Source organism: Spermophilus citellus (genome assembly GCF_964194105.1).
Source record: "Spermophilus citellus genome assembly, chromosome: 14".
Classification (NCBI taxonomy): domain Eukaryota; kingdom Metazoa; phylum Chordata; class Mammalia; order Rodentia; family Sciuridae; genus Spermophilus; species Spermophilus citellus.
In genome coordinates this window covers 98,494,964-98,783,321 of record NC_138194.1, presented here as the reverse complement: position 1 = coordinate 98,783,321, position 288,358 = coordinate 98,494,964, and the positions used below count along the sequence as shown (strand labels likewise).

At 43.5% G+C, this 288,358-nt stretch overlaps 1 protein-coding gene across 1 annotated transcript; it reads right to left on the bottom strand.

The window, feature by feature from the left end:
* Positions 1-48,400: 48,400 nt before the first annotated feature.
* Positions 48,401-217,242, bottom strand: KHDRBS3 (KH RNA binding domain containing, signal transduction associated 3). Its single transcript, XM_081266259.1, has 9 exons — positions 217,111-217,242; positions 167,054-167,172; positions 136,691-136,807; positions 130,473-130,619; positions 120,097-120,236; positions 113,707-113,902; positions 93,659-93,741; positions 50,773-50,831; positions 48,401-49,013 (listed from the first exon to the last, which is right to left on the bottom strand). The coding sequence occupies exons 1-9, from the start codon at positions 217,196-217,198 to the stop codon at positions 48,922-48,924; spliced, it is 1,041 nt and encodes a 346-aa protein (XP_081122385.1). The 5' UTR covers positions 217,199-217,242; the 3' UTR covers positions 48,401-48,921.
* Between the last annotated feature and the right edge of the window lie 71,116 nt (positions 217,243-288,358).

Sequence of the window (288,358 nt, the reverse complement as noted above, 5' to 3'; positions counted from 1 at the left end):
CTCATTCTCCTAACACCTTAGTCTCTCAAGAACTGACTAGCATCCCACAAGAACCATCTCCATCTCTCCCAAGGGCAGCAAACCCTGTGGCCTTAAAGTTTCCACTACCACAGAAGCATCATGCTTCCAACACATGAGCCCCTGGGGGACACACTCAAGCCATATGCACACCACAGCACTGACTCCTGCACCACTCCGCCATTCTGTGTCCCATCAACCAACTTTAATTGTCTGCGTCATGTGAGTTCCTGACTCCACGCTGGTGAACCCGTCAAGTACTCATCTCTCTTCCCTGGAACACAAACTTGACAGTGACGGGGATATTCTCTAACGGGTCCACGTCGGTCTCTCCATCAGTGAAGAAGGTATATGGTTCATAGTAGGGGAGCAACAAATAACTTTCGAGTGGGTGAAAACATGATTGATTCTGGGGAGCCTCTAGGCTCTCTGAGACCACATTCTCATCTGCAAAGAAAGGCAGTGAAGGTTTTTACTTCCAGGACTTCTTTTATGACTGATCAGTACAAAACATGGCAAAACCCAAAGCATAAAGCCCGCACACCCTTGGCCCGCTCCTTTTGCCAGTCCAGACAGGAGACAGTCGACTGAGGACAATAAGGAGAGCTGAGACCAATGATCTCAGAGCAAAGCAGACAGCAGAGGCTTCTTGTGCAGGTTTGGAGCAGTCAGGAGCCTGTGTAGAGAAAAACAGGGCTCTCCTGGAAGAGAACCCCAGAAAATTACCAAGGTGTCAGACAGAACGCAGGAGACCCACCCCACGTGGAAGTGCCAATAATCAAGGACATGCTGACTCTCGAAGTGGTCCGGGTATCACTTACTCACTACCCATAACATAGATCCTGGGGTTCTAGTCACATTTTCATCCCAGGGCGCAGGGAAGAGGATGGGAGAGAACAAGGGAGATTCCCCAGAAGAATCCTGTCCTTGGCAGGAGAACTTCAGGAAGCCTATCGCAGGACTGCTGCTCTGTCTCCTTGGCCGAACCTAGTTACATGCCCTAACCTGACCCAGGGTAGCTGCAAAATGGAATCTCCTAACAGGCCATCACTCCCTTTAACAAAATGAGGATTTTATGATTCTGTTGTTAGGGAAGGACTGACATGTGTGAGTGACCAGCAGCCTCTGTCCCGGGCAGCTTCTGCCCAGGCAGATTTTGCCAGTTGTCATCCTGCCTCTGATGAGCAGGGCCAAAGATGACCAGGTCCCAGGCAGAAGGAAGAAATGCACCAGGGCTAGGCAAGGCCTGAGCTGGTGAGAGGGGACCAGCACAGTAGTCCAGGGCCTAAGAGGGGCCATCATCTGGGCTGAGGAGGCCTGTGCAGGACCCCAGTGGGGCTGAGCTGCAGGCTGATGGACAGACAGGCCTGTGTGGCAGCAGCGTGCTGGCTGAAACCGCTTATTAGAAAAGGGGACTAGGATTTATGTATGATGTGTCAAAATGCTTTCTACTGTCATGTACAACTAACTAGAACAAATTAGAAGAAGAATTGTAAAAAAAAAAAAAAAAAAAAAAAAAAAAGAATGAGAGAAAAGGGGCCAGGGAAACAGCAATCCTGAGCTCAGGGGCTAGCAGCCTGGAGCCCCAACACAGAGCTGGGTTCAGACACAGTGACCCCACAGCTAGAGGACGTGCATCCCATCAAGAGCTGGGGACAGCTCCAGCCCTAGGCCCAGCACAGGGGCAGAGTGGCCTGAGCCTGGAGAGCCACTGTGCCAGGGACAGAAAGCAGCATGCAGTACACTCCAGCACTTTCAAAGAGAGTTTCCTCCATTTTGAAATAAGCTTACCATAAGCATAGCTGAGCCAGGCAGATGCCACTAAGTGTCCTGTTCCTAAAGGGAATCCAAGCATCAGAAACCTGGATGCCAAGAAATGCATGGCTCAGACTCCTCCTGCTGCCCGCCTGCTCCATCTTGGTCTGGCCATGGTTTCTGTGTCCCTGGGTCATACCTACTGCCTCCCAGCTGCCCTGCCTGCCTCGTCCTCACCCACCAGGTGATCTCCAACTGAGGCCCTAAAGCCAAGAGTACTGCAACTCCTGGGAGCTTGTCAGAGATGCCGAACCTGGAGCCAGATCCAGGGAATCTCCAGCTGAAACTCCACACTGTCCCCAGCTGTTTTCAAATGCAGCATGACCCTAACCCAGCCAACCACGCTATCTCCACAGCCTCAAGGGCTGGAGCCCAGACACCTGCACAAGACCCCCAGCCCATGCACCTGCTCTCAGTCGCTCCTCCCGCCACTCCTCCTGACAGTGGGCTGCTGACCATTGCTGCCTGTCTGCACACTGGGGCCCCTCATTCACTCAGCTGGATGGATTCATTCCTCCCACAAAGATGCTCTGGGCTCAGAGTGGGATGTCCATCCTCATGGACCTTAGACTCTGCACGGGAAGACACACGTTGATTGATTCATTATGCAAATGCTGTGGAGGTGTTCTGGGTGAGAAGAACACGCTTCCAGGCCCCTCAGCCCATGACAAACCTCTGCTGAGGGGTGTAAGAGGAAGCCGGCAGAACCGACACGGGCCAGGCAGAGGACGGCATGCACAAGGGACTGATGGAAAAAGTCAAGGAAGCACAGAGGGGTGTGGCCCGGGAGGCTCTCTTGGTCACCCTGTGAGGCCTCAGAGGCCACAGAAGAAATCCAGCCTGAGAGATTCAGTGGCTTCCCAGAGGCCCCACGCCCAGTTTTCCCATCTTCGACATGACTGGACTAAGGTTTCTGAAATGTGTCTTTCCAGGAAAGTCCCCTGGCTCTCCACCCCTCACGGAGGAGACTCCAAGTGTCCTGGGAGATATCTCTGGGTTTCCCAGTGGTGTCTACAAAATAGCAGCCATTGCACCTGTCACTTGGGTGAAAATATGGCCATATCTATGGAATTGATTTACTACCAGAGACAGGGGCATTAATCCAGCTGCAAATTCTCTCTGCTGGGACAAGAGGTGGTAAATTTCAGCTTGCTGGCTGCAGCTCTGATTCAGCATGAAATATGGTGCTTATGCTGTGTGTGTTTTAATAAAGGGAATTCTTCCTCAGATTCTTAATTGACAATCACATTTTCTCATCTAAAAACCGTACCAGATGATGAGATCATAAAAACCTGAAGCAAAGAAATGCCTCTTCCCTGCCCTTATTGACACTTCAAAACACAGAGTTAATTGAGTGAGCCCTTTCGCCTATAGTCAGGACATTCCTGTGTTTTTTTTCTGTATCAAAAAGAAATTAACTCAGCCAGAATAATTTATTGAGCACTTATTAAATCCAAGGTTGCTTTCTAAGAATGAATAATAATAATGATAGCAATTATTAGTAGTATGATTATTACCACTATAATTTATTCAGTTCCTACAATGCCCAGATCATGTCATTCAGCTTGCTCCTCTAAATTTTGAACCCTGAAGTCAGAGTATTATTATCCTCTACTTATTGATGGTGACCCCTGTGCTCAGAAGGGGTCAGTGGTTCATCATGATTACACAGTCAGATTTGTGTAATCAACTCTATGTTTTCCACTAGGTTCACATAAATTAGACAGATTTCAAATTTGACACATTGACTGATATGCTAAGGTGCCATGGGCATGGTGGGAAGTCCTGGCCTCACCTCAGCTGGTTCTGCACTCACAAACCCACTACTGCTACCAGATTTCAGGGAAGATTTGGTAAAGCTTCTGCCTTAAGTCCCCTCTCTACTCTTGTCATTTTATGTGTCAGCTTGACTGGGTTAAGGGGTCCCCAGGTTGCTGCTAATACATTTTTCTGAGTATGTCCATGGAAGTGTTTATTGAAGAGATTCACACCCGGGTCAGTAGACTCCACAAAGCAGAGCACCCTGGAGGCCACCCTGGAGGAAGGGTCTTCTCAGGACAGTTTCAACCCACTCACCTCCTGGGGTGGCCATTGCCATGGATGGGACTTCACACGTCCTTGCTGCACCAATGACGGGGATCAGCTGCTCTTGCTTCAAGGCTTTCTCCTCTCCCAGAACTGTGGAGGGAGGTGGGCACAAACCATCAGTCCCCCAGCCCACCAGGAACAAATTTCAAGCTCTTCAAGGGGCCCCCTTACAGACCCTCTCACTAGGGTTGAGGGGAAGGGGAAAGAATCCCTCCTCTTCTTCCCTTTATTCTGGAAGGGGGTGGAGATGCCACAGAATCCCCATTGCTGGCCAAATGCTTGCGTGCACCCCCCTCCCTCCCTGTCTTCTCCGCCTCAGCTTTTTCTGCTTTAACCTCTCTGGAATCCTTAGGCAAGTCTGAGCTGAGGGTGCGGTTACAGGTTGAATTGTGTCCCCTGAAGGACACACTGACTTTGCAATGCTCAGTCTCTCAGAACGTGGAAATAGGGTCTTTTCATGGGAAATCAAGTTAGAATTGAATCATTGAGGCAGGTCTTTATCCAATATGAAGGATGTCCTTACCAAGAGGATTCAGACACAGACATGCACAAAAGAAAGAAGCCACCTATGGGTGGGAGGGTGGAGGGAGGCGTCCACAGGCCAAGGAATGCCAAGGATCGCCAGCAAGCCAGCGGGAGCTGGCGAGAAGCAAGGAAGGACCTTCCCAGGACTCGGGGGCAGTTTGGTTTGGACCTCTAACCTCCTGACCTGGTGTGGCCAGGCCCTTCTGTCTTAAGCCACTCAGTTAGGGCACCTGCTGCACCAGCCCAGGAAGCTGGTGCAGGCCACAAAAGCAGTTTTAAGTGCCCTCCTCCTTAGCTCCACACATCTGGTACGTCATCTCTGTCTGGAATTTGGAAATGCCAGCCACCATTGGGATTCCAGACCGTTGGGACATTTTGTTATCTATCAATCCATTCAAAATAGATTTGTATGCTGGATATTGAGATAGATGCCAGGCCACACAGGGAACAAAGGACACAGCCTTGTCCTTGTGAAGCTCATGATTTCTTAGGAAGGCAGATTCTGAACCATAAGTAAAGGGGGCCTCACCTAGTCCAGGGTTGGGGGACAGTTTGAAGTAGGCAATGTCATTTCCTTCTTCCTCTGTCCTCAGCATGGGGTGTCCAGCAGCTCATGGTCACCTCTGTGCAGGTGGAGACATCTACACCTGCCTGAAGACCGGGGCTGGGAGCTGGCTGAGAGGAGAATGGAGCCCAGGGACTCTGCTTCATTGGCTCAGGCTGTCATACACATCACACAGGTGGGTGGATTAAGCCCTGGAAGTCTATGTCTCACGGATCTGGGGACTGGAAATCTGAGATCAGGGAGCCAGTGTGGTCAGGACCTAGAGGGTTTTACACGTGGCTGTGCTGTGCCGCATGTGGCAGAGGACAGAGAGGGGAAGAAGCCCTTCTAGCCCTGCATAAGGGCATACCTCTCACCAAGAGGGCGCTACCCCCAGACCTCGTCTCCTCCCAATGGCACCATCTCCAAACACCAGCCTACGGGGAACAGGGCTTCGGCACAACTGGGGCACATTCAGTCCAGTGCAGTTCACTCTGAGACAGCCCGCAGCTCACATACCCCAGCTTTCCAGTCCCGAGGGGGGTGCTCCCCCATCCATGGCCCAGGTGCGTCTGCCTAGCGGGGAAGACCACTCCCTGACATCCACTCAGCTTGGGAGAAGGGGGAAACGGAGAGCAGGGACGGAGATGGGCAGGAGGCCCGCGGGGCCACAGCTCCTCTCTCTGAAACTTCTCAGGCAGAGATTGTCCACTCACCTGCCCAGAAGGGTGTGCAGCTGGCTCTGTCACCCATTCGGTATGACTACAAAATAGTGACAGGTGCTGGCATAGGCAGGTGCCAGGCTTGGAAATGTGCTTGGGGACAGCCCTGGTGAGCGAAGATGCACAGGCCACGGGTGCAAGCAGGGTCCTGGACAAAGCTTGGGGACAAGGGAGTTGGTAATAACCACAGCCCCCCAGGCGCTTGGCAGAGAGCATGAGCCGGGCCAAGTTCATAAAGACGATATTACCTTCAATCTTCAGGTGATCAAGCAAGCCCATCATGTCCTAGGTGCCAGGGGACACAGGACTGACGGAACCTCCCACCCAACAGAGCAGACATCCCAGAGGGTCACAGCCAATATGTGGCCAACACACACAAGGCGGGCTTTTGAAGCCTGTTAAGCAGTCGTAAGTGACATGGTGAAGTGCTGAGTGACATGAGGGGACTTGAGGTGCTGGGGGCACAGGATGCAGTATTGCACTGGGTTGGGGGCGTCTCAGGGAAGGGGAGTTGGAGCTGCATGCAAATGTGGGGGAAAGTGCTCCAGGCAGAGGAGACACTAGTGAGGAGGAAATCATTTTCCCAATTCACAAAAGAGCAGGCTGGTGCCAGGGACACAGAGCCCACTTCTCCCATGTCTCACTAGCTCGTTAAGTGGCAGAGCTGCTTGCTAAACATAGGAAAGCTCTGGCTTCCTCCTGAAACACCATGTCAGAGTCTTTGGGCTCCAAATTCAGTCTCATAACTCTAAAAGTTGCCATCCACTGTTCCATAGGACTAGGTGGCAGATGGCAGGAGATTCGTCCAGCCCAGGTGTGACTTAGGAGCTGTCTGAGGTTACTCCACAGCTCAGCTTCCTCTCCCATGAAGTGTTGGGGGGGATGCCAGCGAGTGGAACTGTCGTCCAGGGCAACCAGACGACAAGGCAAGATCAGGAAAAGAAAATGATGCCCATTGCTCTGCAGAGGAAGGAAGCTGGACTATCAGAAGGGACAAATGTCCACAGCACATGGCATTAAACGGTCCACAGTGTGAGCACAGCAACCGTTAGCTTTCACACAAGTTTTTTTTCTCTTCTTTCTTTTTTCTAATTTTTTTGGGGGGCCGGGTACCAGGGATTCAGCCACCAAGTCACATCCCCAGCCCTATTTTGTTTTTTATTTAGAGACAGAGTCTCACTGAGTTGCTTAGTGCCTCACCATTGCTGGGTCTGGCTTTGAACTCACGATCCTCCTGCCTCAGCCTCCTGAGCCACTGGGATTACAGGTGTGCACCACCGTGCCCAGCCCCAAGTTTTCTTCTAAAAGTTCCATGATCAACACTGTCCCTGACAAGCCAGGACACTGTGGGGGATCCCGAACAGACCCCAGAGTCTGCCCCCACTTTCAGTACCACATTCCACAGATGCTGCCGATTTCAAAAAGGAGAGAGGGAGAGGAGCGAGAGGGAAACCCAGCCCCTCACTGCTTTCCTTCAGCAGCCAGCCCAGGAGGAGAGAATCAAGCAATCCATCAAGGAGGAAATTAGAACACCGAAGTCGGGAATTGAAAATGAAACGGAGACTGACAAGAAAGCAGATGAAGTATGAAAAGAATCTCTCTTTTTTTATGCATTTATACATGAGAACATCAAAACTATCACTTCTGAAAGAGGCCACATTTCCATTTGCACAGTAACTGCAGGACTAAAAGTCAGGGATGAAAGGTCACTAGGGCACCAATGATGAGACCTGAGCCCCTCTGCAGGTATGTCCATGTGCACGCATGCGCACACACACACACACACTCACACACACACACACACACACACACACACACACACACACAGTTATGGCCTGATTCCTGGGCTCCTCTGTGGCCCTCTGGTTTTCTGTTCCTGCTCCTTATTGCATCCTCTGTGGGCTCTTCCAACACACAGGTCTGGCCCGTCCGTCTCAGGACGACAGGCAGCTGTTAGCCCTCCATTGTCCCAAGGACAGTATGGGACCTGCACTTGGCCTCCTCTCCAGCACCCTCCCCTGGCTCCTTTCTGCTCATCCATGTGACCCACTACAGCTCCCATCCTCCTCCCTCCCTTCTCAGTACCTTCCCCGTGCTGTCCTTCCTGCATTTACACAGCAAGTATTTATTGAGTGACCTCTGTGCACCTGGCCCAGGGGTGCCTGTTTGCAGGGAGCCTGGAGTGAGAAGCTGAGGCCCCTGCAGGGAGAGGAGGGCAGCCATGCATGGGAACAGGCTGGGGAGTCACAGCCACAGAGGCTCTGAGGGCGTCTGGGGGTGGCAACTGACATGGGGGAGGCTTTGCATGCAGAAGGGCTGATCCAATCAATGACATGTTTCAGGGTGGAAGCCAGAGTTCTCATAATCAGAGAAGGACTCACAAGCACATGTGGGACAGCTAGAATAAGCCCTCTGTGGACTGGAAAGGGACACATCAGCACACATCTGACACACTCAGAGACAGAAGCAAATTTACAAACATGCCACCACACTTCATCAACCCTGAGCACCCCGCACCCTGACTTGGCTTCCAGAACATTCTCTTTTCTTTGACAATTGACTGTCTCTAGGGCTGAGACAGAAAACACTTGTGCCAGAGACCAGGCAGTGATGGAAGGATGATAGGGACACGTCCAAAAGGCACAGAATCCTACATAAAGGAGCTTTCTGGCCAGGTCAGAGAGACCAGCACTTTCAGACCAGTGTTGACCACATGCCCCCAAATCTACACTCACCAATTGTTATGGGGCAGACTGCTCAGAAAACGTACCAAGTCCGTTGTGTCCAAATTGGAGGGTCTTTATTGAGCTGGCCTGCCGGCAACTACTCCTCACAGAACCCTTAACTGTCTCTGCAAGAACAGCCCAGTGCCTGAGCATTTCAGGGTCTTTAAAGGCAAAAACTGCAAAACCCACATCTGGGTTGACATAGCTGCAAGCAAGCAGGGGTCCAGAAGCTGAATTGAGCAGTTAGTGAGACAATGCAGTGGGCACATTGGTATTTCCCACGGGACTTTCCAGGTTGGCATAGCAGCAAGCAAACAGAAGGAAAGTGGGTCAGAATGACCCTAGTTGAGTCTAAGTTATAGAATGGCTACTAACACTGGAACATCAATCTCTGACAGGGTACCTTGCCCCCAAAAAAATGGGAACCAAAGAGAGAACACTTTTACATTGTATCAGAATTGCCATTTTGTGTTGCTAAACATACTATGCTAAGCAACTATTGATAGGTCCAGAGACGGGGTGTTCCCATAGGAGAGGCATTTCTTATATGACATGGAGTCTCCGGGTAAAATGAAGTCTGTTTGGTCATTGCCCATACAGCCTGGCCCATAACACAATGAACGAAAGAACTCCCTGAGGCTTCTCCAGGAAGATCACGGTTTGCCTCTGCCCCTGCTTGCAAAGGGAAAGAGGTTTCACAGTGGAGCATGTACTGGGATGATAAAACCAAGGGGGGCACCAGGGCCCACCAGCTGATTTTGATGGGTGTGCCATGATTCTGCAGGAGAATGTCCTTGTTTGAAGGGAGTACATGCCCCAGTGCGCACAGGTGGTGACTCTCATCTAGGACAGACCCCCACATGGTTCCAGAAGTGCACCCTGGACTCTCAACCTTCTGTGAACTTGCAGGTGTTGATTGGAAGAAGCCTGAAGAGCTGCACCAATGGGCTGGGCAGAGGGGTTGCAGGGAGGCTCCGGCAGAGCCTGGTGGGAGGTGAGGCCAGAAGTGCGGCTGGCAGTGTGACTGGGAAGGTCTGAGATGCCACTGTGGGCTAGCTGCCCCCTCAGCTTCCTAGGGCCCCAGGAAGGTACACCAGCGAGCTGCCTTTAGGCTCAGCCCCTTTCCTTTCTCTGAGGCCCAAGGCCCAAGAAGGCCACCTGGTGAGTCATCAGGGACAGCATGGGCCTGGGCACACCAAGGATCCTTCTTCCATGGCCACAAGGCTGCTCACCTCCCTTACAGTGACTCCAGCCAGCCTCACATCCCCAGATCTTGTGTGCTTGGAGCTCTGGGATGCCCCCCCTACAACTTTCCACTTTCCCTTCCCTTCATCTTCCCTCCCTTCCTCCTTCCACTCCTTCCCACCCTTATCAATTCATTCATTCATTCATGCCCCAAGTGGTCATGCCAGGATTGCATTAGGTGCTGAGCCACAATGATGACCAGTGACCTCCCTGTCTTCAAGGCCCAGTGGGAAAGCTAGAGGCCGAAAAGGGGTCACCCATTGCTTCAGTGCCATGTCCCTTGAGATTCCTTCTTTCCCAGACATTGGTGGCCTTGTCACTCTTCAGAGTGTCAGGCCACACCTTCTGTGGGACACCCCACCCTGTGGCCTGAGGTTTCCTTGGTGTTTCTCCAAGGTCACATCTAGGCCACGGACTTTGGGTAGCAGTATCCCTGAGGCAATGCTGTGTTGGGAGCGTCAATGTGTCCCCCATCGCTATAACAAAAGGCCAAGTCAAGCAGGGGTGTGTTTCTCTCTTGTACTGGAGGTGAGTGGTCTAAGTCATTTTTCAGCTCCACATAGAATTCCAGGGCCCAGAGACCATCCCTCCTGTTGCTTTGTCTTTTTTCCCACTATTGTCATCACTCCTCTGGTGGGAGATAGTTCACTCTGTCACACCTGAGTCCCAGCTGGAGGACAGAGGTCTCAGAAGGCAAGCAATTTCCTTTTTTAAAGAAAACTGTGTACCCAGTGGTCACACAGTCCGGTCATGCCCACTGGCTGTGCTTTGTCCTGTGACCCATGGGAAATGAGGCTCAAGGTGGGGACCGTGGGGTTCTGTGAGTCTGGTTTCTGGTCTGTTTCCAGGATGCAGGAGGAAGGTTACACCAAGAGAGGCCTGTGTCCTGCTAGGAGGCACCCTACCCTGCAGCCAGGCCTGTCAGCAGAGGGTAGCCCACATGGGGTTGGTGGCTGCTCTGAGAACAGGAGTAGCAGGAGGGAAGAAGAGTGGCAGATGGCAGCAATGGAGACAGAGCTCCAGCCCCAGGTCCCTGAGGAGTATAGGAACACCTGTCACCTACATCCTCCTTCCTCCACCCCACCATGAAGAGACGCCATGGGCTGGGAGCTAGACAGCCTGGGCTCCCACCCTTTCCAGACCTTACCCACCTGTCCCTGGGTCAGGAACCTCATCTCTCTGCGACCTTCTCTCTGCAGAAGCATCTCCCTCCCTGGTCTGCAGAGCACCACCTGCCATGACCCTGGGACACCATAGCAGCTGGTAAACACCATCCAAGCTGATGAACACCTGTGGACCTGTCTGCTCACTGCAGCGAGCCTGGGGACCCACTTCTGTCTCTTCTCTCTCTACCATGGGCCCTACATTGTGTTTTTGCTTTTTTGTTAGTAAATTTTTTTGTCTGGGGGTCTCACCATCTCACCAAATCCTCACCTTCCTCCCTGCCATTCACATAGGGCTTTATGCCCTGCTATGCAATGTGCTTCCCTGGTCAAAGGCACCAGCCTGGCTTGGAAGCTTGGTAGATAGATAGGCAGGGTCTCAGGCCTGCCCAGACCTCCTGGTTCAGAATCCTCATGGTGACAAGAGCCCTGTGATCATGGGCACACTGACATTGGAGAAACCTGCACAGTTGACAGCTGCCCTTCCCTGCCACTTCATAAACACTCCCACTCCCAGGGGTAGCAGTTGTCATCACCATTTTAAGGCTGGGGAAGAGTCAACGAAGTCCAAGGGGTAGAACAGGGACTCAGATCTGGGACTCCTGCCTGTCAGCCAGGCCCCTGGCCCACCTTGGCCTGCCCTTTCCTCTTGGTGGTTCAGAAAGCTCTGCTGTGGACCCATCTGTGTCCCAATCCACCTCCTAGGGCCCCTGAGACATACTTATCACTTTGGGTCATCTGGTTTCTACCTCAAACTAGGTCACCAGGGGGAACAGAGACATTAAAGAGGCCAGCAAGGAAATAATTGCCAGGCAGAGAGAATGGGTAATTGCCAGGTGACTGACATGTGTGGAGAGCAGGAGCTATGGAGATTGGCTAATTGATCTTCTTGAGACGGTTAAAAAAACAACATCTCCACATGTAGCAATGATTGCTAGGATTTGCCATCCCAAGGGGAAGCCAAATGAGGTGCAGAAGTACATGGCGTCCTCCTCCACTCCCAGCGGTGCAGCGGGAGGCTCAGGAAAAGGCTCAGGTGTTTCATTCACCCTGTGAAAGTGCTTGCTCATTCCGAGTCCCACCGCTTTTCTATAAAATATGTTTAGTGATACAAATGTCAGGTCCTTTGCCCATTTTTGACTGAATGGTTTTATTTTACTTTCATTTTTGCTATTGAGTTGCCTGAGTTCCTTATGAACTTTGCTCATTGCAGTTTTTATCCCATAACAGCTAAGATATGGAAACAACCAAACGTCCATTAACAAATGATTAAGGGAACCGTGGTGTATGTTCAACAGAATATCATTCATCACAAAGAAATCAAAAAAGAATACCCTGCCATTTGTGACAACACAGATGAACCTGGGAGACCTTGCATTAAGGGTAACGACGTTGACACAGAAAGATAGGATGGCGTTCGCAGGTGGAATCAGAAGTAGTGAGACCTGTAGAGACAGAACAGGAAGGAGGGAGCCAGGGCTGGGGAGGAAGTTGGAGGATTCTTGTCAAAGGGTGTGAGCTGGCCCTTGTGAGGTGAATAGGCTCTGAGATCAGGTGTGCAGCTCTGTGACCATAGTTGGTGACACTGTATTGTGTAAACACGTTTCTCTGGAAGAGTAGATGTTAAGGGTCTCACCAAAAACAAGATACCTAGGCGAGCTCATGGACACCTTAATAGTGATTAATTAGTAATTAATGATTGATTGGTAATTAATCGCTTCACAATGTTTCCATAGATCGGAACACATTGTACACCTTAGATATACATAGTTTTTTGGTCTACTTTATTGCAATAAAGCTGGAGATGTTTACAAATTAAAAATCACAAATATCATAGGAAAGTAGAAGCGTCAGACTACAGGCTGTGGGCACTGCTGCAGGGTGGGATGGCCCCTCCGCTCCTCTGTGGCCCTCTGTCTGTTTGCTCATGAGCAGAGGTGATGAAGAGCACAGTGGGGGAGATGAGTCCAGCGAGGAATAGCTTGCTGATAGGGACCACGCAAGAGTCCAGCTTCTCCATGAGGCCCCCCTGGCTTCTCACACACTAGCCCCACTTACCCGCTGTCTTTCTTCTGCTGCTGGGGGGCTGGCTGCATCCAGACCCAGGCTCACCGTCACCATACCACTCACCTCCTCCTGCTGCCCAGTCCTTTTTGCTGTCCCTACTCCTGGGACATGACCTCCAGAGCACTCCCTGATAAAACTCCTGCATGCTCGTTTCCACTCTAGATCTGCTTCCTGCGAGAGCTGCCCTGCAGTCCCCACGTGTCTCTCTGAGATGCTGGGTCCTCCTTATGCCCACTGACTGTTGCCCCCTCTGTCCTGCAGCCCCTGGCTGTGGCTCCCCTTCCTTGGGTGGTCCTGTACTCTTCTGACAGCCTCGTTAGCAAGCAGTTACGATTTATCAGAAGCCCTGCTAGTTTCAGTAAAAAAAAAGCACAGATGTTGTTCTTGTCACCGTGAAGCTTTCAGATCAGCACAGGAAACAAACATTAATCAAGTACTCACACGTAAAGTGTCTTAGTTTGAATCATACGAAAATGCCAATATCAGGTCCACACTTTCATTTTGTTCAAGCTAAAAATCATAAATTATAATAAAGCCCCAATATTGACTTCCCCAGCATAAGCAAAAACCAATACTGAGACTTCACCCCATTCATTATGAACACAGGTGCCCAATGCTCAATCCCAAGTCCTACCTTGTTTTGTTGGTGTTGTTGTTTCACTTTTACCCTTGCCACTTTTTAAAAAATAAAGTCACATGTCCCCATGAAACCTGAATGGAACATTGACTCTCCCTTTGCTTACCCACATCCCATATATTGCAACCAACACTGAGATTAAAATTGAAAAGACAACTTGGACATTCAAACCAGAGCTGAGCAAAAGAGGAAATAAATAAATCCCAAACGGTGCCCGGTGGCTCCTGCTGGTGGGACTTTCTCCTGACACTAACAACTAGCTTTTGATGGCTTTCTCTCGGCCTGCCCCCACCCTGCTCCACCGTCAACCAGCTTAAGGATGATGCAGGGAAAACCTTGCTGACACAAGCAGGTGGGACTCTGTGGGGGCCAGTCCAGTGCCAAAGTAACTTTCTAACCAAGACAAGCGATTGCAAAGTTCTCAGGGGACCACCCATGGCAAGCTTGGGTGGGGAGACGTGGGCATTCTCAGGATTTGTACCAAAACAGGCTGAATGAATGGACTAGGTGGCCGCTGATTGGCTGTGGAATTCTTGGGAGAGCAGCTTGTTCTCTTCCAGGATGGGCTTGTGCATCCTTGTCTGTGAACACTCTCCAAGTGTTTGCTAAAATTCTGGTACCCTCCAAGACAGAGAGGCCTCAGAATCCAAGGAATTGAGCTCATCTGGGGCCTCAGAGGAGCTGATGATGTGTCCTAGACCTTAAGTTCCTGTGGCATGGGGCAGGTCCTAACATAGATAGAGACAGGGAACACAGGCTGGGCCTCTGCTGTGGTCTTTCCCCAGAGCAGACCTGAGAGAGGGCTTCCCTCTTCATGATTTCCCTTGAATGCGACTAAAACATTCATCATGCCTCTGGTGAGACGGATGCCATGGAGCAAGAAGGAGCAAGGAGACTGAATCCCCAATCCTGGCTGTGACCAGAGTGACTGTCACCAAACCCAAGAGAGACCTGCCAGGAGCTATGGAAGCCACAGTTACTTTTATTCTTTCTTAGATACATGCATCATGGCTTACTCACCCAATGAAGATTAAAAGATGGTACAGAAGAGACAACGATGGTAGGACAGTGAAACAGGAAAACTCAGGTGAGTCCCAGGAACAAACTGTTGAGCCAAAGAAGCCAGTGAACGAAGGATGCATCTAGGATGGTCACATTTATGTAAAGCTTTTAAAAGGCAAAATCAGGCTGTGTATTGTTGGGAGATGTATGAACAAGTTACAGAAAGTACAGAGTGAAGGAGGGAGGTGTTTCTCGTGGGCACGTGTGCACATTCACACACTCACGATCAAAGCCTCCTCTGGGCAGAAGGCATGTGGTGTGAACTGGACGGGCAGGCAAGAGCTTGGTAGCCGGATCACTCCATCATGAGTCTGGGAAGGAGGAGGAGAATGAGCCACTCAAAACCACCACCAAAATTCCTAGTTCCCTTCTGTTCTTCTCAAGCATGTCAGGAGTTACTGGAGCAAAACACACTGATCTTCCTTGGGATTAACTGGGAATCCTCCTCCCTCTTCCTGTGGCAGTCCGACATCTAAGATGGCCCAGGTGCCTGCTTCTGTACACACCCTGAGGTTTTCCTGGTACCAAGCAAAGCCGGGCTATTTCCAGTTTGTGACACGCTGTGCAATTATGGGTATGATTGTCCTGGACTGCTCATGTTGGCTTTGAAATGCTGTTCACAGGTTGGCATTAACCTGCTGGCCATCATATTTTTAACTTTTTAAAGTACAACAAGGCCTTTGTGAAGGTCTGACTTAAGTAACTACAGAAATGTCAGAACTCAGTGAGTGCTTGGGCCTGGTAGGTGATGTTATGCACATGCTCAGTCGTGTTTGTTCAGCACCTACCACTTGCTAGACACCACCAGGGGCATGGGGAAATCTCAGTGAACCCAAAAGACAAGGTTCTGCTCCTCCAAGAGCCAATGGGCAATGGGAGAGAGAGAAGTACCTCCAGAGGGAATGCAGGACATTAATACTAGAGAAGGACCAGCACAAGGGACCCCAAGGCTTGAAATAGCTGCAGTGGTGTGAAGGGAAAGTTTACAGAGAACTGGGGAAGGCTGTGAGGAATGGCATTTAGAGGGGGCTTAGCTTTGGCAAAGGCCAAGAGGTGCAAAGATTTCAGTGTTCAGGGAACTACACGTATGTAGGTTGGTAGGCCTGAAACTCAAGGTAGAAGATACCAATGAGACCAGCTCAGGAAGAAGAGTCACCTATGAAATGCACTGTGGCTAAGTTAACTATGTCTCCTAGAAGAAGGGTCAGCAAAATTTTTCTGTAAAATAGTATACTAGTCCCCTCTTATCCACAGGGGATATGTCCCAAGACCTTAACAGAGGCCTGAAACTGCAGTTAGTCCTGAACCCTACATCCACAGCCATGCTCTACATAGCCATGTTTTTGTTCAGCAATGGACCACACACACAATCGTGGTCCTTTAAGATTAGGTCACATGATGAAGTTGTAGCCGTCTTGGTTTATGTCATGTGTCCATGATGTTCTCACAAGGCAGAATCACCTAATAACACTTCTCAGAACATATCCCTGTCATTAAGCAATGTGTGGCTATACTACGTTTTTTCTTATATGTACACACCTATGAAATTATACATTAGCCACAATAAGATATTAGCAATAGCTAATGATAAAATAGAACAATTACAATGGCATATGTAATAAAATTGCCAGCATCACCTCTCTTAAACTGAGATGTTCACTAAGTGATTACTGGGCAGATAGCAAATACAGAGTGGATGTACTGGAGAAAGTGATGAGCCACATCCTGGGTGGGATGGAATGGGATAGCAGAAGATTTCATCATGTTACTCAGAAAGGTGCACAATTCAGCACTTAAGAATTTTTTATTTCTGGAATTTTCCAATTAGTATTTTCAAACTGCTGTTACCACATGTAACTGAAACTGTGAAAGCAAAACTGGATAAAGGTGGACGACTGTAATATTTCAAGATAGTAAGTATATTAGATTTTGCAGCCTCCAGAGACTTGGTCTCAGCTACTGAGCTGGCAACAGGAAGGCAGATACTGACATTATGTGGACAAACAGGTGTGGCTGTGGGGCCCACACACTTGGGCACAATGTGGACCAGCTCAAGGCAGGCCATTGTTTGCTGACCTCTATTCTAGAAGAGTCAAATTGTTTGAGGGCTATGTATTCTCTAAGTGGCCCCAATTTGTGGCAATGAGAGGCCATTCACCTGAACATTCTGCAAGCAGTTCGAGATTTTATGGTGATTTTCAATTGTGATGACTGCAATTACCCGAGGGCAACTCCACCTTGCCCGGCTGGACTTTCATTGTCACGGGGACGATGGAGTCTCACTGGACAGAGCAGACCATCAGACGTTGGGGCCAGAGCAGTATATGCACCATCCAGTCTCATCTATTTTAAAGATGAGGAAATGGGGATCCAGATAGGTGAAAGGACATCCCTTAGGTGAAAGAACTGGCATGGCCCACACAAGGGTGCCATCCAAGCTTGTGCTAGTAGAATGCCCACCTGGTGCCAGGGCCTGGGATAGGCACTGTAGAAACATCATTTCAACCCATATCCAAGGCATGGCCTCTCATTGAGGCCTTAGAGAGGGGACCTCAAGGGCACTCGGGGTTCTGAGACTGTATTGATCATGTCATTGATCATCCTAGTTCTGACATTTCCTGGGTGTGTGACCCTCTGTAAGGCACTGAACCTCTCTCAGCCTGATGCCCTTCCTCTGTGAACTGGGGATAACGGTATCTGTCATGCACTCTTGCTCTGATAGTTAAAGAAGGTCATTGCACAAGTCTCTTCTGCTGAGCATAACACCCTGGAATCAGTCACCCAGAGATGGAGCCTGGCTGCCGAGTCCGGCTAACAGAAGCCGAGTCCGGCGAGGGACGGCGGGGTTAAGAAATACACAGGACACCAAGGTCCTTCATCCAGGAGGAGGCGTGTGTGCGCTTTATTGCCAAATTTGTTCCCCTTATATATCTTCTGTAACAGCTGCGGGAAATTACTCAAAAGCGAGGAGGGAAGAGTAATAACTGCGTCCTTGGGTTACCGCCACCGTCACCGTTCCCTATCAGGAGGCTCGAACAGGTCAAGATGTTCCCGAGAGACACGTATGCTGAGGCAGATAAACAGGAAACCGCAAGCCCGACACGGCCTTGTGAGCTGGCCGCATTGACATGCAGAACAAAGAACTGGGGGTTGAGTCCCCAGGGGCCAGGGTGGGCCTGCTACCAGCACCTGGCCATGGCCTTGCTGGCTTTCCAGCACCATGATAGTCACAGCACCTTCCATGCAGGATGGATTAACAACTGGAGATCATAGGAATCGTCCACTGTTGATCGAGGCCTTCAGGAGCTCAAACTCCATCTTAGTCAAATGATTTAAGAAGCCTCTGTTCACCCATGAAATTCTTCAGAGTGCACTCGATGAATGTCAGCCTGGCTCAGGAGTCCCCACATTTGACTGTTCTGTAAGATTGCACCTACAGGGTGTGCCTGTGTGGTGTGGGCCTCGGTGCCTGTCCATTGGTATCAGCTGGAGCTGGAGCTCAGCCTGGGAGGACTTCACTCACCTCTCTTGGGCTAGCTTGGAGCAGCTCCAAGTTGCTTTCCATGTGCTGAGAGTTTTGCAAACATTATCCCCCATGGTCCTCGTCATCTGCTGAGGGTCAGTGTGGTGACTGAGTTTAGATGTCAACTTGGCTGGATTAAGGGACACTTAGATAGCTGGTAAAGCAACACTTGTGAGGGTGTATTTGCAGCTATTTCCAGAAGAGATTGACTGTGAGTTAGTGGTACCTGGGGAGGACCTGACTCCCACCAGTCAATCTGCTGGGGGACCAGAAGGAACAAAGACAGAAGGAGGTGAATTCTCGGTCTCTTTCTTCCTAAGTGGTGACCTCTCATCTCCTGCTGGACTTCAGAACTCTGGCCTCTCCAGAGTTTGAGCTCTGGGATTCAGACCAGTGACCCCCAGCTTCCCAGGCCTCCAGGCTTGAATTAAAGTTACGCCTCCCTGGTTCTGAGGCCTGTGGGCTTGGATGGAGCTGAGCTCCTAGTCCTTGGTTCTCATGCTCTGGATGGCCTCTCACGGGACTTCTCAGCCTCCACAATCTCACTAACAATTCCCCCCAAATCCCCTCTCATCCAGCTATCAGATCTATCTATAAAACCATCTTTTTCTCTCCCTCAATTCAGTCTGATCAGAGAGGCCCAGCAACTTGCCCTATGTTATAATGAACACCACAGAGGCCAGCTTTGCAGGCAGGAAGCCGGACCCAGACACAGGCCTCTTCCCAGAGGGACTCTCAGCTGATGGGAGAAATAGACAGCTGAGGGGCTCCTGTCATCACAATGGAGCAAACTGGAACTGAGGAGAGACCCCGCTCCACCTGTGGGTTCAAGAGACCTTCCTGGAGCAGGAGGCCCTGGGCTACACCCTGGAGAGAAAGGGGTTGGCCTGGTGCCTCATATCTGAGCTTCCATTGCCTCGTCCCTGCAATGTGCTGATAATACCACCTGCTTCAGGGGACTGTCACAATGACTAAATGCTCTGAGACCTCAGAAGGGTCAGTACATGCTCACTGTTCCTGGAGAGTGGTGGCACAGTCAAATGAAGTAGGGCAGAGCCATGCGCCTGAGTAGGTGGTTTATCCTGCCTGGGAAAAAGGTATGAGGTGGGTTTTCGGCAGGCACTGGAGGAAGGGAGGCCATTCCCACTCACAGGCACATCTATGGCAGTGTCTCAGAGCTCAAGTCTTTTCCCCTCCACCAGGGGACCATTGCTGACCAGCATGCCATGGCCATGTTGGTGCCTGAACACCACCCTGCCAGAGGCAGGTAGGTGCGTAGCTGCTGGATATGGAGTGACCCAGGGATCCTCCCCATCACTCAGAGTCGGAATCTTCATCTTAGGCTCTAGAAAGCCTCCCTTGTACAGATGCCCCGTGCGGGTGGGTCTCTGTGGTCAGCATCTCACTGAGCCTCAAGAACCTCCAGACCCCACGCCGCCCCCAGCTCGGAGCTGCAGGCCTGGTCATCCTTCATCATTACGGCCTGGTTGTCCTGCCCTCGAGACCCTGCCCGGGAAGCTTCTGAACGGAGCCAGACTCCAACTCCTGGATCGATTCCACAGCCTTGCCTGTACTTTCTAATCAGAGCAACACTGCCTGACACCAAGTCCAACTCTCTTAAAACACCTGGGGCTTTCTGAAAGGTGTGCAGATGATGATGAATCGGGGCTTGGGCCCAGCCTAATCAAGCCCATGCGTCTTCATAACCTAGGAATGGAGCAGTGGCTGCAGAGAGATCGGGGCAGGAGCATGGCTGTTCTGAGAGGCAGGTCCATCTGTTCTGCTCTGTGCTGAGCTCACAGTTTGGAATTTGGTGAGGAGTTTCCTGCACAGGCCCCAGTACATAACCAGCCAGGAGGGCGGGACCACTGGAGTATTGCGGGGAGGGGACCTGAGTGTGACTCTGGGCTCCCCTTTGCCAACTTTGAGACCATGGCTATCTTTCACATGAAAAGGGTGATAGAGATTGTGCTTAACCCATAAAAAAAATCAGGATCAAGTGAGGTAATCAAGGACAGCCCTTAGCTCAGCACCTGGCTAGCAGTCAGGACTGAACAAGTTTAATCTGAGAAAGAAAACACAAGTGTAGTGCCCACACAGCCCTGTGGCACATGCCATCTTGAGTCCCATGTCCCCTGTTCAGGTGTCCATTTGAAAATAAACAACAGTAAAAATTGACGGCTGTAGTTATCATAGATCATGTGTTTCCAACAAAATAATTATGATTGCCATGTTACGTGTACACAAATGCTTATTGGTAAAGTCAACCTGAAGCCCTGACATGGTTCCTGGGGCACATGTGGGCACCGCCTGCATCAGGGAGCCTCATTCACCTGGCCACTGTGTGTGGGAAGAATGTCTGTGAGTTCCACTCCCAAGTTCATGCCAAGCGTCCAGCTGAGCTGTTGTGGAGGGCCCTGGGGTATGTGGCCTTGTTGCACTTCTGTTTGGGGGAGGCTAGAAGCCACTTTGTGACATAAGTACCAGCAGTTTGTCTCAGTGCCAAGCACTGCTGACCTTGTCCACTTCTGAGCTGGTGCCCAGCCCCACCACTCTGCTGCTATTTTGGAGAGGGGGCAGCTCTCCATGGGAACATGCAGAACTTATCTGCAGAAAAACCTGCAGGAATTGTCCTTTATGGGCAAATTCTCATTTTTCTCTCCTCTTCTTACTCTCCAAGCTCCTTTTAAAAAATCCCAGGAGCCGACTTCAGTGTGAAGGTGGGAAAGGGAGCTGCCATGGGTGTCAGCATACTGCTGAGGCAGGTTTTGAGACCTTTCCTCTTGCAAGAATCAAGCGCTGGCAGAGGCCTGAGCCTTGTCTGAAATCCAGCCTTACTTTACAGGTGAGGAAACTGAGGCTTGGAAGTGAGGGAACTTCACCAATATCACACTTCTATTTAGCACCTGATATACCAGGCTACTCGGCCCTTCTTTCTCTCTCCCTATTTTCTCTCCCCTCTGTTTGTGCTTAGTGGGCACAAAGGTAACCCACTGTCTGCCAGTATCCATACCCATCTTCCAATGCTTTCAGAATCTTAATGCTGGATCTGCAGCCTCAGCATCCCCTGGGGTTTATCAGGCATGCGGATGCTCAGCTCCTCCCCTGACCCACTAAATCTGAAGCTCTGGATGGCCCTGATTCCAAGCTCAGATAATGCTGCCTCAGGGAGGGCTTGAGAACCACTCCTGACAAGGGTTCTTGGGTTTCCACTGCAGCTGTGCCAGATGTGTCCTGGCACCTTCTCGCATGTCTGCCTGGGGTGTGTTCAAAATCCGCAGTGTGGAGGGGCTTAGGCTCCTGCAGCCAGGGGTACAGGAGCCCACTGCACATGCCCTCTCCGTTGTGGGGTGCCATCTGCCAGGTTCATAGCAGCAGCTCAGGGACATGTCTGTACTGTTCTTTTTCTGTCCACAACTATTGGGCAGCAGACATGCGATGGCCATAGCTGCTGTGGACTTCTTCTAACTATGGGAATGGGAACCATCTGCTGAAGTGCCAAGGGCTGCAGAGCAGAAAGTGGAAGATGCTGAGGTCCCTCGAGTGTGGTGGGGCTGCCGCACCACCGAGCGCATTCTGGACACTGGAAATCCACTTCACCTTGGCTCTGCAGTGAAATGCTGGGCGTTCCCTGAACTCCATGGCTCCATCTCCTCATCTGCACCCTGGAGCTGTGAGCAGCTCCTTCCTAGACAGTTGTTCTGAGGATTAAAAGCAGTGATTAGACCTGGGATTCTCCGCCCAGGCTGGGCTTAGTTGGTGCCTGCAAGGGCTTGTCATTGAGACTGGCATGCCATCTCGGGACCAGAGACCCCCCAGGTCCAGAACTAGGAGACAATAGAAGACTAGCTTGTCTAAATCGATTGCTCAGGGTTCTGCAAGGCTAAAAGGCACAACATGTGTCCCCAGTTCTTAAAGGAGCCTATTCCAACTATGAAAGGACGATGGCAGCTCCTTCTCCAGTGCCTTCTGAGCTGTAGGTTTTGAAGTTACTGTTGCGTGTTCATCTTCCAGGAGGCGGGGCCCTGAGCTGCCTGTTAAACTGGAGCTGACATGGCCTCTGAGGTCGCAAGACAGAGTGCAGTCAGCAGGGCAGGCTCCTTGTGGGCAAAAGCCTGTCCAGGTGCACAGTGGCCATCCTCCAATTGAGGGGCTGCAGAGAGATGGACGAGACACTAGCCTCACGAGAAGGACTGTGGGATGAGAGCTCCAAGGAGACAGGTTCAGGTTTTCTTCTGGTGACACTCAAAAGGCCTAGTCTAAAATATAGGGGGTGTGTCAGAGATCTGGGCCCTGTAGAGGAACTGGCATGGGCTGTTAATCTCTGGGCACCAGCAGTGGGGAAGGTGCGGCCAGTCCAGCCTGCGGAGGCTAGTGAGGGGGTCTGCAGACCTGGGAGGGAGCTGCAGCCATGTAGGAGGAGGTGAGCCAGGTAGGAGCAGGTGAAGGTAGAGGACAGTGGCCAGGAGGGAGAGGGGACCTGCATGCCCAGAGGGCCTCCCAATCAATGGACTTAACCAGGAGGCCTAGAGGTCAGCTTTCCAGGGAGCATGCTGAGCCGAGGAGGATGGGGAGTATCTCCAGGGCAGAAGGAGATAGCTAACATGCAGGATCTGTGGGGCAAGACCCTCAGGGATGGATGGTTCTGTGGTTTGAGAAAAGCAAGTTCCCTACCACTGGGGGTCTTGGTGCAGACTGGAGGGGCACACCAAAGGGTGCCACTTGGGGATTCCCAGCCCATTAGGATGGATTCTCAAGTTAATGGAATCATATAGTAGACTTTTGAAGATTCCAGATGGCTGGGCCTTAGCCCAGACCTACTGAATTGGAGCCTTCCAGGCAGAACCCAGGTCTGTGCCAGCTCCTGGGGTGACGGGATGGAACACTGGGCCAGAGACTGGGGTGAGGGCTTTGGTTGAAGCACAAGCCCTGCCCAGGGCCAGGAAGGTGGAGTTCCCAGTCTGCCATGCCAAGGCTTGGGAAAGGTCGTAGGCTTAGACCCCCACCCCAACCTTCAGAAAGAGGGTTCCCCACTCACCCCAAGCCATCAAGTGTGGAAAGAACCAGCCGAGTGTCTGGCGCCAGGAGCAACATCTGCCCACCACTTCCCTAACCTGGCCTCTGGGCTCAAACCTGCTCTGACCCTTACTCGCTGTGGCCAATGTGCTGCCCACCCTCTCTGCTTCATTTTCTCATCCATTACTTGGCGGTGTGTAAGGTCATCCAGCCTGCATGCTGAAGCTCCCACGATGTCATTCTGTAGAATGTTCAGACCAACACAGGGAGGGGTGTCGGCTAGTGTTGCTGCTGCTGTCCCCACAGCCCCCTGAGCAGAAGGAGCACAGGCAGAACTCTACACACAAGGACAATCAAGGGCCTGCAGATATCAAAACTGGAACATATTTTGAGGGTCAGAGGGAGATTGTTGCCTTCAAATCCTGGGATGATTGTCCGGTGGAAGGGATGAGCAAAGGTCGGGGTGAGAGCAACAGGAAAGCAATTTGGGGGACAAAATGAGATGCACTCATTTTCCTCCATCCCTGCTTCTCCTTGTCCCCACCTTGCTTCCAGCCACACACGTGAGGTGCAGGCCAACACCTTGCCAAATGCACACCCCACACTCACAGCCCACACTTCCTCTGCCACAGCCCAGCAGAGGAAGGCAGAACCCAGAGAGCCCTTGCCCAGTCAGCCTCCGTCTTGACACTGTTCAACTGTCCTGCCCGAGCTGCACAAGAGGGACCAAGTACCTCAGGGAGATGGTCATCTCCCCATCCACAGACTAGAGAAGGCCTCTGTGGTGCTGGTTTAGAGAGGGAACATGATGGCCACTCTGAGGGAGAGGCTATGGCTGGACATGGACAGCGTTCCCTGCACCTTTCAGGTCCTCATCCTGTGATGGCAAGCAGCCCTGTGCCACAGGTCCAGAGAGCCCCACTTATTCCTCGCCTTGGGGCCCTTCATCCCATCTTCATGGCTTTCTAGGGTCTATATCTTCCCTTGGCCACATGCCCAAGACCCACTGAAAGGCCATTCCTCAGGGGGCTTCTCCTCACCACTCCCCACCCTTCCTCCTCCATATAACCAGACACCCATGCCCTCCCTCCTTGGCTCAGGATTAAAGCCTACACTTGGGAACAGCTCTCCAGTGGCCAGAGTGCCCAGGGGTGCTGGGAGGAGGAGCATCCACCAGGACCGAAGGCCTTGGGCACCCTCCACTCCCCACGTGGCTCCACCAAACAAAGAGCCACTGGGACAAAAGAGCCATCTGCTCTTGCTCAGAGCCCTGTGGGTGACACTCCTGACACCATTCTCAATCACGGTAACAAGGTCAATAAATCTGCAAACTTTGATATGAAAACTGCTGACAGTCACACATGCTCTGGGACATGTGCTCCCCACAGCCCTTTGTGGCAACAGCTGGGGACCGCTGGACCAAACATTTCTCACGTTCTTCGTGAGCCCACCTTAAGCAACCCACGCTGCAGACAAGGACACCCTGCAGAGTAGAGAAGGAGGCGCCAGAGCTTGGGTCCCACCTGTCAGCTGCAGCCCAGGCGCCTGACTGCCTTCCCCTCCGGCTTCAGCTCCAGGCACCTCGCAGCTAAAGGAGCAGCTCAGAGGCAGGAACAACTTCAGACCAAGTGCTGGGTGCATAGATATTTTTTCAGCTTTAAAGTGATCTTTATTTTGTGCAGGTTTTTTCCTGCTTCTTTTATATGTGTTTTAATATTGCAAGATTTCTCAAAGCCTTTCTAAGGGTAGACAGACTATAAATGATAAATGAATAAACACATAAATAAATAAGGATGATGTAAACATCTTTTCCAAAGAGATTTTTCATTCCTTCATGGTATCAGGCCCTCAAGGCAAATGTTATGCTCATCTTCTGGCCCCAACCAAGCCTCCCTCCCAGGTCATTGCTCACCCAGTGTGCAATAAGCACCTACTATGTGCTGGTGTGCCAGGCCCTGGGACACACTGGTACCCAGAGATAGCAGGAGACAGGGGAGATGGGAGGGAGACTCTGCGTCTGTGATGAACCCTCACCTGATGGCGTTGGGGCCATCAATGACCCCTGGAGTCAGGCTTTAATGATGTCCCATTTGGCAATAGTGACTTTCCAAGTTCAAAGCAAAGCCTATAGCATCTCCTAATTTCAAGCAGGGAAAGAACCTTCCAGAACAAATCTTCCAGAAAGTTGGTAGAACTGTATCTGAGAGAACATCAGAGAAGGGAGACCCTGTGGTCACAAGCCTGATGTGACCCACAAGCAGGAAGAGACCACAAGTGGGCTTGTCTAGTACTTGGCTGACTGCTCTTTGCAGCCAGGAAGCCCAGCCTTCCCCAGAGTGGCCTGGTTTCACCAGTTTTTCACATTGGTCAGATTTTCTTAGGAGAAAGTGTTAGAAAACTGCTGGCCTTGCACAGCTAGCACAAGAGGCAGGAATCTCTGCCCTGCCAGAGGGCACGTCTGGCTCCTGCTTAACTCTAAAGTGGTCAGGAATTGGTACAAAACCCTCAGCTTGCCCCATCCTGTTACGGTCTGTAAACAAGTCTGGATAACGCCTGGCATTTTGCCAGAGGGAGTGGTTAATGTTAAGGTCTGTAAACAAGTCAAGATGGCGCCTGGAAAAATGCCAGAGGGGAATGGTTTGTGAAGTAAGGCCAAGGAGCCATTAGCGTGGAGATTCCTTATTGGTTGACTGCTGTATGTATTTTATGTTAATTAGATAAGCTGTGTGGAATGCATATATACCGCTCCTGTCCTACAATAAAGGGCTCCTACTCCTGCTGTATCAACGTACACAAGTTGTTCGTCACCCCCCGGTTATTTTGTTGCAGCCGGACTGCCGCACCATCCAAGCTCAGAGTTGATGGAGGACTCAGAAGCCAGTTGCATGGAGACCCAGATGGCTCCTTCTTTCACTTGCCTTCCTCCCAATAAAATACTATTTCATGCAGATTACTCCATTGAAAGATTACGTTGTCCAGCCTCCCTTGCAGCCAGGAGTGGTTGTTAAGTATTAGCCCAGAAGATCTAAATGAAAATATTACACCAGACTTCTAAGGGGGTTGCAAGAGGAGCTGATTTTGCTGGGTGGGTACCACATTTGATCTTCACAATGCCAGCAAGCAATGTGGAAGCAACTTTAGCAGCCATCTGGGCCTGTGAGGGGACTTTCAAGATGAAATCCTGCATTTTAAGTGATACAGGGAGGCTAGGTGACTGAGGCCCTGTGGACTCATGACACCAGTCCTCTGGTATCTGACAAATTTGTGGACACCCTTTATGAGAGAAACAAACTTCTATCAGTTTAGATCATAATTACTTGGGATTTTCTACCACATCGTTGGTAGGCATGCTTAAAAGAACATGTGACTTTCTTAGGTATGTGGTTAAAAGAACTCGTTAACACTCTTGCCTTCCCCATGACCCACGTTCAGAGCCACTCCTTGCAAGGAACGCTTGCTCTTCCAGATCACAGCTTCCCTTGCATCCTGACTAGAAAGGGAAGAAAAGACAGAGGGCTCCAGCTGAGAGTGCAGAAGGGACACTTCTCCTGGGGTTCCAGGAGGACACTGTGTTCCACTGTGACTTGGGTCTGTCCCTGGTGAGGGACGGACTGGTTCAGACCCCGGACAACCCTGACTGCAGTAAGGCTGTTCATCATCCTGAGCTGGAGAATCTCGGTCCAGGGGGTGATGCCCAGGAGCTCCACCCAGATCTGCACAGAACCGTGCTCTCTCCCGTTAAAGGGTCTGAGGAGGCTTCAGAACCAAGGGAGAGCCTAGATCATAGGACTGTCCAGTTAAACATAGTGCATCCTACTAAATCTGAGTTTTAGATAAACCGTGAATAATGTTTTTATACAATAGGTCCCAAATATTGCAAAGGACATATTTATACTCAAAGATTTATTTGCTGCCTAGCTGAAATTCAAATTAAGCTGGGCATCCTATATTTTTATTTGCTAAATCTGGCAATCCTAGCCTGGAGGCCCTGGATTTCCACTCCCAGATGAGCTGTACTCATTGTTGAGAAAGAGTGTGAGGCCAAGTGAAGGCAGAAGTGGCTTATCTGGGGCCCTCCCCTCCCTGCACTTATCCTCTGGGCTAGTTCTACCTGGGCCTTGCTCAGCAATCCATGGCCTCCACCAAGCTTTCCCTGTGGACTCAAGCCCACCGGGGTCCCTGATGTGCTCCGTTGTTGCCTCCAGTGCATGAGTGAGTGCCCCTGACATCAGCCCTGACCCAGGGTTGGAGGGGAGAACTGTGCTGAGCTCCTCAGTCTCCACTCTCCAGCAACAGTGATTGGCTGGGAACCTGGCATGTGACCCAGAGCTGCCCAATCAGAATGGACCTCGAAGTGGGCTGGAGAAGATGTCCAGATCGCACCCTGGAAGGACACAGCTGTCTTGAGGCCTTGGGGGGGCAGCCATTTCAGGAATGGTGCCTGCCTCCAGGGACCAGATCCAAGACAAAAAGCGAGCTTTATTCTCTGCACTTTTCTGCTTACTTGAATCAATAATTCCCCTCTGGCTGCAAGCCAGCTTGTTCTGGGTTGTTCGAACACTAGCAAACAAAAGACAATTGACCGATACAAATCTAAAAAACTGGGGCCGAAACTGAAGGAGGTAAGAAAATCTGCCCCCCCCCCCCCCGCACCATAGGCACCAGGCTGGGTTTGTTGTCAGCCCCTAAAGACTCTGGCTCCCTGCCTGGTTCAGGGCGGGCTCCAGCCCGGGTGCCTCCACTTCAGCCTCACCGCAGCTCTCACTGGTCCCACAGACCAGGAAACAACAGTGAGCACGCTCCCCAGCCCCAGCCTGTGTGCCCGGACCGAGGCTGAGCATCTGCTGCTTGGGGTCTCCCTTGATCCTCACTCTGACTCTGCATTTGCTGCTATTCCATCTGCTCTACAGATGAGGACATGGAGGTCCCCAGTCATGACAGCACCGTCCAAGCACCCTGGCCAGCCCGGAGCTGAAGTGGGACTGGAGCCTGAGCAGTCCAGCTCTAGGGCCTGTGCTCATCCTCAGAAGGGGTCCGTGTTCGCGTGCCAGGGCTGGTTAGGACAGTCGCAGAGGCTGTTGGCTGGAAGAGGCAAAGAGAACTCACTCTAGAAGCTGGGTCAGACCCTGGCCCCAACCCACACTTGCCTGGGAAGGAAGAGGCAGCTCACCCACCTCTCCTCATCCCAGTGTGTTCCTGACCACTGGCTTTCCCTGGGCCAGCAGCACGCTGTATGGGGAAGAGGCCGAGGGCTGTCAGGAGCTAGGGCTGATGCTGCCCATGCTCAGGAGAAGGGAAGGTGGGCAGTGAGTGGGCAGTACTACAGCCAGCCAGCAGTTTGACTGTCTTATAGCAGTGCCTATGGCAGTCCTTCCCAGGGATGAGGAGGCTGTGGTTTCTGGGTCTGGGGTCTCTTCCTGGGCTTTCTGAACTGACTATTGCTGGACAAAGGGTCCCTCCATATTGTGGGGAACATGCACCTACTGCCTTGGGCTGGGGCTCTGGCAACCAAGGGAGTCGGATAAAATGATAAAAATTCACCAACTTCTATAGGGTTCAGGAGAACCTGATGCCTCCCTGGCTTCTGTCCTCCAGCTTGCCCAGCAGACAACTTCCACATGGCCTGGGACAGCCGGACAGCCCTGAGCCGCAGGTTCTGATGAATGCTTCTCTGGCAGGCCTGCACTAGGGGCCTTCCTGGAGTGCCTCTGAGACCTGGGTCCTGTGCTGTCATGGCCCAGACTGAACCCCAAGGGCCCTTGGCTACCAGCAGGGTTCAGTTCTAACTCCTGGCAAGGTGGTGAGGTGCTCCTGGACTTCCTCCTGGGGACTCCCCTTACCTTCTTACAACTGTGAGTCTCTGCCTGTGCGCACTGCCCCCCCCCCATCTCCCTTTCTCCACCTGACATGGCTCCTGCTGTGCCCCTAGCCTCCCTCTTCCTTGTTCACTCTCCTTAGAGAAGCTCAAGCTCAGAACTTGCCTCCAGGAAGTCTCCTAGGCCCTACGCTCCTGCCCTGCCCCAGGCCGGTGGGTCCTCCTGTGGGTTCTTCTCTGCACTTGGAAGGATATAACTTGTGAAGACCAAGCCTTACTGTCAGTCCTTTGTGCCTTGGCTGCTAGAATGCTCCAGGGCCCATTTAAGTGAGGCAAAGCACAAAAAGAAGAAAATTAAAAATGATAAAAATCCACCAACTTCTATGAATTCAATTAAGTAACTAACAGGAACGCTACATTTCTCTGGAGAGGTCCAGAGATGGTATATTTTCTTCACTCACAATGTAAAATGTTGTTAGAATTTAAGGGAAATGAAAAATAAATCACTCTGGCTTCTTCCTACCACTCACCTCCTGTTGAATCTTCTCTTAAGCAACTTTAGGAATCACCATGAAATGCAAGTCAGGAAATCAACAGAGAGGTTGTGTAATGAACATCTGCCTTCCAGCTAGTTGGCAAAGCCAGGAAGTTTAAAGCAGGACAGACTAACTCCTGAACTTGAACTCTCCCTCTCACACCAAAGGTCTGCCTATGTGGTCTCAGATGGGTGTATTATCTTCCTATTGCTGCTACAACAAATCACCACATGCCTAGTGACTTAAAGAAAGTGATTGTGTCTTAAAGTTCTGCAGGCTAGACATTCATACGGGTCTCATTATGTAGGATCATGGTGTTGGTGGGTTCCGCTGCTTCCTGAGGCTCTGGGGAGGTTCGTTTCCTAGCCTTTGCCAGCTTCCAGAGGCTGTCACATTTCCTGGCTGTGGGCCCTTCCTTCATCACAGCACACTACTGCAGCCCGGATCTGCCCTTGTCTCTGCTCTGCATTGGACTCCATTGCCTTCCTCTTATGGCGACCCCTGTTTATAACCCTGGCTCACAAAGATAATCCCAAATGACTTCTCCATGGAAAAATCCTTAATTCATCGATATCTGCAAAATCCCTTTTGCTGTGAAACCAAAATATTGCAGCTTCTAGAGATTATGACATGGACAACTTTAGGGGGCATTATTCTGTCTACGATGGCTTGTGTTCACCTGAAAGCAGATCCTAAGACAAGGACTGGGAAACACACAGTCGATGTGGGAGGTGTTGGCTGGATGTCTGGCCAGAGAAGCTGGGGGTGCACGAGGCAGGAGCAACGCAGAGACAAGGTGTGTTCACTAGCCGTGTCTGCTGGAGGCGCCTGGGCTCAGCTCTCTGGGTCCTTCTGAGAAACTGGGTAATCATGCTTCTGAATTTTTGCAGCAAAAGGCAAGGGACATGATGAACTCTCCTAGCAGCTGCCATCCCTTCTTGGCTGAGAACTTCTCCTGGGATATCCACTGCGGGCCCTCTGCTGAGCCTCAAAGCTCATGGTGTAAAGGGGTCATCTAAGGGATCTTCTGGGGACCTCAAGTGACTGAGGGACGTTCTGGTGGGGTCCTTGAAGTGCCTGTTAGGTTGGTGCTGGGGTGACTGAGCCTGAAGAGGTCCAGTGAGTGCTGGGAAAGGTGAGGGAGGGGAGCTGAAACTGCAGAGATGACGTGGAGAGGGGAACGAGCCCTGCCTGTTTCCCTGCCCCCCTGCCCCCTCCATGCCCTTCTGCTGAGTGGTCCTGAGACTCCTAGAGTCCATAGGCAATCAATTTGGATGGGTTCATAGCAATCCCTCCAGTTTCCACAAGACGACAGGACTCCGGGTGGACCTAGCTCACCCAGGCCTTTCGTAGAAGCTGTTCAGTGTCATTAACCACAGACCATGGAGGGCGCACTAATGAGCTCAGGTGCCGGAAAAGATAAACCAGGCAAGAAATCCTCATGAAGTCCTTTTCACTCGCACTGGTTGAAGTGGGTTGGTGGACATCCTGGTAGCCACCCAGGCTCCCCCAGGCATGTGGCTTTGTCCTCCTGGCCTCTGCCCACTGGCAGAGAGGAAAGAGAGCTAAGATGGCACATCTTCCTGAAGTGCCTTGTCATAGGCACCTGTCACTTCCTCTCACACTGCCATGGTGACAAGTTCTGGGGACAGGACACATAATGCAGCCCATCAGGAATAGGAGGGTCCAAGGAGGAGAAGCAGCACCCATCCCAGCCTGGGGCCACACAGTGGGGCCTCCAGTCTCCATTCACTCTCCCAGGGATCTTGGACTGGCCATTAACATCTCAGAGGGTTGGGTCCCTCAGGAATCAAACATGACCACGTTCAGGCCACTAGGGTTACCGTGGGACACATCTAAGGCATATGCCGTGTGTGCAGCAGGTGGCCAGCTCATCACCTGCCCTCGGCAGGTGTCCAAGGAGACTAGGTCCCTTTCTGCTCCGCATGGATCTGTCCTGGTCTCTGTGTATCCTGCTGGGCTGGAAGTGACCAGTTTCTTTCCTCTTTTATGGCTACATTTACTGCAATTTTGACAAAACTGGACAAATAGCTTTTGTGCAGAGACGTTTTCAAAATGGCCATGGGAAAGGAGACAGACCGGGGCTGCCACCCCACAACACGCCTCCATTAGCTGATTTTCTCCAACTCTACACTCAAGGCCAAGTGCTCCAGAGGCAGGAGGCTGAGGCCCTGCTATCTCCTCTGCCCCGCCTCTCCTCTGGTCCCCCAGGATGGCTCCATCTATTTCTGTGAAGCGTCTATTTACAAAGCAGGTCACAAACAGAGCGCTGCCATCTAAAGATAGAAAGTCATTTCAGAGCAAACGTCCGTCCGCACTTGCCCTGCGGCTGCGAGGCTGCCTTCCCCCCTCCCTTCCTGCTTCTCTGCACTCCACCAGGTCTCTTCTGCCTCCACTGCCTGCAGCTCGAGGGGACCCAGGGCCACTTTTCAGAGACAGGTCTGGACCACAGGTAGTGCCTCCTGCCCTGGCCTGCGCACATGAGGGTCTGTGCTTGCCCTGCCCAGGTTCCTTTCTTTCCTTCCACACACCCTGCTAGGTCACTGCTAATATTCCAACTTTTCAGTTGAGAAGACTGAGGCTAGAGGGCCACGGGGCTGGCCCCAAATCACAGAGGCAGGATGTTGAGCCAGTGGGGTGGCAGTGGCAGGTTTAACACATTATGGCACTCTGTGTCACATCCACCAGAGCATCTCCTCCTGCCCTGTCCTGTACAGCCAGTCCTGAGGTGCTGCCCAGTGGTTCCTGTACTGAGATGTGACACCCACATACTAGCACCTGCAGGGCCCTGCTCTTAGCAGAAGCAGGTCTGAATGCCTGGGAGATGGAAAATAGGCCATCCCGAATGCATGCGTGCCACCACACTGTGGCTCCAGGCCTCATCTTGCCTCTCTCTTCACAGTTTCCCGCCCAGTCTCTTCCCCACCAATAACATCTGAGCACCACCTGAGTTCTGGAGTGCCCCACTTCAGGCCCAGCTATTCACAGGTTCATGGTGAATCCTGGACCCAGGTGTAGACAGTGCTCTGTGAGTGGTTCAAAGAACCATCCTGCTGTGGTAGTCAAAAGACTCTGGGGTGTGATTTCTTGCTAGTTGTCCCTCCACCTTCGTGCTGCAAGACAGAAAGCATAGAGCAAGGCCTCACTGCTTGGGCCCAAGCAAATGGAAATACAAATGTGGCCCAAAAGCTCCCAGGAAATTAGTGAAGTAGATTGGGTGGAGGGTAATAAAGGACAGCAGGGCACCTGCAAGATGCCACCAGCAGACCAGCTCATGCAGAAAGCAGCCCGCCGGTGCAGATTATCTGCTTTATCGGGAGAAGACATAAATCCAGTTGTTTGTGTGGGGTTTTGGGCAATCAGTGAAAATAAGCTAAAGCACACCGTGGGCCAAAGGAAACAAGTCTTTCACATGTGGAAGGAGAAAAATAGGCACCTTGTTTAATACTGTTTAATGAAAAAGGAAACTTCTTTCTAAAGTAGCTACAATTTGACCTCAATTGTTCTGTATAATAGATTGGTAGGAAAAGGCTCTGAGGGAAACAACTGTCCTGTAATGTGGCTGCACCCCTTGGTTCAGATGGAGGCATTCAGGATGGAAGGAAACAGCTTGTTTCAACCAAGCCTGTGTGGTCCAAGGGGTGATGCCTGCAGCAGGTTTTCCAATTTGAAATAGCTGGTGGTGCCCATTGGGAATGCTGGACCCTCACAATCTGGAGTGTCCCAGTGCAGCGTCCTGCCCAGGATTCAAAGTGGCTTCGCCCTGACCTTCACAGCCAGCACTGCATCCCCAGCATCCCCCTGGCCGTGCCGCCCTGCCCTCCTCTCTTTTGAAGGCGTGTGCTCTGTGACTGTCTTTCCATAGCACTGAAAGCTTAAGTTCACAGGGGTGGCTCCTGTCCAAACAGGGGGTCAGGGGCAGCCCCTTGTCTGCACACTGTTCAGTTACAAAAATGAGTTGACCCTGGGCTTGGACATTGGTCTCCCCTTGACCCTGTGGGATGCTTCCTGGGGCATGGTTTTAGAAGTTGGGGTGGAAAGTTAATTAGCAGGTCAGTGTTTGGTTTGAGATGGTCCCGGGTTTTGTTTGGCTGAAACATCCTATTAGAGTGGAAATCTAAATGCTCTTTCTCTGATTTCTGGTTTGGGGAAAGAGTGTGTGTGTGTGATTTTTCTGCTCCAGCTTCTCCCCTGCTGGGTCTGCCCAGCTCAGAGCAGGTGCTCCAGCAGCAGTTGGTGAACAGAGAAGCACAGTGGTGCCATCCCGTCTGTCCACACTGGCCATCTGAGAGTCTCTCCAGTGTTCTAGAGTCATTAGCAAGGCACGCCCCTTTTATAGATGAAAAAAATGAGCTCAGAGATGGAACTTCCGCATTGCTTAGCTGATGCAGAATGAAAGTTGAAAACAACCTGGCTCTGCAGAACCAGGGGATAGAACACCAGGGGCCAAGACATACTCGGTGTTGGAATCTAAGGCAGAAGAGCTCTTGGGGTGGCCAATGGCTCCTGTTGATTAGAGGAGCCTGGCAAACAGCAGAAGAGGAGGTAGGTATCCTGGGGAAAAGAAAGGCAGAAAGAGGGCCAGGCCCGGGAAGCAAGGGCTCACAGCCAGCAGGAGGAAAGATGGGGAGCAGAAGGACTCCTAGCCAAAGCCCAGCAGAATGTGAGCCTCAGGGAAAGCTGGGAGTCACATGGTGTGCAGTGGCCAAGGCTGCCCCAGCCATACCAAGGAAGGCAGGTGGCCATGGGGCAGACTCTGGGCTACACCTGCTGGAGGGGGGAAAGGCTGCTGAGCAGCCCAGATCACAGAGGGAGGGCAGGTTCTGGGGACAGCGTTCAACCCAGGAAGCCACCTTGCTGTGGAGGAGGCAGTACAGGGCGGGGGTGTGTGTGGGGCCTATGGGCTACTTACACAGGAGAGGAGCATGGGATACGGAAAGCCACCTCTGAGGGATACGGGGGTTTTTCCAAAAGGACAAGAGTCCTGGGCAAGCCAAAGGGATCCATGCACACAGTAGGGTGAGGAGGGAGACAGCCCCTCTGCAGAACGGCAGCCAGAGGCCCTCTGCCCACCCTGCCTCCTGGACAGACAGTGGCTTCCCCAGCAGCCACCACAGCACCAGGGAGCAGATCTCCCCTTCCAGCCCTGTGTGTTTGCTGGGTCTACAAAAACCCTGACCACAAAGACGGAGCTACTAAAATGTAAATGGCTCTTAGAAGTGGCTTTGGAGAAACCCCTGGCAGTGTGGCATATAGATGCCCAACGTGTTTTTATTTTATGTATGTACCTATTTTATTTCTCCACTCCTATTTGTCTATTATCCCCATAGAATCCACACACAAATAATGCCTCCAAACAGATCAGACTTCCACTTCCTATGTCCAACAGCAGATGTCTGGGCTTGGCTGGCAAGCTCACTATTTTGTCCTGGCATCCTAAGCAGCCCCCGTGCTGGCTGTGGGCATGTGGGAGCTTGAAAGGGATTCAGAGCAGTCCAAGCATCACCCATCCCCAAAGCTTCAACGTTTTCTGTTCTAAAATGATCTGAATGATCCAGGGAACATAGGAATCATTTCTGTTGTCAAAATAGCTGCTTCTATTAAAAGAGTACTTCTTTGTGCTCTAAAAATGCATCTAGTCTGCATGGCTGTTGACACCCCAAAAGAGTGCATGGTGCTCCTCCTGGTCCCGGCTCCACCTAACCTCCGCAGCCAGCCCCGGGGCCTTCGGGGAGGGAGCTTCGCCTGAGTCTGTTTTGCCTTCTTCAAATTCAGGCCTACCCAGTGTGGTTCTAGGGAGATGCTCCTGCTTCAGTGGAGTTTGGAAGGAGCTTATCAATACAAATCCTTTCTGCTTACACACCCTGCAGCCAGCTCTCCCTACCTGGGCCAGGGGAGGGGCCTGCCGAACAGATGCCAAGGCTCCTATGGGGCATACAGCCGACTCCACATGCTTGGCTGGGGCAGGGTGGACAAGCAAGGCAAGCACCTCAGGGCAGAGGAACAGCCCTCTAGATGGTGGGGAGCAGGGAGGAAGGTGCACCTCTAAGGGTCCAAGGAACGCGGACTGCAGTGGACTGAGCATGTGTTGTGACAGGAGCAGGTTGTTTGCACAGGTGAGTCCAGTGGGACTGGAATGCAGGTGCCCAGGGGAGCAGCAGCGGGAGAGGGAGATGATCCAGAGGGAAGGGCCTGCAGGGCTGACTAGGGGGCTCGGACAGGACCCTGGAGGCAACTAGACAGCAGCAAAGGGGTGCGAGTGGTGAAGGATCGCTCCTCAGGGAGTTCACTCCATCGCAGGGCGAAGGAAAGTGCAGCCAGGTTGAGAGGGGCTGGGAACCGAGGAGCCTCAGCAAGGATGCTTCTGCAGCAGCCACCCGCAGAAAGGTCTGACCTCCCCCTGAAACACGAGGGGGAGGAGGACATGATGGGAAGACCCAGGGTCAGTGGAACGGGGGACTGCGCAGGGGTGGAGTGGCTGCACTGAAGATGGGTGGGAGAAGAGGTGCCCCAAGGGTGGCAGGGCAAGAGCACTGAGGTCGCCACGTCAGGCCCCATCTGAAGGCCTGGCGGTGTGAGCCGGGACATTGCAACGTCCCTAGGATGTGGCTCAGCCACCCACATTTGTAGGTGAGGGCTCTAAGGCACAGAGGCCTGGAGGACCCGCCTGCCCTCCAGGAAGAGCCCCCAGGGCTGTGCTTCTCCTGCTCCTGGCAGAAGTGAGGGAAGGCACTTCTGCAGACAGGACGTGAAAGTCTGTGCCTTCTGCCTTGTGTCCCCCACTCGTGGACTCGCTCTTACACCAGTGGCTCTAGGGAGGCCTCTGTCCTGCAGTGAGGACAGGCAGGTGGGTTGGATTTGGAGAAGCCCTCGAGGCAAGGTGTGGAGAGCTGTGGCAGCTTCCCTGGGGGTGAGCTGTGCAGAGGTACCCCGCCCTGGGCCAGCCAGTGACTGCAGCCCCACTGGCAGCCTGACTCCGCCGCTGAGACTGACCAGGCCCAGGCCTTAAGGAAGTGGACGCCGTGACAAACCTTCATTCTCTTAGCTGTGGAGGTCTGCCATCACTGTCACATGGCGTTGGCGGCTCACACACCAGGCACAAGCCTTCATGGGGCAGTGACGCCCGAGCTGCCCTGGGGAACAGTCTCTGTGACCTCCAGGAGCTAAAGTGAGGGGCACATTTGGAGGACGAGCACTTGGGGGCCAGGGCAGGACAGTGAGAGTGAGCGGCCGGGGGCTGGAGGCACTGACAATACACACTTGCTTAGGTGCTGTCTGTGGGCAGGTGGGTGGGGACAGGTGGGCCGTCAGGGAAGCGCTCAGAAGCCCCGGTGCGGGCTGCCAGGACACTTGCACTGCAATTCACGCGGAGCAAGAGCGCAGGGGAGCAGCTGCGGGGCCTGCAAAGCACCGCTCTGCCAGAGCCCCTGCGTACTCAGAGCAGCCTGGCCACTCTGCAGAAGACTGGTCACGCTGAGGCCAGAATCCTTAGGTTGCAGTAAGGAGACAGTCTCTTGGTGTGGTAGCAACAATGATTCCACAGCTTCACGAAGGCGTCACCTTGAACGTGGCTGTAGAGTCTGATATAGTTAAATAGACATTGAAAAAAGTCTTCAGCTACTATTTTTAAAACTATTTGAGTCTCTCAGATCCTTTAAATCCAAATACTGGAGTGGTTATTTTCAGCCTGTGGAGATTGAAAACTGTTAATAAGAAGGAGAGAGGATGTCAAGGAGGAACCCTGGTGCTCTTGGACGGACCGAAATCAACTTAGCCAGGAAGCCGGGCGGGTAAGCGACGCGACTCAGAGGCTCTTTCCATAGTTTTCTTCTGGCTGAACAACTCCTCACCCACCCTCAGCTGCAGGTGGTGGACTGTGTGTTCCTGCAGCTATTCAAAGAGCACTTGCCAGGGTGGAGGCCCTGAGCTGAGAGCTGGGGATGCAGTTGCCTAAGGCAGTTTGTCTTGAAGGCTGCTGTGGCCTGAATGTCGATATCCCTTCAAAACTCATTTCCTGGAGCCCAGTACTCAGGGAGACAGCAGCAAGAGGAGGACCCCCCCTTGGTAGTGGGGTTCCTGTTATAATGAGATACTAGAGGAGGTTCCCCTTCACCATGTGAGGACACAGAAGGGGCTGCTTAGGAAGCACAGAGCCCCCAGACACCAAATCTGCAGTTCTCTTGATTCTGGACTTTGCAGTCTCCTGGAAGGTGAACAATAATAAATAAATTACCAGTTGATGATGGTTCTGTTATCTTAGAACCAGAGGATGCACACAGACTGTGAAGGTCAGTGGTGGGACAGAGAAGAAAAACAAGAAAACCAGTGATCAGCAGTATGTATGATGGTGTGGGCCTGTGGCAGGCACAGGTAAGCGTGTGACTCCAGCGCATGGATGTCCTCATGGGCTGGGTGTGGGTTAGAGCTTCTGGGGGTGTCATAAAGAATGGCATGAATTCCCTGGAAATTTGGAGTGTTCCAAGATAGTTATGGGGCTTTGGGTGGGTCACAGGTACACGGAGACTGATTCCTCCAGCTTTGGGTGCATCCCTGCAGGGCTGGAGAGCCTTGGCTCCCCTCCACGTAACCGAGCAAGTTGTGAGTGTATCTTCATTCTGTGTGTGTGGCTTGTCCTGACTGGCTAAAAGGATGCATGTAAGAGGTACCTAGGAAGATTCAGTCTATGTGAAGAGCTATGCAGAGCTCCTGGGCCCTAAGGAATGTTCTGGCTAAGTGGAGAGGCAGGACTTTCATATCCACTTGGTGGCAATGACACCCACTGTGGTGGTAGTGAAGCTAGTGGGGAGCTGGGATGCAGGTGCTCCACTGCTCTCCTCTGGGGCTGGCTCAGGGAGGCTGAGTGGAGACAGCATTTTTATCTACCACTGCTCAGCTATACGCAGGCTACTAGGCCTTCACTGTGCCTGTGGAGTCAGGGCAGTATCAGCAGAGGCTCCTGAAGCCAGAGCAGCCCTGCTCAGCAGTAACGAGGGACCTCCTCACCAGCAACAGTGTCAAAAGAGCCCAGGGTAGAACCAGAACCAGCTTCCCCCTAATCCACACCCCAACAGCAACAGGCCGCACCTCCTTTCCCTTGCTGAAGCAATGCCTAAGGAGACTAGCTAAAACAGGTTTCCCTTAAAGGCAAGGAGACCTGCTGGCACAGAACAGCCCATCTGCAGGCCTCTGTCCCATGCACCCACCTCTTGCACCTCCCCTTGCTGTGTGGGCCCCACACTCAGTTCTGCAGCCTCCTCTAAAACTTTGCAGAGCAGGACCTTGGGAGAGCTGGCTGGACAGCTCTTCTCAACCCCTTCTCCACTCTGCTCCAATCCTTGACTCTAGAGGTCAGTCAAGGCCACCAGCCATCTCAGTCCTCGCTCACTCGACCCACCTACAGCAGAGGATTACATCCTTCCCCCTAGATACCCTTCCCAGAGGCCTCCTCCCAGGGCACTCCCCTTGGTCTTGTCCTCACCCTGTGGCAGCTCCTACTTCATCTCACTGGCTTGGGAGTGCTGTGACATCCCAGGGGTGTGTTCTCTGATCTCCACACTCACAGTATAACTTCAAGGGCCATCAACGTTCTAATGGCTCTCGGACTTCTATCTCCCGTTGAGAAACCACCCTCCAGATGTGTACCTCCCACTTGACGTGTCACCGGCTCCCCATCATCTTTTCTGCTCAGGAAGAGGCAATTCTATATTTTAAGTGGCTCTGGAATAAAACCTCTGCATCACCCTGGATTCCTACCCCTCTGGGCCTCTTAACAGGTCTCTCCCCCTTGCTCCACTACAGCCTCTTCTCATACCACTGCCAGTGATCCTGGGTCATGTTGCTCTTCAGTCTAACTCCTCCATCCCTCAGCAGCGGCCACAAAGGCTCACAGAACCCCCAGAGCGCTGGGCTGCAGCCAGCATGCCCACTCCCTTTTACTCTTCTTGGTCCCTGCTCATCCACCCCTCCTGCACCGGCTGCTTTGCTGTTTCTCAAGTTCCTGAGCATGCTGCTACCTCAGCACTTGCCAGGGTCTGGACTCAGCTCACTTCTCCACTCTTTAAGGTTCCTGCTAAAAATGTCACCTTATACCACCTCCGTTAGGTTTGTCCTGATGCTCTCCATGCCTTTGAGGCTGATGGCCTTTCCTACCACAGGCATGTACGTGTCTCCAGGAGGGACTCCTTCTGGGTGCTCAGTTTTCCCTCTCCTATGCAAGACAGCCCCCAACAGAAGAGAGGTTCTTGAAAAATGTGTGTTTAATGAATGAAGTCATGTGGGCAGTAAAATAAGGGGCCAAATCCAGGTATGAAGAGTGAGATGGAGGGGACAGACAGTTGGTGTACTGGCCCTTCAAGTCCAGGGGCTTTCTCATAGGCTGATACCATTTCAGTGACTGGGCAGGTGAAAAGGTGTCATTCACAACAGTCCACCCCTAAAGTTCCTTTTCATTAAAAGTTAATCCAAGCAAAAGGGGCACTGTGTGCTCTCACAGCCCTCCTGAGCCAGCCCTCTCTGTCTGCTCACTGCAGGCAGCGACGGTGCCCCGTCCAACAGGCAGCCTTCCCAGGAGAAGAACTGCACCTCCGGCAAATCTCAGGGTGCAGACTGCAGGGGCAGTGAGCTGCTTTCTGGATGCATCATGAGACAATAAGGGAAAGACCATTCCAAGTGGTCCTGTGGTTAACCAACGGTAGCAACGTGGTTCACTGTAAAAGGGAAAGCTTTGAGGAGCCAGGTCTTTGAGGCAAGAAAGTGACAATGTACCAATGCGCAAGTCTGTTCTCAAAATTCCAAGATCAGGCAGCATGTTGAGTGAGCCTCCAGCAAGAGAAATCAAGCTGATTCTCTGGGGTGCACGGAATTAAAATCACAACCCACCAGTGAATGCCCTAAGCGCATACAGAGTGACTCCATCCACAGTGAATGCAACCTGTGTGTCCCTAACAAACCAGAGAGGCTTGGAAACCAGGCTCCTCTCTGTCCCCGCCACTCTGCTTCCCACAGCAGCCTCTGTAATGAACCTTTCATGTGACAGGAGATTTTGGCCAAATGCTTTCATATTTATTGGCTCATAACTGAGATGGACAAATGGTTTTTAAGTCTGGAGTCTGTGTGGCCTCCCGCCTCGGGCAGTGGGTGGCGGCTATTCACAGCTCTCCCGAGCGAGCGCGAGGCTGCGCTGTGTTGCAAAGGCAAGACGGCTTTCTGTGTTTACATGAAAGCAGGAGAGACTTCCAAGGGCAGCCTTTATTAACTACTATACAAATCATTCTTTTCTTTTGGTTCTGAGGAGACCACAAAATAGGATTTCCTTTCCTTTTTTTTTTTAAAAAAAAAAAACAGCCCTTACAAATTAAAAAGCTTACTATTTCATTAAAAACATCTAATAGGACACATATTTGTGCAAAAATCATAATAAATCAGGACGATTTTCAAGTTTCCAAGTGGATTCATTTACTGAGTAGGCACGGTGGTGAGTTGACTATTCTTAAACAGTCCAGAAATAGAAGGGAAGCTCCTGAAAGAGAGAAAACAAAATGTATTTGTATATATTGAAAAACTACTAATAATTATATGCTGTCTAGAAACTGCAGAATTTAGGCAGAGCAATTAGGTAAGGAGAAATTTAACATTATTTCTGCTAAATTTGGAAAACAGTGCAAAACAGAATCATTGGAATTATGGACACAGAACACATGTTCACAGTGAGTACCAGTGGGTGACCCATAGCACGGTGATGAACACACCACTCTCTATGTGACGCATGGGGCCTGACTTGGGACAGCAATGCCTGTCACATGGAAACTCAGATATTAAAGTATGAAATAAATTCTCCTGAGTCCACCTTGCCCTCCCGTCACTGTTATCTGTTAAGAGGCTAAACTTTCAGACATGTATAAAAATCTTTCATTAACTGATGCTGGAAGACTTATTTTTATGTACTATACAAAGCAAAATTCCATTATTTTGCAAACCAGGTGGCAATCAGAAGATCAATCACCTCACATGGAGAAGTGTCCCTGCTAGGCTTGCTTCCAGCCTGTTCCCAGACACCACACTGGGGGCTCACAGAAAGCTCGGCCTGCAGCCACCTCTCGCAGTGTTCACAGCTCCCAGAACCAGCCCCTTCCTGTCTCTCCAGATGCACATCCCTCCCTCAATCTCCTGAACTTGCAGCCCAGCAACTGTTTCCAGGTGCCAAGCACTGCCATTCCATGTCCTGGTCACCACCCCATAGCCCCACAGCCCGTCTGTCATGTCTAGTGTTTTTCTCTTCCCTGGCTGCTGGAAAGATGGTAACTTCCAAAACACCATTCCGGTTTCATCTTGCCCTTCCTCAGACCAGGCCCATCCCCTTCCCCTGCACCATCTCTGCCTCATCTAGCCTTCTATTTCTGCAAAGATACCATGAACATCTTGGGCCCACATGCAGAAAGCAGCAGTACTGCTAGGAAGAATCAGATGTGAACTGATACTTTAAAGACTAAAACCTTAAAAAGTCATATAGTATAATAAATCTATTTATTTAGTATAATAAATCTATTGATTTATCTAGTATCTATACTAGTATCTATACTAGTATATAATCTAGTATAATAAATCTATTGATCCTTAATTAATCAATGGATATTTCTTGAATGGCTTGTGGCTATGTTCTTTAAGGTTTATAAAATGTAACCGACTCCTTTGTGACCTTACTGAGGGAGGAAGGACAACTCACAGCTAGCAGCTCAAAATCAGGCAGTCCCCAGTTGAGTGCTATCAGTCAGTAAATGCAGGCAGAGATAGGAGGCTATTTTGACTGAGGAGAGAGGGCAGACCTTTGAGAACCAGCAGGATTTAGATAAGCAGAAATGAAGAAAAGGTGACAAAGATACTGTGGAGGGAAGTGCCAGTGGGGGTCTCCTCTGTCTCCTTCACCTGGTGCATACAGAGCTCAGCAGGAAGCTGGCCACTACAGAGGCCAGCCTTTCCAACACCCCTGCTGGCCCTGTGTGCTCACCCCTGGTGAACAGGCCCAGGAGAGGCATGGACCAGGAAGAGTGTGGACTTGAGCTCTTGCTGTGAGGTACACAGAACAGGGCCTGTGCTGCACCTCACACCCTGCCTCTCCTGCTCAGTCACCCAGGCACTGGGCCCGCCCCATGCCACATGCAGTGAACCCAGTTTTGAGCAGAGGAATTTTCTGATGGCCGTAAGTACTGAGCACTGTAACAGACATACATGCTTTGCCTACCCATAGACCATTTCTGAAAAGGAAGGAAAAAAAAAAAAAGACATGAACAGCCAGCTGTGGGTGTCTGGAGGTGGGCGGGGATTAAAAGCAATTTTTCTTGGTTTAAAACCTCTTCTGGAGGTTTTGAATTTCAAACACATGTATTACCTTAAAAAAAGGGCATATTTTGGTTTTCTCCTTTTTCTATTGAGAAAGTCAATGGTTGTAGAAGTAAATATGTCATTTCCACTAAGAAAGGAAACTAATCCCAAGAAGTACCCACTATTAGTGTTTTAGGAATTTCAGTCCACTTTTTCACTCCTTCCCTCCTCCAGGAGCACTTGGTCAACACTGTGTGTGTGTGTGTGTGTGTGTGTGTGTGTGTGTGTGTGTGATGCAAGGATTTGAAGGTCAAATTAAACAAGATGTGGTTGCTTCCTGTAGGAATAAGATAATCAAGTAGAGCAGAGGTCTAGTCCAGCACAACGCTGCCCTGTGTACCTCAGGAGGCTCATCTCTCCATCTCCCTGTTTTGAGTGTCAGAAACCAGAACTGTTAGGTAGCAGACACACAGATCCTGCCAGTAGTGGTCAAATGTCACATGCATAATAGAACTTAATAACCTGTGACACAGTAAGGCCAAAGACGTCCCAGTCCATTTCTTTGCACCACAGGACACTGTGTCACCTCACAGAGTGACCTTCTTCACCACTTTGATTGCTGTTTCACTCTCTACTTACAGTCACATGACAAGGTATGTTTATATTATATTATATTATATAAAAGTTCTGATGAGGGGAGAAGAGGGAATGGACCCAGTGACAGAACCCTTGGGGTTGAAGTCATACAGCTCTCTGAGGGTCCTTGATTTGGGACTCCATGTGGAGACAAGGAGCCAGGGAAGGGCTTCTGGGTGAGGGATGTTTCAAGTTTCAATTGCAAGTGTAGATGGGCCAAATGACTAGCCAGACCCAGAGAGGACAGGTAAGGCCCAGGATGCCTGGCACGGAGTGCTGTGCCGAGCCTTCCTTGGGGCAGGCCTGGGTCACAGGGAGGAGTCCTGGAGAGGCAGGCAGCAAGCGCACACAGGGCCTCCACCCAGAGCCCAGGTCTGTGAGCCACGTCCTGAACACCACTGAGGCTCATCACATGAAGACCCAATAAACAACGTTGTCAGTAGTGCATGCCATCACTGAAACGGACAGCTGAGGTTCTCGACACAGGAGCTGATTCAGAATCAACTTCAACTGGATAGGGGTTTCCGTTAGATGAGGGAGGGTGAAATTCAGATTGGAAAATGACCCACAGCCTTTTCCAGTCAAAGATAGAAACAGTGAAGAAGGAAACACGTTAATTTACGTAAAATGATGGATTTATTCCTTTTTATTCCCCAAACACTGATCAGCTATATAAACAGTATATAGTATTTGCCTAGAAAGAAAGTAACATTTTATTATTTATATTCATCACATATATTCTATAAAATGGCTTATAGTGTGGTTAACTTTTAATTCTATGACTTTTCTTTAAATCATCAGTTCTATATGGGACCTGTCTCCATACAGTGACCAGCACATCTAACTTTGAGGTGAAATGAGGGAGCGAGAGACTTCTGAACTGTAACCATGGCCACAGGCTGTGTCAGTCAACTGCATGCTGCCATCAGGAATCGCACTGGTCATGTGACCACGTCTTCTCCCCGGGAGGGTGGAAGAGTTAGGGCCCCTGCCTTTGTCTCTCAAGTCACTCACTGACAGGTGGGCTGTAGGTCCACTAACCAAAGTAACTGATGGTTTGCACAACGTTATTTCTGGAAGGCACTCAGTCTAAGCGGGCACTGCCTCTGCCTGCAGGAATAGAGCAGGGCAAGCTTCAAGGCACAGTGAACATTACACAAGGCAACGGCCGCATGTTATTTAAGCTTCTTAGCAGGACCTGTGAGACCCTTCACTATGTGTCCCTTGTCGATCCAGTTACAGCATCTTACTGTCTCTATCTAGTATAACTGAAGTTCCCTAGATGACCATGTTTTAATTCCAAAAATATTTATGGAGAGCAACAAATTAAAGCGAACACCTTTATTTGTGTTGTCAGGCATGCTTCTAATTTTCACAGCAATGCTGAAGTAGGTGCCACCACTGTGCCCATTCTATGGCTGGGAAAATTGCAGTTCAGGGAGGTGGGGTCACCCAGGCTACAAAGCTAATGACTGACAGCTGGACTGTGAATGCTCCATGTGGTCATCTTCTCTCCATGGATTCTAATACTGTGCTTGGCACCTTCTGGACCTCTAACCACCCTGCCTGGGGTATGCTTCCCTTTTCCATGCACCTACAGAGCACCAAATATGTACCCGTCACAGCCCTGTGGACGCCTCCCTCCTACATGTTTCATGGCAGACTGTGGCACCTTCAAGGACAGGAACCAGGACTTACTAACTGTACTCCTACTACCTGCAGCAGAGCAGAGACTCAGCAAATGTTCTCAGTGAGTGCTGACACACTGATCTGACTCAGAACTCCTTGAGTACAAACCAAACCTAAGTTAAACCAAAGACTCTCCATGAAGGGACCTGGGCAGCTGCAGGGCAGGGGCAGAGAGGGGCAGTTATCAGTCATGATGTCAGCTGATGCAATGTGTGAGAGACTCCCAGGGATGCCAGCTAACGGGAATGAAAGCACCTTCTCTTAAGAAGCTTTGAACAGGGGCCAGTGCAGCCAGACCCCACAGTGGAGTTCGAGGACTCTGGGTCAAGGCAGACAAATCTCAGCTCCCCTAGTCACCAGGTATAAGGGCTGTAAGAGTGATTTCACCTTTGAAGGTTACACCTGGGAAGAGAGGGCACCAGGCTGAGGATCCCTTCAGGTCGGGGTAGTTTCTATGAGCAAAGGAATAGGGTTTGTTAGTCCATCACCTCCATGAGGTCATGAATAGAGGGTCCCATTTCTTGTGTATCTATGTATTCCCAATGCCTCCTTTGCATCTGGTATTGAGTTCATATTTAATTTAATAATTGCTGTCATATGATAAAAATGGATTTGGGGTGGGAAGGTATGGCAAGGAGAAGGAGCCTTGGGAGGAATGCTATGTTCCCCTAGGGACCCGAGAGGACTGGCTCCCACAGAGGGTCTTCAAGGCAAAGTCTTTTCTTTTTAAATCAGAGGAGACTGTCACAGGAAAGCAGGTCCACGGTGCTTGGGACCCTCCTGGGCTTATGAGGAAGCTGGGAAGTCTTCTAAAAACCGAGAATAAGCACAAAGATGTATGATAACTCCCTGAATTAGCTCTGAAGACCATCTGGGCACTGGCCCTCTGCCTATCTCTAATTCCTGATTTACGAAACCGACATTTATGGAACAACAGAGGTGGCAATAAGAGAGGATCAGATCAGTCCTGGCTGGCTCAATGGGTGGAGGAAGGGCTCATGAGCCAAGGAATGAAGGTGGCCTCCAGAAGCTAGCATCGGCTGGAGCCTCCAGAGGTAAGAACAGGGCACTGATGCTATTTTGATTGCAGTCAGGATTATATTTCTGACCCACAGATCTCTAAGATGTATTTTCACTGTACAAAACACCAAAAAAGATGCCTCCATTTATTATTTGATAAAAGTCGATTCCTAAAGCAACATGAAGAACAATAAAAACTACCCATCCCGTGCTCAGGAGATGTGGCACAGGCTGCGTTCCCGTTCCCTTTCTGTGCAAGGAGAGAAGTCCAAACCCAACAAGGACAATGACTGACTTCTTGTGGTCTAAGAGAATGATGAAGAGGATTACTTTCATTTGAAAGTTCATCTAACTGTTTCAGTTAAATTTGGCCGATATATTTCTCATTTATATCAAATATGTGAATCCCATCTGGCAAGTGAACTTGAGCTGCATCATTTCAAGTCACACAGCTCTCACATTATCACCTCACTTAGACTTATAAGGATGATGGGAGATGCAAGCACCCTTCCTACTGCGCTGATGTAGAATCTAGCAAGATTTGCCCAGAGCCACGCAGGAATCACAGAGCTCAAAAAGCAACACTTAGAAAGCAAAACTGTCAACAAGATCAGGGGCTGCACAGTGTTTTTGATGGTTCAGAAACAAGCAAGAATATCTGACAAAACCAAATTAATAATCCCTTTCCTTTATCAACCTTTCCTTTACTATCTCTGGATTCTGTTAAAGAATTTTGAAATAATTTTATGAAGTACCTTTTATAACACTCATTCTATGAAAGTGATACATTTTTTTTTTTTTTGCAAAATTCAGAAGCATAAAAAAATCATACTTTCATGAGACTAGGATAATTATTGACAAAAACTTCCTGCAGATCTGATTTTTTTGCATGTGCATATATATGTACAAAAATAAAATTGGGATCATATTATACACTAGGTTAGAAAAATAGCTTCTGTACAACTTAATAATATGGAAAACCTTTTCATGTTATTGGCCAGTCTGCTATGTTTACTGAAGAAATTGATCTGAATATCTAAATACTGTGAGGGCCCGAGCCTCCAATCTCCTTAGCCTATAACACAGCTTCCTGGGCCTGACTGGTTTAGAGGCGGGCAGCTTCTTTTCTGGCCTGCAGAGTCAATCTGCTAGGTCCCTGGTGTGGCAGTGGGAACCAGCATGGGGAAGACCGCCCTTCCCTGCAGCTCGGGATCACGCTGCAAAGGACTCTTACCTCGGTTTGCTCCAGGTCATGACCGGTTCCTCTGATATTCCAAGGCAGCTGATATTTCCTAACAAAAGAAAAGATCTTTTTACTCAAAATAAAGAGAAGAAAATCTCTTGAAAATAAAAATTAACATTTTATATAATCTACAAACAAAAACTTAAGCCAAACGATTTAAAGAATAACTTTATAAATCTGTCAGTTTTAAGAATGCCCTCAACTACTAACCAAATAATGTATTACAATAACTAGTTATGAGGTTTTACATTTATTTAATAGGGAATAATTGGCCCCAATTAAACTGACTAAACTAAGGCTTTTTAGATTACTAAAACAAATTAAACTTTTTAAAATGAGAATTTAGGTGATCTTAAAGCCTTTCTAAAATGGATACTGAAACTTGCTAAGTTGTAATCTCCCTGGTTTTATTAGTTATATTAAGATAAATTAAGTGAGATTAAAATCTTATTTGATTTATTTACCTTTGAAAATGAAGACCGTTTAAGGGTTACACATCCTCAGCCTTGGCGAGTGGACCTCAATTAGTCCAGTCAGAATGTCTTTAAAAGCTTTGTGCTTATTGCTTCCAGCATGGAGCGAGGTGTTCATTAAGGAACCAAAAGTTTCATAAAAAATCCAAAGTTGCACTAGTGAAAAAACGCTCAACAAGATGAAAACTGATCACATCTTTTCCAGAAAATCCAGTAGTTATTTTAAAACCAGTTTTTAAACAAGATTTGGTTTTGCGTAGTTTTAACGTGCCACTCAAGCAGCTTGATACCATTTGGACTCTTTAAACAGCATTTAGATCTACGGTGAGCATATAATGGTACATTTAATTTTATACCATTTTTAAAGTAAGTTGTACAATATTTAGTGTGACCCTTTTATGACAAGCACTGTTAAAGGAATTCTTTCCCTGTTTACAACTATTTATGAAGGCCTTTTTAAATAAGAAAAACATGAAATTGTTAGCTCACACACACGAAATTTCTTTCAAAAGTTTATTTAGTATCAAGCAAGAGGAGACTTTGCTTAACACTACAGAACATTTCAAGACTTGAGTTACAAAAGAATACCACATTATTTGCACTTATAATTGGCTTCCCTTTTTACGCATGTTGGCAAGAGAAAAAAAAAAAACTAGCATATGGCTAAAAGATAAAATAACTAAATTCTATGGAAACCTTTAAAATGAAAGGTGAGGCTTATGTTAAAAGAATGGATTAACATATTTAGTAAACCTATTTGTTTTAACACTAGTTAATCAAAGTTATTTTTTTTTCCTTTTGATGACCTATTTTTTCATATACAGACTGGAAATAACAAAATTTTACATGTCTTTTTTTTCCTGCCCAAGTTGATGTTTCAACAAAGTAGTTTTAAGTTCCATCCATTCATATTTTAAGCATTTGATTTATTTAAAAAGGGATTGTTCATAGAAAAAAATTACTTTGAACAGTATACAGGACGGGTGGAGATTGGCTATTTCACAACATCAGACAGTACAATCAGTATCTGCCATATGGCTGGTCTCTGTAGATGCCCTTCGCTGTCCTCGATGAAGGTGCCTTGTGTCTTGAGTTAGTCCAGTCCTCTTGCCCTGTAATCGGGAAGATGAGTCACAATTAGTCACTGCCATGGACCTGGTGGCCTCATCTGTCAGAATGTGACTTTGCCCTAAACCAGTGGCAGATGTCACAATCAAGAGACACACTTCTGAGGCACCCATAGAAGCAGCGCCAGGGTCTCACCTTAGGAAAACCACACACACTGGAAAACAACCATCTCACTAGAAAACCAGCACCTGATCTGCCTCGGCAACCACAACCACAGCTCACAAACCATGCAAGACTCAACTGCCCCTGGCCGAACACGGAGACATCTATGAGTGGGAAATAGAGGGGCGAGGATCACTGGAGCTTCTTCTAACAGTGAAAATGAAGAGAGAGATCACAGATAATGTGTGAAAACAGAAGGAGAAAAACTGGGGAATGAAACGGGAGCAGGAAGATTGAGGGAGAGAAAGGGAGTCTCGCTCCTCTTTGGCCCTTTCATAGAAAGACTGAAGGAAAGCTGCCCTGGTAGGAAGTAGGCCTCCAGAGGACCCCAGGGCCCAGAACAGGCCCGACACCCACAAAACCCCACTCACTCGTGGATATCCAAAGACATTCTATGATCTTTTCTCTTGGAAATAAACACCTGTTCCTCCTCAGGATTCTCAGCAAATTATCTACAGGCCTTTGGCATCAAACAGTTAACTTCCTGCTGCAACACACAACGATTTAAAAGCCATGTGTCCACAGAGACCAATTTAAAAAGCTGTGAAAGAAAAATGCTTAAAATGACCTCTTCTTTTGATAGGAACATGCAATCAACGTCATTCCCGCAAGCTAACTCGCATCAATTTAAGTAGACAGCAGTCAGCAAGCTAATGTATTTCTCTTAAGTGTTTGTTACAAATAAGAAGGAAAAAAAGGAAAAGAAAGAAAGAGAAAGGAAAAAAAAAAAGAGGCCCAGATGCGGTGACCACAGTTCTGGGCAGGTGACACAACAAAACCTACTTCAAAAGGAACACTGGAAATGGCTTTTCAGTTACGTTCAGAGAAATGTCATAACATCCATTAGCCAGGATTTTGACTCACCTGCACCATCACAGCTTCTCAGAGCCCTGCAGCCGAGAAAGCCCGGTTTCTCTGATCTCTTTGCCCTGCTGCAAAGGCGCTTCTTACTATCATTTTGTTGCTGCCACCAATTCTTTTAATTAAACCTGTCATCTTTCTGCATATTGAGTCTTAGGACAAGAATTCCCCAGCAGCTCTGCTAGCTCCCACTGAATTAGAAGGACTTGAGTAGTTTCCCTACAAGCTTGATAACTCTCATCTCTCCTTCCTGGACCAGTGCTTTTGTAACCTTTAGGAACAGCTCCCAGTGGGATTTTTTGAGGTCTTGAACTAGGAATGAATGAAAATATACAGATGGGGTGGGAGAGTTACTTTAGAGATGCAGCCTCAGCGGCTTCATTTCAAGAAGCAAAAGACACTTCCAAAAGACCCACAACACCAAATGTCCACAGTTCAGTTCACTACTCTATTAAACCGGATCAGCACGTGGCTATCGACCCTACAGAAATCTAAGCTCAGAATCTGAATTCATGCAACTTTCTGTAAGTCTTTAGTTCTCTTTAAATATTACATTTAAATGCTAAAGGAGCCTCTGAAAATAGATATGCACAGAGGAACTATGAGGAGGCCGTGGTTCCATAGTCAAGACAAGTACGGATTTATGCCCGAGTTATGATCTCCAAGGTCTTTGATAGCTACCTGCCCTATCTCTATACTGCTACTCTGGCCCTTACTCACCATAGGAATCATAAGTCTCCTCACTGAGTCCGTGTCCATAATCATAGTAATCAGCACCACTGCACAAACAAAAGAAAACACAGTTAGCACAAAATGATTTGGCAGCTTTAAGTCATGTCCAATGAAGTATCCTAAAAACTAATAAAGACCAGGGCTGAAAAGTAAAAGAAATTCCCCCTGAGATGACAGTCCTAGGAAAGATCTTAGGATTATCAAAGGTCCCTTTCTTAATTCCCAAATTTTAATATCCAATAAAAGTGTTTGGCATTTTAACTATAATATCTGGTCAATCAACACAGAGTGTATGCGAAACCAGAGGTGGTACTTGCCCTGGAAGTGTTGGGGTCTGCAGCAAATAGGCTGCCTGGGTTATGTGGACAGCTCTGGTCCCTTGTGCTAGGTGCTGTGGGGGTGGGGCAGGCAGCCAGTACCTCTTATCTCCAACAGATGAAAGCTCCAGTTTTTCTTTGACCCTTAGGTTCCTACTCTACAACTTGGTGCTGTGTGAATTGTGGGCACTTCCCTTTGTAAGATATTACAAACAAGGACCAAGATTAAATGTTTTATTTCATCAGTGCTATTATATTATCATCAGAATGGTGGACAAAAGGTGCCTGGTGTCAATGACTATGTGCAGTAGGACAGCAACATGGTCATGAATCTGCTGTCACATAGGCTGAGGATCTGTTCCAAGTACAGGAAAATCTACGTTCTGATCTACGATGTCCCTGAGCTAGCAAGAGGGAGAGCGCCTGTTACCACTGCCATTCTGTATATGCAAAAACACATACACAAAGCTGAAGTACCATAAGCATCTGGGTATCTGAGGAAGAGCTTCCAATCACATCCCCAGGCTTCACTCTTTTCTACTCAGTTTTGTAGGAAAACAATCATTTCTACCATTTCAGCTTCAAAATAACAAATAAGGAGTATTCAACATGGAAAGTAACCCAGTTGTTTCACACCTGGGACAGCTGGGTTAGGAAGATGCACTCCATGCCGACTTCTCCCTGGGCAGTGTGGGAGCATCCCAGCCCCAGACGACCTTCATCCATCTCACAGCTAGGATATTCCTCCACTGGAAGGCTGGGCAGCCAGCCCAGGATCTCACTGAGAACAGGATACCAAGTCTACTTGATGACAAACACCCTGGCCCTGGGTTGAACCTAACCTGCTGCTGCCTCATGCTTCCTTTCTCAGGTAAATGACTGATTTCCAATTCCAACCGCCATGTACGGTATGGGACTCCTACAAGCAAGTGGGGATCAGCCCTCCCACATAATGGTCTTCTGCCAGCAGGACTCTCCTCCTGTCCTCCAGGCTGTCTCCTGCTTGGACTTCGGCCTACTGCTACCTGCAGAGAAGCCTCCCGGTCAGGGCTGGCCGGCGCCCATGACAGCAGGCTTTCCCTCTTTCTCAGCCCCCAAGCCTGCCACAGGCCCTTCCAGGCATGTGTGGAGGAATGGTGCACAGAGAAGGGGCTCTTCCTCCGCTCCAATGTGCCCCGGACAGCTGCTTAGAGAAAGCAGTGCTGGGGCAAGTTCTGAAAGGCCAGGAGGGTTTAGGTGAAGAGAGGCCAAGGCGAAGGAAGGGACAGAGGCAGTGCCGCAAGGGCCGGTTAGGCAGAAGCAATAGTACGCACAGAAAGCAGAGGCTGGAAACAGGCTGAAGTATCTGTGTGTCTGAGTAGTTCTATCAAACAGAGTTAGTAAGTTGACACAGTGCCTAGTCCTGAATAGTCCTGGTACAGTGTGCTTCCTCCAGGTGCAGAGCACAGGGCACACCTTGTTATCCTGGTTCAACTGCATCCTTACAAGTTAATTAAGTACACACAACGTAACACACTACAAAGTCCTACTTCTCCCTAACGGAAGCTTGCTGGAATGCGCCGTGTTAAGTGCCCCTGGCTCTTTAATACTGCCCAGGCATGGAAGAGTCACCGCTACCACTGATTATCATACTAAATGGCAATGTGCAATTTTTCCACAGAGCCAAATGTAGCTACAGAATTTTTTTAAAAAATGGTCTTTGAATTGGGGGTGGCATTCCCAGAAAATTCAGAAGCGAGGAGGGGAGTGTGAGAGGACCTGGCCTGCACCACCACGCCCACCGCCTCTACTGGACAGACCCTCACTCCATCTACAAGCAGGGATTGGTCTGTGTGTGGGAAAATGACAGAGGTGAACGAGGACATGAACTTGAGAGTTATTTTTGAGGTCAAACTGCCAGGACTTGCTGACCAAATAAATATTAGGATGAAAAAGACTTCAAGGCTTTTTATTGCAACAGATGATCAAATACAACGTCCTTAAGTGAGAAAAGAATGATGGGGGACTGTGGGCCCGTTGCAGAATTCATTCACTAACTTCATAAGAACATCTGTTCTCACACACTCAGCCCTGAGGCTCAGGCACACGGCTCCCAAAGCTCGGGAAGGAGCCCCTGCCTTGTGCTGGACCTGTGCCGGAGGGGCCTGCTGTTCACTGGGGCGGACAACATATGAGATGTCCTACTGTCCTCTGCTCTGCCATGTCACTCTTCCAGAAGTTTCTTCTTTGCTCCTCTGGGGCTCAAATGGGGCTTCTCCTCATGCTCAGGGCAGAAGTCAGAGCCCAACAGTATCGCCTGATTACAGCAACTTGTATCAGTTCTCACTGGCCCCAAATCCCTCCTCTCCCTTTCTGTGGTCCTAATTTTCTTTAGGGATAGGAAACACAAGTGAGAAAAAAGGGTCTCACTAAAAAAAAAGAGCAGATAAATTTTTTTCAGGCATCTCTAGCAATTAGAGAAATGCAAATCAAAACTACTCTAAGATTTCACCTCACTCCAGTCAGAGTGGCGATCATCAAGAATACAGGCAACAATAAAGTTGGTGAGGATGTGGGGAAAAAGGCACACTCATACATTGCTGGTGGGACTGAAAATTGGTGCAAACATTATGGAAAGCAGTATGGAGATTCCTTAGAAAACTTGGAATGGAACCACCATTTGACCCAGCTATCCCACTCCTTGGGACTTAAGAACAGCATAGTACAGGAACACAGCCACATCAATGTCTATAGCAGCTCAATCCACAATAGCTAGACTATGGAACCAACACAGGCATCCCTCAATAGATGAATGGATACAGAAAATGTAGTATATATACTCAATGGAATATTACTCAGCATTGAAGAAGAGTGAATTTATGGCATTTGTAAATGGTTAAAAGTTGGAGAATATCATGCTAAGTGAAATATGCCAATCCCACAAAACCAGAGGCCAAATGTTTTCTCTAATATGCAGATGCTAATTGACAATAGGGTAGGGGGCACCAGGGAAGAATAGCATTACCTTACATTAGGTAGAGGGAAATGATGTGAGGGGGAGGGAGGAGATGTGGGGATAGGAAAGAGTAGAATGAAACAGACAATATTATTGTATGTATATATGTGACTGCATGACCAATGTGATTCTGCAACATGTACATTCAGAAAAATGAGAAATTAGATCCCTTCTATGTATGACATATCAAAGTGCATAAACGCATTCTACCGTTATGTATGACAAAAAATAAATAAAAAAGATAATCCAACAACAACAACAATATGGTTTTCCTACATAAGACACCATAGCCTTAAACATGAGGATGCTTTTATAGAGTATTTTTCTTGTCCTGAAAACAGAAATTCAGATTCTGTCCAGTCTTTTGATACAATGTTGATGGTAAACATCAGTCAAGACACCTGAGTCAAAGCTCCAGCCTCTGCAGGGCCACCTGGGGAAGGTGGCTCCTGCTCACCAGGTCCTGTGTGTACACATCCAGGTGAGGGGACATCTAGATGCCCCCACCCTCTAACAGCTCCAGCACCCTGCATGGCTCACCATAGCATCTGTTACTAAAGTAGTCAAATAACATCTAGTATTGTTGAAAATAAATTGGCTCATGCTTTTTAGAAACCCAATACTAAATTAAATAAAGCTTGGTATTATTTCCAAAGGTCAGAATAACATCATAAATAGCACCTTTGGCAGAGAAAACTGATATTCTTGAGAATTTTATCTCTGTTGCAGATTTGAGAATAACCTCTTCATAAAGCTGAAAAGAACTTCCTTTACTAAGTTCTCAACTGTTTAACCTGGAACTACAAATGCACGTTATAGAGATCAATAATCAGAAGTGTCTAACAATAACTTGTGGACATAACTAAGCCTCCTTTAATAAATGAAGTAAGCAGTAGTGAACATCTGCATACACTGGAAATTTGTCTGTGAAATGCTTTACCAGAGCTCAGCATAAAAAAGTGGGGGAAGTGAAGCAGGCTTTCTGATGAACAGGAAGATAAAAGGTGGTGTAATTTGGTCTAGCAATGGTTCGGTGATAAGACAATCTTAGTTTTGACAAGTGAAAACTTGAAACTGACATTTGCTATCATTTCACCCAGTTTCTGATTATTTATTGCAAGACTGTCATCAAGCCAAGAAGCTGGGAGCAGCTGAGCCCCATTCTCCCACCTGTCAGTTCCATCTGAATTGCTTTCACAGCATTTCATTTCCTGCACCTCAAATGTCTATTAACCAAAGATGTGTCCTATTTCCCAAGGATAAGCTAAAAACCCAAGCTATGGCAAAGGAGAAAAAAACTCTAAAAATCTCTCCATTAAAGGATATACTTACAATAGTATTAATAGGTAACAGAAAGGGAGGCTGAATAATCCTCAACTCTATCAAAAGGGACTGAGGGGCAGCCCCTCCCTCAGGAGGTCAAGGGTGGCCTTCTCTTACATGTGCTATGGCCATACCCCAAGCTTTTCTTCCTCCTTCCACATATCTGACGTGATCAGGGGTCAGGGGAAGCCTGAGGGCTCGGCACGACTACAGGCTGCAGTGGCTCTTGATTCCATCAACCTGAATTAAGAAACAGCCCTGAGCATTAGAAGATGATGTGTCCCTCTGATCCTCTCCTGCAAGGAGTCAGGTACAAGCTGTAGCACTGGGAATAAGCCCACATCTCCCGAGGCCTTGTCCCTCTATCCAGGGAGAAAGCAGGAAGACCACAAACTGAGCACGAATCCCCTCCTCCCAAGATCACCCCTTCAGAAAGTCAACAAGAAACTGCTGACAGTTACCTCCATCTACCCAACCTCTTTGCACCTCCCCACCAACTTCTACTTGAAAGCCAGCGGAACCAATCTCACCAGGCGCCTCACTCCCATTCATGTCAGTTCAGGGGCTCCTGACCATGAGGTCACTTCCCTGCAACGTGCCTGCGGTTCTCCACATCCCCTGGCTATCCTTAACCTCTGCCCAACTCTGCAACTTCTTCCTCCATGCCTCTGAAATTTATGGCTCGTTAATGTCCAATCCTTATATTCTGTCTCTGAAATCTTCTTGGTCAATGGAAACTTGATTTACCTCTAGTGACCACTCTTCCTGGCAGCCCTATCTAGGTCTCCGCCTCCCAAACCAAAAGTACCTCAAAGTACCTCGGGGCCTAGAGGAGGGTGAGCAGTCTCCTCACTAAGCCCTCCCCTCCTCCCACCCATGTACACCACCACCACTTCCAGAGCACCAAGACAGGTGCCTCCGGCAATACCTAACTGTCAATCTGCCAACAGCAGCACCATCCTGAGTCTAGAGAGTTTGGCATATGGCAGACGATCCTTCCAGCAGGCAGGCCTCTTAACCCCAGGTACCCTTCTTGTTCACTGATCTTGCTTCCTGTTTCCATCTGTTCCCACATTATACCCTAGGATCATATCATCAACAAAAACTTGAATTTTCAATTTCATATATGTTACTTCCTGTGATTTTTCTTTTAGTTTCTAATATTATTTTGTTCTTTCAAATCCACTGCAATCATCCTTACTCCTCCCCTTAATCTTCCTATCCCTTGTCAAGGTAACCAATCCTGAGTGCTCAGGGCGCAGGACTACTTGGTAATTTTAAGACAGACAGGATGACTCCTTTTGACATGTGGCCTCCAGGACAGTCCAGCGCGTGGCTTCCTTTCCTTGTCACTGGCTTCCTGAATCAGTCAATCTGCTCATTCCTCTTCTCCCTGGAGTCGGAGTGTTCCAGAGTTTAGACCCCGGAGCTTTTCCCTTCGTTATTCACAAAACAAATCCCTTGGTGTTGTAACAAATCTTTTGACTTGAAATAAACCTAAACAGCACAAACTCCAAATGTATGGCTTCTGTATTAGGTATTTCTCCTGAGCTTTACATTCATGTTCTAACTGCCTACTTAATATCTCAACTTCTAAGTCTAACAAACAGCTCAAATTTAACAAGGCCAAAACTATACTGAGCCTCTGACCTTATCCCTAAGTCTGCTCCACTCAAGTCTTCTTACATTTCAGTTGACAACAAATTTATCTTGTGTGCTGAGGGCACCAAGTTTGTAGTCATTCTTATTAACAGCTGTTATCTTTGCCAGGAACACTTTAACCTGCAAATATATGCACGGCTAACTTCACCTTTCTCACCTGTGTTCCAAAGATGCTATTTCAGCAAGGTCTGCTTGGATGAAACAGTCCCCTACCCTGGTGATCCTGATCCACTGCATGTGCCTCCTTCCAAACACACCATACATCCGCGTATGATGTGTATTCTCTAAGGGAGGGGTTTGTGTCTGTTGTTTTCACAGATACACCTCAACTCCCTCAGAACAGCCTGGAGTACAACAGACATACTCAGTAAACACTTGTTTAGTACACTGACTGGAATACAACACAATTGTTGAAAAACTATGCACCTGTCTCAATTTAGAAAAGACAAAATATTAGTGGGCCAAGTTGAACAAGGGGCATCTCCTTCTCCTCCAATTCTCAATGGAGTAAGATGGGAGGGCTGAAAGGCAGTTACTTTTGGAATGCTGCATAGACTTAAAATAAAAAAGCATAATGAAGTCCTGAGCTAAAGTTCCATCATGTGTTCAGCAAATATTTCTGGGTTCTTACTATGTGCAAAAAATACTGTGTTGGAAAGTGCAGATGCAGAAACAAATATGGTGTTGATCTCTGGTATCAAGAATCCACTGAAGGTGTGGTGTGCAAACACCCTTCAGTAGGACAGATGAAGGCATCAGCACAGAGGCATGCCCAGCACCCAGGTGTGCCTGGGGTCAGAGTCTGATTCTGCTGGGAGGCAGGAAGAAGGTATGAGGGAGGAAGATTTCTAACCAAGGTGACCAGAGTAGTTGAGCAAATGAAAGAGGACAGCCATTGAGAGGTAAATGGGTCAGACTGCAAAGTGTCTTGTGAACTCTTAAAGAAGGCACATTACTAACTCGGCTGACACACAGAAGGCACTAGTATGTAGTTCACAAATATACCTATGGTTCATAACTATAACATCTTAATAATGCAAACATTTCATATGCAAGAATTTCATTTAACCTGAGGACAATTCTATTAAGTGGATATTATTCCAGCTCCTTTACACACAAGAAAACAAAGCCCTCAGAGGTTTGAGGACTCTCCACAGATGAACTCTCCACAGACTGGACCAAGGTTATAAGGACAATCAGGCCTGTTTAACACCCAAACCAGGCTGCCTCCTCACTGGAATGTTAAGGAGCCAGAGGATTATCTTTGTTTGTTTGTTTGTTTGATCCTGGGGATTTAACCCAGGGGTCCTCTACCACTGAGCCATTCCCATCCCTTTTTGAGATGGGGTCTTGCTAAGCCTCCCGAATGGCTGGGACCACAGGGGTGTGGCATCATGTCAGGTGCATTTATCCTCTTGACGAGAAAGCTGGGCAATCTGTTCCCAGCACTGGTCTCCTCTCACCTCCCCTGTCCTCCCCAGTATACCACTGGGTGGGAGATGCACCCACTGCCGTCCCACCTCTTTTGGCATAAACTAATGCCCTTTCAGTGCGATTGATAAACTCTCTTTCTTTAGTCTATGAATGTCTTTGTAAAAGTCCTCTCTCCTCCCTAAGTTAGCTTTGTGTTCCTGTTCTAGTAATCCAGTGGCTCCTGTCTGGGGTTCCGGCTCTGCCTTCCCCATGCTCCTCTGTCCCGTCCCTCCCAGCTCTCCATCCACAGCCACGTGTTGACTTCTGAATTCCCAAGTTCCCAACTGGTTGGGCCTTTATAAGTGCTCTATCTTCTCATCCATCTGGAGGATGGCTTCTTTTGTAGTCTGTCATTTATTTCTGCTTTTAGAATCTTCTGTGAGATCTGTTCACTTGAGGTATCAATTTTTTAAACACTTTGTAAATTCTAGATATATATTAATGAGATTCTCATCTGCTTGTCTGTGGATGCTACCCCTTGTTTTAAATGCTTTTTCTGGTGGCTATGGTAAGGGACAGAGCACACCACTGGATGGGAGATGTTAGTAACGTGTCTGTATTTGGGGCTCCTGGCTCCCCCTCGAGGGCGGTGCCCTGTGAGGTTTGGCCTTGCATGGCCACAGCTCTCTTCTGGGCACACTCTGCCTGCACTGCCCCAGAGGCAGCTCTTCACTGGCCAGGAGCAGGACGCCCCGGGGCCATGACACTGGGGTGTGGCCACCTGTGTGAAGCTGTCTGCCCTCAACTGCACTGTGGCTGTGGCTGCGGCACCCTCCTCCTGAAGAGGCTTCATCTGATTTTGTTTGCTCATAGATCTGGTTTTACCTGCTTCCCTTTTCTCAGGAATCTTTCTCACTTTTCCCTGATACTCCACGAGATTTCAAGGAGGCTGGGTGGAGCACCTCAGCCCTTTCCTGCAGCTCCTCACCCAGGAGTTCTGGCCTGGCAGTCCGCAGAGGTGGCTGCGCTTCCCAGGCACAGGGAGCAGCCCTCTGTCAGAACATGCACCTGGGGCCTCCACAACTGCAGCAGAGAAGTCAGTGATGGCTTCAGGGCTTCAAAGGACAGGCTGAGTTTTGCCAGGTGCTAAGGCAGTAGGTTGAAGTCAGTGCCCACCGACCATTCCCCAGCCCCTGGGGCCCTGAAGGATTTCTCTACACCTGCTCTGCCTGTGCTCTGTGGAACGCCACAGCCTAGATGACAGCACATCTGCTACAGCAGGGTGTACTGAGTACTTTAAGCCCTCTCCTGAGACTGAGAGATTCCGTTCAAAGTAGGACTGCTCACAGACAACGCACCTGGTCATCTAAGAGCCTGGGATGGAGGGGTACAGGATTAATGTTTTCATGTCTGCTAACACTACATCCATTCTGCACCCAGGGATCAAGGAGTGATTTCAGCTTTCAAGTCTTACTGTTTAAGAAATTCATTTTATAAAACTACCGTTCTGCCATAGAGATCTCTCTGGTGAATTTGGGCAAAGTAAATTGAAAACCTGAAAAGGAGTCACCATTCTAATGCCATTAGGAACACCTGCGAGGAGGAGGTGACAATATCCACATTTTAATAGGGGTGGACGACTTTGAGGGGCTCAAGACTTCAGATGACCACTAACTACAAATGTGAACAGAACTAGAATGAGAAGAGGGGCCTAGTGAGGCGGCTGAGTTGCTGCCCTCTCATGACAAAACTTAATGGACCAGGAGTAGCTTCTTATGGATAAAAAAGCAAAGGGAATGGTTTCCCGAATCAGTCCTGGTGAAGATGCTTTGAACGCCACTGAAATGGCAACAAAGGTCTTAGGATACCACATAAACTTAATTCATAGAGCAGCAGGCGAGTTTAGGAATATTAATTCCAATTTGGGAAGACATTCTACTATGGTTAGGCCATCAAACAGCATCATGTGATACAGAGCACTCTTTCAAGAAGACTCCAAGTCTTATTACTCAAGAAATCCATTTTGTAAGGCTATGGCTGCCACAGATAAGGTTCTCCTTCTTGTGGATGCAAACTGCATGCTGTCTCATTTGAAGAGACTGCCACAGGTAGCCCGCCCCTCAGCAACCACCACCCTGGGCAGCCAGCAGCTTCCACCAGCTGAAAGATTATGACTTACTGATGGTTCAAATGATCGTCAGCATTTTTTAGCAATAAAGTATTTTTAATTAAGGAATGCATGTTGCTTTTTTAGGCACGATGCTACTGCACACTGAATAGAGTACACTATAGTGTAAACATAACTTTTATATGCTCGGGAAACCAAAAGTCTGAATGATCTGCTTTATTGAAGTATTCATGTTAATGGGATACTATGGAACTAAATCCACAGTATCTCCAAGGTACGCCTATAACTGGAATATTTAAATATTTTTCTATTTAAAAGGTTTGTACTCCAATCTGGAGATCCCTGTCTTTATTAGGCACAGGCAGGGTGGTCTGAAATTCCAGTTACAGAACTTTCAAACTGGCACTGAGAGCCTGGCTGTAACTGTGAGGTGCCATTTGGTTAGAACACCCATCATAAAGGCATCCAGGGGCAGGGTGAGAGAAGAAAACCTGTAAAATAATTATGCCATGTTTCTTAAGCTATAAAATAAGATTTGGTCAAAGGAATATATGAAAAGTAGGGTCTAAAACAATAAGGAATTATATCTACTCTCCACTCAATTAATTAGAAATTAATAGAAATTCTAGTTCACTGCGGGACAGGACATATAAAGGAATTCTCTGTATTTTCCTCTTTATTTTGCTGTGAATTGAAAATTCTACAAATGCAAAGTCTTTAAAAATTAAAACTAAAAATATATCCCTCATTTTTTTCAGAAATAAAATAATTTTATTTTATTTTTTATTTTTTTAAAAAATGCAACAATGGTATTACTTTTATTTATTTTTTTATTGGTTGTTCACAACATTACAAAGCTCTTGACATATCATATTTCATACATTAGATTGAAGTGGGTTATGAACTCCCAATTTTACCCCAAATGCAGATTGTAGAATCATGTCGGTTACACATCCACAATTTTACATAATGCTCTATTAGTAATTGTTGTATTCTGCTACCTTTCCTATCCCCTACTATCCCCCCTCCCCTTCCCTCACATCTTCTCTCTCTACCCCATCTACTGTAATTCATTTATCTCCTTGTTTATTTTCCCATTCCCCTCACAACCTCTTATATGTAATTTTGTATAGCAATGAGGGTCTCCCTTCATTTCCATGCAATTTCCCTTTTCTCTCCCTTTCCCTCCCATCTCATGTCTCTGTTTAATGTTAATCTTTTCTTCCTGCTCTTCCTCCCTACTCTGTTCATAGTTGCTCTCATTATATCAAAGAAGACATTTGGTATTTGTTTTTTAGGGATTGGCTAGCTTCACTAAGCATAATCTGCTCTAGTGCCATCCATTTCCCTGCAAATCCCATGATTTTGTCATTTTTTAGCGCTGTGTAATATTCCATGGTGTATAAATGCCATATTTTTTTTATCCATTCATCTATTGAAGGGCATCTGGGTTGGTTCCACAGTCTAGCTATTGTGAATTGTGCTGCTATGAACATCGATGTGGCAGTATCCCTGTAGCATGCTCTTTTAAGGTCTTCAGGGAATAGTCTGAGAAGGGCAATAGCAGGGTCAAATGGTGGTTCCATTCCCAGCTTTCCCAGGAATCTCCATACTGCTTTCCAAATTGGCCGCACCAATTTGCAGTCCCACCAACAATGTACAAGTGTACCCTTTTCTCCACATCCTCGCCAGCACTTGTTGTTTGACTTCATAGTGGCTGCCAATCTTACTGGAGTGAGATGGTATCTTAGGGTGGTTTTGATTTGCATTTCTCTGACTGCTAGCGATGTTGAGCATTTTTTCATGTACTTGTTGATTGATTGTATGTCCTCCTCTGAGAAGTGTCTGTTCAGGTCCTTGGCCCATTTGTTGATTGGGTTATTTGTTATCTTATTATCTAATTTTTTGAGTTCTTTGTATACTCTGGATATTAGGGCTCTATCTGAAGTGTGTGGGGTAAAGATTTGTTCCCAGGATGTAGGCTCCCTATTTACCTCTCTTATTGTTTCTCTTGCTGAGAAAAAACTTTTTAGTTTGAGTAAGTCCCATTTGTTGATTCTAGTTATTAACTCTTGTGCTATGGGTGTCCTATTAAGGAATTTGGAGCCCGACCCCACAATATGTAGATCGGAGCCAACTTTTTCTTCTATCAGACGCAGAGTCTCTGATTTGATATCAAGGTCCTTGATCCATTTTGAGTTAACTTTTGTGCATGGCGAGAGAAAGGGATTCAGTTTCATTTTGTTGCATATGGAAGAAATAAAATAATTTTAAAATGATAGATGAGAAACACGTCCTTTCCTTTCTCATTTATAAATTAGGAACTGAAAAATGATAATATATTTAAATAATTAATAGCCACCTTGTTTTGTAAAACTAAGGAGTATTAAAATCTGAATTTTATTATAGCATTATCATTAGTTTTGCTGTATAAGTTTCTCTAAGGGAAGTATACTTGCCTCTTAGGTTTTATGATAAGAGAAAGTGTGCACACACAGGGGGTACCCCCGTACCTGTGGGGGTGGGTTTTGAGGCTCCCATCAGATGCTTAGACTGTGGTTAGTTCCAAACCCTGTGGTATACCCTTTCCTGCTTAACTGACCACCATTACCATGACCTGTGGCCATCTCTCATACAGCTTGGGATGCAGCTGCAAAAGTAACAGGGATCTCTATCTCCGGGACAGTTTCATGGTAGAAGGCACAGTCTTGCTGGGGTCCAGCAAGCTCAGCAGGTGCATTTTTTTCCTCATTACTTTTGAACTCTCACCTTTTCACTAAAAGGAGCTGCTTTATGTCTTCTCTAGGGCATATCTGGCCTTCTCTAGGCAAGCATCACTACTCTCACATTTCAGGGTCATTTTCGGGGACCAAAAGCATCACTGGGACACAAGGAGAGAGGATCTGATAACAGAGACAGCCACAAAGTGACATCAGCATGGACAGTGTGGAGGCACCAGGCAAAGGTGCCGGAGGAGACAGGGCTGCATGGCTGTACCACACACAGCAGTGCACAACTTGAAATGCATAAATTGTTCTTTTATGCAATTTTTCATTCAAAATTTTCAGACCATGGCTGATAGATAAACTGTGTACACACACAAGCACACATACGTACCTAGGCACACATATTATACCTCATGACTCTGAAGTAGATCTTATAATTCCCATTTCACAAATGAGAAGAGAAACTCCCTGGCAGTGAACTTCCTAACACCCAGGGAAAGGGAAGCACACTGCTCCACATGCCCTGTGGGGCTCTGGTGACAATGGCATGTGCTCTGCACCAGATATGCCTCATCCTCGAGTCTCCCCATCTTATGGAGGCCACCTCTTAGCAGCCTGAGTCCCAAATCAGTTTCTGCCTACTGCTACCTGATCACAGCTGCAAGACCTCGCCATGATGTTGCCTTTCCCAGGTCTTATTCGAGACCTTTTCAAAACCTTCCCCAAAGCCATCATCTGGGTAGGTGTGCTGCAGTGTGACATCAGAAGCCTGACGGGGGTGGGGGGGGGCAGGAGGACACAGTGCTCTATGGGGGATAGCACCCGTTCTCACAGCACTTCCAGGACCCAAGTACAGATACTGCATGGGCTCATGTGGTCCAGGCATTCCAAAGGGCCTATTTCAGCCAGCCCTCTGCCCCCTTGTACTTCAAACAGATGACTCTCCTTTCACATGCCATCTGTTTCAACTGCTATGGGAAGATCAGGTAAGACTATATAGGAAAGCATTTTATGAACAGAATCAATTATGATTATAGACACCCAGTAGAGCTAATGATTAAGAGCCTGGAGTTTGGATTAAAGGTCAATTAGTTTGGAGTCCTCTTCTTTCTTCTTAAAGCAGTGTAATTTGGGTAGGCAGTTAAATCTTGAGTTCCATCTTCCAGAAGTGTCTCAGATATAAGTGGTGATCAATAAAAAAAGTAAAAGAAGGAAAAGTAAAAGTAAAAAGAGTAAAATAAATGAAGTATGCGGCTTACAGTTACTGCTTGATGAGTAATTCCTGTAGCTATGTCTTATGAGATAGGGTGATGAGGAATGAGTGATAATTCAATGAGTTCACATACACATAACACTTTCATTGGCCTGCCTTTTAATGCAAAACAAAAGACGGCTATTATTCTCAACTCTATTGTTAGTATTTTGCAAAACCCAATTTTAGATGTTAACAATCACTTCGTCCATAAAGTGTTTTATATGTGGACACAGGTTGGCCAGAGAGCTGGAGACTCACTGGCCTTTTACAATTTTTCTTTTCCTGTCTACTATAAATCGCTTCTAAATTTTACCTCAATGACAAAGTGCAGAACTTACTGGTACTTTGCTTTATTAAAGGGAAGAAATTCATCTTGAGAGGTCATGTGGCCCATCTGCTGGCCTTCAGGCTACACTGTCTTGAGTTCAGGGTCATGTGTAACTTGGGAGATTTAATACATCACGTGACAGTTATCCATGTCTCTTATGAGTCATGTATTATGCTAAGTATTCCACACAAATTATCATTCATATTTAAAACAAATGTGCAATGTAGCTATTACATCTATTTATAAACATAGGTTGAAAAACTCCTTTCTACCACATAAGAAGAGAGAAACTCTATCCTCTTACATTATCTTTTGTGAGATGATCATGGCAGGAACTTACCCACCCCCTCTTCATTCAATACTGTTCAACTGGTATTTGTAAAGTACCTACGAGGTGGCCTTGGGAGTGTGGTCTTTGTGATGAAACATGATGGGTCTTGTGTGCAAGTCAGCCCAGAGGAACCAGCGAATGGAATACGATGATGCTGAGGATCTGGAATTCACGGAACCCAGAAGTGGGCTGCCTGGATCAGTCTTAGGGGACAGGGAGAGGTTTCTTGGAGGAAGAGAAGTCTAAAATAACAACTAAAAGAAAAACCAAGGTGAAAGAGAAAAGCACTCAGTCTGATGTGGCAAAAAGGAACTAGCTAATAAAAGACAGAAAATGATTCTAAAGGCGGCTGTGGAGTGAGGACAAAAGCCGACTCACTCTGACTTCCTACCAGAGACTCTTTCCACCTCCTTTTCACTATCATCTAATTTAACTATCCGTAGCTATAATCTCAGACTAAGAAGAGATATGTCTGGGCACTTTTCAAAAAGCCATATAATTCAGGGAGACAAAAGGAGATCACTGGAACCAATATATCTCATAAATCAGGATCTAAGGAAAAAAATAGAGGACCTTCTGAAGTTGGGAATGTTCTCCTGCTTATGTGGGTGTACACATGTGGGTGTATGTGTATGCAAAGATGCTGAACTATTTGTTTCAAAGAGGTGTGAATATCTTTCCTGTATGTACATTGTATTTTAGTAAAATAAAAAAAACCCACAACAACCCTATTTTATATGTAACAGGGGAGAACAAGCAACAGCCATTTGTTGCCTATTTAACAGGCACTTTCTCCTTCTTCCTACCAACAGATCCCTGACAAGATGGGGAGGGTGCCAGTGATAACACATTAATCCAGAACACTCTGTTTCTTAGCCTGTTTTGTAGACTAGATAGTCAATGAGACATAGGAAAATTAAGGAGTGAACTTCCAGGAAATTTCCTAACAGAAGATCAGGCATGGAGGAGGTGCGGCTTTCCACTCTTCCTCTTCCCTCCAACCTGAACTCCAACTCAGCAATGAGAGCACTAGCCAGTGTGACTGAGATGAGCCTGAACAGAGAGGGGCAGGAGAAGCCGGGACTCTAGGATCCACCCAGAGTCGTCACACTGGCCCAGAGCTGCTTATAATGCTGCAGGAAAGAAATACAGGCTTCTGACTTGACTGATTTTAGGTTAACTCAGCATTTAACCCAGTCCTAAAAGACAAGATACTGCACTGTGAGCTAAGAGTGCTGAGTATCACTGTATTTTTCTGATGGAGACCTCTAACCATGCTTCCTTATTGGAACAAAAAATAGCTGTCCTGCTACTACTTCCCATCAAAAGGTTGCAATGGTTCTACATACTTAAAAAAAAAAAAAAACAACTATGCATTTTTATTAGATTCTGAGAAAACCCAGAGTAAACAGAAAGGAACGTTGTATTTACAAAAACCTCCCTAGTGCACAATGTGCCTTTCTTCTTCCTCCAGTCACATGATCACCCGTGCAAAGCAGTCTTGAGGATGCTCGGCGTGTGGGCTTCACAGTGCCTGTCATGGTGTGGCCTGTGCTGTACATACCTGCCATGCCTGCCTCCCTCCCTCGTACACTCACCTTCGCCTAAGCAGGCTTCCCCATCTCACTGTGACCTCTGAGAAGACAGACGGGACAGAATTAGCAGTCACAGGGAGCAGACCTTGGAGCCAAGCACACCTCAGCACATACTCTGGGCTACCTTAGGCAAAGCTGAGTCCATGTTCTCGTCTGCAAAACTGTTTTAAAATAACATCTTTCTTAGGACTGCTGTCAGGCTTCAGTGAAACGGCGTGTGTGTGCTACCTCTGCATATCCAGCTTGTATTCGAGAACAGCTATTGATGATGGCATTAAGAGTAGAAGTCCCCAGCAGGCTCATTGATGCCACCCATTCCATTCTGCCAACATTCAGTATTTGCCTAAAGAGTAAGGGCTCCCGTTAGTGGCACTCGCGTAGCAAAATACAGCAAGAGCTTCCTTGTGTTTACACAGTACTCTGCAATTTCACAGAATCCCAGGGAGGTGGGCAACACTCTGTCTACTCCATGAATTAATCAAGGTTTCACAGGGGTAACTAGCTTCTCAAGGTCACCGAACAAATAACAGAGCTGGGATTTAAGTCCAGACCTGGCTTTTGGTTCAAGCATCATTATTTCTTCTGTGATTATCTGTTATTTTCAACAATAAATCAATTTCTCAGAAACCTTATCCTAAATAAGATTTCTTATATGGAAAGATATCCACTGATTATAACTGATTTTTTCTGGCAAAGGATGATTTCATTGTCATTAGACACCACAATTAAGTTTACTAAGAATTTCTTGCACAAAGTGTTGACACTGCATATTAGAATTTTCAGGTGGGACAATGAGAAGACATGATGGCACAGATGGGTCTTGTGGAAAGTCCTAAAGTTGGGAAAAGGATGGAGGAGGCTTGGATGTTCTGAATGAGTTTCAGGAGAAATAAATACAACTCAAGTCCAAAAAGTATAAAAACATTTTGGGGGAGAGAAGGTCAAGCTTAACTGAGCCTGTGTACTTGTCTGTCTGGTTTGTTTCCCGAGTCCAACTGAGCTGGGTGCCAAGGAACCTAAGCTGGCCACGCTGGAGTCTCTGGCTCTTCCAATAGCATCAGAAATGATCTGTTGGTGTTTTATGAGCTGTTTTGCAGCATTTTATCGAATCACTCATTAATCTTGAATTTGGTTTTATAGCCAATCCTTCCATCTGCTATACTGAAGTACCTTTTGGAGATTTATGATAAATACATGCATTTGATATTTGGTTTCAAGGTCATATCTATTATTCTTTAAGAGATCATTGATTGTGATCTATAATATTTACATATGTGAAATAAGTCTGGAAGAAAGCCTCATGAATTTTTTTTTAAAGGGACTGTCAGGATCCTCATAAGAAAATTTTAGGCAAGCAAATACTTTTCAATAATTCTGTGGAATCTTGTGGCAAACTAACTTGTTCCAATTTGCATATCTAATCATTCAGGCCCACTCTTCAAATACACAGAATTAAAATAATTTTAACTTGACTACCTGTAGCATTTTATTTAAATTCCTCAAGAAATCGAGACAAGAATATCTATGATATGAAGTAAAGCTCTGCCTCTCCATATTTACTCAACAAGCATCTTCTGACCTCTCTATCTGTCAGCACTGGGCCAGGCGTGGTGAACAGATTTGAAGGAGATGGACATCTATCAAAGACTCACTTCAATATAAAAATGAAGTGGTGAAGGGAAATTGTTTGGCATTTTGAAACCATGATCATATAGGAAAAATCGTTTTGGCTGCATTATGGAGAAATGATAGGGAAGAGCTCAAGTGGAAGCAGGGTAGGCAGCCAGTGGGCTCCTGGGGCTCAGAGCAGGATGGCACGAGCTTCGACTGGCATGTGGTCCCGGATACGGAGAGCACACTGGTTTATAAGAAGCAGACAATTGTGTGGACCTCTTGGGCATGGTGTTTAGGCCCACCACACAAATGGCCTCTGCTGATCCTTCTCTAGACATTGCTTGCACCGTCTTCTGAAGCATGCCAGGGTGATGCCGTCTGTCACATCAAGCCCTCCACAGGAACACTGCACACGCTGTCTGTGTTTCTGGTTTGCCTGGTAAAATGGTCACTATCATTTGATAGCTTATCTATCTATATTAGAAGTACCTCAGTGTCTGCATCACTGTGTTCTGTTAACTCTGGAAAGCAGCAGAGTATTCCCATTTTGCTCTTCTTTATTAAGATTGTGTTGAATATTCTAGGTCCTCTGAATTTCCAAATATTTTAGAACCAGCTTGTTATTTTCTAATCAACAATAACAGTACCACCACCATCAAAAAGCAGGCTGAAATCTGATTGGAAATATGATTTTACAGATCATTCAGCGGGAGAACTGATGTTTTAACAATATTGAATCTTCTAATCCCAAAACATGGGCTGTCTCCAATTAGTTGCCACACTGTTTTCCATATGCTATGTCTTAACAGTTGTCCGTCCAGAGGAGTTGCACTTCTTTTGTTAAAATTATCCTTGGCAATCTTTATATTTTGTGAGTGGGATGTAAAACAGTATATCCACTTTGGAAAACAGTTGGGCACTTCTTAAAAAGGGAAATTCAAGTTTACCATTTGATCCAGCAATTCAAATTCCTAGTCATCTACAGGCATGTCCACACAGAGGCGCGCACAGACATTCACAGCAGCATTATGCAGTAAGAGCTAAGAAGCAGAGACAAGCCCAGTGCCCACTGTCCGAAAGTGGTACATCCCAAACAGAGTCACGCAGCAGTGAAGGCTCCGTGCTGCCGAGGGAATGAGCCCCAAGGACCAGGCCAAATGGGACGCACGTCAAGCAAAAGACCATGTGGTGTGAGTGCATGCCTATGCCCAAAGGCGTCCGGAAGAGGAAACTTCCAGAAACAAAGGGGGCTAAGCCTTGCTTAGGGCAGTGGCTGGGAAAAGGGAGCCAACAGGAGGGATGAAATGTCCCCAAAGAAAATCATGTAAGTTGCACAACTCTGTCACTCACTAAAGGTCCCTAAAGATTTAATTTAAATGAATTTTATGGTATTTAAAAAAAATCCTTAAGTATTTTATGTCTTTCAATGCTATTTACATGAACTCTTTCAAAGATTTTCTTCCAGGTATTAATTGCTAAAATATAGAAAAAACTGACTTTCATACTGACTGTGTATTAGTAACTGTTAACTTGTTGCAGTAATTTTTCAGTAGATCCTTTAGGATTTTTTTTTTTTTTTTGAGGTGGGATCTTTTTTTCTTGTTCTTTTTGGGACACATAACATTAGACTGTATTTGACATATCATACATACATGAAGTGTGAGTATTCCGTTAGGATCCCATTCTTAGGGTGAATTCTCAGTTCTGGGAACATAAGCACAGGGTCTCCTGCCCCCTTCTCTGCCTGTGCCTCTGGCTTCGTCCTGCTCACCTTGCTGCACTGATTGTGTTCCTCAGAGTGATGCTTAACGTAGGTGGTACGGGCAAAGACTGCCTGCTCCCACTCCTGGCAGAAAGGCGCGCGATGCTTTAGGCAAGTACGAACAAGCTGGACGTTTTTCATAGTTTCTGTATTTTCTTGTAGCTGCCTTTTATCAAGTGGAGAAAAACTGCCCTATTAATCGGTTTGCTCAGATTTCTGTTTTTTTTTTTTTTTTTTTTTTTTAAAGATAGAGTGAGAAGAGAGAGAGAGAGAGAGAGAGAGAGAGAGAGAGAGAGAGAGAGAGAGAATTTTTAATATTTATTTTTTAGTTCTCGGCGGACACAACATCTTTGTTGGTATGTGGTGCTGAGGATCGAACCCGGGCCGCACGCATGCCAGGCGAGCGCGCTACCACTTGAGCCACATCCCCAGCCCAGATTTCTGATTGTTAATCTACATTGCTTTATCAAATGTTTTTCTCCTTCAAATGAGCATGTGATTACTAAATGTGGTGAACTGCATGAACTTTCTTGTAATGTAAACCTTTCATTAATGAGGCAAACTGTACCTGATAATGATGACTTATACTTGTCACACGTCACTACATTGGATCTGATACTTTGGTGGAGTTCTGTGTCTGTGGCTGTCAGAGATACTGCTCTGGAGGTCTATGGCTGTCTCCTGGCCACATCTGGGTCGTGACGGCCCTGTCAAGGAGTCAGGGAGTGTCTCCCTCCTCTATTTCATCAAGGACGGTGTGATGCTGCCGGCAGCCACCAACAAAGACGTCCGATCTGCAGTTTTCTTCAGCCAAAGGAGTCTTCTTTCTACTTCCACTTCATCCTGGATGTTAAATTGCGCAGGTTTTCCATTCCTTCTCATGAAGGTTTTCATGAACAACTGAACAATGCCTTTAAAGGAACTAGCTGACGTCTTCTCAGTTGACAGTTACACAGGCACAGAGATGTCCACAGCATTCTCTGTCACATCTCCTTGGAAGAGGTACCTGCAGTGATGCTGATACTGATACTCTGAACGTTTTCTTTTTTGATCAGTCCTATTCAATTTACCAATTATAATTGTGTGTTAAAATGAATCATGTGTTAAAATGAATTTTGCTTTAATGAATTTCTTTCCTGTTACTTTTCTATTTCATTAACTTCTAGTCCTATCTTTATTATCTTGTTTCTGCTACTGACTGGCTTAACTTGATCTGCCATGGAACTTAAGATGGAAATGCAGACTCATGATCCTATGTCTCCCTCTTTCCCACTGAATGCTGAAATTTCCCTTCTAAGCACTGCGTGGCTGTATCCTATAGAGTCAGACATTCGTTCTTACACCACCACTCAGTAAGCAAAATACTTTCTAACTTTCCTTGAGATTAATTGTTTGACACATGGATCATTTAATAGTGCATTCCTTAAACATGAGATTTTCTACGAGTATCACTAGTTTCAAATTTAGTCTGATGTAGTCAAAGATCATAGTCTGTACTATTACTATTATGTGAAGTCTGTTCATTTCTTTAGTTTTTATCTAATAGTTTTTCCCTGTTCTAGGATGTCCAAGGACACCGCAGAGCTGATGGGAGCTCTGGAGGAAGGTTTTAGAGAAAGCAACCTGTCCCTCAGAATACATCAGCAGAATGTCACCAAGGGGAAGTGCCAGTGCTGAGCTAAGCCTGCCCTGGCTGAGGTTCTGCTTGTCAGCCTTCTCCCCTGGAGAGGTGTTTGCTTTTTCCTCTTTAAAATACTATATTCCTTGAAAGGAGAAATGCGCCAATTCCTCAAAGTGAGAAAAATTCAAAATCGTTTCTCCAGCTGGGTGTGGGCCACATACCTGTGATCTCAGAAAATCAGGAGGCTGAGACAGGAGGATCACAAGTTTGAGGCAAGATTCAGCAACTTAATGAGGCCCTAAGCAACTTAAAAAAAAAAAACAACTCAGTAGTAAAGTACTCCTGGGTTCAATCCCCAGTAACCCTCCAAAAAAATTTATGCAGGATACTCCTTGAGGGAATAAGTAAATTATTTGGAATTCTTCTGCATGAGAGATTTGTCAGAACCCCTCTATTTATTTACTGAAGTGTTTTTATCAGAATTTCATGGATATTTATTTTGTAAACTGCATTATAATCAATAGGCCAGAATCTCCAAAAGACAGAAACCCCAAGTGCCATAATCCCAAATGTTGAAATCCTAAAAGATTAAAATCTCTAATGTCTGAATTCTCCCAAAGTCTAAAAAGTCTTTGAGGATCGAAATCCCAAATCTACAATTGTGGAAAAAAAATTGAAAATTGAAAGTATTCTTTAAAAGACACTTATTTGCATTTTTATAGGAGGATTTGAGAAACAAATAAAAATTGACGAACACTGGGTTTACAGCAAGACAGGTGATGAGAACACACATATTTTTTGCAACACTCAACTACATTAACACTTGCATGGGTGTAATACGCATTAGCAGGTGAACCATAACCAGAATGAAATATGTAAAAAGCAAAATGTTTGGACACATCTCTCCATGGTTAGTAACACAGTTGGTAACATAGCCTTATAACTGCAGTTACAGGTGGAGCACAATGGGCACCCTAAGTCCTTCAAAAAGATGGAATAAAATGTGTGATGGGCCATCGCTGCAAATGTAGCTGCCCGAAATTCCACAAGTACAAACTACAAAAAGGACATCTCTTCATTTTTGGAGGAGGTTTCCATGTTTTACGTACGCCCACAGCACTTCTCATGAAGGCAGCGCTGTGGCAGTGCACTTTCCCAGAGCATGTTTGCAAACAATGCAGAGAGTGAATGAGAACTCTCTGAAGGTCCTTGTGGGATGGAAATGACGTGAAGATGAAGCACAGAGCACAGTGAGTTGCACGATCTATTGCTGACAACTCAAAACAGTGGGAAAAAGTGAAAAACAAAACTCTGTGGAGGAGAAAAAACATATGAAACGGTATCACAGGGATGGAGTATGGGTGCTGCACAGAGTGGGCCCCAGTATGGGTTTCATGGCCAGTAAGTATTTTTGAGGTACTGCATCATGATGAGGATTATTGGTTTTTCTTTTTCTTTGAGGGCATGGCTTTCTTCAGAGAATACATTCATATTCTCTTTCTAGGTGGCATGCTCCTTTTGAAATTCTTCTAAAATTCAAACTGAACTGACACGAGCTCTTCTCATCTTCTGTGCTGAGCTTCTGGCCCAAGTGCAGGCCTCTGTGTGTTTCTCATTCCACTGTGCACACCACTAACTTGTCCACCTAGAAACTGCAAGGGCTTCCTCAGCCAATACAGCTCCTGGAACTTCATCAGCTGGAATGTCAGTGCAGACAGATAATGATTCTCTGCTGAAAGCCCTGGGCTGAATGGACAAAACAGACTTAACTGGTAACAACTTGAAACTCATTTTTAGATTGATCACACCTAATTCTAAATCCATCATTATAGTTTGGGGATTCAATTGAAATCCATTTTTTGGGGGAAAGTCCAGTAAATCTTCAAATAAACATTTATAGGGTATTTTTTCCAGTCATTAATATATAAGTAAGAGAACAAGTTCTAGAATTTTCAGAACCAACAAGTATGTGGTTTATATAATTTGGCAGTTATGAAACTACCGTGAGTACTGAGAGTGAAGCATGGGAAATAACAGTGAAGCACAGTTTTCCTATGTTGTAGCAAATAAGAAAAGTCTGTGCTCTCAGACAGCCAGCTCTCTAGCCAGGATTAGTTCACTACCTAATGAGGAACCTACCTCAGAGCAAGTGTCTGTTTCAGAAGGTCTCCCAGCTGGGCTGAATTCTTATTATTCTCTGATCAAGGCTGCTTTCTGAAGACAAGCTCAGGGCTACCAACACACAACTGAATCAAATGGCCACTGTCCTCTACAACAGAAAATGCTGGCCATTTCTAGCCCTCTTGCCCAGTCTTTCAATGAGAACGCAGTTGGTGGAATTCAGTTTCCAGGATTTTATCATTCAGGACTGTGCTTTTGTTGAGACGGTAACACTTGGGATCATGGACTCTGGACTGGTACTGATGATCAAGAACTGCTGCTGCTGTTGCTCCAAAGTTCTAGTTGTGGCCATTGGGAGCCCTTTTGGTTGGCTCGATGCAGAGGTGACATGCCGTCAGCATTTGTTTCTTTCCTTAGCACTGATCTCTGCCACCAGGAGAGGCCTCAGGCTCATTTCGTCCATTCCCGACTCCCTGGGACCAGCCACCCTTTACTGACAGCAGGGTCAGAGGCTGCCTGGGCTCCGGGTGCTTCCTTGTTATTTTGATCCACAGATATTTGCTGAGACTCGTTTTCCTGCCGAGCTCGTTACCCACGTGATGAACACTCGACACACACTCCACTCTTCTTGAGTGCAGAGGTCTACTGCCATTAGGTCAAGGGACTCCTGGTGCCTTTCAACATCTCTATGCTTATGGTTTGTTATTTTCTTTTCTATGCTCACTTGTTGATCACTTCTATCAACCTCTGACAGAGAGGTCTTAAAATTAACTATTACTGTGAATTTGTCTATATTGCATCTTTTGTTCTTCCTCTTACTCAATTTTGTGGCTTGTTATAAGTACATACACATTTTATCAATCTGGTTTTAGTTACTTATAACACAATGCCACAGACTGGGAGAGGGATAAATAAAGTTTATTTTGGCTCACAATTCTGTCCAAAGATGAGGGGATACCACTGGATGGCATATGCCACTGCACCCAGCCAAGTATCTATCTTCTAAACAATATGTAGTTAGATGGTTCTTTCCTTTCATTCAGTTTGACAGAATCTGCTTTTCAATTTTGGTTTTTTACTCCACTGATTACTGGTACATTTTTATCTAAGTCTACTGTCTTTAATATTAGTTCTCTAATGCTCGAAACTGCTCTGACTTGTTCTATTTCTCTTTGTCATTTTTTGCTGAGGGTAAGCTGAATAATTTTTTAGAATTTTATTTTTTATTTAATTTTTTTTCAGTGCCGGGAATCAAACCCAGAGCCTCATGCACATCAAGCAAGGACTCAACCACTGAGCCACATTCCCAGCTAGTATTTTATTTTTGTCTCTTCTATTGACTTTTTTAGTTATTCTCTATTTTTTTTTCAGAGTTTACTCTAAAAGTTACAATGTGTACCTTTAATTTATTCTATCTTCAATACATGTTTATTATTATTATTTTTTACTAATGAGGATTGAAGCCAGGGGCAGTCTTTCACTGGGCTAAATCCCTAACCCTTTTCATTTTTGGTTTTGAGACAGGGTCTCACTAAGTTGCCTAGGTTGGCACTGAACTTGCGATTCCCCTGCGTCTGCCTCCAGGGTTGCCAGGAATTCAGCCATGTGCCCTGCACCCAGCTTGTCTTCAATGCATGTTTAAATGCTAAAAAACAAACACTGTAAGAATTTTCAACAGTATGCTGTCAATTACCCCATCTCTACTGCCTTACCCGGCCTTCCTCTTCTACCTCGATATCAATACTACTCTATGAATTCCACATAAATCACTATCACTTTTACTTTCAACAGTTAATAGTCTGTAGAGGTTTAAATATAAATGAATGCATATGAGCACTTCCTAAAAAGGTCTCATGTCTTCTGTCCTTACTTCACCAGGTGTTCTTCACCTGGGATGAGCCTCCACCTTGTATCACTCCCTGGCAGAGCAGGGCAGCTGGATGTGCACTTCCTTTCAACCTTTGATTCATTTTCTTCTTTGAAAGATATTTTCTCCACATAAAATTCTAAGATGACAAGTGTTTCTTTCATCACTTTAAAAATAACATTCCAGTGTCTCCTGGCCTCAATGCTCTGAGACAGAAGCCCACTGTCCTTCTTATTACCCTTCTGCATGGAGCACCTCTGCTTCCATTAGGTGCTCTCAGGGTTCTCTTTCTAGTTGTTTTTCTTTTAAAGCAGTTGGCATATGTTGGGCCTCGGTATATATATTTTTTGTATTCATTCTATTTAGGAATACACAGATATTTGCTGAGACTCATTTTACTGCCCAGCTCGTTACCCACTGATGAACACTCGACACACACTCTGAAGTCTTGCTGAGATTTGTGAATTTGTTTTAATTTTGGAAAATGGTCATGTATTTCTTCTATTCCAAGATTTCTCCCTTCTTACCATGGGACTTCGACGACACAAGCTATGACTATTTTATATTGTCTGAAGGTGCTCACACACAGTGTTCCCTTTTCTCTTGCTGTATCTTTTTGGATAATTTCTGTTTGTCTGTTTTTTTTTCATTACTTCCTCTACTGCACACAATCTGCTAAGAAGTCCATATGCAATAATTATTCATCTCTGATATTATTATTTGTTCACCTCTAGCACTTGGCTCTTTTAAATTCATTTTTTATTACACATTACAGTTATACATAGTAGTTGGGTTCATTTGGACAAAACCACACGCGTGGAATTTGAGTCCCATCCCCATTTCTTCTCCTTATTCTGCTTTCTCTATCCATCTTCCTTTCACTCATTTATTTTTGAATGGTAATTTCCACATATACATAAAATTCCCTGCAGCATATTCATATATGCATATTAAATGACTTCGTTGAATTCATTCCATATCTTCTCCTCTCTCCAGTCCCTCTTCCTTTTTCTTGGTCTCCTCCTACTATACTGGACCTTCCCCAACTTTGTGGTATCTGATCCCCCCATTCTTTCCCTTATTTTGATCTAGCTTCCACATATGAGAAAAAACGTTCAGCCCTTGATTTTCTAAGTCTGATTTGTTTTACATAGCATTATGTTCTCCATTTCTATCCATTTACTGACAAATGCCATAATTTCATTCTTCTTCATGGCTGAATAAAACTCCATTGTGCATACATACCACATTTTCTGAATCTTTTCACCTATTGGTGGCATTGGGGCTGATTCCAGAATTTGGTTATGGTGAATCATGCTGCCATAAACATTAAAGTGGCTGTATCACTATATAATGCTGATTTTCACTATTTGGATAAATACCAAGGAGCTGGATCATATGATGGGTGGCTCCATTCCTAGCTTTGTGAGTAATCTCCATACCACTTTCCAAAGTGGTTTTACTAATTTGCAGTTCAATAAATAATGTATGAATCCACCTTGTCACCCACATCCTATTATTAGTTGTGTTCTTAATAACTGCCATTCTAACTGGAGTAAAATAAAATCTCAGGATTGTTTTGATTTGCATTCTTCTGTTGCCAGAGATGTCAACTGTTTTTTCATGAATTTATTGGCCATTTGTGTTTCTTCTTTTGAGAAATGTCTGTTTAGTTCTTATTGATTGGATTTTTGGTGTTTTTTGAGAGTTTTATACATTTTGGATATTAATCCCCTGCCAGAGGAGCAGGTGGCAAAGATTTCTCCCTTCTGTAGGCTCTCTTTCATGCTCTTCGTCACTTCCTCTGTGGTATGGGTTTTAATTTGATGGCATCCACTTCTTGATGCTTGACTTTTCTTGAGCGTCTGAAGTCTTGCTGAGGAAGCTGGTGCCTGCCCCAAGATGATGATGCATTCACCGTACATTTTCTCCTGGCAACCCCAGGTTTCTGTTCTAATTACTAGGTCTTTGGTCATTTTATGTGTCATTTGTGCAGTGTTGAGAGAGAGGGATATAATTTCTTTCTTTGACTTATGGATTTCCAGTTTTCCCAACACCATCTTTTCTCCAACATATATTTTCGACTTTTGTCACCTATTAGGTTCATTTTTTAGAATTTCCATCTCAGCAATACTCCCATTTGTTCAGTCTGCCATTGTGTAATATCTTTGAACATATCCATTATATCAGTTTTTAAATTCTTGCTTGGAAATTCCAGTACCTAGGCTACCTCTATCTGGTTCTTTTACTCTTTTTAATTTTTAAAAAAATTTTTTGGTACCAGGTATTGAGCCCACATCCTCAGTCCTTTTTATTTTTTATTTTGAGATGGGATCTCACTAACTTCCTTAGGGCCTCATTAAGTTGCTGGCACTGGCTTTGAACTTGTGATCCTCCTGCCTCAGCCTCCCAAGCTGCAGGGATTACAAGTGGCAGCACCATGCCTAGATGTCTGGTTCTACTGATTATTTTCTCAGTTGACTATTACATTTTCTTATCATAATTTTTATTGAATATCTTATGAAAAAGAACAGAGAATTTAAGAAGACATTTACACCTGTGAAGGATGTATCTCTTCTTCTGCCTGTTAGCTGTGTTATTCTCTATTTTGCGGGGGAGGGGGTACTGGGGATTGAATTCAGGGGCACTCAACCACTGAGCGACATCCCCAGCCCTATTTTCTGTTTTATTTAGAAACAGGGTCTCATTGAGTTGCTTAGTGCCTCGATTTTGCTGAGGCTGGCTATGAACCTGCGATCCTCCTGCCCCAGCCTCCTGAGCTGCTGGGGTTGCTCAGATGAGTGCCACTGCACCCCGCTATATTTTCTAGTTTTGCTATAACAAATTATAAAGTTTAGCAATTTAACACACATTACTCATCTTCAGTTCTGTGGGTCAGAAGTCTGGCATGTGCCTCACTGGATATACAGTGATGTTGTGGGCAGGGTCACATTCCTTTCTGGAGGCTAGAAGGAAGAACCTATTTCTCTGCCCTCTCCAGCACCTCAGCACGATTCTGTCCAGTCTGTGGCCATTCCCTCCATCTTCAAAGCCAACAGGATTGAATTTCTGTGGGCCTTTTTTCACAGCCACTTATTTTCTGACTCTCCTCTGCTGTCACAAGCCGCCAAGCCAGAGAGCCTGCCTGGATCCCGGCCTGTCATATCTGGACACCCAGCCCCAGAAGACATAAGTAAAGGGTGCCCAAAGGAAAACTGAAGTTCATGTGGTTCATCCGACTGAGGAGAAGAAGCTGGGGTATTTCTCTCTGGGCCCTACAGAAGCAGAGGTTTCAATTCATTGAAAGAGAAGCCAGGTGAAACGTACTTGTAGATCCATTTAGCCAGAGAATGGCTTTTCCCTGTCCAGGGGCCAGTTTTGTATCTTCATACTCAGTATGAGGAATTTGGGGAGTTTTTTCTTTTCACTTCCTCTCTCACTTTTATGATTACAAATGGCCTCTCATATATTCCAGGATAATCTGCCCAATGTATGTCCTTACTTAAACACACCTGTAAAGTATCATCTACAAAGTAAGCTGACATATCCACCAATCTGGGAATCAGGGTGAGGACAACTTTGAGAGCCATTATGTGACCTACCACAATTGGTCACAGGCCTAGAGCAGGTCAGTCGTCTTCAATGCCATAACTTTAAGTTCACACACTCTTCCAATCATGCTAGTATTAATGTCAAGTAGAAAATTATTATAACATATTCTTTAAAAGTTGATTTTTTTACTAAATATTGTTACAAAATTTATTCTAAAGGGAAACAAAAATTTCTACTCAGAAGACCTGAAATGATGAGTTCAAACAGAAGGAAATTGTAAATTTAAGGATGACAGAATACTGCAGATATACTCCCATCAATGGGCTTTACAGGGACCACTGCGCCCACAGATGTCCCCTTCAGGAAAACTCTGAAACCTCCTTCAAATATTAAATCATCCTGTCCACGAAGCTGAACATGCCCAACATAATTACAACTGTCCGAATCAGAATTGAAGCTTCCTTAGGACAGGGATCCTTTTCCTATTTGTTTATCAATACTTCTTAAGCAACTAGGATAATTTTTGGTACACAGTAGGTATTCTGTAAGTTGCCAACTGAACCAATGAATGGAAGACACTATAGAAATGCCAATAATGTATATATTGTTTTTTGGAAAACAAATATTTAGCAACGATCTGCTAGGCATTATATATGTTCCCTCATTTATAAAGTACTTACTAGTCAAGAGGAATGGTTCTCAACCTTCACTGCCTATCAAAATTACTGTGGAGTTTAATAAACTCTACAGATAGCTGATCAAGATACAGCTTGAAAAATAAAAAGTACAGGATGCTTTAAAGGCTGCAAAAGTTTTCATGTAGTCACAAGGAGGACACCTGCTTTTCAACCTGCCACACTTCTCCCTGTAGCTTCCTACAGAGGCTTCAAAGACAAACGCAGATCCAGAAATTATCAATTCAACTGAAACAAATTGCTTTCCTGGTCAGTTCTACACTAGGTGTTAGGGACAGAATTTAGTACAGAAGGCACCCTGTCACTGAGGGAATCTTTACTCAAAGAGGACACATTCTCAGTCATCTAATAGGTCCTACTGGAGAGTAGCAGCACGTTCAGAGTAAAGACAGGCTTGCGCAACATGGTGGAGGGGATGTGAGGTGAGGAGAATCAGGAGGGGTTTTGGATGATGTAACCACCAACCCTAGGAACCACAGCTCTGCTGCAAGCAATCTGGCAAGGACTGAAATACACAGGAAAGCATGTGACCTGTGCATACCACTCTGGGAAATTCTAAAAGCCATATTAACTTTTAAAATGCCATGTAAGCCAAGTGCAATAGCACATGCCTGTAGTCCCAGTGACTTGGAAGGTTGAGGCAGGGAAGTCTCAAGTTCGAGGCTGATTTCAACAACTAAGGGAGACCCTCAGGAACTTAGTGAACCCTGTCTCCAAATAAAAAATTAAAAAAGCATGTGGCTTAGTAGTAATGCACCCTGGGTTCAGTTTCCAAGCACTTATTAGATAAATAAATAAATAACAAATAAAAAAGGTATGTGAGGAAAATAACAGGAGGGTCCATGAATTTTTCGTATTAGTAATATTGTTACACAGGATAACACCCCAAGCTGCATGCCATTCTCCTTGCCCCCAGCCCCCGTTTTTGAAATCACCACACATGCTTGCATCCTTTTACAGTCCAATTTTCCATGACGACACTGCAAATCATCCAAGGGGCAATCACTGTCTTAGAGAAGAGGCACAAACAGTCTCCACTCGAGTTGTATTACCGTAGATATGTGCCAACTGTCTCCACATTCTGAATCTAAGACTTTTACCTAGGGGGGGTTTTAGATGAAGATATCAGAACTCGAATGACAGCTATTAATTACAGCATCTACAGTATGTGAGGCCCCATACTGTAATTTTAAGGAGTTCTGTGTATGAACTCCTTAAAATGCATGACAACCTATGATGCAGTCACTATTATCACCATGCAAGTTTACAACCCAGGCGAAGTGAGTTGCCCACAGTGACACTGTAGTCAGAAGGCTGACCTGTGATTCTGATCCAGGCAGACCAGCTCAGACAGGCCAAACTCTGCATCTTTATTAACTAAGCCTCAATTCAGCCATAACTCAGAGACTCTCCTATTTCTAATGCTATGGCTAAGTTTTTCCAATACCTAAAATGCTTTATCAGGCTATATATCTACATGTGTTCTTTGTGATTTTTACATTAAATGTCTCTAAAATTCAACAATACCTAAGACTATATCCAATTAAAAAGATTGCAACTGGATTTGAGAAACATTCCATTTTGCAAACTTTCTAATCAACAAGGATTCATCTTTATGTTGTATAGCACCCCTTCTAAGTCATAAGGTTTAAGGAACACGGGGACATTTTGATGACTGATTCCTGACTTTCCCATATATATGTCTACTCTTTGATCCTTTATAGAACATTAAACAAAAGCATTAGAGAAAGAAGTGACCAACATAAAAGTAGAAACCATTACTGCTTTTAAACACACAGTGGAGCATGATCAGACAAGGTGGGTGCATCCCGCCACCGTCACTACTGCTAAGCACCAAGCAACTGCCCAGCAGTTACAGGTGAGTGACCCAAGACACCGATGATATTTGTGTGATGTGCCAGCCTCTGTTCTCAGCTGCTCAACTGTATTCTCTCATTTAAGCCTCACACACATCCTATGAGGTAACAGGCATGCTACAGTTCCCATAGTATAGATGGGAAACTGAGGGTTAGTGAAATATCACAAGCACAGCTACTAACTGGAGAGGTCTGGTCTGCCTGACTCCTAAGTGTATGCATTTTCATTCTAACTCTTTATGTATAGCTGGGAGACTGAGCATCCTATCCTCATTTCTAGGAGATCAACTGGGTAAAAACATTGGGTACATATACTTTTGGATACTAACAAGAGAATAGCAAAAAATAAATGTACAACTTGGTTACATTAAAAAGTTGGAGGTAAAAATTTAACCATGATACTATATTGGTAACTAATGAGAAAAATGGAGATAGAAACAGCTACTATTTGGATAGCCACTTATCAGTATGCAAAAATTTCCACATCGATCATTTGATGTAATTGTTACAATTCCATAGACATCCCCAATTCAACATGCCCGAGAATTACTTTTCCCTAAATCACATTACCCCTTTTAATTGATCACATCACAATTTACTCAAAGGTAAATAAGAAAATAGTTCCAACATCTATTTCTCTTGCCCTCAAATCTTCAAAAGCTCTTAAATGTACTTACTGTAGTACTGTGAGTTCAGGCACTTCCGGTGGAAACACTGAGTCACAGGTAGAGACATTTTTAAGGCCTCTGAGGTAAACTCACTCATTATCTTCCAAAAGAAATGTCCCTTCACAATGAAAAGTAAGAGAGGAAAATACAATCTGTACCATGTCAGAGCTGTTTCAGTTTCTACAGTTGTGAGCTCAATGCAGGAGGCGTGAACAGACTAAACCTTCAAGCACTGGTGTCCTCTATCTCAGACCGTCCCTCAAAAGCAACTTCAGGCTTTACATCAGACCTATGCTTCCAACACATTTCAGGACTCTACATGATTCATTACTACTGGGGACTGGATGCAAGGGTACCTTACCCCTGGGGATGTAGCTTTTTAATTTTTAATTTTGAGATAGGGCCTTGCCAAGCTGCCCGGGCTTTGTGATCTTCCTGCCTCAGTCTCCCTAGTGGCTGGGATCACAAGCTCGTGCCATTGTGCCTGGCTGACCAATTTAATCTAAATGAGCCTTTGACCACTTTTTGTTTCACAAATAAGGATCAAAATGACATGCTATAAATACATTTCTTCAGATTATTGGTTGGGATTTTTATGAACTGGAATCTTTCTCAGGAAAGACGAGTAGTTTCTAGGTGCAACAGCTGACCTCTTGCAGCAAGAGTTACTCAGAGGTAGTGTAGCAGAGTGCTGAGGCTCCGGGCCTCAATTTCCTCACCAGTAACATGCCATGATAATAGAATCAACCTGAAGGAGGCTGTGAAGGGCTGGGAACAGCGTGTGCTATTATGTTCATGACATTTGCCACCTCAATCACAATTTTGCATGTCAAATATTATTGTTACCACTCTACAGATGAGGAAAGACTCAAGTGACCTGATTAAAATCATATTGTCAGGTATATCTGAAAAGAACAAATTAAAAAATGTATAACTTGAGTTAAAAAAATCATTAGCCAATGAACTAATGGGACAAGGCTTCAAATTCAGTTTTGCATGGGTTTATCGTCACTGTTTTCTCTGTCATGCCACCCATGTTGAAGCATCAGAAATTCTTTAAAAAGTTACAAATAAAATAATTATTTCACCAACAAAAAAAATTGTTAGGAAAATTGTTTTAGAAAACAATACACATTTTAAGAAGGCTTCAAACATAGAGGAAGAAAACATGGAGAGACATATTGGGTGAACTTTATCTTAGACCTTAAACCAGGGTTTGGTAACCAACAAATGCACTCTTCTCAGAAACCCTGTCACACAATCTGCATTTGCTAACAAGCCTCTCTTCCTGGTGCTCGCTCTGCACGGCATCTGTCACTGCTGTGAGTGGATGATCACAAGTGCCACTGTAGTCTTCTCCATGCTATTAAGCAGATGGCAGCGCTAAATCCAAGTGATGTAGTACATCCCCCGGTGGACGCTGTTTTCATACACTGCCATTACTCGACAATGCCTCAGTGATAGATCTCATGTATCCTCAGGAACATTGAGGGGTGAGCCGACAGCAGCAGCAGCTGACGTATTGCCACTAGCCTGCCTCCGCCCTTCAGTGCTCCTGGACACGTCTGGAGATCCAACACAGAATCCGTGTGGCCAGGCCAGCACGTCTGGTGCTCCCTACATTGAGAGCATCCCAATTCTTCATGTTTTACTGCTTGCCTTCAAGTGAAGCAGGACAACAGGGAGGACAGCTGGTCATGAAGCCCACCTCTTCTCAACTGTGGGGCTTTGGTCAAGTACAAGTTCATCGCCTTCCTTAATCATACCACTAAGGACTGACAGTCCTACCAAGGGACTGGAAATTAAATGAAAGGACAGGCATGAGAGCACCTGGTGAGTACTCACAGATATTTGATTCCGTCAACATTTATTAACAAGTCTTGAAAAAAAATCCCTTTCTTCTCCACAAGCCTAATTCTAAGGGATTCCCTGATGAAGCTACAAGGTTTCTTTGATGAATTCCAGGACAATAGAGTATCAAGTGTCATGGTGGGGGCACAGGGTGGTCCTCAAATTGATTTAGTAAACTTTCAGGAGAAGCAGCAGTCCCTCATCTGGGTGTGGTGTTCGACAAACCTCAGCGTTCGTGGACCACTCTTAGGACCTCTGCCATCCATGTCTGAATATTACTCTCTATACTGACTTTCTTTAATTTTAATAAATTTACTATGATTCAATTATAGCAATAATATTCATAAAATCACATACGTAAAAATGAAATTCACTTTTTCAATAAAAAGTCTGACATTTTAAAAGAAGTGACTGTGTATATCTAAAATCACATTGTGAGACAGCAGTGATGTGTGTACTGCTCTCTGGAACACACTGCCGTAGCAGGTTTGCCTGCAATCCCAGCAACTCAGGAGGCTGACAGGAAGATTGCAAGTTCAAGGTTAGCCTCAGCAACTTAGATTCTCAACACCTTGGTGAGACCCTATCTCAAAACAAAAAATAAATGAAAAGAATTGGGGATGAAGTTCAGAGGTAAAGAAAACCTGGGTGCATTCCTAGTATCCTCACCTTGCCCCACCCTGAACCCTTGCAAACAGAAGAAAAACACTAGCATAAAGGAAAGAAAGAGAAGCTTGAAGTCCATAGTGTCACTAAGTGTACAACTTGAGCAACTTGATTACTCCGTATTTTCTCAAGAATAAAATGTGATATTAATATATACCTCTTGGGGTTAAAATTAAAAGCAGAGGAGACACTTCATTCTTAAAGTGACTGATACATTACAGGAGATGGTCAGTGCAGGGTAATAACGACTGTTAACATCGGCTTTGGGCTGCTCCTTCACTTTCCACCGTCAGTCCTCAGCATCTCCTAAGCCCATCTGCAGAGTTCCTCATAACCTCAGTATCAGCACTCCACACCTCTGACAGTGGTTGGCTCCCTGTACCCACCCTCCCCAGGGACCGCATGCTGGCCTGGTCTGCCCTCAATACTAGTCCTCCCGAGTCATTAGACTGGATCCTGTGCACTGTGACATTTCCATCCATGGACATCCCCGGGTTCCTGGTTGTGAATTCCCTTGTGCCCATGTTGTACTCACACTTGAGCCAATCTGTCTCCTTTGTCAGGTCCCTACATCCCTCACAAGGGTACCAACAGAGTCTTCTTGCCATGCTTTGACAGCGTTATTGGAAGCTTTCTTCCTTAAAGCAACAAAGCGTCAGGTTTTCACCACTGACCTCCATTTTTACTTTCTACAGTTTTTCTACTGAGAAGGAATTTATAGGTCTATGGTATAATTCGGTGGTATCTCTGCTTTTTGACACTAACTAGTATTGTGTTAGAAATATGTTTGTTGATAGCTTATAAGGCTCAGCTTGTGCCAAGAGGTTCCTTCAGTAGTTGTGCAGCCAGCTGCCAAAGATCCAAATGATCAGATTCTGTAAAAGTACGTTTGATGGGCTGGGGATGCCCCTGTGGTACAGTGTGTGGTCGGAATGTGTGAAGCCCTGAGCTGGCTCACTAGAAGGAGGAAAAAACAGTTTTCTTGATAAAAATTTTACAAGGATGATTGACAAAAGTTTTAATCTAGACCAAATCAATATATACTGCTTTTAAAAGTCCTAAACAGCTAATCCCTAAACAAGAGTATTATTTTCCAAAAGACAGTTTTACTAATGTTTAAACGGTAACATCTTCAGTAAAACAATAGGTCATCACTTCCAAAGTAGAAAATCCCAATTATCTTCAGACCTCCATAGGCAAGCTCTTGAGAAGACCTAATTGGATCCACAGTGCTGCAGCTGCCAACAGAAACAGCCAAAAAGGAGAGAGCGGCACGTGGTGACACTGACCTCTGTCTCATTGCTCTCCTGGACCCGTCTGAAAATACACCCCGAGTATTCTCAGCTACTGACAACTTCCATTACTCTAATCTATTTGTATAAAGGAACTTTATCCAGAAAATGGTGTTGCTTTATCACAAAACAAGTCAATGATTTTAAAATATAAAAATTTTTCTTAAGTGGCTAATCAAACAAAAAACACAGACTCAAGTACTTTTCTGTTGTATACTCTTGAGAAAGCTGTTAAAACTCTCAATTCTCAGTTTTCTCATATGGAAAAACCAGCCAGGCAGGGTCATTATGAAAACTGTAGATAACACATATAAAGGACATGAGATAGCTGGGCACTAAGTTCAACAAGTTTAATAAATTCTCCAACATAATAGCTATTATTCTAAATTATTTTTTCAGGAATTTAAAATATTTTCATGGAGCGAAGGGCTAGGGAGTGATATTGATCAAATTGTATTGTGTGCATGTATAAATAGGTAACGAAAAATCCCATCCGTAGGTACAACTGTAATGGACCAATAAAAAATGTGGGGTGGGGGGGGGAGAGAAAAAAAAATAAACAACAAAAAAAGTATTTTTCATGAAAACCACAGAGATTTAATTTAGAAGGACAACATCCTTAGAGATCCCGTAGAGCCCCAGAGTGCTAAGGGAAACACATGGCGTAGAAGTAAACCAGTCCAGAAGCTGATGAATCACACTCACATGCCCTCAGGGACGTTGGACACTTTCTTGAGAACCTTTATTTCTACTTACTTTATGATCATTATACGAGCCAAACACTGCTTTGGAGACTTTACAATTACTCAGAAACAGACTAAAATATTGTGAGTGTTCCTAGAAATTCAAAGAAAACATCGAATGCAAACTAATGCCACTGAGTTTAGAATAAAATGGATGCATTTATAGGCCCTTTCCAGGTGTCATGAAGGTTCAGTCAGGAAGGAAGGCCAGGTCCGGCCCTGAGGGCTGAGGACATTTATCACCTGCTCCTCCTTATCTACTCAAGCTGTGTATCCATAGGAAGTAGTCAATGACTATGTTTGAACCAGTGTGTATTAGAACAATTCCAATATTGTAAAGACCTTTATATTCCTATTCACAGTAAGTGTGTCAACGTTTTGTTAGTCTCTAAATGTGCGAAATCAGATAAACAATGTTTTATTTTACACAACAATATCAGCCTTATCAAGGTCATTACAAAAATCAATGGGGAAATGCAGCTAAACTAATAGTAGATTTTTTATCATTCTGTTAAGACTGTCATCTGTATTCTAACACATGGCACTTGAGAACTTGGAGGAAAAAAATTAAATTTGTAAAACCACCTGCAAGAAACTTTCTACAACATGCAGTGTCATAAGATGATTAGAAAGTAGGAAATTTAAAAGTGATTTCTGGCTGAACATAGTGGCATAAGCCTATAATCCCAGCAACTCAGAAGGCTGAGGCAGGAGGATCACAAGTTTAAAAATAGACTAGGCAATTTAGTGAAATCCTGCCTCATAATAAAAAAAAAACAAAAAGGGCTGGGGTGTAGCTCATTGGTAAAGCACCCCTGATTCAATCTCCAGAACAAAACAAAACAAGTCATTTCTGAAAGGAACCCACTTCCACACTACAGGTAATAGACATCAAGGAGCCCTCCCCTGCTGTCAGGTGGGTTATCCTAACTCTCACTTTATAGCAAATATGGAGATGACCGCATGTGTGGGGAGCAGTCCCCTTGGTCTCAGGCAGCCCTTGTGAGTCACGACATGCATGCTCTGTGTGGCTCTCTGGTCTGAAATGGAAGCAGAAGCCATGAGGAGCCGTGACAGGGGGCAAGGCCGGGTCACACAGCTTCCAGTGTGCTACTGACATCACCTGACTCATTTAGAGAAAGGACAGCGGCGATGTACCTCCCAGACAACATGCTTTCCTAACTCTTTCCACCTCTGGGTCAACCCTCAAGTAGAAACCAGTAGTCAGGCTGAGTGTAGCTCACTGGTACTGTGCTTATGTAGCATGCACAAGACCCAGGTTCAATCCTCAGCACCCCAAATAGCCCCCCAAAATAAAACAAAAAACTAATAGGTAAACATTGTATAAATTGAAGCAAAAAGGTCAGATAGCTTGCCCCAAATTACAGTCAGTAAATGTTAAAGTCGGGGTCTGAAACCATGTCTGTGGAGTCTTAACCACTGTGGCAAAAAATACGTCTCCAAATGTTAATAATACACCTCTATATGGAAGAAAAATATCTTTGAACTTGTAACTGTTCAGGGCCTATGTGCACTGCAATGATACTGTGACATCTTGGAGTATAAAACAGCAAAATGGAAATTTGTCCACTACTCTGTACCCAGCAGGTCACCTGCCTACTCTGGGTGGATGTGCCCAGCCTAGGGAGCACTCTGCTATGCTGGAGTGCCAGAAGTGGGCTCATTCAACCCAGTCCTATCTAAGAGAAAATAGCAGTCACATCTGTCATTGAAAACTTTCTACTAGCCACATTTTAAAAACAGTAAAAATAAATGGGTAAAATTAATTTTAGTGAATACATCTATTTAATGATACATCTATCTTTTTCTTCACATGAAGTCTCTAGAATCTGGTGTGCTTTATACTTGCTACACATTGTATCTGGGCCATATGCTGGGTGCCCCACATTCATGCTACTGGAACCCACGGGGGACAGTGCAGGGCCAACATCTGCTCAGTGCTGTCCTATAGCAGTCCATGTCAGGTGACTCCACAACAGCCTTGCCTCTCAAAGGTAGGACCAACTAGGAAGTCCTCAACTACACCCATAACATAGGAGGCACTTTCACATTTTGAACAAGGAGAATTATTAAAGTATGAGAATTATTAAGTATGAGACCAATTTTATAGACAATGAGTGTCAAAATGAAGACTACAGATATCAAGTGTTACAGGGTATTACATGGTATTAACTACCGCTTAACCCCCAGGACTGCATACTCCTTAGAGGAGGTGCAGGGAATGTTACCTGTTGAACGGATCTAATATAAAGTAGGAAAAACAAAGCTCTTAATTTCACTAGTTTAGACTACAACTTTAACATGCAGTGTGAATGAAATTCTATGTTTGATTAAGACAGTCCACATCTGATAAGGCCAAACTTCCAGTTTGGGTTAAAGCATAATGCCTAAAAGATTTAAAAGCATCATAAAATATTAGGTTCTTTAGTACCATATGAGGGAAATACAAGTAGGAATTAGCTGCAGCAACTGAAATCAAAACTATGGTGAGGGGAAAAGGAGGCGAAGGAAAAGAGCACTCAAGAGAACGCTGGGGCAGACAGATTTGCACCCCTGCTCGGCCTCATGAGTTTTTATAAGCAACATGACCTCTCTTAACTTAATGACATGGAATGACATGTTCAGACTGAAGAGAGAGACAATTTACAGAAGTCCATGAAATAGTAAACACCCATGACTAAAGATGACCGTGGTGCTGAATTCCTTGTTAGTGCCTACTCAAAAATACTAGGGATAATTTGCGAGGCATTTACACAGGTGATTTACATTGAAATGAGGTCCTTAGGGGTGGATTCTAACCCAATTCCACTCTCTCTCTCTCTTTTTTTTTTTTTTTTTTGAGATTAGAGTCTATCTTGCCCAGGTGGGTCTTAAACCCTCCTTCTTCCTGTCTCAGTCTCAGTCTCTCCAGCAGTTGGGACTACAGATGTGAGCCACCACCCCCAGTTTCTGACTGGAGTCCTTATAGGATAACATGTGGATGATAGACATAGATGCTAGGAGTGCACACAAAGAGGAAAGACAACGTGAGGACACAGGGCAAAGGCAACTGTGTGTAAGCCAAGGAGAAAATCTCCAAAGAAACATACCTACCAACACTTTGATTTTGGACCTCTCAGCTCAAGAACCATGGGAAAATAAATCTCTGTTATTGAAGCCACCCAGACTTAGCACGGTTTGTTACAGCAACACTAGCAAGCTAATAATACTACAGGAAGCCATTTCTTCACCCAGCTCCATAATGAGGGTACTTGCCTTCAGTTATCACACAGTTGTCTGGATCAAGCCGAGAGCTCTACACAGAAGAGTTGTGTGCTGTGTGCTCACGGCCCGACAGACCTACTTCAGAGCTGCTCCTTTGCTTATAAGCAAATGATTTCAAGGAAATTATGCAACTTAAAAAAAAGAGCAATGTCTATTGTACATATTACTCGGATTAATGAGCGAACAGAGTGCCCCGCCAACAGTGGTCTCTGGGCTGCTCATGTATGCAATGACCACGTGATTTCCCCTCCTTCAGGTAGGACAAGCTGCAGGCCTGAAAAGATCAGTCTAAAATGGCAGATGAGATATCATGCAGGAAACTTCTTCTAGTGAGTCTTTTCTGATACTTAAAGGTCTTATAATTTATAATGCACACGCTTCTTCACTGGTCTTAGCCCCTAGGCTCACATCTGCCAGTCCAAGCTCTACAATGTCAGCTAGTTAATTTATCTAAATTCAAATCTAAGCACATCATTTGCTTGCATGTAACTCTTCAGGGCCTCTTATGACAGCCTTGAGTAGGGCACACTTCCCCTCTGGCCTCCTCTCACTCTCCCCACTCCTCCTGGGCCTCACATGCTCTAGGGAACATGCCCCCTTTTCCTTCCATGCATGCACACTTTGGTCATAATGAAATGACGAGTACTTCCCACATAAGACATTTCATTCCATGTATCTATGCTGCCTAGACTTGCTCTGTGGAACTCGCTTCTATGTTTGTCATTTGGGAACTTCTACTTATCCTTCCACCTTCTCAGAGACATGCCCCCAAATTCCAAATCAGAATTCAGCATTGTCTTTTAATGGAAATACTAAATTTCTCCTCAGAACTTAAGTACTGATTACCATACTATATTGCATTTAAATATTTGTACTTGTTTCCTACTAGCCAGTGAGCTTTTCAAGGATAAGGTCTCTGTCTTAATCTTTACACTCCAATCATCAAGCACATGCCTAACACAAAATGCACATTCAACAAATACTGACTGAATGACCAAAGGAAGGGGAATGGATGCTTATAATTAACCATGTTACCATATTATCACAGATTAAGTGAAAAGACCACGACCTTTATAGGTCCGGGTTCCATTTGAGATTAGTTATTTACTTCCCTCAGTCCCAGTTCCTCATGTGCATTAATTCTTGCTATTGCCATTTGGATTAAGCAAAACACTTCACATTCTATGCTTGAGAACAGGCCCCGAGTAAACATGGCTCCGTCTTGTTCTCTGTTCGCTCACTGTTAACACTGTGGCGTCTCTCCTGGACAGATCACAGCACTCAACAGGGCAAATGCTATAACCCTGGTTCTTTATGTCAAATACCAAAACACAAAAGACCACCGCGAGGAACTATACTCCTGCCCTGCACATGCACTTCATTAAACGCTGCCCCTCAGCTTTCAGCTTCTCAACCACAGCTGACCCTTGTTACTGCACAGGACAGGACTGGAGCTCATGGGGGTCAAACTGAAATCAAATAAAGCACCAGCACAGCATCTGGAATTCACCAGGTCCTTAAACCACACATACAGTTCAACCAATGACATGCACTTGAACCTGAAAGTCAGTGCACTGAATGCTAGAGGGACATGGGGACAGGCTAATGGAGAGCCTGGCGATATGCAAGGAAGGAGGCGGAATCAGGAAGGGGCTCTTGGAAGCCACAGAGAGTTAGTTCCCTCTTCTCAGCTTTAGTCACAAGTCCTGGAACCCCTCTGTCATTCAGCTTCCTTGTCTACAGGCGTGAATATGCCTTACAGAACCACGGTCAGGAGTGCCATGTGCATATGAACTAGACTGCATCCTTTATGAAATTTAACAGTACCAGAAATGCACTATGCACGTAGCATTTTTATGAAGGAGAATACTTGTTTTGCCAGGATATTTAGACAAAAATTAAAATACTTGTGAATACTTACGTTATTAAACAAAATCTGAGGATGACCTTATAAGAGTACAAATCTTTGAGTTAAAAGATCTGACTTAGAATTTCATCTTTGCACTCACTGTGTGATTTTTAGCAAATGACCTAATTTAGTGCTCCTTTCCTCCTCTATACAATGGGAGGGGCACCCCACCCTCTACAAAGGTGTTGGATACTCAGATACAATGCTGTGGGGAGTGTTTCCTCCAGTGCGCATGATGTGCCAGCCAAGGGGTTGCCAGGCCCTGGGAGGGCTGCTAACCAGCACACTGCAGGGGGCAAATGTGATGCCAGACTTGCACCAGAAAGAGCAACTGTCGACCAAAACCCACCTCGAGGCTGCGGCATTATCCTAAGTTACAGAGGAAATGCTTTGTTGGGCGCAAAAACAAACAAACAAACAAACAAAAAAACACTATAAATATCCCTGTCTGCTTGAGCATTACAGTGAACAAGTAAGAGAACCTGGGTGTTTTCAGCTTGAGTGCCATCATGTAAGTTCAAATGGGAATTTTTCATTCATCAAAATAACCACATGGTCCATGTTATTTATATTTTGTAATAACTGTAAACCAATATTTTGTTTTATGTATGACTATCTTTGCCCTCCTCTCAGAATTGTAAGTTTGAAGTAAAAGGTTTCTAGGCATTTAGGAAGATGTTCTGCACAGAATAAACATTGGTTTCGCCTACCAATGAACACCAAGGGATGTCTCCAGGAGCGGCAACTACAAAACCTATTCTAATTCTGATGATACTTATTTCTGGGTAAATACTTCTTCATAAAAGCAATCAAAACATACTCACTAGGCACAAGGGGGAATTTGAAGTTGTTAGGAAACAGGAGCATTGCTGCTAAGAAATCAAAAAGTTCTATGACTAGGAAACAAAATGTTAGGCACCTTCATCTTCAGGCACAAAGACAGGACATTTCTACATTTCCCACATTATTTCAGCCTTATGGCTGAAGAGTCACATCCTTTGAGGCTGTTCCTTCTCATCAGAATACACTGAACACTGAAGTCAAATTTTTATAATAAATAAATTTTATTTCCCAAGCAAGAATGCTTTCACAGAAAAGTAAATGTGGGTGGGTCAACACAGGCTAGTTGGTAAAATAGACAGTGATTCTCTGATTATCAGAAATAAAAATAAAACACGGCAAGTCAAATCACCCTTACCAGCTGCCTGTCACACTGGCCCAGAGTACACCCAGGTGGAGGGCACATGTCTGTGGCACTGGTAGTGAGGACTGACTTACCTTTGAGCTGGTGCACTGTAGCTGTTATCATAAGAATCATAACTCTGCTCATCATATGCAGTGCTGTATCCATCATCATAGTCCTAAAACACAACAGAAGCACAAAGACATTCAAAGAACTTTCTGGAAAAAATCATTATGCTTTTAGTTCATTTTAGTTAAATCAGCTAATGCATGTCTAATTTTACTGTAAAGAATAATATAGGAATGACTTCAGCACAGATGGTAGAGTAAGAAGCTCCAAAGTACCAAAGCAAAGAGTTAAAAAAAAAAAAAAAGTCAGGATCACTACTTCCAGGATGATGAAAATTAATCATTAGATTGTATAGATTTTGGGAGCATTTTCTTTCTTTCTTTTTTTTTTTTTTTTTTTTTTTTTAAACAAATGGCTGAATGTTGTTGAGAACAGCAGTGAGCTTTATAATGCTCTAACCTGTGCCCCACTTGGAGGAGCCTTGTATACCCACAGGCCGGAGTGGGAGCAGTACGGAGGCCAGTGGAGGGTAAAACATGGAGCATGGCTGGAGCTCCTCCAAAGTGATACCCATAGAACTGTCCTTATGGGACCCAACTCAGAGCTCACGCTGGGCAAAAAAGCCTACCCCCTAGGGGTATCTGAAGCAAACAGTCAGAGGCAATTGTTAAAAAAAAAAAAAGTGGAAAAGCAGGCTAATCCAAAAACTTAAAAGGAAAAGAGGGGAATGAAATATCCACACAGACTTTAAAAAGCTCTGCAATAATCCCAAGAAACTAGAAGGCCACATCCACATTTAAGGAAGACCTGACAAAACCCAGAGGTCTCTCTCCTGACTGATGCTGAGATTCAGCACCAGCAGGAAATGAAGGCTGAGCCAGAGCCAGCTGCAGACTGAGTAGGGAGAACTGGGTACAAGTGCCAATGGATATCCACAGGCCCTTGGCAAAAAACAGGAAGTTTTTATGCATTTAATGAAATCTCCCTCCACTCAGCAGTTGTGCACTAAACTTCAGAGGCAATACATGATAAATAAAGATTTTACAAAATTGGTTTGCAGAAGGCATTAATAACAAAAATAATAAGAAGCCCTGTAAGAACTTAATTTTAGAATTGATAAATTAATTATATTGAACAGTTTTAAACAACAACAACAACAAAAACGAGATGTGAAGAAACATGAAAAAATGGTTTCTACAAAAAAATTCAATAAAAATTGTCCCCCAAATGCTTGGACTGAATTTATGAGAATTTAATGTAGCTATCTTAAATTGAGATTTATCACCTACAGCTATGCTTTGAAAAAGATACTGAAGGGAGTCCTTTGAGGAAAAGGCAAGGTCAGTCAGCAGCTTGCACTGACATGAAAAAACGAAGAATACTGGAAAAGGTAAATACTTAGGTAAACAGAAAAGAGAATATGAATGAATTTTTGATTATAATTCTTCTACCTTATTTAAAATACACCTGTATGAAGATATAACTGCATGACAGTACTAAAACAATTGTTGGAGAGAATGGAAGTGTACGGAAGCAAGCTTTCATGTAGTGTTAAAAATTAAGTTGGTACAAGCCTAAAATCTCCATCATTCTATAAGTTCAGATGTAAATTATAATCCCCAATGCATGTTTAGGAAATAATCAGAAAACAAAAATTCAGAAAAGTAACAAGGGAAGTAAAGTGATGCAGTAAAAGAACAAAACAAATAAAAAACAAAGCAATAATTAGCATAAAAGAAAGCAACAGGCTACAAAAAGAAGACACAGAACACAAAGAGCAAGATGACAGATATAAATCCTATCTTATTGGTAATTGCAGCAAATATATCTATATGTATGTATATATATGGTGTGTGTGTATGTGTGAGAGTGTGTGTATGATTAGATTAGCTAAAAGGCACGTGGAAAAAATTATCCAACTACACATTGCCTACAAAAGGCATGTTTTGAATTCAAAGATAAAAACAGGCTGAAAGAAGGAGAGTGGAAGAAGATATACGATGGAAATATTAACTTCCCAAAAGAGCTTGAGTAGCTATAATACTAAACATCTGACAGAACAGATATTAGGATTAAAATTTGTCACTAAATTTTCTAAATGATAGAAAAGTTTACCCATCAAGAAGATAAAACAATTAGCACAGATATGTAATAACATAAGAGTATTAAAATGCATTAGGTAAAACCTAGCAATTCTGAATAACAACAGAAACAATCACAGCTGATAGGCATCTACAGAACACTACACTCAATAAAGGCAGAATATGCATTCATCTCAATTGTACATGGAACATTCTTAAGGACAGACTATACATTTTTCCCATTTTCAAAATTTATAATAAACTAAATTTGTAAAATACAAGGTAGTATTGGCAGAAACATACAGATCAGTAGAATAAAATTCATAATATAAAATATATAATATAAAATATATTTAAGGGTGTGTACACTTTCCAGCAAAATGCCTGACAAATATGAATAGTCTGTAAAGGGGAGCTGATTTTATTATTCATTCCAGTGCAGTGTCACCCAAGCAGACCTCTTCCCTGGATTTCTCTACAGGTCACAGATGAATATCTGCACCCACTGCTGCAAGGGTATCAGCCAAAAAACTAGTTTTGAGGGATTACCTTACTTTGTTTCAAAATTTAAAAAAAATTTAGCTGAGATACAATAATTGTATATATTTTAGGATACAATGTAAATATTCAATATATGTTTGAGGAGATAGACATGCTAATTGTCCTGATTTGAACATCACACATATTCTCTTTAAGAAGCATTTATTAAATAATATACCTTAACTTATTATTTGCTTTAGGAAAACATAAATATCTAAACAGAAAGTTAAACTGTAATCCTTCCAATTTTTTAAAACAAATACTAATGCGAAGGGGTAGTGCTATCTTTGTAGGATTAAGACATAATTTATAACTGATGCCCACATGTTAAATATATTTTATAGCAAAATGTAAACATGAATTCTGACAAATTAATAAAATTAAAGAAAGTTGGCATCTCCTAACAAAAGGAACATTACTATTAAAAAAAAAATGTAGCACCCTCACCAGTTTCTGGCAGTCAGACCCTGGATGGAAAGCAACTACACAGTCAGTGAATTCTCTGGCATGAGATGGGGTGGGACAGAGAAAACAGACAACTAAAGAGAAAATTCTAATTCAACATGTCAAAGGTAAGCACTGAGGTGGGACACACCAGCCTGGCTGGGGGAAGAGGAACACAACAAGGGAAGAAAATTTCCTAGAAATGTCAATGCTAGAGTTTAATTCAAAGTACTGAAAGCAAAAGCCGCAGGGGGAAGTCATTAAAGATTAAAGTTAAGCAGAAGGAACAGCCGGTATGAAACATGGTGGTACGGAGCAAACCCTTCTCAAACATGGAGGTACACAGCTTGTCATAGGTATGTGGTGAGACGCAAGTGGACGAGAGGAGGAAGAAGAGAAACCACAGACAATGCCATGAAGGACCACTTAAAGAAGGCAGGTCTGGATTCTCAAGGACATAATTCACTTGTGTTTTAGAAATTTCTCTCAATGGTATGTGGGCCTGGAGCAGAAAGGGCATCTAGAAGGCAAACTTCCAATGAGGTCACTGCATCTAGCATTCAGGCCGGCAAAGTGTGTAGATGATGGCTTCTTCAGTAATTTGTTGGTAGTTTGGAAATATGCTTATTAAAAGAAATAAGACTATAAATGACCAAAATTTCAAAAATTCATCAAAATACTAAGCACTACATGATTTTAACTCTACAGTTAAATCATTTATTATCTGCTCAATGAATCTGCTATAATGCTAACAATTTGTTTAAAATTTTGATTTAAGTCACTGACTTAGTAACTTGAGTATTTTATATTGAAAGTATTTTTTTTAATTTTTTTACTTCAGTTTATTGATTACTTGTGAACAGATATAGACACTTGTTGAATTTGTTTTTTTTGTTTGTTTTTTAGTTGTAGTTGGACAAAGTACCCTTTTATTTCATTTTTATGTGGTGCTGAGGATCGAAGCCAGCATCCCGGTACGCGCTAGGTGAGTGCTCTACCGCTGAGCCACAACCCCAGTCCCTGAAAGTATTTTTTATTAAAAGATTAATCTGCAGTTTTCACCGGATTTCTTTCATCATGATTTTGCAGTTGGATTGGCCATGGGGGGGGGAATATTTTGCAATCCCTTCCATTATAACAAGTATTATTTGTTCAAAGGACAACACAGGAGAAATTTAGGGAAGCATTAAGAAGACTGTGAAAGGAGAAAAGGAACAAAAGCTAGCTGACTGCAAATAAATGTAAGTGTCGAGGCAGGGGATGGAGGAAGTTTTTCTTGACTTTCTACTGTTGTTATTACAAGGCAGGAGATGAAGTCACTGGCCAAGAACAGGGCAAGACTAAGAGAAGTGTAGGAACCTGGTATTTACCTTATAGGAGCCAGGAGAAAAAGAGCAGATAGTTTGAGCACAGAGCAACAAGTTCAGACTTCACTGTGATAGAAGAGCTGGAGGGATGTTCAGAGGGGGAAGCACCAGATGGCCCATGTGCCAGCTGGGATGCCATGATGGTCCAAGGGAGAAGCTCTCAAGGACACTAATGAGCCTGATAATCCCAAATGAGTGCAATGATTCGCCTTGGGCATGAAGAGGAAGGGATGGGTGTGAGAGATTTAGGAGGTAAAAAGTAGACTTTTGGGCTGGTTGGAAGGATAGTGGGGTGGTGAGGCAGCAAGAGCTGGTTCTGTGCTTACAGAAGGGCCTGGGTTGTGCCATGGATCCTGAGCAGTGCCTTGCTCACGGGTTCAAGACACTGTTCCAGAAGTGCAGGGGGCAGGTGGTGGCAAAAAGGACTGTCTGCATCCTGACAGCAAGGCAGCTCTGTAGGCTTCTTCCAGAGGAACCTGAGTGGGCAGCTTACCATAACTGACAGGCCCAGTTTCCTGTTTCCATCACGTGAGGGATGGCTAGAGCTCTGAAGAAGCAAAAAAAAAAAAAAAAAAAAAAAAATATCCTCAAGACAGAGGAGGAGGACTGGGTGGAGAGGACACCGTGAAGACAGGCGTGCAGTCTCACTGTGCATGATCAGACACAACACACTGCCTCCTGGGAGGTGGGCCACAAGCCAGCCAGGTGCACACAGTACGGGAAGGCAAAACGTGTGTCAGGTCCACTGCTGGTATCATGCAGGTGCCACAGCCTGTCTGGGGGCACTAAGAAGCTATGACAGAACTGAAGGTTCTCATTTGAGCTTCATCCCTAAAAATCCACTGGCCAGACAGGGCAAGTACCTCGGGAAGCAGCACGTGAACTGAAGAGGCACAGGCCACTTGGCAAAAGGGAAGCTGAGGCGTACGACAGGTAGATCGGTCACCACATCATAATCAGGAGTTCTCCAAGAGAACATATGGAAATGTGAGAAGTGACTCTAGATTTCCAGTGTAAAGAAAATCTTTTAGCATACTGGAGCAGTGTCCGCAGTGAAATGAAGTCAGTTCCCATGCCAGGCTCTGGCAGGCTTCTTGAAGAATAGATTCTAAACTTAGATGAGTTTTTGAACTAAATCTTTAACATCCCCTTCTATACTGTATTTTATTATTTCACTTGGTTATATGTTAAATTATAACAATACTCTATTTTTTTAAAATTCCCCCATTAGCCATGGAAGAATCTAAAGAGGAATTTTTAAAATGTTATATAAATAAGAAAAAATCATCTCTTTTGTTCCTGACTACCCAGGGCCCATGTCAGCTCTGCTGCCTGCATGCCAGGACACATCACCTTGCACAAGCCCTAGACAGCTCTGAGTGCCTCGACCCACCTCTTTTGCACCTCTCTGCCCTCCCTCATCATCTTATTTCAGCCAACCAGGACTCAAGGTTGAATTAGTCCCCTTCTTTGTGCCCACCTAATAACTGGCAATGTGCATTCCATGGCACCTGCAGTTATTTTACACATCGTTTCCATCTCACTACTCCAGGTCCTTATTAAGGGGGGTAGGGACCAGACTGCGCTCTTCTGTCTGGCACACAGGAAGCACATAGTCATGTCTCTTGAATGAATGAAGAGAAAAACTAATTAACAACCCAATGGCAGGAGATAATTCTTGGAGATGATTGTGAAGTAAGGAACTACTACATAAGAGCAGCACTTATTAAAATACTGTACATTTTGGTAAGGAGATCTCTCCTATGAAACATTAAATATCAATCTTACATTCTCTTCCCCGAGGAAAAAAATTTCCCTGCAGAACTCTGTGTTCTCTTTCTGAAAATCAACAACATTATTAAAAGTAGTGAATCACCAGATGTGGTGGAGCACGCCTATAATCCCAGCGGCTCAGGAAGCCGAGGCAGGAGGATCGCAAGTTCAAAGCCAGACTAAGGTAAAAGCAAGGAGCTAAGCAACTCAATGAGACCCTGTCTTTAAATAAAATACAAAATAGGGCTGGGGATGTGGCTCAGTGATTGAGTGCTCCTGAGTTCAGTCCCTGGTAACCCCCGCCCCCCAAAAAACTGAATAGCAAGATGTAGTGGCGCACACCTGTAACCCCAGTGACCCAGAAGGCCAAGGTAGAATGATCACAAGTTGCTGACCAGCCTAGGCAAATAAGCAAGACCTGATTTCAAATTAAAAAATAAAAAAAGAAAACTTTGTTGTAAAGTGCCCTGGGTTCCATCCCTAATACTACTCCTCTATGCTGCCACACACAAAATATAGAATACTCCTGCACTAGGAATTAGTACTATGGGTTCTCGCCTTATTACAAGGACCAAGCTTAAGAGGAAGCTACACATCTAAGTTTTCAGCTTAGAAATGATACTGAACTGGCAATGGTAACCTGGACAGAGGGCGGATGCCATGCTACAGGAAGGGCAGACATATTCTAACCCACGCAGAGTCTTCAGGTGCCATCCCTGACCGTAAAACTGAAACCAGTCCATGACCAGAGAAATCTTGGATTGAAAAGAAGAGCTCTTCTGGGATGAAGGAAACAGCGTGACCTATTTAATTCTATTTTAGTCACAAGAAAAATCAAGCACGATAACTAAACCAAGGGAAAATCATTTTCATGTATTTTAAAGTCATATATAAAAATGTGATTTCAGTGTTGAATACTTTTAAAAAGAGGTAATCATGCTATGTGATATAAAACTTCACCTTAATTAGGGTAATAAGTGGTTATTTCAAAATGTAATAAGTTTTCATATACAATACACTGTTAAAAGCTTAGTTAAGTCTTATGAGTATTATTTTGAGTTTACAAAACATAAAGCTAAAAAAGTCTTCAGAAATTTATTTTAGCTGGGGTTCTGTGTAATATCATCTTTGTCAATGTAGTATAAATTATGAATATCATTAGTGACTATAAACATATACACCAAGCTATTTTAATAATTAAAAAATCATCCATTAATGTTTCTAAGTAAGAACTCTTTCCCATGTCACTCTAATTCAACATGGTTAATTTTATTGAATCATATGCCCAGGAGCTTATTATGGCTGTTAGGAATGTACTAGTGGCTTCTGAAAGAATGTCACTGCTTCACGTCATTCTTTGGAGTAGGTGACTGTAGCCTAAGTCCAACTCTGCCACTTACTAGCTGCACAACCTTGAGAAAGGTCACTAACCTCTCTAAACCACAATTTTACAATTTTAAAATGGGAATCGAAATGTATGTTTCAAATGGTTGTGGGAAGATCAACAGACAAAAGAGAGTAAACTATTTCTTCAGCTGTGTCTAATCTGCTATTATACTCATCAATTTAGTTCTCTTTTTTCTCAATTTTTCAGTTCAAAATGTCTGCCTTTTTTCTTTTATCATACTGAGAATTGAACCTAGGGGCACTTTACCATTAAGCTACATCCCAAGAACTTTTTATTTTTTGTTTGGAGATAGGGTATTTTGTCAGGTTCCTGAGGTTGGACTCAAACTTGAGATCCTCCAGCTTCAACCTCTGGAGAAAATGTTTATTTTTTTTCTATATTTTATAATCTCTGCTTAAAAAAATCTATCCTATTTTTAACTTTCTTATGATATGCATAGTTAAAAAGATTAGTTATTATCTGATTCTACTATGGTTTTCTATTCTTTTTCTTTTCTTTGTCAATGTAGTATAAATTATGAATATCATGAATATCATTAGTGACTATAAACATATACACCAAGCTATTTTAATAATTAAAAAATCATCCATTAATGATTCTAAGTAAGAACTCTTTCCCATGTCACTGTGATTTCTTACATGCCTATAATTTTGGATTGTTTAAAACTATGCATGAAATTATTTTGAGATCCATGTAGTTGTATTTCACTAGAGTAAATTTATATGTATTTTCTGAGTATCAGATAAATCAACGATTCTAGCCTACCCCTCATCCCACACAGAACAGAGAGATGGAGCAGATGAGTGGCTTCCTCTGAGAGTATAGCATTTTGGGTTCCAACCCAAAGCCTAGGGGACATCAGCCACTTATACCAAACTTGCTAGACCTTAAAGGTCATTTTTCTTTTCCACTTTTCCGAGCTCTAAATTTCTTTCAAGACTATCTTCAGCTTCTCTGCTACCTTCTTTAGGAACTGAGAGACCCATAGCCACCTTTCTCAATCAGGGTTCAAAAGAGAAACAAGCCTGATGTCCAAAGGCAGTCCTGTGTATAAAATGAGAGTATCTGGTCTACCAGAATAATTCTTTTACTTACAAAGTGATCATTTTGTCAACCTTCTTATTCAAGCATAAAATATGTCCGAAACAGGTATGAACGTGAAGCTCACAGCTTAAGAGATTTTCACCAAGTGAGCATGGCTGGTTACCACCAGGTGTGACTAACACCAGGATCAAGAATAGACCATTGACAGTCCCCATAGCACTTCTTGCATCTTTCCTGTTAATATCTGCTTCCAAAAGTAAGCACTGTTCTGCCAATAGCACTGGTGAGTTCTACTTGCCTTTCAGTTTCATGTAAATGGAACCAGAGTACCCACTGTTCTGTTGTCAGCTCTCTCTCATTCAACCTTGTTTGTGGGATCCATACATGCTATTACATATAGAAACAACTGCTTTTTCCTCACTGCTTTAAAACTTGCTGTCTGTGATGTTTTATATCCCTTCTACCATTGAAAGACATTTTGCCCACCCCACGCTGATACAAGTGCCCCGACACATGTGCAGCTCTGCGAGGCCCTGGGAAAGGGTGTGCTGGCCTGTAAGAGAGGGCGGCAGACACTCTGCCCAGTGCTGTGTGAACTGTTTTCTTACATAGTGTAGGGAGAGCCTCCTGGGCTTTCCCCCAGCCAAATCCTCTCTTAATACAGATTAAAATCCTCTCTCCAGTACCAGCCCTTCTGTCAGGTGGGGTGTGAATAGTCCCTGATGTCATGCTTTTCACATGCTAACATCTGAGGACCAGTAAGGATTCTCCTTCAAAGACAGAGCTCCACTGGTAAACAAAATTAGATTTCTGTTTTTACTTTTTAAATATTTTTGTTGCATTAGGAATCGAACTCAGGGTCTCACACATGCTAGGTAAGCAGTCTACCTCTGAGCTACACCCCAGCATGCAGAATTGGATTGCTGAGCCAATGATAATAAAAATACTCCTTTATTACTTTTATGGGTTAGGTACTATTCTAAGTGCTTTCCATATGTCAGTTCATTTAACTTCATAACAACCCCATGAGATAAGCACTGATGTTCCCATTTGTAGACTGGAAACTGAGGCACTGAACAGTTATGCAATTTGATTGAGGTTATACAGCAATTAAAGGCAGGGCAAAGACTTGAAAAGAGTCAGTGTGGCTCTCCAATCTGCCCGTTACCACCAGGAACAGCTTGTCAACATGGAGCAGACTTAGGCCTGTGCTGCAGTGACTTCCATGTCGTGCCAAGCCACGAAGACACACTGCTGGCCAGCGGGCCTTCCTCGCTACTGCACAACACAGCTAGGTGCCTGCATTTTACTGCTTCATTTTACTTTGTTCATTTTAAACCCGATAGTCCCTAAGGATCTTTTAAGAGTCCATGTCCTTTTATGTACCTCACACTCCAATCTACCTATAAATAAATAAAAATAAATGTGTAAGGATAAAGATGATAACGTCTCATCAATAATTTACAACTACCAACATTCTCCTGGTCTGCTGCAATGCAGCAGAGCCTTCCATGGGTGTGCACCTGTGTCCACGGGGGTCATCCCACCAGCCCTTTTTGCCTCAGTGCCACAGTCCTCTCACCTGCTGGGTTCAATGGCACATGTTCTTTGGTCCCTCTAAGTATTCTTTGCAAATAACTCAATTACATGGGTTCTTATCTTGAAGGTTCAGTGGGTTCTGCCTTTGTATTGAGACATCTAACACTTGAGTTCTTCTTATACATTGGGCCCTGCAGATAAAAAGACATACCCTATACCATCAATGACTTAAAATCCAAGGGGAAACGATGAGACAAGGAGTAACTACATAGAGACAAGTACTCTGAAGAAGACATGTACACCTGGATCCAGAAAATGGACCACCCACCTAAAATTGACAGGGGGCTCTTCAGAGGATCCAGAGGAAGGGGGGAGACCATGGCAGGAGACCCCATATGTCACCACGTTAGCATAAGAATTATTTTGAGCTGAGGGCAAATGAGAACAAAAAGATCTGAGCAAACCTCTCTGCCCTACCCCATCTGGAAGTTGGACATGAGTCTACATGTGTCCCTCCTCTCTCTATCAGCAGGGACAAAGGTTTATCACTAAAGACAACTCAGAGCCTTTTGAGCCTGAGATGGCATCAGAGGAATTTACGTCACTCTACTCCCACTTATTTGCCTTGCCCCAAGTTGCTGCTCTCAAGACTCAAAGTCCTTCTCTTTTGTCTGGTTGCTTCTTACAAATGCACTGTTGCTTATTGAAGTGCTATATATAAGCCACCTCTTCAACAGTCGCTCATTCCCTGGGTATTTCCTATGGAGACAAGAAGAAGACATGCTATTGAAGTCGACTGCTCTTCTTTAGTTACATAGGTCCACCCCCTGCTAAGAACGCGGGGCAGGATCGGGGGGACGATCTTTCCTTCCCTGACTCTGTTCCTCTCTAGACTCTGTTTCACTTGAGGACAGAGACTGAGTTCTATGAATACTACTTAAATGCAAAAGAAAAATGATAAAATCAGGATGCCTGGTTCCTGTAGAAAACCAAAAATTATGTCAAAAGTTATGCCACTAGAGGTTCTCAAGTGCCCCTGCATGCCCAGGTCTGATTTACCTGATGGATGTGAGCCACTGTCACATTAGCTTAAATGCACCACTGCCACCTGGCTAGATGGAAATGGGGAACCTGATCGTGAGGGCAGACAGTGTTTCCATGCTGCAGTGACAATGTCATTTTAGAGCCCTGCACTCCCTCCCTGCATGAGACACTTTTTGATGTTGATTTTGCTTAAGGTGAAAGGGGTGGGGGTGGGGAAACACCTTTATACTCACAGATTTAAAATATGGAATTATTTCCTACATTTTATTTGAATTATTCCCCAAATAAGTCAACCATTCAAGAAATTTAGGAAAAAGATTGACTCATGAGGCTCTTGGTAGACATTTCCAGTAAACTACATCCTGCTGCTCTTCCCCTTGCTTTTGGTAAAGTGAAAGTAAAAAATTATAAAACCTTCATCTTTTTTATCTAAAATAAAAAGGTGTCTCTAGGCTTTTCAATTCACATTTAAAATGCATTTTCATAAATAACCTTTTCACAATCTGTACTGTTTTAATTAAATTTCTCACTATGGAAAACAAGATAATTGAAGCAGTTTAGAGATTAGTTAACTGTCAAAAATTATGCCAGTAGTCACCGTACTGGGAAAATCAGCTGGCGGTACAGCCCTCATCTTTATAAAAATCCCTGAACTGGTCATATAATTAAAACTTCAGGTGAGCTCTGCCTTTGTAAAAAGAACAAGGAGGATTATGAACTCACTGAGTCTACACAAAACCCACATGAAAGAATAACACACACATTTAAAAACGACACTTGGTTTTCCCTGAAGGCCACCTCCCATGTACCTTGTCACCAACATTTCGGAGTCACAATGGAGGCAGTGATGGCCCCTGTGTTCCCACAGGCAAAGCTCCCCTGGTGACTCCTCTCACAGTGCCTAGGTATCATGAAGCCAGAAGGCACAGAGAGGTACACCTGCTCTGGGTGCCCAAGGCTCAGATCTCTGCTTCTGTCCCCAGTGGTCCGTGACTCTGTGAACCTAGATGAAGTCCATTCTCAAGGGTGTACCGTCCCTTTATGATGAAGCTCTGTCCGCTCCTCATACCAAGGTGTCTTTAAACTCTTTCCTGGGGCATATCAAGAGCCTAGAAGTCCCAGTGTGGGTCTCTTCTGCCTCCCTGAACCCCTTATCATGACAATAGTCACTCTTACCTGTTTCTATCATTATTAAAATGCTCTCTTTGTTTATTCTATGATGTTCTTCTCAATAACAAGGTTTCTATTTGATTAAAATAGTTTTTAGTATAAAAACCATCCTTAGATTCACAGTTTCAACAGAAAACACTCAATCCATTACAGAATTTTCAAGTTGGAAAGAACTTCATCGAATATAACCTGCAGACCTACTGAGCTCAAAAAAACTAAAGCCCCCAAAGGCTAAATGATTTGTGTTAAGAATGTATGAATCTAGATAATGAACATGGTCACCCTGAAGAGAACCATCAGAAACCATGCACTGTGCCTCTCAGAATGACAGCCTCTGTACTAAGTATACTGTCCTCATTTATTAGCGCACTCTGTGGAGGTGTTTTGGATGAGAGTCCACAGGAGGACCCAGCAGACCAGCCGCCACACTGAAGGTCTGCCTGACTGGAGAGAAGTGAGCCTCGGAAGCAGCTGAGTACCCCCAAACAGGCCAGTTCCTGCAGCATGAACTCCATGCCCTGAATGGCTGTGAGCCTGAAAGCCTCCCCTGGCTGACCTCAGTGACCACTGCAGTGACCCTGCTCTTCTGCCTGCTCTCTGCCTTTGCTCCCAGTGCTGCCTCTTGAAGCCCTCTCCTGGATCCTCTGTAACGCACACTCCCTCCAGCGTGTAAGACACGACGCTCGGCTTGAAAGTTACAGACACCAGTGCTTATGACTGGAATGAGATAGAAGAACTTGCAGTTGCCTCAGTCATGATGCCAAGGGAACCATTCGTATTTTTAGTGAATTAAAGTGAAGGAAAGGAATGTAGCTTGTGAACTTATTATTATTCAATAAACTCTGACCATGTGGAAAGGCACACCCAAACATGTCTAGTCTATGTTAAGAGCGTAGCTGGCTCACAATCATGGACAAAGTAAGAGAGGCGATTCAGAGAATTCCAAGAGCACCCGGAGAGAGACAAAGTATGGAAGTAAGTCCCGCTCCTGTGTAAGTGCTGAGGGTAGGAGAGGAGTAGAGAGAAAACAGGAGTTCTCCTTGTAGTCATTACTAGCATGCATGTTTGGGTTGTAAAAAACAGAAAAATTACATTGAAAATGATATCGAAATCACCTTTCAAAATGGGGTGTGCGTGTGCTAAAAAGGGCTTGTGTGAGATTCTAGATGCTGCCGGAAATGTATACTCTGGGCCCCTTTGCCTGTGACCTCAGACACCTGCAGCAACCTAATCACATATATAAGCACAGGGCACCTAGAGTTTCCACATGTACCGAGGTCACGGGACACTTCCATTCCTCTCATGCAGTCTTTCTTGACCTTCTTTGGCATCTTGGCCTCTGCTCCTTCTCACCACACAAGCTCCCACACTTTCTGCCCTCCTGTGAACGACAACTAGAGCTATCCCGAAGATCCCACCTCTGCAGTTTGAGATTTAACTGACTGACAAGGTTCTTCAGAGACGTGAATACAGCTATGAGGAGGGTGCTGGAGGGACACACATGGACTCTGATTGCACATCTGTTTTGCATGCTGACCCTATACAATGCACCAAAAACTGTTCCGCTTTAGACATCTATACATGTGGCTTTCTATATAATTCCACCACTGTTTAACTCTGAAAGTACTCTTAGTGAATGCATTCTGGGCTACACTAATTTTCCAGTTATCTAATTTCCAGTTATCTAATTATCTGTATTTAAGTAATAAATCAATGTCATTTTGGGAAATGGATGCTTCTTGTTCTCAAAGAGAGATGAGTTCCTGTAATTATGTCCAATTTTTCTAAGTTAAAAGTAGACCACAGGCCCCAATTTGTACTTGAATGATTAAAAAAACGCATCCATTGTATATTTTCTTCTTTTGGGGAAAAAAAAAAACTAATCATGCTGAATTACCTCGTTTTCTTACTTTTAGATGACAAGTGCTCACAAGAAGAGGATTTGGTCTTGCAATGGCTAGCCTGCTCTAGTCAAGTGAGTACTGTGGAAGCCAAACATACTCTTAGAACAAGCATCCCATGGTCAGATACACTAATCTACCAATTGGTGTTCTTCTCCATGACCAGCACTCGGGGAGTCTTTTGTGACAGTGACTGATAGAAAATGACGAGTTCAGATGACATTATGAAGGATCACATATCTCTACAACTCACTTTGAGAAAAACCAGTTCACCTCCCAAAGGCCCACTGCCTGCGAATGGCCAGACATCTCAGCTGCGCTAAGGAAGCACTTGCTGTCAGTGGGTGTTAACTATTTGCCAAAAAGAAGAAGAACACATCCTGTCAGCTGTGTCTGTCCTGGGCCTGGGCCTAGGCCTGCACAAGGGTGCTTTCCACTTCAGGAGGGGTGATGTGAAGAGCAGGATCTTCAGCCCCGACATGTACACTTTCTCACAAAGTAGCACTTGTTCCACGAGTTCAAAGAACAGAATTCCTTCCCCACTTTTCTGTTTTAAATAAGCAACTATGAGATTTATTGTTCATCTTTTATTTTGGAAATAATGGCTTTGGACAGATGTTATATCAATGTTTAAAAAGACAGCAAATGGAGTTGTTAAATATAATTATACATGTTCTATAGAAGTAAAATTTTTACTACTATGAATGTAGTTCAAGAACCTCTTTTTTGGCAGTGCTGGAGTTAAAATCTAACTCAGAGCCTGACACAGCTATGCAGAACTAAGCCCCCAGCCTCAAAGACATTATTAAAATTTGCATTTCTGAGTTACAAAGAAATGACAAGCCCTTCTCAGAGACGAGGATGCGCTGAAATTTATTGGTTTTCTATGTGATCCTGGGATCAAACTCAGGGCCTTGCACACGCTATGCGAGACAAAATAAATGTAGCTCACCAACTGAGCTACATTTCAGTCCTTTTTTTTCTTCTTAATTTTACTTCTGAGACAGAGTCTTGCTAAGCTGCTCAAGCTGGCCTTGAACTTGTTTTCCTCCTGCTACAGCCTCCCAAGTAATTGGGATTATGGGCATGTACTACTGGCTGAAATTCTTAAATAGTGAAAATGTTATTTTTATTTTTGCTGATATGTGTAGTGATAATTCTTTGTTGTTGTTGTTTTTTAGTCCTAATCCCATCCCCTTCTTTCTAATAGTTCTCTCATCTATATTTAATTAAGGTAGTTTAAGCAGAGAATCCTGGTGACCCTCATGAGGAAAATGTACTAAGTCTCTGTATAGGCTGCTTACCCTGAGAACATTACTAGTGGGCCAGGAACTGCTCAGAGCTGGTGAGCTGGTTGATGAGGGACTCGAACCAATGCTCTAGAGAACAGGCAAGTGCAGTGACTCGCCACCCAGCTGGACTATGCACAGAAGACACTGGGAGGACAAGAGACTCGCACAGCAGGCACCTGGCCAGCTCTTCAGCAGCCGCGTTAAAGCTCAGAGCTGAGGATGCTCCATCCTTCCTTCCCTCACAAACACCCACTGAAGACCTACATGGTTCAGTGTTCTCTGTGTCCCTTGCAATTCAAGAATTCCTAGCTTAAACAATGTGCTGCACATTGTATTAGCTGCTGTAAATGAAATGGTGATGGTGGGGAGAAGGCTCCACCCTAACAGAGTTTAGAATCTAATTTATGATGAGTCTGGTTCAGTGTAATACTTTCCTAAATTCTTTTTTTATTGATTAAAAAAATGACAGCAGAATGCATTACAATTCTTATTCCACGTATACAGCACAACTTTTCATATCTCTGGTTGTATATAAAGTACGTTGACACCAATTCGTGTCTTCAGACATGTTCTTTGGATAATGATGTGCACCACATTCCACCATCCTTGCTAATCCCCTGCAGCCTTTCTCTCCTTAGCTAGAGTTCACCAATTCCTCCCCTGCTCCTCCTCCCTACCCCACTATGAGTCAGCCTCCTTATATCAGAGAAAACATTCAGCATTTGTTTTTTTGGGATTGACTAACTTCACTTAGCATTATCTTCTCCAGCGCCATCCATTTCCCTGCAAATGCCATGATTTTATTCTCTTTTATTGCCAACCACTTGGTATAGTCACTTCTTTGTGTCATAGGATGCTTTTGTTTTTCTCTTGGTACTGGGGATTGGACCCTGGGGCACTTAACCACTGGGTGCACCCCTATCCCTTTTTATTTTATATTTTGAGACAGGGTCTCATTAAATTGCTGAGGCTGCCCTCAAATTTGTGATCCTCCTGCCTCAGCCTCCTGAGTTGCTGGGATTACAGGTGTGTGCCGCCATGCCTGGCTAGGTTCCTTGGCTTTCCAAATTGGTATCTTTTTGCATACCCACCCTATCCACAGAAAACATAGCAACAAAATAAATACTTTTCTAAGTTTTATTCCTGCCCCTCATCCACCTTCCCAGGTGGCAAAGCTAAGCGTGTTGTGTCAGTACCTCCAGGAGTTCAAACAGTTTAGACCAATGTCTGGAGGTATGCCAGAGACTGAGAAGCCGTCTTAGAGGGGCTGGGAGGAAGAAATCCTAACAAAGTTTGGTCAGGAGAGGAAGATGAAGCCAGCAGGGTACAGGGGACAAACGATGTTGCTGAGGGCAGGCAACTGTGAGTGGGGTGAGGGGTCTGTCTACTCCTGACACAAGTTCCTAAGATACAGTGTTCAGTTCTTGAAGCTTTCACAACTGTGCACGAGGGCTGACAAAACGCTAGACTGAATGGTGAAAACCCTTCTTCTTGGATATTAATCTCAAAAAGCGTTCTCAGGAATACCAGACACTAACCTGAGTGATAATGTTCACCATCAGAACCCCCCGTGGCAGAGGTTCATCCACCAGTGAGGGCTGTGATAGTGTCTGCCTTCTGTGTCCCATAATGCCACCTAAAGCACACATGGAAAAGTGAACACCATGGTTTAAAGTGCGACAAACACTGTCAGTTGTGTGAGCTTGTGAAACTGCCCCTGCTGCATACCAGCCAAATTAAGGTAAGGAGGGGTGATACAGCGGCCTATGTCAAGGGACACCAAGGTGGGGCAGCAAGAATGCTGGCCCTAGGCTGAAATTGCAGTTGCACTGACAATCAGTGCCTAGAAGTGTCAGCTGTGAGTTCAGGACTCAAAACATGAGGATTTCCTTGTTCAGAGCTCTTTGTCTGCTCAGCTCAAGTCCTCTTCTTCAGGGCAACTCCCTGGTAGCAGATGGGAAGGGGAGCACAGCAACTCAGGAGAATATTTTGCAATTCAATTTTTTCAAGGTCTTTCCTATTATTTATCCAAAATAAATAAATAAATGGACAAAAAAAAAAAAAAACCCATCAGGCGTGGTAGTGCAAGCCTGTCATCCTAACTGTTCAGGAGGCTGGGGCAGGAGGATACAAGTTCATGGCCAACCTGAGCAACGCATCGAGACCTGTCTTAAAATAAAATGAAAAAACCTGGGGATGTGGCTCAGTGGTAGAGAATTTGTCTAGTATGCCCAATTCCCTGAGTGCAGTCCCTAATACTGCAAATAAGAAAACAAATATTTAAAAATCTGAGATATTTTAAATCAACAGCAAAACCAAATCTTTTGAGTTTCATTTGCTTTTCCTTTCCTGGACAATAAAACTTTGAATTTATTCATTTAATTTATTTATAAACTGAGTGCAGAGGCTAAGACAGCGAATATGAGACATCCAGGAGTCCTCACTGAGTAGAAGGGTCAGTTAATCCATGTAAAGAAGGCAACGCTACTCCTTCTGCAATACGTGAAGTACGAAGCCACATGTTCAATTAAATCGCCTCACACCAAATTCATGGCAAAATGTGGCCCAGTCTGGCTTCCAGACACTTCTACTACCTGCTACACTTCTATCTGCAACCAGGAAGTTGCCCTGTAGGAAGAAACAGCCAAGCCAAGATGACAACAGGTCTGCCTGAGGGGCTCGGAGAGCAGCAGCCCTCTATCAAAAGCACTTACTGCTTTTGGAAACTCAAAATCTCGGGGAAAATGTGAAATATGATTACTGTCAGATAAGAATATTAGGAAGAACATGTTCAATTGTAGGATATAAAAAGAGAAGAGTTAGGGACCCCATTCTTCTGCAACTGAATAACAAAATGATGAAACTGTGTATTACAGACTTTGTTAAATATAAGTCATTGAGCTCTCAGTATGATGTCTGTTAAGTATAAAGAAATAAAAACTATCCACCCCTACACTACCAGAAGTTCAGTCTAGGTATGAGAGAGACATCATGTAATAACCGTCGTAATGCCTAGTAGGCTAGCTACTACCACTTTTGAATTTCTCTAGCAACAGCTGGCCTAAGTCTAGAAGGAGAAAGAAGAGACTGTCAGAATAGAATCTTTTTTTTTTTTTTTTTTTTTTTAGAGAGAGAGAGAGAGAGAGAGAGAGAAAGAGAGAGAATTTTTTAATATTTATTTTTTTAGTTTCCGGTGGACAAAACATCTTTATTTTTTATTTTTATATGGTGCCGAGAATCGAACCCAGCGCCCCGCACATGCCAGGCGAGCGCGCTACCGCTTGAGCCACATCCCCAGCCCTAGGAGAATTTCTTCCAGGCTGAGCAGGCAGCATGAGCCAGCTCTGGAGGCCTAGGAGGACATAGCATGTTTGGGGAATTATAATACCTTCAGTGTGTGCAAGACAAATTGGTTACAGATAAAGCTCAAGAGGTTGTTGGAGGCCAGGGAATTACCAAAACTTTCTGGAAACCATGTAAAAGGTGCTAAGGACCTAGGAAGAGATCTACAAAGAGTCAAAATGGAGAATCTGCCAGGTCTTGCCTGTTACTATCACGACTTGGTTCTCAGTGACCCCAGTTCTCAGCGTCTCCCTTCAATAACTTCAATTAACAATACCAGCCATCCATCTAGTTCCTGTTTTCCATGTATGTATGAGAAACTAGGATGCTACAATAAGAATCCCAAGGGGTGTATATTCTTTAAGAATTCCTATTAGGCATGGTGGCTCATGTTTGTAATCCCAGCTCCTGGGGAGGCTGAGGCAAGATTGCAAGTTAGAGGCCAGCCCGACAACTCAACAAGACCCTGTCTCAAAATAAAAAATAAAAAGGGTGGGGATGTGGCTCCTTGGTTATGTGAACCTGAGTTTAATCCCTAGTACCAAAAAAGAGTCTTTCCTGTTTCTTTGCTTTTCATAGATATACTTTTTCATGGTTATATTTTTTTTCTCTTATGTTAAGGCTATGAACTACAGTAAAGAATTAACAGATGAATAAGTTAAAAAATGATTTGCATCAATTTTAAAAATAGGGAATTTTTGTTTTCTTCATGGAAAACAACTGAGTCTCTACCTAGCAGACACCTAAGGGAGACCTGAGGGCAGGACCATTGCAGTGTCTTTGGGCAATATTCTTTCTAATGACTGACCTGCTCAGAGGCACATTCACGGTGAAATAGGAAGGCCTTTTACCCTGAACTTAGATCAGGGCTGAGGACCCCTCTGCTGGACACAAGTGCTGCAGCTCCCACACTCAGTTCCTTCCCAGGCTCAGGATGAGGCACAGGCCAGGCTGTGTCTGTGTCTCTAGTACCAGGGGCCTACTCAGCCTCCATGAATGTTTGCTGCACTAAAGCACAGTATTCAAGAACTAAATAAGGTGAGGGTCTCCACTTAGCTATGCCATCCAGAGCTATGTTTAGACCGAGTCATCCTGACCAACAAAGCTGTCATTTAACACTGCCACTCACATACTCTCCGTAGGTCTCTTGTGTCGGGGGTGGTGGTGGAGGTCTGTACCCAGTGGGGGGCACCCCTCTTGCTCTGGGAGTGAGAAGGCCTCTTCCCCGATTCACTGGCCCCCGGGTAGACAGCACTCCTCTGGGAGCTGGAGTGCCACGGGGCACACCAACACCAACTGGCCGGGCGGTGACTCCTCCTCTTCCCCTGCAAATGAGAGGTCAGATTAGCAGCACTTACTATATATTTTCTGAGAGTCTATTCTTCACATATGTTCATGGATGAAACAAATTACTGTTCTATATTTCCATAAAAGGTAAAAAGGAAATCATAGAAAAGAAAGAACCAAAACAAATAAGAAGCAAATATCCACCAAAAGGAAATCCAGCTACTTGGGCAATCCAGCACAACATGGTCACATCAAAGAGATGGAGACACAGACTCTGGTTCATAGAAAGAGCGGGCCACTGTGACTTCTAGGGAGGCCATGACTTCAGTTTGATGTCATGCCAAGACCCAAATGTCACTCTAACACGAGGTAAGCCTCTCCTTGCTTATCTCTGGACAAGGAAACTGAGATTTTCAAACTGCCTGAAAACAGGTAGCAGAGCCAGGGGCCAAGATATATGCCATAGTTACACCAGGGAGAACACAAAACCAACCAGTGGTTTCTCAGGGAGAAACAAGAGGGAGCATCCCTGAGGGTGCAAAATCACCTGGTGCCAACCACCACACAAGCAGGAGAGCACAGGGCAGCACGGCCTGAGGGGAAAGCCTGTGACACTGCCCAGTCGCTGCACTGAGGGCACTCCATCCCATCTGCGTGCTGGAGCAGGGAAGGAGTCAGGAGGCACTGCCAGGCACACAGTGGGCAGAGAAGCCTCCTGATGGCCTATACTGAGGCAGAATTCTGTTCAGTGCTCTTATTTGGAACTCAAGTGAGAAGGTTTCACTAGAGACTTGTGTTACCTTTCACTGTGGGATTTAATTTTCAATTGTTTACACCCTGAATCAGAAAGACATCCTAAAGTGAACGGTGGGCCCACTCGTGAAGACTGAATGCAGTAAAAACATTCCACCACGAAATTCCCAAGCAGCGACATCTGCGTGAACACTCCCACAAGGCCCATGCCCAGGCAATCAGTCATAAACAGAACAAGAACTGCACTAACGAAAGGATATTTAAAATGGCCAACACTTGATCAGAAAGCGTACAGAAAAGTGCTACTGTATTTTCTCATTTACTAAGTGATTATGACATGCCAGGTCTGAGGGACACAATGGCTTTTGCAGATTAACATTTTAATAAGGAATAACCCAAGTGAACAAAATGCTACAAGGTGACTGAGACAGGGTGCTGAGATGGCTACCGCAGCAGACCACCAAAGCCTTCTTTAACAAGGGAACGCAGTGCTGAGAAGGGAGCCAGACCACTGGCCAGCAAGCCTGCCAGGGAGAAGGAAGAGAGAGCAAAGACAAGACATGGGAAGAGTGAGCAGGGCCTGTTTACAGAACAGGAGGAGACCAGCGTGGCCGGAGCAAGGAGAGTAAAAAAGTGGAATGAGACACAGGGAGGGAGAAGAGCGGCCGGATCATTCAAGTACAGACCAGAAAATGTGAATTTTCTCATAGCTGGAACATGAGGACATTTAAAATTGTCCTCATATTTTAAGTGAGGACAAGATATAATCAAATTTAATATTAAATGGTCATTATGACTATAAATAAAAAATAGAGGACTAGTGTAGGTTAGATTAGGAAGGATGGCAAAGGTGATTACAGAAAAATAAAATCGAGGTTTATTTTACATGTAAAATCAAAATGACTTAATGAGGAAGTGGACATGAAGAACTTTATTGAAAATAATATTTTAAAAGTCTCATGCAGGGGTGCAAACCCATAATCCCAGCAACTTGGCAGGCTGAGACAGGAGGATTGCAAGTTCAAGGTCAGCCTCAGCAACTTAGCAAGGCCCTAAGCAACTTGGCAATTCTGTCTCAAAACAAAAAATAAAAACAGCAGGGGATACAGCTCATTGGTAAACTCCAGTACTTCCCCCACCTCCAGCAATGTTAAGTCATAGGAAGACTCGTTTATGAGTATCTCCAGAAGAGTCTTCATACACCTCAGGATTAGAAAGTGCTAGGCTTTGATGGTGTATATTTGTTATTTGTTTGTTTCTCTATTGTCAATGTTTTTGACATTTAGTACCATGAACTCTGTACCCAGCTTTGGCCACAGGAAATACAAAGTATAAACTAAAGACCAATCCATAAATTTTACAGAATGTTACAACACGTACTAACCTTTCCCGAGGAGTCTATGAGATTTTCTACCCTAATTTCAACATCAACTTATTTTATTTTCTTATTCTATAGGATGGACCACATTTTTGCAAGTTACACACGTGATTTCCTCTTCATCATAGTTGGTATTAACATGTGTCATAATGAAAACATAACAACAGTGCCTGAATCAAAGCTCTACAGGAAAAGTGGTGGGAGAATGGAGGGAGGAAAAGTATTTTCCTCCAGGCGAAAAACACAAGGGAAGGATCACACCCAGGGGAGCAGGTTGGATTGTGGAACCAGAGGGCCTCACTTAGAGGCTGTCTCTGTCAATCACAAGCTGTGTGACCTCTGGCAAACAACTGACCTCTCTGGCCTCCCTTTCCTTGTCTGGTGGTGTTAGCAAACCCATGCCACCTCAAAGATCATCAGGAGGCCTAAAGAGTTAACACCTCTGAAATGCTTAGAAAAATGCATAACCCATAGCAGGTGCTCTGCGCTTGTTAAGGTAAGTTCCAGGTCCGGAAGAAAAGGTAAGTAGGATTTAAACACTTGAGAGGAGCAGAGGGAAGAAAAACAATTGCAGACAAAAGAAATCAGGTAAACAGAGACCTGTGAGGGTGCAGCACAAGCTTCCCGAGGCAGAGCTTGGAGCCCAGAGTGGGTTGGAGGCACAGGAAACAGGGCAAAATAATCAACAAAGAGTGACTTGGAGACAGATTTTGAGCAAAAAAATACACAGGGGCTTTAAATGTCCCTTTTAAGAAAATAAACTTTAAAAACAGGGAATTTAAAATGTTTGGAACCAAGGAAGACCAGAATCAAATGGAAAAATGGAAGCACAGAGTGTGTCCTGAGGGTGCCGAGCGCACGAGCCACATGGTTTCAAGCAAATGTGGGGTGTCTTAAGTACATGAACCCCTTTAAGGCCAGCTCTACCCACCAGCACCCCATGAACTGAAAACCAGGGTCTGAGACGTGAAAGTGAAACGAGTCTCATCAGGAATTTTAGCAGCTTTAAACACAAGCAAGGTAAGGCCACCATCAAGGAAATGGTTTCCCACGTGGGCAGGTGAAAGGCGTTTCCCCAGGCTTGCATTCCAAAATGATAAAAGCTCTTGTGGTGTCAGCTCTTGATATTTTCAACGTGACAGAAAGTGACAACTAACTTAGGACCTGACTTCAGGCACAGAGGTTGACTGAGACTGACACACTCTACGGCAACTCTGGTGAGGATACCACTCTGCACTTGCATTTTGAAAAAGGAATGGACAAAAACAACCTAAGTGAGACAAGTAACACTAGTTGATTTTACTGTATATGTATATAAACACAGAGAGATATAAATATTGAAACAGATTATTTTTTAATTTTAATTTTTTTGTACTTGAGCTTGAACTCAGGGACAGTTTACTGCTGCTGAGCTACATCTTCAACCCTTTTTGCTCCTTTATTTTGAGAGAGTCTCTCACCAAGTTGCTGAGGATCTCATAAGTTGCCCAATCGCACCTCAAACTTGAGATCCTCCTGCCTCAGTCTCCCAAATTGCTGGGTAACAGCTGTGCACCACTGTGCCTGGCCACAGAACACTTTTAACATTTTTACTACTTACTTAAACAAGCTACACATCATGAAAATGAGAGCTTCTATAGAGACCCTTAGATATAGAAACATCTACCCAACTACATACAGTCACATCACTTAATGACAGATGCATTCTGAGGAATTCATGTGTAGAGGGTTGTGTCAGTGTCTACACACTGAAGAGTGCACTCACACGAACCTAGATGGTAGGACCTACAACAAGCCTCCGTGTAGAACTGGCAATGCAATAAGGTTGTTTAGATCAGCACTGCCACAGACAGATGAGCAGTGAGTCACGTTATCCTGTTACCATGGCTACTACATTGATAGCTCCAGGCTTTTTCCAGCTGCATTACGGTCTAATGGGATCACCATTGTAAATGTGGTCAGTCCCGGACTGAGTTGTTCTATGCGAAGAGACTATCTCTGTACCTACCTACCTACCTGCCTACCTTCCTATGTCAAAAAAAGAAAAGAATGCTGGCATTGTGTAAGTGTCAAGTCTGGAAGGCTGTCTCTCTTTGTATGCTTCTACATGTATTTTCTGTTCTCTTTTGAGAAGATTTGAATACGATGAATGATGTGAGTCTGACTACCTCGCAGGGATGCAGAGACAATTGCTTGGCAGGGCGTTATGGGTGTGCCACTCCAAAAGGGAAAGCTCCTAGCCCATGAGCACAAACCACATGCTCCACACCTGGAAAAACAAGCAAAGACAGTGGCAGAGGGAAGGTACAAGTCTTCAGAGGTTGAGAATGTTTAAATATATTATTTGACACGTTACGGATTTTGGGAAAACGTGCAAGCTTCCATCATAACAAAGTTGAGACTAAGGAGTCAAACCTGTATGCTAAATAATATCAGGCAATTAACCACTATGTGATCCCAATCCTGGTGACCTGCACAGGTTACCTGAATCAGAAAAAGGGCCCTTGCAGCTGAAGAAGGATATTGAGATGGAGGTCTCCCTGCATTATCCTGCCTGGGACTACCCTATATAACCACATGAATCCTATGAAATCAGCAGAGGGAGGTCAGGAAAGAGAAGGCAGTGTGAAGAAGTGGGAGGGATCATTGTGATGTGGCCACAGATCCAGGCATGCTGGGGTCACCAGAAACTGAAGGAGCAAGAAAAGAACTTGCCCTCAGAGCCGCTAGAGGGAACACAGCCCTGCCAACACCCTGCCTTTGAACAAATGATAACTGGTTTTCGTCATGTGGCTTCCATAGCTACAAGAGAATACATTTTTCTATTTTTTATTTTCAGTCACCAAATTTGTGGTAATTTGTCATAGCAGCTAGCAGTAAACTAATATATTAAATAAGTAATTTCTTATGATTTTAGGTAAATTTAATGTTGGAAGAAATAGAAATTAAAGAGGCAGTTAGGGTTTGCCGAAAACCTACGTGTACCATTCCATGAAATCATCAATTAAACCTCTTTTTGACACAGAAACCCCACAGGCTCCAGGCCTATTGCTGACTTGATATCATAGCAGCACACACCTGCTCTGACATTGCTACAGCTGGCAACTCTCAACAGAGGAAGGAACTTCTTGTTCTCCCAGAGGAACTTGGAGATTTATAAGAACAATATATTTAATAGTTTTATCCAAACTTCTACCTGAAAAAAATCTATATAGTCACATGATTAAAAGAAAACTCTATTTCTTTATTCCACTGATTTCTTTCAGAACAAAAATGGGAAAACTAAAAATAATTTCCAAATGAAATTGAGAAAGTCATATCAAATTTTTGATTCTCTTTAAAACATTTCCTCTTAGAAGTAATCATAGCCGGGTATAGTGGCATATACCTGTAATCCTAGCATCTTGGGAGTGAGGCTACAAGATTAGAAATTCAAGGCCACCCTCAGCAACCTAGTGGGGCCTTAAGCAACTTAACAAGACCCTGTCTCAAAATTTAAAAATAAAAAACAATTTTAAAAAGGAGTAGGGAGGCTGGGGATGTGATTGAGTGGCTAAGTGACCCTGGGTTCAATCCCTGGTACCAAAACAAACAAACAAACAAATGTAATCACAAAACAAAGACAGAAATAACAAACAAGCAATCAATCAATACATGTGTGTCTGGTCCAGCCCAAGGATTTCGCACATGCTATAGCACTTGTAAAGAGCAAACTGACAACAGACCTTAGGACACCCACTGGATGCTGGACATGTCTGAGCACTGGAGGTGTGTCCAAGAACTAGGCTCCGGAAGGGGGAGGATCAGGGCAAGGCACAAGGAGCCATGGCTCCAATCTGCATATCGATGGTATTACTTACACATCAAAAAACTGTCATTTTAAAGAATGAACCTTAGAGTGAGTAATAAGGTGATAACAGTTAAGCCTAGGAATATCTCCCTCCAAGGTGAATTCCCTACTTGTGACTTTCAAAGTCTGAACAGTGGCTTCCTACAGATATACTGATAGAGGGGCTTCTGGCTACTAAGATAAAACACCTTGAAACTGTTGCCATGGCTCGCAAACCTTAAGGAAAAGTAAGCCAATTAATAAACACCTACCTGGTAATCGCTGGGGCTGGCACACCTCTTGTCCGTAGGGTGGGTTTCCCCCTAACCACTGGGACATCTGCATTTTCTGAACCACCATTCAAATATGTTAATTCCTGGAGCTGGGCTTGTCTGATTTCATCATTGTAGTCCTACACAGGAAAGAGAAGACAGCATAATCTGTCTCATGTTAAAAATTCTAAAGTGCTTAGTGCAAATAGTGAAAAATATCAATAAAAAAGATTGGGAAAGTAGTTGAATTCACAAAACAAGATATGAATTTCTTAAAATTAAAACATATTAATGAATTTCTCTAAGAAGGGAAAAGAGAAAAACACAGTACTTTTCCCCAAGCTAAAATTCCTGCAATCAACCGTCTTTCCTTTCCCTAGGCATGGTTTCCAGGTGAAACGCCCAGGATAAGGTGAAAGCACCAAAAGCACTGTCTGGCGGCTCTGCTCCTTACAGCTCAACTCCGCTAGTGGTCAGTGAGCATCTGAGGCGCCTCAGGGACAGGAAAAGAAAGAGGAGTCAGCCACTGTCCTACAGCCAAGGAACTCACTCCAGCAAAGGAGAAAGACACACCCAACATGGCAGCTTCTCTGGTGCACATTCCTTTGTACATTTCTCCGGGATACTGCAGAAGCTGCGAGAGTCGGCATTTTAAAAATGTGATACATAGTCTTATTCCTGAAAACCTGCACTTTGACTTCACCTTACGTGACTATCAAATGCTCAATGGGAGTCAGCCTTGATCCCTCCCTCTTCCTGACCGCCCTCACTCCACAAAATAGCCAACAGTAACATGTACAAATACCTCAAATTGTCTCTCGTGTTTTACAATAAAGGAAGTTCAGGGCCAAAAGTTGAAAAAGAAAACTCACTGAAGGCAGCTGTTGCTAGAAGAGTGGGCTCTCTACAAGAGGTGTTATCTCAGATGAGTGAGGACTAAGCCAGAAGGGCCACAGCGGAGGACAAAATGATTAAAGGCTCAAGCAACATTAAATACAGGAAATCAAGAGTGTTGTGAGTACTATTTGGATGAAATATGAAAACACTAAAGGGAAAGGGAGAGCAGACACAAAATGATATGAAGCTTTAAGTCGATTTAGAGGCAACTTGGAACGTTCAGAAGGGTACTGAGAAGTCCTTAATGATTTTAAGGAGGTAAGTTGCATATTTAGGTTTGTAAACTGTAAAGGTTAATCTAGTATTAGTGAGTACAAATAACATAGGTTTGAAAACACAGTGGATAAAACACTGTGCCCACAGATGAAGCATGTGCTTAAGTACAAATGGAATAGTTCCAAAGACAGACTCTAAGCCAGGACATCTCATAGGCCTCAATAATTTTCAAAGGTCTAAAATCATTCAAAGTATATTTTCTGCTGATATGGAATAAATTAGAATCCACCAAAGAAAGGAATTTGGGGAATTTACAAATATGAAGAAATTAAAGAACGTAATTTTAAAAAAGATCCAACAGTATGTTGGCTTCAAGAGATTCATCTCACAGGAAAAGACATCCACAGACTGAAAGTGAAAGAGTGGGAAAAAAATCTACCACTAACAACAAGCAGGGATTTCCATCCTCGTAAAGAACTTAATTAAAAGTAACTTAATAATCATTAGATCAAACTAGAAATGAAAAGAAAAATTAGAAAATATTCTGAGACAAATAGTAATGAAAACAGAGTATATTAAGACATATAAGGGTATCTAAAGAAGTACTACGAAGGAAATTTATAGCTTTAAATGATTATGTTAAAAATACAAGATTTCAAATCAATAACCTAAGCTTTCACCTTTACTAAATATGAAATAAAAACAAACACAAAATAAGAAAAAATAATAAAAATTAGAGCAGAATAAACAAAAAATGAGAGTAAAATAAAAAAAACTCAAAAGTTGACTTGTTTATAAGATTAATAAATAAAATGATAAACTTTTAGCTATATTAACCAACAATAAAAGACGACTCAGGTTTCTGAAATGAGAAATGAAAATGGGGTATCACCTGAACATCAGGAGTGACAAGGGGAAGCCAGACATGGTGGAAGACACCTGTAATCCCAGCAACTGGGGAGGCTGAGGCAGGAGGATCAAAGTTCAAGGACACCTCAGCAATTCAGAGAGATTCAGCAATAAACAAAAACTACAAACGTTTATCAATATAGATGATAAAGTTATCAAAAAATACAAAGCCAAATCCAGTAAAAAAAATTATATAAAAGAACCAAAATAATTTATCCCAGAAGTGCAAAGTTCACTGAACATTTGAAAATCAGTTAATATAAGTTCACAAAAATAAGGACAAAACCACATCATCTCAACAGATAGAGAAGACAACTGTAAGAAAAGTCCATCACTCTTTAATATTAAAAACACTCAAATACAAAAACCCACAGTTAAAATCATACTTAAAAAGCAAAGGATGAAAAATTTCATCATAAGGTCAGGAATAAGACCAAGAGGACTTCTCTTACCATTTTACTTGAGGTTCTGGCCAGAACAATTATACAACAAAAACAAACAGCATTCAGACTGGAAAGGAGAAACTAAAAAATACTCTGTTCAGAAATGGCTTAAATCTGTATACAGAAAATACTAAGGAATAACACACACACACACACAATTAACAGAGCTAGCTAATCAATGAGTTTTAGCAAGGCTACAGAATACAAGATCAATATATGAAAATAACTTCCATGTCTTTAGATCAGCAACGAATAATCCAAAAAATAGAAATTAGAAAAACAATTCCATTTACAATAACATCAAAACAATAACACACTTGGGAGTAAACGAATAAAAGATGTGTACATTGAAAACTATAAAACACTATTAAAACAAACTTCAAAGATATAAATAAATGGAATGATATCCGATGCTCCTAGATAGACTCGGAGTTGTTGCAATGACCATTTTTTCTAAACTGATCTTTTCAATCAAGGAAATAATACCAGCTGACTACTTACAAAAATGAAAAAGTTGAGTAAAATTAGGAGAACAGAAATAGCAAGAACAATCTTTAAAATAAAAAGCAAAATTGTATAAATGTATGTTTTCCTATTGCAAGACTTAACTACAATGCTATAAGCAATAAAAACTGTGTGGTGGTGGTACAGACATAAGTATCAATGGAATGGAAATGCAAGTTCATACATAAGTTGCAGTGAACTAATTTTCAAGTAGTCTCTTTTACAAATGGTGTTGTAGCAACTAGATATCCAAATCAAAAATAAATAAATAAATAAAGTGGGACAGGACCCTTCCTTCAACATCATATGTAAAAATTAGACCAAAATGGGTCAGATACCTAAAGGTGAGGGCTAAAATTATAGAATTGTTAGGTGCAAACACAAGAAGTAAGTTTTCTCAGTAGACAGCAAAAGTTTGTTAAGAAACTGAATGACAAGGAGATAATATAAAGTCACAGGAAGTGAGTATAGCATTCACATTCCCTCACTCGTCCATGTGTGTAGAATTTACTAATGATAAAGCCACTAGTAACATCAGAAGTTGTAGTTCTGGGGAAAGGTGAAGTCTGGTTCCATTTCAGTGGAATAGAGAGTAAGTACAAATCACAGCACAGAGAAGAAGTTCCTCCTAAGTAGCATGGCTATAAAAAGAAGAGAAAGGTTCAGAGCTTGCAGGGAGGAAGGGAGAATTTCAAGACAGAAGAAATATAAGGATATTTGTGCATGAACAGAAGGTTCAGAGGAGAGAGTTTCCTGAATTATTTATAATTTTGAATCAAAAATCTGAAAGATATTTAGTAAAATTATAACAAAAACACACTGTCTCTTCATTACTATTCAAAAGTTCAATGCAAAAAAATGTGAAACTTGTAGAAGGCATTATGAAATAAGAAAACTAATATGAACATCAATCAAAAGGGAGGTTGAAATCTAATACTTGCAAAAACAAATGACAGCTAATTCAAGTTATTTTGATTAGCATAAAGAGTTTAGGATTAGGGGCTCTATAATTTACTGTAAATAGAAACTCTTCCCCGGCCTCAGAAATCCTCTGAATCTTTTGATTGTAATTTCAACTTCTCTATCAGAAGCCCATTAATATGTTCCTAATGATACTAAAATAGCTAAAGATTAATAAATTATTTGCAAATCACATAAATAAAATGTAGATATTTGAGCTAGGTATTTGTGCAGTTAAAAACTGTTGAGAAATTTGATACTTGGTCACATGCAGCTAAACACAGATAGGAAAAAAGAATATGGCTGACGCCCTGTCCCAAAACACAGTAAAAAATTTAACAGTAAAAACGAAGCACTGCTTTAAGTAAGGGTGAGGTCACTATAATGGTGTCATTGTTATTACGATTTTCTTGGTCTTAGAAATAATGCTTTTAAATTAATAGAGAAACCAAATCATGCATGATGGCTAACAGGCTAATTTCCCCAATGAAAAACAAAACCATCAACATTTTCATCAACTGTAAAGAGCAAAGGTACCACAATTCTAATCATACACACTCACACACACACACACACACACACACATATGTAGGATTTTCCTCCTCAGTGAATTTAGAATCTATTTAACTGTATGTTAATGTGGAGACTGGAAAAAAAGTTTTTAAATTAAATCATTAAAAGTAACTTATTGAAATTCAGTGGGTACTCTGTTTAAGCCTTTACATTTCAGATACATTTTCTAAAATATGACAGTATTTAAGGTTAATGTAGGGATCACTGTTTACATTATAATCCATAAGAGACAATGGGAACATTTATAATTTGGAGGTGTAGCTAAATAATGAAATGTGCATTATGATATTATATAAATATTAAAAAGAATTAAAACTGCTTATGTTCATAAGGACAAAAGTTGAATACTGCATAAGTCTAAAATGTACAGGTAAAGACTGGACATGGGACTCCGGAAAAATGGGAGCTCAGCACAGCCTCCCTGCAAACACCAATAACAGTCCCAGAGTGGTGGCATATCCCGTAATCCCACTGGCTCAGGGGTCCTAGGCAGAAGAATAGCAAATTCAAAGCCAGCCTCAGCAACTTAGTGAGGCCCTAAGCAACTCAGTGAGACCCTGCCTCTAAATAAAACATTAAAAAAAAAAAAAGTGGCTGGAGATGTGGTTCAGTGCTTAAGTGCCCATGGGTTCAACGCCCAGGAGTAAAACAACAAAAAAGGAATAAGAAAAACTGACAGAATTGTGGGGAAAAAAACAGAGTCTGGAGCCTCATGGAAGGTATACAACAAACTGAAAAGAAAGAAATTTACTCATGAAAAACAGCTAACATGAAGGTAACAAGAGGAAGAGTCTATGGCATTCCTGCCTGGGCATTCATCCCTAGTAGATCACTGGCTGACCACTAAGCAATATAGACACTCCTGACAGAATAGGCTTAAAAATACGTGCAGAAAGAAAAAGGATTACAAGAGACAGACGACACAGAATTAGTTCAACTAAAAAAAAAAAAAAAATTGGGGGGGGTACTGGGGATTTAATCCAGTAGTTCTTTACCACTGAGCTACATTGCCAACCCTTTTGGTTGATTCTGAGGCGGGGTCCTACTCTCTAAGTTACTAAGGGTCTTACTTGTGGCTGAAGCTGGCCTTGAACTTGTGATTCTCCTTTCCCAGTCTCCTAAATAACTGGGATTACAGGCACGGACCACCACACCTTGGTCCAACTAAATTATTAAAGAAATGGAACACAAAATAGAAGCAATAACAAGCTCTGGGAAGTAAATAAATCTGAATTCAAATTTGCCACAATATGTTGTGTAAAGTCCAGTTTTCTAAATAAATAAATAAGAGACATGAAACATGTGGCTCACTCTGTGGGACCACTAATAAGAAACCATCTTGGAGAGGGCCAGATAGTGGATGTACAAATGAAGAGAAGAAAGCCAAGTGCAGTCAGTGGCAGACTCACAGAGGAGCTCAAGGCAGATGTGAGACAGTTACACTGGTGAACCTGAAGACTGTCTAGAACACAGAGAAAACAGGGGGAAGAGAAGCCAGCCTGAGACCTAGGAGACAGCAGCAGCTGTGCCAACTGCCACGTCACAGGAAGCCCAGGTGGACAGGAGGGAGAGACTGAAAACTTTAAAGAAATAATGGCTAAAAGATTCCCTCATTTAAAGAAAGTCATGAATCAATAGATCCAAAAACCTAGCCTAAAAGTAGAATAAATGTATATATCAAAATCCAGTTACTGAAAACCAAGACCACAAAATCTTGACAGCGGCAAGAGATAACAAGAGATCATGTGCAGAAACACAATTAAATGGTTAGTGACTCTCTCATCCAAAATAACAGAGCCAGAAGGCCACAAAGGGGCACATTCCAAGTGCTGGGGAAACTTTCAACTAGAATTACACAACCTGCTGTTGGCAAAATAGGTGGAATAAAACTGTTCTCAGAAAAACAAAACAAAAATTTTTGCTAGCAGATCTAGTTCATAAGAAACGCAAAAAGAAGCCCTTCAGGTTCAAAAGAAATAGTACTATTTAAAAACCAGAAATTGCAAATGTTTGGGTTAATGTAAGAATATTAAAAAAAACATAAATAAAAGAAAAACTATTCTAAACCATGTCTTCTTCATGATTATAGATGCAAAAGTCCTTAACAAACTATTGGTCAACTATATCCAGCAACAAATAAGGAGAATTATACACCATGACCAAGTGAAATGCAAGTTTGGATTTACATATAAAAGTCAACAATGTAATATATAATTAGTGATATAAATGAAGGAGGGAAAAACTTGTGACCATCTCAATGGGAGGAGAAAGCATTTGGCAAAATTCAACACCCCTGTTTACACCATTTATTCATGACTAAAAACTCAAGAACTAGGAATATAAAAGAATTTCTTTAACATGATAAAGAGTAGCAATAAAAATCTGGCAGTTAATGCTGAAAGGCTGAATGCTGTCCTTTTGATTTCAGCAATATTATCTCATAGAAGGTTCTAGTCAGTGAAAAGACGGAAAGGTTCCAGTTCAGGGGATGAAAAGGGAAGGGAAGGGAACTACTAAAGGCACACATCCTGTATATGCCTTTAGAGGAGAAGCAAAACCATCTTCATTATCAGATGACAGGATTCTGTATGTCAAGAAATCCTAATAATTGTGTTAATTAGGATTGCATTTAATCATGCTCATGTTTGTATTATAAAACAATGCACTTGATCTAATAAACATGTTCAGCAAGGTCATAAGATGGAAGATCAAAATGTAAAAATCAACTGCATTTCAGGGCTGTGGCTCATCAGTAGAGCACTCACCTAGTATGTTAGAGAAGCTGGGTTTGATCCTCAGCATCACATAAAAATAAGTAAAAATAAAATAAAGGTATTGTGTCCAACTACAACTAAAAAATAAAATTAAAAAATTATTTTAAAAATCAACTGCATTTTAACATAAGTGACCATTTGAAAATCAAATCTAGGAACAATTCTACTGCCAGGCATGGTGGCATATGCCTGTAATCCCATCCACTTGGCAGACTATAAGGCACAGTAGGATCACAAGTTCAAGGTCAGCCTTAGCAACTTATCAAAGACCTAAGCAACTAAATAAGACTCTGTCTGAAACTAAAAAATAAAAAAGAGCTGATGATTTGGCTCAGTGGTTAAGTGACCCTGGGTTCAATCCCTGGTACCACCCCCCCAAAAAAAAAAAGGAGGAGGAGAACAATTCTACTCAAGGAAGCATCAAAAAACACATAACATTTAGAAATCAATTTTACAAAATAAATGCAAGACTGGTACCCTGAAAATCAAAACATTGCTCAGATATTAAATAATACATTTATTATGGTTCAGATTCGGAATGTTATCAAAAGGTTCATGTGTTGAAGGTATGGTCCCCAACTAGCAGTGCTTAGAGTTGGGCTCTTGGGACATGATTAGGTCCCCAAGGCTCTGAACAGGAGATTGATCCACTGAGGGTTTCTAAGCTGATGGCATTACTGGGAGGTGGCTGGAACTGCAATTGGACCTACCAGGAGGAGGTAGGTCGCAGGAGCATGCCCTGGGAGAATATTTCCCTCCCTGGCCGCTTTCTCTTCCTGGACACTGAGAGGTGAGCAGCTGGCCTCTGCTCCACACCTTCATAATGATATTCTGCCTTGCCTCAGGCACAAAGCACTGGAGGCAGCCAAGAAAGGACTGCAATCCTGAGCCAAAACAAGTCTTTCCTCCTCTGAGTTGTTTTCTCAGATACTTGTCCCAACAAGGAAAAGCTGATTAACACAATCTTTAAAAAAATATGGAGAAAAGTTTCATATTCATGAATCTGAAGAATTAAAGATAACTTGATCTACAGTTTGAATACAGCCTCTATTAAAGTCACACTACGCCTTTTTATGGAAATTGACAAACTGATCCTAAATTATATATGGAAATACAAAGGAGCCAGAATATCCAAAACAAATTTGATACAGAAGAAAAAAGATGGAGAACATATACAAACTGGATTCCAGATTTACTAAAAGTATAAAGTAAACTATAACGTAAGCTACTGTAGAGCTGGGAATGGTGGTGCACTCCTGTAACCCCAGTGACTCGGGAGGATGAGGCAGGAAGACCATAAATTTGAGGTCAGCCTGGGCACCTCAGCAAGACCCTGTCTCAAAATAAAATACGAAAGAATGGACTAGGAACGTAGCTCAGCAGTAGAGCACCTCTAGGTTAAATCCCCAGGCCTGAAAAAGAAAGAGTAGGCTGCTGTAGTAAGGATGGGAGGGTAAGTCAAAGGAACAGAAGTGAGTATCCAGAAATAAACCCTTACTTTATTTTTAGTTTATTTTCAATAATGGTACCAAGGCCATGCAGTGAGGGAAAAGGTAGTCTTTACACTGTCTGGTGCTAGGACAATTGGATATCTATATGGAAAAACACAAATTTAGATCACAACCTCCCACAATACACACAAAAAAAGTAACTCAAAAGAGACTATAGTTTCAAAGGAAACAACACTATAAACACTATAAAACATTTAGAAGAAGCCTGCAGAAAACCTTTGCGATCTTGAGTTAGACAAAGACTTATTTTGGCCAGCCCAGATTCACGGTAGGGAAATCAGACCCCATGTCTTGGTGGAAGACTGCAAAGGTCATAGGATGGAAGGTTTATTGTAGACAGCTCTGCCACCTCTTTCCCAGCAAGGTAACAGTCTTTCCATAGTTGTGTTTTACAGTCATTTATATGAACACATGATTCATGCCTCTCTCTCATCACACTATAAACTCTATCATGGCAGAGATCAGATCATGTCTTTATCAGTTCACATGTGTCTACCACAGAGTAAGCACTGTTCATAAACTAAATGAAGAAATAAGCTGTCATATTTGCTTGTGGGAACTAGGCAGAATAATCATTTTCAGGTTCCAGGTTGTTAAATAATGGAACTTCATATCATGGCCTTCTGAAAACAATCAGGACTTAAAACAGTCTTCCTCTATAAATGCAATCCTTTTCCTCACAAATGACATCATCACAATTCATACGCCTCAGTGCATAAGTCAATCTACCAGCTCAGGATCATTGAGGACCCGGTCCAACCCAGTAAGCTGTTCAGCAGATGTGTCAAGCTTTTCCAAAATAAATTGTCTGGAGAGACAAAATGTCAAATGCTCTAGTTTTGTGGAGGTTTTTTTCTGTTTTGTTTTGTTCTGTTTTTTTAATCATGAGCATGCAAATTACACAAAAGTTCTCTTCATCACTGAGATACAAATCACATGAAAGACTTACATTAACGTTTGCAACAAAGGTAGAGATGTATTCTCTTTAAAGAATGACTTTACTAGCAATGTGAGGGGGTCTGAGGGTTAAAACAGACTACCAGTTGTTCACAGGAGAGGAAACGCCTGGCCAAAGCCAGCTACACATGCCATCTGCTCACTGTGGTCACATCTGTCATCATATTTGCCATGTGCTGGCATTATCTGTGGGTGTTTCTGCCTCCCCTAAACTACATATTCCTTGAGTGCAGAGGCTACTTTTATTCATGTTTACAGGCCCAACACCAGCACAAGGCTATGTCGTGGAAGGCACCAATGGAACTGGGGAGAACAGTGCCCTTCGGAGGTGGTCTCAGGGTCATATAAAAGCTTACAGCTTGGAGTGGTTACCCCTGAACTAGTGGCTGTGCTCTTCACACTCTCCAGCCATATAAACTTAGCAGTGCTGTTCTCACAAATGCCCTAACCCACATATAAAGAAGAGAGAATCCCAAGTAATTCACAAAGGCACCTACTTGACATGACCAGTTTGAAGCTTTTTAATAGATAAAGAGCAATGCAAATAACAACCACTGGCAAGAATTATCAAGGACTATAATAAAGAAACAACTTTAAAGTACCAGTTAATCATCAATAAAATTTGTACTAACAGGAATGAGGAACTTTTTGATTTCTTCCAAGGCATGGCCCATCCGGGCATAGGCTTCTGCTGGTGGGGCAAAGACTTCAATAAGGACGTGGAGATCATCATTGAGGTGGAAGTACTTTGCTTCTCCACTTTTCCTCAATTCTTCTTCCTGAAGAAAGAATATCAGGTTTAAAAATGTGTCATTATAAAAGGAAAAAAAAAGGTGAAAACTCCCAAAGCTTATCAGCACGTGGCTATCACAGAAGATTCACTTAACAGCAAACACTGTCCCCAAGACAGAACCTTTACACTGCAAATCTGATCCTGCCACCCCAGGACCCAGCCCAGGCCTTCTTTGTGTTCCTCAACCTGGCTGGACTCCCACTCCCTTCCACCCTGGCTGTGCTCTGTGCCCCACATCATCTCAAAGCCTTAATGTTTCTTCATTCCTTTCTTCCTCCCCTCCCTAGAAGGTGATATCTATGGGACAGAAACCATGACTGATTGTCTGATGATGAATTTCTCATGTCTAGAAAAGTGTGTAGAACCGGGAGGTGTTCAACAAGTGTTTGCTGAGTGAATGGCTAAACATTATCATTCATTCTGAATTCATGTGCACATTCATCTCCATGCCAGGCACGATGAGAATAAAATAGTAAAATGTATGAAATGCAATTTTATACTAAGACAAGGTTTGAAAACTTTTAAAATTTTATACAATTATGAGAATATTTGCTTAAATTTTCGTTTACATAATGAAGTTCAAGGAATATTAAGGTGGAAGAACAGCTGTTTAAGGGACTACTGATTTGGTTCTATTACCCACCTTTTCCTAACTGTCTATTACAGTTCCTGATTCTAGAATTACACTTCCAGATTTCTAGAATCTGTGTCTTCCATTAGTCTTTCTTTAGTGTATCTTCTTTTTCAAAAAATCTATCCCATAAGAGAATCCCAGGAGTTTCTGCAACAGTTCCTTTTAATCCCAACAGGAGCTCAGGGGCCAATGATGCAAATGCTAGAGCAACATGATTTTATTCCTTGATTCTGCCTTTTAAGGTTTTAACTTTGCTTAACTAATTTAAATTATTATGAAGAAAACAAAGATTGAAAACTAGGATATGAAAAAAGACATGAGATTTAATCAGATGCTCCTGAATCTTTGCTATCCTAGTCACCAGCTAGGTGAGGTTAAACAGATTATATGTGATCCAACACCTAATTCACAAAATGAGTTTGGTGGTGGTAACACTTGTACATCAATGTAGAGCCATTGAGAACACAAGGGATACCATTATATAAATGCCTGTAGAAAGAAGATAGTATGTATACTGTCTAATACATTGCATTATATACAGTGGGCACTCATTCATTCTAGTTTACTTCCCATTCTACGGAAAGTGAATTTGAAGTTGAAAAAAATGGAGAATAAATATAAGCTACCATAATATTCAAAACACTTCCTTGGAAATCTGTCTTCAGTTTATGAAGACCCTATTCCTTTATGTCAACTCTTGGTTGTTTTAATCAGAACATTCCAAACATTTGACCAGAAACTCTTCTGTTTCATAGCTGCAACTTTAAAACTTGGATTCTGTCCACTGCAGTTCATTTCTCCTAGCACAAACTTCTGGGAAAAAAATTATCTTTTCCTAATATGATAGCAAAAAAAAGAGATTTAATTAGAGATTATAACTGTTGGTTTTATATTCTCGTTTTTGTCACACACTCAAGCTGTAACAGGAAGGATGTCTTAAAACTATATTCATTCCTCAATCCCACAGTAAAGAGTTCTCACAGACCGTTCTGTGGACAGAAAGCAGGGTATTGTTTAGGGAAGAACACAGACTCTGTAAAGACCTGCATTTAAAGCCCAAATACATCATTGACTGTATGATGCTGGTCAGTCACTTTTCCTCATCTTACAGGAGTGACTTTAAATGGGGGTAAGCATAGTGTAGTATCTATCTCACAGGGTTGTTAAAATAAGGAGCAAACACACACACAAAAAAACCCCCCTGAGAATCCTGCCTAGCAGATCAGCCTCCAGTAAGTGGACATGGAGAAGTACAGCAGGTGATGTGGGCAGAACATCCAGCAGGATGCTTGGCGCAGACAGAATCCCAACAGACCCCAGCACTGCGGTGCTCTCAGGCTACACAGTCAGCTGAAGCCCGTCCATTGAGACTCATACAATTTTTATCAATGTAGCAAATAAAAGAGGGAAATAAATTAAGTTCTGCTTAGACTTTTTAAAATAGTGATCACTCTGAGAATGTAAAGGGATGAGATACTTTAGAATGAGATTTTGATAGTAATGTGATTCTCATTAGAAATAAACATATTATTAAGTGAATTTAATTTCTGCAAATGAAAATTAAACCAGTAAAAAGGACCAACTGAAATCAATATTGAAGAGTCTAAGCAGTAAGTATCTCATTATAATATAGCAGACGGAATACTGGTAATATCCATTTATGTAGTACACCTGTTACTTAAGCTATCACCTGTGGTCATATTCAGTGAAATGCTTTCAAAGGTTGAAATAATGTGCAACCGTAGAGTGTGACAGGCCAGAGGAAAAAGTGCTGGGGTGGAGTGAAGTGGGATGTTTCTTTCTGTATTCAAGAGTTTAAAGGAGGAAATAAGAGACTTGGGCTTGCTGTGATTTGGATCTTAAGTGTCCCCAAAAGCCTGTGTGTCCAAGACTTAGTGTCCAGGGAGATGCTACTGAGAAGCAGTGGAACCTTCAGGAGGTGGGCCTGGTTGGACACCTTCAGGATACTGTGTGTATGCTTAAAGGACAGAAGAGAACACAGTCCCTACTACTCTGTTTTCATGGCCACGAGGTGAGTGTTTTTTCTCTGCTACCACCTCTAGTCATGATGTGTGTCTGGTCACAGAGCCCAAATGAACAGGGCCAATCATACCTGGGCTGATACCTCCAAAACTGTGAACCCAAAATAAACTTCTCCTATTTTTAAGTTGATAATTTAAAGTATTTGCTATAGGGATGGAAAACTGACTACTACAGGGCTTTATTTTATCATTCTAAGATCAGGGAAATCTTAGAAGGTCTTAGTACTCATAGCTGAAGGCTGATGGAGCCCTCACTGTAGAGTCCAATCTTGTGTAATGTGAAAGACGACACAAGGACCAGTCTCTTCTCTTCTGTGAGATTAGACCATCCAAAGCCTAAGACCCCACAGAGCTCTACACAGCAGAAGTATATCTGGTAAGGCTCTTCCTACACTGCCTGAACAGAAGGGACAGTCCTTGAAGGGAGAGGGCCATTCCCATGCTTCATTCCCACTACTCCTTACTACCTCCTGGCCTGCAATAAGCTCCTACCTACCATACTCTTGCTCAATGGTTCCAGAAAAGAATAACTGAGTTAAATCCAGAGCCACTAGATGTGGTACTATTAACTGCCACATCTCCTAGTGAGTGACACTTCTTCCTAGTCTTCCCAACAAGGGCCTGAAACTTTTTACTAGAGTAAGTATATAATGAGAATAAATAGACAGTGTGAGTATTAACAGAACTGAGTCTGACCAAATGCTGCTTCACCAAGGGCCACAGGTCAGAGTGGGGAGTGTGAAGTCAAGAGACAGATGGATTTCGGGTCCTGGTCCATTGACAGTGGGCAGAGTGGACTGTAAATCCACAATATATGCTATTCCTCTAGTTGCTGGGTGTCTTGATGGAGTTAAGAATGATCAGCTAATGGAATCCTCCTTTTGATCTGGTGACCCATGTGGTCAAAAACACAGAAATGAAGGGATTAACGAATGAGTGATAGGTGATGTGGAAAAGAGGTCCAATGTGTAAAAACAGGGTGTCCCAAGCAGATGCAGAGCTGGTCCTCAGTGACAACACACTCTAGAGGACTCACTTGGCATATGCTCAAGTGTTTCACTTTCGATCCATCTCAGTACTGTTCAGGGTATTCATAAACAAAGGGACCACAGAGACAGGGATAGTGTTTATATACTATTTCACTACCAACTGTCTTTTTAAGGATGACTGGCTACTGACATTACTGAGTGCTCTATATGCCAACAGCACAGAAGAGCCACAAGCCCTTGACATGACAACATAATTGAAAGGACCACTAAATCCTGACAGCAAGCTGAAAATGTTTAGGGTCCCATTTGTATGGGAATAGCCAGGTACTAACTGTAAATTGGACCTACAATCTAGATAAAGATTTGCCTCCCTCCCTTCACACAAAATAGTGCTTCTGACACAGATCTCCCTCAACAACAAAAATGTGGAGCAATGGACTCCCAGGTCTATGGGCTTCACGGCTCATGTTATATACTCATGACCAGGCGGCCTCACTGAGAACTGAATCAGGGTACCAGCAAGTGTGGAGTGTTTTCCTATAAGACATACACATTTTCTCATAAACTGGCCAAAATATGGTCACATTTTCTCCTACTGCAACAAAAGATGATTTAGGGGAATTGCAGTACCATCATTCAGGACAGCAAGGCCCAGTTAATAGTGAAGAAAGCTTAGGCACGCATTAGGATCATTCCAAACAATTTTTTCTTTTTTTAGTTTCTACCCTAAATATGTCTGGGAATCTTTACTTTTTTTCCCCCTAAAATCTTGAGAAGTTTAATGAGGTAGAAGTTTAACAATAGTGAAAACACTCTCCTTATGAATCTAAAAAAAAAAACGTATCTACAAACTATTGGTCATTTCCTTGAACTGTTGATTTTTTTTTTTAATTTTTAATTTTAATTTGTTATACATGACAACCGAATGCATTACAATTCATGTTACAGATAATGAGCACAATTTTTCATATCTTTGGCTGTACACGAAAGTAGAGTCACATCCTTGGTGTCTTCATACATGTACTTAGGGTAAGATGGCCATCACATTCCAGCGTCTTTCCTATTCCTACACCTGCTCCCTTCTCCTCTCTCCCCCTTTCCCCTTTGCCCTATCTAGAGTTCATTAAACTGTCTTCCCATGGGTCTGACACATTTTCCATTACTATGGTGGAAAAACTGGCATAATGGAGTCAGAAGAACATGGTTTTATTACCTGTGAGGCAAATAATATAATGAATGTCTCCGATTAAGCTAGATAATAACTCGAGTTCTCTTTGTTTTTTTATATGTGAAATAAGAAAAATGTTGTCTTCTTATATTTTTCCCAAAGCAAACAAAGACTGATATATATAAAATGTCTCATGCTGTGCCTGACCCTCAGTGGCTGTTTGAAAAGCACATAGTGACTATAGTTATTATTGTTATTATAAAAACTATTACTTTAGATGGACTTTTTGTGTGTGTGTGACGAGACTGGATTTCATCTAAAAACCTTTCACATCTAATTCTCTCATTGCCTGACATTTCATGGTAGGTGGTCCTGGAATGTGGATTTGGTTCTTGGTAATATAAATCTTTTAATCAGAAGAAAACAAGTGACAAGAGAGATCAATGTAAGTGGAACAGATTATGGTCTGTGGAAATATCTTTCAAATTTTTAAGAAAGCGATCAATAAAAATAACTCAGTAACTTTTAGGTTGTTGAGAACAATTATGTTTTAGAATAGTAAACAATAATAGAAGCATTTCAAATCAATTTTAGTAACTTCATAAAATACATAGGATATCAATTAAAGGTCAAAAAGAAAAAAAAAGAAAGCTATATACACTAGAGACTCAACTATACTTAACTAAACTCATGCATTACTTAACCCAGGAGTAAATTCTTAGAAATGCACGGTTAGGTTTTTTCCTTATGCAAATACACAAAGACAACCACAATATCACTAGGGAATATAATCTCATAGGACCACTGTCACATGTGTGGTTCATCATTGACAAAACATCATTATGCAGTACATGACTGTGAAAAAGTACTAAAGGAACCAGTCTAAGCTGCAGTGATGGAGAGACCACAGGTAACATTTATTTCTCTTCATGGTAATTCTAGTACTATCATACTACCTTCAAGGTGACATAGTACTCTTGAATAAAAAAAAAAAAAGCATTATCATTGTTACAAATACAGGTTTAAGATACCACCTATTTTTAAATTGGACAGAGTGACTTCACTTTCTAAAAGAGCATCACAAATCACGTCACATAAAATTTTCATATAGTTCCAGCTGAGACCCCTGGTTAGCTATTGCAGACCAGGTATTAACACGATGGATGATCTAAAGGCCCGTGACACCTGCCCAGGAAAGTGGCCACTGTGTATGATGCACATTACCTTTGACTTGTCTCTCATGGAGCCTTTTCCCAGGATGGACATTTTTGTCAAAGTTTCTTCTTGTAAACGCTTCAGAGAATTGCCTCGAGGACCCAAAAGTTTCCCCACAAAGTTGAACTAGGAAAAACAAATCAACCAACCATATTTGTAACATTCATATCTTAAAGCAATTACCAAACTTGAACATTAGGAAACGCTATATAGTATGTGACATATCACTCATTAATAACCAATACTTACTTCCTGCTATGTGCATCATACTGTGATGTTGTCCACAAACCATATAAAGTGGTACTGAAAACTGTAAAATTTTAAGAGATATAATTTATGTCCATCGCTTTAAGTGATGCCTTTATTTCATAAATTGTGAATGGACTTAATTCCCCAGAATTTCTGAATCACTATCCTGACTTTCAGAGATGAACAGTGCTAGGAATGCAGACGAAGAAAATGATATCAGATTCACTGTGATATGCACTAGCCTGGTCACTATATAAATTCAGTTATCCAACCAATGTGTGGATGCATCTAGATGAGTTCTTAGGCATTCAGTGGCAACAGAAGCTTTACAACAAAATCCATTAATCTCTTCCAAAATAGATATGAGAAGGTGGGCAATTTATTCAACGTAGATGCCTACAGTTTACTTAATAAGCAGAGTAGAAATAAATTAAGAGGATAACCTCTGAGGTTAAAATGTTATGCCGTAACACTGGCTTTTCCACTTACCAGCTGAGTAACCCTGGGCAAGTCACCTAAACCTGTCTATGTCAGTTCCCTCATGGGTAATATAGGAATGACAACAAGACTGACTTATCCTCCTAGGGCTGTTCTGAGGACTAAGTGTGCCAATATAAATCAATCAATTTCCCTTAGAACAATACTTGGCAGATAAATACATGCTGAATGATAAATGAACTTACTGTTTTTATTATACCAGGGATTTAACTGAGGGGTTCTTTACCACTGAGGCACAGTCCTAGCCCTTTTTATTCTATTTTTTTTTTTTTTTTAATTTTGAGACAGGGTCTTGCTAAGTTTCTTAGGGCCTCACTAAGAGGCTGGCCATGAGCTTGTAATCCTCCTGTCTTAGCCTCTAGAGTTGCTAGGATTATAGGCATGAGTCACCACACCCAGCTTTACTCAATATACCTTGAATAAAATAATTTTTATTAGGAATTACATAAAAATTTTAAATACTTTACTATAATCAAGGTAAATCACAAATGCTTCTGGCTCCCAAATAGAAACTCAATCTGTTTATCAGGAGAAAACTGTTCCTGTTGCAAGATTCTTGATTGTAAACTCAAATACAGTTGCCACTTCTTTAATGACCTATGCCACTACTGTGTTTTGCTGTTTTTAAAAAATATTTAAAAAATAGTTCCCCAGTTTATCTAATTATGACACTTGAAATAATTTTCTTGAAATTAATTAATACTTTAAAAAATCAAAATGCTATTTTCCTTACCTACTTTTAGTTTTTTTTAATTTTCAACCAAAATTCAAATATATATTTTTAACCTTCACATAAAATTTTTTTTTTTGCCCCTTTCAATGCTTTATTCACTCAATTACTCAATACAATTTTACTCTATAGGTTCTTTTTATTTCTTTTTTTTATTATTGGTTGTTCAAAACATTACATAGCTCTTGACATATCATATTTCATACATATGATTCAAGTGGGTCATGAACTCTCATTTTTACCCCGTATACAGAATGCAGAATCATATTGGTTACACATCCACGTTTTTACATACTGCCTTACTAGTATATGTTGTATTCTGCTGCCTTTCCTATCCTCTACTATCCCCCCTCCCCTCCCCTGCCCTCCCATCTTCTCTCTCTACCCCATCTACTGTAGTTTATTTCTCTCTCATGTTTTTTTTTTTTCCTTTTCCCCTCACATCCTCACACTTCAGATAGAGGCCTAATATCCAGAGTATACAAAGAACTAAAAAAATTAAACAATAAGAAAACAAATAACCCAATCAACAAATGGGCCAAGGACCTGAACAGACACTTCTCAGAGGAGGACATACAATCAATCAACAGGTACATGAAAAAATGCTCACATATCTCTAGCAGTCAGAGAAATGCAAATCAAAACCACCCTAAGATACCATCTCACTCCAGCAAGATTGGCAGCCACTATGAAGTCAAACAACAACAAGTGCTGGAGAGGATGCGGGGAAAAGGGTACACTTGCTCATTGTTGGTGGGACTGCAAATTGGTGCAGCCAATTTGGAAAGCAGTATGGAGATTTCTTGGAAAGCTGGGAATGGAACCACCATTTGACCCAGCTATTCCCCTTCTTGGTCTATTCCCTAAAGACCTTAAAAGAGCATACTATAGGGATACTGCTACATCGAGGTTCATAGCAGCATAAGTCACAATAGCTAGACTGTGGAACCAACCTAGATGCCCTTCAATAGATGAATGGATAAAAAAAAATGTGGCATTTATACACAATGGAGTATTACTCAGCACTAAAAAATGACAAAATCATGGCATTTGCAGGGAAATGGATGGCACTAGAGCAGACTATGCTAAGTGAAGCCAGCCAATCCCTAAAAAACAAATGCCAAATGTCTTCTTTGATATAAGGAGAGTAACTAAGAACAGAGCAGGGAGGAAGAGCATGAGAAGATGATCACCTTTAAACAGGGACGAGAGGGGGGAGGGAAAGGGAGAGAGAAGGGAAATTGCATGGTAATGGAAGGAGACCCTCATTGTTATAAAAATATTTCTTGCTTTTCATTATTTAAATATGCTTCTATGTAAACGTTAAACTCCACAGAGTTTATAAAGTCAAGAGCTACTAGAAGGTGTGTGTGAGGTGAGCAGTGTCCTCACCCACCCACCCATCTTATTCTTGCTTCCCATCTCCTCTGCCTCACCTCTCTGGCACTTACATTATGTAGATACTAGACCTCCCGAGTTCGATCTCTAAGTTTCTCTCATATTTTTCCTGATTCTATTTTATTTTCTGGAAGATTTGACTCCATTTCTTATATAGCTACAGATTCTCTCATTTCTGCAATCAAATGTTAAAGCAAGAGTAGGACTTTGCTGGCATTGCTTCCTTTTATGGTATTTTATTTTTATTTTGCAGGAAAAAAAATAGAACTTCTTTTCTTTCTGCAGATGTTAATGTCAGGGCCCCTCTATGCCTTGGAATTTACAGAATGTGCTTCTTCCAAAGGCTTCCTCCTCCGATTGAGAGTTGGCTCCTTAGACCTTCTGGACTGTCCTGGAATGTTGGGTGATCCTCTCCTTCCTTCTCTTGGAACACACTGAGGCTCTAAAATGCTGACTGGGGTTCTGCTGTCATCCGCAGGGCTGACAACTGGTGGACTACACTGTGAATGTGCAAGCCCATCTTTTCATCAAGAGCTGCTCAAATTCAGTACCTACACCTCCCTGTCCTGGATGATGCATTTCACTGAAGGGGATCCCCAATCTTCTGAGAGGAGGCATTTACCTGGCTGCCAGATCCTGGGAAGCCATCCTTCAGCATGCAAGCTATTAAGGATGCAATCCCCCTGCACTCTGCGTGACACCTCACCTAAGCCCTCTGTCCTATTAGGGTGGAAGACTTCTCTTCCTCGGCCTCTTCAGGAAACCCCCTGTCCTTTGCTAGGGTGTGGAAGGGCAGACAACTGGCTCCGGAGACGGGGATGTCCGGCTGCACTCCTTGTTCCAGTGCTGTCCTCCAAATCCACCTTACAGACTGAAACCTAAAGTTCCCGAGTCTCTGCAAGGTCCCCAAACAGGGAGCATGCTCTAGGGCTGCACACCGCAAGCTGAGGGCACCCAGTTCTCTATCATTGTGAGACGTGACCATCTCCCACAGGTTTGCAGGTACCAAAATTTTACTGACCTTATCTTTTGTTGTCTCACTTGTCCTTTCTATCTTCACAGATTCATCTTTTTGTTCATTTATATTAATTTTAGAAGGTTCAAGAATGGAGTAAAAATAAATTTCTGTGATTATATAGTCATATTCACATTATGTCCTAAATGGCCAAACTTTATTAACTGATACAAATTAAGAGGCATTAGAAAACATTCAGTCTACACATCTAAGTTGATAATGAAGAAACTGGTATATGCAAAACAGTATGATTTAATCCAGATAACTTGAAAAAACATAGGATTCTGGTTGAACATACAGAAATCAGTAAACACGATACACCACATCAACAGAATGAAGGATAGAACCTTATGACCATCTCAAAGATGCAGAAAGGCATTCAATGAAATTCAACATTATTCACGATAAAATCATTGAAGAAACCAGGTGCAGGAAGATTATCTCTCAGCATAACAGAGGCCATGCATAAGAAGCTAACCTTACACTGGATTGAAAAAAAAAAGCTAAACACTTTCTCTCTAAGATCTGGAATAAGACAAGGAGGTTCACTTTTGCCACTTACATTTAACATTGCATGGAAATCCTAGGCAGAGCAACAAGGCAAGAGAAAGAAAGAGTCAAACTGCCATTGTTTGTAAATGACATGATCTTATGGAGCAAATCCCAAAGAATCCACCAAAAAACTATTAGAATGAAAAGGATTTAGCAAAGTTGTAGGACACAAAACCACTATACAAAAATCAGTAGCACTGCCATAAGCCAACAGCCAATTATCTGAGATAGAAAGCAATCTCATTTATAATAGGTACAATAAATAAATAAAATTCCTAAGAATAAATTTGATCAAAGAAGTGAATGATCTCTATAATGAAACTACAAAACATTGATGAAATAAACTGTAGAAGGCACATAAAACCAAAAGTTCATCCTGTTTATGGATTGGAAGAAACCATATTGTTAAAATGTCCGTAGCACCAGAGCAATCTACAGATTCAGTGCATTCCTGTTAAAACACCAATGACATTCTGCACAGAAAAGGAAAAAAAAATTCCCAAACTTGTATGAAACTTCAAAGATCCCCAAATAGCCAAACAGCCAAAGCCATCTTGAGCAAAAAGAACAAAAGCATGATGTATGGCATTACCGTCTTCAAAATTTACTACAAAGCTACAGTAACCCAACAGCATGGCCATGGCATAAAGGCAGAAATAGGAACAAAGTGAACAGAATAGTGAGGCTAGCAGTAAACCCACATCTCCAGCCAGCTGGTCTTCACCAAAGTGCAAACCCCACACAACAGAGGAAGGACAGTCTTTCTACTAATCGGTGCTGGGAAAGTTGGGTATCTAGCTGCAGAAGGAAGGAACTAGACCCCTACCCTTTACAGCTACAAAACCAACTCAGATGGACTAAAGACTGGAGTGGAAGACCTGGAACTCGGACAGCATTACGTGAAAAGAAGGAAAAGCTTCGGGATGTTAAAATGGGCACAGGAAACAAAGCAAAATACCAAATGGATTATATCAGAAACCTTCTGCAGAGTAAGGAAAACGATGATGGATGATCAGAATGCAGAGACAAACTAAAGAATTGGAGAAAATATTTGCAAACTATACCTCTGATAAGGGTTAATACCCAGAATATATAAGGAACTCAAAAAACTCAATGGCAAAAACACCTGATTAGAAAATATTTCTTAAAAAAAAACACATAAAAATGGCTAATAAGAAAATGAAAAAAATTTCAACATCACTAATCAAAGTCAAATTAACCCACTTTGGTAAGAATAATAACACTGCATACTGTTGGTGAAAATGCAAACTGGTACAGCCACGGGGCACTGAAGGTTCTTAAAATGCTGAAAATAAACCACATAAGGTCCCCTACTGGTTCATATCCAAAGGAAATGAAATCAGCATACAGAAAAGACGTGTGTGCTTCCATGTTCACTGCAGCACTGTTCACAACAACCCAAGTGTGCGTCAACTGACGAGCGGATAAATGCAGTGCATTCATACAAAGGAACACCAATGAGTCCTCACAAAGAAGGAAAGGCCACTGTTTTGTCAACATGGATGGAAAGAAGTACATTTTGTTAGGTAAAACAAGCCAGGAACAGAAAGACAATACTTCATGAGGTCACTACTGAGGAACAAAGGCCAAGGGATGGGAAAAGGTTCATTATTTACTGGTACTAAGTTAAGAACAAGACTATGTGATTTTTTTTTTTTTTTTTTTTTTTTTTGGCTACCAGGGATTGAAACCAGTGGCGCTTAACCACTGAGCCACATCCCCAGCCCTTTTCTATATTTTATTTAAATATAGGGACTAATTGACCTGCTTAGGGTCTTGCTAAATTCCTGAAGCTGGCTTTGAACTCACAATCTTCCTGCTTCAGATTCCCGAGCAGCTGGGATTATAGGTATGTGACACCAACACTGCACCTGGTGTGATGCATGTTTAGAATAAAGGATATTTTGTTTTTAACTATAAACAAACAATAAGTGTTTGAGGAGATACATTTAACCCGACTTGAACATTATACAATGTATATATGTATCAATGTATCACCTGGTACCACCCTATTAATACATACAACTGTTAGGTTTTTACTAGGGACAAATAAATTAATTTTTAAAAATACCTTTCAAGAATTGATTGTCCTCCAGTTTGGGCCATTATCAAGATGTCTACAAAAGTTTTGATGAATAAAGTTATATACTGATGGAGCAGAGAGTAGGGAGAACATTGGGCTAAGTATAAAACTAATGATGAGTCAACTGTATTTCATTTGTTGCTGTAATAAATTTTTTACATAATAAAAAAGCCATAGGATTCTATGTATTAAAGACATAAAATCATTTTATATGGTTTTATAAACCCTTAGGATTTCTTTCTTCATTTAACTACTAGCCTTTGAGAACTTTCACTATCAGAAACATTAATCCTTTCTTTGTTCTTATCTCTACTCAACCCTACACTGTGTGTCAGCTGGAGCTCTCTAATCAGATTAACCCTCCTAAATCTCAGATCTTCAGTCTCCAGCACAGGGATCATGTATGTACCATGGATGTTTGTTGTATGAACTAAGTAAGAAAATATATAAAAAAATACCTACAAGAATAGCCAGCAGATTATCTAAACTTAAAATGTAACAGACCAATGAATTTAACTACTGTGGACATGTGGAATTTTCTCTGAAGACACCACCTTATACTGAGCTGACTTCCCTCCATCCATAAAGCTACTTAGGGAGCCAGCACACCAACCAAAAGGACCAGGCCCAAGCCACTTAGGTGGGCCAAGGACTTGATGTCTACTTGGACACTTGGGATTCTGAGATTCAGATTTTTTATGTAAACTTTTTTTATTAATATAAGATAGCAGAATGCATTACAATTCTTATTACACATATAGAGCACAATTTTTCATATTTCTGTTTGTATATATAGTATATTCACACTAATTTGTGTCTTCATACATGTACTCTGGATAGTAATGATCATCACTTTCCACCATCATTAATTATCCCATGCCCTCTCTTTTTCCCTCCAACCCCTCTGCCCTATCTAGAATTCATCTAATCCTCCCATGCTCCCCCTCCCTACCACACTATGAATCAGCCTCCTTATATCAAAGAAAACATTTGGCATTTGGTTTTGGGGAATTGGCCAACTACACTTAGCATTATCTTCTCTAACTCCAACCATTTACCTGCAAATGCCATGATTTTATTCTCTTTTATTGCCGAGTAATATCCATTGTGTATATATGTCACATTTTTTTTTATCCATTCATCTTTTAAAGGGATCTTACTGTGCCCACGTCTTCTGAGCTGGGCCACACTGATGGCAATGTACTCAACTGCTCACTCATCCCTCAAGCTACAGGTTGCATCACCTCCCTTGGGCATTTGCGAATAAGTAAGTTTGTTTGGCTAACAACAACTGGGGTCGCTATTGGGATTTAGTGTACACCACGGCAAAGGCCTTGATGTCACCCATCAGAAATGATGAGCTGCCCTGCACAAGGGAGCAGGGCCCTGTATAAAATGCCAGCTGTGCCCATTGAGAAATTGTACTCCGCAGAAGACTCACCAATAAGGGTCACCTCCTATTAGATTGGAAGCTCTCACTACTGTCCTCTTGGTTCATAAGTTCAGTTCCTCAGTGGATTCTATAAAATACCCTAATATAGTTAAAAAAAAAACAAGATTAAACTTGGTCTGTGAAGCAAGCCTGTAAACCCAGTGACCTAAGAGGCTAAGGCAGGAGGCTTCCAAGTTTGAAGGCAGCCTAATCAACTTAGCAAGACCCTGGAAATGGAGCTCAGTGATAGAGAGCAGCAGGGTATAATGGCCAATACTGCAAAACAAAGGAACATCTAAAACCAAAAACCAAACTAACCAAAAACCTTGAGAATAAAAAACTTTACAAAATCCCTTGAGGTAGCTACAGTCAGCATTCTCAAGAAAAGTCATAAGTAATAGTTGGACCAAGAGAATATTCTAAACTCTTTAGGTGTCATCTCCCCAGCCATGGGTCCTGCAAGCCCTCCTCAGGGCCTGTTGCTCTGGACTTCTGAGCAAGTCGCTGGGATATGTTCTCCCTCTAACCAAGGAGCATATAGTAGTTCCAGGCCTCAGTTTCACCACATTTATTGGTGTGGCGGCTTGTGAAAGCCATTAGACTTCAGGTTGCTGGGGAGATGAAAACATCAGGCAATGTGCTGAATGTCACCTGAATTCGGTCTGTACTCGAGAACAGCAATGATGGTTCAGAGAGCTCTTTGTGTTCCTGGAAACAGCTTACTGCAAAAGACCTCTTCCCCAGATGATGGGACTCACAGCCATGGATTTACTTATGACAAGGTGAGACACAGACCCTGTAAATTCCTATTCTTTGTCCCACAGAAAAGTAGATACAGAAAAGGCTATATTCTGTGGCTTGACTAAACTTTAGTTTGGCTTCTCTGCCCAGTTCCCTGAACTATGATGTACCCACAACTTGAGCCAGCTGAAAAGCCCCTTGGAAAAAGGGCCCAGTTCAGGATAAAAGACTCTGACTGCTGCCGCATCCTGCCTCAGCTATCCATTCATCCCACCTGCCCACACCTGGCAGCCTCCTTCACTTCTCCCCATAAAAGCCCTGTCTGCTTGCCTCTGAGAGGTGCCCTATAGTCTCACCCTCAGTCAGGTCTCCCACTGTATTAACCTCCTTCGCCGAGTGCAGGGATCCTCTCTATGTTCTAGCAATAATCCTTTCAAATAAAGGCTCTCCTTATTTAATTCCAGATTTATGTATTTGACAACTATATCTGCAAGATAGATTGTAACAACTTAATACATTTCAACATTCATTTTTATAAATAATTTCATGTGTCTAAGTAAATTCATCACTCCATTAGTCAATATGCATTTACTAATAATTTCATTTGTTCATCTGCATTGAAAGTGAAATGTTATCATTTCTAAGACCAATGGTTTTCTCCAGATGCCAATTACTAAACAATATAATCACAAACAACAAAACTAAAATTGTAAATAGAAAAATTTTTAAGTCATTTCAAAAATAGCAAACTAACAACTGTAAGCTACAAAATCAGACTGCCCTGTCTGTATATATAAGCCGTGATTGTGATATTTTTCATTGGCAAAGACCAAGTGCCTTTCTGAACTATTCTTAATTGAGCTAAACTCTATTTGTGGCTTGACAATGTTCCCTGGGGAACAATTAAGTTAAGCTGTCATTTCACAAACAACTCAACCCGAAGAACATGGCATGGTCTTCACTAAAAGGTTCCCCTTTCCCTTAACTGGGTGCTCATCAAAAAGCTAATAGTGGAACAAAGGGATGTTTTACTGATCTCTAACTAAACACCCAAGGCAACATGTAACCCTCTCCACCCCAGCTTCAAATCTGTTCTTCCAGAGTTCAGCGGCCAGCAAAGATGCCCTCCACACAGTAACTCATACCCAGACCAACGTCCTCTCGGAGCAATGGCCTGGCCTTCCATGTTCATGGCTCTACTCTAACACCTGGCAGGAAGGCTACTAATTCATGCTCAGTGAACTAACTGGTTTAAATCTTAACAAGTTTGCCTATGAATTATCACTAAAAATTATCCATTTTTTCTCTTCCCTACACCACCACCCTAGTCCAGGCCACCATCTCCTTTCACTGTAGAGTCCTCTCTGCATCATTGCTGTCTCCTTCTATCAGCAGAGGTCTTTCTGAAACACGAGGCTGACCTTACTCTTGGCTTAGACCATGTCTGTCCTGCCATCTGATGTCCTGTTCTGGCCCTGAAGCCCTCCTGTGCAAGCTTGCTCACCTTCCAGTCACTGCTCCTGCCTCTGACTTAAGCCATTCCAGACTGTTTTCAGTTTTTCAAAACCACCCTGCTCCAGGAACAGACATTCAGTTCAGATGTAAAGGGCTGGAAAGAATGTCAAGTCACTCCCACCTCAAAACAGTAAAACAAACAAACCAAAAAAGGCTGCATAGGATACAAATTAATGCTAAGTCCTAGGGCAAATACTAACCCCACATATCTCCAAAAGACATCTTGTGGGGCTAGCACGAAAGCATGAAGTCCTAAAGGCCCTGAATTAGGAGGGCTGCACCATTTTTAAGGTGTTCTCTGCAGGACTCCCTTGAGCTGAAGATGCTCCCAGGGAAGATCAGGAAGCCTACTGAAACCCCGCCCCCTGTGAGCTGGTGGGCCGGAGGCAAGCACCATGGCTGATGCTCCCCTGGACCCATCCACTCCGCCTCCCTCCTGAAAAAAATAAGATAAAAAGCCTTAGTCTACAAAAGCAACAACCGTTTCATTTTATTCTTTGTAATATTAACAAATTCAGCAGAACTCTCCTCAGGCCAGTGCACAGCCCTCAGCAAGTGTCATTACAGCCACAGGGGGAATATGCTCTAGGAGCTGAGTAGAAACAAAGGCAAGAACTTGTTCTTAGGACCTATGTGAGCTACAGTGAGAGGAGGCAGATGATAAGTAAAACGTGCTTTGCAGTAACAATGCCTGCTAACTAGAGAAGGAAAGCAACTACAGAGTGCAGGACCCCCAGACTTCAGGGACAGTTACAGAAAGCTGGCCTCTGTGAGGTGATCAGGAGTGGTCCCCATGCCAGGATCTGGAAACAGAGTTTCCCTGCAAGGTGAAGGCAAAAGCCTTCCACACAGAGGACCTTCTGAGAAACACAGTGACAAGGCTGGACTGAGTGGAGGAGGAGAACGGAGGAGCAGAGACTAGGGAAGAGCAGGAGACACACACCCAGGGGGCTGCATGGCACCAGGGTCAGTCTGGATTAAAACACAGATGCAGTGCAGGTGGCTTCACTGTATTTGGTCACAGCTAATATGTTCCACATTGATATGAATTTTAACAATGGCAGAAATTTACATTAAAAAAAGAACAAAATCAATTGCTTAAGTTCATGTGCAGCTCCTTCCCTACAGCGCCCTCCCCATCAGACTGCCCTGAGACCTTCTCCAGACACCTCTGCTCACATTCTGAACCTGCACTCACACTCCTCTGCTGCATTTCTCTTCAGGATGGTTGTGTCTGTCCCAGGCAACGGCCAGGAGAGGTGCCTAGGACCCACAAGCTGGAGCACTGGGAGTCCCACAAGGCAGACCTGCTGAGGTGCGTTCCCAGTCGCAGTGATCTGGGTGGGAAAGGGAGAATGTTTTGGTACCACACACCACCCACAGACGGTCCACAACCACAGGTCCCACCCTCACAGACAGCCACCAGGCTCTCTGCCACTCTGAAGAGGACCCTGTGGAAGGAGCAAGTATAGTCAGAGTGATAGTCCGGAGTCTACATCCTGTGCTTCTGCACACCACAGAAACAGCCAACAGACACAGCACATACCCGAGAGTATCCAGCCTCAGGCCCCTGGGCTGACTGACCTAGAACCAGCTGTTGGGAAGTCCACAACAATCAGGGCAGTTGTTGGGGGGACCCAAAGGTGAAGAGTGACGGACATCTTCTAAAGGCTTTTGGAGGTACCCAAAGCTGAAGGCTCCAAATCCTGATGAAATCCAAACCGAGACTCAGTAAGAATTTTCTTCAACTTGGCATGGCTTACTCTAAATAGCTCTACTGTCAACTGTGATTGTGTGTATATTACTCTTCATTTTTATTCCATAGTTGTTACCCTAGCGTTCAATACTGTGCTCTGAACCCATTTACTTGTATTTCTTATAATGTTTTAAAGCATGAAATGAAATCATGCTGTGCTTGTTTTCCTAGCCTGGCTTACACAAGCTCCTCTTTCCTCCTGTCTCCTCTCACATTACCCACTACTGCCTGAACCCCGCCCTCATCCATCTTCTTCATTTTACCCTGGTGTGTATTAGTTTTTCCACCTTTTCATCTCTCTTCTTTTGCCCAAAATTTATCTTTTCCCCTTTTCAGTTCCTATTTAATGTTATGGCAATTTTTTATATCTAAACTAACTTTTCAACCTATTCCAGAACATTATTCCAAGTTTATACCTAGACTAAAGGAACTATGGAAAACAGAATCAACAAGTTTTTGGTTTTCCCTAAGACTGAATAGTATGTGGCTTTGCTTTGAAATGATTGTAGTAAAGAGAGTTTAGAGTCTTTTCTCTAAGTGAGACAGATAATGGGAATAGTAGAGGACACAGATTGTGTGAAAAATATCAATACCTGGATATTCACCCAATCACGGCACTTAAGAAGCTCAGTACCAAGTCTGCTGCATAAAGAAGAAGTGATAATCATCCCAAGAGATGGATAAACATACAAACAGTATGCAATACCAAGTGAAAAGACCAAAAACAACCCCCAACACAGCAAATATTGACCCCATTGACACCACAGTGGAGGAAGTAAATGCTGGAGAAAAAAATTTAGAAAGTTCATAGTTAAAATGTTCAATGAGCTAAAAGAAAATGTCACCAATTATCATATAATATATATAAAGTGAAATATCATTTGAATAAAGAGATATTTTTTAAAAAGTACCAAACAGAAGTGCTGAATATGAATTACTCAATAAGTTAAATTAAAATTCAATGAAAAGCATCACCAATAGATTCAACCACTTTAAAGATAGATTCTCAGGCCCTGAAGGCAAATTATATAATCTTGAAAATAAGTTAATCATAAAGAAAAGATTGTAAGAGACTATGACCACAATGTTCAAGAAACCCAGGATAACATTAAGAGACCAAACGTACAAATCACTGGGGTAGTAGATGACTCTGAAATATACACTATGGGAATGCAAAATTTTTATCAATGAAGTAATATAATATTTTCCAGATCTTGGAATTAGATGGAAATCCAAACACAAGAGGCATAATGAACACTAAATAGGTAAGATCAAAAAAGATCCTTGGGCTGGGATTGTGGCTCAGTGGTAGAGAGCTCGCCTAGCATGTGCTAGGCCCCAGTTCGATCCTCAGCACCACATAAAAATAAATCAAATAAAGATATCGTGTCCAACTACAACTAAAAAATAAATATTTTTTTAAAAGATCCTCTCCAAGACTCACTATAATGAAAATGCCTAATATACATAAAGAGAATAGAATTTTAAAAGGTAAAAGAGAAAACTGGAAGGTCACATTTAGAAGTAAGCCAATTCAAATTTCAAACAATTTCTTAATTCAGACCTTAAAAGTCAGCACTGACAGAAAACAGGTGTCAAAACCAAGATGATGTTGATGATGATGATGATGGGTGATGATGATGGTGATAATGATGATGATGATGATAATAATTATACCCAGCAAAACTATCCTTGGAATTACAATGGAAATTAAAACTTACCATGATAAACATAAACTAAGAATTCATAACAACTATGCTTGTACTACAAAACTTACTCAATGAAATATTTCATGTAAAAAAATATTTCAGGTAGAAGAAATGAAAAATAAAACGAAAACCAGCACAGGAATGAAGTGAACTGGAACAACAGTGAATTAAAGGAGAATCAAGCCAGAATTAAGCATTCGAAATAAATCCAAATGTCAGAAAATAAAAATCAACTTTCTAAAACCACACTGAATGTAAATGATCTAAATGTTAATCAAAAAGCATAGATTGGCATATTAGATTTAAAAACAAGACTCAACTGCATCTCGTTTACCAAAGTCTCACGTTACAGGCAAAAACATCCATAGCCTGAAGGTGAAGGAATGAGAAACAATATAACATGCAAATGGAAACCAAAAGCAAGCAGGGGTAGCTACTCTTACAGCAGAAAAGTAGACTCTGTTCTAAAATTAATCAGAAGAGACAAAGAAGATCAATCATCTAAAAACAAGCTATAATGATTATATATTTATGCCCTAAAGAACAGTGCATTTACCTACATAAAACAATTTCTTATCAATATAAAGAATCAAATAGACCACAATACAATAATATTTGCTGATTTCAACACACCTCTCTCACCATTACATAGGTCTTTATTTACTTTATGTCTGTATGACCTAACAGATATCTTTATAATATTTCATTCACTAACAACAGAATTCACTTTATTCTCAGTGACACATGGAACTGTCTCTAAAATAGATCATGTTTTAGAGCACAATCTTAACAAACACAAAATAGAGAGAGGAGAAAGAGAAAGGGAAAGGTAATCCCTGTGTCCTATCAAATCATAATGAAATGAAAGTAGAAATTAATGACAAAAAAAAGCATTATAGCACCTGGACATTATATAACACACTTCTGAATGAGGAATAGATGACAGAACTAATTAGAAGAGAAATAAAAACATTCTTAGAAATAAAATCTCAGGGATCAGTATATAGGCATTTCTAAGAGGAAAGTTATAGCACTGAGTCTTTACACTAACAATAGAAAGATACTAAATAAATAAACCTAATGTTACAACTAAAGACCCTAGAAAATGAAGAACTAATACTGATAATTAAAAATGGACTATAATCAATGGAATTGAAAACAAAAAAAAGTACAAAGGACCAGTGAAACAGAGTTGGTTCTTTGGAAAAATAAACAAGACAGATAAAGCCTTACCCAAACTATTTAAAAGAAAAACATAACTTAACCTAAATCAACAAAATTAGAAATGAAAAAAGAAGATATCAACACAGCTACTTCTGAAATCCAGAGGATCATTAGAAAGTTCTTTGAAAATTTGTATTCTAATAAGCTACAAAATATTAAATTCCTAGACATATGTCCTACTTGGGATGAACCAGCACAATACAGAAAACTTAAAAAGACCAATGTCAAGTGATGAAATTGAAACAATCATTAAAAGCCTACCCACAAAAAAATCCAAGGACCAGATAAATCCTCACCCAAGTTCTAGTAGATTGTTAAAGAAGGAATAATGTCCATCCTCCTCAAATTATTCCATGATATACAAAAGGAGGGAACACAAATTCATTTTATGAAGTCAGTCACCCAAATACCAAAACAAGACAAAGACATCAAGGAAAGAAAACTTCAAACCAGTTATCACTGATGAACACAAATGTAAAAATACTTAATAAAAAATTGGCAAATTACATTCAAAAACACATGAAGAAGATAGTACACCATGATCAAGTGGCTTTCATCTCAGAGAGGCCAGGATGATTTAACGTAAAGAAATCGATCAACACAATTCATCACATAAGTAGGAAAAAAAATCACATGGTTACATAAATAGATGCAGAATATGCATTTGAAAAAGTCCAGCACCCATTGAAAACACTAGAGAAACTACAGAAACTACAGAAGGAACTTATCTCCACCATGCAAAGGCAATCTATCTATATTCATATATATAATGACAAACCTAAGGCCATCATACTTAATGGAGAAAAACTGAAAGCATTTCCTCTAAAATCATGAACAAGATAAGGATGTTGACTCTCACCACTACTATTTAACAGAGTCCATGAAACTCCAGTGAGAACAATCAGGCAAGAGAAGGAAATTAAAGGGATACAAATAGGCAAGGAAGTCAAATTACCTGTTTGCTGATGATATGATCTTTTACTTAGAAGACCCTACAAACTCTACCAGAAGACTTTTAGAAGATAAACAATTTAGCAAAGTAGAAGGATGTATGATCCACATAAATAAATCTATTTTTATATATAAATAAATCTTTCCCGTACTACCAAAAAAGAATCTACCAAAAAAGAAATTAGGAAAACCATCCCCATCACAATAATCTCAAAAAAATTAAGTAAAATACTAGAAAATAATCTAATGAATCAGGTGAAAAACTGATACAACAAAATACTGAAGAAATAAATTGAAGACTTTAAAAAATGGGAAAAAAATTCCCAAGTATTTTCACAGATAGAATTAATACTATCAAAATGAACATAATACCAAATGCAATATATAGATTCAATAAAATTCCCATTAAAGCACCAAAGATGTTCCTGACAGAACTAGAGACAAACAAACAAACAAAAAAGTTCTAAAATTCATTTGGAAGAATCAGAGACTCAGAATAGCAAAAGCATTTTGGAGCAAAAAGAGTAATGCTGAAAGCATGATGATACTGGACCTCAAATAATGCTGTGGAGCTATACTAACAAAAACAGCATGCCACTGACCCCAGAACAGACAGGAAGACACAGAGACACACCCACACGGACACAGTCATCTGATGCCTGACAAAGATGCCCAAAATATACATGGACAAAAGACAGCCTTTTTAACAAATGGTGGTGGGAAATGGATATACTGATGAGAATGAAAATTGATTCCTCTCTCTCAGCCTGAACAAAGTCAAGTCAAAATGGATCAAAACCTAGGAATTAGACCAGAAACTATATAACTGCTAAGAAGAACATGTAGGCTCAGCAAGCCAATATATTGGCAGAAGCAATGATTTAACAAGACTCCTAATGTGAAAGAAACAAAACCAGAAATCAACAAGTAGGACACCAACAAATTTAAAATATATACATATATGTACGTCAAAGGAAACAAAAATACAGAATAGGTGATCTTTGCTACCTGGTAGTCAGACAGGGGATTAATATCCAGAATATATGAAGAACTCAAAAAGCGCAACACCAAAACCAAAATAACTCAACAAATAAATGAGCAAAAGAATGAGAGACACTTCTCAAAAGAAGAAATACATATGGCTAACAAATATATTAAAAAAACATTGAACATCTCTGGCAATTGGGATATTGCAAATCAAAAACTACATTGAGATTTCATTTCATTCCAGTCAGAAGAGCAATTATCAAAAATAAGAAATAATTACAAATGCTGGAGAGGATGTGGAGAAAAGGTATACTTATTATACATTGTTGGTGGAACACTGTGCAAATTAGTATAACCCCTATGGAAAGTATGGGAATTTATCAAAACCTGAGCATGGAACCACCATATGATCCATCTATCTCACCCCTTGGTATATATTCAAAAGATTTAAAATCCTTACACTACAGTCACAGAGCTGCCTCAATGTGTACAGCAGCACAATTCACAACAGCCAAGTTATGGAACCATCCCAGATGCCTGTCAACAGATGAAAGATTTCAGAAAATTGTGGTATATATACACACAATGGTGTTTTATTCAGCCATAAAATGAATTATGGCATTTGGTGGTAATTGGATGGAACTGGAGAATATTATGCTAAGTGAAATAAGCCAATGCAAGAAGTCAAGGTTTGAATGGTTTCTCATATACAAGGAAGCTAGACCAAATTAGGGTGTAGAGGGGAGACACAGGGGATGGGGTGAATTTCATGAAAATAGAAGAGAGATGAGTGGAGCAGAGTATATGAATCAAGGGAGATGGGTGAGTACAGGAAGGAATGATAGGATTGTTGGGTCAGATTTATTCTATGTACAAATATGTGTATACCAGAATGAATTTCAACTTTATGTATATCTGTACTGCATTCACAGAAAAATTAAACTAAAATAAACAGAAGAAGAAACAATGGAGTAGAGGAAAGAGAACGGGGGAGAGAGGAGGAAAGGGTAAGTACTGGGTACTGAATTGGAGCAAATTATATTCCATGCTTGATGAACAGAATGATGAACCTCAACATTATTTATAATTAGAATGCACTAATACAAATTGAAAAAAAAAAACCTATGCAATATTTCCTGACTTAAGGATTTCAACACAGTGTTCATGAAGAGAAATGTTAAAATGCATCCTACAATTAAAAATGAATTAAAGAAATATGTGCGAAAATATGTTTAAAAAGTCATCCAAAAACAACTGTAAAATAATGGAGTAATGTATTAGATAGTATTAAATTTCTCTATAGATGGTCTGAAGTCAGTTGATAAAAACAAAAGAGAGTGTATAAATTTTTTTAAAAATGTTTCTAGTATTGTGCATTGAACCCAGGAATGCTTTACCAATGAGCCACATCCCCCACCCTTTTATTTTGAGACAGGGTCTTGCTAAGGTGCTGAGGCTGGCCTCAAATTTGTGATCTTCTAGCCTCAGCCTCCCAAGTCCCTGGGATTACAGGCATATGCCACCATGACTGGCTAAGAATTTAAAAATATACATATTGGTTACAGTATAAAGTATATATTGCAAACTAATTTAAGAAGTAAGAACTTGTGAGAAAGGAAGGAGACCAGAGGGAAGCAGGTTCATCAGTGCATTCCACAGCAAGGGCAGGAGTAAATGTTCCCTTCACTAAGTTACAACTTCAAATGTTCCTGGGCCTTACATTAGTCTTCTCACCATACTGGCCTTGCTCCTTCAGTGTGACCCTGTGTATACAAGCACATCTGTCTGTGTGTCTTCTGTCTAAAATCCTATACCCCTTCAATCACAAGTTAATAGAGCACCACCTCCAAGGCAAGAGACTCCCCACTTAACAGATGGGTGTAAAGACAGTTCCCAGTGAGAAGAGTGTTCTCAACGTATTTATGATTACACCTAGGATTCTTTCTCTAGAAATAACTCTCCTCACTTCCCTAAATTCTGCCTGCCTACCTCTCTTACTCTAATTCAATCTTTACCTTATATAACTTAGTAACTAACTCATGGTTTCCCAGATGAGTTGATTAATTCTTTGGAAATAAACAGATACATATGATTCATTATTTTCCCTATATAATGGTTTCTCAGTAAAAGCTTGTGGAATTAAAATTATTTCCCCCAAATAGCACTATTCAATAAAGTTCCCATTTATTTTCTTTGCTGCAGAGATTACTGTATCTATTAAAACTATACATAAATACTATTATTTATTAAATGTATTAATTTTCCCATCACACATCACTAAGTTTTATTAGTGGCTGAAATTAAGAGTTCCTCCCTTGAGTGTAATTTTAGCATGTTGTGTGTTTCTAAGTGGTGAAGAGGCCAAGTAATATAGACATTATCAATTTTAAAAATCAATGAAGTGGACAAGCACCTTTTTCCAAGAGAGATTATATGGGCAAAACAGACAGACAGACACACACTCCAAGTAATACACAATCTTCTTTGTTTTCACCTCCATTTGCTCAAGGATGGATATGCCAGTGGAGGAAGAAGGAAGACAAAAAAATTGAAATTGTTAATCCAGAAAATCCCAGATGACAACAGTCTGAGGAAGAATATGGAGAATGAATTGGATGAGTTAAAACCAAAGGCAAAAAATTTATATGTGAAAGAGGCTCCTACAATAGACTGGGTGAGGGATCAAAGTGTTCTGGCAATGTGAAAAGGGATGCACAGAGCCCATGCATGTTCTCTGAAGGACAGCAGGGAGCAGCAGGGAGGCACAACCATGATGTCCTTGTTTCTGGACAGACACTCGAGTATACTGTGCTGCTCGTCACTTACTGAGGGAAAACGCACAGGAAAGGATCTCGATGGGCAAGAAGTTCAGACACATCCACTCTGCGATGCCTGTGGGCATCCAGACAGAAGTGTCCAGTAGTGGTGTGTGCAATGGGAAAGGAGACACACACAGTAGGTCCACAGAAGAGCTGAACACCACATTAAATCAGGCTAGACCTAAACTAACCAGACTTCTGTCCACTCTGCCACCAAGCTTCTGGAGTGCCCTTTACAGGGTGTGGCCCTTGCTTTACCTATCAGTTATTTGTTCTGACAAAAGTTCAGTCTAGTCCATGGTATGAATTTCTCTCATTTTCTTCCAAAAGACTGAGAGGTGTTTTGATACATTTTCTGTTGCTACAACAGCATAACCCGAGCAGGGGTAATTTATAAAGAATGCATGTTTACTGGCTCATGGTTCTGGAGGTTGGGAAGTCCAAAAGTGTAGCATCAGCATATGTTTGGCATCTGGAGGCAGGCTTCCTGCTGGCTGCGGCATGACATGGTACCAGAAGTACTTGACATGGGGGGACACAATCGGAGCACCAGCTCAGGTCCTGCCTCCTCTTCTCAGGAAGCCCTTATGCCACCTGACCTCATCTAATCCAAACCGACTCCCCATGGCCCCAGCTCCCATCACCATTAACATGAATTTGGGGGTACATATTCCAACCATGACAAGAAGGATTGAGTTCTGTCCATATTTCCTATCTCCAATGCCAGCACAGATATGTAGATTTCAGTAAATCTACTCAGGTGGTATTTATGAGGTCAAGAGCCAAAATAAATGTATAGCAATACTTAAAGGTATTTAAGCCAGTAATGTGGGCTTAACAACATACTCTGAGGCAAATTCTCTACCCTTCCCCAACAAGTAAACAAAACATATCTACAGTTTATATACAACAATATTTACCAAAGAAGTTAGTAATTCCTAAATTTAGTTCGTTGTAATCATCTATGGAGAATTTGTGGGTTTTTGAATATAAGAAGTCCTTATGGGACATATAGGAAGATTGTATATCGGCAAATTTTGTAATTTCTCATTTAGTTCAGAAAAATTATTGCAATAATAATAATAAATCTCCAAAAGAATGTGAGTAGATTCTTTCAGGAGTGCCTTGTTAAATGGCTCTTTGGGGATTCTACTTTACAAATCTAAGTTCTGAAGGTGATTTCTGATGGGGAAAACTCAAAAGTATAAAGTAATATTTGAAATACTACCAAAATATTTCTCAAATGTGATCCAATTTATGGAAAACAACTTTCTCATTATTATGATAGGCATCATATGTGCAAGAACCTAGGAGCTGAAAGACTTCTGAGAAGGAAACAAATCAATTTCTGAAGATGCCTCCTCCCATAGCGACTGACATTACCCCCGCCCCAGTTCCTGCTACCCCTTGTAGGCTGTCAAAATAAGTGGAGAGCTAAAGTGGAAGGGGCCATGCATTTTAAAACAGTGGCCATTGTGGGCCAAGAGTGTCCCTGAATTCCTCTAACCCAGGATGGCCTTCCTACTTCACCCCAGGATGCCTAGATTTAGTGAACATGAGGAAAGACACTCCAAATGACTCCATGTGACTGACAAAAATGCATTTATGTATCTTAGGTAATTGCTTTTTGAATTGGGCTTCCCTGACACCAACAAGTTTCCAGACCCCTAACGGTCAGCTGCCGTGGTTTGAATGTGTGCCTGGCACTGTGGTGTTGGTAAGAGGTGGGGCCCCATAGAGCAAGTGCCAGAGTGTGGTAGTGCCATTTTACAGGGCCGGAGGGAGTGAAGTCAGTGTCCCCCTTCTACCTCTGCCAGGAAAATGCAACAGCAGCAGAGTCCTCCCCAGACACCAGAAGCTGGCTCCTGGACCTTGGGCCTCCCAGCTTCTAGAACTGAAAGAAACAGATTACTGCTCTTTATATCTAAAACAATTCCACCAAAGTGCACATCTGAAGGAAGGAAACGGTGTCTGCCCGCACACACCCACTGCAGCATTGTCCACAGCAACCAAGATATGCAAACAATCAAAACGCCCCTCACCCACCAAAAAAGTTTCAAAAACGTGATATCTGTGCAGAATGAAATACTACACAGCATTAAAGAAGCAGGAAACCCAGCTGCCTGTGACAACGTGAACGAGACTGGAGGACATCATTCTAGTGAGACACAGGGGTACGCAATGCGGACAAATTCGACTCAGAACGAGTGCCATGGTTCTTACAGAGCCTGGCTGGAGTCGGGGAAGGTAGACAAGGAAGAGAGATGCTGACCAAAAACGGAAAAGCTTTGGTTAGACAGGGGCAATAAGTTTTTGTGATTTATTCCACAGAATGAAATACAAATTAGCTAAATGGAAGGATTTTAAATGTTCTTACCATAAATAAATGTAAATATTTGAGGTGATGCACTATTAAGTGGCCTGATTCAATCACTCAGTGTCTGCTATGTCATGCTGTGACCCCACATGGGGGCCTGGGGTACAGCTCAGCAGTAGAGCCACTCTTGTCATGTGTCCCCACATAAACAAATTAGCAAATGAACACTTAAAATAATGATCATTTGCACACAAATCCTTGGGAAAAAAATTTTATGTATTTGAAATCAAGCAGTAGCTATAAAAAGGGCATTTTAACACACCTATATGTCCATGAAATATCTATGATCACAGGGACCCTTTAAGCTCATGATTTCCATGGAATAGGTTTCCACCAAGTAGCAAATTTATGGATTTTAAATTGTCTGTAACATGCTAGAAAAAAAAAAAAAAAGCATGACAACTATTAAAAAAAAAAAAAAAAAAGCAATCCTGACACTCCAGGAGCAAGTGGGTTCCAAAAGCACGTCTTTCTGTTCTCGTGATCCTTAGCCCCAAAGCCTCTGTGATGACAGCCAACACACCACATTTCAGCACTCACACCGCAGGAAAACTTGATGCAGGAAACCAGGCTAGTCACGACAAAGCTGCTACACACAGAGGATACCAGGATGCTCAGAAGTTATAACAACTACCACCAAATCATCAAGAAATGTAACAAACTATATCAAACCTACAGCTTTTAACTCAGAATTCTACACTAAACCTTTAAAACCATAACCACACTACAACATCTCAAATTACACATTCAAATAGCTTCTGCCCCCAAAATGAAAACCTTTTTTAATTCTAAATTTGTACTAATTAACTGTTTAGAAACTGAAGTGCAGAAACATGTAAAGTAGAAAATCCTGCATAAAATAAATCTCCAGAAGATAACTGTTCTTAAAAAGAGTCTGAAAGGTTTTTCCAGAAAATTTTCTGTGTTTTATGCCTTCTGATATGGTTTAGATAGTAAGTGTCCCCCAAAAATTAATGTGTTAAAGACTTAGTCTTCAAAGCGGCAATTTCCATAGATGGGCTCTTAGGGAATAAGTGGGTCGGGGGCTCTAACTCTCCAGTGGATTAATCTACTGAATGCATTAATAATGTGACTGCAATCCTGGGAGGAGGTAGAAACTGTAGTGGATGGGGCATGGCTTCAGGAAGTAGGTCGCTGGGGACACTGGACTCTTTCTTCCCCTGGTTCCTTCCTCCCCTCTCCCCAGCCTGCCCCCTTCCTGGCTGCCAGGAGCTGAGCAGCTTTCCTCTGCCACCTTCTTCCTTGTGATGCTCTCCCTCACCTCAGGCCCACAGCAATGGAGCCAGCCTGCTATGGACTAGAACACCTGTAACCAGAAACAAAAATAAATCATGCCTCCTCTAAGTTGTTTGTGGCAGGCATTTTGGTCACAACAATGAAAGCTGACTAACACGCTTTCCTTTTTCTTTTTTTCCACTTGATAACATAAAATAATACCACCCATTTATCCTCAGTTTCTCTTGCTGAGAGTTCAGTTGCCCATAATCAATCCTGAACCAAAACAGTAACAGGAAAAGTCCAGAAATAAACAATTAGTAAGTCTTAAGTAACTTTTATCACAGTATATTGTATGATTATTCTATTCCACTAGCTATTACAATTATTCTCTGTACTTAATTTGTAAATTAAACTTTATCACAGGTATGTATGAATATGTGTATACACACACACACACACACACACACACACACACTCACACGCTCACACACACACGAAAAACATCTTTCTAATGGTGCCCTTTATACAAAGTTCGGCACTACATGTATTTTTAGGCATCTCCAGAACATCTTGGAACACTTGCTCCAAGCACAAGGAGGCCACTTTGTACATGTTCTTACAGAGCATCATACACAGACAGAGCCCGTGACATTTAATGTCACACCTCAGCTTCTACAATGGTCAATATGTCACTTGGGTGCCACTGCTTCTCCTGAAACGGTTCAACTACTGACCTGGAGAACCCACACACCCTCCAAGAGATGTACCACTCTCCACTCTAACCTTGCACCTCCATTGACAGACCCCTTCATACTCTCTTAACACTTTTACGTGTGGCATTTATTAAAACCTGATATTTTACTGAAACTCCTCTGTTTAGCCAAAGGAAATGGTTTTAATGTCTCCAATAGCTCTGGCACACATACGGTGCTCCTCTGTTGTGAGGAATTCCTCAGCTTCTCCAGTCTTCCTCCTGCCATGACCCAGGTGGCCTCTTCAGAGACGGCCTCCTCCGAGCAGCACTCTTCCAGAAGGTCAAAACGATCTTCCTCCCTGACCTTCCAGAACACTCTATAATTACTGTTCGCATCCCCCACAAAACTGCGAGTTTCTTGAGACCAAAGACTGAATCTTAATCACACTGGTTTGTCTACGATGACGCCTAGCCAAGCAAGATCCTCATCACCTTCAGGTATGTGCTTGGACAGACAGACACACGGATGAATGAACAGCAAATGAAGCACAAACAAAAACCTGACCACAGTGCCCCTGAGTTCCTCACAGAGACCTGCACCCAAGGTTGACATGGCATCTACGGGACTCTGCTTCATCTAGACACTGCTCAGCACAGAGATCAGGGTTTATTATCAGGAAAACTACGAGAAACAATTCCCATGGTTTAGAAACTGGAAAAAATAAAAAGACGCCAGAACAGAGTGCCGTGTGCTCACTTTGAGTTTCACACCTTACAAGCTCAGATACATAAGAGAGCAAATGCACTCTAAGCTTTGAGCACTGAACAATCCATATGTTAACACTATCCTACTGATGGTTCCTTAAAAGAAATTGTTCCCCAGGAGTGGTGGCATATGCCTGTAATCCCAGCCAGCGGCTCCGGAGGCTGAGGCAGGAGGACTGCAAATTGAAAATCTGCCTCAACAACTTAGTGAGATCCTGTCTCAAAATTTAAAAAATAATAAAAAGAGCAGGGTCTGGGGATGTGGCTCAGTAGGTAAGTGCCCCTGAGTTCAATCCCTGGTACCAAAAAGAGAGAGAGAGAGAGAAATTATTTAATGAATGAAAATCATTATTTAATGGAATATTACAAGTAGCAGTTCTCTCCTCCCTGGCAGCTGAAAGCATCTGGCCAGCATGGACACCACAGCAAGCTGCATTCCATGAGCCACTGCAGAGGCCGGTGCAGCCTCCACTAGCCCAGCCTGCGAACTGACACAGCAGGAATGCTTCCCCAGGAACCCAGAGCCACAGGAGCTTTCACACAAAGCAGGCTTGAAACGTGCATGTCTTATGGTCCTTCACCAAACTGTCCTTCTTCAGTATTCTAAAAGCAGTGGCTCTGAAGCGAACTGCCCCAGATACCGCCAGTGCTCACATGGCCTCTCAGATTCTAAACACAGAGATGATGATGTGTCGTCCTCTACTCCATCAAGGTCAACACTGGAAAACTGCATTTTTTATTTCACACACTGTATTCATCTACTTTATTTCATATAGTAGCTTAAATACAACAAAGTATTAATTTCAGATTAATCATCATCTAGTAGAATAACCCAATTAAAGAGGGGCTCTATCTGAAGATGTTTCTACCTACTGCACAATGAACATACAGAACCTACTGAGCATAAAGAATCAATTTGCAAAAGTTCCCATGGGCCATACTTTGTTTAATAATGATTCTATAAAATGTTCATCACTAGTTTTCTATTTACAAAAAAGTACATGTTCAGTTCTGTAGTGGAGGGTGATGACTCACCCTTAACTAGAAGTGTCCACCGTAAACTCTTAGGCTCCAAATACAATATTAAAGCCAACAATCGGAAGCCTGGAGTGGTCAAAAATAAGGCAGATTCTGAGAGTCAAGACTGAAAACAAACATCCTAGGACAAACTAATTTTTGAGCTTTTTAAAAAAGACTGAGTAGCAGGGTTCAAAGCAACCATAATGCTAAAATTTGAGGAAGAAATTCTAGAAAAGAAACAGAGTTGAGGATTCCCAAATTTGGTACAGAAAATTTATTAAAATCTCCAGCTTACCCCAGAATTATGTATGTCAAAAATTAAATGCAAAAGTCAGACTAAGGAAAGATTTGAATTCCTACCAAAAAACGAAGTCGAAAGACAGCTTAACAAAGTTAAGTAGATGTTAAAACAAAGATACCTACATCCTTCAGAGAAATAAAACAAAATCCAGGGTTCCCACAGTATACATTCATAAAATCCAGTAACACAATCCAAAATGAGTAGAATGTGAAGAACGAGAACAGAAAGGCTCCCTGTCAAGGCAAGAGAACGTCAATGCCTCATAAAACCAACACGGCCTGGACTTCAGAACTGAAGGACAGACATTTAAGCACCTATTTTAACTGTACTCAGTAAAATAAAGGCAAACTTGCAATAAATGAAAAAACAAAATTTCAAACAGAAGGAAAATGTCTCCCTCACTTCTCATACCCCCCCCAATAAAATATCAATACTGAAATAGAAAATTATGAAACAATAATTATGACACATGATATAAAAAACTTCACTGATAGAATTAATAACAAAATGAACATAACTTATGAAAAAAAAAACAAGCTTAAGATCTAGCAGTAGGAAGTGGGCACATGCCTATAATCCCAGTCACTTGGGGGCCTTAAGGCTCAAGGATCTCAAGTTCAAGGCCCGCCTAGTCAACCTAGTGAGACTCTGTCTCAATGTAAAATTTGTAACAATGCTACTGGAGGTACCAGAGCTCTCCCCCAGCGTGTGGGAGGGCCTGGGTTCACTACAGTACAGCAAAACTGAATAAATAAAAGATGAGCAGCAGAGCAGCAATAGAAACCATCCAATCTGAAGAACCAAAATATAAAAATAAAAAGCAAAATCAATAAAGAAACAGAGGCACAGAAACCCAAGTGTTCTCATCAAAAGTTCAAATTTGTGTATAATTAAAGTTTTCTAGACAGAAGGAGAGAAAAAGGGTCAGAAGACATATGTGAAGAAACAACAGCTGAAATCTTGTGAAGATCTGAGATCCATTAAAAAAATAAAATTTTCACAAAAATTGAAAGAGAAAATCTGACTAGTGTTCTATCAATCAAAAACACTGAATACATCATCAAATTCCAGATAGCTTCACTGGTGAAATCTATCAAATGGTTTGAGGGAAAAAACAACATATGACATACATTGTCTGAAAAAAAGGAAAAGAACACTTCTTCCCTCAGTTTATGTAACCAACCTAACACTAATATCACGACTGTCACAGAAGGCCTTAGGCCCATGCCAGGCAGAACTCAGATGCCAGGGACCATCACCACAAGAGGACAACATGCTGCTGCCATGAGGACAACATGCTGCTGCCGAGCAGTGTCCAAGGAGAGGCACAAAGGCCACCCAGAAGATCGCGCCCAAGACTCCCTCAGTAAAAGGAAGCTACACCTGTGTGCCTTTGACAGCGCAGAAAAACAGTCAGGAAACCTCACCATCCAGTCAGACAAAATGCTGAGAGATGCACAGCAGGGGACTTCCACCCAATGACTGGCAGTGGAAAGCATGCAGCTGGTGTCAATCTGATGACAAAATACTAGGAGCCCCAATGAGGAAGCAAAAGGGCAAAGGGGGAAGAGGGAGGAAGGAGCAGGAAAGAGACATTTAAAAAAATAATAATACTATGTGCCCTCCTCCTCCACTGGGAATGAGGGAAGGGCTCCTCTCTCACCATGTACTCAGCATCACACTGGAGATACCAGCCAATACATTACTGTCAGCAAGATAAATATAAAGGCATAAAAATTGTAATGGGAGAATTAAACTTATAAAGCAGATGATATGATTACGTACACAGAAATCATAAGAAGTCTACAAAAATCTAAAAAGACTAATGATTTCACAAAGCAGCTCATATTGACAATGTGCTAAATTTTATATTAGAAACAAACACTTGGAAAATGAAAATTTAAAAATATTCATTCTTCAATAGTGTCAAAACATAAAATAACTAGGGTAAGTTTAACATAACATGTAAGACCCACACCCTACAAGTACCCATACTCTACAATGCTGTCAGTAGAAAATAAAGAATATCTAAATAAATAAAGACATATGCCATATTCAGGAAAATGCTCAACAGACTCATTGCAACTGCAATAATAATCCCAGTAAGTCATTTTGTTGAAATTAACAAATGGATTCTTAACTTTGTTTTGAACTATAAAGGACCTACAGTAGCTAAGCAATCATTAAAAAGGAGGACACAATTGGAGGAGCACTACATTATCTAACTTTCAGGCCTCACTATACAAAGCTACAGAAAACAAGACACAGTGGTACTTGCATACGGATCCATGAATAGATCAATGAATCAGAATAAAAAGCTCAGAAATACACCTTCATTTACTCAGCCATCTGATTGCCATCAAAGTGCTAAAAAATTAGAGGAGAGACAACACCTTTCAATAAGCAGTTCTGAGAAAAATAGATGCTCACGTGGGAAAAAATGAACCTGAGCCAGGAGCAGCAGTACACACCTATAATCCCAGTGACTCCGGAGGCTGAAGCAGGAGGACTGCAAGTTCAAAGCCAGCCTCAGCAACTTAGCAAGACCCTGTCTCAAAACTAAAATAAAAATAAAAAGGGCTGAGGATGTGGCTCAGTGGTTAAGCACTCGTGGCGTCAATCTCTGGTACCAAAAAAAAAAGAAACTGACCGTTGTCTTAATACATTTTCTGTTGATAAAATAAAATAACTGAAACTGGGTAATTCATTAAAAAAAAAAAAAACAGAAGTTTTTTTTTTTTGGCTAATAGTTCTGGAGACTGGAAAGTCAAAGAGTATGGTATCAGCATCTGCTTGGAATTCAGTGAGGGCCTTCTTGCTGCCTCATAACATGGAGCAAGACATTTTGGATGTCACTTATTATACAGTTACTCAATGCCATCAGGGTGCCCCACCCTCATACACTAATCTAACCCTAACTACCTCCCAAAGACCTTATCTCCAAACACCATTAATTTATGAACGGAGCGATAAAATTCCCAGCCCATGAATTTTTGGAATATGCATTCAAACCACAGCAAAACTCTATGTCATATCATATACAAAAATTCATCTGAAATGCATCACAAAACAGTAAGAGCTAAATGATAAAAAGCTTTCAGAGAAAACACAGAATATATTCATAACTTCCCAAGAACTCTAACATTTCCATAAGGTTTGCAAAGATTTTTCAGGGCACAGAAGGCAATAACCATAAAAGAAAATACTGATGAATCTGGCCCAATCAAAATTGAGAATGTGGGCTTATCACAAAGCCATCAAAGAAACAATAGACAAGCCATAGACTGAGCCAAATATGTGCAAAGAGCATATCTAACAAAAGACTTATCTCTATGTTATGTACAAAACTCCTACCAATCAGTGATAAAGACACACAACTCATTTACAAACAGGTAAAAGGTATAAACCTCACAAAAGAAGATATGTGAATGGTCAATTAGTATATGAAAAATCGCACAAAATTATGAGTTGCAAGTTGACATTAAAAAAGGATACTGACATACCATAAAAATAACTAAAATAAATTTTAAAATGACAGCACCAAATTTTTTGATACAATAGGACAATCACAACTTGCATGCTTTATTTGTAAACATGTGACAAGTTATGGCCACTTAAGGAGGAAAAAAAAATGTGTCTTTCAAAAATAAATACACAGAAGTGATGACACCGGCACTTTACCCAGGAGAAGTGAGAAAATGTGTCTCAAAATTATTTATATAGAAATGCCCACAGCAATTCAACTTTTAACAATCCAAAGTGAAAACTATCTAGGCAAACAGACAAGATAAAACTGTGGTAATATTCAGCAACAAAAAAAAAATAAATAAATTACTGACAAGTGCAACAGCATGCACCAATCATGTATAAAAAAAGACAAAACAGAAGAAATTAAAATAACAATAGAATACATGACATTTTGAACATATATGCACTAAGCCTTGTTCTAAGCATTTAACAGGGATGATCATTTTAAGTTCTCACTGTCCAACTTCATATTGCCAATGAGAAAACAAGTCTGACCTCACACTGCCCACGCTGACAGCAGGACTCATAGGTAATTTCCTTGGGGGCTCCACAACTCACACAAAAGTCAAACAGAAAGGAGAGAACCACTAAACCCGCTAAGTTTGCTGTTACACTACTTATTAACTTAAAAACAAGCTTCTAATTATATATACATGGGGGGTGTTGAGAGAAACATCTCTAGAAAACACCCAACAGCATATAAACCAACCACCCACTCCCCAGGTTGAGTCAATCAATGCATCTGCAGCGTAGACCTCAGGGTCTTACCTTAGGAAACTGTTTTACAGGAATCAACACCTTCTGTCCCAGCTTCATGTTCTTATTAATCACCACGTCAATGTACTTTTCTTCATCCTTGCCTTCTCCTTTTTGAAACTTTTCTATTTCTGTAGAGGCAAAAAGATAACCATGAAGCACATGACCCAGAATGGCAGAGGACGGAATTTATGGTTCAATGCTGTGACATGAAATCAAGTGCAAAAATGTAGACTCTTAGATCCCCATGATTTTTCAAGTAATGACACATTCCCTATGTTATCAATGAATCCTCACAAATAGAAGACATTCATATACAGAGGTTCTACAAAGTCAACTCCCACTGCCCGTGCTAATAGAGGGGAACAGCAGGCTAGATAACAAACACAAAATAATAAAGACACCCCTGGGGCCTTCTGGAATTCAGAGAGAAGCTGATCAAATAAGGAAAAGGCAGACGTGATCTCAGTGCTGACTGCAAACTGGCTTTCCCGCTTCTATAGCAGACTTGCCTGGCTTCTGAAGCATGGGCCTTCAAGGGCTGACTCTGCGATGGCACTGAAGGCCCAGCCTTACCTCCTCACAGGGCAAGCAACTGCAGGCAGTGTTCTATGTGACACTCTGAAGACGGCACCTCCATGCTCTTCCAACACTTATCTCAGTAAATCTCACTTTTTCTGAGCAAATGAGTTTTTCCTCAGTGGAGCAGCAAGAATGTAAGAGTGGCTCTTTCTTTCCCAGGTTGAGGCTCACAAAGCACATCACGTTCAACTCTACACTGCCCTTATATAAGAGAGAACATCATACCTCTCCCACCAGAACAGACTTCTCAGTGGGATCTTTCTTCCTTCAACAAACATCAACGACCAGTGACTTTCTATGTGCAAGTTTCAGAGCCTAAAATATATCAGTACACTCTTCATTCACCTCACGGCCTGGAGCAGGTGGTTGTACAAGAGGCACCCATCAGATGCTCCAGCCACTGCTGAAATGAGGGTATGGACTGCCACCTCCAAGCTACAAATGCAAAACACCAGGTGCAAAGAAGGGCCATGGCCTGCTGGAGAAGAACCCAAGGGTGGCATCAACTGAACAAAGTGGTTCTTAAATTGATCCATTTTGCTTATTAAGCTAGAAGCAGTTTAGAAATCCACACATATCATCCCTGGACCAGGCACCTCAGACTCGTGACACTATTCCATCCTCAGGACAAGAGGTTCAGAGAGGTGACTTGACCAAGGCAGCCAGGAGAGGTGGCACACACCTGTAATCCCAGCAGCTCAGGAGGCTGAGGCAGGAGGGTTGTGAGTTCAAAGCCAGCCTTAGCAACTTAGTGAGGCCCTAAACGACTCAATGAGACCCTGTCTCTAAAATAAAATATAAACAAAGTCTGGAGATGTGGCTCCATGGTTAAGTGCCACTGGGTGACTGAAGCAAAGGCAGGACTTACACCCCAGTTCTGTCTGACGCGGAACACAGTGTGCCACCGCAGTCTCCCGCACTGCTTTTTAGTGTAACGAACATAAGATTGCCATGGGCAGCCTCGGAGAAGTGGAGGACCCGTTAAAAGCTGGAGGCTCCAGATTTGGGACTTCCATCACCACTAAGAAGCCAACGCGCCTCATAAAACCACTAGGGGAATGTCGCTACACCCACTGTTGTACCTAGTTGTTGTCTATGATAAAAAAAAAAAATTGTTATGATTCAAAAGACATAAACATTTCGGGATCCCAGTCCTAGAATGATTCTATAACAGGAAACCTCCTAGGACTCGGGTTCTTAACGTGTAAAACCAGAGTATCTAGGACTTGCTTCTAAAATGCCAGGATCTTTTGTGAATCAGGGAAGCTCAAAGAGACTCTCTGCTTGACAAACTGCAGCCACAGTCACCCAGCAGTCCTCCTGAGTTCTGTGGGTCCTCACAGCACACACCAACCTGAGGCAGTGGAGGGTGCCTGAGGAAGGGCAGGAGGAAAGGGTTGGAAGAAAGGGAAGCCTGCCCAGCGAAGGCCACAGCCACCTAATCGGCAGCTCCTGTCTTCTTGACACTCACTGTGTGTTCGCTGCAGAAAGCACAGCAACAACACGCGCAGAAACAGAAAAGCACACTTAACTTACTGACGTTTTCTTCTATGACAGTACATACCTGCACGTGGTAAGAACCTGAAGCACTATGACGGGAAGTGCTCCTTGTATTTCAGCCCATCACCCATACCCACACTGAGGGAATGTATGCACACAGTCACAGATACATGCACACACAGGTTGATCCACATATATGATCTCAGGATTGTCTATAAACAAATACCCAGAGTCTGAAAACTATAGAACTAATGGTATAAATGAGCCAAATTTGTTTTTTTGTTTTTCTCAATAAAGAGCAATAAGTCACACATCAGTTGCTTTAGTAATTATAATAATTCATGACTTCAGCTTTAATTAGTAAAAGAAAGTAAATCCCATCTTTCATTATCTACTTATTCAATCCTTGGAAATACTTTGGGCACAGCTAAAAGAGTCAATGAAATTAGGAACACCAAAACTACTTCTTCAGGGGAAAAATAAAAAAGATTAATGTGTGTGTGGACTTCCATCAGAATAGTTTTAACTACCTACTTTCTTTTCAAATGACAAAGAAATTTTTAAAAATCTAGAAATCACAATAGATGCTCAATTTAACATTTAATTCCATAAAATCAGAATTTAAAATACTCCTTTTATACATTAGTGACATATAACATTTGAAGTAATAAATAGTCACACAGGCAAGTTGTAAAAATTAGAAAAATTATATATTCTACCTTATATTAATGTTTGAGCATACCTATGATTTTAAAGAGGAAAATAAAAGAATATCTAAAACAAATACCTTTTGTCTCTTTATACACACATAGTTATTTTACAAATCACTGTTTTGGCTTAAATAAGCTTTGAATTAATCTGGGGATTAATATTCATTACTTAAGATTTATTTTTTAAAAATGATTTGAGCCTGAGGGTATGATTTACTGTTCCTAAGGCACCACAAGGCAATGAACCCACACCCTGCCACAGCAGTCAACCAGCCCTGGTCTGAATTAAGGCTGCTCTACTTTCCTCAGGCCCTTGGGCCTTTCAGTTATTGAAGCCAAAACTGATCAAAAGTTATTTTAGGGCTGGGCTTGTAGCTCAGTGGCAGAGCCCCTGCTTTGTACTGGGTCAATCCTCAGTACCATATAAAAGTAAATAAATAAATAAATAAAGATATTGTGTCCACCTATAACTAAAAAAAATTTCTTAAAGATTAAAAAAACTTGGTTTATAGACACTATTCAGTCAACAATTTCACATTTTTTTAATAACTAGTACATTTGTTTTCTGGTATTTTTCATATTTTTAATTGGTTCAGTATAATTGTTCATAATGATGGGATTCACTGTTATACATCTGTAAATGCACGTGATATAAGAACAGAATTGGGCCAAAATCATCCCCAAGCGTTTCCTCCCTCCCAGGGTTCCTTTCCTCTGCCCTACTGATCTCTTCTGATTTCCCTGAGATTCCCCACCACATACACATACACACATACCCCTTTCTTTTCCTTTTTCCTTTCCAGCTTCCATATTTAAAAGAAAACATATGACCCTTGATCTTCTCAATATGGTTTATTTCAATTAATGTTATATTCTCAAGTTCCATCCATTTTCCTGTAAATTATGGAATTTAATTCTTATTTTGGGCTGAATAAAACTCCATTGCGTACATATACCATATTTTCTTTATCCATTCATCCAATGACAGACATATAGGCTGGTTCCATTATGAATTGTGCTGCTTTAACAAGGATATTCATTTATCTCTACACTAGGTTGAATTTAATTCTGTAGGATAAATACTGAGGAGTGGTATAGCTAGGTCATTTGGTGGTTTTATTCCTGGTCATTTTAAGAACCTCCAAACTGATTTCCAAAGTAGTTGTGCTAATTTACAATCCCATCAACAGGGGTGTTCCTTTTCCTCCACATCCTCTCTAGCATTTATTACTGTTGGTATTCTTGACAGATGCCATTCTGACTGGAATAAGATGAAATTTCAGTGTAGTTTTGATCTGCATTTAAATTAAACTTTTTTTAAGTTTTAAAGAATTTTTTAAATACTAAAACTAAATAAAACAAAAATTTATACTAAGCTAGCCAGGCTTATATTTACACATTGTTGGGAGAAAAATCTATAAAAGTTTCACTCTCTTTGGATAATTCATTCAAGTTCTTCATCACCCTTTCATTGAAATTATGATGGAGAATTTACCTGACATTCATGTCTCACTTAAAGAACAGATATGTTTGAAAGTTAGATATAAAACATTTTGATATTTAAATACAATGGGGTTTCCCCGTGATGGGGAAATGCTGGTATCTACCCCCCAAAAAAGAGTGAGTTCTGATACATGCAGGAATTATACTAGCTGCTGAAATAGAATACAGAATGTGAACCACATAAACAAATGTAATATTATGTACAGAGTGCTGCAGAAAAGGGACTAAGAGGTCCAGAATTTAAAAATTACTTTAAAAGCTGGTAAATCTGAAATATGTGCTAAATTCCTCAAGTATAAGGAATGAAAACTGCCAGGCTTCAGGAACATAAATAGTCCTCTGCAACACTAGTTCACATTCACTCGTCTGCACAGTTAATAACTAGAGTTTTACTAAGCTATTATAATCTACCTTTTCCCCCCTTTACTCTTGTTATCAAGACAAGATGGAAAAAAATCGGGCAGTAGTAATGATAAAATTTTCACTTACAAAGTGAAAACAGGCTTAAACATGAATTGATTTTTTGACCCCAAGTTCTGGGCTCCTGCAGAAAGACTGGACAGACTCAAAGGAGAAGAGGGATGATTCAGTCAGGCCAACAGGGAGGAAAACTAAGGACAAGTAAATAGCGGTCCTAGCACTGACATAGGAAGGAACCTAGGTTAAGTAAGTCAATAATTATTAAGAATGCTTTAAAATAATTGGAACAACTCCATAACGTTTATAAAGAGCTGCTCCTCACTGCTGAAAAGTGCTCTTCTAGAAGTCATAAGTTGTTTTCCTAAAGAAACACTGAATAAAATTCATAAAAGGTCTGGAAAAGGATGGTTGACTGATGGAGACCAGCCTGCACCATGAAGCACCAGTGTGAGGGCCCTCCTGATGCAGAGCCCCTTCACCAGGTACTTTGGCTCTTCTCAGCTTTAAGAAAAGGCAGGGCTTAGCCAGGTCTACAATAAAGTGAATGGTAATACCTCCATGTGGCATGTCATATCAAAATCTGCAACAGTCCAGCTGTGGATTAGAATAGATCCCAAAAGATATATAAATAGCATTCATAGCCTTTATAAAATTTTTTGACAGACTACTAAAATGCTCCTGTAGCTGCTGGTATGAAAGAGATTTTTAAACTTTCAACATGAAAAATGCTTTCACTAAGAAATTGTTTCATTTAAGCAATTCAAACCTAACCCTATTACATTCAAACCAGAGACAAATACACTAAAACCTGCCCAAACTAGATTTGAATCATTAAGCTCATAATCTTGCAAACAGTGTACCTAAGCAGAAGTAAATGGCCCAGCAGAGGAGAGAGGCATATCAGTGTCTAATAAGAATAAGCTCATCATAAATACATAAACACACACACACACAACACACATATACACACACCATCAAAGGAGAACAAAATAATACTCTAAATATTAAGAATTCTGAAAGTAAACTATTTTCATAAACACGGGGTATATCATTATACAAGATGCCCTTAACTATGCATACGACATATTGAAACACACATATGTACATGGCAAATTCCTTCAAGAAAGAGGATAAGGAATAAGCAGAGGAGGATGAAATTAATTAATTAGTTGTACCCATTATGAATAATTAATAAAGATATAGCAATGGTATTTGCAGCTGGAACTTATTCAATGACTATGTTCAGGTATTAATCCCTGCATGATGCCACCAGGCAGATAAAATCTTCATTGCTCAGGAAGTAAGTGCCCACCCTAAAGACACTCAGTAACTCGACTACATTCCCACACCACCAGGACCCAGGATTCTAACCTGTGTTTATCTGATTCCTTAAGTCCATGGTACTTCCATTTTCTTGGTATTACTGTATAAGTGGGATCTTAATTTTGAGTGAGGAAAAGAAAAAGTGCTTTGGATTATCATAATATGTGGAAAAAAACTCACAAAGTTATTACAAATACTAAAACAAATGTCTATCAAAATGCTTTGAAAATTGTAACACATAATGAAAATATAGGTTGTTATTACTGTTTACTTATTAAAATATCTAATTTGTACTGGCTTATGTATTCTCTCAAAAAAAAAAAAAATTAACTACTCAGCCATTTGCAGAGATGCCTCCAGGGCCTTAGGCACTACAGGAAAAAGCCACCCAGACCAGACTGCGAGGTCCTCACCCAGGTAGTGGGGATGACACTCAGCTGGGAGGGACCCTTTCCTGGGTCACAAGCATCTCTACCATGCTGCCTTCCAGCCACTCAGGATCCTGTCCTCAGCCCCTGAGTACACACCACACACTCTCTTCACACACTCATCTGTTGATGGATGTGTGAGCCCAAATCCTAGTTGCTATTAACAGTCATGCAACAAACAGGAGCCTGCAGCCATCTCTCTCACATGCTGACCTCACTTCCTTCAGATAAACAGCAAGCAGTGGGGAAGTACTAGGTCACATGGTAGTGCTATTTTTAATTTTCTGCTTTTCATAGTGGCTATACTAATTTCCATTCCCCCAACAGAGTGCCAAGGTTTCCATTCCCCACTTCCTTGCTAACACTTAAGTCTTCTTTTTGTACCATCACCTTAATTTCTCCTAACTATATACAGTTATTCACCAAACAACAGATACCATGGCAGAACATCAAGATATGATGTGGTCATCTGAGCCTCAGTGAAATATGAATGTGACCCCTGAACAAGGGCAAATACTCTAAGGCCTTCAGCAATGAGCAGGTCACTAAATTCTGGAGCTGAATTCTAACCATTTTAATATAAACAAATTTTAAAAGTTTCTTGGCATTTTAAAACAAAACCAAAAACTAGAAATCAGAGATGAGATGCTCCTTAAAACTGGCAGAAGAAATCTAATTAATAAGTAAGTACAGTATTCTAGAGGTACACTGTAGGCTCTACATATACTCAGTCCTTGTAATTTCTTAGACAGGACAAAAGTATCAGCTCCAATTTTCTTATACCTAATAAGTGACAGGACTCAAAGCTGGACTCAGGATTATCTGACTCAAAGTTTTGCTTGTTTCCCAAATCATCAGCCAACAAAATGTTGACTCTAAGACAAAACGAAACCTTCCAACCAACAAGTAAACAAAATAGGTTAAGCATCACCTCCAATAAGTATAAGGACATCTATAGGGATGAGCCACTGCATATACTGTTTGCTGAGAAGTGCAACAGAACCAAAGGAGGAAGTTAAAAACACTGTGAGCATAGAAAAGAGCAGGTTATATGCACATGGTGAGGAGGAGGAATGACTGAACTCAGGTTTACCTACGCTTTACGGGTCCCAATGGGGAACACTAGCACATTCTTCTTCCATTGGCCCATTTTCACCTAGTGGTAAGAAATATTCTGAAATTAATATTTACTGAAACACTTGGGAAGACTGGTAAAGTGTCTACTTAAATAACACAAAAGGACAAGCAGGAAGACAGACCTAGACAACAGGAATAAAAAGGACGGGACATTTGTGTTCCTAAAGAAAACAATCCCTTGGCTATTCCAAATGACTGATGATTGTTCCTTAAAAAATCCAATGCCCTGCTCAAATTAATATCCTGCAAACCCACACATGAAATGAAGTAACCAAGGCACTAAGTTAATTCATGCTAATAAGGACTTAAGTCAGTAACTACTGGGAAGAGAGGATAAGGTAACTATTAGAGACCAAAAAACAGAAAATGCAGTTTTTAATTATACCTAAGGGTTAAATCACATTTCTCACTTTTAATTGAAAACACAATTAATATAATGCAAAAGACCAGCTATCTTATACAATTATCAGGCTCCAGAGGTCACCAATTAGAGCCCTGCAAGGATTTGAATTTAAAAAGGTTTTATGATTAGGTGAAGTAATGACCCAAGAAGAGATGAGCTCTGTTCAGGCTGCAGTCATTATCAAGCCCATTTCCTCAGTGTGCCCCTCCTCCATCCCACAGGCATCACCACACTGTGAGAATCATGGCTGCACTCACAGAGTTCTACGGCAGCCAGATGACAGGAGCATTCGACTCTTTATTACTTTCATATCCAATAAGATTGTAAATGAACATTTTCTATTGGTTAGATGTACAATAATACAGTAGCACACTATTTAAAACAATATCCAAGTAGAATTGCCAAACATTTTTAGGTTGGTTTCATAATCAGTCCCTATTTATACAGCAAAGAGAAAGAGTAAATGGGTGGCGGGGGGAGTTCGAAACACCAAGACGTATTTCTGTGTGATTATTTAGAAGGGTCACTTAAAAAAAAGAAAGAAAAACAGCATGATCAAGGACTGCAAGTACATCCCAAAGAACACATCTCTGGTACTGTTTAAAAGCCATCAATGCAACCACAGGCCATAAGCCAGCACAATAAAAACAGCTAAAAATCTCAACCAGAAACACAGCTTAATGGTAAACATACACAAATGCCTAAAATTACAATATTTCTCTCCTACTCAGTGTTCTTCCTTGTCACCTGAAAACTGCCAAGCAGGCATAAAACATTTGTTAAAGGCAAAATGCAATTGCAGCAGGAACATACATCCTATCACTCAGATTTAATCGTGATGTAAAATTAAGACTTGGATGAAAAATAAATTCATATTTAATAGTCACAGCCTCTGAGGACATGAAATGTCTCAGCGCAGACCTATATAATGAAAATTAAGGCTATCTTCCCATGTCAAATTAAAGCCAGGAGAGCTATCCTACTAGGTCATCCCCAGTCATATTTTATGTCGCTTGGTTTATGCTTTAGAGGCTCTCTCTCACAGTGGACATCCTCATGGGGTGAGGAAGGGGCTCTTTAAGGGATGTTGTCAAGTTAGGTACAGATCTCCACATTCTAAACCAAGTCATACACTGAAATTATTTAGGGGTGCTATAAAAAATAATTACACCAAGGCCAGTCAGTGGCACTCAGTTGTTTCCGCCATGTCCTTCCACAGTGGAATATTTAGTTCAGTGAGTGTGCACACTAGGGGTTCCACATGACAGTAGGAGTTCCACTTCTCAGATCTACTGACAGTGGACTTACTTTTAGGCTGAATACAGAGGCCACATGTTGGTTGACCGAACAGTGCCACATGGCCTGTCTGGGCAAATGAGACAGAACCAAAGACTCCTGCAGAGCTTTGATTCTACTAATGCTAACAATAAATACCTTAGGTGGACAGCTGACTGTCTTTTATGTCCTTGTCTTAAACACAGAAGGTAGGGTAACTGGATCTGTGCTCTGAATGAACGGCCAATCAAGATGACTCGCTAAGATTAAAAACATGACCAGGAATCCAGAGAACTCCATGAGATCAGTTTTAAGAATTTACTGATAATTGCAGCGACCATCATTGCCGGCTCTCCAAAAGCTAAAGACACACACAGTCTGAGGTATTGCTATTTTTTCGTAAGGGGAAGAACTAAAGGAATGACAGTGAGGGAATAAAGTCTACAAAGGCTCTGGAGAGGAGGTAATGATAGAAAAAGTTGATCAGCCCTGTCTAGCAAAGCAGCCGAAATCACTGAAAAGGATTATCTTAAAGGAGAAATGATACCCACAAATATTTCTGTACATCATGTAACACGGGCATTAAATTTAGACAGTGAAAACCCAGGGCAAAATTAGGACCAAAAGGAAGAAAGCACAGAAAAAGGAGCTCCTAATCAAATTATACAGATGAAGGTTCTCATATGTAACAGGATTTGCCAAAGCTGGACTTGGTTATTTGTCAGTAGAGCCCTGACCAGCACAGTCTGGCAGGAATGGCCAAATCGGAAGGTTCCTTTCAACCCTGAGCTTTACCCACATCTTCATCATCTGTCTCACTGACCTGTTCTTAGACATATAAAGCTGTTTTCATCACCGGAAGTCCAGCACCTGGTTCTGTATCCTGAACATAATATGCACTCAAAAGATACTTGTTGAGTGAATGAGTGAATAAATGGTGATATTCTTCGTGGGAGGCACCATGAGACCTGATAAACATTTAATAGCCAGGGTTTGAATAAACAAAAATGGAAGTCACCTGTATCTTTCATGGCCACAAACCAACACCTCCACCAGTTATGAAACCACGGTCACTTAGCTCCATACCTACCCTTCTACACTGTGCTCTAGAATGCTGGCAGGATTCTGAACACCTGTTTTCCAGCCCAGTTTCCCTCAGGTTCTGACAATGGAAATGCTAGGGCAGGGGAAGACTGATGGACTGGTTCCTTCCTGTTTTGTTTCCAGTTCCTGGCAGCACAGAAAAACCATGATTCTAACTTCCGGATTTTGCCCCATATTTCCAGACTACAATCATGGTACCTCCTCAGCAAGGCAGGACCCTTTTGCTCAGAGGTCTTAGTCCTAGCCCTGTAAGGTCTCTCTTCAAGTTCCTAAGGTAACAATGCTAAGTGGGTGGTAGAACATTTCCTGCAAAGTACTAGTTCCCCTAGTCAAGGAGGATGGTTTTCTGCAGTCCTGCGGCACTGTTTTTTTTTATATATATATATTTTAAAGACTTAGCATCCCTCAGTCACCCAGCACCTATCTAACCAATCCTTTATGTTAAATCCTCCCAGCTAGTGTGATTTCTGTTTACCTGATTCTGTTTACCTGACTGATCTTCCCTCTTAGTAAATTCCTGAGGAAATCCACAGAAGGAAGGTCTTACGTTTTGTGGCAGGCACAATGCTATGCACTGTGGAGGGCACTCAAGGGTCCCAATGTCCACAGTCAGAACACTAGAGTGGCAGAGAGGTCATAGGCATGGGAAGGGCAGACTGAGTTCAAGCAGGAGAGAACCAAGAGAAAACAGCTGGAAAAGCACTTTGCCTTGATGAGCTTAATTTCCCCCTGCCTAAAAAGGGGAGGAAGCCCCCAAACTGTGTGACCCTTCCACCCTGCAGGACAGGAGTCACTAATCTAATAACATCAAGGCCCTCCTGATTTGTTTCTTCTAGTCCAGTACTGCTTGGAACACTAAATAACAGTGTTTTTAGACCTAGGATTTATTAATGGTAATAAGGCCAGACAGGTGTTCCTGGGCAGACAGCCTGTTTTTGCAGCATCTCTCTGAGCAGCTGAGAGTACCTTCCTACTGAGACCTCAGTCTCAACCACACTTTGGAGGCACAGGAGTAGAGCCAGCCGAAGTGTTGCTGCAGTGGTGCGTCTGCTTATCACCCACTCCACCCACCATCTATCACAGTGATCACCAGCAGTCTGGGAAAATGGTGACCGTGTAATGACACTAGCACAGGTGGCACGGGTGTTCTCTACACAATGGATCCATAATGAATATTCCTGGAGGCTAAATTATCTAAGCTAAATTTCTGATTTCCCCTGTGAAAAGCACAGGAAGACAATATAATCTGGGAATATGCAACTGCAGGTGATGTTTACCTTTAGAAGCTTACCTATCGGCATTCTGATTTGAGAAGCATAGAGTAAATTTCTATAAATATATAACCATTCAACACATTATTCAAAGGAAAAGTGTTTATCATCTTCAAAACATTTGCTATTCCAAGAAGCTAATTAAGTTTACAAACTGTGTTGTGAATACCAGAAGGCAGTAGATGTACAAATCATATTGTTAATTATGCCTCTGACAAAGAAACTGTACTGCAGGTATTACATACAAATGCTCCAACAGCCAAGTCCTTTAAATTCTTCCATCTCAAGCTCAGGAGCAAATGAAGCCAAAACAGAAGCATAAGATGAATGTAAAATTAAGCTGCTAGAGGCAAATGCAAAAATAGCCCTAAGTGAATGTTAAATCTTGTGTTTTGTCACCTGTTTTTGCTCGTGGCATTCCCAGAAAAGCATATTAACCTACAGCCTCCAGACAAGCACAACTGTCTGGCTTCTTGACACCTGCAGTAATATAAATTAATGAAAATATGGAAAAGAAGCTTAATTTTACAAGATTTGAAGTTAATAAAAATGTGTGTTCAAATCACAGACCAGAAACTTACAGTATAACACTGAAACAAAAAGAAAAGTCAGAGGGCTCTTGGGCACCTTGACTCTCGTTCAGCATGCTGATACCTATCTCTGAAGCCATGAAGCTTAATGGAGTATACCTCAAGTGCAAAGCCCAGAAATCACACAAACTAACTTCCTGAACCCTGTGTTTCTTCATATTAATAAGAAAAGAATATATAAAAAGGTCAATAAAAATTTAATTAAAACTTTAAACACTAGTCTAATTAGAATTGACAATAAAAATCCCAGACATAGGTTAAGGAAGAATCATAGTAAGTCCAAATTTTCTGGAACTCAGAAAACCAACCAACTATATAGTCCTATCACTGATAAGGACATCAGCACAGTAAAATCAGAAATATGTCTTGAAGATGGAAGGTTCTAGATGCTTTTGTTATAACTCACTCCTCTTAAAGGTGTGTTTGGTGAGTTATTTAACTTCTGTGAATGTCAGTTTCATTAAGTGTAATATGGCAATCATCTTCTACCTCACTCTAGGTGAAGTGGAAATTAAATGAGACCATGTACAGATAATGTTGAGAACTTCAAAGAAATCCTCGAATGTCTGTGTGGCCCCAGCTCGGGTCTCAGGAAGGGAACCTGAACAACCCCAGGACATTATAGAAAGAACTGTCCTTGCAGGGAAGTTCTGCAACCACAGTCAACTAGGACATAGCGCACAGCCTTGCGCTGGCAGAGACAGCATGGCTAGGTCTCACAAGCTCAGAGCTCTCAGAGAAAGAGGCCTGCTCCCTCCACGACCAGTCATGGTGGCAAGCTGGACAAGCAAAGCTGTGCTGAAGCAACTGAGAGAATGACATATGCACACTGTCCACAGAAAATTGCTTCTGGAATCATCTACCAGATTGCAATCAAAGCCATTTGCACCAGCACTGCCCAGAACTATCTGTGGTGACATAAATGTACTCTACAGGGCAGTTCAAAAGAGTGGTCACTAGCCACACATGGTCACTGAGCACAAGAAACATGGCCAGTGTGAGCACAGAACAGAAGTCTTAGTTTTACTTCATTATGAGCAATTTAAATTAAAATTACCTCCAATGGCTGGAAGTTTCCTCAGCATATATCTAGAATGCAGTTAAAGAACAGAAAGGCATGTGAAAAAGGCATGTGACCAGCAGAAAGAGGTGCCATGAAGTACAGTACAGACACCGATTCTTTTGTTTAACAAGAATGTACTGAGTCCCCACAACACATTCTCAACATCAACATTCCTGATCCATACTGATTCCAGGCAGCACCTTTATGAGGTGGAAAATGGACACATAGATGCACAGGAAGGCAGCCTGGGCTCAAAAGAGCAGTTACTATATAACTACTACACCGGCCTATCTCAAAAAATGTGTACGCAGTCAAAACCACAGGTGCAAACTTACAATGCAAAGTATAGCAAAGTATAAATTGGAACATTAAGTACAAACGAAATATTACAAAACTCACAGGAGACAACAAACAGTCCTAATTCATATATATATATATGTACATATATATATGAATATATATATGTATATATATATGAATGTATATACATACGTATATATATATATGAATGTATATATATACGTATATATATATGAATGTATATATATATATGTATATATGAATGTATATATATATATATATATATATATATATATATATATATATATATATTACACATGGAGGCAGAAAAATGCAGGGAGGGTCTTTTCTTGACTATCAAGCTAATAAGTGAAAGAAATAGGTACCAAACCTATATCTGATTAAAGATCCATATTTTTATGGCTATTACGTTCTTGTGTGGGAATATTTAATACAAGATTAATATAATACATACTTCTACTCATTCCTAGCTAGTCATGTTACTCATTTTTCAAAAGCGTTTACCCATGCTACTTTGTAGCATTTACCATAAATTATCTAGATTGTCTTACTCTGTTCTCAGGTGAGTACCTTGAGTGTAGTGAGCATTAAAAAAAAATTCGAGTACAAAAAAAAATATCTTGAAACCATCACAAGAGTTCCTTTTTGTTTCACCATGCACTTGACAAGCAACCTTAACTAAATCACAAGGTTTGTGGCACTTACTAGTTGATATTTACTAGGCTTCCCACCTGATCCCATGCACAGCCAGCCAGGGTGTACAGTGGCCAGCCAGCTGCCTTCTAAGGAAAGGGTGGGGTGGACAACTCCTCTTCCAAGTGGCCCTTGTTTCTGCCTATTTCAAACCTCCCTGCTAAGATAGCCAAGTTTTATTCCTTTAGCCAAAGTGGTTTCTACTCTTTGGAAACAAAGAACTCACAACAGGAAGTGCAGTTTCTGTCACGCAGGAACTGCTCCACTATTATTTCCAACCTCTTTAAAAATAAAAATAAATAAATAAATAATTATAATCAGACTATCATGTCCTGGCTTACAACACCTCATGATGACCCAAGTTTTCTCTCACTGGCTACTCTAGTAAACATTCATCTCATTCTGAAATCCTCTTGGGGTAAGACAGCCTGTCAGCAGTTGCAGTGATTTTCTGAGATCAGTAGTGTACTTTCCTCAATTCCAAAATGAGATGTAATATCAGAAAATATAGAACGTGATTTTCTTTTTTAAAAACAAGAATGAATCTCGTCTTTGTTTGCATGTGTGCATACATACAATATTTGTTTAAAGGCATGAATATTACATGCTTATATACATGCTTATATACATATACATACATAGATACATATACATACATATCACAGATAATACACATGAAAGTGCATTACAAATACATGCATATGAATTGGGTGAAAAACCTCAGAAAACAATTCCAACAAAGACATCATTCAGGAAGTGGCTGGTCTGCTCCTCATGCTGTTTCATGTTTTGTCTCAGTTTCCAAAGAGCAGCTGTGCTCATGCAAATCCAATTTGTAGAAGTGGAAGTGAAGAGCATCTTCCATCTGAAAGACAGGTTATCCTTCTTGGCATTACAAACCCTACCCATGAAAAAGGTGGGAACAGGAGTTTTAAATGTGGGATGCTACCTGCCAAGGTCTGAAGAGCAAGGTGAAACATGAAAGGACGTGTCTCAGGGCTGGGAGAGTTGTGTGAGCCAAAAGTGTGAGAGGAGTGCACTGGCCTACCTGGGCTTCTCTGTGGAAGGAGCAGAACTCATTTGGATACAGTTAGAATTCACAGCATCATACCCATGAGCCATGTTCTCCTCGCTTCTCAGGAGGTTAGAGAGAGGTGCAAATAGACACCATTACAGCTCCTATCAATTGGCTGCCCAGAGCTGGCCATTAGGAGAGCATCAGATGTAAACTGCACAAACACAGGCACAAAATTCACAGTGGAATGTGGGGTTGCTCGCCTCTCCCTCCCCCCCTTCTCCCCTTCCTTTTCCTTCTCCCCTTCCTTTTCCTTCTCTGCCATTCTAGGGATGGAACCCAGGACTCACATGTGCTAAGCAAGCACTCCACTACTGAGTAGCACCCAGCCCAGTGCGGGGTTTTCTTTAGCTTGTGAAGAGTGCTCTAAAGGTTGGCAACTGCTGGCCCAACCACCTGGACACTGACATTCCCAGGTGAAAGGCCAGTGCTCCACTGGAGTGTGGGACCCTTGGCTCCCACAGAAAAGTCTGCTTTCACTGTTCCCTTGTAGTCCTCCTGTTTCCCCTCTTTGCTCAGACTCCTGATTCCCAGTGTGTCCTCTTAACACTGCCTTTCCTCTTTCAGACGTTCTTAGATGGCCAATGCTTACCTGAAGGATTGTTCTCATGAACAAGAGCATTTTAACACAGGATTCAGGGAAATGCAAACATATTTTGCACCCAACAGGCAGAGAGAGCTTAAATGGAATCTACCCGAGACTGGACAAGAGAGAGGTCATGCCAGGTCCTCTATCCTACAGGCCTTCTTCCCATCCATCCTCTCATCCCTTTGGGATACCATTTTTACACCATTCTACAAAGGTCATAACTGAGATACTGAGAATAAGGTGAGTAGCTGTCTGTGGCACTTAGTAAGAGGCATATCTTGTACTCAGATTAATGCTGCTCTAACTCTCCCTGGAGAATATGATTTCCTATTTAAAAATTGTGAAGGTTTTAATTGTAGCCATTATATAATATTATCTCCATGACAGAACTGACGGTAAATGTTACCCTAAATGTAACAAAGCAAGTACTTTTCTGCTTCATTTCAATTTTTTGGTAGAAGGGGTAAGAAACTCCAGCCTAAGGAGGGCCACATAAAAGGAAAGTGAAATTGTTAAAAATTAATCTTTCACTGCTACTTAATACAAAGTCTCTTTGATCAAATATACATTCAGAGCAAATCTCTTCCTGACAAAGTTTACAATTCAGAAAGAGAAAATAAATTTGATAAATGAATATAAAACAAGCTGATGTTTCTAGAGTGAAAATTAATAAATTAAAAATTACAATACGAAGAAACTAAGAAATGAAGATAATATGACAAAAAAAAACCTGCTGGCTATATTCCATACCTAAGATTTAATATCTTCAAAAAAAGGAAACTATATCGAGAGATCAAGTTCCAGATGAGAAAAAAGTTGCAATCTATATTTTGTATAGATAAAAGAACACAAATACATGTAGCTGGGTCTGAAAGTTACTAGTTTTAATAACAATAAGATGAATCACTAGAAAGATTAAGAATAGGCAGAAGTAAATTTAAATCACAGCCCTGTTACTTAGCAGCTTCATGACTTTAACCAAACTACTCAATCTCTGAAGCTTCTTTTTTTTTATTGACAAAATACAGATTATAATGTCTAACATACAGGACTGTTTCAAGGAACTAAAACAGTAGCATATATACAATGCCTGCCAGCTAGTACATATGGGTATTAACTATTAATATTGTCATTACACTTCATGTATGCACTTTGAAGTGGGGGAAAAAAGAGAAAGAAAGGAGGTACCGTGGAAGGGAAGAGAGAGGAAGATCCTGAAAATAAGTCCCATAAATACCATCTCCTGCGTTTTTTTTTTTTTTTTTTTTTTTGAGAGAGAGAGAGAGAGAGAGATTTTTTTTAAATATTTATTTCTTAGTTTTTGGCGGACACAACATCTTTGTTTGTATGTGGTGCTGAGGATCGAACCCCGGCCGCACGCATGCCAAGCAAGTGCGCTACTGCTTGAGCCACATCCCCAGCCCCTCTCCTGCGTTCTTAACTATTGTCCACCTTTCACCTGTATGATCAGATGCTTGCCCACTAGAACGAACACCAAAAGTGCCTGTGATTGTAGGATAAGAGAAATATGAAGAGCAAATCAATTCTTAGAGTACATATAATGAGAAAAACCACTTAAAATAGATTTAACCCAAATATATAATAATGAAATTTTTTAAAAAATGTAAAAACCATACTACTCAGCTCTGTCCAGGACTGGTACACTACTAGTCCAATGCTTTGATAGCATTCACAACAAGTACTTGAGCCTCAAAAGCAGATCAATCTCTTTACTTCCATATCCTGTGTGCTTTAGAGCACAAACTCAACATATTTTAGTTGACTAATCATGATTACTGTGTGTATATTAAAAAAAAATAACAGCTAACCCTTGACCAATATTTTAAAGCCATTTGCATGTGTCCATTAATCGAATTCCTTTCAATATTGTCAGTGACTGACATGGAACTAGGGTTCATCCAGAAAAAAGAAAGGCACAGTTCTGGTGATCAAGTAGAGCAGGAAGGTTGGACATCAGGGAGCAGACCAAGGGTGGAGAATGCTGACAGGAGGGTGAACTAACTGCGTATGAAAAGAATAAGCAGGAGGACGCAACTCATGTACTTCAGGCCAAAACGGACGTGGCAAGGCTTCCTCCATTGGAACCAGGTGGTCAGTGGTGCCAGCAAGAACACCCCAGAAGGGTGGTGCACGACTAAGGGGCGACCCCTGAGCAAGGATAACCATGGCCAAGACTCTCCTACCTGCCACCCAACAGTTCCCCACAGAAAGTGTGTCTTCTGCAAGACAGTTTCAATCCTGGGGAGCAGTGCAATACAGGTAGAAATAATTGGTTTCCCCTACTATCCATTCCTTTCATGCAGATCATGAAATATCCTTAAATGAATAATGAGCACAAGAATCAAACTACAAACCACGTTTTCCCAGGCAGTGTAAAGCCAAGGAAGTACAATGTAATCATGCCATGATGATTTGGTGCCAACAGTCAGGACTGCTTGCTGTTTTATCGCCACATATAAACCCCCTGATAGTGCTCTAGTTATTAGCAGAATAAGGAAACATTCTTGAGAAGTCAGACGGGAAAGTACAAAAACAACGTCCAATTTCTAGCTGTATGATCTCACAAAAGCAACTTGCACATATGGTTCAAACTTTCCTCATCAGTAAAAGGGGAGAAAATACTATTTATTTCTCACAGTTACTGAAAAAATTAAGTTTGGTGCATAAAGAGCAGCAGTGAAGCATGGTACTGGACACAGAGCAGACACTGATCACTTCCTGCTGCTCTAGATGCATTTATATAAAACAGACTCTTGATTTATTTTGTTATGGTACTTTATTTGTCCTGATGACCCTACAAGCTAGGCCTGTGAATCCCCTTCCTGCCAAGAAGAAAAGCTTTCAGGTATGTCACTTTCTACTAGTAACAGGCCACAAGAAAGGCTCATGTTAAAAGGTAACAGGTGAATTCATGCAGAAAGTCAACATTTACAAACCCTGAAAGGCTTGAAAATACCCATGAAAATGTAGCAATAAAAAAGAGAAAAGACATGTACAAGGCGGGTGTTGATGTAATACCTCCCTCCTCCCCAGAAATATTCTTCTAAAACTTCCTACAAGACCTGTGGAGATTTCTGGTGTATCTACAGTTGACAGATCAGTTGATATTCTGAAGCCCCCAAATGGCACTCAGAGCTAAGCCTAGGAGTAAAGTATGGAATATAGAACAGGAAAACCCACTGTGCTCTAAAGGCCAGGGTGGCTTAGAAAACAAGAAAACCTCATCTGAGTTCATCACAATTCAAATAATAAAGATGGCTGCAATTTCTCTGCTGCTTCTCCCAAGATATGAGGGCTTCTGATTCACTTTCCTTTCAATCTGGTCTCACTTCAGAGCCCAGGGTAGCATAAAGAAAGGGAAGAAGTCACAATCATGTCATGTTGACTTAGTGCAAATGTGCAGGGCTGGTTCCCATTTTATCATCTCAGAATGTGATGACAGTGGCATCGTGGGACTTTCCAGACAAGGTCTTAAGAAGCACTTCATTCCCAACTAGCCTCTTCAAGTGCCCACTCCCAGGCCAATCCCTCTGGAAAGCATCTGCCTGTGGCTCTAAGAAGCCCAAGCCAAGATGAGGCTATAGGCAGGCAACTGGCCCACAACTCCAGCTTGGCCCTAGCTGAGTTTCCAGCCACTGACAGCCAGCATCGCCTGGCAGCCACGGGCGTGAGCCAGGTGGGCCTCCAGACACGGACTGTCGCTCATCCAAGACTCCACGTGAGAACTTCTGAGTGAGTCCTGCCAGCCACAGAACTGTGCCAATCAACCACACACTGACTCCGGCACTTTGAGTTCAGGTACTTTACGACACGGCAGCAGACAAAATGTGGATTTAAGTACCAAGCCAGTCACTCGCCTGAGCATTACCCATCCTCCCCAGGTTCAGGGTGGATACTTACTTTCTGACCAAACCAGGTGCTTGTTTTAAAAGATGTTTCTAAAGAGCTTTCTTTAATTTATTATCTATCTATTTGCCAGGTTCTAGGTATGGATGCACTTATTTATCTCACGGCCTGCCCATTCCTCTACAGTGTTTCTTCCTATTTCTGCCCTCTACTACCCCCTCCTGTCCATACAGTTCTCTATCTGCAGTTAAATGGGCCCCTTGCTCAAGGTTAAATGCCTTGTGTGGCCCTCCGCCCCTCTGCAAAGACTATTTTTCACTCATTTCACTTTGGCACATACTTACAGGTCACAGGGAATTTTTACTTGGTTAAACTACACTTTGCAAAATGTTAAAAAAAAAATGCCACACATCTGCATTTAAAACAGAGTAATATACTTCTGCATCTCAGAGAATCATCTCCACATTCTCTCTAAGCATCTCCTTGGAGGTGGACATTAGCTTCCAAAGTTGCTCTTCTCACCCTTTAGTCCTCTATTTACCTAGCTCCAGTGGCTGCACCAGGTGCCCCACCATCTTGCAGCCATGGGAACATGATCAAGACCACTCCTGTCCTTAATAAATTCAGATTTTGGTAGAACAGACTTATCAAGAAAAAGGTCATGAAATTATATGACCAATGGCATAAGAATCGCAAAAGGCCAACATATTCTATGGCAGACAAGGAGTAAATCCGCTCTTCATTGGCACGAATTCAGACCATCTCACCTGACTCATGTGATGTGCCAAACTCAAGTCCTCCATGATGTACCTCCACTACTTTAAGTCAGCTAAAGTATTAACTTCTGGTTCTTAAAAGTTTAGTAGACTGAGATTCAGCCTCTACTTAGAATCCAGAAAACAACAAGAGAGTATTGCTTGCCCCTTGGCAATAAAAAACATTAGATATCTACAAAATATTTTTTGAGCCCATCCAATTTCTGAGGTCACAAAACAAGGTGAACTGAACTCCTGAGGGCAATATGTCTCCCCAAAGACAGCAGGGATGTAGTTAATACTTCACCTTTAGCCTAGCATAGATGTGAACAAAACAGCTAAAATTTTAACACATTCTTTGACATTGAATGTGTCCTTGACAAGCTCACTCATCAATTATTTTCCACAAGCCCCCACTTGGATGATCACAGTAATATTGGGGAGGGAGCAGGAGAATAAAGAGAGCTCGTTGAGGTAGTACATTAGATGCCAATGGGAGATGGAATGAACAAAAATTCTACTTGTATCCCAGACCCTCTCTTATACAAAGCAAAAACCAACTGCCATTTGGGCAGAATAATCAGTCCTCACCAATGCCTTCCTCCATCTTCCCTGGTTCCAGCAGAAAGAAGGAAGCAAACTCAAAGTGGAAGGTTACTTAAGGGAGCTCTGGTGGTAGGTATGAGAACACGGCCCCCTGATCCAATGGGGAAGAAAGGAACCTCCAAGCCCATGCATACTCCACTCACAAAAGAGGAACTCGCTCAGGATCCTTCACCAATACAAATAATGTATTAGAAAGAAGAAAGGTCTCCATACAATAATTAAAGCTTTCAATTGAAGAAACTAGCAAAGAGCAAACTCAGCACAAGAAAAAAGAGCAGCTATCAATGGAATTATAAACATAAAAAATAGAGAAAAAACAATAAAACCAAAAGCTGGTTAAAGATCAGTAAAGCCAGATTTATCAAGAAAACATAGGTGTTTATATCAGAATAAGAGGAAAGCAATACATTTATCTTATGTTCATTATAAGAATAACAGTAAAAAATAAATATTTTTTTAAAAAAGAATAGTATTGACATTTTCACACCAATAAATTAAGGAATTCAGGTGAGTCATAATTTTCTTCATTAAAAAAAAAAAATACCAAAGGCCACACAAGTAGAAAAAGATGGCATAAACAACCCTCTATTTTTAATTAATAACAGAATTTACAGTTTAAAAACTCTTAAAGAAAATCTTAGGCCAACATGACTTCACTGGTGACTTCCACCAATCGTGGAGGGCAGAAGCACACCAGTTCCACACAGTGTCCCAGAAGAGAGAAGGTGAGCAATCCCAGCTTGTTTCGTTAGCCTAACACCAAATCAAAGAGTTTACAAGAAAACTATCCACCAACATTCCTTATGAACATGATGAAAAAGTCCTAAACAAAATTCTAGCAAACAGAATCTTGTAATATACAAATAGGGTAATGCATGGTCACCACGTGCGGATTATTTCTGTAAGCTAAGTTCATTAACATTTGAAAACAATTCAATGCAGTTCACTACATTAACAAACTAAAACTAAATAGTAAGATCATCTGAATAGATACAGAATAGCATTTTAAAATAGTAAGCATTCATTATATTTTAAAACTTCCAGCAAAACAGGAGAAAAGGAAACTTCCTCAGCTGATAGAGTACATCTATGAAAAATCTATAACAACCTCACAACTAATGGTGAAGCACTGAGTGACCTTAATAGTCAGGAACAGACAGAAACATCCTCTTCCACATCTACTCTACGCAGGTTCTGAGCAGCACTGTAAAAGGTAACAAAGAAACAAAAAAGTTATTCAGATCAGAGAAGAAAAACTGTCCTCAACCACAGATAAATGTAGAAAATCACAACTAATCTGTCACAAAGCCACCAAAAATAGCAAAAAGGGAGAAGGTGCTGGATATAATAAGGGTACTAGACAACAATCACGTAAATTTCTTTGTAGTAACAATAAGAAATTAGAAAGTGAAACTTAAAATATAACATTTCAACAGTATCAAAAATAAAAAAAATGATGATAAATTTAACAAAATATGTGCAAAACCTATACACTGAAAACTGCTAAACACTGCTGGCCAAAGCTTCAAAGACCTGAGTAAACAGTGATATATAACACTGTCCATGAATCAGAAAACTAAATAATTTTAAAATAACAATTCTCCAAGAACTGATTCATAAATGTTTTGCAACCCCTAAAGGCCCAGTAGATTTTTATAGAAAGGCATAAGCTGCTTCCAAAATATATACGCATATGCAAAAGAACTTATGTGAAAAAGAACGTAGCCGAGTCACACTACCAAATGTTAGGGCCTGACCATGAAGTCAGTGATCCATACGAAGTGGCACACAGGGCGACAGAACAGAAGAGTGACCAGAACTAGACTGATTCTGGCAAAGATCCAAAGGCAATTCCAGAAGGAAAGGAGGCATTTCAACACCAGCACCGAGCACTTGGTATGTACATGTGAACCAAGGAATCTGGTCCTTAGCATGGAACACTAGCCCGAAATGGAAACTGATCTCTATTCCCTTTCTGCTTCCCGTCTTCTTCAACACATCTTAACTTTTTCTCTAGACATAAAGCTCCAAAGTGGACAAATTCCACAAATACATAAGTATTTTAATTACTGTCATGAAGTAAATGTAAAATGCATTTTGCTTTAAGATACACAAAGTTCAGCAAAAAAAAAAAATATATATATATATACACACATATATATATACATACATATATATATGTGTATATATATATATATATATATGTATATATATATGTATGTATATATATATGAATGAAGTGGAGCCAAGCCCTACAATGCACATTTCTAGTGCCACTAATCCTAGTGTCTGATCAGCATCATTTATTACTCAAGCTGCTTTCATATCCATTATCTCACAAGTACTGTATCAGAAGAATCCTTAGCTGCTGGCAAATAATTACCAGCATTGTAGTTGATACTTTCCTTGAGACAACTAACTGCCATGGCATCCAGAATGCATGCTATATATGGACTTCCCTTTCTGCCATGGGAAAAAAAAAATTAAGTGCACTGAAAGAGTTACATGCAATAACATCAATGATTTCAACTGTTCTATCAAGGATTTTCTTAAGTGAAACCGGCTTTGTTTTTCTCTTTGTTTTTGTGTTTTGGGCACCGGGAATTGAACTCAGGGGCACTCAACCACTAGGCCACATCCCCAGCCCTAATCTAATTTGTATTTTATTTAGAGACAGGATCTCACCGAGTTGCTTAGTGCCTTGTTTTTTTGCTTAGGCTGGCTTTGAACTCATGATCCTCCTGCCTCATCCTCCCCAGCCATATTTTTTTTTTAAGTTATCAGCACTTAGGAGTGAAAAACATAATTACTTAGTGCCTTGATTTCTGCTAAGGGTCCATAAGTTTTACCTGCCATTGGCTTTTGCATCATCAATAAGAATGTTAACACAGACAAAAATGCAAAAACAATACCTTCTTAGAAAGCATCAGGTTGGTTGTGAGGGTTCATGGCCCACATTGATCTACAGCACTAATCTACTCCTGCCACCCTGTCAGTTCTCCCTGACTTACCAACCAGGGCAACGAGTGCCCCTTATCTGATGGGGCTCTATGGACCTCAGCTTTATAAACTAAAGCAGTTTCTTTCTGCCTTAAGTTCAAAATGAAATGGGAGTGGGTTGGGCTCCATGCTTTTGTGATCATGTCAAGGTGTGACTTGGTGTTGTATCATAACTAAAAATAAATAATTTAAAAAAACTCAAACTGAAGTTCTCTCTCACACATACACACACACACATAATAAAAATGTTTGCCTTTAACAAGTACTACTTATTTGGCCAAATGGAATAAAGCTTATCTAACAGAATGCACAAATTTCAGATTATTTTCTTCATCTCTTTACTTTTTTTGATGAGAAGAGGATGTTTGTTTTCCTTAAAATCTAAAGAGATCTACTCTTAAGCACATTAATTGTGGTCAGAGAATAGGGATCATACATACACAAATAGACATATTTAGAAATATAAAATAAAATTGCAGATATTGCCTATTAATCTTCCTCTAAATAAAGGTAACAGGAAAGTAGAGAGACATAGAGATACACACTCAAAAACCCATAACTCCAAGAGCTCACAGACTACTGGGGAAAAGCAGCAGAGGAAATCGAAAGCCTTGGTATTAACCCATCAATGTACCAAAATTAAATGAGCAAGAAGGTAAAATTCTCATTCTCAGCAACACAAAGATACAGACACCTAAATCTCTATTTAACAAACACACACACACACAAAGACTATGACATATAAACAGGCAGAGTTGAAGAAAATAATGCCAGATAAGAATTCCTAGTTTCTAAATTAAATCTATTATAAATTTAGAAATGGAGTACCCAATGCAGACTGGAAGTTCTACCCAGAGCAGCTTCAGATCTGGCCAGAAACATTTTACAAGCATGTTGCTCCATAACTCCCTATTAAAACTTCTGTCCTCTGTGCTTTGGTCATCTAACCCTTATAGTGTCCCATTAATTACCAAAAAAAAAAAAAAAAAAAACCAAAAAATCAGAAACTGGTCTTATGATTCATATCACATATGGAAGCTTCAGAAACTGAAAGAAAACTGTGCTTAAAGTTCAAAGAGAAACTTTTAGTTTCTTTTTTATAAGTCATATTATTATTCTTTTCATTTATTAGTTTTATCTGAAATAATATTTTATATTAAGTCAGAAAATATAGCTGTTAATATTGTCCACACTATATCATCCTACTGTTTCCTACTGAATTTTAAACTTGAGGATAAAACCTGGTTCCAAGCTTTAATATGCACAAGCAGCCTGCAAACACGAAAAAGTGGCTTTGGAACCACAGAGACCCCACTACAGGAACTTCCCTCTGCCAAACAGGGGATGGGTAAGCAGGAAGACAAAGCTAGTAATCACATGCTGGGTTCTAAACACAGGGTTTGCTGGGCATGAACGCTCAGAGATGTTTATTAAGCGTCAGCTCTGAGCAGGAACTCCCAGTATGCTGAGTCCACAGTAACAATCAAGACGTGTCCTTTTCCACCTACTTTATACTGATACACTGTGCAGAACAAGACTTTGAGTAGTCTCAAATTGAATATAGGCTCTTTTTGTTTCTGGCAATAGCCAGGCTTCCAATCACATAAAGAAACCCATACTATAAATATTAATTCTGCTTTTTCTTCTTGGTATACTTCTCAACTATACTGATGTTGAGAATAGCATGACTTTTCAAAAGGGCACCTGCTAGGAGTCTGATAAGATTTGCTATCCTAAACTTTCATCTCTAGATGCTCAATCCAAATATAAACTTGTACAGCTAAAGGTATAAATTAAGCTTTTGTTAAAAGTGTTTTTCCTGGTTGGGCACAGTGGCGCACACCTGTAATCCCAGTGACTCAGGAGGCTAAGACAGGAGGGTCACGAGTTCAAAGCCAGCCTCAGCAACTTATTGAGGCACTAAGCAACTCGGTGAGACCCTGTCTCTAAATAAAATATAAAATAGGGCTGGCGATGTGGCTCAGTGGTTGAGTGCCCCTGAGTTCAATTCCCCGTACCCTCCCCCCACCCCCCCCAAAAAAGAGTGTTTTTCCTAATAAGCTGAATTTGGAGTAGGCCTCCAAATTTCTTATCTCTGCCAGGCTACAGTATCTATTCAAAATAAAAAAGTTCTTTTAACAGCTCATTAATGGAAATAAACTGGGTCCTTCAGAAGCCTGTCATCTATACCTGATAGAGCTATTTGTTCAATAATTGGGTAAGAACAAATTAAATGATATAAAAACTTTTTATTACCTCTTTAATTCTGTTTCTGAGACCAATATGGTACTAATCTCCCCTTCATCACAGAGCAACATCAGCATGTGAATAGGTTAAAAACAAATATATATAAGCACATAAATGTAAATAACTTTAAAATCAAATACAAATAACCATGATATAGTCTAGAACCACATACTCAACTTCTATGTAAACATATTCATATGCCACAGAGACATGTCCCTTCTGAAGATTGACAGCCTACACATGTGTTTGTCTACCTATGCACACACACTAACAATTTCTGAAAACAGTATGATAAATTCAAGATAATATGTGAACACAGAGTTTTTAAATGAGTTTTGAAGCACTACCATGTACACTAAGGTCCACTAATGTTCAAATCCTTTAACTCTAACTTTTAAAGAGTGAAAGTTCTCATAACTCTGGGACCCACCACGGTCTGTCAGGCTCCATGACTTTGCAGGGCTGTGATCTTTCCTCTCTTACGTCCAATCTCACTGAAGTCTAGAACTTGATCTCCATTGTGCCACAGAGAGACCTGCAAGGCACACTTTCAAAGGCTCTTCTAGCACTTAGGCCCATCCCCACCAGGACAGTGTCACATGGATAACACTTTACTTGCCTAGTGTCTTTTTCATGTCTAATTGCATCTTGAAAGCGGAGGGTATCGTCTTATTCCTCTCTCCTCTATCTATCATTATGCTTAACACGATGTGCAGGTGATAAATTTATTCTACAGACATCTGAAGCCCACTATGTGTTAGGAAATGGAGAAAGAGAAAGACAACATTGACCCTCTTCGATCTTAAATATTAATAACAAATATGTTAAAGACCATTGGCAAATGATGTCAAAGTGAAAAAAGGTGGAAAGGTTCAAAATCAAAGCCCCAACTATTTGGGAGACTAAGGCAGAAAATCTGCAAATTAGAATCCAGTCTCAATACTTAGCAAAAACCTGTCTTAAAAAAACAAAAACAAAAACAAAAAAAGACTAGGGCTGTAGCCCAATGATAGAGCTCCCTTAGGTTCAGTCTCCAGTACCACAAAAAAAAAAAAAAAAAAAGAAAAAAAAAAAACCCAAAACCCAAAAAGTAGAAGAGAAGCCACTTTGATTCTTCCTCATCAGAGACACTTCTGAAAATAAGTAATTGTGTTAAGTATGATTCATGTTTGGTCAGATCTGATAATGGTATTTCTGCAAGTCAATTTCTGTCACAATTAAGTACACCAATTTTAGATCAATGCATGCCACATAGATAAACACTACCATTGTTATTCAAACTGTGTTAATGCATTGAAAGCATCTGGAAGAGGACATACAAGACCTGCATATCTAAACGTGCACAGATTTCATGGAAACAACAACTACTAATAGTCCTTTCTGATGAAGATGAAGAAGCATTCTATAGACCTGGGTTCTGAAAGCATTTCTGCCACTTACCTGCCTCTCTGAACCCTGGTCTTCTCATTTAGAAAATGAAGACAATATCTGCCCTGCCTCCTAGCAAAGCTCTGGTTTTTGGAGATGTCAGTAAACCTCCCTCATCTTCCCGCTATCCACAAACAGGAACTCATTAAGGGTCAAGGAAAATGGACTACTATAAATAAAATCAGACCTATTTAGTTCTTTCACACAAAAGGTTTGTTGAGTATTTGGGGCATGTCCAGCAATGTTTTGGCAGCCTGGGATCAAAAGTAAATAACACAAGGTCTGTGTCCTCATAGAGCCTCCATCTGGAGAAGGGATCGTGCCTGAAGAAAAGAAAACAGAGGTTTGCAGATGGTCCTGGAAAGGGACTTGGGCTCACAGACCGCCACTCCATTGACCTGTTTTCAATTCTGCTTCTCAGTCCTTGAGGGAGTCAGGCTGAGAGCAGCCCCTGCCCATGAGTACCACCCCTCTCAGAAAGCTAAGAGGGTTCAGGCCCAATACCCAGGGTGCTAGTCTGTATCTTCTGGACCCAGGCCTAGCTAAGTCATAACAAAGAGGAGCCAAGGTCTTTAATGAAGTAAGTGCCCTACCTCTGAGCTACACCCTCAGTCCTAAACTATGTGTTTTCAAGGCTTAGGCAAAATGAAAAATATATAGAAACAAGAGATGCCAATCAATCCCAAATACCAAATAGTGCATTAAGAGGGTCAAGTACAATACCATGCGAGAGCACTCTGGTGGAAGCCCTATAAAGTGCCTGCAAATACTGTCACCATCATCTGCATTATCTTTATCACTATTTCATCCTATTTATGCTTAAATATAGCTCCAAGCAATACCTGGTATTTAAAAAATCAATTTATGCAAAAAGTTGAAGCTATTATATGAAATCTTCCATTTTTTTAAAATAAGTTTCCTGCAAAAAGCAAAGCAAGAGTCTAGATGAAATGTAAGATTGATAAAAAGAGACCAAAACAAGGAGTTCCTACAAGCTCTGTGTAAATGAGCCCCCACAGGATCTTTGTGGGCAGGCACGACCCCTCCCCTCAGGCCTGCCAGACTTGTGTCTCTCCCTCTGCTCTTCTCCCTGCAGACAGTCCAAGGTGAGCAGCCCACTCGCCCTCAGGGCTCTCCTGTCTTGTCCAAGGGAGGTCACGCTTTTCTCCTCAGTGACCCAGAGCACTGTCAACATTGCCTCATGCAGTATCTTTTAAAACACCTCTTACATGTGGGTCACTGTTTCAGTTACTGGGGACACAGCAATAAGAAAGCACTGTTTCCATAGAGTGTATGGTCTCTGGGGACAGATGATTAATGTATTATATGTCAGATGACCCCAGAGTCCTTCCTGAGGAGAAGTGAGCTGAGCACAGAGAGCAGCCGAGGAGGAGGGCAGGGGTGTGGTGCACACCGCACTTTCTACCTGCACATGCAAGTCTTGTGCACACTCCCCAGTGACTGGAGTTTCTCCAGTCAGGAAGCAACTGCATGTTACCGTCTTCAGGCTCCCAGCACAGCATTAACAAATCCCAACTGCAGAACAGTGGTGGTGGCTGACTGTCCTGACTGCCTCTTCCCGGTGTCAGTGAGTGCTTCACACACGTCAGCACACTTAACCTTTACAGCAACACTTTGAGGTGATTATTTTTACTAATAAAGTGGGGATGATGAGACAGTTTTAAGCCCCATTCTTAATCACCTGCAATACCATCTTCCCCAAACAGTGGACATTCAAAGTCATCTTACATCAACACAAACTGCAGTCCCACATTTATGCCCCAAAATATGTCTACCAGTGTCTAGTACAGGCCCGGAGTCAGAATCCTGGCAGCTCCGGGTATGGAGAGAGTGAGCTTGCCGTGACGTCTTCACAGGTCCACTGTTCCGAGGCCTCGGGCGTCTGGAAGAACATGCCCAGCTCTGGAGGCAGCATGAGGCAAGTGCAGGTGGGTGGCAGAGGCAGGGCAGGCACAGTCGCATAGGAAAAGCCAAGCAGTGCCTGAACTCAGAATGTGGCTCCAACTCAGTGCTCCAGACCACTCACTTCCAAAGACTGACTAGTTTCAAAGGAACCAAAGTACAGATAATCCCTCTACCCAGCAGCCTGGACAGTGCTTTACCACTAACAGCAAGGCAACCTCAGCCAGCACAGCAGCTCAGACCCACCAGGAACTGCCTTTCCCGCCACCCTGCCATCCCTCAGGTGCTGCTGGGCTTCCTGCTGCACCGCAAGCCAACCACAACAATCACTGGCTTCACAAGGTGTTATCAGACAGGTCTGACCATTGTGCCACATACTTACCTGTAAAAGAAGAGCTGGCCCATAAAAATAACAACATCTTGCAGACCTGGGCCAGGGCTGAGATACTTAACTAGTAAAAACAACACTGCAGTACAGAAACCCACCAAGTTTGGTCCTTCTTTTATTTGGGATGGGGGTTACAGACAGGAGGAGAGAAGAGAAGGTCTTGATGTCTAAAAATGCTATGGGAAGGGGGGAAATCACCAAAACATGAACAAGCCCAAATCAGAAAATAAGATACACCCTTTAGGGCTAAAGAACACAAGTCTTGAGGTCAAAACAGTTTGGTTTTAATTTGTTCTGCTGCATATTAGTAAACCCTAAAGCTTCATTCATAAAATGGGGGTATTGATATCTCTCTGAATAAACCTGTGGCACAGATTAAATAAAATATTGTACTAAAAACAGAAAAACAGATTTTTGGAATTGTATGTGCAATAAATAGTAGCTACCAATGTCATCACTGTATGTTTTATTTCTTATGGTGGAGTATCCCAGGACAAGAGACGTGAACGTTAGTACACAATGTCTTCTCCTTTGTAAGTCACAGCTTACTGCCACAGCCTAACACAATCATCCTCTCCTCAACTTCCACTTTACTGACCACTGATGTAAGTCACCTGGCAAACAGTCCCTGACTTCCAACACTTGATCTACAGTCATCTTTAAATGCCATCTACCATCTTATTCTTATTCTTTTTATAGCTTGTTTACCCATTTAATGTAAGAAATTATTAAAGCCATGAACCACACAGCTTTAAAGCAGAATGAATACAAGCCAAAGCTCTCAGCCGTCTTTACACTAGGTAGCCTGAGGAGGTCTCAGCACTCCTGATGCTCAGGGTTCCGTCTACTCAGTGGATGTTACCTAAAGGGGCTGGGAAAGCCAAGTTCTATGCCCCAGCACCACAGAGAGAGCAGGGCAGAAACGCAGAGCTGGTTTGTCAGGGAAGCTTTCAACTTGCAGTATTTCATAGATGAGATTCTCCTTGAAGTTAAGGATGCCGATTTACTCTTCATAGACAGCAGCACATTAAGAGTAGATGAGAATATTTGGGGGGAAAACAAGAGCAGTAACTAAGGATAAGCACTATAAATATTCACTAAGACTGATATGGTCTGTCAGCATCTAAAAAATAGAATGGCGGCTGGGGTCACAGCTCAGTAGTAGAGTTCTTGTCTAACATGTGTGAAGCATAGGGTTTGATTCTCAGCACCACATATAAATAAATAAAGATCCATTGACAACTAAAAAAAATTTAAAAACAAAAAGGAGAAATGCTAAAGGGTAGGAAAAAAAAGGAGAAAAGCAACCCAGTTGGCTGATAAACTACCTGACACTTTAGCCCTTCAACAAATTCTCTGATACTCAGAACATTATCCAGACAAAACCTCACTGTGAAATAGGAGGCAAGAGAAATTACCTCTTAATCCCCTGTAATTTAACAGAAAGAGTGTGGATCTGGAAATGGGACTGATCGTGTCCACATATTTGGTTACAAGCTAGCCCAGTGACATCAGGCTAGTCACACCTTCCAGGAGAGCCTGTTTTCTCACCTGTAAATGAAGTTTATGTCATTCATCACAGAGGGCTATACTGAGGATTGGAAAAAACACGGTCTATAAACCCCCTGGCACAGTGTATGATGCTCAGCAAAAACTCCACAAATCATAGCTCATTATTAGTAGTGATTATGTGACAGTGACAAATCATTTAATGTCTCCAAGACCCCTGATGTATAATTTGAAATAACATAGCACAAGAAAATCTCTAAAACCAGCCTGCAGATACAGCAGACACTGGACAAACACAGGTTCTGCTCTGTGATCAGCAGAACAACGGCTCCCCTCAAAGACATGTGTGCCCTAACCTCCAGAGCCCAGGAATATCAAGCTGCAGGGCAGAAAGGAGCTAAACCTGCTGGCCAGCTGGCCCTGAGATGGAAAGATCATCCAGAATTACCCAGGTGAGCTCAGGGTAGTCACAGGACCTCAAAAATGGGAGAGAAAGAGCAGACGGAATAGAGAGGTGCAGCCCAGGAAGGACACAGCAGTCGGCGTTTCAGCTCTGCAGAGAGGAAGGGCCACAGGCCCACTCCTGTGGGCAGCTTCCAGAAGCAGAGAGAGCCCAGGGAAAATGCTCCCCATAGCCTCCAGAGAGGAACAGAGCTGTGTCTACACCTTGATGCTCCGCAGACTTCTTACGTCCCGGACTATAAGATGATAAAGCTACTAGACTTGAGACAATTTGTGATGGTGTGCAAAGAAACCAATCGCTCTCCCAGCATTTTAGTCTCTTATTTATTTATTTGTATTGGGACTGGGGATTGAACTCAGGAGTGCTCTACTACTGAGTTTCATCTCCATCCCTTTTTATTTTTTTATTTTGAGACAGGGTCTAAGTTGCCCAGGCTGGCCTCAAACTTGCCATATTCCTGTCTCAGCCTCCTGAGTCACTGGGATTACAAGTATGCACCACACACCTGACTTCAGTTCCATTTATTTTAATGGGTATCAAAGAACATCTGAATATGAAAATTTTTTTAAAAAAGAAATGTTCCCTCTAGATCGATGCTTGATCTTCTTGAGAAGATCACTTCTTATTCAAATGAAATTAAGGTGTGATTTTTTTTTTTTTTCCTAACGGTGCTTGATTCCAGGTCTTTGCCATAAACAACTTAGAGGATGTAATATGATATATAAACTGAGTCAGAAACATTCTGGACCAACAGTGTTAAATAATTACAGCCCAGAATTTCCTGATACTATGGGTTATCAGAAGCTACATGAGACACCAACATGGACATCGGGCAGCTTGAAGCACACTACAAGTCAGGTTTATTGCATCTTGGGTATGTTTTTGTCTTCCAAAGGCTCAAGTTCTAGACCTTAGGCCCCAATGTGGGAGTACTGATGTTGTAGAAACCTTTTCTTTTTTTCTTGGCAGCAGGGTAGTGGAAGATGATTGACTGGGTCATGGGCTCCACTACGAAGGGATTCGCGCCACCTCTCTGGAGTGCGTTAGGCGTACTGCGATTTTATCAGTTCTCTTAAGCTAAGCGTGGTCTGTCCTAAAGCAAGGCCACTGCAAGCACTTAGCCCCTCGGCATGTAGTGGGTTCCCTTTCTACTTCCCCATGTTGTGTGACATAGTCAGAGATCCTCAGCAGGATGCTGGCACCAGGCTGGTTAGGTTCTCCAGCTACCAGAGTCATGAGCCATATATCTCTTTACTTCATAGGTTATTCAGTCTCAAGTATTTTGATATAGCAGCACAAAATGACCATTAAAGGACTCAAAGCAAAGTCTGTAGTTCGGAATCTATTCTGAATATCATGACTTTGATGAATCACAAACACACTGTTTTCTTTATATGAATGTGAAAACAGTTAAGACCAGTAATTTCTGAGTAAGGACTCCAAGTCAAGGTAGGTAGAAAAGTTTATTATTGATGTTTCTCAAACAGATGGCAAAAGTATCCTGAAAAGGCATCTTTTACAACCTTTTCAAGCAGAAACTGTCAACCTGAAACTGCATTAAATGAACTATGAGACTGTGAACTATGAACTCACAATTTACTAACTCCTATGGTCTAAAGGCAAAGGAACTAAAAACTCATCAGTAATTTGGTCAAGTCTATTAAAGACAACAACAATCCCTGGTGTTCCCCTCCTCCCCAAAACCTAACATCACCACAAATAAGAAGGAATTAAAGACACACTCATGGACGCTTCTAGACCACCACATGCTGGGCCAGGATACTACAGAGTGGCTTCCACATCTTGTCTTTTTAGACAAGAGGCTAAAAAGCTATCTTCTGAAAAGTGACCTAGAACTAGGAAGCAACCCTAGAGAGCAGCAGCGTGAAGCAGACAGTGGGGTCTGCTCCCTCGCTGAGCCCTACCTGAAGGGAGCTGGGGAGTCTTCTGCTGCAATTGAACTTCAAAAGGCTTGCAGCCAAAAGACCTTCAATAATGACAAGTGTCTACCAGCCTAGAATGCTGTCCCTACACTCTATACACACTGCCAGTGTCAATCATGACATGGCCCTTGTTCCAGGACCTGGAGATATGGAGCCAACACAATCAGCTGAGATGCAACCAACCAATCAACAACATTCACAAGGAATGAATCAATTCCCCCAGGGACACGCTAGTGAGGACCAGCAGCCACAGAGCATGTGATTTTAATGTCCAGGAATGTGTGAACCCAACTCCAAGTCAGATTGGAAGGCCTGTGGTCACTGGTGAAGAGAAGCTGTCAGAAGCCGTTAAGCCTATGGGAAGTCTCCCCCATATCCTGAGCTCTTTGTATCAAAGGATGGGGAAGAAATAGAGGGTGGATGCAGTTCGGTGCAGAGTATATATGTGCATGGAAACATCATAGTGAAACCCACTAACTGCACAATTTATGTGACTGGATAATCATGATAAAAAAAGAGCATGCAGAGATCCTACTTTGCCTCAGCATAACTGGAATCATAAAATTCAAGTTTCCTACTTAAAAAGAGAAATATATCAGCAAAAGAGAAAGAAAAAAAAAACTTTTAAAAACAAACAATTTTTAGTGTAATTTACAGTGGCAGGGTCACACACTTTTGTTCAATTGCTTTTTATTTTGCAGTACAAAGGACTGAACCCAGGGCCTTGTGCATGCTACACAAGCACTTTACCACTGAGCCACATCCCCGCACTTCCTATTTTACTAAATTGAGACAGGGTTTTGCTAAATTGCTGAGGCTGCTTCAAACTTGCAATCCTCTTGCCTCAGTCTCCCAGGTACCTGGGAGTCCAGGTGTGTGCTACCACGCTGGGGTCACACACTCTTTATGAAGTCACTTAACTCACTAAAAAAATGACTAAGGATTTCTTTTCCTTTGCCCAACAAACACTTCAACGTTCATATGGCTGCAAGGATTCTTTCCCTTGAACTTTTCTCTTTTGACCCCATGTGCTCCCTGGGTGAGCTCATCCTTAACCAGGGCTTCAAATACAGGATGGTGCCTTTCAGTGAAAGTAAATTCTAGAAAGATCACATATGTAACTGAACTCACACATTTTAAAACCTTTTCAACCTGATTGTTCAGCATCCCAAATGATATTTCAAAATCCCAAAGCTGACCATATCAGTCCCCTGCACTGCACTCTTCAACCATGTTTCCAGATCCTAAACTACACTCTCACTCCTTAGCCATCCACAAGGCCCTTTGCATTCTGGCTCCTGCCTACCTCTCTTGCCCATTTCTCAATCTCTTCCTGCTTTCACCTTATACTCCAAATGAAGGTGCCCTCACATACATTGCTCATTCAACAAATACTGAGCATAGTTCTGGGCACAGGAGATCTAGCAGCCAGTCCAAGTCCAGCTCTCAGGAGCTGAGAATGTGGTTAATGTCTTGAAGCATGTTGCTAAATGCTCACCACAGGTCTGGGAGGTAGTTGGAATCATGCCTGCTTTACGAGCTAGGACGTGGGAGCTCAGAGAGGCAGCAGGGGTGACCACCCACAAAGTTCGGGGCTCAGACCCACAGCCCAGCACACTTGTCTGAGAATGGCAGATCTCTCCTCAAAGTCAATAGATGGGAAACCCAAATAAAAAGCAAATATTCTTTTTCAGTTTTGCTTCACCAAACCATCCAAAGAGAATGAATTCATTGCCCTAATCCAAAGGAAGAAACTTAGATTAACTTGCTATTCGTTCCACAAACACTGGGGGAGTGCCCACTACCTCCCAGGCTGACTCTGAGTACTAAGCACTGCAGAGTGAACCAAAGATTACAAGTCAGAGTTCCAGCCTGTCGGGGCCGGGGTTTCCATGGGAGAAGCAGCTCCCAGCAAAGCACCATGGTGGAGTGGGACAAATGCAAAGAAGGAGGCCAAGAGGACGGCACTGCACCAGGCCCTGGGAATGCAGAGAGGGACAACAGCAGCACAGGCACCACACATTCTGCCCCAGGACCCACAGTCCTGAGTCTCAGCAATGCTGGGAGAGGGGCTCTGAGAAGTGAACCTCCTCAGATCACAGCTGCGTCACTCTGGTGCCCAGGGTGTTTCACTACTACGTCAGGAGTCATTCCTAAGTCCCTCTTCCTCCCCCAACTGGAATAGCGCACAGCTCTTAAGCAGGGCCATAGAACCCTGTGGGCTTGTCTTTGTGACAGCACTTACCACTCTGCAATAAAATGTCTTTTAATTTGGCTACTTCATGCTGAGAACACTTTAAGCAGGGGCGAAGGATTACCCAGCCCTGTGTTCCAGCACTACCCAGGATAAGCACGTAGTCCTCACCAAGAACCCAACACTGCTCCAGTCTGAGGAGCCTGGAGAAACATCCACCCTAAAGCTTTCCTCCCAGAGGCACCCCAGGAATCCGAAGTCGTGACCACAGATCATGCTCCCCTTCTACCTTAGGGCTCACTCTCGACAGCACAAAACTCCTTTCTGCTACCAGCCCTTTTATTGGGAGTAAAACTGTGCGGACAAGTGGGGAATTCATGTGCACTCTTCCAAGTGCCCAAGAACCTGAGGAGCATCCGCTCTGTGGCCAGTGCTCTGTGCTGGGCTCCAAGAGGAGGGAAGCAAGACATGTGTCCTCTGGCCTAATGCCCTGGGGAAAGGAAGTGACCAACTTTTGAGTACTGAACGTCAGGCACTTTGCACATATCCCGTGACGTGTGCAGGCAGAGGACCTGAAGCTTGCTGAGCTCATCACCCAAGTCACACACCATTTGAGGATGGGGACCCTGCCCAGGGCAGAAAAGGAAGCTCTGACAGAACCATCCAGAATCCTACAGAGCATTACCAAATTATGTAACGTCTTTCTTCTTGCCCCGTTCTTCTAAATTATTGTAGACTGCATAAATACAGGGTGGGGAATTACAAGTCCCTCTTGCCTGAATTAGGGGTATACTAACTGGTAAGCCTTGTGTTCAAAAGTGGAGAAACTCCTTTCTCCATGTCTCTCAGAGAGAGACAGATGCTGAAGAATAAGTTCCTTACATAAATAAGTTCCTTTACATAAACACAAGACCCCTGGGGTCCTTGTGTTGCTCCCTCAATCCAGCCACACTTGCTGTGATTTGTCTGGGTGGCATCCAGTGCACCAAGCCACATGGGGCACCTGTGTGGCCTGCTTGGGTTCTGCTGAGGAAAGGCTGATGTGAAATTTATGGCACATGCTTGTGCTTTGTCTACATAAATCATTATTACCAGCAAGTTGTGCAACTTCCCTGTTTTCAAAATTAAATAGTAAAAATTAAAAAAAAAACAGTAAAACTTACCAAACAAGGCAAAATTTCATAAGGCACCTCAAGACCTAGAAGACAAAATCCAAGCAGAAGAAGGAGCCTGCTCTCTCTCCCCCCAGGAACATGACTTGTCCTGCCACACAGACCTTTGAGACCACTTCTCTGGATTTTAGAGGAAGGGCCAAAGACGCACCCTGCTGTCTCCAGTATGCACCACAGCCCGTGACACCCAGAGCCACTGCTCACCAAAAGTTTCAAACAGCCCCACATTTTTGGAATTAAAGAAAATATATATAAGTGACCATTAAAGCCTAACTTGCTTTTGAATCACCGGAGACCCTGAACTGGCACAGCTGCACAACTGCATCTTGATGCGGCACTGCAGCCATCTGCTGCAACGCACCAGGTCTTGGTTTCTTTGTCCGTGTCCATCAGCACCTCAAGGGCTGGTAGCAGGCATCACCAAGAGGTGGCCATTCCCAGGGATACTCTTCTCTGAGAACAGGAGTACTTCCTGATGAAATCCATCTGCCACTGCTGTAAAGGAGTCCTTTTCTGAATAAGTTAGAGCAAGACATTACATGAGAAAAATCGTGAAGAAACAAATCTATCCTGTGACAATAAAAGGAGTATGATTTTGACATTTTTCACACAGTCACTTGACTGATGCTGGAGCCCGGTCTTCCAGCTTAGGCTGCAGGAAAGCGCCTGATACCAGACCCCAGGAGGGGCAGGTGCCAGTCTGCACACACAGCTCTTCCTCCAGACAGGCATTCCAAACAAGGGGCAACTTTCTATCGTGGCTACAAAAATGCCTTCGTGAGTTTATGAACCTATTTTTTTCTCATTATTACTTTGCATATTATACTTTTAAAAGACTTTCATCTTATAAATAAGGACCTTAGTAAAATGACAAGTCACAAGAAACTGATGACCAAAACACCTTTAAAAGATAAATGAATGGTCCATACTAGAAAGAGCTCATAATTATCATTATAGTATTTTTATTATGCCCCTATTGTAGACAGCACTGATAAAACAAAATTTTACCAATCTGGTACTCAAACCTGGTTCTTAGTCTCTGAGAGCAGGGTGGGGTAGGCAGGCTCAGTCAGGGCCAAAGCCAGCATGCTGCTTGTTTAGGTTCAAATTTTGTCAGAACACAAACACACTCATTTATTTACATACTGTCTACAGCTCATTTTCCACTATACAGGTAGATACTGAATACGGTGTACACCCCCAGAATATTTACTCCTTAACCTTCTGGCTCTAGGCTAAGAGCTGAGCACAGAGACAGTGGAGACCTGCCAGTCACACCCCTGCTATTGATGTCCGAATAAACGGCCTGGAATCAGACATACTCCAGCCGCCCAGACCTTGGTGTATAAACAATATTCCATTGTAAAATAACCTGGCATCCACCGAGGAAGAAAGAGTTGACTCTAGAGCCTGGGCAGAGCATAGAGCCCTGGAACAAAATGCTCTTAGAAAGTAAAACAAAATTTGAAAAATTAAAAATACAGAACTCTCTGGTATCCTTAAAAGATGGCTTCCTGAACTGCCCCAAGATACCAGACTCTGCAGATACTCGGTTCTTATATAACATGGTGTCTATATTTACACATAACCTAGGCAACCTCCCACATCCTTTAAATCATCTCTATGTTACTTATAAAACCTCATAAAATGTAAATATTACATAAATATTGTCATACTTTGTTGTTTAGAAAATAAAAATAAAGTCTGTACATGTTTAATAAAGACCTATTTTTTCCCCAAGTGTTTCGGATCTACTGTTGGTTGAACACACAGATGCAGAACCCATTCATCCAGACTACCTGTGCTCAAGTGTGTGAGGTGATCCTGTCAAAGAACCCAGGAGCCAGGGAAAGGCCCCAGTGGCCAAATCCAGGACAATCCAAGCATCAACTTATATAGTGATAATAAAGGATTATAACCCATTGAATTAAAAAGAGGATCCATGAATTCCTAATACACACAAGACAGGTGATCGATAAACAGGAGGAAGGGAAGGAAGGAGAGAAAGGAGAGAAAAGAGAAAGAGGTCTCCTGTCAGCAGAAAGCCAACCAGTAAAAATGAAGGGAGGTGAAATGAATGAGTTAGAAACTGCCATTTTATAAACACAGGGTAACAGCGATGTTTCAGGGAAGCAGCAGTAACTAAGAGCTGGGAGAATTTGTGAGAGACTTTAATGAGGAACAGAGTTTTCTCTGTCTCAAGATCTCTCTCCAAGAAAGTGCTAATTCATCACAAAAGAAACCAGCTACTTTCGAGTGGAGCTATTCTGGCACCACAGTGACCAACTGACCAAACTGACCACCACTAACAGGAGAAGTGACACTGACACCATGTGCCCTGGTAGGTGTTCTGAGAAGGACCATCTCCTCTGCAGCATCCCTGCCCAGAGTGCAGAACAGGAGACATCAGACCACCCGACCCGAGAGACATGCCACAAAACCTGGCCTGGGTTCTTCTGAAATGCCTGTCATGGAAGGCAACGGACAACAGAGGAGTCGTTCACGGAAACCCAAGGGGACCTGACAACTGCATACAACACGTGGCCCTGCACTGGACCTGAAAGGGCAGGGAATAGCAGGCGACCTCAGCATGCGGACAGTACCTAACGGTGCTTTGTTGCTGCTCAACTTCTTAATTTGATAATCACACTGTGGTTATGAAGAAAAAGGCCCTTATTTTTAGGAAATAAACACTGTGGTATGTAAGTACGTAGTGGGTAAAGAAACCTAATACTTGTTCCCTCCTCTCACCCAAGTCATGAGAATACACACACACACAGAGGGATGCCAAGGCAGATGTGGCTGTGTAAACTGGCAAATCCAGACAGACGGCTGTGAGGGGTGCTGAGCACTGCTCTTCTAATTCTTCTCTAAGTTTAAAATTATAAAACTTTCAATGCCTCCAAGTGCAGTGGCACACTCCTGTAATCCCAGCAGCTAGGGAGGCTGAGGCAGGAGGATCACGAGTTCAAACCAGCCTCAGCAATTTAGTGAGGCCCCCAGAAACTCAGTGAGACCCTGTCTCAAAAAAAAAATAAAAAGGCTAGGGATGTGGCTCAGTGGTTAAGAGCCCCTTGGTTCAATCCCTGGTACCACTTCCCCCAAAAAAATTAACACCAAGAAGAAATAAGGAATAAAGGTCTTAAAAGTGGGAGGGAAGGAAGGAAACAGATGAATACCTACAATACACCACAAGAAGGAGGACCTTGAAGAGTAATGGAGACAGGAGAGACAAAGCCAGTGTTCTGCAGGAGCCAGTGAGTGACCTGCTGCTGCCCAGGTTGGCCGCCTGCCCTGCAGAAGTTCTGCCTCCAGGTAACTCTCGCTGAAGAAGAAAGCCATCTTGCTCCTGACAGGCCCAGACCCCACTCTGAGACCCCACTCTCCTCATCTCTTCTAGCTCGGCACTTAACATTCTTAAAACTGTCCTGTAGACATGTTTGTGTCCACTGCAGGATCACGATTTTTTTTGATAAAACATGCTGAAGAAAACAACAGCAGCAGCTCCTCACCACGTCACTATTACAAGCCAGGCATGTCACCAAACTACCCTTCACACCACTGAATGGCATGAAAATCCAAAGGAATGCACTCTTTGTTAAAACTAACTTTTTAACTATTTTGTAGACATGAAACAGGCTGAAAAGGGTTAATGCAACCAACATCACGATGCCAAGATGTGGCAGAGCTGAAATACAAACTCATGTTTTCTATCATATAACTGTATTATTATTCTTTTTAGCAAATAGTCTGAATCTGAGTTCAGTATCATTTTCAATTAACCATGGCTTGCACATAGTAGACAAGCAAATGGCAAAAGGGATGTTTCTAAGTGTTAGATTTGTTTGTATTCTGAGTCACTCAAACTGAAAACAAAGTACAGAGGACAGAGGAGGCATAGATGCTAGAGAAACCAAGCCTAAAAAGAAGAGAAAAACAAAACAGATAATCTATGGCACTGGTAGATAACCATGAACTGAAGTATGAAATTCAGATATAAAAGAGGACATGAGGAAGAGAAATGTGTGATAATCTCATATTCTCATTAGATATCAGTGTTACTTCACCTCAATGGCAAGCCATGAGGTGGGCATCACTGCCATGTGCGGCGGTGGGAAAGCACCTTAGAGAAGTAAAGTCACTGATGAAGAAGTAAAGTGACAGTTAAAGTTGGAAGTGTTAAATATTCAAGTTCAACAAGTAACAGTTGCATAAATGAATGAAACTTTTACAGTCCTGTGGATTCTTGATCCAGTGATCCCTTCTTATTCCCTGGTAAAAAAAAAAAAAAAAAAAAAAATAATGAAAACAGAATGATGGCTCTATCCAAACTTTTTCCTGGTTTAGACACAGACAAGTCCTTTAGCCCACTAGCAGTCAAGTCAGCAGACAACAGAAGGCAGGAAGCAGGGCTTTCCACATCAGCTGACAAAACTTTTGTTACTACTGTTGCACCCTTAAACAAACCAAAGATTTTGACATACAGTCCAATGCAAATTAACAGTGAGTATTATAATTTTCCCTCCAAAAATCATATTACAAAGCCGGTAGCCATAAGTTAGACTACCCTAACATCTTTGAGAATGTTTTTTCTTTAGGTAACAGTGACCCCTCTAAGTTAGCCCCATGACCTTGAACAAGTTATATAACCTTCTAAGCACCATTTCTTTATCAGTAGAATGAAAACAACAAAAGTAACTTCACATGACTGTCACAAGAATTAAACTGCAGAAATGGGTGAAAAGGAATCTAGCAACAGTGCACAACACACCTCAGGAACTCAAGTCAGTACTTACAAAATAAAAATGTCATGGCTTTCCACAACTAATATGAAAGATGAGTACAATGCATGGAAACCCAACACAAGGCAAGCTGGCTGATCAGGATCAGCTTCTATACAGAGCAGCTCCCGCAGTGGATGGAGAGGGTCTCCTGGCTATGTGGAGCGCCATCTAGTGGAGGAAAGGCAGAGCACCGGGTGTGCACAGCATGGCAAGCAGAGGAGGAAAGCATGCCAAAGTCCCCTTCTTCTCTCCTTTGGAGGAATTTCTCAGTGGGCACTCAAGCCAACAGTGACCCCAAGTGTAAGACTTATACCAAAAAGAAAGTTCAAAAGGTTGCTGTCTCATACTCACCCCCTTTATCAAATTAAGGAAAACCATCAATAATTGCCAGGTACACCTTTAAAATCCCTCAAAGAGTAGCAGAGGCTGATTGGTGAAAAATAAAGAAATATTTTTTTAAGAAAGTATAGAAATTTACAGCTTAAAAATTCAGAGTAAGACACCCTGTGCTTGTAGAGGCTGCTAAGTGTCCAGACAGGCTTTGAGCTCTGTAGTCATACAACTGCTGATGAAACTCCACTTGCTAATTGAAGCTTCAGGTGCTGTCTCTTTAGCGGGATAATAAAAATCAATCACTTTGATATAAATGAAACAAACTTCCTAAATAAGGGATTTATTCTTCAATATTTCCAGGATAGGAAAATAAAATTATTCTAACATCATAAAATTACTCCAAGAATTACAACTAGATGATTTTGTATTATTAAAATACACTTAATGTCTGGGAAGTGGTGCCAATACTCCTAACACCTGCCTCAGGGCACTCTATAAAATAGCAAGTAATGTTCACTAAATACCTATGATGTGTTGGATGCTGTGCATATGTCAGAAAAGCAGCCTCAGAAATAGACACCAGACCCTCAATCTTACTCATGGTAAAACTAAGGCTCCAAGAAACTAACTTGCACAGACTAGAAAGTTGTCACCTCCTACAATTACGTGGCACTTCTTACAATTTATTCCTTGTTAAGCAAGGCTGTTCCCCCAAGTAAATTCCATTCCCCAGATTCTCCATATGGGCCCTGGTCAAAAAGTTTCTGTCCCTTGCCAGGCCAGGGTCTGTCCCTCTGTACAATATGCAATCTCTACTGCTCACCAGTCCATTACTAAGAAATTAACCTGAAGAACTGTGTTATCAGAATTCCCCACAAAAACCAAACACATGAAACCAGAAAGTTTCCACCACTACCTGGTGCTCACAGGTATATTGCATAAAGTTAAGCAGGTGAGGATCTGAATCCTGGTTCACCCCTTGCTCGCTGTGTGATGTTGGGTGAATTATTTGATCTTTCTGACCTTAGTTCTCTCATCTGCAAAATAAGATAAAATGATTTACACTTGTAAGAGTGCTGAAAGAATTAAATGAAAGACTATACATAGAGCATGCAAAGCTCTTGATAAATGATAGCTAATATTATTAGCAATTATAAAGCAAGTACATTTAAGCCTAATGTCCCTTCTAGAGAGCCAAAAACCATTATTTGCAGGAATTATTTGTTCTTGTATGCTGACAGTTTTTTGAGTCTATTTTCAGAGGATGGAGAATTTCTAAATATACCATAAACTGACTATAAATCTCTGATATACTCTCAACCATTTCCGTGATAAGGTATTAAACTACAAAGGGTTCTGTGCCTCTGAGAGATTCCCTCAAGGTAAACAGACCCTTAGCAAGAATTTCACTCACAAACATTCTATACAGGATGTTTTTCTATTTTTCTCTTTGACCACTGAAATACATACATAATTAAAAACCATTACCTGGCACGTCCGCTGAAGACTGAAAAATATTGCTGGAGAGCACAGGAAAAACAGTGAGCTTGCCTTTTTGGTAAAACACATTTTCAGAAACCTTTTTTAAAGATTCATCATGAACTGTGGAAATTCCTAATGGCTTTCTACTACAATGAAACTTTTATTTAAAAACAAACAAAGTTGAGTAAAGTCATTTCATCGCTTTTGTTAAAGTATCCTATCAGAACACTCTAGAATTGATTTAAAATCTCAGCCTGACTACTTACAAGCTGTGCACCTTGACTAAGCAAGTTACCTTACATTTCTGAGCCTTAGATGCCTCATTTGAAAAAAAAAAAATAAAGGAAACTGGCAGGAACTTAAGCCACCTACCTTGCAAGACAACACCTAGCACAGGAGAGGCCCTCCCTGTGATAGCTTTTATTATCATCATTATCCCCAATGCTGAGAAAAAATGGAAGCCATTCTCTCTTTACTCAGTGGGGACTGGATAACAGGCAAAGGGGTCTTTTGATATCCAAATTGCCCTTGGCATTAAACTTCCAATTTCAATTGTTTATCTGGCTTTGGGTTTCTGTTTAGCATCTGACATTGCAGATTAACTCCTTCAATTCATAAAAAGTCTTACTTAGCATGTGACAAGGGCTTCCAAAATCTGGCTTTACTCTGTCAAATAAATAAATAAATAAAATTTCACTATGGGGTTAAAAGGGAAGAAGAGCTAATTGTACCAGAGGGCAATGGCTTAACAAGTTCCTCAAGAAAGAATAAAAGTATAATTAAAACAATTTTTTTAAAAATTGTTTAAAGAATAAAAGTAAATAAACATCCGATTTAAAGCAGGTCTGACAATATCTTCTCATTATCTTATAGAAAAGGACCCCTATGGTTGTACCACAGTTAAGTGCCTTTCACTCAAATCCTTTCACTGATATATGTGCACAGCTGTTAAATACTACATTCCAGCCCCAGTTCTGGTGCTCTAAAATGTTCTGGCACAAGGCTCTTGACTGATTGCTGAATCCCATATAGACTCTAATTCCCCTATGTTTATGACAATTAAGAACAACAGAGGAATGAAGACTGGAGTTCCATTCACAAGACTAGGCTTTCACACAGAGATGTTAGACCAGGCGCTTCCTCCCAGTGCAGACAGAGAGATCCAAACAGTGTGTCAAGAACTGTACCACAGGAGACTTAAGCCCTGGGTGCCAGGCGACACCAGAAAATAGGCAGTGCAACCCATTACAGAGAAAAGGAAGTGGTGAGAAGAAAAGCAGCAATGTGAGGAGCTAAGTATAATTACGGATGCTGTATCATTTACCTTGCAATCTGGCAAGACCATGGAGCAAAGAACAAACTGCTCATCATAAAGCACCCAAGGTTTTCATTCTCCTCCTGTGGCTAACTCCATCACCAAGATCTGACTAGTAACTTCACATGTAGACCTCCCAGGGAAATGACAACAGAGACTGCACCTGGCGCTGACGTTTTATAAGCATGCCACCTTGGGCATGTCACTCTAATGTCAGTCTTGTTTTCTACCACTGAAACGCTGGCCAAACGCCTCTCCATTCTGGGCTGTTACAAGTATTAAGATTTGAAACATGGCAGGGTTAGAAAAGTGCTCAGAAATGTCCATAAACTATCTCAGTTAAATACAAATTATCTGGCCACTAACTATTTCAGAAGGGCAACTTGATGGACATAAAAAAAAAAAATTCAACACAGAATTTAACAAGAATTCCCACATCACACCAATTTCTCATATAAACAATTAAAGGATTAATAAGCTGTTCCTTAGGAAAGAGAGTACCTATAAATGCAAAGCTCCTCCTCTCTCACAGAGAGGACGACACTTTCTCAGAAGCAGAGACTGCTTTCCCTCTCTACCTCCAGGACCAGCACAAAAGCCCAGTATGGAAAGCTATCCATAAACACATAATTAATGTCCAAATGCCAAAACATTGTAACTCACAATCACTAATAATACACTATATAAAACTCAGAAATGGACTACCTAAAACTGAGTCATCATATCTATTTTCTTACAAAAACATAGCAAAAAATTAAAAATATAAAACTGATAACAGAAGAAAAACAATTAACATCTAACCACATCCCCCTCTGGATGCAACACAGAATCACACATCATAGCATGAAGGCATCCCACTCAAACACAATTTGGAGATTCTCCTTGCTTTATGAGGCTGACAACATTCAGGCAAATCAAAATTGTTTTCCAAAGGGATCTCCCAAAATAAAATGTTAAGCCACTGTGTCTTATAGCATGTGCATTCCTATGTTTATACATTTCCCCTTTATACATCTGAATGCCCCACATATATCCTAGGTAATGCTAAGCACCCTAGCACTTGAGATGTAATGTAAAAAAAAAAACAACAACAACAACAAAAAAAAAACTTATTTTGAAATACCAACAAAGAACTTTATGAATCTGAACAAAAACAGACCACACTTCCTCCTGTAACCAAAACTAAATGTGACTTGGCAGGGAATGAGCCACCAACCATGTATTACATCAGATAATTAAAACAGTGTTATGTCATCTTATTTAATGGTTACTTGGCTTGGATTGAAAACCATCCAAACCAATACTGAAGAGTTGGATTAAATTACAATGCATAGACATTTCTTCAGATGTTTTTTAGTAAGAGTCAGCACAACTCCTACTAGCAGACAATACTCCTACGCAACAATATTCTCATCTCCAATGAACCTCCTTAGCAAGAGACACAATGTCAATTCACCCTATAGGCACCTGGGTCAGGGGTGCCCTGGGAGGCAGGCAGTGGACACAGAATACCAAAACCTATTTGCTTTGATTCCATTTTAGCATCAGGTAAACATTAAATTTTTGTTAGAGAAACAAATTCAATATTTAAGGGAGGTAGAAGAGAACCAGTTATCCTGAGAAATAAAAATAAAATCAGTAACTAATGCCCATCATGAAACACGAATCTGGGAAAAGTAAAAGGTCAACCTGTACTGAATAAGAGCGCATCTCTTGATGTCATCCATCATCCAGCTCAACGTAAAGATTATTAGGAAAAAATAATTTAGCCACAAAGTTGATCGATGTTTACGAATACTGAATATCAAAACAGGATAACTCATTTGTTATCTCATTACATCTCATTTATTATTTTCATTACCATAATTTGCTGATTTGTAAACAAAAATACTGGTAACAGGCAGGCTTTAATTTAAAAGTGCCTGTTGACCTGATATTAAAATCCTGTGCTCTAATGAACATTTGTTTTGTCAAAGAAGACAAGTACAGAAAAAAATTTTTAAAACTCAGGATAAGTTTTCCTAAAGACACACATTATTTACCAGGAACAATCATATTAATTTCACCGATTTCTACAGGGTTTTTAATTAGCATGTGCAAAGTGCTTCATTCTGTCTTTGGAGGAAGACACAAGGACAATGACCTCAGAGAAAGACAGTTTGGGAACAAATTGGGGGTAGTCTAAAGCCATATAGCTGTCTCCCTGGGAGACACCAATATCTTGACTACCAGAAATGTTAAGTGTGAGATGGAACTAGATGCATGTGTCAAAGTGCCTTGGAAATTTTAAAACACTAAGCGAACATAATGTCGTGTCACCATTTGGAGATGTTAACTGCAAAATATATCTATTACATGTCACAACACAGTAAAATAAAAGTTCAGAAGGCTGACCAATCATCACTTCAAGATTTTTAGTGCCAGCATAAGATTTAATGCTGGGATAAGAATAACTTCTGGGAAAAAAAAAGACTTTCCTTAGGGGAAAACACATAAAAACACAGCTAAATGAGAATAAAAGTACTTTCATATAGGCAATAACAGGATGCTCATCAGATATAAAATCAAACTTTCCTAACTAACAAAGTCTGTCTTCAGACACTATGCTTTAGAAAGGCACTTGTAATTTTGGAGTTATGTAACAGCATAATTAATATTTTAAATGACAGAGCTTTGCATTCTGGATAGCGGCCTAGAATTTAAAGGAAAACATTTAGTTCAAAGCCATCTAAATTAACAGCATTAACACGAACATCTCTCCCTTCAAATGGGAGAGATGCACTTCTTACAAGAATTACACTTGTGATGAAAAGTAAGGTAATCAAGCCTAACACCCCAAAATCACTAAATGGCAACATTTCCCCAATATCAGTTTAAAGTAAGTAGAAGCCATTATCACTAGTAAGAAGAGAAACCAAAAGAAGTGTGAACCATATTACCAACAAAATACTGTGGCAACATGGCACAGAAAATAATGCTGACTTTTGCAGTAAGAAAACTCATTACACTTTTAGTTAAACTGGTTCCTTAATTGAGCATACTGTAACTTTGATTCAGCTTCTTTATTAGGAAAACTGCACTTGATGCCACTGTCCAGAATATTTTTAATGCTAATGATCTCACACAATGTACAAAGAAATTTCTTTCACAGGGCTGACAGCCCAGCAGGCAACAAAAGATATATGTAAATCATAAAGAGCAAGGAGTACAAACCTAACTGCAGAACTGCTCAGAAGGGCATGGGAATAAAACTCACATTCTTTTTCTCTTAATTCAGGAACTTGTGCCCATTGCTTTTTCAAAAGCCCTTTTTATTAAAGAAATAAGAATAAACATTCAATGAAAATAAAATGGGAGAGCTCTATGAACCTATTTCTGTTCTACAATCCAAATATGCTTAAATTGTTGGAGATGGGCAGAGTCTCTCCATGAGCCCCACCAGTCAACAGCTCAAGCGCTACTTCTACTTCGTAGAACTGGCTTCAATAGGTACCGGAGGTCGTAGTTTCAAAATCTAGTGCCCATATACAAGAATATGTCTGCCTTGTCTTTCACTTCCAACAACAAAAAAGGCAGGGCCAACAATAGGCGCAGAAGCCCCGATTTAAATAGGGAACCATAGACTGTCACAGCACAGAGTGATTCATGCAAATAGTGACAGATCTGACCAGATAATATTTCTGTCATTTCCCAGAGAAAAGCAGCCCAGTGTCGCCAGCCCATCTTCATCTGAAGGGCAATGCCAGATACAGGAGCAGTGGACTGCCCCCGGCAAGGAAGGCTAAGTTACCGTCCATCCCTGCAGAGGATTCAGGGCGCCAGAGCAGGAGCACGCCAGAGGAACCCTGTCCCGGTAGGCGTGCCCCATAAACCCAGGATCCCGTGCTCCAGCGCTTCCCCGAGCCGTCACACCGCGCTGTGTGGCGGAGTGTGCGAAAGGCACAGGCGGCACAGGCTCCTCCGCCTGAACCCCAAGACAGCCGCCAAGGAGGTCGCCCACCCGGCGCTTCCCAAAGACTGGAGGACAAGCCCAGAAGGGCTCCCGCCGCCCGCTGTCGCTCCGCCGCCGAGGGCCGCCTGCGAGCCGGCTGAGCGCGCGGCCTGGGAGCGCAGCCTGCCCCGCCAGGGCAGCCACTTGCGCCGGGCCACCCGGAGGGCGGGCCCGGCCCTGGGCTTCCCCTGGGACCCGGCCTCTTTCCTCCCCCGCGCGGGAGGTCTGACCCGAAGCCTCTTCCGAGGTCCCCAAACTTCACTAACAACCCAAGCACCTGTTCCCTTCGCTCCTCTGCATCTGATCCCCTCACGTCCTTCCATTTTCCAGAAGCTCTTTCTCCAGCTCCCAGACCAGCCGAGCGCCGGATCCGAGTCCCCCCTCCCCTCCAATGAGATCATTCAACCTCCTCCCCACTGAGCCCCCACCCAGAAGTTTCCCCTGGGTATCCCCGAGTCCCCAAAGATTCCCCGCAAGTCCTGTCCCGACGCCCCAGCCTCCCGCGTCCTCCCCGAGCCCCAGGTGCGCCGCGGCTCTTCCCCAGGCGTCCCGCCTTCGCCCGGGCCCCGCCCAAACGCCCGGAGACCGGGTCACCGCGGCGCCCCGAGTCCTCGCACGGCAGCCCCGGCCTCTGCCCAGGCGACCCGCAGCCCCGCGGGCAGCTGACAGCCGGCGCCCTCACCTTGGTTCACCAGGCGCAGGGCGTGCGTGAAGGAAGGGTCCAGCGAGTCCTTCTCCGCCATCAGCTCCGGCAGGTACTTCTCCTCCATGCTCGCCGGCCACCCGGGCCCGGGACGCGGCCCCTCAGCCCGACCCGCGCGCGCCCCAGGGGCGGGGACCCGGCCAGACGCCGCGGCGGCGGCCGAGCCCGGCGGGCGGGCGGAGGCGCGGGGCGGGCACCGGCCGCTCAGCCCGGTCCCCAGGCGCCCGAGAGCCCGCGCGGGCGGCCGCCGCCTCCCGGACGCGCCCCGCGCTGCGGGCACCGGCGCGGTCAGGCGGGCCTCGGGCCGGGCGCGCGGCGCGCGGAGACCCCGACGCAGGCAGCCCCGCTCGCCAGCCAGCGGCGCCGGCCCCCAGCTCCGCCGCGACCCGCTCCGCGCGCCGCCCCGCGCACTCTGAGCCGCCGCGCGAGCGCCCCGCGCCCGCGCCCCGCCCGCCGCGCCGCGCCTGCGCGCTGTCGCCCAACCGCCTGGCGCGCGCCGCCTCGCGGGCCGCCCGGGCTGCACGGCGGGATGGGCCGGCGGGGAGCGCAGGCCGCTGCCCGCCCCAGGTCGTGGGCGCGCGGAGCCCCTGGACACTCTCAAGGCCTCGCCAGCCGCGCAGGCCGGGAGAACGAGGCCCGGAGAGGTCGGGTGGCGCGCCCAAGGTCACCCAGCCAGCGATCCCGGGCGGTGGGACAAGGGCCGAGCCGGGAAGGGAGCCCAGGGTTCGCCGCAGCGACTTTGGGGAAAGACAGCGGACACCCTGCTCTTTACAGCTCGCTGGACTTCCCCAACTTATGTCGCTTTGCTGTCCACCGATATTTGCCAGAAAATGACGCCCCGTGTCCTTCCCCCATGCCCGGGCTCTGTGCGCCTTCCTCCTGAGACCCGTGGCGCCGAGGTCGGTTACATAAACGCGCGCGCCCTTCAGTGCGCCTTTGTCATCCACGACTCGCTCCGCGTGGTCATTCTCTTCCGCCAAAACAGCTGTGCCTGGACTTGGATGGGCGAGCAGCGCCGAACTGTCCCCAAGTGGACACGCTGCACGTGGGTGGTGGAGTCCTCAGTCGCTGTCTGCTTACCCACCCAACAGCCAGCAAACGCTCCCCCAGCCCGCTGCAGTTTTTCCGAGGGGTGTGGAGTAAACGTCTACAGCCTCTCAAGGACTCCACAGTCCCTGTGCAGGCTCTTCTTGCCCTTAAATCCCCACCTCAAGTCCCCCGTCCTCAATGTCATCTCTGGGCAGCATTCCAGGACTTCCCAAGTACAGCTGGTCACGTCTCTATCCCTACAGAGGTCATTCCACAGAGAGCTACAAATTCTTTACTTTCATTAAACCAAGAACATCTCAGGGGCAGAGGTAGAGTTTTAGGGTTTGGGGGTTGAAGGTCCCCAATGCCTGGTGCTTGAGACAGGTGTGGGGGACACCACAAATGTTTGTGGAAAGAGTGAGGTAGGGCGTGCTGCTCTAGCCAGTGGCCTGGGGCCAAACCTCATGGCACTGAGACAGCCCCTGTGCTCTGAATCTCTAAGGAGTCCAAGGTGCTCAATTCCACCACCAGCCCCAGCCAGCTGTGGCGTTTCAAGTACCTGATGCCCTGCTCCAGCCTTGGTCTGACCTGATTCTAGGTGAGGTGCCACTTCAAGGTCCCTAATAAGAATAAGCCTCATGCATCTTCCAGAGAAAGTCAAAGGAGAAGGTTAAATGCATGGTGGTTGGTGCTGCTCAGCTGATTCATGAGTAAGTTATGTCACCTGTGCCTCAGTTCCCTCATCTGTAAAGTGGAGAGGACAACCTATTTAACAAGAGGGTCATGATGATCAAATATGTTAACTCATGATGAAATACCCCAGTATCCAACACATAATGAATGTTTAGCTGCTCTTTTCTTTTTCCTCTTAATGTCTGCTCTCGGGATCTGCACTCATCTTTCCTCCAGCTGTAACTCTCAGAAGCACTGGGCAAACATCTCTTGTGGTATCCTCACTGCTGAACTGCTGGATGTGGAGCATGATCCCAGCAGACTAAGGGAGAATTAAGGACACCCGTTTCTGTCCCTGAACCTAGAGGCTGGTAAGGCAGGAGGGTGGATGACTGCTGCCCAGCTCCACCCTGATGTTGTGCCAGCTTGCCAGCTTTGTTGATTAGCCTGAGGTCAGAGTGTTAGATGTACACCTCCAATACTCAGGTTGTGCCAGGAGTTCAGGAGGGCAGCTGGAAGATTCACAGGGAAATGTTTTCTCCTTTTACAACTGAGTGGAATGCCATACCTCTGGCTTATATTACTCTCACAGAACTTGCATTCTAGAGTGTGATTCCCTGACAGCTGCTTGGAAAGGGAGGAAGGGGGGGATGGAGAGTGTATGGGATGAGCCCCAGGAGAGGAAAATGGGGACCAGATGCTCATCCTCTCCCCTGTGAACACTGGTCTGAGACTCTCTTTTCATACAGCTCTTCTCCCTCTACATCTTCCAATTAGACCTTCTGCCCCACTGGCAGTCCAAACCTTGAGTAATCACTGTTTTTATGAAGCATTTACTAAGTGCCAGGCACTGGGCTAGCAGCTTTGCATACAGTTCTCTTGACATCCTGCAGGAAAGATTCTATTTATCACCCCTTACATATCAAGGAACCAAGGCTGGGAGAAGTTTAATATTTTGCTTAATGTCCCACAGCTGTCAACGGGTGATCCCAGGACTGCCTTATGCTAACTCCCTCCTTCTCTCCCTTCCTAGTTCTGCCTTCCCAGGTGGCAATCAGGCACACTTGAGACTGGCTCTCCATCCCGCCCCCATGCAAGCAGTTGGCAGAGTTGTCCTGCCAGCAGCTGGGGAGGAGGGTTGTATACCAGGAAGCTGACAGCAAAGGCATTGAATCTTTTGCTCCAGACCCTCCTTCTCACAGAACCTTCCAAAAGGGCAGGTGCCCAGCACTGTGAATGCCCATACTAGGTCCTCCAGGGAAGAAGGAGACGGATGTCTCTGTGAGATGATCAGGAAATTGTCTCCACCTACCAACCTGGCTGAACCATTAGATGCAGGGCACCTGCACGCCTTGCTGCACACTCTGCTGGTGTGAGATTGCCACCCTGCAGGCTCTAGCCCTGTGGTCCTCTTGAAAATGAGAAAATTGAGTCTTGGGGAAAGTGATTTTCTTGTGAGAAGCTGTTGGTAGTCAAATGCAGGTCCTTGGCTTCCAGGCCAGAGATTTGTCCAGAGTATACCAGTGCTCACTGAGCACCTACTGTGTTCGAAGTCTGCTCTGGAAACAGGGGAGGTAGCATGAACATATCAGACTTCTCCAAAGCCAGTTCAGGCCTAGGACACTGGGCCACTGCAGTTTCTGTCTATATACTTGGTATCTGCCCTGAACTCTATAGACCTTAAACTGCCATAAGGAACTCAGGCTGCCTTGTCCCCAGATCCATGTCAGCAGGAGCCTTTCAGTCCCTGCAAGAGAAGGGGCACTTCCCAAAATAAACTCACCCATCATCTCCAGGCCACCTCAGGGACCACAACAAACCCCCAGCCCTAACCAGCCACCACCACAGCGCTGTCTTTCAGAATTCCCAGCTGCCTCTATCTCCCACACTCTTAGGGAAAGACACCAAGCACAGTAAGTCACCAACTGCAGCAAAAACTAGGAGTGGTCAGAGGGTACACCAAATGCCAGGCATGTGCCTATGAGGTGGTTTTCCTCACTGTACAGGTTGCTGCTCACACCACAAGCTTCCCATTCCTCTGGTAAACCTGACTCCAGTACTTCCACACCTGCAGCACCAGGGTGGGGAAGTCCAATTCCAACTGTGCCAAGGACCCAAGAAACTCAATTCATCTTGCTTCCTGGCTGTGCAAGCTTGCATTAGCCATCACATCTCTGGGCACAGGGAGAGGACAAGGAGAGATCTTTCAGGATCACTGAGTTTGAAGCTGAAGCTGAAGCCTACTTACCATAGGCTGTAAGTCCTTTTTAAAGCTTTTTCACTTTCCTTCCTCTTGGCTCAATAATCTCTGAAAACTTACATTCAAAATACAGAACTATATATGGAAGGAAACTCAGAGATCAGACAGCTTCCAACCACCAGTTTTTCCTGCATGTGCACACACAGACACACGCACAGACACACGACTTACATATCACTCTCAATCTAAGGATGGGTGGAACCAGACCTTTGGGCCTAGTCACTCACACACCTGAGACACCTAGCCTCCTGTCTCTCATGTGCCCTCCTCTTCTGATTTGATGCATGGCAAGTCCAGCTCCTCTTGTGACTGACCAGAGCCAGAGCCATCCTTCTGTTCAGCACTAAGAAACCACAGGTATTGCGCATACACCCCCTTGTGGCCAAGTTTGGAAGCGCATGTCCAGAAAAGTGTCAGCAGATAACCTCTGGGTTTGCACTGTTTGTACTCCAAGGAAAAGAAGCCCCAGTAGGACTGTGATGCACCCCCAGGAGGAAGGATAGTGAAATGTGATCTTAAGTCAAAGAGAGTGAAAAGGGATATGGTAAAGACAAACGGGAAAACAAAGAAAAAACTAGAAGGAAAAAAGAGAACAAAAGAAGTAAAAGATACAGAGGAGTAGAGATCATGAGAATAAGGAAAGCTGAGAGGAGCAGTGTTTCTCAGTGGCGAGCCTTTCTCTGTTTCAAAGATAAACACACAAAAATAATAATGGGAAGCTTCTGACATGTCCAGAATTAGCTGGCTGCCCCGCAGCAGCCAGGTGGGCACAGAAGAGCCAGGCAGGAGAGGGGAGAGGGACCCCAAATTTGACCCCATCGCTGCCTGACCTGGTGATCTTTCCAGATCCAAACCTGTGTCTGTATTTCTGAGCTTGTAAAGGGCAGCTAACAACAGTTACTCTCTCCCTGTTTTATTGAGATCTGATGAGAACAATGAAGACTTGCAGAGAAAATCCTGAAAACTGCTCTGAGCTCTCAGATATAACCACCATAGAAATGTATTTTATTATTTTCCCTGATGCAGCAGCCACCCCGATCCTTTGCTTCCTAGTCTAAAAGTTGATATGTGCTGCCGGACTGCTGAAGCACTTGCTGTATTTCAACAATGCATCAGGTTATCACCACCTCTGGTGCTGTGATTTGAAAAGCACTGTTGAAATGTAAAACATTATTGCCAGAGTAGTAAAAATACCCATGTCCATCTCCTAACCCACTATTTCTTGTCAGGAAGCACAGAGAGATACACAATACAATTCCATTAGTAGATTTTTTAACTGTAAAACTGCACATATCTGAGTTTGACAAAATAATCAGAAACAAAATATCTCTGGCAGTATCAAGTTACCCTCCATATTTGAACAGCTACCAAGGGGATGATAAAGTTTTTAAAGTCCATTGCTAAAGTGAACACATCCGGGTCTCATATAAAAATGCTGGCTTGTGCTTGTGTTTTTCTTTAGTTAAAACATGAAGAGATAAACTTAATAAAAATGGTTGTGGAAAAACAATAGATATAAAATTGAAGTTGTGTACTCTTGCAAGATCATTGAATTATAAAACAGTATTCCCAAATGAAAGTGAACCTATCAGTGACCATCTGTGGACTCCCTATCACTGTAGATTTCATTCACTTTGTGTTCTCTTTTTTTTAAATATATTTTTTTTAATTTTTATTGTTGGTTGTTCATTCTCTAACATGACACTAGCCTTCTCAATAATCTCAGCCATTAACCCTACTCTCCCTGTATTTATGCCAGGGCAATATATAACCCCTCATTTGTTGTTAGTGGGGAAAGAGGGAGGGTACTTTGCATATTTAGGCAACCTTGCCAACTGCTTCCCCTCTCAGATGGAGCAATGCAGGAATGTGCAGGCTCACTTGGTAAACCTTATCCTCAGAATCAACCCCTTTAGCTCTCCCTCCCTCCCTATTCTCAATGGAAACTGCTGCCTACTAACAGCAGCAACTTTCATTTATAAAAACCACAGTGGTCTATGCAAAATTCCACATGGTAAGTTATCCCTGAATGATAAGGTAAGTTCTTCTGAACAATGGTACTCAGCAGGTGAAGAGAGAATTCATTTTGCCATCCTAAGTCGGTGAGGCAGAAAGATGGAAGGAGTCTGGCATGGTAATGACATCTTGCAGCCACACACAAGCCCTGGGCACTTACTTTTGGGATAAGACAAGAACACATTCATTCAGTTAAGCACAGACAACTTCTCTTCCCATGAATCTCTTCATCTCAGTACAGTTCAATACAATAGCCATCGGCTACATGTGGCTAGTGTGTTTTAAGTGGGGATAGCATTAGTGAGGAACTATTTTTAATGTTATTTAATTTTAGTCAATTGAATTTAAATTTTTAAAAAGAAGCAGCATCGGATTTTTTTTTTCATTAAATAAAATATTGTAGTTTTGGTCAGACCAAAACTATACTTTTTACTTTAACTATTGAAAACTTTTGCACTGGGTTAAGATGTGCTGTAGGTACAAAATACCAGTTTACAAAGACTTGCTGCAAAAAAGTAAGTTCTTATTCATATTTTTAAGTTAGTGATTACCTGGCTCTTTTCAAAGTGTTAACTGGCTTCTTAAAAACTTAGTTATCCAGGTGGCTCTCATTGTTTTTCTTTGGGACAGTGCCATTTTACTGACACTCTTCCTATGCTCTGCCCATCCAGGGCTGGCCTCCCACTGTGCTGACATGGAACTCATGGAGATGGGAACGACACCATCAGTAGGGAGTGGTGCTACCTTCACTTTACAAGTGGGGAAACAGAGGCCTGAAAGTGGGGACTGGCCCCAAGGCACTCAGCTGGCTAGGGGCAGACTGTGTGGCTCCAATTGGTGGCCTTAGCCCTAGGTGCTCAAAGGAACTCCACTGTGGCACCACATTTTAGAATGTAGCTGACTATGGTCCATGGAATAGGACAGATGGGGACAGTGGGAGGGGACCGGACTGCCTTCCCGCACAGGCTGTGGATGCAGGGAGAAGTCAAGTTTTCTGGCAAGAACAGGGAGTGGTTCTGCCTCCCTCCCATACCTCCTATGTCTCAAGTTAGTGGTGGATGTGGGAGAACAGCCCCACCCCACGGAGGTGGGTCCCCAAAAGAGCCAGGGACTAAACACCCAACCTCACTCTTCTACCCTCAGTCCACCTTCAGGTGCCTCCCATTGGCTGAGTCCAAAGGAAGCCTGTGCTCAGGGGAAGCTGACTGATGTGTTCCATCGTGATTAACCTCCCATACCACGGGATTGGGCTGACGGGTGGAGAGAGGATTCAGAGGGGCAAGAGGACGGTGGGCACACCACTGTGCAGTGAGCCACAGAAAACCATGTCGCCTTAAATATCCAGCTCTGACTGCTGGATTGCTGATCGGGTTCTCTTTTCTCCTTTTGATGTTTGATGTCATATACACATGGCTTCTGGCTAAGTGGGCACACACCTGTATTCTCAGCAACTAGGGAGGCTGAGGCAGGAGGATTGCAAGTTTGAGGCTAGCCTGGGCAACTTAGTGAGGCCCTAAGTGACATAGCCATACCCTGTCTCAAAAATAAAAAATTTTAAAAACGCCTAAGGATGTAGCTCAATGGTTAAACACCCCTGGATTCAATCCCCAGCACCGAAACAAACAAAAAATCCCCCCCCAAAAAAAGGAAAGCATAGAGGTCCTTGAGTCACCCAGAATTTCACACCATGCCTCTCTGGCTCACTGACCACATGACTTAGGCAAGCTCCAGGCTGCTCTGAACCTGCTCCCTAAGCCCTGTCCTGGGGGAAATGGCTGCCTTGCTGGCTGGTTGTGAACACTGAATGAAGTGGTGTGTTCCCTATGCCTTTACCACCCCCTGGAAGCTGGAGACACCAGGCAGAGACTTCAGGTTTTCCAGGGAGCAGGTATGGGTTCAGATCTCAGCGCTGACTCTTGATTTTTTATGTCTCTGCACTAATTAATTTTTCAGTTTCTTGGTTTCTTCATCTACAAATGAAAGGAAGTGGTCCCCACCATGTAAGGCAGTTATGAGCACTGAATGAGATGTGACATGAAAAGCACTCACCGTCCCCCACTGTGGTGAAGGCTGAGTGCACAGGTGAGCTCAGTCCATGCGGGATCTCTTCCTCCTTCCCCCTAGGGAAGGGCAGGAATGGTCAGCACCAAGCCCGTGGACAGCGCCCTCCTCACCTCCCCAAAGCCTGGCTAGGGATTTCTTCTTTCCCCTTTATACATGAGAGGCAAGTACTTTGGACATAGCAGCAGGTACAAAGGATACAACAGGGTCCATACTGGGGGCTCTGTGTCCTCAGAAGGAAATCACAGAAACCACACCCCCATGCTTTACCCAAGAAATCATGGGGCTTAGTCCAAGGATCGTGCCACTTGGTAGTTTAGATCACAGCCTAAAGAGCCTGCTTCTCGGCTGTGTGGCCTTGAGCCAGTTACTTAATGTCTCCACACCTCAGTTTCCTCAATTGTACAAAGAGAAAACTGTGCAACCTCCTCACTGGGTTACTATGAGGACGATTTTTAGTTAAAATCCGAAAGTGTTTAGGATAGGATGAGGCACATAGGAAGTGCTTTATAAAGGTTTCTTAAATAAACAAAACAATCTCAATTCAGTAAACAATTTTTCCCAGTTGATTGATTTCCTTAGAGTTGGGTTCTGGTTTAAGAGCCAAGGTCAAATCAGAACTGCATTTGTCCAGGAAAGAGAAAGAGTTTAAGTCAGCAAAATCAAGAGGTCATTTATTGATACAATTCACTCAGATCCACTATTTAGCATTCCATAGCCAAAGAAGATTTTGTTTTGTTTTTTTTAATCTCAGACAAAACAAAGCCTTGCCAAGACTCCCTGATCATGGACAACAGCATCTGTACACTGGAAATGGAATTCTGTTTCTCTTACATGTGACATTGTCAGGTTATTTCGCCTTTCATGAGCCCCCATTTCTCTCTATGAAGTGGGGTGATTCCTGTATTAGATATCCCTATGGCCACAACAGTCACTCAGTAAGTGGAGTGGTTTCCTTCTGCCTTTCATCCTGAGACTCCCTGAATGACAAGGACTGGTTTGGGGACTGGATTCCAGGATGGTATCATCAGTTAATGAAGCATCAATGAATGTGAAACCACGTGTCCAGCAGGTCTCTTTTTTCTAGCTAAGCAATGTGCAATGATGCTTCTTGCATGTGTAAGAAAGAAGGCTCTTGTTCTACTTTGAAAGAAGGGCTAATACCTAAGAGCCTGTATAAGCTGTATTAGACCTCTTTCTGTTGCTGGACCTAATACCTGAGGGTTTGTAAAGAAAAGAGGCTTACTTAGTTTATAGTTTGGAAATTAAAAGTCTCTGATCAGGTAGTTCCACCAGTTGAGCGTCTGGTGAGAGCCTGAGCAGATGCCATCATGTGTGCATGCAAAAGAGATCAAAAGCAGACAGAAAGTCAGAGGGTGGGGAGAGGCAATTTTGTTCCTTTATAGCAACCATCTTGCAAGACATAACCAGGGTTCCTTAAGAACTGTCTCAGTCCCTTCCAAGGGTTGTGCCCATGATGACCTAAAGACCTCCCACTTGGCCCCACTTCCTAAGGGTTCCACCACCCCTTAATACCACTCGACCAGGGAGCAAGCTTCCAACACATGGCGTGACACACTCAAGCCATATCCAAATTACAGCAGAGGCGTAGCAGAATAAACATCAACTTTAGAGCCCAGCTTTCCAGTTCCAAGATGTGTGATAGCCTGTATCATGTGACTTCACTTTACTAAGCCTCAGTTTCCTCAACTGTAAATACTATACCACAAAAATATGGACGTTAAGTAATATCGTATTTAAAAAAAATCACTTGCATGCAGTAGGTGCTTAGCACATGATAACTGCTATGGTAAGTTCATGTGCTCCTTGAGAAAAAGTAGGCTTCTCATCAAATCAAATAGCCATGCAGAGTGGGTTTAGAAAATCCATATAAATTGCTCTTGCACTGATTATTTATTTTCTAGATTTCCTGAAACATAAGGAGGAATAAAACATCATACTCCAAAGAAATAATGGCACTTCTGCTGAAGAGCTTTTAAGTTTTAATGACCTGAGGGCAATTTACTTCAAGTGAAGTCCACGCTGAACCCCAGTGCTGTGGACGTTGCTTCTAAACACTCCTTAAAATGCACTGTGAGGCACAAGGTGAGTGGCTGTTACTGTCATTGAATAGTTTCTCCAAGGTGTTAAATTTGCCTGTTTTTGTTTTTGTTTTTTGGTACCAGAGATTGCACTCAGAAGTGCTTAACCACTGAGCCACATCCCCAGCCCTTTTTATTTTTCTTTTTTATTTTGAGACAGAGTCTCACTATGTTGCTTAGGGCCTCACTAAGTTGCTGAGGCTGGCTTTAAACTTTCAACCCTCCTGTCTCAGCCTCCCAAGCTGCTGGGATTACAGGTGCGGGCCATGGCAGCTGTCTCACATTTGCTTTTATAACAGACCTCTCAATTATTCTGAATCCTTAAAACTTCCCCTGATAAAACATTCATTGTGTTATGATGAAGTCCTCGTTTCCTGGTCCCTAGCCTAGGGGCTGGGGGCTTTGTGAATGTTTGTCGGCTTTGAGTTTGACTCCACGATCTGGGACAGCCACATTTTTCTGCCCTGGATGAAGTGGCCTCTCCAGGGCTCCAAGAGTTTCCTCATGCACATTGCTGTCCATCCTACCACAGGGCTATGTTTTTCTGGAGCCAAAGTCCATAGGCATGCAGGAAGTGTTATCTGAATACCTAAACAAGTGACTCATCACTGTCATAGCCATGAGCCAGTGCCAGTTCTTTTCATGTCATAGGATAAAAGTGTGCCTTAAACATGAGCTATTTAAACCCTGCATGCTTTCATATCCAGCATATTTATACTGGTCTCTTATTTTCTGAGCTCTGGTAGTTTTAAATACCAAGAAAAGGAAAACTAGTTGTAAGTAACTAGTTTCAGCATTTAGAAAAAGTACTTTATAGCAAATAGAGAACTTTTACCAGGGTGGATGTGGGGCAGGCTTTATGACCGGGCATTCTTTCCCTGAACTCAAGAGAAGCATCAAGTCTCGGGGCTTTAACAACTATGAGTGTGAATTACTTAGTAGTGTGTTTTATATGTCAGGTCCAGAAAGGCAATTACCTTATAAAAAACTCCACATCTATTTGAGTAAAATTGAAATCCACAGGTAGTGTTTTTTATCCTCCAGCAGCTGATACTTAGGAAGTTCAGGTCGTTGTCTCTTCTTCCACTACGATTAGAATTTGTTCAGTCATTCACAAATTATTGAGGACCACGTGCTGAGCACCGAGGAGCATGTGGGGTCACCTCCTCTCCTCCCCTGGGGAAGATGTGTTAAATGACTAAGCTCACGGGCCAGTATGGGAGTTACTAATGGTGACAAACGCCCTGAGTGAGGAACAGCAGTGACACGCGCGCTTCCATCAGGTGGTCAAGAAAGTGAGAGGCTAGACGGAGGTCACTTGGCCCTGAGTCCTCATTGCATAGGTGGGCAAGTGTAGCCGGTGCTCACGGCTCTTGGAGGGAGGCCAGGAGCAGGCAGCAGGTGCAGTCGCCCCTGCCCCACTACAGGCTGCTCCTCTCACCTGCTGTGTGCGCCACGCACCTGTCCCCCTTGGCCAGCTCATCTTCACAGAGAACGGCTGAGCCAGGGTGCTGCTAAGGTCTTTCTGACTCAGGCAGTGCATGGACTTATTTTTTAAATCTAATACATACCCCTCAAATATTTTCCTTTTTTTTTCTGATGCAATTATACATCATGGTGACTTCCTTGGGGAATTACTTTTATCCTTTACATCCATCTACCCATCTGTGTGTACACACACACACATATATGTTTTCTTGTAATATTTAAGAAACTCCATTCTTCTTCCACCACATGATTTATCCCTGAAATAGAACATCATGTTCACAGGTGCAGCTGCAAGACAAAACAATTGATTGAAGACCCATGGGGGTGAGATTGTGGAAAAGAAAAATACAGCCAGGTGTGCCATGCTTGTCTTAATATCTATGTAACCCGCATCTATATGCAGAAGAGCTTTCTGAAATAGTCTAAAATAATCCATATTTCATGAGGTAGCAGTGTCAATAGAATGGTATTGTCAATGGTCTGGTCACAGAGTAAGTTCTCTGCAGTCTGCAAGTAATTAATCAAAATTACACTTGAAGGTCTGTTCGCAGGGTCTCAACACCATTATTCTTCTAACATGAAGTGCCTTTCTCATCATGCATCTGATCCTTCGGTGCCCCTGGCCTGTAGTGTGCCTGCAGAGAGACCCCCACGATGGGCGGAGTCATTGTGCCACAGCTGTACCTATCTCTGCCATGAGCCTCAGATCCCCCAATACTGTCTTCTTGCCCTGGCTGTCTTCTGAGATGTCCCTGTGGTGGCCTCACCACCTTTCCCTCCCTCCCTCTCTTTTTCTTTTTTTCCTCCCTTCCTTCTGTTCTCCCTCCCTTCCTTCCATTCCTTCTACTTCTTTCTTTTGTTCCTTCCCTCTCTCTCTACACCCGTCCATCCTTGTCTCCTTCCAACCCCAAAGAGCAGAGCACTTCAGCATTTCAGGGGGACGCAGGAGCAGGGAAGCATTGCCTCTTCTGTCCTTCCCTCTCCTCTCGAGCTGGCAGGGCTACAGAGCTCTGGACAGGATGACTCTCGGGCTCCACTCACCCAGACTGCAGTACCACAGAGGCTGACTCCTCTCCCCGTCGCTCCTGCACAGTGCCTGCATCAGCTTCTGGTGCCCTCCAGCCACTTAGACAACCAAGACGTAGAGCCCGATTTGAGCCAGGCTCACTGCTGGAATTAGTACTCTGATCTGCTCCTGCTGCTCTGTCTGGCTGCTGAGGAAATAGTCATTTTGGTGGAGATGAGGCTTCTCCTCTCTTGATGCGATGGGAAGTGTCAGGTAAACATGGCTCAAATCCTGACTTTTCATTCATAGGAACGGAGCAAAGTGGGACAAATCATTTCATGCTCATTCCTCCATGTCTTTACCTTAAAGGAGGGGTGCCAGTACCTCCTTGGGTTGCTGGGGGATGGAGGTGGGCTCACACCCTGGTCTCTCTAGGCTCTGACACGTCAGGTGTTGCCGTTTGCAATTGCTGCATGGCCTCCACCTGGAAGTGGAGGCTGTGGGTGGGACCCAGAGTCTTACATTGCTCCTGACAGGTTCCTGCCCTGCATTTGTTAAGCACCTGCTCCACCTACAGGCTCGCTGCTCCATGGGACACAAGAACAATCTACAGCAAGGCTGGAGCCCTTAAGGAAGCAACCATCTACTGTTTGGATAGATCATTTAATCCATCTCATTATTTGGTAACAAACTGGGCCAGCTGCAAGCTCCCCTGGATGCCAATGGAAAGAAGGGTAGAAACAGTTTAGTTCAACAACCTGCCTTCATTTTCCTGGAACATTGGTTAAGAAATAAAAACAACTGCTGCCTCATCTTCATGGCCCATCACTATACTAGGTAAGATAAGAAGCCCACCAACTCTTTCCCACTTTCCCACAGAAATCTAGAATCCTAGAATCTGCCATCAAAGCCACACACCCATGTGCAGAATGTTGGCTGAATAGGAATCCCAGCTTCCTGCCAATGTCCTGCTTCTGAACGCACAGAGTGAGTGACCACACAGGTGACAACTCTGGCCTTTCCTACTTCACTGTCATCACTTATTTCCACATGCTTTGATTGACGCACTCATTCAGCTGACATTAATCAGCTTCTCCCTTGTTCTGGGTGCCATTCAAGATGCTTTGCCAAATTACTGTCAACCCAGACAGCAAACCCGTAAGACAGTTACTATCACTCCCATAGTACAGAGGAAGAAATGGAGTCTCAGGTGGTTAGATGATAGGATCAGATCTACACCATTAGTGAGAAGCAGAGCCCTGCTGCAACTCCCAAGTAACACTCCTGTAAATAATAGTTGGCTTCCTCAGGGTAACACACCTGTTATCCTAGCTACTCAGGAGGCCGAGGCAGGAGGATCAGAAATTCAAGGCCTGATTCAGCAATTAGTGAGACTGTCTCAAAATGAACAATCACAAGGGCTGGGGTTGTACGTAGCTCAGTGGCAGAGTACCCTGGGTTCGATCCTGAGTACTGCAAACACACACACACACACACACACACAAACATTGGTTTATTTATGGTGAGATGAGGGGCTGCCCTCCAAACCTGCACACCCAGCAGTTTTTCCCATCCCAGTCCACAGGCAAGTTGTTTTTTGTCATACTGTTCCCCCTGTCCTTCACAAGACCATGTGGCCTTTGCCTTCTAAGTGAAGTCCAGAGTTGAGGCCTCCTCCTCACCCACCGCGGATTCAGCAATCTGCCAATCCCTCACCTACCTGCTTTGGCCTCTGCTCTGGCCTCTGCCCCCTAGAGCATGTTCTCAACTCTGCAGCCAGGGGGCACTGTTGTAAACAGACACAGGCTGTGTCCATCTCCAAAGTCCCCCACCTCCGTCAGAGTAAAGGTCAGTCCAGTCAAGGCCTGCAAGTCCTCTCTGGTCCCAGCTCCTATCATCAGGCCTGTCCTGCCCCAGCCTTCACCTTGGCCCTTCCTTCTGTCCCGACTTCTCCTTTGCTAGAGCCCCCTTGGCCTGTACTCTGCCTCTCAAACCCTTGCTTCAGTGCCATTTCCAACTGCTCTAGAGAAATTGAATGAGGCTGGCAGTTTCTGTCTTCTGTACTCTCAGATGTATTCCCAGTGCCTGCTGCATAAGAGGTGCTTAATAAACATGGGTTGAATAAAGGAATAAAGCTGAGATGGGTGCTATTCAGTGTCATCAGCACGATATTGTGCCCAAGAAATGCAGGAACATCTGAATGTCAGATCATGGGCATTCTCCACAGGGGAGATCTGCACACAGGAGCTGTGGAAGGCAAGAGTTAACATAATACTTTATTACCAGCTGATATGGGCTCCAAGCCCCTCAGCTTGGTCATCACCTGGAAGTCAAGGAAAGGCGCCTATTACTGCTTCTGCTGCAGGCATAAGGGAGGAAAGGGAGGAAGAAATCATTCAGTGAGGAAAAGAGAAAGAAGCAGTAGGGTCACAGTTGGGTCCTGACTCTTAGAGTGCAACGAATCAGCAACCTGGAATCTGACTGATCCAGTTAGCAGACCTCCCTCCTGAAGAGGAGTGGGGCACAGGAGATGCCTGTCCCCATTGGCTTTAGACTTCACACTGAGTCTACACAATTTCATTGCTTTTTAATACTTCATTGAAATATAAGCATTATCCTGTATCACTAAAGATTAATAAACCTCATGTGTAAGAATCACTTAACATTCCGTCCTACTGGCTGAGGGACTTCCTGTCACTGGCTGCCAATACACCTGCCTCTGTTTCAACCCACAACCCTGTGGAAGAATGTAATGGTGATGGTTGGCTGTATTCTTATTCTTTTGGATCTGGTGTGTGTGTGTGTGTGTGTGTGTGTGTGTGTGTGTGTGTGTGTTTTAAAGGTCAGTATCATATGATCCAGCAATTCTTCTGGGAACACACCCAGAAGGGTTGAAAGCAAGGATGTGAACAGATACTGTACCCCCATGCTCACACCAGCACTATTTATAATAGCCAAAGGTGGAAACCACCCAAATGGCAGATGAATGGATAGACTGAATGCGGTAGCTATGATGAACTGTCAGTGTCTCCAAAAAGAAGGTGTTCTGACACTTGCTATACCATGGAGGAGCATTGAAGACGCCAGGCTAAGTGAGCTAAGTCAGGCGCGGAAGGGCAAGCGCTGCATGATTCCACACATGAGGTCCGTTCTGGAGTACTCAGGCTCACAGAGACAGAGAATAGGGTGGTGGGAAACGAGTGTCAGTGTGTAAAGGGGTCAGAGTTTCAGCTTGGAAGGACGATCCATGTATTAGCCAGCTCTCATTGCTGTGATCAAAAGACTGACAAGAGCAAGATAGAGAAGGGAAAGTTCTTTTTGGCTCATGGCTTCAGAGGTTTACTCCAGGGTCCACAGAGTCCATGACCTTGGGACCAAGATGAGGCAGGACATCGTGCAGGAAGGGCATGGCAGAGGAGTGCTGCTCGGCTCAGGGCAGTCAGGTCAAGAAAAGGCATCGAACCACACCTCTGGATGTGAGAGGCTACCTTCATAGACAGGGAGGGACGGGACTGAGGCAGACTGACAGAGAGAGTGCCTCTGGATGATTAAAAAAAAAGTGCAGGCTGGGCTTTGGCTCAGTGGCAGAGGGCCTCCCCGCACATGTGAGGCACCGGGTTCAATCCTCAGCACCCCATAAAAATAAATAAATGAAATAAAGCTCTTGTGTCCATCTACAGCTAAAAAATTTTTTTTTTTTTAGTGCAAGATGTCCTTGCATAGACATCTTGAGAGAGCTATAAAGCCCAGGAAGAGGGTAATGTCAAATATTTAAATCTTCGTGTGTCGATATAACTGGGCCTCCACATTAAGGCAGTGATTCCAGGAGAGGAATAATAGGGTCAGGCTGGAGTTGGGGTCACCATGCATATCAGGAGATGGGGATTTGGGGTCCCGTGCCTTCAGTCTCGTTGCCTGAGGCTTTGCTCTCATTAGTGGCTGAAACAGTAGGGGACAGGGTCAAATGAAAACGTATCTCTGGTGCGGGTTGATTCTGAAGTGTTTCATCCCACAGTTCATTGAAGTAGCTTCATGCAGGGCTGAAGAATAAAGGACGTCTGTGGGCAGAAGCCTGTTAGAACACACCCCTCAAAATTAAGGAGGTTGATGGCTAGTGTGATCAGTGCAGACAAGCCAAGAGAAAGACATTTATTTCAAAGGTAATCCAGGCACCCTATGTATCAAGTCCCTCTTGTGGCTGCTGTCCTCTGGGGGAACTCAGCATGTGCAGGGCAGAACACAGGGCACCCTCCTGGGGTATAGTTGTGTTTAATATTAGTGAATTTAGCATAACTGTAAGGCAAACACTGAGATATGCTTGTCTATTGTACAAACTGAATTATTAAGATAAACTTAACAATTCCAAAACGGTTCCCTCTTTGGTGGCTCATTTTGTCTTAAATGCCCACCCTGGTCAGTCTGACTCCTTGGTTGATGGTTCCCTGGCTGCTACTTGCTGGCTATCCCCGCTCCACCAAGCCAGTTCAGTTCTGCTCATTTTTTGTGACTAGCTGGAGACAGTACTGAAAATGGGTAAGAGCACAGGCTCTGGGCTGCTTCCTTTACCAGCCAAGGAATTTTGGAGTGGCCCTACTACTAGCTGGCTTAATTACCATCTCTGAACCTCAGCTTCAGGTTTCATCTTTCCTAAAACTAGGGTGAATACTGGTAGCCCTTTCATAGGTTGTGATGAAGACCGAATTGTAAGTGGTTCATATTTTTATATATAAATTAGCGTCATTATCTCGGAATACAGCATTTTGCTCTCATGTCTCTGAGTCTTTGAACATGCTAATTTTCTGTCTAGACTCATTTCCCTACGTTGCCACCAACCTTCCCTAAAAGCTCAATCTCCCTGTCACAACCCTGGGAAACTTGACCTAACCTCCTTCTACATGACCCATCTCTCTGGTGACATTGAGGTCAGGGATTCTCTTGGCAGCCCTCTGCTCCATTCTCTCCTCGAATGTAGCCCACTGAACTCAGAGTAGTAATTGCTTCAAATGCTACACACACACACACACACACACACACACACACAATTATCTTGAGCCCTTGAGCTTTGGGAGGCAGGGGACTCAGTCTTGGAGAGTCAGTCCAGTATAATGATGAAGAGTCTTGGGGAAAAGACCACCTGAGTTTAAATACTATGGATGCCTTTTCTTTGAGAGCTTGGGCAAGTGACTCAACCTCTCTGTGCCTTGGTTTGCTCATCTGTGAGAAAGGAGGCAATGACAGTGACCTGTACTGACTGAACCCAGGGCAATGTGGGCTCTGTGCTGTAAAGAGCCCTGCGTGACAACAGACTAGGACAGGAAGAGAAGGGGAGGTGTTTCCTTTGAATGTGGGTCTCAGCAGCCTCTTAGGTTATTGTACTAAATGGATTCATGCTCACCATATGCTAATGACCATAAGTGTTCACTAATTTGTTAAGTGAATGAATCAATGACGATAGCAGGAGAAAAAATTCTCAGTGTAAAATTACAAGGGCAGTGTTGGAAGGGGAGGGTCAAGTGGGAGGCCCTTGTGCTCCGCTGGATGGGTTTTAGGGTACAGATTGATGAGGACATGCAGGGATCAGGGCTGAATTGCTCTTCATAACAGCACAGGAGAATTGAGGGTGCCCCGGGGCAATCCGGGGACATGTAGTAGGGAGGAGAGAGGGCAGAAAGGAAGAGTGATGGGGAAGTAAGAGAGCAGAGAGCCACATGTGTGGTGCCACCTCGTGCAGCCACCAAATCTCACCAAACCCATGGACACTACCTGTGAGCAGAATGGGTGCTTATGTGTGCATTAGTCTTGGTTCTCAGGGCAACAGAACCTGTAGTATAGATTAGAGGAGATTCAACAGAGTTTGGAGACCCAGAAGTCTCACCTCCAGCAGCGGCAGGCTGCAGTCCCAGGAGAGCTGGTGGTACAATTCTATCTGAAGCCAAAGCCTGAAAAATTTGAAGCCACTCAAATTCTATTTGAGGTTCAAGCCCAGAGACTATGAGCTTTAAGGCCTAAGGGCAAGAAAAGGGTACTTTGTCACAAGAGGCTAAAAGAGAACTTCCCCTTCTTCCTCCTTTATGCTCTAGCTGGGCCCTCAAGGGATTAAGTGATGGCCCGAAATGTTGGTGAGGGTGGAACTTCTGCAGTTTACTGATTCAAATGATAATCTCTTCCAAAAATGCTCTCATAGACAGGTCAAAAATAATATTTTACCAGCTATTTGGGCACCCTTGAGACCAATCAATTGACCCTTGAAGAAACCACCCTCGTGCCTGCATACCTGACTAAATCTGTTCTCAGAATGCCACAGGCCAGGTAATTTATAAATAATCGAACTTTATTTGGTTCATACTTCTGGAGTCTGGAAAGTCCAAAAGCATGGTGCCAAAAGCATCTGGCGGGGACCAGCATCCTAAGGTGGCAGAGGGCAAGTGGGCACGTGCGAAAGGGAAAAGAAAACCTCACTTTAAAGGGGGCTCTCCTGTGATAACTGCATTTGTGGGGCAGAGCTCCCATGATCTGATCACCTCCTAAAGGCTCCATGCCTAAAACTGCTGCACGGGCAATTCAACTATATTGAACTTCCACATGAGTTTTGGAGGGAACATTCAAGCCACAGCTGTACCGGTGTGCACACACAAGGTGTGAGGAACAGCTTGCTTTCATGCTGGTCAGCAGGGTGTAGAACAGGTTCCACACACAAGTGAAGCCTAAGAGGATGAAGCAGCTCAGAAAAGGGGCACCCTGGACTTGGCCAAAGTTGCACAGGTAGGTGCCCAATTTCAAGAAAGTAGCAGGGACAAGTCTGACACCATCTCACCTGGGTTTCCCAGGTGCAAGCGACCATAGCTGACATCTGGGTTTCTGGAGTAGAGAATCCAACACTGATGTTCAGGGTCAGTCTGGAGCAGAGGACATGAGAACTGGCCAGGAGCTCACTGAGCCACAGTCTCAGGGCAGTGCGGACTGAAGGGACACCACCAGGGAACCAGAAAGAACTGCTGATGACCCGGGCTTGGAGCCTGGCGAGAAGTGTAGCTGAGGGTGTGCAGAGAATGAGGAGGTGCCTCCTTATTACTTGACTTCCTTGGTCGTCATCCCTCGCAAAGATCTCTCTTCTCAAGACAGATACCAGATCACATTCATCTCTGTGCTCCTGGGATCTATTAGGATGCGGGCTGGCATGGAGACACTAATAAGTGTTTGTGGAATGAACAAATTAATGGAGATGTTTTTGTATATAAAACAAGATATGTTTCTTAAAAATTCAATTTGTGCTCAGGTTCACAGATGCACCTCCGTTTCGATAGTTGGCTATTTTAATTACATTCAGCTTTTTCTTGCGGCATTAGTGAAGTGGATGGTGGCAGTGATATAATTAGGCTGATTAGTGTAGAAAGCTAAATAGGATCATCCAAGGTAGATTGTGACCCTGAATCATATGACATGACTGTCATCCTTCAAAACATATTAAGAGGCAGTGTGGTCCAATAGGAGAACCGGGTCCTTCAGAACAAACTACCTTGGTTCAAATCCTGGTTCTCCCTTTCCTATCTTCCTGAACTTGAACAAGAATCAAATTCTCCCTTGTAAGATGAGGAAACCTCCTAGGATGTGGGGCAGAAGTGATGACGGGGGAGTATGAACGTGAGACGGTCAGCAGGAATTCTCCATTCAGGCAACATTGCTCTGGAATCCAAATCTTTAGTGGTGGTGAACTTGTATTGGAGACAGGCAAGTTGCTTTTGGAATCAGCTCCCACCTCAGATTCCAAGCACCACAAATGACAGGTTGGTGAGGGTGGAGCCTTCACTCTGCCTGGATTTAATTCAAACCCCATGCCCCAGTGTTCATCTAGATTCATATGAAGTTTGATCCCAAGCACTGAAACAATATTTAACATCAGCCCTTTGTGCCATGGGTGCTGCCGTAATCTGCTTTCAGATCTGCTGAAGTTTTCTTTCTGATTTTATCAGCAATTATTTCAGATGAAATCAGCACAAGGCAATTGGATTATTGGATCATTGATGCTCATATCCTGGTAGACGGTGAAAAGTAAATGCAGTTTCACAGTGGTGTGTCAACTCCTCCATGTCACCACAGGGAGACGCAGCTCTGGCCTAGAGAGGGGCTGTGGGAAAGGAGCCCTGGATCCCAGCTCTTGTTTCATGCATTGCTTTATGTTTATAAGACTTAAAAACCAGAGAGTTTTTATAAATCAGCTCTTTATTGTTTTTGCAGTGAGGATTCATACAAACTTCCCACCACTAATGAAAATGTGTTCTTACACATGAACGTCAGCCCTTTGACATGACATTTTATCCTCCCTGTAATTCTCCAGGATCAGAAAAGTGGTGATCCGATCACCAGAGAGAACTGGACTTAATATTCACTTCAGCACACACTTACCTCGTTTGTAAAGTGAAAACTACATCCTCCCTGGCAAACTAGCAATGAAGACTAAAAGAGGCAGCCATGGACAGAGCCTGTCCCATCACTCCAACTCTTCCTCCTTGTACAGATGTAGCTCATCTATTCAATAAATAATATTCACGTCAGACGTTAGCCTAGGTGAAATAGATTGGATTATTCTCAATTATTTGCTTTTATTCCTATGGAAGGATTCTATATCATTTTTTCCCATACTGGGGATTGAACCTTGGGGTATTTTACCTCTGAGCCACATCCCCAGCCCTATTTATTTATTTATTTATTTATTTATTTTTGAGACAGGGTCTTGCTGTGTTGCTGAGGGCTTCACTAAGTTGCTAAGGCTGACTTCAAATTTGTAATCCTCTTGCCTCGGCCCCCAGAGTTGCTGGAATTCAGGTGTATGCCACTGCACCAGATTAAAGAATCTATATCTTGCCCTCCTCTGGACCTTTGAATATGAAAACATGTGGAAGAGACCTTAATCCAATCTGCAGCATGCCTTAACGCATTTTAACTCACTGAGGTTTGGGGTTGTTGATACCGTAGCAAATGCAGACTAACACACTTTCTGCTTCATGAAAGCTATAATCACATGAGAAACACAGATATTAGACAATTAATTATTGTTTAATTATTTCTGGTTTGTATGAGACCGAAATCTCTAGAGAAATAAAAGCAATAGGATAGGTGGTTATGCATGTGTGTATGTGAATCAAGAAATTTATTTCAAGGTATTGACTCATGCAGATATGGAGACGTGGTGAGTCCAAAATCCAAAGGGGGAGGAAAGAACTAAAGTTCAAGTCTAAAGGCAACCTGCTAGTGAATCAGGAAGAGCTGGTGTTGTAGTTTAAGTCAGAGTGCAGTTTGCTGGAGAATCCCCTGTTGCCTCTCATTCAACTCAAACCTTCAAGTGACCTGATGTGGACAACCTGCTTTAGTCAAAATCCACTGACTTAAATGTGAATCTCATCCAAACACAGCCTCACAGAAACCTCTAAGATACTGTTGGGCCACATATCTGGGTCCCTAGGTCCAGCCAAACCAACACATAAACCCTGACCAGTCACAGGGTTCTATGAGGGGCCAGGGACGGCTGTGGGAGTGCCCAGCAGGGGCCCTCCCCCAGCCCAGTGGGCCAGTGGCCACACATGAAGCTGCTGTCGGTCTTGACCTGTCCAACACACAGCCTGAGCTGGGATCTGTATGGTGGGTAGAACAATGACCCTTCCAGGATGCCCACGTCCTAGTCTCTGAAGTCTGAGGCTACGTTATGTTACAGGCCAAGGGAATGGAGTGAGCAAGTAGTTAGCATTGTTAATCAGCTGACCTTAGAGAAATAATCCTGGATTAGCTGGGTGGGCCCCATGTGGTCACAGCATGCTTTAAAGCAAAGAGGAGGGGCCCAGGGTGACTTCAGAGTCCAGAGAGAGCCTAGAAGACACCACACTGCTGGCTTTGAAGATGAGGAAGCAGCAGGAGCCCAGGTATGTAGGAGCCCAGTGGCGAGGCTGGGAGGACAAGGAAACAGTGGCCCCCTGGAGCCTCTGGAAGGAGCCCAGCTCTGCCAACACCTTCACTTCAGCCCCGTGAGACCCTGGAGGATTTCTGACATTTCCAAGTTGTGGAATAATAAATGTTGTTGTTTCAGGCAACTTAGTCTGGGTTGCCTCATTACAGCAGCAATAGCAAACTAATACAGTCCATCTCTATCTCCACAGCTCCTCACTTCAGGTTCTTTGAGAAAATACTTCCTATTTTTGCTACAATGTGCTTTCATTTGCTCTGAGCCCTTCCAGAGTCATGACTTAATGTGAACACCAAGCCTACAGGATCAGAGGAGCCACGCTGCATAGAACCCACCAGCCCACTGCCCAGTTATGGGTTCTGTGAGCAGCAACAGAGACTCACCCCAATGAAGTTCACCAGGATCACCCCAATCAGGATCACCCAGCACCTCACATCTCACAGATGGTCAAGGAAGGTTCAAAGAGAGGAGGAGCTTGCCCACAGTGGCAGAGATGGGCAGCTGGGCCGGACCCCAGCCACTGGACACCAGACAGAAGTGCCTTCCTGCAAACTCCACTCGGGCCCTCAAGCAGGTCTCCCTTCCAAGCCAAGTATGGGGCACCAGGATGCTGGTCCTCTGGAGGCCACAGAGTGCTGGGGCAGGCAGGGAGGTGGGGACACTGACTCCATCTGTCTGAAGGGCTGTACGAGTTCCCGGGGGGGGGGGGGGCTTAGAAGCCTCAGAGGCAGCTTTTCCCCTGTAAGGACCCCGCAGGGCTGTGGCAGGGTGGGTGAGAGGAGGCCTGCCCAGCAACTCAAGGTCCCTTGCCCTCACCTACAGGTGGATTGGGTGCCAGAAGGTCAGCCTCCCTGAAGGGTCTTTAAAGCCCAGGGTTGTCTCTTTCCCCAGACCTCCCCAGCCCTCGCTTTGGTCAAACCAGCAGGACAAGCCCTCAACTTTGTGCCCTGTCACTTCAGTCTTTGAACCTTTTCCTCCTTTATTCCAGCTGCTGGGAGATATATTTGTCTCGCTTCAAAGGCCCCGAGCAGTCAGTTGCTTTGGGGTGTCGGGCGCCACGCAGGGGCCAACCTCATTTGCCAGCAGCCCTCCCTGAGGTTCAGGTCGGCTTGCTGGCCCCAGCCGGAGCCCCTGTGGCTTCCGCTGTGCTGTCCCCACCCTTCCCTGTCATCACCACCTTTCTCTCCTGCAGAAGAAAGGCTCCGGTGGCCCTGTGAGCGGGGCGACTGGACAAACCCATCAGACCCTGGCTCCACGGGGTCATCTCCACGCCACTGCAAAAGGCTCAGAGCAACCTGGGAGACCCCCTTGATGTTCCGCAGGGCAGGGGGGCCTGGAGGATTAACCCAGAACATCCAATTAACACGAGCCTCCAGCCAAACCTCCCAGGCCCTCAGATACCACTAATGCACTTCACGTGTTCTACTCATCCAGGAAAATAACAATTACGGCCACATTGTCTTGTTTTTCTACATGAGAAATTCTTTTGTAGGGTGGTGGGAAGACGGGCAGGAGTTCTCTGTTAACTCCTGGCTCCCAGAGGCCAGCGCATATTTCAGTAGAGCAGCTGCCTTGATTTGCAGCCTCCTTCAAAGACCCAGTTTGCAAAGAAGGCCACGGACCCCGGGTTTGGTTTCATGGGTCTGTTTTCTGTTTTGCATTTGGGGCCTTGCTCCATGTGTAATTTTCTTTCTTCTCTTTTTTGTCGCCTGCGCAAGAGGAAAGAAGACAGAGACAGAAGGAGGACACAGCAGGGCCCTCGTTCCCTCTTGTTCCTAAACAAAGTCTCTGGTGGAGAGTCGGGTGGGGCATTTTTCACATTTGTAAATTGCAACTGAAAAAAAAAAAGAAAGGAAGAAAAATCCTGATGGGTAGGGATGTGAATATGGTTCAGAAATAAAAAGAGAAGGAAAGGAGAATTTTTTTCTCCTAGATGTTTTGAGAAAAAATAAAAAGGAATTAACCTGGGCTTCATAGTTGTTTATGTAAGATGCAGAAACCACCTGAGACCTGCATGTTTTAAATTTTATTTAGAAATTGCTTTTTATTTTAGGACATTGTCCTTTTCAAGGTATTATTTAGACAAGGATAAGGTAAACAGCCATCTTCTCTGCCTCATCAACACCCCCTGGGAGGAGGGTCTTCCTGTCAGTCTGCTGTGCTGTGGGCTGCGTCCTGGAGGAAGGGGGAAGGAAGCAGGTACCAGGCATTCCCTTGCTAGTGCAGCACTGGTTCTCTGTGCACAAGCCCTCTCTGGTATCTAAGGGAGGAGAGCGAGGCTCTGAGAGGTTAAATCTCTCACCCCGGCCCACCCTGTGAATGCATGAGCTTGGTGAACTGGATGCCAGGGTCCATCTCCTATGTGAGCCATCGGGCTCCCGCCTCTCTATTCGCCTGGTCAACATCAATCTCAAGTTTAACTGGTTCACAAGTGACTTGATTTTCTCTCCCCAGTCATCCCGTCTCCAAACATGGAGTTATCTATCCCACTCGAGTTATCTATCCCTGCTGTTTAACAAAACATCCAAAAATTTAGTGACTTAAAATAGCCATCATTTTATTATATCATGCCATTGTGTGGCCCAGGAATTCAGGCAGAACTCAGCTGAGTGATTCTCCTCTCTATGGGGCTTCCATGGCAGTCGTAGGTGGTATTCAGTTGGACGGGCTGTCCTGGAGGGTCCCAGATGGCTGGATGGAAGGGGGCGTGGGGTGCTCCTGTGTCTGGTGCTGGGCTGGGGCTAGCTGAAAGCTGAGCTCCTGAACTTCTGACTGGAGTATTAAGGCCTGCCTCTCCAGCAGGGCTCCAGGAAGCTCACCAGGCTTCTTACCTGGCCATATCTGTGTCCTCCTGACTAGAGGCCTTAAGAGGCCTTCCAAGGCAACTGTATTCAGAGGTGGGGCCCTGGGGAGTGATTAGCCTTAAAGGCTCATCATCCTGGATGGTATTAGCACCTTGTTAAAGAGGCTTGGGAGAACCTTCGGCTCTTCTGCCATGTGAGGATGCAGCAAGGGGCGCCATGTTGGAAACAGAGAACAAGCCCTCACCAGACCTGACTCTGCTGGCACCTGGATCTTAGACTGCCCAACTTCCAGAGCTGTGAGAAATAGTTGTCTATTGTCTATAAATTACCCATGCCAAGGTATTTTGTTATGGCAACACAAATGGACTCAGAAAATGCCCACATATATGGGCTGGCCTTAGGCCTGGCTTCTAATGAATACAGTGAAGCTCTGTGACTTCCAGGGCTTCTTAGAAACAGGGATACAATTCAGACCTAATTTACTCTCCCAGAGCACAGCTTGGAGTACAGGACTGATACACACATGTTTGGTGACACTGAGGCTGTCCTGCTACAAAAAAAAACCTTGAAGAACTACATAGAATTAGAGATGCCCAAAGGACCCCAGCTGCTTGAGCCCCACATGTTTCAGTCTTCCCAGCCCAGGCCTGAGCCGTGAGTAAAAATGATCAGCCCAGGTCCCAGATGCTGAGCCATCAGGTTCGCCCAGTGGTGGTGAGAATTCTTCATTGTGTCCTTTAGGAATTTCTTCGGAATTCCTAAGCGTCACACATGACTCCTGGATACCACTGGAATTCTGTGTCATTTTCTTTGTAGCCATGACCAGTAGAACAGTGGCACGTCAGATATCCAAGAGTATGCTCTCCTGTGGAGAAGAGGGAGTGTTCCTAGTCTGCTATGACCTGGCCTTGGAAATCTGTCACTTCTGCTGTACTTTATCAGTGACAAGAAACAAGGGGACATGAGACAGAATCCATCTCTTTATGTGGGGGAGGTGAGAGTGTGCAGTGGTTTTAAGATCCTCACAACCAGGACAGCAGCTCTTCAAGCCGGAAGACTCAGGGACCACTCTCGAGTCCTCCCTCTCCCTCATCCCCACATCCAATCCACCAAAATCGGCAAACCTGGGTGAATTTCCTCCATAGCTTTGGCAAATTCATCCACATTTTTCTGTTTCTTTTCTACTTCCCTGTTCAGAGCCACTGTCACCTCCTGCATGGTGTATGGTCATCGCCTCCTGACAGACCTTCTGCTCCTCTCAATCCCCAACAGTATTAACCACGCAGCACCAGAGGGATATTTTTAAAAATACTAATTGTGTCCTTCAGTGCCTTTCCACTCTAGTGAGAGGTCATCTAAGCTCACTGTGGCTGCAAGGATTTAAGTGATCACTCCGTGTTTACCTCTCTAATCCCATGCCATGTCTCTGTCTTCCTTTCACCTCCTGTCTCTCATGTTAAGCTCTTTCCCACCTCAGAGACGTTTTGCATGTTATTCTTTTTTCCTATAATTTCTCTATATTAGATTTTTTTTGTGTGCATCTGGCTAGTATTTTGGCCTTAAGGTCACAGCTTAAATGTTCCCATCTCAGTAACAACTGTCCTGACCATACTAGCTAATATCTGCTCCTTTTTTTTTTTCATTATTCTCTCCCTCAAATCTTGGTCTTGCTATTGTTTATACAATGAAATTAAAATTTACACACTATATCTCAGATGTGCAAAATGATCACTCAATTTTTTGTCTGTAGATAGGACCCTCTTGTCCTTAGGACCCTCCTTGTTACAGCTGTTGGAGATCATAATGGGTAGTCAGCAGGGTGGAAAATATACACTCAATGTCTTCCAATGTAAAAAAAAGTCCAGTCCTATTTTAGGCAAATTCTTTCCCTTTGGGGAAAATACTCCATTAATTCTAAGTCCAAACTCACCAACGGAACAATTCCTTCCCTCCTTTAGGTGTCTCCTTCCTCCATTCATTTGGCCATACACTGTCTAGGTACTCAAGGAAGCTTTCGTCTTCCCCAGTGTCAGGAGCAGGAACTTCGCTGGACTTCCTGCCTTGGTTCGATCCGTTAGGTCCAGTGCTGGGTTACCAGTCTTTGCCCTTGTGTCCTCTGAGGCCTGGCTATTTCTGCCTGGACCTCACAGTGGAACTGCTCCAAAAAAGTCACATTACTAAGACCAAAACGACAACTCCATCCCAGATGTGGATCCCTCAGACCTCTTTCTTGCCTCCTGCCATAGAAAGCAAGTGTCCTGCTTTCCCCATGGGCACATCCCTTGCCTGACAACATCCAGGCTCTTTATATTCTTGGTGCCTTTGGGGGAACCATGAGTTCCTTGTAGATTCCCTCTCAGGGTTCCTGTTTTTAGTGTTCTGATCTTCCATAAGACAGTGGGTTTCTCTGGGTGCATGGGGTAAAGATAACTAAAGGAATTATCTTTCAGTTCATATCTGAAGTTTGATGTGAGTTTGAGTTTGTATGTGAGTGTGTGTGTAACTGTGTATGTGCATGGATATGTGTGCACTTGTATGTACTGATGTGTGGAGATGTGTAAAATTGTCCCTGCTGTATCCACTTCAAAACACCTAACATGTTTCTGTCTTGTTTGTTGCTATATTTCTATTGCTGGAGACAGTACCCAACCTTTCAGTGGTTCTCAGGAAGTATTATTTAATGAATGTGAATGAGTCTGGATCCATATGGCTGGAGATAACTTGGAACATTTAATGTGTGTGTTTTACCCTTGTTACATGGGTGTTATAGTTTGAATATAAAATGTCCTCCAAATGCTCCTGTTAATATTGGAACATACAGAGGTGAATCAATTCAATTATAAGATCTGTAACCTGATTTGTGGATTAATCCCTTTGTTGGATTAATAACTAATTGGACCATGGTGGTAAGTGTAGGAGGTGGGAAATGGCTGGAGGAAGTTGTCAGTAGTAGCATGACTTTGGGGTTTATATTTCATCCCTGGCACCTTGCCCTTCTCTGCTTCCAGCTATCACGAGCTGAATAGCTTTCCTCTACCACACCCTTCCTCCATGATGTTCTGCCTCACCTTGGATTCAGAGCAATAAAGCCATCCAAACATGGACTGAATCACTGAAACCTTGAGCCAAAAGAAACTTTTCTTCCTCTACATTAATATTGTCAAGTAATTTGGTCAGAGATAAAAGGCAACCAACACAGAAATGGGTACTGAGAAGTGGGGTTGTGGCTGTGACTAACCTGACCACATGGTCCAGAAGCATTTGGAACTAGTTTGTGGAAGGAGTTTGGAAAAGTCTGGAGAAGCAGGCTGGAAAAGCCATAGAATGTTATAAGTAGAGTGTAATGGACAAGTATAGTGGGTATTCAGAAGACCAGAATGCCAATAGGAACGCTGATAGTAAAGATTGTGTTCATGGGGTTCCAGAAGGCAATATAGGGACTCTATTGAAAACTGGGCTAGAAACATCTATGCTACATTCTGGCAAAGAAGTTGTCTATATTTGGTATACGTCCTGAGACTTTGGAAGGCTGAATTTAAAGGTGATGGACTAATCAACAAGCTGGAGGAAATTTCAAGGCAGCACAACATCCGTGTGGCATGGGTGTTGTTGGCAACTTTTAGCAAGGTTAACTGTGAAGTCAGGAACAAAAAGCAGGGAGGAATATTTGAAAAACTTGCAGTTTGGCCAAAGTAGAAGCACATGTAATAATGGGACCAAGGAATTTGTGGCTGCTGAATAGATTACCACCATCAAAGAGAAACTAAGTACTTTGCACAGAAACAATAAGAAATATGCCTTGAGGACATCTCAGGAATCAGCCAGCCCACAGCCATCACAGGCTAAAGGGTGTAGAAGTGAAAGTCTTTAAGAGATCGTGGGGATGTCCTTCTTGCCCAAGGGTGCTTAGAAAACATTTCCCCCACAATTTTTTCACTCAACTGAGTGCTCAACTCCCCAAGCACTCAGAAGCCACTGCAGCCATGATTTAAGAGGGCTACCTACTGACCAAGCTGGCAGTAGAACTTGGCATTGTCCAAGTGGTTCTGCAGGAATGCTGGATGCTGGAGTTAAGGAGTCACACACAGAGACTTCCATGGAGATCTGGGAAAGGCCCGGGAGGCCAGGCAAATTGTAGCAGCACGATTGTAGTTTTCCTTCATACTGACTCTGAGAGGGTGGTGAATAAGACTGTGAGGATGAAGCTGAAGTCGGACTGGAGACCCCAGGGATTAAGAAATGCCAGGATTGTGGAACTTCTTCCAAGGAAAGCTGCTGACCACAGGCAGAGCCAGCCTGAGAAAAAGGCCATGATGGGGGGCTTCCCAATCCCTTTGGAAATCACATCTCACCACCACGTGCTCTAGAGGCTGAACTTTGCCCAGATAGATTTTGGTTTTGCTTGGTTCCATCCTTTCTTTCTATGCTCCTATTTCTAATGAAAATGTTTACACTGTGTTTTAGATGTATCTTGCCTTTGATTTTTACAGGGGCTCACAGCCTGGAGTTTGCCCTGAGACTCAGATGTGACTTTGGACTTGCACTACTGAGCAGTGTTGAAACTGTTAAGATTTTGGGAACTCTTGGAATTGGAGTAAATGTATTTTTTATTGTGACATATGTACAAGCTTTTGGGGGTCAGGGGCAGAATGCTATGGTTTGGATATGTGGTAATCCCCAAAAAAGCTCCTGTGGGAACAGAATATTTGAAGGAGAAATGATTACATTATGAGAGTTGTAACCTGTCAGGGGTTTGATCCATTTGATGGATTGATCATTACTAGGTGGTAATTATAAGCAGGTTTCGGCTTATGATTATGGTTGGGAGAACTGCATCCCTGGAGGTTGTCTTGGGGACCATGTTTTGCCCTTGGCTCCTCCCCTTCTTTCTCTGCTTCCTGGCTGCCGTGACACACCCTTCAGCTATGCTGCTCTGCCTCACCCTGGGCCCAGAGTGATGGAGTCAGCCGACCATGCACTGATCCTCTGAAACCAAAAATGTTTGATTTCAATTGTTCTTGTCAAATATTCTGGTCACAGCAATGAAAAGTTGACTAACACATTGGTTTTATTAACTTCTATAGTACTCAGGTATTTAATAAATTTATGAACAAAGGAAATACCAGTGCTTATTGATTATGTCTTATACTGTGCTAAACATTTATATGAAAATCTCCTTTAACCCTTACAACTATCCTACAAGATTTTTTTTTTAACACTGATTCCCATTGTACATGTAAGAAAACAGAGGCTTAGGGAAGTGAAGCGACTTATCCAAGATCCAAGGGCCCCAAAATGACAGAGCTGAACTTGAGTCCATGTTGGTCTTATACAAGGAAGGTCCTAATACATGACCTTGAGAAAAGAACATGTTTGAGATCTTAGCAGCACCTGCCTTGTAGTGAACACATGTGGACAGAACCATCTTGGCACTTTAAAGCAGCCTTTTTCTGTCCCCCGCCCCTTCTCCCACGTCTTGCAGACAGAGTCGAGAAGAACCCAGTAAGAGCCTGACCTCAGGAACCAGTTAGAACTGGAGGTGACCTGACACTTTCAGAAGCTTATTATAGACTAGAGAAGGAGGCTATTGTTCCCTGAAGTCAAGGTCACAGTCATACAGCATCTTCTTGTACTGTAGGCAGAACTTCAATAGCCAAGGGAGCTCAGGGCAAGGTAGAGGTCAGGGCCAGGGTCAACAGTGCCTGCAAGCAGTAACTGCAACCCCAGTTTATGTGGTGCCAGAATGAGCATGGCTGTCTTGGGAAGAGCAGGGCAAGATCTGGCTCATTCTCTACTAAAGCAACGACTCTCCTCTCTGAAGCAGCTGCCAGAAGAATCAGGGAAGAGGTAGAGGTGCAGGTGGGGTTCAGAGAGGATGCCAGTGATGTGCCAGGGGAGGAGCCTTGTCAGGCTCAGGAGCCCCAAGTGGTTCTCCCAGAGGCATCTGTGGACCTTCCTACAGGTAAAGAGAGAAGACCACACCTTCCCTCCTCCTTTTCCGTATTCTAAACTGTGTCAGGGATTTAAACTTATTATTTAGCTCCATACAGGGAATGGTTCATATTATTATCTCCTTCTGCAAGCGGGAAAGAAAGTGGGGTCCATCTGCAGCCACAGGACTGGTCCAGAGTCATTAAAATGGTCTGTTTCCAGGCCCTTCAAAGAAAAGGGTCTCATCTTTTGATGTGAGTGAAACCAGAGACAAACTGACCATGGCAGAGCAAGGGCCTCCGGAGCAGGCGGCCCCAGGCTGCCACCAGTGGGAAATGCACATCAAAGAGCCTGTGGATGTCACAGAAGAGCAGCCTTCGGAGGACCTGAGACATCTGTGCCTGAAGATCTGCAAACAAAGCTGCACAGCGAGGGCATGTAGAGCTGCCTGGGGGCTGGTGGGGCCTGTTTCAACCTTGTCATTTCTACTTTTATTTTATTTTATTTTATTTTTAAATTGGTTGTTCAAAACATTACAAAGCTCATGACATATCATCTTTCATACATTTGATTCAAGTGGGTTATGAACTTCCATTTTTAGACTTTTCAGTTGGATTTCTGCTCAAGAGTTTGCTTGCCAAGTGGATCGTGCCATGGCGGTGGGAAATGTGCAGACACCCTCTACTCGGCTCTGCCTGTGTGTGAGAGAAAAGTCCTGGACAGCAAAACTTCCCAAAGACAAGCTGTTCTGAGGTAGAAGAGAATCCAGAGCCAGAGCCTTAGGGTTCAGAAGGGAACAAGGCAGCTGAGTCTCTTCCAGCAATAACCCGGTTCCCTCTGTGGCCACGAAGTCATTTCCTGAGTCAGAGCAAGTGGCTTGCTAGGACCTCATGGGCTGTCTCTGCCCCCAGCCACTCCACCTCTGATGAATGCCCTTTCTGATTTAGGGCCCTGGGGGAGGACCAGGAGGTTTCAGGAGTTGATTATCTCAATGAAGGACTGAGGAGCAGGGAAAAGCACCTCTTCACACATTTGCCTCAAAAGGCTCTCCAACCTGTAGGCACAGAGGTGCTCTGATTAGTTCCAGGTCTCTATGGCAGCTAAAATCAAACTCATTTGCTGACCCTAGGACTGATTCTTTCCTCCTTTCCATGGTCCTGTGTATACGAGATAGTAATAATTTCCATATTAATCCAACTATTGTCCTATGTTTTGGGAAGTAATACAGTAGCCTTAGGGGCATGCAGCCCCCTCCCACCCAGCCTCAGGTCATGAAGCATTCTGCACTGTGACAGGAGTCCAAGAACACCAGGGAGTGCCTCCTTCTTAATACCTCACTCTACCCAACCACAAGAGCAGCTGCCTCGTAAACAGCGACAATACTGATCCATTCCCTACAAACTGAGGAACTAAGAAACAAACACTTGAGACGCCAATTAAGAGGTTTGGTAGGTTTGGTAAAACTTTCATTATTAGCCATAAACAATCAGGTTTAATGAAGCAATGCATCTCCTCATAAAAATTTAAGTGATTATTAGAATTGTAGACAAAACATTCCTACTCACAGAAGGCCCAATGGTATGAAAACAGTAATTACAATGCCAAAAATATTAGTAAGTGTTAAATTTGACACCCGGAAAATGAAACACTTGGCTTAATTTTTGATAACATCACATGTGGAGACAAGACATGCCTGGCATCTCGATTGACACAAAACCTTGTTGTATTTTTTTTCCCTTCAAACACATCTTGTGCTTTCACACTCTGCTTTGCAATAGGATTTCACCAATTTTGGCCTGGCTCCAGTTGGTCTGCAAAGCTTCACAGGCTGAAGTTATCTTCCCTTTTCCCCTGTGCATTACCTAAACTCCAGAGTTTGGTTTTGCCGTTATGCTTGTTTTCCTTTTAAATGCAAGTCTAATGCTCTGATCCGAAATACTGTTGCTTACTAGTGGCAGCTCCTTGCCCAGGAGAATCACCACGTTAAGAACAGAAGGGGGGATCTGCGACCCGCTGAGATTAGTTGAATCCTGCACCCTATACCCACATGCATGGACACTAAGCAAAATGCAAAGTGAGAGTGATTTTATCTCTTGTCTGACATTTTTGGACAATCAAAAGATTACCTGGGAATGGTTTACCATTTCTATTTTAATACACCTCCTGTAATATATGCAGGTTTCTACAAACAAAAGGAACCCCACAAATTTCAGCCGGTCGACAGTCTGAAAGGGCCATCTCCTTGGAGCGCTGAAATCAGCAGCATTTGAACAAAGCAGCCTGTCCTTTTAAGAAAAACCCCTCTCTAGAAATGCTATAATTTCCCTGTTACAAAGGAGCCTTTTTCCAGGCACGTAAAGTGCCAGTTTGTTCAGTGTGACCTCCGCTTTCATTCTATCAAGGTTGTATCTGATTACAATGTAAGACAGATGAAGGGGATGCCGTTCCAGGCAAAGAAGAAAAAAAGTTTCAGTCTTGGGTCACTTGCAGAAGTGGTTCATCACTTTTATTGGCAATGTTTTCAATATCATTCTGGGGTGGGTCTGCTGTGTTAGTCTCAAAAGATCTGTCTGGGGTATACTTTCAGGCGCTTTGATGTGCTTATTGAAGGTTCACCTGCACAGGTGAACGCTGGGCTGTGTTGCTGGGTTCCTCCTGGAGAGCAAGGTACAGAACCAGCCATATTCAGCAGATGTGGGTGTCAGCACTGCCTGCTCCTAACCACAGGGCGATTGGTTCCTGAGCCTGTGCTGGTCCACAGTCCAAATCCTCCAGGAGTTGCTGTGACTTCTGTAAAAGCTCTATAACTTAATAAAGAGCAATGCACATTTTATTGGTGTTATCACTGGAGACAGAAAACTATGATGGTAAAGAGTCCAACAGAGCTGGGTTTGAAAACCTGGTTCAAATACCTAGTGATTATTGCTCTTCTGTATAATCTGTATTATGCAATGTCACTTGTAAGTGACCTTGGGCAAGTTAATTAGCTCTCTGAGTCTCCGCTTTGGCATCTACTGCACAGGATAGATGCTAAGTGTTGTCAAAAGTTAAATGAGATAATATATATGATTCCCTAGGTACAGTGTCCGGGACTTAGTAAGTGTTTAGGAAATGTCAGGTATGGTTATTACTTGCAGTTTTAGTAGTTTTAAGAAGGAGGGAAAGACCTGGGAGTTTCTATCTCATTGAGGGTCATGAGAAGGAACGGAGTTTCGAGTTTAGTGCAATCAAGTGTCATGGTCATTAGTGTTGGGCTTGTATCCTGTTCTGTGCAGACTTTACCTAAACCCACTTGTGACATGGAGTTTCTCAAGTACCAAAGTGGAGACAATCCTTCCACTTGCCTGACCTGTAGGACGACGTGTCTGATGAGGACAAGGACGAGATGACACACACAGAGCCCGTGGCGGGGAGCAGGTGCTCTGCAAGGGGCTCTCAGTGTTCGGGGCTGGATTACTTCCATCTCAGTGAGAAGCAGCACTTTGGTCAGCTCTACTGGAAAGCACACCCCAGTCCCCCATTGTGCCCTCATCCAACCCTCAGCCCTACCGGGAGCAGCAAATTCCTTCCTGGGGTCCTGTGGCCGCTCTGAACACCGCCAGCCATTCCCCACCCTGCAGTGTGGATCATCCTAAAAATAGGTCAAATCATGTGGCTTCCTGCTTGGACCCTCCTGTGGCTTCCCCTGTCCCAGAAAGAACTTGTGGCTCCCGACCTGGTCTGTCCCTGGCCTGTCTAGCCTGGCCCCTGCCCCCCTCCCCAGGCTCCATGGCACTCCATGTTCTTCTAACCTGTTGAGGCCTTGCTGGGCCTCTGCCTGGGCTCCTCCACCACGTCTTACCTGCTCCCCTTTCCTCTTCACTCAGCTGTCCATTCACACGTCCTCTCAGAGAGTCTCCTAGACCGTCTGCTGTCCCCTCCACTCTGTCACCTCTGACCATCACCACGTCCTGGTCTCCATGACCCGTGTCACTCCTGGATGTTCTCCTTTTTAGTTTTCAATGTGTTTCTTATCTACCCCCCTCCCCCAGTTAAACCACTCTGAGATCAGGAGCTCTCAGGTACCCTTCAACCTTGTATCACTCGTGCCTACCACAGGCCCTGGCATGTGGCAGGTGCTCAGTCAGTGCTGGATTAATGAATATTGATTGCTTGCTATGTGCAGGGCACTGGTTAAGGTGTCTGGGATTCAGAGATGAATGGCTGTTTTGTTCTCAGAGCAGATAAATATTGCAAGAGAGATAAGCTTTGGATATTACAGGAGAACAAAGGAGAGACAAAGACACCTAAATAGAATGGGGAGGATGCTGGGGACAGAAGAATGGCCTGGAAAGACTGGATCTCGCAGACCGCGTACCTCATCACATCGCCACCTCCTCAATCTATTGTACCAGCTAGAAATGGGTGGTCTATGAAAGTGCTTTGTAACCAATGTCATCATTCTTGCGATACAACATCTTTTTTGTAAGGATATATATACATTTGCTCTTGCTCCTCTGAACCTCAAAGCCTGTGTCAGTCTGGTTCCTTTCTTTTCTCTACTCATGCAAAGAAAGCCCCAGGCCCTCAAACTCCAAATTCAAGCCACAGGTGGTGAGTTTAAAAGAGCAGAGAAGCCGGCTGTGGGTCCTGCTCTGGGAAACAGCTTCAGCTGATGCAGGAAGGTGATTCCTGCAGCCAGAGCTTGCCCACCCCTCACGGTGTCATCAGGGAGCTGCTGATGGGAAGCTCCCACAGACACACACGAGAAGAATTGCCGTTAAAAATATTGTGACAAGTTATATGGCACACCAAGGGACACTCCTGAGTTCTCAGGAGTGAGGCAATCGTCCCCACAGCCATAAAAGTGCCTTAGAAGGGAGGACAGCAAGTGTAATAAAAGGGGGCATGTTGTCTGAGCCCATAAAAGAGGCGGGTGATTGTGTAGTTACAGTCCTTCATAAAACCCTTCAGCACAGCAGAGGGAGAGAGAGTGGGCCAGCAGGCGGTACCACCATGGTGCTTGCTAACCTGGACAAGATCAGCTGGCTGAAAAACAACAGGACCATGTCATTATTCTAGAGAATAAAGGCTGGCCTTGGGGAAGTGACCTGTCATTTTAGATTCAGCACAAGACACAGTTCAAGAGTAGAAAACTTGCTGGACTATCGTCAAGAGACCTGAGCTCATGGCCTGTTTTATCGGAGTTGCTGTGTGGCTTGAGATAAGCCACTCAGTGAGTTGGAGTGATTAACTAGTTGCTATAACAGATGGTTCCATAATTTTGAAATCCTAATATATTAAACATTGATTTTCTCTCACATCACCATTCAGCATGGGTCAACAGAGGACCCTCCCCATGGTCATCAGGAACTCGACAATGGGTGCTGCCTTCTCTGGTGCACGACTCTCAAGCTCATCTTGGGTATCACCCTCCAATCTGCAGGTGGGAAAGAGGGAGAGGACATGGAGGACCACAAGGGATATCTTAGGGATCCAGGACTTAGAAACTAAAATTATCAATCTTTCTTTCCTTCCGAGTACAAATGTGGAGAAGGGGCAGAAATTCCACAGTAAGATCCCTCGTGACAAGAAGGAGAGAAAACCCATGCAGCAGCTGTGGATGCATGGTGACAGGGACTCTGCAGGGCTGACACTGTGGGGCTTCCTCCCCTGGCAGAGCAGAGGTTCCCCAGACTTCCTTCTCTTTAGACTGAGGTACTGCTCCCTTTCTCCTCCATGGCCCAGGCTCCAACCTCTTGGGAGAGGGTTTTTCTTGATCTGTAGTTGGCATTGGGAGAAGGTCTTCTTGGGACTTGTGCACTGTCTGGAGCCTGCCCTTTGCCCTTGGACCATAGGAAGATCAATGGTTCTTCTGTCTCAAATCATCAAGGATCTCTGAGTCTGAGCTTATGGGTTTTCCGGGGTAATAAAATGCTCTGCAAACCTCAGGGGACTTCTGATCTTTTTTGCTTTCAGTCAGTTCCATGTACCAATAACCATAACCAAAGCTGTTTCTGGGACATGCTTTCAATCTATTATATTTCTTTCCTTCCTCACCCCACTTCCTTTGTCTCTCAACATCAGGGCACATTCAGGCTGCTGCCAGAATTAAATGAAGTGGCCACAATATTAATCTGATCTTTGTGGCAGGGTTTGCTCTGACGGCTTATTTAGATCAAAGATATTCTTGGTTTTATTTCTGCCATTTGGAGTGTCTAGAATCAGCTCTTCTGATCCTCTGAAGTCCCACATTTCTATAGTCTCTCTACTTTCTTTCATTTTTGCTCATAAAACCAGCTAATGGTCTCCTGAGTACATCTTGTTTTTGCAATGCCTCGTCAAACAACTGGTATGAGCCAAGCACTCCCAACATTTGATTTTCTACCAAAGATGCGGCCTTTGTAATTTCCAATCTAGTCCACACAAGGTGCTCTGATTCTTGGATCTATTTCTGAACCAAATAATAAAACAAGGGTTTCAGGAGAGGATAAATCCCTCCGGGTATTTTGAGCAGTAAGGGACTCAATAAAAGCAATTGGGATCTTGCTCAGTCTTTGGAAGGTCAGGGAATCTGCTGTGCCTTCTGTTGAACCCTCAGAGACGGAGATGGACACATCAGCTGCTACGCATGTCCCATCAGGAGTGGTTCTGAGTACAATGAGTACACAGCTGCATAGCTTGACATGACCCAGGGAATGAGAATACAGGCTGCCTAGTGTCATAGCAGGAGTGCTACACAGTTCCAGGCACCTGGGTGTGGTGATGGTTGGCATCTGCAGGCCACACTATTAGATGGTTGTCAGCAAAACTTACAGATAACAACAGTGCTCTGGTTGAACGACAGCTCTGGATTCAAAGCTAGTAAGAAGAATGTCTCCTTTTCCATTACTTCCAAATGAAGCCTGGACCCCTTGGCATGGCACAGGTTCTTCATGATCTGTCGTTTACCTTTCAGCCTCTCTCATTGGATACTCCTCCCATGTTTTGCTGCTATCAGACAAAATTAATCTGTTTTTTCAGATATGGTACACACTCTCCTTGCCTGGTTGTTGGCGGCCCACAATGCCCTTGCCTCGAGAGCTCTCCTCATCTGAACAAAATGTAAAACATGTTTTGAACTAAAATAAAAATGAAAATCCAATTTATCAAAAATGTTTTAATGCCCTGAAAGCAGTGTTATGAGAGATCTATTGTACTGTGTTCTTAAATCAATAATCTAAGTCTACAACAGAAGAAACAGGAGAAAGGAAAGCCACTTAAGCTTAAAGCAGAAGAAAAGAGATAATGAAAATTAGAACAAAAATCAAGGAAATTGAAGGCAGGAAACCAATAGGAGAAAAAATATAGTTTGTTGGAAAGATCAATAAGATTAATGAATTTCTCTATTCATCCTAACCAAAGGGAAAAGAGAGGGAGTAAGATAGAGAGAGATAGATACATAGATAAAGAGAGACAGAGAATACACATTACCAGTATCAGACATGAGAGGTCATCACTACTGATCAGATGAATGTCAAAGGATAGAAAGAAATACTGTGAATATGTTAATTTGATGATTTAGACCAAATAGACCAACTTCTTAAAAATACATAAATTACCAAAATTCACACAAAGAGAAATAGATAATCTGAATTTGAATCAATAACTAATAACCTTCAAAAAGTGAAAAGAAAGCACCTCTGTCAGACTTTACTGGTGAATGTACAAATGTTGAAGGAAAAATTGACACCAATTCTCCATAGTCTCCTCCAGAAAATATAAGTAGAATAACCACTGTCTAGCTCATTCCATGAGGCAAGCATGACCCCAAACCAAAACTAGATTAAGAAGTTACAACAAATGTACAGACCATTCACACATGCAAAAATCCTCAACGAAAAAATTAGCAAATAGAGTTCGACAGTGTAGAAGCAGAATTATCCAGAGTTATATAGCTTGAGCAAGTGAGATTTATTCTAGTTGTTAAAGGATAGTTCCACATTTGAAAAAGCATCATTATAAACTACCATGTCAACAGGTTAAAGAAGAAGAAAAATCATACAATCTTATCAATTGATGCAAGAAAAGCTTTTGACAATATACCTATTCATGATAAAACTCTCAGCAAGCCAGGAATCTAAAGAAATTTCTGAACTTCAGAAAAAACAGCTGCAAAAGAAATGCAGCCAATGTGGTACTTAATGGAGGGACAGTTGGTGCTTTTCTGCTAAGGTGAGGAAGTAGGCAAGGATATTCTCTGTCAACACTATTCAGCTTCACACCAGAAGTCTGAGGTAGTGCAACAAGACACTGACAAATAATCATAATAACAAATGTTATTGTGGAAGAGAGAGAAAAGAAAGGGAATAAAAGGGGTACAGATTGAGAAAGGAGGAAAAATGTTTCTGTTCACAGATAAAGAATAGCCAAACAATTCCTGGAAATCATAAATGATTATAGAAAAAATGCAATAGATTAATATAAAAAAGTCAATTGCTTTGAAATTTAAAAATTAGTGCCACTTGTAGTAGCACCCCCCCAAAAGAATTATTTAGGTATAAAACTGACAAAATACCTACAGGACCACAAACAGGATACAATGGAGAATGACAAAACTTTAATGAAAGGAATAAGAATATAAATTAAATGAAGAGACTGGGTTGCTCAGCTTTTTGTTGGTGGGACCAAAATACCCAACAAGAACAGCCTATTGGAAGGAAGTTTATTTTGGTTCATGGTTCAGAGGTGAGTCCGTGGCTAAGCGACTGCATTACTCTGAGCCAAGGTGAAGCAGAACATCATGTTGAAGGGTATGTTGGAGCAGTACTGCTCCATTCATGGCAGCCAGGAAGCAGAGACAGGGAAAAAGCCACAAGAAAGAGGCCCACATACAATGTAGCTCTCAATGACCCACCTCCTCCAGCCATGCCCCACCTGCCTACACTTACCACCCAGTCCATTCAAACTAGGGTGGACTGATTAGGTTACAGTCTCACAGTCCAATCATTTTACTTTTGAACTTACTTGCATTAATACAATAACCTTTGGGGTTCACCTCATATCCAAACCCAAACAGAAATATTCAGTTCCCTAGTTGGAGAAATCAATATTGTTAAAATTTCAGTCCTTCCCAACCTGATCTATAGATTTAATGCAACCTGATCAAAATCCCAAAAGGGCATTTTGTACCTGTCTACGAAATGACTCTGAAGTTTATATGAAAAGGCAAAAAACTAGTAAGAGTCAACATAATACTAAAGAAGAAAGATAAGAAAGTTGGAGGGCATATAGTACCCAATTTCAAGATGTACTTTCTTGTGGATAACGTTTTAGATATAATACAAAAAAAATGATCCATGAAAGGAATGATGGCTAAATTGGATTTATCAAAATTAAACACTCCCATTCATGTATAATACTTCTAGGAAATTGTAAACCCATACAATGAAGGAAAATACTTACAAAACACATATTAAATTAAAAAACTTGTAGCCAAGATAGGCAAAGACCTCTTTTAACTCAACAAACAAAATCAAACAACTCAACTTTTAAAAATGGGCCAATAACCCAGCAATGAACAACTCAATTAAAAATGTAAAGTATTTGAATAGATGTCTCCAAAGAAGGTATATAAGTGCCAAGAAACTCATTAAAAGATGTCTCAAATCACTAATCATCAGGGAAATAGCAATGAGATATTACCTCTCACCCACTTGGAAATTTACTCACTCACACACACACACACACACACACACACACACACACACACACATAACAAGGGTTAGTGAAGATGTGATGGAGGGAAAACTTATTTAGTGTTAATGTGAACTTAATAGCACAAGTCACTATGGAAAATAGTATGGTGGATTCTCAAAAAGTCAAACATGGAATTACCTTAGTATCTAGCAATTCCACTCCTGGGTGTATACCCAAGGCAACTGAAAACAGAGCCCAAAAGAGATCTCAATGCACCCATGCACACAGCAGTATGATTTTCAATAACCAAAATGGGAAATCAACTGAAGTGTTCCTCAACACTGATTGTATAAACAAACTGCGGCACATATACACAATGAAATAACATTCAGCCTTCAACATGAAGAAAATTCCGAAACCTGCTACAACACGGTGAACTGGGAAGGCGTCACGTTAGTGAGATAAGCCAGACGCTCAAGGCCAAATAGCATTTGGCTCTGCTCACGGAGTTTCCAGCATAGTCAGATTCACAGAGAAAGTGGAATGGTGCTCATCAGAAACTAGGAGCGGGAGGGAAAGGAAAGTTATTGTTACATGTTGTTATGGTTTGGATGTGAGGTGTCCCCCAAAGGGTCATGTGAGACAACGCAGGAAGATTCAGGGGAGAAACTATGGGTTATGAAAGCCTTGACCCGTCAGTGAATGAGTCCCCTGGTGAGATTAATTGAGTGATGGCTGAAGGTGGGTAAGGTGTCGCTGGAGGAGGTGGGCTTTGGGCGTGTGCCTTTGGGGTATATATGTGGTACTTGGCAAGTGGAGTCTCTCTCTCTGCTTCCTAATCATCATGTGAGCCACGTTCCTGCACCACACTCTTCCGCCATGATATTCTGCCTCATCTGGAGCCTCATGGAATGGAGCTGGCTGTCTATAGACTGAGACCCCTGAAACCATGAGCCCCCAAACATTTTTTTTCCTCTAAAATTGTTCTTTTCTGGACAGCAGCGAAAAATCTGACTACAACAAATGGGTACAGAGTTTTAATTTGGCAATACTAAAAACGTTCTGGAGTTAGATGTTGGTTGCACAATAATGTGATATAATTAGTGCCACTGAACATATGCTTAAAATAGTTAAAATGGTGAATTTTATGCCATGTATTTTCTTCCTACAATAACAATGGACAAACAGTTCACAAAAGAAAATATCCAAATGGGAATTAATCTTATGAAAAAATGTTCAACATCATTTGTTTTTTTGGAAATTACAAATTCAAGTAATCAATTATCATTATATGTATAGTACAGTGGTTTTTAAAAAAGAACTGATAATACCAATTGTTGGCAGACCTGTGAAGCCACAGGAACTCTTCTTCATTATTAATTAGAATACAAAACAATACAGCTACTTCTGCAGTTTCTTACAAAGTGAAAGTCAGTCTTACCATATGATCTAGCAATTGTGCACATAGATAAGTAACAAAACTTATCTGAAAATATATGTGCACATAGCAACCTACACATGGAGGTTCACAGCAGCTATATTCTTACTCACCACAAGCTGAAAGCAGCCATGATGTTCTTCAATAGGTAGATGAATAATCAAACTGGGATACAACAATGATGTGGAATATTATTTAGCAATGAACAGAAATGGAGCAGAAATGAACCATCAAGGCATGGAAAGAAATGGAGGAACCTTAAATGTATTTTGATAAATGAAAGAAGTCAGTCTGGAAAGGCTAAATATGATGTGGCTCTGTGTAGAGAGAAGATTAAATGATCAATAGTTGCCAGGAATTTCAGGAGGCACAGAAAAGTGATGGTTTACATAAGAAAAACACAAATTTGGGGGAGCTACTCTGTGGTGTTATAATGGTGGGTACATGAAATTATGCATTTTTCAAAACACATAGAACTTTACAGCACACAAAGGAAAGCCTAATATATGCAACTAGAAGTCATTTAGAAGGACAGCGGAAGACAGGGTGGAATGTGAATGCAGTGTTCCCCAAAGACTGTGTGTTGAAGGCTGGTCCCCAACACAGCAACGTTCAAAGGCGAGGCTTTGGGGAGATCAATAGCTCAGGAGGGCTCTAACCTTATCACTGGATTAATTCGTGTGATGAATTAATAATTGGAACGGATTATTGAGAGGTGGAGGAAACTGCAGGAGGGGGTACTGTTTCAGGAAATGGGTCTCTAGGGACGTACTCTAGAAGGTATTTCTTGTCCCTGGCCCCTTCCTCCTGCCCTCTTTCCCATCGGCCACAGGCTGAGCAGCTTCCTCCACCAGGCCCTTCTGCCCTGAAGTTCCTGCCTGCAGTCAGTGGATCATGGACTACACCTCTGAAATCATGAGCCAAAATAAATCTTTCCTCCTCTAAGTTATTTTTCTCAGGTATTTGACAGAATGCCAAAAAGCCAACGAGCACAGAAAAACCGTCTTACAAATATATGAGACAACCTCCCTGAAGGGGTAGGGGAAAAGTTGCTGACCTGGGGCTTTAGAAGCACTGGAGTCTGTAAGGCTGAGGACCCAAGAAACTGCACCAAGCTCTGCATTTTAGTCGATGGCACCGTTTTCTATAGGGACACAGGCTAAAACCCCCAATGCCACCATCATGAAGATCAGGATTTAACAATTAGGGAAGACATGGAGTTATGAACCTAGATTTAAATCTTCATGAGCTAATACTGATATAAATAAGGGATTAGGTAAACAAGGTGGGGGATAGAAACACTGTGAATCACTTATGTAGATGAACTTGCCCTTGAGGAAGCAGAGCATGTCCCCCTTCCTCAGGCGTGGACCGGGCATAGTGACTTCCTTCCAGAGGAGATGCATGGAAGGGGAAGCCATAACATTACAGTGCAGAGCCTCCTAACACCCCTTCAGCCAGTGACCCAGGTCAGCCCCAGGTGTGGTGTCCTGCTGGTAATGCACACTCTGGCATGTGATGGCCTTCTGTCTCTGCAGTCTCCACAGCCCTGGTCTAATCATGAAACAAATACCAAAGAAATTCAAATTAAAGGAAACTCTTGTGGGGTGTGGTGGCACACCCCTGTAATACCAGCATCTCGGGAGGCTGAGACAGGAGAATCGCAGGTTCAATGTGAGCCTGGACAATGTGGCAAGATATTGTCTCAAAATTAAAAAAAAAATGAAAAGGGTGGGGTGTATCTCAGTGGTAGAGCACCAGTCTAGCATGCAGGAGTTGGTGGCTTCCGTCCCTAGAACCACACACTTACAACACACACACAAAAGAAGTTCTACCAAACATCTGACCAGTCCTCTTCAAAACTGTCAAAGTCATCAAACACCAGGCCAATGGAAGGACCCCTCCCAGCTGAGAGGAGCCTGAGGAGGCATCCTGGGGGGAGTCCTGGGAGGGATGAGAGTGCTGGGTGAAAACAAAAAAATCTGGGGAGCATGTGGACCTCAGCTGACACTGAAGTGTCCCTGCACACCCTTTCTCCCATAGGCAATGGCTCAGAAGGATGCCACATTAGAAGGAGCTAAGGCAATGCTCTGTTTAGATCATGTGGCCCTGGAGAAGACTCGTGGATTCCTTGGGATCCTCAAAGACAACTTGAAGATGCTGGTCCAGATGGTTCAGATGATAGGACGCACAGGTTAGAAGAACTTCAGTCTGCCAGCCAAACTCCTAAACACATCTTCTCTGGTTTCTGTGGAAAGGAGAAGGTAAGGGAAAGATGGGTGTGGTCCCTGGGAACCATACCCCAACACTGGCATTGTGCAGTGTACAACTTGAAGAGTCATGCACAACAGCCCTGAATGGGATATGAATCCAGTTTAACTCCTCACCTTGCTTTTCTTACAAAGAACGTTCTTTATCTCAAATTGAGTCTTTCTACTTTTGGGGGTTGTGGGGAGAAAGTCTGAAAAATCCTCTTTGTAATATTACCTAGCAGAGGTTTTCCGCACTGTTTGATTTTTATGTTCTCACTTTGCCAAAGCACAACGCTGGCATTCCTATGTTCGTTTTGAAAATATTCTTTGAAATGTTGCAGATCCACCAAATACCAGAGTCCCTGGGCCCCTGATCTAGTGTAGCCCATGTGTGGGCTCCATCTACTTCAGTGGCACAGATGGGGTGTTCTCCTTTTCAAGTCAAACCTGAACTTGCCTGGCCACTGTCTGTAGTTCAGGAACAATTGGAGGAGGGGGAGGTAGATTTATAGTGGAACATCTTTGGCCTGAGGAAAAGAGAGTCTTGATTATGATTCTACATTTGACACTAAGAAGGTCAATAAGACAGGAAAAATCACAATAGCTTCCACAAGGGCTTGGTGAGGTCCAAATAAACTAACAGATATAAGTGCCCACCAGATGTAAAGCAACTTAGAAATGCAGGGATTCCCTCCCCCCCCAAAAAATGTCAAAAGTAGCAACGACGATATTCTGCTCATCTCTACTGGGGGCTTTCCTGTGGATTTCAGGAACACCTGCCAATCTTTACCCACCGTGATCCCACCAGGGTTCTCCGAGGCTGAATCTGACTCTGAAACCCACTCCACGTCCTTGTCTCTCCTTCCACAAAGTCAAATGTTAATATGCTGAGCTCCTTTGTGCTCCTTGTTAATAGAAGGCCTTGTCTTTCAGCAGTGGCCTTGCTGTCATCAGAAGGGACAAGTGGGGACGTTTTGCATTACTCCAAGTGACAGACTGGAAGCACATCCCTCCCTTCACTAGCCTTGGGTTCACTTTCTGGCAAGAATATCTCAGAAGGAGAGCTTCGGGGCTCACCTCTCAGCTCTGTCCTTCAGCGATGGAGCACACTGAGCCTGCTAAGCAAATGCATGAACCCGTGGTGGTGGTGAGGGGGCGACGAGCACCTCCCACGTCCCAGCACTGTTCCCAAATCTCCACACGCGCCAGCGCGGCCAATGAGGCTGGCACATCATCAGCCCCACTGCGCTGATGTGATCCAGGTTCACAGCTAAGAAGCTTCGGGGAGGAAATTTGAGCCCAGTAGTCCTGGGTCCAGAACCCAGGCAAGAAGCCTCTGTGTTATGCTGCCTCATAAAGAAAGGATTTTGAAGTGGCTTGATCCCACGTAGGATGTCTGCTTGGTCGTCCCAACTTTCCTCCTTCAGTCCTTCTGTTGTGGCCTCAAGGCACAGGGCACAACTCACAGCGTTCTGGAGGTGCCCCCGCCCTTACCCAGAGTTTTGGCACATGCTCTTCTTTTAGTCTGGGGGACGACTGGCTGAGGTTGAACAGCCTCAGAACAGCTCACAGTTTCTTCCTCCAGACCGCCTTCCCTGGGTGTTCCCCCAACCCACACTCTGCCTCTTGCAGATCTTTGTGTATGTTCTGGAGATATGATGCCATGGGTAGGCTCTGGAACCTGCTCCCTGAGTTCAGATCCTGACTCTGACCCTCGCTGGCTGGCTGATCTTGGAAGTGTATCTAAATCTCTTTGCCTTGTTTTTTTTTGTTGTTGTTGTTGTTATTGTTTTAATCTGTAAAATAGAACTGATAATGCTGTGGGAACAGTGCTGGGAACATAGTAAGAGCTTTAGAGTCCTCACCACTCAACCCCAAACACCCTGAGGGTGGAGACCACGCATTTCTCCCCATCCTGGCACAGTGTCTGGAATGCAGTGGACACACCACAAACATTCATGGGCTAAATGAAAATATGTGCAAGCAGCTCTTGGGAGAAGGCAAAAATACAGTCTCCCCAGGAGACTGAATGGAGATCTGATTGTAGCATCCCGGGGCTGTGCGTTGGCTGACTGCTGCTTACCAGACAGAGCCCAGGAAGGACACTGCTTGGAAAGGATGCTGCTGGGAAGGACAGTCATGGCTAATGCAAAGGCCTATGCCTCCAGCTCTGCCATATTGCCATGCTTCAAGCCGTCCTCGCCTCTCGGTGCCTGGGAGGTCTTTGTTTTAATTGAGCCGTGGTGCTGTGTGGAGTGGAAGGGGCAGCTCGTCAGCTGAACACAAGCACCAGGGGAATCACAGATGGTGCCCTTCTCTGGGTCTCTTCCCAGGTCTTCTGCTAGGATTCATACCCCCTTCCCTGCTGTCTTCTCCTTATACCCCGCTGACCAACACCTCATCTCGATGTCGATCCTCCATGCAAGAGAGGCTGAGCAAGTGTTTGGCTTCCCAGTCTCCAGATTGGGATCCACTGTGGGCCAGCCAGGTCACAGTGCCAGTCCTGTGTGTTCTAATGGCTTCCAAACTATTCCTCCACACACCTACTACAAAAGAATTTAGAAATGATTTGCGTTAATATTTCAAATGTGGATTTACATTTTTAAATGCTCCATGAGGGCAGAATTGCTCCACACATGCACACTTCCCAGCACAGTGCATGGTCAACTCATCCGGTTAATGAACCTCTTCTCAGACTTATAGTATGCTTCCCAAGTTTGCTCATTTTCAGATTCCACAATCCGCTTATTCCCTGCTTAGTTAGGTCATTCTCACTAGTGCCCACTTGAGCTCCCTCCAAGGTCCACTGCTCTTCTCCCCTCTCCCACTGTCCCTCCGCCCAAGGTTATGTGGGAACAACAGCCTCCTGTGACCCCATTATGGAGCAGAATTGCAAATGGGCTGGTCTAGCAGGACATGGGCTGAGGAGCTGGAAGTGGGTTTGTTTTCTCCGCGCTTGGCTGAGTCACAGGGAGAGCTGGGAGCTGCAAGGTGCAGAGGGGAGGCGAGGTCTGGAGTTGGAATGTGCAGGCTCCAACTGTTTTCTCAGGATGGGAAGAGGGGATCTAGGTTATAGTCAGATCTAGGTTATAGTCAGAAGTTTAATTCCATCAAGGGACCAGGGTAAACACAAGCCTTAGGTTCAGGCTGGAGGTTTGGGGCAGGTTGTATGGAACACTGTCCTACCCCTGTGGACCAGTGAGTATCTGGAGCAAGTGGGGATCGATCTGGTTAGAGAGAGCCAGGAACCATCCAGAGGATACTTGACATGGCCTCTGCCCTCATGGGCTACGGTAAATGAGGAAAAGATTAACCAAGGATAATAGTATAGGGTGTGCTCTGGGGACCCAAGGTAGTCACTGGCATCTCTCCTTGGACATAGATGCAGGAAGGGTAGAAACCTTGGAAACTCAGGAAACAGAAGCCCTTCATGTGGGACTAAGGGCAAGGAGCTCTGCATGAACAACGTGGGTTCCCGTGCCCCCAGCTTATTCCAGCTTTTCTGTAGTTTTTTCCTAGAGAAAGAACTGGTTTTGAACAAACTCAGGGTTCTGATTGGGCTCCCTAACACCCTGTTATACTTCAACACTTGAATCAATTCCTATTCAGAAATATCCACACCTATAACAAAGCTTCAGCAAGATAGTGCCAGGCTGAAATAACGAGCCAAATCTAAAATTTACAGGGAAAAACAAAGTCTGTCCAGAACATTCACAAGGAATTATAAAGACTATCTAGAGAAATCTCCAAGAGAAACAAAGTTGAAGAACTCACACTTTCTGATCTCAAAATCTATTAGAAATGTAAGGTAGTTAAGACCAGGTGCTATCAACAATAAAGATAAAATATAGATCAATAGAATAGAATCGAGAGTACAGAAATAAGCCAATACATTTATGCTCCATTGATTATTGACAAGAACACCAAAACAATTTAGAGGGAAAGAATAGTCATTTGAAAACAATGATGCTGGGACAACCTTTTATTCATATGTAAAATTAAGTCCTTTTTTTAAATTTTTTATTTATTTATTTTTATTGTTGGTTGTTCAAAACATTACATAGTTCTTGACATATCATATTTCACATTTTGATTCAAGTGGGTTATGAACTCCTATTTTTACCCCGTATACAGATTGCAGAATCACATCAGTTACACTTCCATTGATTTACATATTGCCATACTAGTTTCTGTTGTATTCTGCTGCCTTTCCTATCCTCTACTATCCCCCCTCCCCTCCCCTCCCCTCTTCTCTCTCTACCCCCTCTACTGTAATTCATTTCTCCCCCTTGTATTATTTTTTCCTTTCCCCTCACTTCCTCTTGTATGTAATTTTGTATAACCCTGAGGGTCTCCTTCCATTTCCATGCAATTTTCCTTCCCTCTCGCTTTCCCTCCCACCTCTTATCCCTGTTTAATGTTAATCTTCTTCTCATGCTCTTCGTCCCTACTCTGTTCTTAGTTACTCTCATTATATCAAAGAAGATATTTGGCATTTGTTTTTTAGGGATTGGCTGGCTTCACTTAGCATAATCTGCTCTAATGCCATCCACTTCCCTCCAAATTCTATGATTTTGTCATTTTTTAATGCAGAGTAATACTCCATTGTGTATAGATGCCACATTTTTTTTATCCATTCATCTATTGAAGGGCATCTAGGTTGGTTCCACAGTCTTGCTATTGTGAATTGTGCTGCTATGAACATCGATGTAGCAGTGTCCCTGTAGCATGCTATTTTTAGGTCTTTAGGGAATAGACCAAGAAGGGGAATAGCTGGGTCAAATGGTGGTTCCATTCCCAGCTTTCCAAGAAATCTCCATACTGCTTTCCAAATTGGCTGCACCAATTTGCAGTCCCACCAACAATGAGCAAGTGTACCCTTTTCCCCGCATCCTCGCCAGCACTTGTTGTTGTTTGACTTCATAGTGGCTGCCAATCTTGCTGGAGTGAGATGGTATCTTAGGGTGGTTTTGATTTGCATTTCTCTGACTGCTAGTGATGCTGAGCATTTTTTCATGTACTTGTTGATTGATTGTATATCCTCCTCTGAAAAGTGTCTGTTCAGGTCCTTGGCCCATCTGTTGATTGGGTTATTTGTTATCTTATTGTCTAATTTTTTGAGTTCTTTGTATACTCTGGATATTAGGGCTCTATCTGAAGTGTGAGGAGTAAAGATTTGTTCCCAGGACGTAGGCTCCCTATTTACCTCTCTTATTGTTTCTTTTGCTGAGAAAAAACTTTTTAGTTTGAGTAAGTCCCATTTGTTGATTCTAGTTATTAACTCTTGTGCTATGGGTGTCCTATTGAGGAATTTGGGGCCCGACCCCACAGTATGTAGATCGTAGCCAACTTTTTCTTCTATCAGACGCTGTGTCTCTGATTTGATATCAAGCTCCTTGATCCATTTTGAGTTAACTTTTGTTCATGGCGAGAGAAAGGGATTCAGTTTCATTTTGTTGCATATAGATTTCCAGTTTTCCCAGCACCATTTGTTGAAGATGCTATCCTTCCTCCATTGCATGTTTTTAGCCCCTTTATCAAATATAAGATAGTTGTAACTTTGTGGATTAGTCTCTGTGTCCTCTATTTTGTACCATTGGTCCACCCGCCTGTTTTGGTACCAGTACCATGCTGTTTTTGTTACTATTGCTCTGTAGTATAGTTTGAAGTCTCCTATTGCTATACCGCCTGATTCACACTTCCTGCTTAGCATTGTTTTTGCTATTCTGGGTCTTTTGTTTTTCCATATGAATTTCATGATTGCTTTATCTATTTCTACAAGAAATGCCCTTGGAATTTTGATTGGAATTGCATTAAACCTATAGAGAACTTTTGGTAATATCGCCATTTTGATGATGTTAGTTCTGCCTATCCATGAACAGGGTATATTTTTCCATCTTCTAAGATCTTCTTCTATTTCTCTCTTTAGGGTTCTGTAGTTTTCATTGTATAAGTCTTTCACCTCTTTTGTTAGGTTGATTCCCAAGTATTTTTTTTTTTTTGAGGATATTGTGAATGGAGTGTTTTTCCTCATTTCCATTTCAGAGGATTTGTCACTGATATACAGGAATGCCTTTGATTTATGCGTGTTGATTTTATATCCTGCCACTTTGCTAAATTCATTTATTAGCTCTAATAGTTTCTTTGTAGACCCTTTTGGGTCTGCTAGGTATAGAATTATGTCATCTGCAAATAGTGATAATTTAAGTTCTTCTTTTCCTATTTTTATGCCTTTAATTTCTTTCGTCTGTCTAATTGCTCTGGCCAGTGTTTAGAGAACAATGTTGAACAGAAGTGGTGAGAGAGGGCATCCCTGTGTTGTTCCAGATTTTAGAGGGAATGCCTTCAATTTTTCTCCATTCAGAATGATGCTAGCCTGAGGCTTAGCATAGATTGCTTTTACAATGTTGAGGTATGTTCCTGTTATCCCTAGTTTTTCTAGAGTTTTGAACATAAAGGGATGCTGTACTTTGTCGAATGCTTTTTCTGCATCTATCGAGATGATCATATGGTTCTTAATTTTAAGTCTATTGATGTGGTGAATAACATTTATTTCCTGAAATAGCTTGAAAAGTATTGGTATTAATTCCTCTTTAAAGGTTTTGTAAAACTCTGCTGTATACACATCCAGTCCTGGGCTTTTCTTAGTTAGTAGTCTTTTGATGGTTTCTTCTATTTCCTCAATTGATATTGGTCTGTTTAGGTTGTCTATAGCCTCCTGACTCAATCTGGGCAGATCATATGACTTAAGAAATTTATTGATGCCTTCACTATCTTCTATTTTATTGGAGTATAAGGATTCAAAATAATTTCTGATTATCTTCTGTATTTCTGAAGTGTCTGTTGTGATGTTGCCTTTTTCATCCCGTATGCTAGTAATTTGAGTTCTCTCTCTTCTTCTCTTTGTTAGCATGGCTAAGGGTCTGTCGATTTTATTTATTTTTTCAAAGAACCAACTTTTAGTTTTGTCAATTTTTTCAATTGTTTCTTTTGTTTCGATTTCATTAATTTCAGCTCTGATTTTAATTATTTCTTGCCTTCTACTACTTTTGCTGTTGTTTTGCTCTTTTTTTTCTAGGATTTTGAGATGAAGTATGAGATCATTTATTTGTTGGTTTTTTCTTTTTTTAAGGAATGAACTCCAAGCAATGAATTTTCCTCTTAGAACTGCTTTCAATGTGTCCCATAGATTCCGATATGTTGTGTCTGTGTTTTCATTTATCTCTAAGAATTTTTAAATTTCCTCCTTGATGTCTTCTATAACCCATTGATCATTCAGTAACCTATTGTTCATTCTCCACGTGATGCATGATTTTTCCTTCCTTCTTTTATCGTTGATTTACAGTTTCATTCCATTATGATCAGATAAGATGCATGGTATTATCTCTACTCCTTTATATTGTCTAAGAGTTGCCCTGTGACATATTATATGATCTATTTTTGAGAAGGATCCATGTGCTGCTGAGAAAAAAAGTGTAACTACTTGATGTTGGGTGGTATATTCTATATATGTCAATTAAGTCTAGGTTGTTAATTGTGTTATTGAGTTCTATAGTTTCCTTATATGACTTTTGTTTGGAAGATCTGTCCAGTGGTGAGAGAGGTGTGTTGAAGTCTCCCATGATTATTGTATGGTGGTCTATTAGACTCTTGAACTTGAGAAGAGTTTGCTTGATGAACATAGCTGCACCATTGTTTGGGGCATATATATTTATGATTGTTATGTCTTGTTGGTGTATGGTTCCCTTGAGCAGTATGCAGTGTCCCTCTTTATCCCTTTTGATTAACTTTGGCTTGAAATCTATTTTATTTGATATGAATATGGACACTCCTGCTTGTTTCTGAAGTCCATATGAGTGATATGATTTTTCCCAACCTTTCACCTTCAGTCTATGTATATCTTTTCCTATCAAATGTGTCTCCTGTAGGCAGCATATTGTTGGGTCTTGTTTTGTGATCCATTCTACTAGCCTGTGTCTCTTAATTGGTGAGTTTAAGCCATTAACATTTAGGGTTATTATTGAGATATGGTTTGTTCTTCCAGCCATATTTGTTTATTTATGTTATTAAACATGGTTTGTTTTCCTCTTTGATTATTTTTCCCCCTTTACTGTCCTACCTCCCACTCTTGGTTTTCATTGTTGTTTTCCATTTCCTCTTCCTGAAATGTTTTGCCAAGGATGTTTTGAAAAGATGGTTTTCTAGCTGCAAATTCTTTTAACTTTTGTTTATCGTGGAAGGTTTTAATTTCATCTTCCATCCTGAAGCTTAATTTCGCTGGATACACGATTCTTGGTTGGAACCCATTTTCTTTCAGAGTTTGAAATATGTTATTCCAGGATCTTCTAGCTTTCAGAGTCTGTGTTGAAAGATCAGCTGTTATCCTGATTGGTTTACCCCTAAATGTAATCTGCTTCCTTTCTCTTGTAGCTTTTAAAATTCTCTCCTTATTCTGTATGCTGGGCATCTTCATTATAATGTGTCTAGGTGTGGATCTCTTATGATTTTGCACATTCGGTGTCCTGTAGGCTTCTAGGATTTGGGATTCTGTCTCATTCTTCAAGTCTGGGAAGTTTTCTCCTATTATTTCATTGAATAGTTTGCTCATTCCTTTGGTTTGGACCTCTATACCTTCCTGTATCCCAATGACTCTTAAGTTTGGTCTCTTTATGTTGTCCCATATTTCTTGAATGTTCTGCTCATGGTTCCTTAACAGTCTTGCTGATCTGTCTATGTTCTTTTCAAGTTGAAATACTTTGTCTTCATTGTCTGATGTTCTATCTTCTAAGTGTTCTACTCTGCTGGTAGTATTCTCAATTGAGTTTTTAAGTTGGTTTATTGCTTCCTGCATTTCTAGGATTTCTGTTTGTTTGTTTTTTATTACCTCTATCTCCCTGTATTGTTGATCTTTTGCTTCTTGGATTTGTTTATGTAATTCATTGTCGAAGTGATCTTTCATTGACTGATTTTGCTGTCTAATGTCTTCTTTGAGACTCCAGATCATCTGAAGCATGTATATCCTGAACTCTTTATCTGACATTCCATCTGCTACAGCTATTACCTCTTCTAAAGTTGAGTTGAACTGCATTGCTTGTGGTCCTTTCTTTCCTTGTCGTTTCATACTGCTCGCGTTTCTTTCTGCTTGGTTAAACTGTTGTGTTTTTGAAAATTTCCCCCTATTTATTTATATTGCTCTTGTATAGTTGAAAAGTCTACCTTGCAGGGCGGGCAGCAGGTGTGCTCCTCCTCCAGTTGGTGTGACGTGTCTACCACGCCCGCGGACCCCTGGGGCTGTTCTGCCGGTCGGTCGCAGGTCTGCCTACCTTGCAGGCGCGGGCGGCGGCTCTGCTCTGCCCTTACACCAATTGGGGTGACGTGTCTACCACGCCGGGGGGTCGCTGCGCCTGTTCCGGGCGCGGGAGGCGGCTCTGCTCTGCCCCTACTCCAATTGGTGTGATGTGTCTACCACTCCAGCGGGTTGCTGGGCCTGTTCCGGGCGTGGGCGGTGGCTCTGCTCTACCCCTACTCCAATTGGTGTGACGTAACTACCACGTCGGTGGGCCACTGGGCCTCTTCAGGGTGCGGGCAGCGGCTCTGCTCTGCCCCTACTCCAATTGGGGTGACGTGACTACCATGCAGGCGGTCCTCTGGGCCTGTCCCGGGCGCGGGTGGCAGCTCTCCTCTGCCCCTCCTCCAATTGGTGTGACATGTCTACCATGCCTGCGGACTGCTGGGCCTGTTGTGCTGGTCGGTCGCAGGTCTGCCTACCTTGCGGGCGTGGGTGGCGGCTCTGCTCTGCCCCTTCTCCAATTGGGGTGACGTGACTACCACGCCCGCGGGTCGTTGGGTCTGTTCCGGATGCGGGTGGCTCTGCTCTGCCCCTACTCCAATTGGTGTGACGTGTCTACCATGCCGGCAGGCCACTGGGCCTGTCCCGCCGGTCGGTCGCAGGTCTGCCTACCTTGTGGGCTCGGGCGGCGGCTCTGCTCGGCCCCCACTGCAGTTGGGGTGAAGCGATACCACGCCGGCAGGTCACTAGGCCTGTTCCGGGCACGGGTGGCGGCTCTGCTCTGCCCCTACTCCAATTGGTGTGACGTGTCTACCACGCCGGCAGGCTGCTGGGCCTGTCCTGCTGGTCCGTCGCAGGTCTGCCTAACTTGCGGGCTCGGGCGGCAGCTCTGCTCGGCCCCCACTGCAGTTGGGGTGAAGCGATACCACACTGGCGGGTCACTAGGCCCACTCCGGGCGCAGGCGGCGGCCCTGCTCTGCCCCTCCTCCCATTGGTGTGACGTGTCTACCACGCTGGCAGGCCGCTGGGCCCGTTCCACCGATCAGCCGGTGGTCTGCCTACCTTGTGGGCTCGGGCGGCAGCTCTGCTCAGCCCCCACCGCAGTTGGGCTGAAGTGATACCATGCCGGCGGGTCGCTGGGGCTGTTCCGGACGCGGGCTGCAGCTCTGCTCTGCCCCTCTGGCCCCCACAGCACTCAGCAGGATCCGGACCGAGAAGCAGTCTCCGCGGGTTCCTCAGCCCTGGGCCAGAGCAGTTCCGGGAGCCAGAATTCAGCCGCCCCGGGCTCCGTGCAGGCCCCAAGAAGCAGTTTCCGTGGGTTCTTCAGCCCTGGGCCAGAGCAGTTCCGGGAGCCAGAACCCGGCCGCTCTGGGCTCCGTGCATGCTCTGATAGGAGCAGGCTCCAAGAAGCAGCCTCCGCGGGCTCCTTAGCCCTGGGCCAGAGCAGTTCCGGGAGCCAGAATTCGGCCGCCCCAGGCTCCGTGTATGTACTGATAGGAGCAGGCCCCAAGAAGCAGTTTCCCCGGGTTCTTTAGCACTGCGCCTGAGTAATTTGTCTGCGAGACGCAGGCGAATAGCAGCCTGAAATTACCTGTTCTATGGTTGAATGAGCTGCAATCAGTCGAAAACAGGGATGATGACGTCAGCTCTCCAAGATGGTGGCCGCTGGCTTCCTCTGTGGTCTGACCGGTGGAGAACTGAACTGGACCGCTTCCTTCCCCCGTCTCAGACCCAGAATTCAGCACTGTGTACCGTGATTGCACAGCTGGGAGGAGCCCACAAAATCCGCAGCGCTGTAACTTTGCGTTGCTATCTCTTGCTTCCCAGCGCGTGCCGCAGATTCTAGCCACGGGGCGATTTGCTGAATAAGCGGCGTGACCCTCCGTGCGGACTGATCGCTTGCGTTTGAGCCCCTGTCGCTGATCCTTGTGCGATGAAAATCCTTCCACTGGGTTTTGGAGCACCCCAGTTTTGCTAGAAATTCCTAACAAGATAGTTTTTAGCTGTTCTAACTCATCATTCTTCCGAACAGTGACGCGGTACATGGGAGTGATGCACTCCCTTCGCCGCCATCTTCTAGATTCTAAAATTAAGTCCTTTACTTCACACAGAAAATTAACTCATAATGGGTCATAGACAAAAATGAATCAAAGATCAAAGTGTAAGAGTTAAGGCTATACAAATTTTAGGAGAAAACATGGGTATAAATCTTTGTGATGTTGAATTAGGCAATGATTTCTTAAATATGCACCAAAAGCATAGTAAGAAAATAAGAGAGATAAATTAAACTCCATCAAAATTAAAGACTTGTATATATCAAGGGGCCATTGTCAATAAAATTAGAATGTAACCCAAAGAAAGAGAGAACAATTTTCAAATATTATATCTGATGAGGAATTAGTATCAAGAATACATAAAGAACTCTTATAAGTGAACAAAAAGAAGGGAAACAAAAATTGGTAAAGTCTTTAAATAGGTATTTCTCTAAAGAAGACATAGAAATGGTCAAAAAGCACATGAATCCTGGAGTGGTGGTATACATCTATAATCCCAGCGACTGGGAGACTGAGGCAAGAGGATTGCAAGTTTGAGGTGGGCCTAAGCAACTTAGCAACCTGCTGCCTCAAACTAGAAAGTAAAAAAAGATTAGGGATGAAGCTCAATGGTAAAGTGCCCCTGGGTTCAATCACACACACACACACACACACACACACACACGCATTTGAAAGATGCTTAACATAATTAGCCATTAGGGAAATGTACGTCAAAATTACAATGAAATACTGCATAGCCACTAGTATGGTTGTAAGATAATATAAAACATTGGTGAGGATGTGTAGAAATTGGGACATCATACATTGATGATGGAATGTAAAAGTGTGCCTCTGTTTTGGAAGCAAATTTGGCAGTTCTCCAAATAATTAAACATAGATTGTTTAAAATTACCCAACAATTCTACTCCTAGGTACATACCCAAAAGGACTTAAAAGAGGCCATCCAACAAAAACTTACCCATGAATGTTCATAGGAGCATTATGTATGATAGCCAAAAGGTGAAAACAAAGCAATTTGTTAAGTAGATAAATAAATGTAATATATTTACACAATGAAATATTCAATAACAGAAAATTGAACTTCTGGTACATGGTACAACATAGATGAACTTTGATAACATTATAGTAAAGAGATAAGCCAGAAAAAAAAGACTAGATAGTCCATGATTTAATTTATCTAAAATACCCATAGTAATCCAACTTGGAGAGATAGAATGTAGATTAGTGGTTGCCAGGGGGTGAGGGGAGAGGGAAAAACTGGGGCTACTAAGAGGCTCCAAGATTTATGGAGGGTGGGGATTGGAAATGTTCTGGAATTAGGAAGTAGTGATGGTTGCACAACTCCTAGAATACATTAAAACCCAGTAAACTTTGCATTAAAGGGTAAATTTTATGTTATGTGAATTATATTTTAATAATAATGATAGTGAAAGATATTGTAGGACAGAGCCTCTCTGAATTTTGGATTTGATGAACTTTCAATGTTTCAAGATTATTTTGATAGTGTCATCATTTCTTTTATAAATAAGATGTTAAAAGGGGAAAAAAATCCTACTATCTATTGCCACCATCATTTTTGAGTGTTTTGGCATCATAGAGTGGGAAAGGCACTTTCAGAATAAAGTTTTTACATCGACTGAACTTAAAAAGTAAAAAAAAATAAAAAAGATTGGGGATGAAGCTCAATGGTAAAGTGCCCCTGGGTTTTAGAAAAACTTTCTGCATTGATTTATTCATTCCAAACAAACTTGCTCAGGTCGTTAGCACGTATCAGGCAGAGTGCTTGGCTTTGGGCAAGGCTGGTGCAGAGCTGCTCTCCGTGGGCACCATGTGCTGGCCAGAACATGGGACACTGATCAGGACATTCATGCCATGCCAGCTGTGAAGTATTTTGAAACTTGCCTTTCACACTGGACTCACAGAAACGAACAAACTGAATGTAGGCCTTTCCCTGTGGAAAGGACAGTCTCCGAGGGCAGGAAGATTAGGAAATGGGGGAACTTACACATGAATCTATAACCAAAGATTTTGACAAGGGCCCTGAGGCACAAGAATGGGGATGACTGAATATGCTTAAGTGGCAGAAACAGGAAACTGCTGTCGGAGACTTCTTCTCATTTCACCTTGGACTGGGAAAACGTCACAGGTCCTCTCTGGTCCAGAGCCATAAGGAGTTCAGGACAAAGGCACCATGTGCCACGTGTTAGATGAGTGTGGGTGTGTGGCTGAAGCTGCTTGCATCCAAGGTGGACTGTCCCCTTGTCCTGCACTGCCTGCCTGCGGACCCTTCCAGAGTGAGAAGCTGGTCTGGTGGGAGCAGCTGGACAAGAGAGAGCCATCTGTGTCTTGTCACCATTCTCGTCACTCTTTCCCTCACTCTCCCAGGGAAGCCAAGAGACCTGGCCTAGCACCTCCCTGTCCTCCACCCAGCAGGCGCGGGGATCCTGCAGCTGAGGATGGGAGGAGGAGGTGGGAAGGAGGACAGCACCCCTGCCAGGCGCCTGTGCCCTCTGTGTGCAATCTGTCCTCGACTCGGTGACTCTCCTAGACGGCAAGGCGGGGGCTGGGCTGGGCTGAGGACTCCTCAGGGGGATTTGGTTTCTCTGAGATGAAGGCTCAGCTGGAGTTGGAGGAAGGCTGAGAGTGGCAACGTAAACCAAGGCCACGTCTGCAGGGAAAGCCAAGGTCTCGGCTTGGTTACATGCAGAGGAACTCCACTCTCTTGGAGGCGTGTGTGTGTGAGGCTGAATTAGGAGGCTTAAAGTAGACAGCCTCACCCCAATCACAGAGGATCAAGTAAATTACACTCCCGTCCAGGAACTATGCAGGCCTGACATGATTCAGCAAAATAACTGGTTGACACTTAAATGTGAATGACAAATACCCAAGTCTGTCCACATTAACAAGATAACCTGTTAGGCTGGGGTGGCCCTCGGTCTGATGCAACCTGTGGCCTGCTTTGTGAACAGTGTGATGGGAAACCAGCCACACCACTCACATAGGGACTGTCTGACTGCTTGTGTCACCCTGGCTGATGAGCAGTTGTGGCAGAGACCATGTGGCTACAAGGCCTCAAAATGTGCCACCTGAGCTTTCACGGTACAGTGTGAGGACTGATACTCTGATGCACTTAGTTTCACCACGCAGCGCCCGGGGGGCCCTCATTCACGCAGCACATCCTAACTGAAAGCTTGCTATTGAGTGTACCGGAAGGCGAGCGCTGGAAGGTCCAGTTCTTGTCCTCTGGGAGCTCTGTGTTTAGGGAGGTGGGGTGGATGATTGCTTTGGGGTGGTGGTCACCATGGAAATAGTAAACAGAGCAGGCTGATAGCCCAGGTGGAGTGGGGGTGAGAAGTTGGGGAGCACATCTGATTCTGTGATCTGGGTAAGTGCTCCCCAAAGGCCCATGTGTGAAAGGCTTGCTGGCCAGACTGTGGTGCTATTGGGGGGTAGTGGGATCTTTAAGAGACAGTCCTACCTCTGCCCAGAAGGCAGGACATGGGCAAGCTGGGACCTTCAACAGCCAACACTTGCTATGGACTTGGGAGAGCCAAAGGGTGTCTTTGGGTCAAACACAGACACAGAACACCATCCACACTAGGTATCTCCATGATCTGTTACTGTAACAAACCACTCCCTAAACACAGAAGCTTAAAACAACCACCTCCACTCTCTCTCACAATTCTTTGTTGGACCTGAACTCAGCGAGAAGGTTCTCTTCTCCATGTGGTAGCAGCTGGGCTGCCACCAACAAGAGGGCTCATGGGGGACAAAACCCAAGATACCCCTGGAGCCTTAGCAGCGGTGTGGGCACTGACGGGAAGCTCAGCTGGACTGTCGAGGGCAGGGCCTTGGTCCTCTGCCACGTGGCCTCTGTACATGGCTTGGGATCCACCCAGGTGGCAAGAGGGAAACTGCAGGCATCTGCAAGGCCTGCCTGGGAAGTCACAGGGCTTCATACCTGCTCCGTGCTCTGGTCAGCCCCAGTGCAAGCCCAGATTCAGTTCTGAAGGGGGCTTGCACAGGCATGGAAACGGGGGGACACAGAATTCATCAGGGACCCTCTGTGGAGACCTGCTGTTTCCCAAGGCAATGACCTGGGCTGGGAGGGGGAAGTCATGAGGATCTTCACCTGGGGAATTCACATGGCAGTCAGGAATGGGGTCCTGGATCCTGTGGGCATTGAGGTGGGTTCCATTTGGCCATGCCTCCAGGAGGGAGGGCTGTATATATTTCTTATTCTTATTTCCTTCTCTCTGCTTGGCATACAATGAAAACAAATTCAACACATCGTTAGATTCCACACATCATTGAACTCCATACATCATTGCTGCATGAGCGAATGAATGCACCATCTCCAACACATCAAACTGGCTTTCAAGTTTTTTCATGAATGCCCTTCCAGATTGAATGAAAACCAAGTCTTCAAAAAGTGTATTTTTAAGAGAATATATATGGTTCCCACTCTTCCCCAGAGAAGTTTCCATCTAGCATTACACCCTGCATGGAAATGAATCCAAATGCTAATTTTGGGACTGGCCTATGTGCTTCTACCTGTAAAAAGAAATTAGTGCATCCTACTAAGAAATAAGTCTGTGGCTCAACTGGAATAATCACGCAGACTTCACAGCATGCTGGTCTGCTTGATGACTTTTTTATTTTGTTTTCATCTTGTTATTCCAGTTTATTTTCTCCTTGCCCCAGTTTTCTAATTTATTTTTATTTTTTTTCTTGCTGTGCTATGTGTAAGAACTTCCTCAAATTATTTTCAGAACGAGGTTGAGTTTAAACAAACACACAATAAACAAATGTGTCCTCTTGGATTCACAGTGGCATGCACTGAGGGCCACTGTGTTCCTCAGCCTTTCTAGCCATGGTCCTCTCTCCACCCCTACAAAGACATTAATTACCTGCCCTTGGAGCTCCTGGTGAGTTCTTCACACCAGTGACTGTCATTGTAAAGTACAAGGTCCTGTGACTTTACAAGAGGCATGAACTGGCTTTGCACCATGCCAGAAAGTGTCATCTGGCATCTGTGTTCCTGACTTCCAAGCGTCTAGTCCCAGAAACCTGAAGAAATTATTCAGCTGTAATCGCAAACTCTGGGGCTCTGATTTATCAGTAATTCTTTCACTGAGTTAAGATGATGAACCTTTATTCAATGATAATTCCATAATTTATTGGTATTTTCTGCAAAACAAATATATCATTTTTTATCTCTTTTTGAAAATTTCTTTGGAACAGAGGTAATAAGTATTATTTATAAAAGTTGAAGTTTTTTAAGATTAGTTTTTCTATTTCTTTGGCAACTGCAGTCTCCTATCCTATCCCCTCTCCTGGAAGAAAAGGTAGCGTGTCCCGTGATGAGTGTTCCCGTGCAGCACTAGAGGGAGGACAGTTCTTTCCTGGTCTGGAGAGGTCTCTTTCTGCTCTCTCTCCCTCTCTTTAGTCCTTTTCCCTCCTTGTCATCTCCAACCCTCCAGGCACTGGTCATTTAGCAAGTTGAAAGTGGGTCAGGTATCCACAGCCCCAGGGTATCGGAGGGTGTGCCCAGCCTGGGTTGGTTCTGGATTGACCTGTGAATAAGCCAGGGGACTTCCACAGCACCCAATAACCTCCTGCAGCAATGGCCTTTATACACCGAAAGGTTTCTGTCTCATTTGCTGTAATGAACTTCATACATGGCAAACAACAGCAAGCAAGGAGAGGGAGGAAAAGGGAAAAATACATATTTAAAATGTTAATTTCCTTATCTTCTGGATTTTGTGTATTACGAAAATTTTAATTAAAAGCTCATCTCAGATTCAACTTCTCTGTGACATGGGACAGGGAGATGAGAAGGGTGAAGCACCTGCCTTCCACGGATGGAGATGTGGTTCTCATGATACTGCACCTTCAGCTACGGTGGTAACCCCGTAGTCAGCTAGCTCTGAGGATATCTTCTTCAGGTGACTTACAGGAGAATCAGCTTGGTAACAGGGTGAGTTGGACTGTGAATACTTTGAAAGGAAAAGAAGAAAATCCAAGTTGCGCAGCTCCCAGAATTCCTCATCACAGAGTGGCAGGAATTCCCTCCTGCCCACCCTCCTGCCCTCCTGTTCATCGGGGTGCCTGATGCATCCTGCTGCAGCACGGGTTCTCTCATTCCCACCAGGATGGGCACCTCCATGCACCTGGGTTTTCCTGAAGACATCTTTGCAGCTCTGGAAGCACCAACCTTCTTGACTCAGAGCTTCTTGGTGAGAAGGAAGGATAGATACTGTTATCTTTAACCCAGCCACCGTCCCAAGATGTGTGGCTCTGTGTGGTTTGGCAGACCTGCCTGCAGGCTCCAGCACGACAGGAATTGCAACTCCAAGGCACTTATGCCCCAAGAAGCCACTCTCACGTTGCAGTCACAGAGCCTCTCCCTAGGTCCCATTGATACTGGTCTGGTGCAGATTGGGAGCAGCTCTTCTTACCTGAGAAATGCCAAGGCAAGCGTAGCAAGCAAGTTTCATTTAAGAAAGTGATAGAGAGCAGACTCCCCTGGAGAGGAGGGGGCCTCGGAGCCAAAAGCCCATGGGAGGGGTGCCACTTGCTGTCCTATAGACCCCAGAACCTCCTTTTTAATCACTGTCTTCTCTTTCTTTCCTATATATGTGACTAGGAGCAGGAGTGTGGAGATTAATTGTTAGCAACCCAGAGTGCCCAGGAGCACAATCTCAGAAGTTAGCCATAGCAACCCCTGGCTCTCCCTCTGATAACCAGCTGACCCCCATCATTCATTACCTACACTGACTGCCTGACTTTTGCCTCTGCCTCACCATCCTGTCCTGTCTTAAGTGCCTTATGACCACTCTGGGTCCCTCTCAGGAGTTGAAGCCCACTATCGTCTCCATGCCACCCGAGAGAGATATTGAGAACACCTCTGACCCTTCTTGGTACCAAGTTCCTCTTCTTGCCCATCTCAGGTCTGCCTGCTGATGCCTCCCCTCTGACTTCAGACCTGATCCTGGCAGTCCTGACCCGTTCCTCGTGTGTTGGACCTGTACTGTTGTCTTCCAGGCAGAAGGATCCCAGCAGAATTCACTCAGCCCAAAGCAGTTCAGGCCTCTTGTCGGCCATTCTCCGAGAGCTGGCTGACTCTGGCACTAAGGTGAGGCCTCAGCTACAGAAGCCTGGTGCACTGTGGGTTCTCTGCCAGATGGAGACGATGGTGAGGCCAGGGCACCTGTGCCTCCTGGATCTTCAGGTTCTCAGTTCCTCACCTACAAGAACATGCACACACCAAGGAGTGGATCAACAGGTCCATGGAAAGACTCTAAAAGGGATTCAAATAGGAAAAGAAGAGCTAAAACTAGCTCTGTTTGCCAACGACATAATTCTATATTTAGAAGACCCCAAAACTCCCCTAGAAAACTTCTAGAACTTACAAATGAATTCAACAAAGTAGAAGGATGCAAAATTAACACTCATAAATCACACTCTTATTCTCCAATGTCAAGTCAGCAGAAAGAGAAATTAAGAAAACCATTTCAAAAAAACCTTAGGAACCGATCTAAAACATAGAGGTGAAAGACCTCTACAATGAAAATTACAGAAGATGTAAGAAAGAAATTGAGGAAGACCTTAGAATATAGAAAGATCTTTCATGTTCTTGGGTAAACAGAATTAATATTGTCAAAATGGCCATACTACCAAAAGCATTATACAGATTCAATGCAATTCCCATCAAAATTCCAAAGGCATTCTTCATGGAAATAGAAAAAGCACAGTCATGAAATTAATATGGAAAAACAAGAGTTCCAGAATAGCCAAAAGAATCCTTAGCAAAAAAAGTGAAGCAGGAGGCATCACAATAACAGATCTAAAATTATACTATATATCTATAGGCACAGAAACAGCATGGTATTGGCACCAAAACAGGCAAGAAGACTAATGGAACATAAGAGAAGATACAGAGACAACCCCCCAAAGATCCAGTTACCTTATATTAGAAAAAGAGCCATAAACATACATTGGAAAAAAGACAGCCTCTTCAACAAATGCTACTGGGAAAACTGGAAATCCGTAGATAACAAGATGAAATTAGATCCCTCTCTCTTATCCTGCACAAAACTCAGCCCAAAGTGGATCAAGAATGTAGGTATTAGACCAGAACCCTGTACATGGTAGAACAAAAGATAGGCCCAACACTCCAACATACCGGCTTAGAAACTGACTTCCTTAATAAGACCCCTAAAGCACAAAAACTCACATATATAAAACAACACACACACACAAACAACTAAAAAACTTAACACCTAAAAGAAAAAGCAAATAACCCAATCAATAAATGGGCAAAGGAACTGAACAGGCACTTAGGTACTTTACAGAAGAAGAAATATGAATGGTCAACAAATATATGAAAAAATGTTCAACATCTCTAGCAATTACAGAAAAGCAAATTAAAACTATACCAAGATTCCATCTCACTCCAGTTAGAATGGCAATTATCAAGAATACAAATAACAATAAATGTTGGTGAGGATGTAGGGGAAAAGGTATGCTTATACATTGCTGGTAGGACTGCAAATTGGTGCAACCACTCTGGAAGGAAGTATGCAGATTCCTCAAGAAACCTGGAATGGAACCACCATTTGACCTAGTCATCCCACTCCTTGGCATATGTCTTAAGAGTTAAAGTCAGCATACTATGGTGATGCAACCACATCAATGTTTATGGCAGCTCACTTCACAATAGCTAAGCTATGAAACCAACCTAAGCGCCCTTCAATGGATGAATGGATAAAGAAAATGTGGTATAAATACAAAGTGGAGTATTACTGAGCCATAAATCATGCTAAGTGAAGTAAAGAAAGTTTGAATGTTTTCTCTTATAGGTGGAAGCTAACACATAATAAGTGGAGGTGGGGAGGCGAAGAATAGAGAAGTCCATTGGATTAGACAATGGGGAATGGAGGCAAGGAGTGGAGGATGAGCAAAGGAAAGACAGTGGAATGAGTCTGACATAGAAACAACACAACAAATCCTACCACCATGTACATACATAAGAATGAGATCCTAACTAGAATAAGGTACATTCCATGCTTGTGTAATTATATGAAATGGATTCTACTGTCATTTACAACTAAAAAGAACCAATAAAAGAAAAACACCTTTTTCTGGAAAACACAGGTTATATGCACTTGGCTGCCAGGATGCAGAGCACTGTAAAACTCTCCACTGAGAAGCGGGTCTTAGCTGCACATGCACAGCTGCGGGCGGCAGGGAAGGGAGGGTCGGAAGGCTGCTGCTCCTCTCTTCCACCTGCAAGTAAGTTTCCCTGTGACAAGGGCTGTCTGCAAAGGTGAACTTGGTTTTTCCTCTCTTATAACAAAGACGTTCTCAAAGTTTGAATCAGCTGCTTCAAAGACACAGGGCAATGAATTCGTTAAAGTCAATGCATAGAGGCCCGTCTGCTCTGTCCCAGTGCCAGAGATACTCAAGAGCACTGGCCTGGGAGTGGGAGTGGACAGGAGCTGATGGGGTGGTGGAGGAGAAACTTCCCCTTCCCTAGTGTAATTCACGGCTCCTGCTCGCTCTCCTTGGCCCCCTTACTCCCTCAGGGTGCATGTGTGTGAGCACACAGGCAAATGAATCTGAGTCTCATCCAGCACCCAGATGTTTTCAGAGACCTGTCAGCGCATACTTTATTGAAAGGCACTTTCCCTCAGCACCTGGTTTTTGCTCTGTATCCACTCGGGGTAAGACCAAGGACTGGAAGGGAGCATGTGGCTCCAAACACTCCAAGCCAGTCCAAGAGGATTCCTGATGTAATGGTCAGACTCGCCCTCACCTGGCTCGAGTCCCCTCTGCCCTGGCTGTGGTGGGTGGGCGTGCTGTGAAGGACTGAATGTCCCTCGTGCTTGTGCTTCTCCTGACGAGCTCAGATGTCCCAGGCTCTGGTTAGGGGACATGGGGGTTAAACTGAAAGAGTTGGTCCTGGAAGTGGCCTTAGAAGCAGACTCTCAGGATGAGACCCTTGAACTGGGTAGCTCGCTGAAGAGAAGGAAATAAAGTGGGAGGGGCGTGTGGCCGGCGATGACCACTGGTCTGCAGTAGCATCCTGATTCTGGAGACTCACTCTGGTGGTGGACGGAAATGAGGGACAGGTGGAAGCTGAGTTGCGGCCTGTGTGTGGCAGTGAAGCAATGGTGATCTAATTTAAGAGCTGGGAATTGGCTGCTTTTCTTAATGGCTTTGTGACCTGGGAAAAAAAGGAAATGACAGGCTTTGGACCATCACCTGTTACCCGGGGCTCCCTGTGAAAACAAGAGTCTCTACTTCCATTGAAAGACGCCCTTATATCTTGCATCTATAAGGGACATTGAAACAAAAAATAGATTCAGGATTGAATTCTAAGGGTGAAAGTCTCCAGGTTGATCCCCACTCAGTCTTAACGGGTCTCCTGTGCTGATTTAATAACCTTGAGACCTCAGTCAGGTGGATGAATCCAGAAACTTCATTTGGATTTCTATGAAGGTTCTGAGCTGGTAGAAGCAGCCCCCTCTCCTTGTTAAAAGAGAAAAATCTCTCTTTTTGTCTAGAGACCCTGGAGACGTTACGTTTGAGACGGGTGTCTCACAAAATGACTGTTGCTCTCTTCAAGACCCATGAGGTTCTCATTGTTGCCCCCAAGCTAATAACTGAAAGAATTTAATCTAATATCAGGGAAAGTGGAAATTTCACACATATAAAAAGAGGGGGAAGAGCTAGCCAATATATACCAGTTGACAGAAACTGGGAAGGCATGTGGGATGGGCTTGGGTGGATGCAGAATGTAAAAAGCTGGACAAGGAAAGTTCTTTGAAATGGGAGAACTCTTATGACTCAGGGGTCAGCATCCCAGAAGATACTTGGAGCTGGTCCTAATCCATTGCTGGAAAGGTCTGTCAAGTTCGGACACCACAATGAGCTCTAGTAAACGGGTAGGGAATATTGAGGAAGGAGGTAGACAACAACTCTGAGAGTGGGGGTATTGGAATGGACTATTTCGTAGGAATATGGAACCCACCATCTGACTATATTCCTTTAGAGAACCTAGGGGTACATCTTTTATTTAGGCAAGATCGGGACAGTGGTTTATTGAGAATCTCTGTGGTGGCTACACTCCATGCCAGGGTCCACCACAAAGATGTTATTATACAACTAAGTTCCCTTATGTCAATGGGAAAGGTCAAATTCTGAAACAGCAGAAATCAAACAGCAGTACCTAGACATCAGAGGCAAAGCAGTCCTAACCCCCACCCCTGGCAGAGTGCACCAGGGAGGGCTGGCTCCTGGGGACGTGGGGGAATGGTTATCCCATCGAGGTATTCCTGGTGGCCAGAGAGATGGTTACTTGTTCCCGGGGCCAGAAGAAACTGAATGTTGGCAAATACAATGGGAAAAGCACGATCCCCCACCTGTTCCTGAGCTAAGTTAGTGCATAGCTCCAGGCCCCTCTCTCCCTCTCTCATTCTGTGTCATCACAAGTAAACAGAACCAATTCTGCCTGAGCCTTCCTCAGAAGGACTTGTACCAGAGTACTAAGTAGTTTTGAGGCCTGTTGGTGTGAGTGGGCACTCATTTCAGAACAAAAAGCCCATCATATCCACTCCCTAGTTAAGTTGGAGGCTCATAGAGGCCAAGTACTAAAGGTTTGAAGTCATAACCCTTTCCTCTATACAAGAGCCAGTAAGAAGCAATGTCACACTCCGGGTGAATTGCAACATTTGTGCCACCACCAGAAGCATCAAGGATGCAGAGGCAGCCCTCTGTCCCTGGTGTCCTACGTTCCACTGACTAGCAAGATCTCTGTGGGGAAACACACGGATTGCATGACAAAGGACACTAAATTTAAGCAAGGACGTCCCCAGGTACAGCTTCCAAACCAGACATGGTGTCCTTACCAGAACCGGGCAGCCCTGGCACTTGGTGTGAGCATGTAAGGAGGATCCAGAGCACTTTGTCAGGGTATATTCTAAATGAACTTCTGTCACCTTGGTGGTCCTTAGGCCAACCCATCAAACTCAGGATTCCTCTTCCAGTGCAGTGCTTTTCCTACAGTACCATTGGCAGAAACCAAGAAGGATTGATGTTCATGATCTTAACTCCTCTGACCATACACTTGGTTCTATGCTTGACACTTTCTATATATTATTACTTTAATTATCATAAGACTCCCATGAAGAGGATTTTAATAAACCTGTTTAAAGCCCTGAGTATAAAGATGGGACAGTTTTCAAAATTGAAACATAAAAGTATGTGGCTCAAACCCAGGTGTGTATATCTGCAGAATCCTGAGTTTTCTTTTTTTCATCCAGAAAGTCGATTTTTTGATCTTACTAAGTGTTAGTTTGAGCACTACTAAGAACCAAAATATGGTCCTCTTGATCTTTCTCTTGCTATAAACTATGGTCTCATTATATACTCCTTATTTCATGCTTGTATATTGTAATACCAGCATATTTTACTACGTGCAAGATATTTTTCTTAGTGTTTTTCCTGAAATTTTTGAGCCCCGTGGCAATTTTAAGTGATCAGTGCTATTATTAGATTAGCAGCTGAGAAGACAAGTTCAGACGGTTCCAGTCACATGCCTCCTTGGTGAGTCTAAACCATATCTTCTTACCCACTGGGCTACACTGTGCTGTTTAGAAGGTGTTTACATTGAAAGGAGCCCCAGGAGCAGAGTCTCTGGGAGTCAGTGTGGACTAGGAGCATGTGACCTCGCTGAGCACAGAGCCGTGTGGCTATGACTTATCCACTACCACAGGATAAATCGTGCTTTCTATATCACCCTGGTGGCCTTCTCGGTTCCACCAGGGGCTCTGCTTTCAGTTCCCTCTTTCCATTTTCCTAAGTCTCAGTGTTTGAGTCTGAACAGATCTGAGCAGGGGGAGAGTTATAGAGGACACACAGTGCATTCCGTTATGTAGACAGTTATAGTTGAAAGTGACATCTATTAGAAGAGAAAAATATTTTCTGGATGGAGTATTTTTGTTATTGTTGTTCAAAGAGAATTACCAAATTGTGAAAAGAAGACATCTGCCTATTTCACTGTGTTGACAGGTGTTCAGGCATGATTGATGGCTCTAGCTCAGTCCCCAACACGCACATGTGCCAATACTGTGAATTCTTTTGTTGTTGTTCATACACCTCAATTAATTCCCAACATTGTGGATACACTTGGTGAACAATATCTCAGCCCGGGGAGCAAGCCTAGGGAAGTAAACCGAGCTGACATACTTGAATTAGGCAAATACTTCAAGAAAGGGACTGTGAGGGTTCATCTCAACTGGAAGATGAAACATGGATCGGGGTCCCCAGGGCCTCAGAAGACTTAAGAGGTGAGTAAAGCTGTGCATTCAGGAGTGCATGTTAAGTGGGGGTGTTTGTTCCAACAAGTCTCACCTTAGCACTGGTTGTCATTCTTCTATGCCCCAACCAACGACTGAGCACCACCCTGATGTCATGCAAGGCCTGGGAGAGCAGGTATGGATGAGTCACTCTCTCTGTCCCTAAGTGGGGAAAGATACAGAAAAAAAGACCAATCCAAAATTCTCTCACAGGGGCACAATTGAGGTGCTCGCAGGAAAACTAAGGCAGCTTCTCTCAGGTAGTGAGGTGTGTGTCTTGAAAACCAAACACGATTGTCTCCATCAGAGAGTAGATAGGGAGTTCTGGGCAGAGGAGATCACATGAAATGATCAGGGACACATGTGTCCAGAGCTTTGGGACTCCTCCAGATATGGGCAGATGAGGCTGAGAGATGGAAAGGCAACACCCAGGTCATGCTTATGAGACATCCTGAGGAATGTGGACTTTATCCAACAGAACTGTAAAAAAAAAAAAAAAAAAACAACAACAACAAAAAACTCTTTTATATTTATTATATTCACAGACATTAAAATAACATGCCTTCTTTCCACATTGTTGACAATTGAAAGATGAATTATGAATTGTTTCTAAAATAAACTGGAAACAATGGTGCAAAACACTTTTTTTCCTCCCAGGCATTGTTTTGGAAAGCACGGTTCGAGACCACAGGGAGCTCTCTGAACAGTACTGCAGGAAGCACTTACCTTCAGGGTCCAGCCAACAAAAGTGGTGATAATTGTGGAAACCGAATAAATTGAAAAGGTTGAGTCCAGCTTGGTGCATCCTGGTGGGGAGAGAGGAACTGAGCAGAGGTCCTCTGCCACACACCAAAGGCTGATCTCAGGCCAGCTCCATTCTTAAACTTACCAGGAGCTCTATCCTGCATGTTTACAGAGCTCATCCATCCTTAGGGTCTAGTGCACAGTGAATAAATCATAGTCACAGACAAATAAACCCCACCCATGAAGTTGTAATAAGAAGGCTCATTTCCCATTCAGTAGCCCAAGTTGTAAGTGAATTTTTAAGTCCTGGCCTTTGTTTTCTTTCTCCATAAGGAAGATGATCATGGAAAAATGAATTGACCCCAAGAATTTGGTTAATGGACATTCAGGACATTTCATCCATTCAGCCAAAGTTCATTGAATTGAACTAGGAACTCTGGACTGTGTGTGTGTGTGTGTGTGTGTGTGTGTGAGAGAGAGAGAGAGAGAGAGAGAGAGAGAGAGAGAGAGAAGCACAGCACACTCAATGGCTACAAGGACACTTGCACTGAAATGCTCATGAGCTACTGGGAAGATGAACAAATGCATCAATATAAATTCAAGGAGTTATGAGCCCAGTAGAAAATGAGCAGATCAAAGATCCCTCCTTCCATTTCTGTAAGCCCTGTGTCTTCCAGGAATTGGTCCCATCTGATTCCTGGTACAGCCCTGGGCAGGAAGTGGTAGTGTTTTCCAATGAAGTCATTAATAAAAACCTAGAACTGAGGATTTCCCGTGAAGGTGGTAATAGGAGGTCCTTTGGCCAGATGACTAAGCATTTTGCACAGTACTGCAGCCTACGTTAGTTCCATAACAAAATGCCACAGCTGGGCAGCTTAAACAATGGAGATTTATTTTCTCACAGTTCTGGAGGCTAGAATTCTAACATTAGTGTATGGTATTTGCTGATTCAATTTCTTCTGAGGCATCTCTCTTGTGCTTGGAGATGACCATCTTCTCCCGATATCCCTTCATGGGCTTTCAGAGAGTGTCCTCTGTATCCAAATTTACTCTTTGTATGAGGATATCGGTTATATTGATTAGGTCTCATTCCGTGACCGCCTCA

What these genes read in the sequence shown, in the direction of transcription:
- KHDRBS3 (XM_081266259.1), bottom strand. Translation starts at nt 217,198, where the DNA reads ATGGAGGAGAAGTACCTGCCGGAGCTGATGGCGGAGAAGGACTCGCTG. An exon ending in CCAGCCCCAGCGATTACCAG is followed by an intron (nt 113,903 to 120,096) that starts GTAGGTGTTTAT and finishes TCTCATTTGCAG; the next exon opens with GGGAAGAGGAGGAGTCACCG. An exon ending in GGAGACTTATGATTCCTATG is followed by an intron (nt 49,014 to 50,772) that starts GTGAGTAAGGGC and finishes TCCCGATTACAG; the next exon opens with GGCAAGAGGACTGGACTAAC.